Here is a 288358-nt window from a genome sequence, read left to right as displayed (position 1 = left end):
TTTCATATCATTCTTATCTACAAGATGGATCACGTAGACTTACTTAGATCTAGTTAAGTGATCAGAGCAAAGAAGAGAGTTTAATGTGTCCATACCAACTTAAAGAAGAGAGTCTAGTGAATCTCCTAAGAAGGTCTCTTCTGGAAAAACCTAATGATCTATCTTGACTGCATAAAATTTCATGATTTTATCAGTTATGTAGAAGGAACTATAGATGCTAACCTTGTCAAGTATGAAGGTGACAGAAAGCTTTTAAGAAGAGTTAACATATTGAGTGAAAGAATTCAAAAATAGCAATAGCTAACATTTATATAGTGACTACTCTATTCCAGGTACTATGATAAGCACTTTACAATTATTCTCACTTGATCCTCACAACAACTCTGGGAGGTAGGTGCAATTATTATCCCGATTTTATACTTGAGGAAATTGACAGATAATGGTTGAGTGATTTTCGTAGGGTCACACATCTATGTGTCTGAGGCTAGATTTAAACTCAGGTCTTCCTGACTCCAGGCCCAGAGCTCTATTCACAGAACCATTTAGCTGCCTCACAAAGATATCAATATGTAAGAACAAATTGGATAAAATTTAACAAAGATAAGGTGCTATCTCAAAACAAATTCAAAAAATCAACTTCAGAGGTACAAGATAGGAAAACTATGACTAGCCAGCAAATTATATGAAAAAAACATCTGAGTATTTCAGTGCACTGAAAGTTCAATGTGAATCAAAAATGAAATATGGAAACTAGAAAATGCTAATCTTGTTGGACAGAACAGGGGAAAAGATAAACTCACTGTCCACTGCTATTGTCAGATCACAGCCGGAGAATAAAAATAATTTTGGGGCACCACACTTTAGGAAGCACCAAAAGAAGTGGAGGGGGCCTCAGAACCCAGCCATGAAAGGTTCAATTGAAGGACCTGACTAGTTTAGTTATCCTGGAGGAGAAAACTTAGAGGACAAAATAATAATTGCCAAGCATTTGACAGAATGTCATGTGGAAAATGGATCAGAATTGTTTAGTCTAGTCCAACAGGACATAACTAGGGATAATTGCTAAATTTCGAAGATTCTCCCAGATGAAACACTTGTTAAGTTCTTGTGTCTTATTGCAGGCATTTACCTCCTCTTCCATGAGAATATTCTTTAGTGATATTCTCTACTTTGCTTTAGACCTTTTTTCCTTCTTACTCTTTCCTCCATTTTTCTTTATTCTATTCTCCTACAGCTTCCTCCCTTTATTGAAAGATTAAAGGAATTATTGTCCCACTACTACTCATCTATGAAACCCAACGTGGGGAGAATATATATCACCCACTCCCCTCTGACCTTCCTTCTTCATTCAGCAATTGTGTAACTTCCTACTCTGTTATTTCTGTTACAAAAGATATTGATTCACTTGTACAATATGAGGAGATTTGGTCCATAATTTTAATTCAATTATTCCATTTCCCTTCTCCAGATTATTTGTAATTTCCCTAGATGTTTATCCTTGTAGATTCTTTTAAAATTTCTTGGTTATCCCACTTTGTATTTTATTTTACTGAAGAAGAAAATGGCAAACCACTCCAATATCTTTGCCAAGAAAACCCCAAATGGGGTCATGAAGACATGACTGAAAAATGACTTAATATATGTAATACTTCCCTTTCTCTGAAAGTTCATCTACTTTATGATGATTTAGCTCATGTTTGCATTCACTATTATTTTGTTTTCAGATTAATCTCTTGCTTTTTAGAATACACTGCTCCATTGTCTCCATTCTCTTGAAAGTGATATCAAATAATCCTATGTGATTCAAACAACCTGTCTTTGATATGTGAAAGGGTTTCTCCAGACTCCTTGAAAAATATGCAGTGTATTTTTGTAATTCTTCAAATCTTCTATGAAGTTTGAGCATTTCTTTGTAACCATTGTTTTTGTTGTTGTTTCTGGAGAAAATTTGTGGATTCTCTTACTCAATACGTTGTTTTCTATATTTAGATTTTTCTAGACAGTTTTATTACTCCCTGCATTATAGCAATATTTTTTAAAGTGTTTGTCATAGTCTCCAAGAGGTATACATATGGTCTTTAAGTTATCACTAAACACTGTGTCTATAAAGTCAGTAGCATTGGCTTTTATAATATTCATTTTTTCTTTTAATATTGTTCCTCCTATTCTTTTCAGTTAGATTTTTTTCCTCTACATCAGTATTTTAGCATTTTATATCTCTTTCCCCCCCACACTCCCAATATTTCAACTACATTGGAAAGATTCTCCATTATATATTTAATTTTTCCAACTCTGCTATTTGAGTTTTTAATTATACATTAAGATCTTTGATTTCTATCCAAAATTCATTCTTCATTTTTCTAAGTGTTATTTGATTTTTTTAAAACATTTTGGAGTTCCCTGCTATAATCCCATGTTCTCTAGGGAGTTCATAAAATTCCTTCTTTTATCAATGAGATTAGCTCATTGTCTTTCATGTTACGTTTGTTCAAAGTTCCTTTAAATTTTGTTTTTCTTTTAAATTTTATTCTCCCTTCTGTCTTTCTCCCTTATTTCCCTCCATTGGTAGTTCTGCTTGTAGGTTGGGTTTTTATTTGATCTTTCTCTCTTGATCTTTTAATGTTTCAATTTTTCTTTACCTGCCAGATAGACAATCACTCACCTTTAGGAATCCTCTTCCCTCTCTAGCTACTTCTTAATCCACTGCTGCACAAATGCTAAGTCTGAGTAACTTGGTAGCCTTGACTGTCTTTTTTGTGGGGATATAAGAATTGACCAGGGCAGGTCCCTACCCTGGGAATAACTTCCCAAGGTAAGGCATGGCTCCAGTGAGATTTCCAGTACCTTTTCCTTCAAGACTGATGTTCTGTTCTCTTCCAAATTCTGACTCTCTAAGTACCTTATGTAACAGTTATTGTATTTGCCTAACTCTTCCGCATCCTTTATCTCACTATTTCCTTTGTGAGAAGAATCAGTGTCTGCCATTTCTTTCAGAGTAGGAGCTGTTCAGGTAGAGTCACCGCATCAGGGGATTCCTACAATCAGACTCTCAGTCACAGATCCTCAAGCTTGATCTACTTATTTTGATAGGGGAATTAAATGGGTTGGAGTTAGGAATACTGAATGAAAACTAATTGCTGCTAATTTTTAATATTTTTACCTTCTATGAGGGCCTTGCCTTTTTATCTTGGAGGTTCTGCTGTAATTATTCTATTTTTATCTGATACATATTTTCCTCTTTCTAGGTCTTGGAAAACAATGTTTCAGCCTCTAGCTCATCACATAAGCCACCGAGGTTCAATTGAAATTAAGTAGATTGAATTTTAGTAGACCTAAAAATCACGACTATATGACTAAGTCCTGGAAACATTTTATGGTATGTTTTCTGTACACTTCTTCATACATACTATGTACTGAAACCATTGATTTATCTAACACCCATTCATTCTTTCATCCCTTGCATTCTTTAATCAGTAAGAGCAAATAATATATATGGAGTATAAGGATAACAGAGAAGGAGGAGGAATTGGAAAAGGCCAAAGGAACAAGTTATTTAGAATGAAGGAAAGTATATCAATAAAATGGCTGAATAGTGCCAACATCGGCACTAAAACAGGGCCATGGATTATGAATAATAAAGAATAATCAGAGATCAGGATGAGGGATAAGAATGAACAACAAATTATTTTATTCTTGAAATGCCAAAGAAATAGGAAAGTTTGCGTTACTATTTTCAGAAACTATTGGAATTCCCCTTACTTCAGTCCTTTCATAAATTTGCAGTCTCACTGGTGTGAGTAAAATCTGCATTGGTGCATTTATAGCTTATCTGTGCCTTGTCATCCTTTGAAATTCTTTTTCACATATTTCCAAAAGTTGCCACAAAAGGTCTAACCAAAGCCTCCTCTGGTTCTTTTATTTTTTTTCATGAAAAACCTGGATTTTCTATCTGATATTTCTATTGCTATATTACCAGGCACCTTCTTTTCTTGTCCTACATACCCTAATCTGTCTTTTATGTTACTTTCTTCATACAAAATATCTTTGGTTACTGTAGCTTATTTATATCCAGCATGAATGTCTTTGCTGTCCTTTAGGCATCAATAATTTTGAATTTTCAGAGATTGTTTTGCTATGATTTCCTTATGATATGAGCAACATTGCATCAAAATTAGTGTTTCAAAGATTGCCTTTTGAGTTAGGAAGAAGATTGGAATATTTGAAAAAATGCTATGTAATTATTCAAATAAAAGTATCTATTCATTTATGATCTCATTTCACTATGCATATAAAGTATCTGCTCAGTATATAATGTGGGATGTGTGTGTATATGTATTGTGATGTGTGATGTATGTGTATATGTTTGGAAGAGTGGCAGAATTTATCAGTATATAAATGTGTTAGGTTTGATTAGATAGATAATATACATATATGCATCTATCACACACACACATATATATACATGAAGGTGGTTATATATACATATATGCACATGCATGCATGTATACACCTGAATATATACCTAAAATATACACACATTCACACATTTATTCAATAGACCACTTATTTATGATACACAATAAACTGTTCAATATACATGTTTCAGCAGCTCGTTATTTTTCCTGTACAGATTATTAGGTTGCTTTTTTTTGAATGATAATGGATCTTACTGAGATGGCTCCAGAAAATTATGAAGCTGGATGCAATCAGCACAGTACCATGTTTAAAACAGGGCATTTCAAGGATTTCTCCATCTCTAGGAAATCCATTTTTCTTTTGGACTGTGTGCAGGACAGCATCTATGATACCATGATACCAGAAAATCCCACTGCTGACTCTACACCTCCCGATATCATGCTGTTCTTAATATTAATAATCACAGGATCGTTAAACAAGGTCATATCTATTGTGGTCTCCTTTAAAGATTAGTGTTTATGTACTCTTTATTTTTTTTTATTCTGAACTTCGCAAACACACAAAAAAAGAATATTTTCAAATGTAAAGTAGAACCAGAAAAGGGTGAAACATGTGAAACTACGAATTGCTCTTGAGTGTAACTTGCCTTTTTTAAAGCTATGTAATAAATTCAACATGCTATTTTCAAGGCTGTCAAATTCTTACAATTCTAAGGGATATATTGTTTTCTTCAGCTCTCAGCTAAAATTCTTCCTTCTACAGGAAGCATATCCTGATCTCCCTCAATTCTAATCCCTTCCCTCTCTTGCTTATCTCCCATTTATGCTGTATATAGCTTGTTTGTACATGATTATTTAAATGTTGTTTCTTCTGTTAGACTGTGAGCTCCTTTAGAACAAGGACTATCTTTTCCCTTCTTATATGTCCTCATCACTTGACATTGTGCCAGGAATACAGTACATGCCTAATTAATGTTTTTGACTGATTGAAGGAGAGCTTTTAAGGCTGTATTTTGTTCTGTAAGATTAAATAACTGTTGGTGGAGATGAAGGGTGGGGGGTGGACTGTAAAGAACAAACAATAGATATAGTAGGAACTTATAGACATTCCACTATTCAGTCAGTTTTATGAGTATGAAGATGTCATCTTTTATGGAAAATTGCTCCCCCCAAATCTGCCTCATCTCATGTCATATTTTTATCAAGGATACTTTTGATGGGTTTGTTAACAGTTTTTTAGAGATGAGAAGGCATATAAGCTCTCATAGAATATAAACTACTTGGGTTCACTTTCATATATGTGCCTTAGCACAGTGCCTAGAATATAATAAGCCTTTAACAAATATTTTGATCAATTAGTGTCTTCTTGGAAACATTTGAACTTTGTTGTTTTTTTTTATTTTTGTTTTTTTGTAAAGATAGAATCTCCTCTTTTCCCCAAAAAGTAATAAAATTTTCTCCAAAAAGTCAGGAAGTCATCAGCAGAAGTGGTAAATATTTAGCCAACAGGCTCCTACTAATCCAGAACACTCTTGTGGGAAGCCTAAATCATACTAAATAATATTGGAAAATACTTAACAAAATAAATAAAAATAGATAATATTACATATTAAAACCAAGCTACTTCTGGAGAACAAGTTGGAACTATGTCCAAAAGGTTACCAAAATGTGCATACTCTTTGATCTAGAAATATTGCTTCTAGGGCTGTATTCCAAACAGATCATAAAAATGCGAAAAGGTCTCACGTACATGAAAATATTTATAGCAGTTCTCTTTGTTGTGGCCAAGAACTAGAAATTGAGGAGATGCCCATCAACTGGGGAATGAATGAACAAGCTGTGGTATATGAATGCAATGTAATACTATTGTGCTATAAGAAATGATGAACAGGAAGACTTCAGAGAGACCTGGAAGGACTTACATGAACTGATACTGAGTGAACTGAGCAGAACCAGGGGAACATTGTACACAGTAACAGTCACACTGTGCAAGGACTATTTCTGATAGACTTAGCCCTTCACAACAAAACAAGGACCTAAAACCTTCCCGAAGGACTCTTGAGGCAAAATACCACCCATATCAAGAGAAAAAACTATGGAGTCAGAATGCAGAATGAAGTAGACTATTTTCTCTTGTGTTATGTTTTGGTTTGGTTTGGTTTTTCTCATGCTTTCTGCTATTCATTTTAATTCTTCTATGCAATAAGACTAATGTGAAAATATGTTTAATAAGAATGTGTTTGTAGAACTCATATAAGATTGCATGCCATCTTGGGGAGGGAAAAGGGAGGAAGGAGAAGGGAATTTAAGACTTTAAGACAATGATTGTTGAAAACTTAAAGCAAATAAATTAATTTAAAAATAAATAAAAATACATATAAACTAAATATATACATATTATATACATATAAAATACATAAAAATATAATATACAATATAATATATATATAAAATATAATATAATACAGATTAAAAAAAACTAAGCTACTATGTGGCCCAAAGAGATCATGAGAACATGGTGTCATGTTCCCCATTTCTATTTGAATTTGATGCCACTGATCCAAATCATGTCATTAGCTAATTCCAAAGAAGAAGTAATGTGTGAAGGGGGCAGGGGGACAAATATATTTGGGAAGACAAGATAGCAAAGCAGAGATTGAAAACCCAAAAATTGTCCATGGTCCTGGAACAACTGATCAAATTATTATTGCTATTCATAGACTTTGACAGGAAAAAAGGAGGGTGATGCATGCTACCCCTATTTATGAATCATTAAACAGTACTTTAATTACTACATTTATCCAAATCAGATACCACAGGATATGAGCCAAAAAACAGCAGGAAATCCAAAGAACGTCCATGTGCTATTTCTGTAGGACTGGCCCAGAAAAAGAGGGAGAGAAAAGGTTGTTAAAAAAGAAAGAAAATAAGAAAGAAGGGGAGAAGAGGAAAGAAGGAAGGAAGGAAGGAAAGGAGGAAGGAAGGAGGGAGGGAGGGAGGGAGGGAGGGAGGGAGGGAGGGAGGGAGGGAGGGAGGGACGAGGGAGGGAGGAGACAGAGAGAGAGAGGGAGAGAGAGAGAAAGAGTGAGAGAGAGAGAAAGTCTCCCAAAGGCTGACCTAGAAAATCCAGAAAACAAAGGAGAGTTAGGTATAAATCAGAAGGATAAAGAAATAAAAAACAAAAAATAAAAAAAACACAGTGAGTAGAGGAAACACTACTAGAATTTGTAGGCATAAAAGAAAGGAGCTGACCAAGAAGTGACAGGGTATCTTGGAGCTTCCTAAATACTTAAGGTATATGTTTATAGGTTCATAGAGATTAAAACAAAAATAACTGGAATTCTTCTAAGTTATTTTGAAGATAAGTTTTAGCAAGCAGACAAACAGTTAGAAGAGGTTTACATGCTCTCTGAAGTGATATGACATGATCAATGCTGAGTTTAATCCTTTTATGAAGTCATTTCTTCTCCAGTGTTTGTATCATGATATTTATCTACTAACTATATAGTCTAATTTGTTTTTGCTTCGTTTTGTTTTGTAGTAGTCAAGAAATGCCACATTCTTTAAAGGCTAATAATAATAATAATAATAAAGCTTTGTCCACTGGATCATAGAAGAACTAAAAATGTGCTAAGAAAAACCTTGATTCCTATGTATTTATCTTTTCCTTTGAAGGTAGGACAGAATGAAATCTAATACCAACATAGGAGTTATTACAGAGTGAAGATTCTTAACCTCAGAAGCCCCAAGGGGTTTCATGGATAAATGAATTTGGATAGGAAAAGAATTACACTCTTATTTTCACCAGTCTCTAACTAAAATTTTGTTTTTCCTTTAATTATGAATGGAGGCAACAAATGATTCTTAATGTGTCTATAAGCCATGTTAGATTGGTGTAGTGCACACACACTGTTATAGTATACACACTCAAAAAGAAGAGTTAATAACCTCTGCTCTACAGGTATCTTTAGGATACACACATTTCTCCAGATTGGAAAAAAAAAGGCCATGCTTTCTTTAGGTGGTACCTCAAAAACCCCTATTAACTGTTTCTTATACTCAGCAAGTCTGGTGGTCTCATTGCTCTCAATCTTCTGCATCAATCTGCATAACAAAAGAGTTAACAACCTCTGTTCCAGAGGTCTCTTTGCAAGAAAACATATTTATTATATAGCCAATATCTATCAGGGTCCTCCCCACCAAAAACCTCTACCCAAATAGGTTAGGATATATTTTCTCTAAAAGGAAACTAAGTTGGAAGTAGATTGGACCAGAGGTGGTGCAGCTTCATGGTAGCCTATGGCTATACTGATGTGATTTCCTGGCTACCTAGGAACATAAAAAGTCACGCTCAACTATATCCAACTATGGTTGGTATCTGAAGGGTCACCGTACCTGGATCTGCTGATTTGATGTTTCCATATGGAGACAAGGGAGACCAAGTCTACCAAAGCCACATTTTATGCCAATGCCAAGCCTGAATTTTTAGAATACTATCTCTAACACCATTCAGAAGACCCATCTACAAATGCTATCCATTTATAAAAATAAATTGAATTGAATAAAGATACAAGAATAGAACTCTCCTAAAACGGTAGTTAGTAGTAAGGTCCCCATCATTGAGTAGGTTGCTCAGACAGGGGCTGGATGAACATCTATCAGGAATATTATGGAGGGCTACCCACTTTTCATGAAGTCTTGGAATAGATGACCTTTAGTCCTTTCCAACTTTATTTTTTTTGGATCACACCAAGAAAGAGAAATTTTGTGAAGAACAAGGAAAATGTGGGTCTAAGTATTATATCTCCTTTCTAACAACACAACTTTACACTCTTTAGGATACACACATTTCTCCAGACTGGAAAAAAAGGCCATCTTTTCTTTAGGTGGTACTTCAAAAACCCCTATTAACTGTTTCTTATACTCAACAAGTCTGGTGGTCTTGTTGCTCTCAATCTTCTGCATCAATTTGCATAACAAAAGAAGTACGTTTCAAACCTTTGCTTGGCATAGAGAGGAACACTGAATCTCAACTTTCACTTTTCACATAATGGACACAGACCTGTCATCCTCTCCTTCCTAGGCAGATTTATATCTGAGTTCGCACACATTCATATGTTCATCAAATTCAGTTCTGAAGTCTCTCTGGGTAGCATTCATTCGGCTCTAAACCACCTGTCCAAACAGCAGCTTAATGAGGTTAAGCTGTCTGGCTTTGTGAAAAAGTGTAACAGTACTTGGCTGTCCCTGATACAAAATTAATAGTTGACCAACTTCTCAAAAGACGTGTTTTTGTGATTGTCAATGTCAAGTTAAATATACCTTTACATTAAAAGGAAGGGAAAAGAGTGTCTGAAACTTAAAAAATGGCACCTCATTTATTATGATCTTTTGGAGTACTGAATTCCACATTATGTAAAACTGCAGCTGTTGGAAAGGCAATATTAGCTCATACTGCTCCAACTACTCCTGTCAGTAACCCAGATACAAGAAAGGAATTGCCCAGTCTTAATAAACAAAACTGTGGCTACATTTGTAACCCCCCCCCCCAAAAAAAAGAAGGAATCTCTCTGTGAAATGAAACTAATGACACAAACACATAGTATTCCAAGTGGTACTTGTGTAAGTAATAGAATTCCTCAGTGCTCTAAACCACTCTATAAGACTATAAATTGCAAAGAGTTGCTAATCGGCATCGAGTGATGGAGCTTCCACATTCAGGGTTCCTTTCATTTAATACCAGCCAGGGGCAGCTAGGTGGTACAGTGGCAGGAGCCAGGAGGATCTGAGTTCAAATGTCACCTCAGACACTTGACACTCACTAGCTGTGTGACCTCGGGCAAGTCACTTAACCTCAATTGCCTCATCCTGGGTCATCTCCAGTCATCCTGATGAATATCTGGTCACTGGATTCAGATGACTCTGGAGGAGAAGTGAGGCTGGTGACCTGCACAACCCTCCCTCACTCAAAACAAAGTCAGCTTCAAATCTTATCATTCCTCTGATGGCATGATCTTCTTTGGCAACGAAGGATGAACACACATCTCTAATACCATTATTCCAGTTAATGTCTCAACTAATCACTGTAGGTACCAATGACACAGCTCAAAACCCATTGTACCTGTCCATTCCATGGAATTTTCATCTGTGTTCTCTCAACTTCTCTATCAAAGGCCTACTCACTGAACTTGGAGTCTAACTTGTCTCTTGTCACTGAAAGTATAGCAATGGGACATGAGGGACATAAGCACTCATTCTTGCTCTGTGACCATCCTCACTTTGTTATTTTTTAATCATAGATAGAGAGATAGATATATGGAATTCAAACTCATATGGAACATAAATACATATAGAACTTAAATATATGTATGTATATATATACATATATAATTTATTTTAACATTCATTTACTAAAATTTTGAGTTTCAAATTCTCTCCCTCCCAGCCCTTTCCTCCATCCATTGAAAAGTCATGCAAAACATATTTCTATATTAGACTTGTCGTAGAAAGAAAGGGAGGCAGAAAGAAAAAAAGAAAGAGAAAAATGAAGGAAGGAAGGAAGGGAAAGGAAAGGTAGAAACAAAGAAACAAAGAAAGTGGAAAATATACTTCAATCCGCCCTCAGAGTTCATCAATTCTCTCTCTGGAAGCAAATAGCCTTTTTCATCACGAGTCCTCTGAAATTATTGATCATTGTCGTGATACTGCCGTGCACAATTTTGCGGTTTTTCTCACTTCATTTCGCATCAATTCATATAAATCTTACCTGATTTTTTAAAAATCATCCCTCTCGTCATTTCTTATGACACAATTGTATTTCATAGCAATCTTGTTTAGCCATTCCCAAATTGATGGACATCCCCTAAATTTCCAATTCTTTGTCACCACAAAAGGAGTCACTATATATAATTTGCTGCATATAGATCCTATTTCTTTTTTTTTTTAATCTCTTTGGGAGACAGGTTACACATTTCTTTGATGACATCTTCCACACTATTTCTCCTTCATAATTTCTTATTTTCAAAGTTCTACAACCTTCTCACACCCACTGACACATCTCCATCGCCACATAGGTGACCCTCTACATTAATTCTTCGGTTTTGACAACTCATAGAAATATAATATCACTAGGAGAATATTGGTGATCAAATAGCTTATGTTGATACATGCTTTAAGATTTTTTAAGTTCCCATTTTATCACAACCTTGTGAAGTCAGTGCTATTATTATCCTCATTTGACAGATAAGGAAACTGAGGTTGAAAGGTTGTGATATGTAACTTTCTCACATGGAAGAAGTTAAATAATAAGTCAGTGTATACTGAATGCTTGCCATGGGCCAAGAATGGAATTAAATTCTCAGGATAGATACAAAGGCTCCCTTGGAGGCTTTACATTCTAATGGGAGAAATAACACACACACACACACATACATGTATATATGTATATCCTATTTACAATATACATACTGACCCAAGTTAGTTGGCAGGATTGTATTAGAAGATATTGTGGCTCTCTGGTTAAAGGCAGAGTGGTGAAGTGCCACAGCACTCGGGGTGCTGCTGCTTTAGTGCCTTTAATGTTGGAATCAATAAGCCAATAAGGATTTATTATGGTTTAAACGTCTGATATCTCATAATCCCATTTATGGTTTTCTTGGCCAAGATACTGGAATGCTTTGCCATTTCCTTCTCCAGAACATTTTGTAGATGTAGAAACTGAAGCAAACAGGATTAAGTGACTTTCCCAGGGTCACACAACTAGTAAGTGTTTGAGGCCAGATCTGACCTCAGATCTTCCTGATTCTGATCTCCAGTGCTCTATCTACTGTGACACCTAACTGAATTTGCCAAGTGCCTATTATGTGCCAGGCTCTGTGCTGGGTCCTGGAGATACAAGTCCTTTAGGATGAAGCTTACTCTTTAATAGAGGAGATGACAGATACATAAAATATATGTACAACAATTGTAAAGTGAATATATATAAATATGAGGAAATTAATTAAATATAAGGCATTTTTAGGAAAAAGTTTATTGGAAGTTGGGGGAAACTAGGAAAGTCTTTATGCAAGAGATGGGGTCTGGGTTGTACCTGAAAGGAAGAGAGCTACCCTATAAGGAGGAAGTAAAGAGGAAGTACATTTCAGGTATGGGACACAGCCAGAACAAAGAAAAGGAGGAAGTGGAGTATCTTTTGTGTAAAACACAGAGAAATGAGAGAAATGATTGTTTGTCTCATATATTAATAATCAATTATTGAATTAGGACCAGGATTTTTTTCAGAAGCCTGTAGGTTGTTCAGCCTTTGAAGGACATTGTTGGTGGATGAGATCACCCAAATCCCTGTGGTACATGCCTTTCAGTCCTGGGTGGGAGACTCCAGCTAAATAGAAAACCTTGCGAAGAATTTAATCTAAGGTGAATTCCAGCCCATTGTGTTCCTCACAGCCAGGTTTGAGCACAGGTTGAACCCAATTGTCTAGATTGCTCCAGGAAGGGCAATCTGAAAAGAAATGTTTCTTTGTCCAAAACTGAGTGATAAGACTCAAGCCCCCCCAGCCTCTAATTAGAACAGGTACACCTCTCATTATAATATTTGTTCTTCTTATTAATTATTAACTAATCAGAGTAGATTGCCACCCTCAGGAGCACTCATTCTTCCAGGGGAGTATAAGCATTGAGTGCCTTCCACGAGGGGTCTTTGGCATTCTTTTGGAGTCACTGACCCTTTTAGGAATGATTGCTAGCATGATTAATAAAATGATTAATTATCCAGAAACTATATCTCTTGAACTTTTGAAAAGTCATAGAAGGCCATCTTGACTAGATCACAGTACAAGAAGGGTGTAATAACTAGGGAGAAAGAAAACATAAGTTGGGGACAAGTAATATAGAAGTTCAAAAGCTACAGAGAAGAATTTAATTTTTTTTTTCTAGAATGAAAGGATGCAATTGGATTGGGCTGAATATGGGAGTCACCTGGTCACTTCTGTTCTTAAAGAAAGTTTCCTTTGTAGCAATATATGGGATGTCATGGAATAGTGACAGACTTGCAGGTGGAGGAAGGAGAACTATTAGGAGGCTGTTGCAATAATCTAGATGAATAAAGATCAAGGCTTGAAGTAAGTTAGAAGGTAGTTGAGTGGAGAAGCTGTTAGATGTGAGAGATATAAAAGTAGAAATTACAGGATTTATCAGTTGTTTGGACTTTGAGGATAAAAGAGAGTGAAGAGTTCAGGAAAATGCCAAGACTTTAAACCTGATGCAATGGACAGATGATAGTGCCTTTGTCATGAATAAGGAAGCTTGGAAAAGGACAGGATTTTGGGGAAAAGATAATAAGTACATTTTTAAACCTGGTGAATTTAAAATGTCTTTAAGACATAGAGTATGAAAAGTCTAGTAGGCAACTGGTGATATAGAACTGAAGCTTGGGAGAAAGACTGGATGTATAGATTATGGAATCCTCTATATAGAAACTATGGTTAAAGCCATAATGGTGCTATGGGGAGAGAGAGGGAGAGAGAGAGAGAGAGAGAGAGAGAGAGAACAGAAGGAGAAGGAAAAAGGACCTACGACAGAACCTTGGGGAAAACCCAGTGATAGGGGGTGTGATGGCACACTTCTTAGAATAATCAATTTAGCATCTGTGTGATAGATGGTTTGGAGTACGGAGAAACTTGAATCATGGAGACTAATTTGGAGGCTAATACAATTGTCTGGGAGTTCATCACCTCTAAAGGCTACATCATAGAACCTGAATTAGGGTGAGGTCTATGTTGAGTGAACATAAGTGAGAGATGATTGAGATAGTCTTTAAATCTAGGCTTCTTGACTTCAAAGTCAGCACTCTATCCACTGCAACATCTTTCAATTGCCTTTTGTAGGTGATCAACTTCAATTCTTGGGTACTATCGTATTCCATGCCATACCACCACAATAACATCAAGAGAAGAATATTGGTATCTTAAAAGGAGAGGAGGAGAGGTAGGAGAGAAAGAAGAGAATCTAGGGAAATCAGAGATCCAGACCACAAAAAAGGAACCTATAAAATATTTTAAGAACTAAGTGCTTTTTTATTATTAAACTCACAGAGAAAAACCCAAGTTACAAAATGTTTTATGATGTTGTCCTAATCTGACTCAAAAGGCTGTGGGCTCAGGCTTCTTTGAATAGAATTGGAAAAAAAAAATGATACTCTAGAAGGTTAAGTCTTAATGCATGTTTGTGAGTGTTTTTCACGTGAATAGATGTACTTCTACTGCAAAATTGTTATATTGACTTGGAGGCAAAAATTATATGATTTCAATTATTACTTAAAGCCATGTGTGAAGTCTACAGGTCTCTGAAGTGAGACGTGGAAAGTGGACAGGTGAAATAGCCAAGACAAGTGCTATGATATATCATTTTTCATAAAAAGTCAAAGGCAGTTATCAAAAAGTTCCCCAAATGGCTTGCTGTAGAGCATGAAACACAGTAAGGTGAATGTGAGTTTTAGACCAGAATCTCTAATAATCCACCCCCATTTAAAGAACAATAAATATTCGAAGCAATAAATAAAATATCCACTAAATTTGCAAGATAATTTCTACTTTCTAATTTTCTAGTATAACAGTTCTCAAACTTTTTTTATCTCAGGATCCCTATATTCTCAAAAATTATTGATGACCCCAAAAAAGCTTTTGTTTATGTGGGTTATATGTATTGTTGTTTACCATATTAAAAATTAAAACTTCTTAGTATCATTATTGAAGTGATTTTGATCTCATGTCCCTCCTGAAAAGGTGTCAGAGATCCCTAAAGGTCTCCAGATCATACTCTTAGAACTGGTAGCCTAGTATAATGCCCAATATGTATGTCACAAAGACCTACCATCACGATTTACTGCTCAACTTTGTGACCTCATTGATGTTGGCAGGAGGATTTAATTTATTTTATTATTTGTTCATTAATTTAACCTAATAAACTGGCATGATATGGTTAGGTGAGTGCATTATATGTTTAATTTTATTTCTATACATACATATATACATATACATGTATATAACTATGTATTCAGTCATTTAGTCATCAAACATTTATCAACTCCTTACTACATGTAAAACATTGTTCAATGACCTACAGCTGATAAAGTAAAAAATATCTCCAAAGTGATTTATTCTTACCATAGCTATTCTGATTAATCAAGCTTCACTTCTCCCCTTACAATTCAATAGTTCAATCTGAAATTTTTTTAGTGAATACTATGCCAAAGATACAGCATTGTAGACATAAAAGTGGGAAGAAATGGCATTGTCCCTGACTTCAAAGAGCTTCTAGTGTAATAGGGAGATGAGGTATGTACATAAATTGCTATTACATACATTAGAAAAGAAAAATGAAAGATTTAGGAAATGAGGAACCACTTCTAGCTACAGAAATCAGCAGACTTCAGAGAAGAGATGGCACCTAGAAGAGAAGGCACATAGAGGAAAAGAAACATTTCAACTTGAGGAAGATATAAAGAATCCATATCAGGTGTACATTGTATATTAGCAGTCCAGACTGATAGTAGTGCCAACTGCAGAAAGGAATAGTGTGATATAATTGGAAAGATAGGCCATATTAGGTAAAGTTAGAAAGCCAGAATAATGAGTTTGTATTTTATGCATTAGGAAGGAGTAATCACTAAAGATTTTTGAACAAAGAAATGATATGGTTTTACCCGTGCTTTGGAAAGATTATTTTGGGCACAGCACAGCGCGGTCAGCGCGGCAGGGCGGAGGGGACCAGAGGAGCCCCAGAGTGGCGGGCGAGACCAGCGGAGCAGGAGATAAGCCAGGCCGAGCCAGTGAGAGCCGCTGAGTGGCAGACATCAGCGCAGCAGCCCTTGAAATCTTCAGCCTGAAGACGGACTTCGGTGGGTCACTACTTGAACTTCCAGGAACTGGGATGGCAGAGTGATCAGTAAGTGCTCTCTCCTCTCCCCTGATGACCGTGAGGGAACCATAAAATTCTTCCCCAGATTAATCCTGGATCAGCGGGAACAGCAGAAGGGGGCGGGTGGTCTCATAACACCAGAGGCTGGAAAAGTGGCAAAGGGGGATTCTTCCTACTGTGGTGGAGGCGATCTGGAGGGACAGACGACCCAGGGCAGAGAAAATTCGCACTGAGACCCAGGCAAGCCTCAGAGCCGGGAGACGAGCCCAAGGAGGGGCGGGAACACGCCTTAGCTTCTAGGCGTGCCCCAGCCCTCTAGGGGAAAAGGGAAGACAATAGGGAAGCTGGGATCACCATCCCCTGACCTTGCCTTTGCCTCAAGTCAGCTGAGGAGATATCCTGAGACCAGACCACACCTCCCACACACCTAACAAGCTAACCCCAGGGTTGATCGGGGAAACAAAAAACAAAAGCCTGCTTTTAGCCCAGATACACATCAGCTCAACTTAAAGATCTGTACCTTCTGACTGAAAGAACCAAAAGCTACAACACTCAGCCAACATCATGAATCGGAAAAAGCAGACGAAAAGTGAAAAAACCATAGAATCTTTCTATGGGGATAAGGACCAAAACACAAACACCAAAGAGGTTAGAGCTGAGACTGTACTTCCATCTGAAACCTCAGATGGGACTACGAATTTCTCGCAAGCACAACTAGATTACCTGGAACGTCTGAAGAAGGATATAAAAGAAAAACTGGCCAATGATTTTAAAACTATAAAAAAAGAATTCACTGATGAGAACATCACCCTGAAAAAGAAAATTGAAGAAATGGAAAAGGAAGTTCAAAAATTAACTGGAGAGAATAATTCCCTAAAAGGAAGAGCTAATCAAATGGAAAAGGAAACCCAAAACCTAATTGGGAAAATGGATCAGATGGAAAAGGAAACCCAAAACCTAACTGGGAAAATTGGTCGAATGGAAAAAGAAGTACAAAAATTAAATGGAGAAAATAGCTCCTTAAAGGGAAAAATTGGTCAGATGGAAAAGGAGATGGAAAAGCTAACTGAAGAAAACACTACGATGAAGATTAGAATTGGGCAAGTAGAAACTAATGACTCAATGAGGCAACAAGAATCAGTCAAACAAAATCTAAAGAATGAAAAGATGGAAGAAAATGTAAAATATTTAATTGGAAAAACAACTGACCTGGAAAATAGATCCAGGAGAGAAAATCTAAGAATTATTGGCCTGCCAGAAACCCATGATGAAGAAAAGAGTCTGGACAATATCTTCCAGGAAATCATCAAGGAAAACTGTCCAGAAGTACTAGACTCAGAGGGCAAAATAGTCATCGAAAGAATCCACCGTTCCCCTCCCGAAAGGGATCCCAAACTCAAAACCCCAAGAAATATAGTTGCCAAATTCCAGAGCTATCAAGTGAAGGAGGAAATACTACAAGCAGCCAGAAAGAAACAATTCAAATATCAAGGACACACAGTCAGGATAACACAGGACCTTGCAGCTTCTACATTAAAAGATCGAAAGAATTGGAACCCAATACTCTGTAAGGCAAAGGAGTTGGGACTTCAACCAAGGATCAACTACCCAGCAAAGTTCAGCATAACATTTCAGGCAAGGAGAAAGTCATTCAACGAAATAAGGGATTTCCAGAACTTCCTGACCAAAACACCAGAACTCAATAGACAATTTGATCGTCAAATGCAGGTCTCCAGAGAATCATAAAAAGGTAAACAGAGGGGAAAAAACAAAAACAAAAACGTGCTACTCAATTAGGGCAAACTGTTTACCTCCCTATAAGGGAAGATGATATCTGTTAATCTTGAGAACTGTGCAGCTATTATGATAAAAGGGATATATGTAGAGGGAACGGGCATAAAGTAAATGATGTCATGTCAAAAATATGATTTAAGTATGAGAAGGGAATGTAATAGGAGGTGTGGAAAGGGGGAAGCAGAAAATGGCAAATTATATCACAGGAAGAAGTACAAAACTATAGTAGAGGGAAGGAGGGGAGGGAGATGAGCATTGTTTGAGAGGTACTCTCATCTGATTTGTTCAAAGGAGGGAACAATAATCTTAAGTAGATAAGCCTAACTAGCTCTATAGGTAGTAGGAGGGGAAGGGGGAAGAAAGGGGAGGGTGGCTAAAAGGGAGGAAAGAAGCAATAAGAGTAAAGGGAACTAAAAGGGAGGGGGGTCAAAAGAAGGAGGGGAAGGCTGCAGGAGGAGGGGGAGAAAAGTGAATACTATTGAGGAGGGGAAGGGAGACGGGAGAGCTAAAAGCACAAATGGTGGGAAAGAGGTTGGAGGGAAATACACAGATTGTAATCATAACTGTGAATGTGAATGGAATGAACTCTCCCATAAAATGGAGACGGATAGCAGAATGGATTAAAAGCCATAATCCAACAATATGCTGCTTACAAGAAACACATTTGAAACGGGGGGATACACATAGGATAAAGGTCAAAGGATGGAGCAGAATATATTGTGCTTCAGTTCATGTAAGAAAGGCAGGAGTAGCAATCCTAATCTCAGACAAAGCAAAAGCAGAAATAGATCTAATCAAAAGGGATAAGGATGGAAACTATATCCTGCTAAAAGGCACCATAGACAATGAAGCAATATCATTACTAAACATGTATGCTCCAAGTGGTATAGCATCCAGATTCTTAGAGGAGAGGTTGGGGGAGTTGAAGGAAGAAACTGATATCAAAACTATACTAGTGGGGGACCTCAACCTCCCCCTCTCTGAACTCGATAAATCCAACCTCAAAATAAACAAGAAAGAGGTTAAGGAGGTAAATAAAATTCTGGATAAGGTAGATATGACAGATCTTTGGAGAAAATTAAATGGGAATAAAAAGGAATATACTTTTTTCTCAGCGGTACATGGAACATTTACAAAAATTGACCATGTACTAGGACATAAAGATCTCACAATCCAGTGCAGAAAGGTAGAGATAATCAATGCATCCTTTTCAGATCATAATGCATTAAAAATTACATGTAATAAAAGGCCATGGAAAGAGAAACCAAAAATCAATTGGAAACTAAATAATCTAATTCTAAAGAAGGGTTGGGTTAAAGAAGAAATCATAGAAACAATCAACAATTTCATTCAAGAGAATGACAATAGTGAGACAACATACCAAAACTTATGGGATACTGAAAAAGCAGTTATTAGGGGAAGTTTTATATCTCTGAATGCTTACATAAATAAAATAGAGAAAGAGGAGATCAATGACTTAGGCTTGCAGTTGAAAAAGCTAGAAAAAGAACAAATTGAAAATCCCCAAGTAAATACCAAATTAGAAATACTGAAAACCAAAGGAGAGATTAATAAAATTGAAATTAAGAAAACTATTGAATTAATAAATAAAACCAATAGTTGGTTTTATGAAAAAACTAATAAAATTGATAAACCTTTGGTCAATCTGATTTAAAAAAAGAAAGAAGAAAACCAAATTACTAATATTAAAAATGAAAGGGGTGAACTCACCTCCAATGAGGAGGAAATTAAAACAATAATTAGAAACTACTTTGCCCAACTTTCTGCCCACAAATTCGATAATCTAAACGAGATGGATGAATATTTTAAAAAATACAAATTGCCCAGATTAACAGAAGAGGAAGTTGAATACTTAAACAACCCCATCTCAGAAAAATAAATTGAACAAGCCATCAATGAACTCCCTAGGAAAAAATCTCCAGGGCCAGATGGATTCACAAGTGAATTCTATCAAACATTTAAAGAACAGTTAATTCCAATACTACATACACTATTCTTGAAAACTGGGGAAGGAGTCCTCCCAAATTCTTTCTATGATACAAATATGGTTTTGATACCCAAACCAGGAAGAGACAAAACAGAGAAAGAAAATTATAGATCAACTTCCCTAATGAATATAGATGCAAAAATTTTAAATAAGATTCTAGCAAAACGAATACAGCATCTTATCACGAGATTAATACATTGTGATCAGGTAGGATTCATACCAGGACTACAGGGCTGGTTCAATATTAGGAAAACTATTAGCATTATCGATCACATCAACAACAAAGCTAACAAAAACCACATGATTATCTCAATAGATGCAGAAAAAGCTTTTGACAAAATACAACATCCATTCCTACTAAAAACATTGGAGAATGTAGGAATAAAGGGAACTTTCCATAAAATAATAAGCAGTATCTATTTAAAACCTTCAGCAAGCATTATATGCAATGGGGATAAGCTAGATGCATTCCCAATAAGATCAGGGGTGAAACAAGATTGTCCATTATCACCACTATTGTTTAATATGGTACTAGAAATGTTAGCTGTAGCAATTAGACAAGATAAAGATATCCAAGGAATTAAAATAGCCAAAGAAGAAACTAAGTTATCACTCTTTGTAGATGATATGATGATTTACCTAGAGAATCCCAGAGATTCAAGTAAAAAATTAGTAGAATTAATAAACAACTTTGGCAAAGTTGCAGGGTACAAAATAAACCCACACAAATCTTCTGCATTCCTATATATTAGCAACAAAGTCCAACAGCAAGAGATAGAAAGAGAAATCCCATTTAAAGTTAGGGTAGACAGTATAAAATACTTAGGAGTCTACCTGCCAAAACAAACCCAGGGATTATATGAACACAATTACAAGACACTTTTTGCACAAATAAAGTCAGATTTAAGTAAGTGGAAAAACATTAGTTGCTCATGGGTAGGCGGTGCTAATATAATAAAAATGACAATTCTACCCAAATTAATATACTTATTTAGTGCCATACCAATTAAACTATCAGACAATTACTTTCTAGAGCTGGACAAAATAATATCAAAATTCATTTGGAATAACCAAAGGTCCAGAATATCAAAGGGACTAATGAAAAGAAATGCTTGGGAAGGTGGCCTAGCGCTACCAGACCTCAAACTGTACTATAAAGCAGCAATTATCAAAACCACTTGGTATTGGCTAAGAAACAGAGAGGTAGACAAGTGGAATAGACTTGGCACTCAAGATGCAGTAGACAAGAAATATAGCAACCTTCTGTTTGATAAACCCAAGGACCCCAGCTTCTGGGATAAGAACTCATTGTTTGACAAAAATTGCTGGGAAAACTGGATAACAGTGTGGCTGAAATTACGCATAGACCCATACCTGACACCGTACACAAGAATAAAGTCCAAATGGGTACATGATTTAGGTATAAAGATTGATACCATGAATAAACTGGAGAAGCAAGGAATAGTGTATTTATCAGATCTATGGAGAAGGGAAGAATTCTTTACTAAAGGAGAGATAGAATGCATTATGAAATGCAAAATGGATAACTTTGATTACATTAAACTGAGAAGTTTTTGCACAACCAAACCCAATGCAACCAAAATCCGGAGGGATGTAGTAAATTGGGAAAGAATTTTTACAGCTAAGCTAGGGGATAAAGGCCTCATTTCTAGAATATATAGAGAACTGATCCAAATGTGCAATCATAGAAGTCATTCCCCAATTGATAAATGGTCAAAGGATATGAACAGGAAATTTTCAGAGGAAGAGCTTAAGGCTATCTATAATCATATGAAAAAATGCTCTAAATCACTATTGGTTAGAGAGATGCAAATCAAAACAACTCTGAGGTACCACATCACCTATAAGATTGGCAAACATGACAGAACAAGAAAATGATAAATGCTGGAGAGGATGTGGGAAAGTTGGAACACTAATTCATTGTTGGTGGAGCTGTGAGCGCATCCAACCATTCTGGAGAGCAATTTGGAACTATGCCCAAAGGGCTACAAAAATGTGCATACCCTTTGACCCAGCAATATCGCTACTAGGACTATATCCCCAAGAGATCATAAAAATGGGAAAGGGTCCCACATGTACAAAAATATTTATAGCAGCACTCTATGTAGTTGCCAAAAACTGGAAGTCAAGGGGATGTCCATCAATTGGGGAATGGCTGAATAAATTATGGTATATGAATGTAATGGAGTACTATTGTGCCATAAGAAATGATGAACAAGAAGACTTCAGAGAGGCCTGGAAGGACTTATATGACCTGATGCTGAGTGAAAGGAGCAGAACCAGGAGAACTTTATGCACAGCAACAACCACAGTGTGTGAGAGTTTTTTCTGGTAGACTTAGATTTTTGTAATAACACAAGAACTTCTTACCAAAAAAAAAAAAAAAAAATCCCAATGGAGGATCTCAAGACAAAATGCCTGCCACACTCAGAGAGAGAAATATGGAAGTCACTCACATATTGTAGCAGATCATGTTTGTGTATGTGTATGTGTTTGTGTATCATGTTCTGATTTGTTATACGATTTCTTTCATTTATCTTAGTCTGACTACATAGCATGATTATAGTGAAAATATACTCAATAGGAAAGTATATGTAGAATCTATACAGAATTGTATGCAGTCGTGGGGAGGGAGGGGGGGAGCGGGGGGTAGGTGGGGGGGATAAAATCACAATTGTATGGCAGTGATTGTTAAACATTACAAAAAAAAAGAAATAAAAGCTATCTATAGTAATATTAAAAAAAAAAAAGAAAGATTATTTTGAGACCTGTGTTTGAAAAAAGAAGAGATTAAAATCAAGAAGACCAGTTAAAAAGCTATTACAATAATTCAGGTAAGATGATTGTAGTAATACTAGAAAGGAGAGGACAGAGGTTAAATAAAATGTGGAACAAATAGAATAAATAGACTTCATACTTGAGCAGATATGTGGATGACATAGAGGAAACAACAAGAATGACCATGAGGTTTTGAGCCTAGGGTACTGAGAGAATAGTGGCAACTTTTCAGGAATGAAAAACTTTTAAAGGGAAGGGAATATTTGGACACATTGAATTTGAGGTATTAGCCTCAGCCACTTACTAGCTCTATGACCTTGGGACAGTCACTTAACCTTATTTGCCTCCATTTCCTCACCTGTAAAAATGAGCTGGAAGAGGAAATGTTAATCCACTTTAATATCTTTGCCAAGAAAACCCTAATGGAGTTAGGAAGAATCAAACATGAATGAAAGCAACTTTACAATGACATTGGCTATATATCCAAGTGAATCTAATTATTAGGCAGCTGGAATGTGACAACAGGTTGTGATGTAGGTTTGAAACTCATCTATAAAAATTTTTTAAAAAATGAAGAAATGGATTATAAATGAGATTTTCTGAGAGAAAATAAAAGAGGGTCAAAAGTAGAGCCTCAGATGATGATGTCACTTAAGAAGGAGAAGAAGCAGTGAAGAAAATTGATAAGGAACAGTGAAGAAAACTGATAAGGAACAGTAAAACAGGAAAGAAAGGAACCAAGTCAGAGCAGCTTCATAGAAGTTCAAGGGGTGGGGAGAAGGAGTTGTTATACTCTGCAGGGATTATAAATAGCTAAGAGATAGGAGTTCATTAACTTTGCTAATTATTAGGTCACTGCTGATCTTGCAGGAAGAAGCTTTAGTTTGAAACATCTATTAGATGGCAGGAGATTGAAAGTGGAGTAGGTGGGAGGTAGAGGAAGAAAATAACATAAACTCTTCCTCCTAGAATATGTATGTATATATTTATGCACACATTCCTTCATTGTTTTTTAGGGCTTTTGCTTATTTTGCAATAAAAGGCAGGAAAGAGGCAGGATGATATTTTTAGCAGACTAGCAGAGTCCAGGAGAAACATGGTATAATGGATAGACAGCCAACCTCAGACTTAGGAAATAGAGCCCAACCGCTCACAAGTTTACTCAAATAAACTACAAAGCTTTTGAATACAGATCTTGTTATGGTCCATATTGCTATCCAAGGATGAGAATAACTAAGGTTAGAAAAGCTCTTTACTAAATTGGACACAGTGTTATGGATTTTTCATCCCTAACAAGTCTCAAAGATTATATATTAAATCATATATATGATATATATAGATGTGCGTCTTGAATAAGTACTAGACAAAAGTAAAGAACGTTGAATTATGAATCATTAATATTTACATTAGAGAAATAATTTTTCTTTGTATATTGGATTTCTATACATATAATATAAAATGGAGTTATAAGTACAAAGTAGACCCTGAAGCCAGGAACAGCTAAATTCAAGTCCTTTTTCAGACATATGCAGGCCATATGACTGAGCTCTTATCTCTGATTCCAAGAAGCCATAGCATGTGTAGTGGTCATAACCCGGTTAAAGCATCGTGGCAGACAGGCTAAATTCAACAGTGAGTAACCAAGAGGCCTCAAACTTGTCGATGAATTAAGGGGATGTCTTCTCATTTATTGCAATGGCCATGAAGGTGGATCCCTTACAGGTTGGCGAGACATTGAAGACACCAAGGTCATTTATTCACTGCATCTCAGACCTTTGCAAGTGGTCCTGAATTTGGTCTTGCCACTGGATGGTGATGACTCTGGACAATTTTACACAATTGTTCTTTATTAAATTCAACTCAAACATCATGTGTGATGTCATTGGTCCTTTTTGAAAATGAAGAATCAGCAGCAACAATATCACTGAACAAACCTACTTAACCTCTAAGACATCAAGTCAATTCTCCATGACTATAAGTTGCAAAGAGGGGCAGATGAACATTGGAAGAGAGAGTGTCCTCACTTGAGAGTTTAAAATATTAAGGAGATTTTAGGTGTTGTCCCAAATCCTTATAGTACCTGTGTCTATACACATTGAACTAATTAAAAAGTATAAATGGGCTAATATTTGCTGAGCATTATTTTAAATAGTTGAGGGATATAGAAGTTGGAAATATGATCCTTGATGTCTGAAGGAACTCCTCTTCCAAATGAATGGATAACTAAGAATGAACATTTTTAATTAATTAATTAAAATTAATGGAGAGCTGCTCTAAAACGAAATAACAAGAAGGCATACTATAAGAAGGCATCTAGGTAGCACAGTGGATAAAGTACCAGTTTTGGAGTCAGGAAGACTCATCTTCCTGAGTTCAAATCTGGCCGCAGACATTAGCTATGTGAGTCTAAGTAAGTCACTTAACCTTGTTTGCTTCAGTTCTTCATCTGTAAAATGAGGTGGAAAAGAAAATGGCAAACCACTCCAGTATCTTTGCCAAGAAAAGCCCAAATCGGGTCACAAAGAGTTAGACATGACTGAAACAAATGAAGAACAACATTGTAAGACATTTGTATCACTCTGACACCAATAACTTAAGTCTTTGGAAGATTAATTCCAAGAATTAGTTGGCAGCATATGCACACTGAGAATAGAATTTTAGAGTTGGAAAGTATAATAGGAATCATTTAACCTGTTTTATGGATAATGAGGCGTAAAGAGGTGTAGTGATTTTCCCAAAATTTACTATTGAATTAATGGTAGAACTGGACCAAAACTCATATAAACTACTTGAGGGAAGGGATAGGTTTTCCATTTTTGTCTTTGTCATTCCAGGCCTTGGTCTCATGTCTTACACAATTTTTAATAAATGCCTACTGAATAGAACTGAAATGTGCTGAATTCTGGTTTCCAAATCAGAACTTATCTTCTCATTGTGGATTAAACCCATACTTCCAACAATAAAACCATGGCTTCAAATGAAAATAAATATAGCCATTTGTGATATAAGTGAGGTAATCAGTAAGAGGAGTAGGAAGAAGATGCTGACAACTGAGTATGTGAAAATCATTTGTTCCCTTTGAGCCAAGTCTGGACAGAAAAAAAAAATATCACATAATCAGTACTGAGAAAAGTAAAGTTGAAACAGTCTTTCCTACTTTTTCCTTAGCCTGGATCCAAATCAGTTCCTTCAGGTAGTCTTCCTAAGTTTGTTACACTCCATTCTAAGAAAGTGTATTATGTTCCCTAAGCATTTAAGTATTTGTTATGTACCAAGTCATATCCCACTTGTTGATTTTAATTGCTATAGTTTCATTATTTTTCTGTGCATCTTTTTACTCCTATAACTGGAATGTAAATTGCTCAAAAGTGAGAACCATGTGTTGTATTTATTATGTTATCCCTATCATTCAGTATATAACATTTCCTGTCTCAAAACGAAGGTACTTTAAAAAAAAATTTGGTTAACTTTCTTTCCTGGGCATTTGACTCTAAATTAACACATGGAACATTCCAAAGTTTCTGACTATCAATCATTCAGGTTAAGGAAATATCCTGGGCCTATACTTTTTCATTAGAGACAACCTGAGATAGTGTATAGAACGGTGGACTCTGGAAGAGCTAACTCAGTCTCCTGTTTCACTCATTAGTTAAGTGACTCTGTACCAGTCACTTAATCTCTTATGCTTTAGGTTTCTCATATTGTAGATGACAATAAATACTGCCCCTATCTCATATGGTTATTGTGAAGATCAAACTAGATAATGTTTATAAAGTGCTTTGCAAATTTTAAAGTGCTATATAAATGTTACTTATCATAATGACTTTTTCACAGTCTTCTGCTAAAGTAATTTCCCTCTGTTTTCAATCTCTTTCTCAAAGAATCTGTTGGAAAGCATAGTCTACTTTCTGACCCTGTTACAAACAAACTCTACTAAACCTTTCCTAATACTGACTGCAAATACATCTTCATTTGCCTTCACCTAGTCAACCTTAGAAAGAATCAGAAAACAAGTGTGGCGAACTAAAATCCTTTGTCATAAATAAAATCAAAGGTCAGAGGTTAAATTGCAAGGACCATTCTTTTTTAACCTGCTTAGGTTTTTCTCTTTTGTTGATGCTAGGATATGGAGAGAGACAGAGAGAGAGAGAGAGAGAGAGAGAGAGGATAGGTAGATATTACTTGTATGTGTATGACATAACCCTGACCTTTCCCCACTGTCTGCTTTGACCTCTAGTATTTTCCTGGACCTTTCTGTCTTAGAACTACCTACCACTCAACACATCTTTGTCAGAGTTCTTCTATCAAGAGGAAAAATAAATATATATATATGTATATACACATATACACACATATGTATTTATACACATATGTATTTGTATGTATATACATACATGTATATGTGTATTTATGTAGATATATACATATCTTACATGTGAACAGCACTTTATAATTGCAAATTCTTATCCCATAAGTAATAGAAACAATCCAAGGAGCATGCAATCTAGTTTCACATGTGCTCTGGCGGAGTGCTAAAGGACTTGCATTTGCCAATGATGCAGCAGTTTTTTACGTGCTTCACCATGTGACCTAAGTATGGTCCCCACCTATAGCAGCACTGGGGGCATCAGGGAAACAATGACGATGCTAGTGATGATAATGATAGTGAAAATAATGATGATGTGAACATAGCCTCAGTGGAGAGAAGTTACAGAGAATTGAGTTTGTTCTAGAAATCTGTCAAAGACCAAAGCCAAAACTAATAATGACAATGAATCAGCATAATGCCCCAGGTGCAGAAGCAATTTTCAGCACAAACCCTATTTACACCACAAACTTCTAAAGTGAGGCTATCACCACATTAGTATTAGTCCCCTGGTATTTTGACTTTGGAGGCAGTTAAGTGGCTCAAGGGATAGCATACGGGGCCTGGAGTTAGGAAGGCCTGATTTCAAGTCCAGCCTCAGACATTCACTAGCTATGTTACCCTGGGCAAGTAGCTTAACCTGTGTTAGTGTTAATTAGCTGGGGAAGGAAATGACAAACCACTCCAGAACTTTTTGCCAATAAAACCCTATGGACAGTATGGTCGCTGGTGTCATGAAAAGTCAAACGACTGAACAACAGTAATTAAGCTATGTTTGGCAACTCTGTTTAGCTACATGTAGGGACTTGTTTGGAATGTCTGCATCATCTCAGAGCATAAGTCCACAGAAACCAATAAAAGATTGCTGCATCACAAATGGTCAAAGGATATGAACAGGCAATTTTCAGAGGAAGAAATTAAAGATATCTATAATCATATGAAAAAATGCTCTAAATCACTATTGATTAAAGAGATGCAAATCAAAACAACTCTGAGGTACCACATCACACCTATAAGATTGGCAAACATGACAGAACAAGAAAATGATAAATGCTGGAGAGGATGTGGGAGAGTTGGAACACTAATTCATTGTTGGTGGTGCTGCGAGCGCATCCAACCATTCTGGAGAGCAATTTGGAACTATGCCCAAAGGGCTACAAAAATGTGTATACCCTTTGACCCAGCAATATCGCTACTAGGACTATATCCCCAAGAGATCATAAAAATGGGAAAGGGTCCCACATGTACAAAAACATTTATAGCAGCACTCTATGTAGTTGCCAAAAACTGGAAGTCAAGGGGATGTCCATCAATTGGGGAATGGCTGAATAAATTATGGTATATGAATGTAATGGAGTACTATTGTGCCATAAGAAATGATGAACAAGAAGACTTCAGAGAGGCCTAGAAGGACTTATATGACTTGATGCTGAGTGAAAGGAGCAGAACCAGGAGAACTTTGTGCACAGCAACGACCACAGTGTGCGAGAGTTTTTTCTGGTAGACTTGGAATTTTGTAATAACGCAAAAACTTCTTATAAAAAAAAAAATCCCAAAGGTGGTTCTCAAGGCAAAATGCCTTCCACACTCAGAGAAAGAAATATGGAAGTCATTCACAAAATGTAGCAGATCATGTTTGTGTATGTGTATGTGTTTGTGTATCATGTTTTGATTTGTTATATGATTTCTTTCATTTATTTTAGTCTGACTACATAGCATGACTATAGTGAAAATATACTCAGTAGGAAAGTATATGTAGAACCCATACAGAATTGTATGCAGTCGTGGGGAGGGAGGGGGTTAGTGGGGGGTAGGTGTGGGAGGGATAAAATCTCAATGGTATGGCAGTGATTGTTAAACATTAAAAAATAATTTAAAAAAAAAAGATTGCTGCATCAAGGTGGATAGAGGGCTGTGCCTAGACTCAGGAAAACTCATCTTCATGAGTTCAAATCTGGTCTCAGATACTTAAACTGCTGTGTGACCCTGGGCAAGCCGCTTAACCCCTTTTGTCCCAGTTTCCTCATCTACAAAATGACCTGGAGATGGAAATGGCAAACTGACTACCTTATCTTTGCCAAGAAAACCCCAAATGGAATCACTAAAGGTCCAGCACAACTGAACAAACAAATAAACAAAAAATTTTCACTATACTATGCTGAATCTAGAAGAAGGGTTGGGAAAGAAGTTACGTTAGACATCCCCTTTAACTAGGTTTTCTTTAATCAGAAGTATGTAATTTCCTATGAATTCATTATTGTACAATGAGAAGATTTCTGGATTTGTAGTCAGAGGATATGTGTTTGATTCTTAGCTTTGCTCCTTTCTACCTTCTTGACCATGGGCAAAGAACTTAAACTTATTAAACTTCAGTTCCTCATCTATAAAATAAGGGAATTGAACTAGATGGTTTCCAAGGTTCCTTACAGATCTAGAACCTAATGTCATCAGCTATCATTTGTCAGCTTCTTTCTGTATATCTGGCTAGAATGACTCCTAAATAACTTTTATAAATCATTTGTAATTATTTCAAATTACTTCAGTGAGAGAATCTCAGAAATTATGCTCACACTCTTCTTTTGTGCATACAATCACAACAATGGCAAAAATATTAAACAAAATTTATGCAAGGTTAGAAACATAACAGACAGATTTGAAGTGCGTTTCAACACAATTGCTCTTATTGGCATAAACCTATAGACTTTCTCCCCACCTTATTCCTGTTCTTTCTGTCTTTTCCTGTCTCTCTAATTATCTAACTCGATATTGGGAAGAAAGAGATTGAGAGATAACAAAACAATGAAGGATGTAAATGACAGGAGAGAAGAGTGCAATCTGCATCAGCCAAGAGTAGTCAGAAGAAAATTCTGGGACTGATTGATTGCTTGAGCTGTGGATGTGGTGTTATAGGGCAGTTTGGTATGGACATGAAGGCGCCAGTCATCCAATTAAGCTATTTGGGTTGGATGCAATTATGGAATAAAATATAGGTCAGTAGTCAAGCTCTTTTTGCCTTATGGTTTTCTTTTTTCCTTATGGGTTTTTCAGAAACCTAATATTCACCATGCTAATTCTTGCCCCTGACTGAATCCCGGTGGTCTGTTTGTTGGTGGTCGCTTACTTTCCTCTTATTCATTTTGTCACCTGCTCTATATTCCTCATGTTAGTTCTTTCACAGTAATTACTATTGCCTGATACCAAGTGGAGGTGACACTTCCAAACCTCCAGTCCAAGAAAAGGCTAATTAGGCAAGTTTCCACCACTTTGTAAACTTAAAGCAATTGATCTCACTTAAGTAAAAAAAGGTGTGTTTTACACCAAACAAATCTAAGTCTTTAGCCTTATGAAAGATGACTTTCATAATCCAGGTTAGCTTCTGTTTGGTATTCAGTAAGTTCTTTAGCAACAGGCAGTTATAATAAAAGCCAAAATGTCCAACAGGTTTTCAAATAGAAATCCCAACATGCCATAAAACAACCAGATTTAAAAGGTGTTTCGTATTTCTGCAAAACTGCTAAATTCCCTAGGATTACATATTTCTGTGGTTAATTATAGCTACTAAATAGAAAATCTTTCCAGTTTTAAATGACAGAAAATATTTTTTTAAATTAAAAACCTTGGAAAGGCAATAAGAAAATACCTATAATATTTTGAGGATCTCAGATTCTCTTAATGGAGTGACATAATATTTACTACAATTCCTCTTTGGACAAATAATTACCCTATAGTCTTGTCAAAGACCTTTTAAAATGTAACTCAACTCACCATAAGATAATGATTTATAGCAAAAAGCACCTCAGATGCCATATGGTCCAACTATATCATTTTACAGATGAGGAAAGTCAAGTGTCTTGCCCAATGTCCCATAGATAATAATTTGGAAGTGCCAGGATTCTAACTGAGCCACTCTGACTCCAAATCCAGAATTCTTATTTCATTATGCTTCAATATTCTGATGATGCTGGCCATGTTGTTCAAATGCCAATTGCTTAAAAGACTCTTTTACAGTGAACTCACACAAAGTAAGTGCTTGCATAGAGGTCAAAAGAAGCAGTGTGAGGACACTAATGATCTCTGAAAAATTTTGGAAACAATTGGGAGACATGTGAGACACTGGCACAGGACAACCCAACATGCACCTGCATCAAAGATGGTGTTGTGTTCTATGAACAAACCAGAATAGCTCAAAGGAAATGTGAGATATGCAAACTGAGAGACTTCTCCTCTCCAAATACTTATATGAACTATTGGTACCTGACCTGTGGTAGTACCTTCTGAGCTCATTGGTCTGATCAGCTATAGTCAGACACGGTGTATTTGATTCCAACTCAATGATATCATTTTGTTCCTCTTCAAGAACGAATGATAACCAATTAATCTCTGGGCTCATACTCAGGCTTTTCAGTTTATAAGACTTCTAGCTCTTGCATTATGCCATTGGCGCAACTTTTGAGAACCCAGGGTCACCTCTAAACTGTGGTAAGTTATGTTCCAATATTCTTGTAGAGGAAGGAAAACAGATGGAAAAATTTTAATCCCTTAGCATCCTATTCTAAAAGACAAAACTATAAATTAAGTATTATTCCTTGTAGAAATGAGATGTGAATTAAAGGCATATTGTCACATGGATATTTTCCAGAGCCACTATATCACTTGACTAAAATTTGAAAAATAAATATAGCTTAGCTTGGAGTTCGGGTTGGTAAAAAGAGTAGAAAGGGATTAGGTTAAAAGTGTAGAAATTATAGAGAGAAATATTTCAGCTCATTATAAGGGAGAACTTAATACCTACTAGGCTATTTAAAAATATAAATTTACTACCTTAGGTAGGAGTGACTTTCTCATCATTATAAGTCTTTAGGCAGGGGCTAGGTGAGCATTTGCCACGAATGTTATAGAAAGGATCCACAATCAGAGTAGAGATTGGAATGGATGACCTCAGAAATATTTTCAACCTCATTCTACCCATAGCAGCTATGGAATTATTAGGAGAAAAGTGAACAGAAGGGACAAGGTCAAAGGAAATGACACTATAGATAGTCAAACCATAAAATGTTAAGGAAATTCCAGAGCCTACTAAAGGCCTTCCTATAAGCAATGAGAACCACTTTTTAGATGTATTATTCTGCTTACTTAATCTAATCAGAAGAATCAGAGCTATTTACTTTTATATTTGATAAATTTATGTTTATAGTTATCTATGATGTCTCACCCTGGTATTCTTGTAAATTTTGCATATTAGTAAGAATGAGTTTGAAGGAAAATTTGTAGCTCAGAATTGTCAAAGGAGTAAATACACAGAGAAGCTGACGATTGTCCATGTGGCCTGGTAGCTGTATTCCTATGGTGAATATGAAGGTGGGAAATGATAATCAATTAAGCAACAAAATCTATGGAACTCTGGTCCATTTTGGATAGACCACAAGGCCTCTGACACAATGTTGAAAGTCTTTGACATGATGGAGTTATCCTTTATTGATCATTGAGCCATGAAGAAAAATCCACTCAACAGACTTTAAAAGGAAAACCATCTTTTACTTTCAACTCTCTTCTTCCTCTCCTCAGAACATATGATGTAGGGTGACATGAGACTCTCCCTCCTTTCTTCCTTCCATTGTCTCTGTGTGTGTGTCTCTGTTTCTCTGTCTCTGTCTCTCTCTGTTTCTGTCTCTTTGCCTCTCTCTCTCTCTCTCTCTCTCTCTCTCTCTCTCTCTCTCTCTCTCTCTCTCTCTCTCTCTCTCTCTCTCTCTGACTCTCTCTTCCTTTGAAGTATAAAGGTACTTCAAGACAACAACAGATATCCCATGGTAACTAAAACACATGCTACCTAAGAGCCTGACCCTAGGAGTTGGGGTCCTGGCTGCTTCCTCTGTTTTGTTTCTTTCTCTAAGCAGAGATAACCAAACAATAATCGTGAGATGAACTTTTTAGGAGTTTGGGAGTTTCTGGGTTCATTGTTGGCTTCCCTACAAGAGGTGTACTTTGTAGGTACGGTGCTTCTCATAGGAGTATGAGAAGAGTATGGGAAAAAGTCTGGTCTGGCTTACAAGAAGACATAAACCTTGAGAGAGACTTGTTTTGATTGTGTATAGCTAGGATGAAAATAAAATACTCATTCAAGTTCCCACTAATTATTCCATATTTCAATGGCTTATATAGCAACCTCTCAAGGAAATATAATAAGGGCTTTAGGTTACTTTTTCTTGTTTTATATCTCTGTCAATGTTTGTGAGTCTTTTTGTTTGTTTGTTTGTTTGTTTGTTTTAAGCATTTGTTTTGTTGGGAGGAAATATTTTTCCCCCCTATCTCGGAACTACATTGCACATTGAGTACCGTCCTATTTCCCTTTTGAGAGACCTAAGATGTGAGTTAAAACATTTTTTTCCTTGAATGATTTTCCCCAAGGGTTTCATGGTAGGCAGTAAAAGAGCCAGAGACAACAAACAGGAGCCTGCTCCATCTCTATAGAGGCCATGTTCCCCCAGGATTGAACCAATGAGGCCAGAACTAGTGATCCTTTGGTGGGAAAGAGGAAACTCCCGCTGCCACCCCCATAGACCCAGGATCTGCTGGAAATGGTCAAGTTATCAGGGATCCACCTTCCTGTCTATATGCTAACCAAATTTGAAATACACAGGGTCTGGGTTTTAATGATAACTCTGCCATCTTCTGACTGTGTGACCATGTATAAATCACTTAACCTTACATAGTCTCAGTTTCCTCAACTATAAAATGAGTGTGACTTTAACTTCCTGACCAACTCTCAATCTATGATTGTGTCTCCTTATGAGATCAAGAACAAATTATGTGAAAGCCAAAGGTTTATTGCTGCACTCTTACAGCCTTAGAGGCATAGCATAGTATAATTAGGGGAAAGTGATGTCCTAAGAAAGATATACATCAATGGGTAAAAACTTGATTTGGTGGAAACTACCTCAACATCCTCCATTTCCTAATTGGATAAACAAAAACAAAAAGAATGGGTGATGTCTGAATTCAGTGTTTGTAACTGGGAAGAAGATGATCTCTAAGGTTCTTATAAGTTCTCTAACATTCTATGATTCTAGTTTGAATAAAAATTTGAAACACTGTAATCTAGTCCTAAGTTTTCTCAATCATAATCAGACGAATCATAGCATGTGAATTTAAATGGCTGCCATCAAAATCAATTGAGCTCATAGATTGGTAGATTTAAAGCCAGAAGGGAACTTAAAAGTTAACTTGGTCCATTGATGAGAAATTATTGATGAGAAAACCGAGTGCCAGAGTTCTTTGCCCAAGCCTATACAAACAATAAGTGGAAAGATGGGATTCAAACTCAGCTCTTCTGACTCCAGATACAGCACTTTCTCCCTGCACCTCAAAGACTCAGTAACATTTTAGGAGATTAATAGTAATTCATTTAGCAATAGACTCTATTACTATGAAGTAAGAGTTAGGCATTATAATGATAATTATTATTGAAATTTACTATTTTGAAATGTTCCTGGAACCTTTGATCCTTTCCAAATATTAAAAATCTTTTCAATTTAGCCAAAATAAAAATCTCCTAGATTTAATCACATTTCACACAAAACATATTTATTCACAACAATGGAAGTTATATTGGTAAAACTAAAATTATCTAAGTTTTGTAAAGAAACAAGAATGACTGTAGTTCACCTATCACCTAAAACTCCTTTTTGTCTGACATGGTCAAGCCATTAACTGTCTTGGTTCAACTGAACATGATTTTTTTCAAGTATTTATTAGCCACTAATTAGACACTGATGATACTTAACCCTCTGCCCAAAACAAGTCTCTGAATTCAAAGAACACATCTTCTACTTGTACAGAGGTGCATAGAGATACCAAAATAAAATCACAAAGCAAAATTTTGGTGGGGGAAAGGGGCATATGGGGAAGGGAGTGTTGAGGAGAAATCAGCTAAATCTTTTTGTTAAAGTAGCTCTTGAGCTGAACTTTCAGTAGAGCTATAGGATCTGAAAGACAGACATCTCTATGTATAGAAGACAACTAGTTCAGAGGCATGGAGAGAGGTGGGAAATGAAATTATTGCCATATTGCTCTTAATGTAGTCTGTCACTAGATAGAGATGACATATTTAAAATGATATTTTTTGAAAGAAAAAATAATTAATGGGTATACCTTTTAAAGCAACGTACTTAAAGGTTTCACTCAGGTTTTCTTTGGAAGAACATGAACCAACACAAAGAAGTACCATATATTATTGATTATCATATTGCAAGTTTTTAAATATAATAAAATATATTTTAGGATAAAAACATATAGAACTTTGATGAAACCCTTTTTTTCTAATGACTCAAAAATCATTTAAAGATCTAACAGTGTTTCAAGATAGCTATTAAGGATACTGATTACATTCCATTGTTGATGGCAAAAGAAATGAGTTCCACTTAATAGAATGTTGGTTAAGTGAAAATATACCTAGGGTGTTTTCTAATAATTACCCTGTTATTGTTTTATTATCCTTGGTAAATGACCACCGAGATTCTTCTGGCAAACAGATTTCTCCTTGGTCAAATTTTGCAATTTGAATGCTGCAATAATTAGCCCACAACATTTTAGAACTAAAAATGACCTTAGGGATTTTCTATTCTAACCGAATCATTTTACAATAAGGAAACTGACGACTACGGAAGTTATGACCCAACTATGACCATGCAAATAAATGAGTGGTTGATCTGAAATTTGAGCCTAGGTATCCTGACTCAAAGTTCAGTGTGCTTTCCACTACATTAATATCTAAAGATATCAGTCATGTACCTGGCACGCAGATTTAATGCAAAAATCCCTTATGTCAAGGATACATAATTACACAGGCACTTGCACTCTTTCCACTTACATACATCATATTCCCTCAACAACTTGGTGAGCAGGAGGATATCTTTGGCTAAAAAATTCATCACTTGATGATGGGCCTCTCTGAACATAGTTAGGTTTCACCCCATAGGACCAGCATATCCCTTTGGCGGCCTGGGCTCAAAGTCTTTCCAATTTTAGAAGAATCATCTGATAATGTGCTCCTGGAAAGCCTTTGACTTATGGTCCCTTCCACATCAATATCAGAAACAAATGACTTTAATAGAGATGAATAAAGTTCCTTGACTTCAGGGGTCATCTGACCTTAGTCCTTTTATCCCCCATGCCTAGCTCTGTGCTTCCACATTGCAGGTATTCAATGTTTATTAAATTGAACTAAATTTAATATTTTCCTGGTCTTTTATGAATTTGTACAATATCAATAAAGATATTTAGGGTCTTCTTAAATTCTATTACTTTGCACGTACTTTTTAACTTACTGATATGTAAATAAGAGACAATGTGGTAAAATGGATAGAGAGCTGGACTCAGAGACAGGAAGAATTGAGTTTGAATAATTCTCTGATAATTACTATTTGTGTCATCCTGAGTCTTATCTACCTGTGTTGTCCCTCCCTCCCCCAATCACACATACACACATGGGTTAATCTAGTTTTTCTCTGAAAAGTAACCAAGTTTTCCTAAGGAATTGGTTGGCCTAAGGGCTAAAGCTCAAGCTCAGTCTCCATTGGTACCTTATTGATAGTCTCTGACTCTCATGATATGATATCTTGATTACCTAAAGGTTTAAAAAGACCTGCCCATACAGGGTTGGAGGCCCTCAGACCCAGCAGATATTCTACGATTAGCACACCCTATTGACCAAACTTATTATCATATGGATTCTTCTGAGACACATCTACCCAAGCCAAGTGCTGAAACAACCTTGTTGAATGTCCCTAGCTAAGTAAATCTCCTTTTGTTAACTGTTGAATGACCTGTGAGTCACTGCATTCTTAAACCAACCCTAAACTAACTGTACTGGCCTGAGTCAGGGCCACCCAGCAGAGCACTTTTAGTGTTCTGGACAACTCTCTAAAACCCTAAGATGATGCTGAAATATACTGATAGAATGAATTTCATCATCTAGAAGGTCCCTATAACAATAAAATCACTGGCCTCATCCCCATCCATATCAGTGTACCTTTTGTATACCCCAGTAACATTTATGCTCCTTGAGATTTCCTTCATTTTTCTCTGTGTTTCCCTATGGTCTAAAACATTACTTTTCACATAGTAGATGCTTCATAAACATTTGCTAGATTGGTTTGAATTGAATTCTCAGATGAAATATTTTACATTTCCCCAAACTCAATTTTAATATCTACATAAGCCATACAGTTGATAGGAGTAGGTTTGCTTCATTTGTAGATTCTTGATAAAAGTTCACTACAATAAGCATATATTTAGTATTAATTGCATGCAGAGTACCATTCAAGACACCAAGAGTTACAACTTTTAGATGAAACATGATTCCTAACTTCTAAGAACCTAGAATTCTTTTAAACATTTCCACATTAGTAGTGCTGCAAAAGAAGAATCAAAACAAAAGAACAAAACGCAAGAAAGTTTGAGAGAGAGAGAGAGAATAATATGCTTTGATCTTCATTCAGACTCCCTAGTACCTTCCCTGGATGAGGATAGCCTTTTTCATCTTGAACCTTTTGAAATTGTCTTAAAGCCTTGCATCCTTGAAAATAGCTAAGTCTATCAAAGTGAATCATCACACAATGCTGCTGTTTCTGTGTATAATATGCTCCTGGTTCTGCTCACTTCACTCGCATCAGTTCATGCAAGCTTTTCCAGGTTTTTCTGAAGTCTGCCTGCTCATCATTTCTTATGGAACAATAGTGTTCTATTCTATTCATATACCACAGCTTGTTCAGCCATTCCCCAACTGATGGGTATTCTCTCAGTTTCTAACTCTTTGCCACAACAAAAAGAGCTCCTCTAAATATTTTTGTACATGTAGGCCCTTTTCCTTTTTTAATGATCTCTTTGGGGTACAGACCTAGTAAAGATATTGCTGTATCAAAGGATATGCACAGTTTTATAGCCCTTTGGACATAGTTCCAAATTGTTTTCTAGAGTGGTTGGATAAGTTCACAACTCCACCAATTTTTCCACATCTTCTCCAATACTTATTTTCTTGTTTTGTCATGTTAGCCAATCTGATGAACTTAGAATTTTTAAGGGGAGAAACACTAACATAGATAGCACTAATTAATAATTTTCCATGATAAATGTGAAGAAAATTGCTACTTGAAGAAGAACAAAGAAAATTTCTAATGGAAGTTTGAGATAGAAGGACACTATGAACACAGAAAATCCAGGAAGGCTTTCTGGAGGAGAAAGCATTACAGATGAATTTGAAACTATGCCTAGGATTCAACAAGGGAGGAGGAATCAAGACTCTTGAGAACTATTGCAATGCAGTCGTTAAAATTATGTTAATTTTTACTTTGAACTAAGTTGACTTCCCAAAATATTATTTGCTCTACATATAAATACCTTATAACATGAGCGAGTGACAGTGCTGCTCAACACCAGGGCAAAGGTTTAGCCATCAAGAGAAAGAATCATAACATCTTTCTTTCTTTCATTTGGAAAGATGGTGGCTTTGCAAGAAATGTTACAAAAGTCTAAGGCGTGGACAAAGTGTCCTGAGTTTACTCTCCTAAAATTAACAGGACTTCAGTCTTGCTACTTTGATAAGATCTATTAGTAGTACAAATACAAAGAAGAGTTTGAAGTGGTGGGATCATGAAAGGCACATGGCATTTCTGCCAACTCAGCATGGGGGAGCCCTTTTTTTGTCCCATAACTTGCCTGAGAGCACACTTCTACTATTTGTGCCTTCTGAGTCGTTTTTGTCTGTCTTTGAAACCAGTGTCCGTAAAATGAAAGATTAATGAGATCATCCTCAGCCATCCTCAAGGCAATCATATTTATCCCCTCATCATTCTGCTTCTCCAGCCCTGACATTTAGCCTCTCCTCACAATGCAGTCTGATGTTACAAATTGTGCAGGGTAATTTCTCCAGGCCAAAATGAGAGATTTAGAAGCATCAGGGAGTACTGGAAATCTATCCCACCCATCACGAAATACTTCCTCTCCTAGCTTAGCAGCCCAGGGGAGGAGAGAGAAAGGAACAGCAGTGGGTGGGTAGCTAGAAATAATTGAAGAGTAGGGCTCACATACAGCAGCAGGAAAGTTTGAATTCCCCTATAAGAATTACTGTCTTGCCACCCTATAACCAATATTAACTGGGTACTTTCTTAAATAAGCTTTAACCATAAAGTGACAGAGAGATTAATTTCAGCAGTCTGGCTTTTAAGAACTATTTCCTGACTTTTTTAGAGGGGTGGAGAAATAATGGGTTGTTCAGAGGCTGAAAACTGATACTAGACATAACTTCTAAACATGGTATAAAAGAAGTTTTTGTTTAAAAAAAAAGTAGGAATTAGCTGACTTGGATCAGTGCACACATAGTACATTCCTTAAAGTACAGGAAACTCTAGGTTCCTACAACTTCATCAGACTCCTGTGGAAATTGATTTATATCCAAGGTAGGCTTTATGTTCATGGGAACTGCTTATTTGGGTTAAATAAAATAAAACAAAAAAGGTTCAACTCCAGTATTTTTTCAACCTTGTCAAATAGTTTAGAGACCAACAATGTAACACTGGGGATAGTGAATTCAATCTTTGCATTGAAAACTAGCTATAAGTTTACTGTTTTAGTGACTTCCTGGGACAAACAAAACCATCATCCTAATGATTCCCCTATGAGCTCAGTCAGCAACTTGCACTATCAGGGCTAGGGCACCTTTCTCTACCCTCTTCCTGAATTTTTCCACAGAACCAGGTTTAGGTTCACTCTCAGTTAGGGAATTATTGAGTCACCTGTTGAAGCCACATTTCTGGAGTTCTCCACAAAGAGGCACATAGTTCAACAAAATGGATGCTGATAGCTAATGTACCACAGAAACTAGTGTGGATGGAGCTATGAAGTGAAAGTTTGTGATTGATATTTCCAAACTTTCTTTTGCTTTTTCTTCCCCTCAGTGGTGTCTCAAACATCACCAAGAGCCTGATGACCCTATGCTCTGTTTACCCTCACTCACATCAAAATCTGCTCTCAGAGTAAGGTCTGCCAAATTCAGACAAACTGAGACATAAATGTGTGATAAGGTTTAATATACCACCTTTTCCAAGAATAATTGCATTTGATCAAGGGATGACTTCAAAGGACTGTCTGTCTAATGGTGAAAATCAGATATTGGTGATTACTATGAATTCTTATCAAACAGTTGGCTACGTATTCTACTTATGTCTACTTGTCTCTGCATACAGGAAAACCTTCACAGAAGGGAATGAAAGTTGAGCAAGAATAACCTAGAGTCTAATGTCTCTTTTCCTTACCTCTGAAAATCAGGCTGTCAAAAGCCAAGACAATCTGTTGGATATATGTAAAAAATATTAGTTTACCAATTAATTTTCATCTATGGAATAAAAGCATCATGTTGTAATGGATAGAGAAGACTCAGGTTTAGCCCTGCTTCTGATACAGATTAGCTGTGTGAACATAGGCAAGTCAATTAACTTCTCAGTGCCCCCAGACAAATTACTAAAACTAAGTTACGGATAAGTTATGGAACTACTTCAGTGGAGAGAGCTTTCACATTAGAACTTCCCTGTAGTGATGGAATCATAGGTCCAGTATCCAATCCACCCATCTCATCTCCTTCTACCCCCCAAATTTAATTATTTAACTATTTTAACTAATTTATTTAACTAATTTATTTTAGTTTCTTTCTTATTGAGTTTCATGACATAGACATGATCTCCAGGCAAACTTATCCTACTTCTTACACTTTAACAAATCTATTCCAGGAAACTGTACATGTGGGTGTATCTATGAAAAGATATGTTTTTCCAAACATCAATTCCATAAAAGGGCTTCAGTCCATAAAGTCACTAAATTTGAGAGTCAAAAGGAATCTAAGCTACTATTCAGTCCAACCCATATGTAAAAGGAATTGCTCCCTATAAAATATCTGACAAGCTATCCTCCATACTGATTTTAAAAAAAGATGTGTAAATGGGAATCTGAAAGATGGAAATAATAAAAGTACTTAATAAATACATGTCTACACTTGATGCCAGAATAGATTCTCTTCTTTGGGCAGGGTAGTATTAGGAAAGTTGCTGACTAGAACTGCAGTCCAAAGGGATGCAACTGACACAAAGCTGTTATAATATCACTGAATCAATTGGCCTTTTAAAGACCATCTTAATGTGGTCTCATTAACAGGTTCCTCCTGCCTCTTCTACCAGAAGCAGATAAATCTCACGGTACTGTATTAACAATGCAAGTCACCAGAAGAGAAGAACTCAATTTGTAATTTGGAGGCATTTAATAATGACAGAGCCATCCTTCAATCAAAATGCCACTATCAAAGTATTATTCTCATTTAGGGAAATTGGAAGGAGGAAGGATAGAACAGTCACATAAAAGCAAAACCTTCCTACTGCCCAAGTCTGCAATAACCTATGCTTTTCTGACTGTTTTATTTGTACAGAGTTGGACAAAACAATTATTTCATCTTCAAAAAGGGAGGATTGAACTAGGCAGGAGGTCTTGATCTGGTATCTATAGACTCCTGATTAGTCCCTGGACAGATTTCAGGGAGACTGTAAATTTGGATGGGAACAAAAAGTTACATCTTTATTTCAGCATAATTGGTTTCTTTTGTAATCTTCTGTATTTTATTTTAGCATTTTAAAACATTAATCTGAGAAGCAGTCCATAGGCTTCACCAAATTGCTGAAGGAGTCCAAATCACCAAAAACAAAAAAAAGTTTAGAAGTTCTAATCGAGAAAAAATTTCTAGACTCCCTTCTAGTTCTACAGTCCTGTGAATGTGTGTGTGTGTGTATGTTTAGCCTTGCTATACCTCAGTACTTGATTGCTTAATTTCTCTGTAGTTCAGATGCTCCACCTGAAGAAGGGGGATATGGGACCAAGTGATCTCTGATCCTTTTACCAGGAGGGAATTAATGTCACTCACCCAGTCTTTGGGTGAGTCATATCATCTCTCTGAGCTTCAGTTGCCTTTTATCTGTAAAATGAGAGAATTGGAGAAATAAATCTCTAGGTCCCTTTCAACTCTTTATCCTATGATCCTTTCAAGAATATAGACTATAACAATCTTACCAATCGTGCCTCTATTATCAAAACTCTTCATCTAATTCCCCTATGCATTACCCCTTTTGCTTCTAATATGCCATATTGTTTGTTGGGCTTTTTTGACTGTCTCCTAGATAAAGCATTTAAGGAGTATATTTGGAGAAAGCAGTTTGACATGCTAAATTAAACGGAGCTCCTGAGACATTTGTTCTAAGTAGCAAAACAAACTAAACTAGACAAAAAAAATGCCGAGCCCATCAGATCTGAAGCTGTATTTCTCCTTGTGTGCATATTAAGTGGCTATAATGCAAATGAAAGAGAACGCACAGTGAGCTGTGAGAAAATAAGTTACAAATTAAAAAGCTGGTGAGTGGCTGTGGAAATAGGTGGGATGTGATGTTGGAGCAATGGGTGGGGACTGAGCCTTCATTAGACAGTCTCATTTCTCACTCATTTCATTTCCAGTTATAAAGTCCAGTGAAATGGATCTTTGTAATTGCCAAGTTGATTGCTGCATCGGTTTAGGGAAAATGAATACTGTTATTACTTTCTCTCACGCTCTCCCTTCTCCCCTTCTTGGGTTACATACATGTGGGATTTATGGAAAGCTTTTCCAAACCATCAGAGAGATCATGCTCTTTATTCGTTTTGACATTTCTATAGCCTGTGGGCACCTAGCGCAATTTTCCCTTTAAAAATGAGTCATGATACCATCAACAGATGACAAATCAGGGCTGATGGTGTCACACCATGAACACAGAAATCCTCCCTAGTGTCAGAAACAAACACAAAAATATGCTTAACAAAAACAAATACTCTTAAAAGCAAGACACTGGGAATTAAGGGATAAAGATGGGGACAGGATTTCTGTTATTCATCCTTTTGCCTCAAAGCTACTCATTAAAATGTAATCCAGACTTTTTCAAAATTAAACTTATTGCTGTTTGATGACCAACAGGGGTTAATTTAGAGGCCTCCATCCAGTAGTCAGTTGTGGAAATTGAATCAAAAGGAACAGCTGTATTTGAAACTGATATCTGCTTAGTATAACTGTCTGAAGAGAAGTCAAGTAATGACTGGATTGTGAAGAACCAATCAATTAACAAGCATTTATTAAGCATCTACGAGTTCTTGTGCTCAGCCCTAAGGATGCAACTACAAAGGAAAGACAATCACTACTGTCAAGAAGTTTATGTTCTACTGTATTAGAGCTGCCATATAGGACAAATTACAGCAGTGAGAGGGCTGGTGTTCAAGTCTAATAAGCAGCACTGACATTTTCTGGTTGGATAAAAGGGAGGGTAATGCAGAAAGAGAACAAAATGGTCAATTCCACACTCAAGAGGCACTCTTATGTCTTCCTCACCCACCTGAAATGGCCCTGTTGACTCCTGTCCTATAGGCTTTGCTGCCTTAATCTGTCAGCAATTAGAATAGCACTTTTGACTGTAATAGGAGAGAGGAGAAAGGTCTAAGAGATTGCCTAGAAAACAGCTGTAAAAGGTGTAAGTGACAGTTGTTGCCCTTTAGTGTCACCTAGAGTCAGAGAGAGGTGAAATTTCTCATAAGGGTCTGTTGCTGTATGCTTCTATTTCTGACTTGAAAAGGCTGGATTGGCTGTGGAGGGACAATATAGGAGGCTTTGAAGCTGATTTGAAAGCTTAGTGAGTTGGGCAGCTTTGTCTGAAAGCTTTAAAGAGTCAATCTGAGCAGTATTTCTGTGAGCTCTATTGTAATGTGCTACATAATATCTTCATGAGTGCACAGATGGCTGGTCTGGTCCATATAGTCCCAAAATATTCAGTGTGTGAGTTTTGTAGGTGTGTTCGTCCCTTGTTGAAGAAGAAGACCATGCCGTCAGAGAAATAATGACATGATTTGAACTTGACTCTGGTGTTTTTGAATGAGGGAGGGCTGTGCAGGTCACCAGCCTTACTTTTCCTCCAGAGCCATCTGAATGCAGTGACCAGATATTCATCAGGATGACTGAGAGACTGAGATGACCCAGGATGAGGCAATTGAGGTTAAGTGACTTGTCTAAGGTCACACAGCTAGTGAGTGTCAAGTGTCTGAGGTGAGATTTGAACTCAGGTCCTCCTGACTCCTGCACTAGTGCTCTATCCACTGCACCACCTAGCTGCCCTGCTTTGTAGGTAGAAAGTAAGGAAAGGAGAGTAAGCATTTATATGGCACTTGCTATGTGCCAAACACCCTGCTAAATGCTTTACAAATACAATTTCATTTAATCCTCATAACAATCCTGTGAAGTAGATGCTATTATTATGCCCATTTTCCAATTGTGGAAATAGAGTCAAACCAGTAAAATGACTTGCTTAGGATCACACAGTTACTTTCTGAGGCCACATTTAAATTGCCTGTAACATTAAGTTGCAGCAATTTCTAAATACCTTTTCCAGGATGATTGCAAGTTAAACGTAATTGTAAAGTGATCTTCCAAAAATATACGTGTTCAAATATAGAACAGAGAAAATTTGCCCATCTAAACAGTGGTAAGGATAAACATGTAAGTGGTGAGTAGCAGTGTAGTTTTCTGTTACATGAATATTCCTGAATGGAATATATATATATATATATATATGTGTATGTGTGTGTGTGTGTCTGTGTCTGTGTGTACATGTGTGTATGCATATATAAAATATTATAATATAAGAGTCTGTATCCCAGAGCTATGTTACCCTAAGCATAAGGGTTTTCCTCCCTCAAGGGCTTCCTTTCCAGGTTATTATTAACAGGCATGCACTCTTTATCATAGATACTGTGTATTGGTCAGCCCTCCCTCACTCAAATCAAAGTCAACTGCAAGTCATGTCATCATCTTGATGTCATGGTCCACTTCGAGAATGAAGGACCAACACAATAATAATTGTGTATTGGTAGGAACGTGTCATGTTACTATATATGTGTAGTTAGATATATTTTATTATTGATGCATTGATTTTAATGTTACTATAATAATAAGATATAAAATTATAAATAAATTATACTAACGTAATTATGTAATTATTACACATAATATGTTTCTATTTGAAAAAATTTAAGTCAATTCTTTTGTTTATTATCTGAAAGTGTCATTATTATGAGTGACTAGTTGCGTAGATAGAAAATATATTAGATGGATGCTCAAGAGCAAGATATATGTTCTCACTCAACAGGGCTACCTCTAGTATACTAAAATAGTTTGAGTAAAACTGTGTGATGATTGTATATGCCTGAGTACCGAAATATGCTAGTGTGAGATCATGTTGGAGTAAGCGAGCCAAGCCAGAGTGAACCAGTGTCATGGGAGGGACGATAGATATATGGTTTTACATTGTTGAAGTGAATATATCAAGGGCCACACCACAGGCACATTACCATTACACAGGCAATAGTCCTTGATGACAGGAATCATGAAATTCCCTCTTCCCAGTCATTTATTCTGTAGCCTAAACATCCCCAGTTCCTTTCTTCAATTTTAACATGCTGACTTACTGACTTCTAGATATTCTCCAGTTTTTCAGTGACCTTCTTAAAATGTGACAACTAGCATTGAACAGAGATGGCAAGACTGTGATCTCCCTAATTATAGAAAAGTCTTTTTTTTTTTTACTTGAAGTTGGTCAATTAAGTCCTTATAAATAAATCTGCATAGGTCACTCCTTAGGGAACTCTATAACCTTGAGCAAGTCATTCTTCTTTATCAGAATAATTTGCATATGTCATCAGAATTTTATTTCTGAAAGTTTCCCATTCTTCTTGGACAGAATTCCATTATAGAATATCAGGCAATTAAATTCTATCTATCCTATTAACTCTTTAAAATCAGTTTTTACCAAATCTAAATTTGATAAAATAGTCATAGTAAAATAGTCATAGTTTTCTTCTCCTTTATCAAAGAAGTGGTCACTTCCTCTTAAGTTTCCCATCATCCTTCCTTTGGTAAAATTCAAGGCAGTACTGTGCTATATCACTTCTTCTGTCTTTTGAAGGAGGATGTTAACAACAAAGCAAATCCTGAAATTATGAACTATTCTGTGTGTGTGAGAGAGAGAGACAGAGAGACAGAGACAGAGAGGGAACATGATTTCATGATTTCATGCCAAGGGAATAATTTAATGCCCAAATTCATCACTGATTTTTTACTTCAAGTTAGGTGTTCTGTAGTATATCCTATAATTCTACCACATTAATACTTCTATTCCTCCCTCTATACTCTTCACCCTGTTTAGAATCTAACCAGTTTTGAATATAACTGACTATAATGTCATCTAGCCCATATCATTCTATTTTATTCACAAGGATAAAATGAAAAAATCTTATCAAACACTTTACTGAAATCCAAGTATACTAAGTATACTAAGTCTGTGTCAAGAATGTAATTTAACAGAGGCAAAGGCAAGATGGCAGAGTAAAGGCAAGGACTCTTCTGAGTTTTCTCCCAAACCCCTCCAAATACCTTTAAATAATGATTTAAATGATTTTAATCATTTAATAATGATTAATGATTTAAAACAAATTCTAGAACAGCAGAACACCCCCAAAATGGAAAGAAGCAATTTTCTAGCCCAAGACAACTTAGAAGGTCTGCAGGAATCATCTGTTGTACCAGGGTGGCCGAGTGGCACAGTTTAGGCCAACAGCATAAAACCAGGCCCAGAAAACCAGGAACAGACCTGAGTCAACTGAATTAGAGGCAACAGTAGCAATTTCCAGACCTCTCATTTCACAGATGGTAAGGGAGCTGAACAACAGGTCAGAAGGAGATTTAAAGGGGTCTCTTTTGACAGTTGGTCAGAACAAGATTGACAAGAGTCTCTTTGCTGGCACCAGGGGCAGGACATTGTTGAATTGCCTACATTTAGATCTGGGTCACAGTCCTGAGTCTTAGTCCCAGGGCAAGCAGGAGCACTAGCCTAGCATAACTTAAAGCCCCAGAGGAGCAGAAACCCTGGTCACAGTTCCAAGATAGAAAAGAGTGCTTTTGGTCATTCACAAATCAGAGGACAGTACAGGAGTTAAACACACCTTTCCCTATATCATAACACATTGGAATCTCCAAAAGCTTGTATTTCCTCAGAATTACCTCTGAAACAACTACACAAAAAAACCTGAAGCTTCAGACAATGTCCCTCCATTTGAGAAGTACAGCTTCACTTCAGCACAGAGTTAAAAATCAAGAAATAGGCTGGAAAATGAGAAAACAATAGAAAAATATTCTGACCATGGAAAGTTGCTGTGGTGAAAAGGAAGATTGAAATACACACTCAGAAGACAACAAAATAAAAATTTATGCATCCAAAGTCTCAAAGAAAAATATGAATTAGTCTCAGACCATGGAAGAGCTCATAAAGGAATTTAAAAATCAAGTAAGAGAGGTAAATAAGAAATTGGGAAGAGAAATGAGAGTGATTCAAGAAAATCATGAAAAAAAGTCAATGGCTTAAAAAAGAGGCACAAAAAATGCTGAAGAAACAATACCTTTAAAAGCAGAATAGTTCAAATGGTAAAACAAGCACAAAATTCAGTGAAGAGAAGATTGCTTTGCAAAGCAGAATTGGGGGAGCAGAACCAAGATGGCCGAGCAGAAAGATGAACTTGCTGCAGCTCTCCCCTCATAGCCCATACAATACCTGTAAAAAATGACTCTAAACAAATTCTAGAGTAGCAGAAGCCACAAAACAACACAGTAAAAGAGATTTCCAGCCCAAGACAGCCTGGAAGGTTGACAGGAAAGGTCTGTCACACTGGGCTCAGAGCAAAGCACAGTTCAGCAGCATGGACAGAACTGAAGCAGGCTTCAGGCCATGGAATCACTGGCAGCAGCTGCTGTTTCCAGATTTCTCAACCCATGAATGCCAAAGACAGCTTCAAAAGTCAATGAGAAAACTCTTACACAAGAGTGAGAAAGGAACACATACTGACCCCAGCCCCAATCCCAAGGTGGCAGCAGCCACTGCCACAGTATATTCCATTTCAGGAATCCTCAGCCTAAAGACCCTGGGGGAATTGCGCATGTGATCTGGGTCGCAGTCCTCAGAAGCAGTTCTGGTGTAAAGAGGAGCACTGGTATGGTGGAGCTGGTGGTGGCTGTGGAGAGGAAATCCTACTTGCAGATCCAGGGAAGAAAAAAGTACTTGTTGCCCCCAGACCAGAGCACAGGCCAGGAGAGGAGTTTACTTCTTGATTGTGCCACCTTGAGAACTTACAGGTCCCTAGATTATACCCTACATTTGACAAAGGACTCAAAAGTCAAGTAACTAGCTGGAAAAATGCCCAAAAAAAGGGGAAAAATAAGATGATAGAATACTACTTTCTTGGTGAACAGATAGTTTCTTCCATCCTTTCAAATGAGGAAGAACAATGCATACCATCAAAGTAAGACCTAAAAGTAAGGCTTCTGCATTTAAAATATCCAAAAAATCTATTCAATATTCTCAGGCCGTAGAAGAGCTCAAAAAGGATTTTGAAAATCAGGTAAGAGAGGTGGAGGAAAACTTAGGAAGAGAAATGAGAGCAGTGCAAGAAAATCATGTAAAGCAAGTCAACAGCTTACTAAAGGACACCCAAAAAATGCTGAAGAAAATAACACCTTTAAAAATGGACTAACCCAAATGGCCAAAGAAATCCAAAAAGCCAAATGAGGATGAGAATGCTTTAAAAAATAGAATTAGTCACAGGTAAACGAGGTTCAAAAGCTCATTGAATAAAATTCTTCTTTAAAAATTAGAATGGAGCAGATGGAAGCTACTGACTTCATGAGAAACCAAGAAATTATAACACAAAACCTAAAGAATAAAAAAGTAGAAGACAATGTGAAATATCTCATTGGAAAAACAACTAACCTGGAAAATACATCCAGGAGAGATAACTTTAAAATTATTGGTCTGCATAAAAACCACGATCAAATAAAGAACTCTAGATGTCATCTTCCAAGAAACTATCAAGGAAAAGTGTACTGATATTCTAGACACACGAGGTAAAATAGAGATGGAATGAATTCACCACTCACCTTCCGAAAGAGATCTCAAAAGGAAAACTACTAGGAATATTGTAGCCAAATTCCAGAGTTCCCAGGTCAAAGAGAAAATATTAGAAGTAATCAGAAAGAAACAATTGAAGTATTGTGGAAATACAATCTGGATAACACAGGATTTAGCAGTTTCTACACTTAGGGACTGAAGGACTTGGAATATGATATTGCATAGGTCAAATGAGATAGGATTAAAACCAAGAATCACTTACCCAGGAAAACTGAGTATAATGCTTCAGGGGAACAAAATGGAATTTCAATGAAATAGAGGACTTTCAAGCATTTTTGTTAAAAAGACCATAGCTGAATAGATAATTTGACTTTCAAATACAAGAATCAAGAGAAACATGAAAAGGTAAACAGGAAAGAGAAGCCTTAAGGAACTCATTAAAGTTGAACTGCTGACATTCCTACATGTAAAGATATTATTTGTAACTCATGAGATCTTTTACAGCATTAGGGTATTTAGAGGGAATATATATATATACACATGTGTATATATATATACATGTAGGTGCATAAGGGTATGTATGTATGTACATATTATATATGTTTAGGCATGTATATTTACATTTGTGTATGTATATATGTAGACATGTATATATATATTTGTATATGTGTATATAACTGTGTGTAGGTATGTACATATATACATAGACAGGGGGCACATCGTGAGCTGAATATGAAGGGAGAATACCTAAAAAAGTAACATTTACTGTTATGGAATGAACTAGGAGTAAGAGAAAAGAGAGAAGTAGTATAAAGCAAATCATCTCACATACAAGAGGGAAGAAAGACCTCCTACCATGGAGGGGAAGATGGGGGAGATGAAAGGAAATAATTGAGCCTTACCCTCATGAGATTTAGTTTAAGGAGGGAATAACACACACTCAATTGAATATGGAAATCTATTTTACCTTGTAGGAAGGCAAGGGGGAAGGGGATAAGAGAGAGAAAATAATAGAAGGGACAGCAATTTGGGGAAAAAAATAATCAGAAGCAAACACTATTGTGAGAGGACAGGTCAAGGGAAAGAATGGAATAAATGAAGGGCAGCATAGGACAGAAGAAAATATGGTCAGTCTTTTACAACATAAATATTATGGAAGTTCTTTGCATTGTTAAACATGTATGACCTATATTGAATTGCTTGTTTTCTCATTGAAGGTAGGTGGGGAGAGAGCAAGAGAATATGGAACTCAAAGTTTAAGAATGAATGTTAAAAATTGTTTCAGTATACAAATGGAAATTAAGCTACACAGACAATGGAGTATAGAAATCTATTTTGCCCTACAGGAAAGTAGAGGGGAAGGGGGATGGAAGAAGGGTGGTTAGTAGAAGGGAGGACAGACTGGAAAGGGGTGGATGGAGTGTGTGCTGCCCTGGGGTGGGGGTTGGGGAGAGATGGGGAGAAAATTTTGAATTCAAATTTTTGTGGAAGTGAATGCTAAGAACTGAAAAATAAATTAATTATATATTTAAAAAAAAAGAAAAGCAGAATTGACCAAATGGAAAAGGAGGTACAAAAGCTCACTGAAGAAAGTAATTCTTTAAAAGTTAGAATTGGGCAAGTGGAAGCTCACAACTTTATGAGACATCAAAAAACAAAACAAAACCAAAAGAATGAGCAAGTAGAAGACAATACAAAATGTCTCATTGGAAAACTATTGGGCTAGAAAATAGATTTAGGAGAGATGATTTAAGAATCATTGGACTACCTGAAAGTCAGGATCAAAAACATAACCTAGACATCATTTTTCAATAAATAATCAAGGGAAATTTTCCTGATATTCTAAAACCAGAGGGTAAAATAGATATTTAAAGAATCCATCAATAACTTCCTGAAAGAAATCCCAAAATGAATACTCTCACGAATATTGTAGCCAAATTCCAGACTTCCCAGATTAAGAAGAAAATACTGCAGGCAGCCAAAAAGAAACAATTCAAATATTGTGGAACCACAGTCAAAGTAATAAAAGATTTAGCAGTTTCTACATTAAAGCATCAGAAGATTTGGAATATGATATTCCAGATGACAAAAGATCTAGGATTACAAGAAAGAATCAACTACCCAGAAAAATTAAGTATAATCCTTAGGGGAAAAATTGACATTCAAAGAAACAGGGGACTTTCAAGAAATGCTAATGGAAAGACCAGAGCTAAATAGAAAATTTGACCTTCAAATACCAAATATAAAAGAAGCATAAAAAGTCAAATAGAAAAGAGAAATCATAATGGATTTGGTAAGGTTAAACTGTTTATATTCCTACAAGGCAAAACATTTATATCTCCAAAACTTACTAATTATTGGAGCAGTATACAAAATCAGAACACAGAGGTGTGAGTTCAATGTGATGGTGTGATCATTTAAATACAGTTAAGGGAAGAGAAAGAAGAACACACTGGGAGAAGGGGAAAGAGAGAGGTAGGGTAGGATAAATGATCTGACATAAGAGGCCTGAAAGAAATTTTACAGCGGAGGGGAAAATGGGGGAAGTTGGGAGGAGAACACATTCACCTTATTTTCATTGGAAATGATTCTAAGAGGGAATAACATCTACATTCAGTTGGGTGTAGAAAACTGTCTTACCATACAGGAACGTAGGAAGGGAAGGGGATAAGAAAAGGAAAGGTAAGGGTAGAGGTGATAGAAGAGAAGGTAGTTTGGAGGAGGTAAAAGTGAGAAGCAAAACACTTTTGAGAATGGACAGGGTAAAAAGAGAGAGAGAGAGAATGTGTGTGTGTGTGTGTGTGTGTGTGTGTGTGTGAGAGAGAGAGAGAGAGAGAGAGAGAGAGAGAGAAGCATAAATGGGGGGAATAGAATGGAGGAAATAGTTGTTAATCATTACTGTGAAAAAAAAATTACAATGAATTTCTCGGATAAAGACTTCATTTCTCAACTATATAGAAAACTGAGTAAAATTTATAAAAATAAGAGCTATTTCATAATTGATAAATAATCAAAGGTTATGAACAGAAAAATTTCAGACAAAGTAATAGAAGCTATCCATAGTCATCCTGATAAATATCTGATCACTGGATCCTCATGGCTCTGGAGGAGAAATTGAGACTGGTGATCTTATACAGCTCTCACTCACTCAAATCAAAGTCAATTGCAAGTCATGTCATCATTTCTCTGATGTTATGGTCCTCTTCAAAAATGGAAGGCAAACACAACATATGAGTAGAGTGAGCTGTCTGAATGGAGACCCAGCTAGTTCGATAACTCAGCTTATCTTCTCCCTTTCCTCCTCTCCAAAGGAAGGTAAATTTTGATGGGTCAGAAGCTGTCCAATTAACTTGGGGTTTACTGGTTAGATTTTCTTTTTTTCTTTCTTTCTTCCTTTCTTTCTCTTCCTTTCTTTCTTTTTCTTCCTTTTTCTTTCTTTCCCTCCTTCTTTCTTTCTTTCCTTCTTCCTTCCTTCTTTCTTTCTTCCCTCCCTCCCTTCTTTCTTCCTTACTCCCTTCCTTCCTTCCTTCTTTCTCCCTTTCTTTCACAAAGCCTTAAACCCAGTTCACTCTGAAGATTATACTTTGGAGCACAATAGATCTCTACCCAAGCTCTGTTTAATGGCTGTATTTTTAGGCCCTCCTGGCTTAGAGTGAATGTCAATGGTAACTGTTTCTCTTGAAACAGCAACCCTGAGAGGCTTCCCCTGCCAGTTTGATTTTTTTTCTTTATGTCTAATTAAAGGAGCCATCCCTTGACTCACTTCTTAAAGAGGCCTATTCACTGAATGAGCATTACCTCACTCTAAATGAGTACCTGAAAAGGCCTTAAAGGGTCACTGTCTCCCACTGCATCCTGGGTCATCTCCAGTCATTGAAATAAATATGTAGTCACTGGATCCAGATGGCTTTAGAGGAGAAAGTGAGGCTAGTGACCTTACATAGCCCTCTCTCACTAAAATCAAAGTCAACTGCAAGTCATGTCATCATTTCCCTGATGTCATGGGCCTCTTAGAAAACAAGTTATATGAAAAACACAAGTTACATGAGGGAAAAAATCTCTAAATAACTATTGATGAAGGAAATACAAATTAAAGCAACTTTGAGCTACTACCTCACACCTGTCAGATTGACTAATATGACAGAAAAGGTAAAATTAAAATGCTAATGTATTATTGGTGAAGATGTATACTCATTCAACCATTATGGTGAGCAATTTGGGACTATGCCCAAGGGGATATTGACCAAGGAATACTAGGTCTGTATCTCATAGGCATTTAAAAGGAAAGAAAAGTACCTATGTGTACAAAATATTTATATCAGATCTTCTAGTGGTGGCAAAAAATTGGAAATTGAGGGGATGTCCATTAATCGTGAAATTGTTGAACAAATTGTTGTATATAATAGTGATATAATACTACTATGCTTTAAGAAATGATGAGCAGGATACTCTTAGAAAAAAACATGGAAAGATTTACATGAACTGATGCAAAGTGAAATGAGCAGAAGCAGAACAACATAGCAACAGCAATATTGTATGATGATCTACTGTGAATAACTTAGCTATTTGCAGCAATACCTTGATCCACCACAATTCTGGGGGACTTATGATGAAAGGTACTGTACATCTCCAGAAAACGAACTGGTAGAGCTGAACACATTTCAAAGATATTTCTTCTTTTACTTTATTTTTCTTGAGGGCTTTTGTTCTGTGTTTTCTTTCACAGAATGACTTACATGGAAATGTGTTTTGCATGCCTACACATGTTTTACCTGTGTCAAATTTCTTGCCTTCTCAGTGAGGAGGAGAAGGTTGAGAACAAGAGAATTTGGAACTAAAAATTTGAAAAAAAAAAGCATAGAACGTTAAAAAAGTGTTTTTACATGTAATTAAGGAAAAAAATAAAATATTTTTTGAAAAGAATATAATTTACCAGCCTATTCAACTTTTCAAAAAAAAAAAAAAGAAATGAACTTAGTCTGGTTTTGAGGAGTTTTTGATAAAGTCATACTCATTTTTAGACTCTTCACTCTCTAAATCTTCATAAAGCACACTTTTGATGACATATATTAGAATTATTACAGGAATCAAAGTTAAGACCAGTGGCGTATACTTTGAAGAACTCACCTTCTTCTCTTTGTTAAAAATCAAGATATTTAACTCTTCTTGAGTCTCAAGGGCAGTATGCCAGGGTGGATTTGGATTTGGTGTCCATGAAGCCAAGTTCAAATCCCAGTTTTGCAAAATATCATACCTAGGGGTATGCTGCCACTCCATCTTACCAATGAATTCCTCAGACAAGGCCACACCAGGTGTAAAGTACTCTGTGGCTCTACATTCATTCAAAACCAAAGCTCTTGAGCCCCAACTAATGTGTTTATTTTTATCAGACAGAAGATACATTCGTTCAAAGAAAAGGCATGCAGCCAAGTTGAAAAGGTAGTATAATGTCATTAAAAGAGATTCTCCCTATAAACCTGAGAAACCTACAACCATATATGCATACATCATCCGGGAGAAAGAGGAGACATGCAAGATACAAATAGAAAGGATCACATATATGATTTACATGCATATAGCTTAGCTATATACATAGAGGGAACACACATTTGCTAACATGACTAGGACAAATGTGTGGAGAAGAAATATTTACCTCTAACACTGTAGGGCTGCTGCTGTCTTCTGATTTCACTGACTTATTCCTGCCTACTTCCCATTGTATGCTATATATCTTCTTCTAAACATGTCACTAGTCATTGTAAGTCTACTTATTTGTAGATAGTTGTGGAACTTGTTTCTGCTTCCAGGTTGTCACTTCTATTGAAATCTTTAGCTATTGTGCTATCTCCTCTCCTTAGAAAGACTCAGTTCTGCAATAGGCTGTTTCTTCTTCTATAGCTGATTAAGAAAATAGAAACAAATAAAATAATAATAATATTTTAAAATATCATTTATATAGAGCTTATTATGTGCCAGACACTGTGCTAAGTACTTTACAATTTGATCCTCACAGCACCCCTGGGATGTATTATTATCCCCATTTTATAGGTGAGGAACAGAGAGTGACTCATCTAGAGTTACACAGCTAGTAAGTATCTGAGACCATATTTGAACTCAGATCTTTCTGACTTGAGGTCCAGCGCTCTTTCCTCTGTATTACCTAGCTAATTCAGTTTAAATACACTTTTAAAAAGAAAAAAAAATAAATCTCCACAGAGGGAGGAGAGAGAGAAAACTTTCAGAAGAAACTTTCATTTACACACACACACACACACACACACACACACACACACACAAAACTTTGTCATAATCACCAAGTTCTATAGAATCATCAAGCAAGGTCACTTTTAGATAGCTAGTGCCCTTGGGCACAGTTTTTTAAACTTTTTTCCTAATAAATGGAGTTTGCTTCTAGGTCAAAAAGCCCTCCCTAGCTTAGAGCTAGAAATTCATTATGGTTCCCCATTTAATTCCCAACTAGAGATCCTTTGCTTTCAAATTCATTTCAGGCAGTCAAATCATAGGAAACACTAAGAAATAAGTGGTTCTAATACCTTTGCATTATCTTTTCGGCGTTCTAGCATGCATTGTGTCTGCTAGCCAAATGAATCTCAAGCAAGAATGAAAGTTGAACTCAACAATCAAGAATATGATCTCTCCTATATAACCATACCTAAGCTTCATATGGTCACACTACATTAAAGTCTTTTTGGATTTTGAGCCCATCCTTATGTTCATCTATGCCCTTAATGAAGTCACTCTTCTGAAGGTCATTCCCTTCACTGGTAACATAATTGTATGGGTCTACAATTTCTAAAAATCTTTTCAGATTAATACTTCTCCATCCTGTTTGTGGATTTTCTTATGTGACTATATCTTAATCTATAAAGCTACTCCCAAACCCCCTTTTATCTGTTTTGTACCTTTTTAAATAAGATTCCCTTCCATCACCCCAGTGAAAAAGGTAAAAGAACAGAGAAGCTTCTGTATCAAGGAAATAATTGGTCTCGCTGAACAGAAAGATGATGGAAGTCTATATGTATTTCCCATAGAACAGTAAAAGCAGCAGAGGAAAACACAAACCTGAAGAAATTTTGGCAAGGAGACATAGCAAACACAGATTGTCCTGGGAGCATTTATGATGATACTAAAAGGAAGACAACAAGTAAACATAAAATGTCACAGATTTGCCAGTATTTCTGTACTTTCCTATTCACATCACTGTAGAGTCAACATATCTGACCCCTGATGTATTATATGAGAAAGTAGAAATGACACTTTAGAATATGCCATCCAGAAAGGTGGCTAAACCTGACTTGTACATTTAAAGTAAAGCATGCCTTGGAAATTTTTATTTTGAATGCATTTAGAGAACAGGATCACAAAGAAAGAAATATTCCAATACTCATATTCCACTGTCTAAATGTGGTGATTGAATTACATGCATAAGTTTTCTATTTCATCTATATATTTTAAGAGCAAATATTGCCCATACTTTGAGTATTTTCATATAAATATATTTAATACAGTGTTTAATTTTTATGCCTCTTCTTTGGTACTGTTTTCTATTAATTATTCTGAGTTCAAATTCAGTTGCAGATATTTTCTAGCTGTGTGACCATGGGCAATTCATTTATACACTATCCAACTCAGTTTCCTCATCTGTAAAGTGGAGATAATAACAGTACCTACCCTACATATTTGCTATGAAGATCATGTGAGATAATATGCAATACAGTAAGCCCTTAATAAGTGTTTGTTCCTCCCCCTTCCTGTCTTCTTGCCACTTATTTCTCTTTTGGAACTGAACTTGCCAGACAGAAAAACGTAGCTAATTTTCCATTTAAATACCTCTTGATCATATTTGTAAGTTTCCAGATAAATAACTTTACATTTGCCCTCATTAGATACATTCCATCCTTGACCAAAGTTTATCATAGCTATTATCTTGTCATATTATTCCATATTTCCAAATTATTCTCTTAACTTTCAATTAGCAAACATATTTTTATATTCTAAAATCATTTTCTCAAATAAGAACTGCCTTTTAGAAATATCATTTTGGAGAATGGATTGGAGTAGGGAAAAACTTTTAGCAGGCACAGCCTTCAGCAGATTAATGCAGTAGTCTAGGCATGAGGTAATGAGGGCCTGGACTGGAGTGGTGGTAGTTTCACAAAAGAAAAAAAGAGAGTATTCACAAAAGTTGAAAAGCTGGAATCAATAGGTTTTGGTAGGTTACACGTGGGGGATAAAGATAGAGAGGAGTCCAGGGTAACTCCTAGGTTATGAGCTTGGGGTCCTTGAAGGATAGTGTTTCCCACTACAGTAACAGAGAAAGTAGGAGGTAGGCAGAGGTTAGAGGAAAAGACAAATTACATTTTGGACATTGAGTTTAAGATGCCCACTGAACATCCAGTCTGAGACATCTGAAAAGTAGTTGGAGAAGTGAGATTGGAGGTGAGCAGAGAGATTGGAGCAGGATAGGTAGATTTGAGAACTATCAGCATAGAGATGGCAATTAAATCCATGGGATCTGATAAGATCAAATAAAGTATAGAAGACAGTTTTTTATAGAGAACAGAAATGGTTGCCATTTATACAGTGAATCTTTTATATATGACTTTTTTCTCTACTATTTCCCAGAAGCCTTCTCACCTTTGGAATGCTCCACCAACTATTTCACCCATTCCTCTATTTGGACAGCTCTTCCCATAACTTTCATTTTGAGGGAGGATCCAGACCAGCCTTGTTTAATCATCTGGACTTCTTTCTCCAAGATGTCTCCCTCTCTCCTCACCAACACACACACACACACACACACACACACACACACACACACACACACACAAACATGCACAGTGCTTTCTCTCATTTTAATGTCTTTCCCCATCATAATGTAAACTCTTTGAAGTCAAGGACTGTCTTTTTTATCTGCTTTCTATTTGTATTCCCAGTAATAACAATACTGCCTGGCCCATAATACACATTCAATAAAGGATTATTGACTTGTCTTGACTAGGTTTAAAATTTAAAAAGCACTCTACATAAATCTTCTCCACTGAACCTCACAATAATCCTATGAAATATCATTATTATCCCCATTTAATATATGAAGAAACTGAGGTAAAGCAAGGTTAAATGATTTGTCCAGAGGAGTGTAAGTGTGTATAGTATAGTGTGATTGTTTTATTTCAATTTTAAATTAACTAGGAGTTAAATTCCATATCTTACCTGTTGATATTCTTGGAATTATAAAGGGAAAAAAAAACAAAAAGAGGATTATTGCAAGGAATGGAAAAACATGGGGATGTATAACTGCTAATTCTGATTATATTAAATTAAAAAGCTTTTGTACAAACAAAACCAACAACCAAGGTTACAAGGAAAGCAGGAAGCTGGGAAATAATCTCTATAGTAAGTATCTCTGATAAAGGCCTCATTTCTCAAATATATAGAGAACTGAGTCAGATTTATAAGAATACAAGCCATTCCCCAATAGATAAATGGTCAAAGGATATGAACAGGCAGTATTCAGATGATATCAAAGCCATCTATAGTTACATGAAGGAGTTTTCTAAATCACTTTTGATTAGAGAAATACAAATTAAAACAACTCTGAGATACCACTTCACACCTATCATATTGGCTAATACAATAAAAAAGAAAAATGATAAATTTTGGAGAGAATGTGGGAAAATTGAGACACTAATGTATTATTGGTGGAGTTGTAAACTGATCCCACCATTCTTGAGAGCAATTAGGAACTATGTCCAAAGGATTATAAAATTGTGCATATGCTTTCATCCAGCAATGCAACTACTAGGTGTGTATCCCAGACATTATAAAAATTATGAAAAATTTTCATGTGTAAAAATATTTATAGATGCTCTTTCTTGTGGTTTTAAAATATTGGTAATTGAGGGAATGCCCATCAGAAGGGGAATGGCTGAATAAGCTATGGTATATGAATGTAATAGAGCACTGTGGTGCAATAAGAAATGATGAATAGTCAGATTTCAGAAAAAACTGGAAAGACTTGTGGAAAGACTGATGCAAAGTGGAATGAGCAGAACCAGGAAAACATTGTAAACAGTATCAGCAACATTGTGTGATGATTGACTATGAATGTCTCATCTCTTCTCAGCAACACAATGATCCAAGACAAGTACAAAGGGTTCACAAAGGAAAATGTTATCCATATCCAGATAAAGAATTAATGGACTGTGAATGCAGATCAAAGCATATTTTTTCACTTATTTTATTCCTGCTCATGTTTTTTTTTTTCTTTTGATCTGTTTCTTCTTTCACAACTGTGATTAATATGGAAATATTTCTACATTTCATAAAGCATATCAAACTGCCTACCATTTTCACATAAGCCTTCCCAGGTTTTTCTGAAACCATATTGTTCATTATTTCTCATAGCACATCTAAGTCTTTTTTTCCTTTTTTGATTTCTTTAAGATACAGACCTAGTAAGGGTACTGCTGGGTCAAATAGTATTACAATTTTATAGACCTTTGGACATAGTTCCAAATGGTTCTCCAGAATGGTTGGACTAATTTACAACTCCACTAACAATGCATTAGGGACCCAATTTTCCATATCCTCTCCAGCATTTACCATTTTTCTTTTCTATCGTGTTAGCCAATATAATAAAGGTGAGATAGTATCTCAGAGTTGTTTTAATTCTCATTTCTCTGGTCAGTGGTGATTTAGATTATTTTTTTCATGTTACTATTGACAGATTTGATTTCTTCTTCTGAAACCTGCCTATTCACGTCCTTTGGCCATTGATCTATTGGAGAATGACTCTCATTTTTATATAGTCGGCTACATCCCCTATATATTTCAGAAATGAGGTCTTCCTCAGAAAAACTTCATGTAAGAATTCCCCTTCCACCAGTTTCTTGTTTTCTTTCTAATTTTGGCAACTTTGGTTTTGTTTGTGTATAAGGTTTTTAATTTCATGTAATCAAAAATATCTATTTTACTTCCTGTAATCTTCTCCATCTCTTGTTTTGTCATAAACTCCTATAGTTATGCATAGATCTGACAGGCATATTTTTCCTTGCTCCTCTAATTTACTTATGATATCACATTTTATGTCTAATTTTTTTTTAATATTTCTGCTTTTCTGCATTTGGCTATGTGATTTTTATCCCCTAATATATGGTCAATTTTTGTGAAGGTTCCATGTAGACTAAGAAAATTATCCTCCTTTCTATTCACATTTAGTTTTCTCCAGAGGTCTATCCTATCTAACTTTTGTAATAGTCTATTCATATCCTTAACATCTTTCTTATTTTATTTTATGCTTACATTTATCTAGTTCTTAGTGTGAAAATTTGAGGTTTCCCATTAGTATAGTTTTACTCTCTATTTCCTCTTGAAATTCATTTAGTTTTTTCTTTAAGAATTTCGATGCTAAGTCATTTGGTACATATCTGTTTTATATTGGTATTAGTTCACTGCCCATGGTATCTTTTAGCAAACGCAGTTTCCATCCTTTGCTTTTGCTGTTTGAGATCATAATTGCTACACCTGTCTTTCTTATTTCAGCTTAAGCATAAAAGATTCTTCTTTATTTCCCACTCTGTTTTTGTGTCTATTTCAAGTAAACCAAAACATATTGTTGGATTGTGATTTCTAATCCATTCTTCCATGTGTATTCATTTTATGAATGAGTTTGTCCCATTCACATTCAAAGTTGTGATTACTAACTGAATTTCCCTCCTTCCTGTTTCTCTCTCTCTCTCTCCCTCTCTCTCTCTCTCTCTTTCTCTCTCTCTCTCTCTCTCCCCCTCTTTCTCTCTGTCTCCTCTCTTCTCTCTCTCTTGTCCTCTAAAGTCTGTTTTGCTTCTGAAAATGACCTTTTCTTATCCGCTATCCCTTTTATCACCACCCCCTTACTTTCTGCCTCCTACTTCCCCATTGGATAAAATAGGTTTCTAATTGAGGATATGTACAAACACACACACACACACACACACACACACACACACACACACACACACACACACACACACACACACACACATGGATATAGATACCGATATCTCTATTCCCTGCTCATTCTACCCATGTTCAGGTTATAACACCCCATCCTACCATCATCACCCCTACAGACCCTAAAATCTCGTCTTAGAATATTTTCCCTCCTACTTTCCAGTTATATGAGTGTGACACATCCTTCCATGACTTATTGAAATCTTACTTTTATTTAATAATTATAATCTTCAGTAATTTGTCCTGCCTCTGAGCACTTCCTGTTGACAATACTCATATAATTTTGAATCAGAAGGAGTCTTAAATGTAATCTATTCCAACCTCATCAGGAACATATCTAATGCAGGATTATCCCCTCTGCTCTAATAATATTTTGTATTTATATAATTTTCAGGTATGCAAAATACTTTTCTCACAGTAACCCTTTGAAACAGGCAATGTGGGTAATAGTCTTCTCATTTTTTAAATGAAGAAACAGTTTTAAGGACTTCAGACTTCCTTATCATCATAGAACTTATTAGTGCCAAAGTCAAGATTCAAACCCATGTCTTCTAGTACTAAATCTGCTACTCTTTCCACCATATCAGATTACCTCTCTCTTCCAGAAACCTCTGCTTGAACCTCTCCCAGAGACTTCACTAGTTCATAAGACAACAGACTCTATTATAAGACACCTCTAATAATTGGAAAGTTCTTTCTTATACCAAACTGAACATCAACCAGCACTAGCCCTGCTACATAGAACAACAAAAATTATGTTTCATAATATTCCAAAGACTCCAAATAGGAGAAATACAAATACCACTTAGAACCTATTTCCTCCTCATGCTTGAGAATTATTTCTTGTTACTAAGTTTAATATGTGCACTCTTCCACATAGAGCAATTTTAGTTTACATGTATGCATATCTTGCCTACATGAATGTTACAAATTCCACACAATGTTATTGTATTATATTGCTTTCAATAATTTTATTGTGTCCATCCTTCATTTTGGAAGAGGAACATGACATCAGAAATGATGACATGACTTGCACTTGACTTTGTTTTGAGTGAGGGAGGAATGAAATAATTTTATACTAGCTATATGGATATATGCTAATGTTAATAGTACTAGCAACAATAACAATAGCTTGATCATTAGTGATTTATGGCTATATCTTCATACATATATATTTGTGAGTGTGCATGTGCTTATGTGTGCACATGTGTGTGTGTGCATGTGCGTGTGTAGGAGGAGGAGACAGGGGAAAAGAAGTTTTGAGCTCCTGGTACCTTATATATTTATGTATATGGAGACTAGATGATAATTTGTTGCCTATGTTGTAGAGAGAATTCCTGGTCAGTTATTAGTCCCTCCCAAAGTCTCTCCTAACTCTAGAATTGTATAACTGTTATCTCACTTCATATTCACAATCATTTAGGGAGATAAGCCATGCAAGTATTTATGTATGGAAGGAAACTGAAACCCAGAGAGGTTGACTAGCCCAAAGTGTCATGGTTAATACGTGGCAGTGCTGGTACTCATACCCAGTTGTTTGACTATAAATCCAATGTCATGCCTAGCACATCACATTCTAAAAAAAAAAAATTGGTTTCATGAAACATCTGTAAGTGTTGAAATTCTAGCATTTACTAGGGAGCTGGGTGGCACAGTGGATAGAGTACCTGTACAGGAATCAGGTAGATGTCTTCCTGAGTCCAAATCAGACTTCCAATACTTACTAGTTGTGTGACCCTGGGAAAGTCATTTAACCCTGTTTGCCTTGGTTTTCTCATCTCTAAAATGATCTCAAGAAGAAAATGGCAAGACACTCCAGTGTCCTTACCAAGAAAATCCCAAATGGGGTAAGGAAGAGTCAGATATTACTGAAAAATGACTGAACAAGTCCGTAATTTAAATCCTTCACAATGTCCTTCTTTTTTTTGTGTTGATATCAGTGGAGATGGGGAAAAGTTAATTTATATGACATATCTTTGTCTCTCCTAAATCTTAGCAATAGCAGTGTCCTGGTCTCTGTTACACATTTCAAAAGATAAGTGCCAAATTGTCCCACAGCTCATAAATATCAAAATTTTCATTTTACAAATGAAAACAACAATTGCAAACAGAGTAATGATAAGCACAAAGGAGGTCAAGATGGGTAAAGTTGATAGTCTCTAGGCAGGAAGGTGCTATTGAAAGATAGAGGGTATGTACATACAAAACTAAACTAGGAATTGGAAGTCTGAAATTACAGTCTTTTGCCAGCTCCCTAAGTAATCCTGGTAAAATCTCTTCAATTCTGTAAATTCTCATTTTCTCACTTTTAAAATGAATTGACTAGAGTTGAAATAATATCAAGATTCACATTTATATAAATGATTTAGGATTTCCTAAGCACTTTACTTACAATGAGACTATAAGTTTGCTAATATAAGTATTATTAAGGTCATTTGATAGATTAAGACACTGAAAAGAATTGTTACTTGCCCCAAATCAATTTCTCTCTCTGTCTCTGTCTCTGTCTCTGTCTCTCTCTCTCTCACATACACACACACACACACACACACACACACACACACACACACACAAACAAACATAAACACACACTCCTAACACATTGTAAAACCAGTCTTCAAACTCAGGTTCTCCAACTCCAAAAACTGACTTTTTGCATATTGCCACTGTAAATTCTATTATTGTATTGCTTTGTGGAAATGGAAGGATCCTGAAGTGTATGACTTCCTTTGCCCTATGACCCCAAATCTCTCTTCTAACAAGATAGTGTTGGCTAATGACATTGTTTTGGTGAGTCCTTTGCTGAGGTCCAGCAATTCTGACCAGTATTCCAATGCATCTATGATCTCAGCAAATGTCAATACTTCATGAATAATGCAGGTCACAATCTATTGATGCTTGTCTCTCTAGGAAAACTGAGAGTTTACATCTTTCTGTAAATATACACTTCTAATAATAGGTCAGAAATATATTACTGTCAATCCTTGTTAACTCGGCTTCCTGAAACAGGAAGATTTGAGGGTGAGATATCATATGACATACAATGATATAGATTGCAGAGGGACAGACCTCTATTTCCACTCATCTGACCTATAAGGGTTTTGCAACTATGTAAAGTATCAAATTAAAAGAGCAAAAAAAATATTCTACTTGTGTGGGCAGTGATTCATAGCCACATAGCATCATCAAAAGAATATTTCTGTTAAAAAAAATTTTTCAGGGAGAAAAAAAATATCTTACCTACCAGCTCTCTACATAACTACCATAGTCTAGACAAATAACCATTCTTCACTTTATTTTTATGTGTATTGGTTGTCTCTTATTCAGGAAGTTTTACAAGGTTTATTTCTTATGTAATTGACATAATGTCATCCATAAGCAATAATCTCTATAGAACCCCTCCATCAATAGAGAATTCTTCTTTCATTTGGACTTTTTGCTGGATCTGCACTGGTAGATGCAAACACCTGGAAACTTCCGGGCTTGTGTAAGAATATGTGCTTGTTATTGTCTTTTGTGTTTATTTTCAGTTTCAATTTTTTGCCTCCCACAATGCCCTTGCCCACTCATTGAGAAGGGAAGAAATAAGATATCCATCATGTATGTGTTTATGGATGGATGAATGTATGTGTATAGTCATGCAAAATATATTTCCACATTAGCCATGATATGTTTTTGCTTTTTAAGCAAAAAAATAACTTTAAAATATTCTTCAATCTGCACTCAAAGTCTGTCTGGAGCAAATACCTCCAAATTTTATTTTATTTTTTTCCCTTTTTTTAAAACTTATTTATTCAACTTTTAACACTCATTTTCACAAAATTTTGGGTTCCAAATTTTCTCCCCATTTGTCCCCACCCCCACCCCAAAACGCTGAGCATTCTAATTGCCACTATCACCAATCTGCCCTCTCTTCTATCATCCCTCCCTTCCCTTATCCCCATCTTTTCTTTTGTCCTGTAGGTCAAGATAACTTTCTATACGCCTTTACCTGTATTTCTTATTTCCTAGTGGCAAGAACAGTGCTCGACAGTTGTTCCTAAAACTTTGAGATCCAACTTCTCTTCATCCCTCCCTCCCCACCCATTCCCTTTGGGAAGGCAAGCAATTCAATATAGGCCAGATCTGTGTAATTTTGCAGATGACTTCCATAATAGTCGCGTTGTGTAAGACTAACTATATTTCCCTCCATCCTGTCCTGCCCTCCATTGTTTCTATTCTCTCTTTTGATCCTGTCCCTCCCCAAGAGTGTTGACTTCAAATTGCTCCCTCCCCCCCATGCCCTCCCTTTCATCATCCCCCCCACCCTGCTTATCCCCTTCTCCCCCACTTTCCTGTATTGTAAGACAGGTTTTCATACCAAAATGAGTGTGCATTTTATTCCTTCCTTTAGTCGAATGTGATGAGAATAAGCTTCACGTTTTTTCTCTCACCTCCCCTCTTTTTCCCTCCACTAAAAAGTCTTTTGCTTGCCTCTTTTATGAGAGATAATTTTCCCATTCCATTTCTCCCTTTCTCCTCCCAATATATTTCTTTCTCACCACTTCATTTCATTTTTTTAAGATATGATCCCATCCTATTCAATTCACTCTGTGTTGTGTGTGTGTGTGTGTGTGTGTATGTATGTATGTAATCCCACCCACTACCCAGATACAGAAAAGTTTCAAGAGTTACAAATATTGTCTTTCCATGTAGGAATGTAAACAGTTCAACTTTACTAAGTCCCTTGTGACTTTTCTTTGCTGTGTACCTTTTCACACTTCTCTTCATTCTTGTGTTTGAAAGTCAAATTTTCTTTTCAGCTCTGGTCTTTTCATCAAGAATACTTGAAAGTCCTCGATTTCATTGAAAGACCATTTTTTTCCCCTGAAGTATTATATTCAGTTTTGCTGGGAAGGTGATTCTTGGTTTTAGTCCTAGTTCCTTTGACTTCTGGAATATCCTATTCTATGCCCTTCAATCCCTTAATGTAGAAGCTGCTAGATCTTACGTTATCCTGATTGTATTTCCACAGTACTTGAATTGTTTCTTTCTAGCTGCTTGCAATATTTTCTCCTTGACCAAGGAACTCTGGAATTTGGCCACAATGTTCCTAGGAGTTTCTCTTTTTGGATCTCTTTCAGGTGACGATCAGTGGATTCCTTGAATACTTATTTTGCCCTCTGGTTCTAGAATCTCAGGGCAGTTTTCCTTGATAATTTCATCAAAGATGATGTCTAGGCTCTTTTTTTGATCATGGCTTTCAGGTAGTCCCATAATTTTTAAGTTGTCTCTCCTGGATCTATTTTCCAGGTCAGTTGTTTTTCCAATGAGTTATTTCACATTATCTTCCATTTTTTTTCATTCTTTTGGTTTTGTTTTGTGATTTCTTGGTTTCTCATAAAGTCATTAGCCTCCATCTGCTCCATTCTAATTTTGAAAGAACTATTTTCTTCAGTGAGCTTTTGAACCTCCTTTTCCATTTGGCTAATTCTGCTTTTTAAAGCATTCTTCTCCTCATTGGCTTTTTGAACCTCTTTTGCCAATTGAGTTAGCCTATTTTTCAAGGTGTTATTTTCCTGAGCATTTTTTTGGGTCTCCTTTAGCAGGGTGTTGACCTGCTTTTCCTGCTTTTCTTGCATCTCTCTCATTTCTCTTCCCAGTTTTTCCTCCACCTCTCTAACTTGATTTTCAAAATCCTTTTTGATCTCTTCCATGGCCTGAGCCCATTGAATATTAATTATGGATGCTTGGGATACAGGAGCCTTGATGTTTAGTTCTTTCCCTGATGGTAAGCATTGTTCTTCCTCATAAAAAAGCGTGGGAGGAGATATCTGTTCACCAAGAAAGTAACCTTCTATTGTCTTATTTTTTTTTTCCCTTTTCTGGGCATTTTCTCAGCCAGTGACTTGACTTCTGAGTTTCCTTTCCACACCCACCTGGCCTCCACATTGGCCCAGTTAGCACTTAGGGGCTGAGATTCAAATGCTGCTTCCCAGCCTCAGGGCTTTTGGCGGGGGTGGTGCTGCTATTCAGTGTGAGATTAAGTTCAGGTGCTCTGGTCGGGGTAGGGCCACCACACGGGGCTCAGTTCCCTCAGGGGGTTTATGCAGAGACCTTCAACAATGGATCTGAGCTCCTGCCTGCTTTGGGAGCCGTTGTCCACTGCCGCTTCTGCTGCTGCCTCCCGAGGGGACCTGAGTTATGGGGACACCCAGCTCCCCTCTCCATGAGCCAAAAAGCCCCTCTGACTGACCTTTGGCACCTGTGGGTGGAGGGACCTGTGCTGCTGCTGGAGATTCTGTCCCTGAAGCCTGCTCAGATCCACTCCTCTCGGGTCTCCATGGCCAAGGCAGGGCTGTGCTCTGCTCTGGGTCTGGTTCACATCGCACCTTTCGGGTCAGTTTTTCAGGTCTCTCTAGAAAAGAAATCTTCTCTGCTCCATTTTTCTATGGCTTCTGCTACTCAAAATTTGTTGGTGGTTCTTCTTTACAGGTATTTTATGGGCTGTGGGTTCGGAGCTAGCATATGTGTATCTTTCTGCTCTGCCATCTTGGCTCCTCCCTCCTACCTCCAAATTTTAAATCTTATTTAATAACACAATAATTTATCACTGTAAATCATAGATTAATATAATCTCTGATGACTCACAACTGCAGGATATCCAAACAGCAATAACTAGACATGTGATAGGTACAGACTACAACATATTTTTAAGGAAGCAGAAGAGAAGAAATTGCTACAGGAATGGATTGCTGGAAAGGAGAGGTGGGTTGTTTATGTAGTGAGAACAAGGAATAACAGATGGATGGCCCATTTGCTTCACTGGGAGTCACATGATTTTAAGAGCTCTAGAAGATATTCTCCCAGACGTTGGTGGGTGCCCTAGATTGGATTTATGAGAATGTATACATGGGTTCAAAATTTAACATTAGATTGTAATCTGTGCCACTGGCAGAAACCAAAATATGAAAGAAGGGAATAAGTTCCTTTACAAATTGAAACAGATCAGTGAAACCTAGTCAAAATAATTTGAGGCTTCCTCATTGAGAAAAGCGTCAGGTGCTAACATGCAGCTGACAGGAACACTGACTCCAACATAAAAAGGATAACATTTTGAAGAGAGGAGAGCAAGCCACACAGGCAATGAGCTTATTCAGTTTATTGCTTCTCAGAACTCCTTAAGGATACAAAAAGAACAACATGATACAGTGGAAAGATCTGTGTGGTCTTGGACAAATCACTAAACCTCTCTAACCTTTAATTTTCTGATATGTAAAATGAGAAGATTGGACTTGACCTTCTCCAGGGCTCCTGCCAGCTTTAAATTCCATAAGTATATCTATAACTATATATGTGTATGAATGTGTGTAGACACACATATACATAAATACATGTATATACATAGACATGTATCCCACATGATGAACTAAAAGTTCTGGTCTCCTTCATCATCAGAATGATTATTTGAAAAACAAGAAAGGGCAAAGAGAGCAAAAAGAAATAGTTGATATTCTCGAAGGAGAAATAAAATCACCTCTAAATATATTTTGCAGGCTCAGAAACTTGTCGATTCTAAGGAATAAGATGATTTCACAGCCAGGAGCACCTCTAATAAAAACCAGTTCATCAGAATCCTCAGGTGAGCATGTTATCTCTCCTCTTTTGGCCTTCCAGGACGGAACCATTTTCCAGGAAGCCAGCTGTTAAGCTAGAAGAGTAGTTTATTAACTGTAACCTTGCAATCCCTTTGCTTTAATAATTTGGCAGTGTAATTAAATTCTAGTAGTTACATCTTGGGGAAAGAAATGAAGATGGGATTGGTACCATTTAGGTCAAGCAGCTGGCAAACACTGGGCCTGGAAACAAGTGGATATTTCATGTTGGTTATGTTAGTACTCAGAGTCCCAGTTAAATATATTCCATAAGAAGTTACAGCCTGTTTAAAGGTAGAAAGCTTCTTCACCTGCTTCCCTGAGATAAGATGTAATATATTTTTAATGTACACTTTTTATCTTTCCTTGGCAGTAAAGATGGCTCACAAACGATATTCAAGCCAGAAGGCAAGCAAAGCTAATAGGCCTGATTTGTAGACAGCATATGGACCCCCAGGTTCATCCTAATTCATTCTTTCTTCTTCTATTGCCTAAAGATTTTCAAACGTTGAAGTGGGAGTGGTGGCTTCCAGAATTAGGTCTTAAAAACTGTGCTCCAATTTGTACTACACTGCTGTTAATGACAAGGTATATTTCCAACATCTGGTAACAGTGCTTACTATGATTGTAACAAGAATACATCAAATGCACCTCCAACAAATTCGTGTTATATTAAAATTAGGGAATTTTAAAGCTGCCTCTGATAGATACTATTACTAATGGTGATATTATACTTTAAAGCCAATCCTTTTAAAACAGTTGGAGACTCAATGGAAAAAGCTTGAAAGAGAGATGCCCATATACATATACAAATAAGTACACATATGTGTATGTGTATAAAAATGTGTATGAATATACATTATTATGTATATACATGCAACATGGTACATTTTTATGGCATATGTACCTGTGAAGTACAGTTGATTTCATATATGTGTGCCTATAAACACATATACACACAAACATAAAAGCATAAATTGTGTGTGCATGCATTTACATACATGTACACATATATACACACATCAAGGCACATGTGTTTCTGTGTGTAAGTGTTAAATGCAGTTGATTTTATATGTGTGTATCTATACATATAATGTATTCATAGATACAAATGTACACATACACACTATACACAAATATATAATTATAGTTGTATGTGTATGTCTATAGGTACATAGCATAAACAAATATACATGTTTATGTATATGTGTGTATGAATATGGTGTGTATCTATCATTTATATATGTATGTTTAGATATAAATGATATGCATACGTATTTAGATGTTTGCATATTTGTATATATAGATATATAAATACAAAGAGATAGATCTGTATCTATTTAGATATTTAATAAGGGGGATATCTATCTCTGTCTCTGTCTATCTATCATCTATCTATTCATCTATTCTACAAAGGGGACCAAAAGTGAGACATCTAGGGTTCATTACAGAGGAGGAATGCAATGAAACACACACTTTGATATTATTTCTAAAAGTACATAATATAATGAACTAAAACCACAATTCATTGTGATTCCAAATTCAATTCAGCAAATATTAACAGTTTGTATAGGCAAGTAAGAGTGCTGGATGCTAGCAACATCATGCTTTGCTGTTTCACAAAGGTGTCAAACAATACAATTCCTGCTTTCAAGGAGATTATGTTCCAACTGAGAGGAAGTGACAACTGTGCAAGTAGTTAGTAATGAAGGTGCAAATAAGATAGGAGTGTTGTTGAGTGGGGAGGCAGTATCCAGATGAAATAAACAATTTAAGAAAGGAGAAATCACTTTCAGTTTTGCACCAGAAACAAGGAGGATAATTATAGGATTTCTGGAGTTTGTGGTAGAAGAGAAAGAGAAAGAGGTAGAGGTCATCACAGGTAGAGGGAATAGTAGTGATTGACTTGTGAGTTTCTATTGTGTACACAATCAAATGCACTTCACAACAACAATATAGGGTAGAGTTGGCTAGACAATAGGTCATCTGACAAAGATCTACAGGAGAGAGGATTCTGGGAAGATAATGAATTAGATAAGAAAATTCCATGCTCTCCAGATTTCCTCCATAGACAAGGTAAAATAGTTCAGCAAATAGAGTAGCAAAAATAAACAAGAATTGCAAAACAGTCATCACCTTGAGGCAATTGAAGAAGATCCCAAGAAACATCTCAGGATGGAGGTTCAGCTCAAGTGAAGTTTAAATATCTCTAGGTTAGTTCCACTAAACAGTAAGCAGCGAGTCCTGGAGGAAGCTGGGTTGGGAGGGAGTCTCAATATCAGTCACAGGAATTTTCAGCTCCTGGACAGTGTGGGGAGTTGGGTGTTTAAGTAGGGGAAGATTAAGGGAGCATCTGTTGACAAAGGACACCAGGCCCAGATGTGCTGCCAAGGCACAGTCCTGGGCATGAAAGAACCAGCATATGCCAGATGAGTACAGAAGGTGTGGGGTAGGATCATTGCTGACTGTAGCTTTTACAGGAAATCTGAATTCTTGTTCTTAGTCCAGACCAGAAAGGAGAACTGAAAGTCATAACTACTGGAGGGATTATGAGGTAACAAGAACATTTCAGCATGGTATACCAGGGAGCCCTAGCTGTGGCTTGGAGCATAAAAGGAGTACAAAGGGTTGGGCACAGGACAAAGCCCAAAAAAAGTAACAGCAAGGTTAGAGGTGATTATAATAAGAAACTGCTAAAAAAATTATTTAAATGATCAGGCAAAGAAGAAGGAACCCAACCATAGATAGTTACTATGGGAAGAGAGAAGACCAGAGTTCATCTTCAGAGGACAATACTGAAGCAAAAAACAAACAACAAAAAAAACCCTCTCCTACCTCAAAGAGCAATGTCAAATAGTCATCTGCCCAAAAGAATTCTTAGAAGAACTCAAAAAAGACTTCAAAAATCAAACAATAGAGATTAAAGAATTTTTGGAAATTAGAACAGTAGTTTGAACTTCTGGGAGTCAAAATAGTGGAGTAAACTGTAAGTGCTCTCACCCTCCCCTTGTTCATCTTGAAAAACAAAGAGAATATTTCCCAAAGAAAAAATCTGGAATAGAGGAATCAGCAGAAGGAGCACAGCAGTCTCTCAGCTTGGGAGACTAGGAAGATCAGCAAGTATAGTACCTCTTGCTATGGCTGAAGGGAACCAGTGTGGTTCCTGAGGTATCCCAGCAAACCTCACCTCAGTGGAGCAGGAGGAAATCCTGAGCCACATTGGGGTGAAGCCCATAAGTGCCAAAACCAGGACCCCAGGTGTGCCTTAGTACAGCCAGGGGAATTGGGTAAACACCAGTACAAATGGGGGTTCACCAGCCACTGAGCTTGCCTGTACTCGAGCTGAGCCCCAGGGAAGGAAGAGAACTATTATAGTTAGACCACCCCTCCACCACACCTCATGCAGTGAATTTCAGTGTAATCCTGGGGAAACTCAGAAAACTAAATCTGCTCTTTGCAATGGCACACACCAGCCTGCTCAACCCTGTAAGCTGGAGCATTATATTTAGCTTCTAGTTGAAAGAACCAGAGGCCACAACACACAAAACCAGTAACCAAGCCTCAAACACTCAGTGCAAGAAACATGGTACAGAGCCCCTTGTGCAACAGAAGCAGAGATCCACTTTAAAAGCTAGAAAAAAGGTAATCACCATGAGCAAAAAGCAAATCAGAAAAGCCAAGACCATAGAATCTTACTATGGAGACAGAAGACCAATATATGAATTCATAAGGGGAGAGCACTGTCAATATACCCACATCTGAAACCTTAAAAGGGAATATGAACTGGTCTAAAGCCCTAAAAGCGTTCTTGGAAGAGCTCAAGAAGGATTTTAAAAGCCAAATTAGAGAGATTGATAGAAGAAAAAATGGACAATGATTTTAAGACTACAGTTGCCAGAAAGGAAAAAGAATTCACAGGAAAGAACAGCTCCAAAAGTAAAATTGGCCAAACGGATAGGGAAGCACAAAACCTAACTGGGAAAATTAGACAAATGGAAAAGGAAATACAAAAGCTAACTGAAGAAAACAATATATTAAAAATTAAAACTGGACAAGTAGAAGCTAATGACTTCATGAGACATCACCAATCAGTCAAACAAAATCTAAAGAATGAAAAAAAATAGAAGAAAATGTAAAATAACTCATTGGAAAAACAACTGACCTGGAAGACAGATCTAGGAAAGAAAACCTAAGAATTATTGTCCTTAAGGCCATATGAAAAAAAAAAAGAGCCTGGACAATATTTTCCAAGAATTCATCAAGGAAACCTACCCTAAGGTCCAAGATCCAGAGGTCAAAATTGTCATTGAAAAAAATCTACTGACTACCCCCTGACAGAGGTCCCAAATGGAAAACATCAAGGAATATTGTTGCCAAACTGGATGACTATCAAGTTAAGGAGAAAATATTGCAAGCAGCCAGAAGGAAACAATTCAAATATCAAGAATCTATAGTCAAGATCACACAGGACCTTGCAGCTTCTACATTAAAAGATTGGAGAGAATGGAATATATTATTCCATAAGGCAAAAAAGACTACAACCAAGGATCAATTATCCATAAAAATTGAGCATAACATTTCAGGAAAGGAGATGGATATTCAATGAAATAAGGGATTTCCAGACCCTCTGATGAAAGGGCCAGACTTCAATAGAAAATTTTGATCTTCAAATACAAGACTCAAGAGAGGCATAAAAAGGTAAAGAGGGACAAAAAAAAAACCCCTTGTTATTAAATATAGACAAACTGTTTACATCCCTATATGGGAATATGATACTTGCTAATATTGAGAAATGCATATTCATTATGACATTTAAAAGGAATACACAGAGATAGAGGGAGTGGATATAAATTAATTGATGCAATGATAAAAATATAATTAAAGGCTCTAAATGGATTGTAATGGGAGAAGAGAAAAGGAGGAGAACAAAAAGGGTAAATTACATCACAGGAAGAGGAACAAAAACATATTATAAGAAAGGGAAAGAGGGAAAGGGATATGAACATTGTTTGAGCTTTACTCTCATTAGATTTGGTTCAAGGAGGGAACAAACATGCACAGTTAAGTACAGAAATATAACTTGCCCTACAGGGAGTAGGAGGTGAAAAGGGAAAGAAAAGCGAGGAGTATTGAAAGGGAGGGAATAAGTAGTAAAAGAAAGGTGAAATGAAATGGAGGGAGCTGATAGAAAGGAGGGAAGTCTGAGGGAGAAGATGCTCAAAAATTACAACTCTATTGTGGAGAAGAAGGGAGAACTAAAAGCATAAATGAGGGAGGGGGGATAGGATAGAGAGAAAGACATAGATAGTAATCATAACTGCGAATGTGAATGGAATGAACTCTCCCTTAAAATGGAGGTGGATAGCAGAATGTATTAGAAATCATAATCCAACAATATGCTGTTTACAAGAAACATATTTGAAACAAGGGAATACACACAGGGTAAAGACAAAAGGTTGGAGCAGAATATATTATGCTTCAGATGACGTAAAAAAGGCAGGCATAGTAATCCTAATCTCATAAAAATCAAAAGCAAAAATAGATCTAATCCAAAGATTATATATCCTGTTACAAAGGCAATGAAATAATATTACTAAACATATATGCACCAAGTGGTATACCATTTAAATTATTAGAGAAGTTAAGGGAATTACAGGGGAAAAAAGGACATCAAAACTATTCTATTTGGGGACCTCAACCTCCCCCCTCTGAACCTGATAAATCTAACCTCAAAATAAACAAGAAAGAAATTAAGGAAGTGAATAGAATTCTGGATAAGGTGGATATGATAGACATCTGGAGAAAACTGAATGGGGATAGAAAGAAATACACCACTTTCTCAGTGGTACATGGCACATACACAAAAATTGACCGTGTACTAAGGCATAAAATCCTCGTAATCCAATGCAGAAAGGTAGAGATAGCCAATGCATCCTTTTCAGATCATAAGGGAATAAAAATTATATGTAATAAAAGGCCATGGAAAGATAGACAAAAAATTAATTGGAACCACATAATGTAATCCTAAAGAATGAGTGGGGCAAACAACAAATCATAAAAACAATCAATAACTTCATTCAAGAGAATGACAATAATGAGACAACCTACCAAAACTTTTGGTATGAGGTGAAAGCAGTTCTTAGGGGAGGTTTTATATCTCTGAATGCTTACATGAACAAAATAGAGAAAGAGGAGATCAATGAATTGGGCAAGAAACTGAAAAAAGCTAGAAAAAGAACAAATTGAAAATCCCCAATTCAATATCAAATTAGAAATACTAAAAAAACAAAGGAGAGATTAATAAAATTGAAACTAAAAATACTATTAAAGTAATAAATAAAACTGAGAGTTGGTTTTATGAAAAAACAATAAAATTGATAAACCTTTGCTCAATTTGATTTAAAAGTTTATCAAAATTTATCAAAAATGAAAAGGGTGAACTCACCTCCAATTAAGAGGAAATTAAAACAATAATTGAAAATTGCTTTGCCCAATTCTCTCTCTCTCTCTCTCTCTCTCTCTCTCTCTCTCTCTCTCTCTCTCTCTCTCTCTCTCTCTTTCTCTGTATGTGTCTGTGTATATGTGTGTGTGTGTGTGTATGTATGGATGCATGCATGCATGAGTGTATGTATGTATGTGTTAACTGCCCTGATTAACAGAAGTAAAATACTTAAATAACCACATCTCAGGAAAAGAAATTGAACAAGACATCATTGAACTCCCTAGGAAAAAATCTCTGGGGCCAGATGAATTTACAAGTGAATTTTATCAAACATGTAAACAACAGTTAATTCCAATACCATATAGACTATTTGGGGAAATTAGTGAAATCCTACCAAATTATTTTTATGATACAAATATGGTTCTTATATCTGAACCGGGAAGAGCCAAAACAGAGAAAGAAAATTATAGACCAATTTCCTAATGAATATTGAAATAAAAATTTTAAATAAGATATTATATATATGTATATTATATTAGATAGAAGATGTTAGCAACTTATCACAACAATAATGCACTATGATCAAGTATGATTTCTACCAAGAATGCAGGGTTGGTTCACTATTTGGAAAACTATCAGCGTTATTGATCATAACAAAAACAGAAACCATATGATTATTTCAATAGGTACAGAAAAAGTTTTTAACAAAATACAACACCCATTCCTATTGAAAACACTGGAAAGCATAGGAATAAATGGCTCCTTCTTTGAAATAATGAGTCTCTACCTAAAACCAGCAGCAAACAATATATGTAATGGTGATAAGCTAGATGCTGTTCCAATAAGAATTGGGGGTGAAATGAGGATGTCCATTATCACCACTGTTATTCAATATGGTACTCGAAATCTTAGCTTTACCAATAAGAGAAGAAAAAGAAATTGAAGGAACTAAAACAGGCAAAGAAGAAGTTACTGGAAAATTATTTTTTAGAGCTAGAAAAAATATCAAAATTCATCAAAAAGAACAAAAGGTCCACAATATCAAGGAAATTAATGAAAAGAAATGCTATGGAAGGTAGCTTAGCCATATCAGATCTCAAATTATATTATAAAGCAAGAGTCTGTAAACACCACTTGGTACTGGCTAAGAAATAGAAGGGTAGATCAGTGGAATACATTAAGTACACAAGACACAGTAGTCAATTATTGTAGCAGTGTACTGTTTGGTAAGCCCAAGTATCCCAACTTCTGTGATAAAAACTCACTGTTTGACAAAAACTCACTGTTTGGAAAAACTGGAAAATAGTATGGTGAAAACTGGGCATAGTCCAATGCCTGACACTATACATCAGAATAAAGTCCAAATGGGTGCACAATCTAGGTATAAAGACTGATACTATAAACAAATTAGAGGAGCAAGGAATAGTTTATTAGTTAGGTTGGTGGAGAGTGAAGAAATTTGTAACCAAACAAGACCTAGAGAACATTGTCAAATGTCAGATGGATAATTTTGATTACATTAAATTGAAAAGATATGCACAAACAAAGCCAACGCAACCATGATTAGGAGGGAACCAGAAAACTGGGAAAGAATTTTTACAACTAATGTCTCTGATAAAGGCCTCATTTCTATAATATATAGAGAACTGAGTCAGATTTACAATAATACAAATCATTCCCCACTTAATAAATGATCAAGGACATGAACAGGCAGTTTTCATAGTCATATGAAAAAAAAATACCCTAAATCACTATTGATTAGAGAATTGCAAATGAAAACAACCCTGATGTATCACATCACACCTATCAGATTGGCTAACATGGCAAAACAGGAAGATGATAAATATTGGAGAAAATGTGGCAGAGTTAGAACACTAATTCATTGTTGGGGGAGCTGTGAGCTCATCCAACCATTCTGGAGAGCAAGTTGGAACTATGCCCAAAGGGCTATAACAATGTGTATACCGTTTGGCCCAGCAATACAACTTCTTGGACTGAATTCCAAAGAGATCATAAAAATGGGAAAAGGACCCACATGTACAAAAATATTTATAGCACCTTTTTTTGTGGTGACCAAGAACTAGAAATCAAGGGAATACCCATCAATTGGGGAATGGTTGAACAAGTTGTGGTATATTGATGTAATGCAATAGTATTGTGCTATAAGAAATGATGAACAGGTTGACTTCAGAAAAACTTGGAAAGATTTATATGAACTGATGCTGTGAAATGAGCAGAACCAGGAGAATATTATACACAGTAGCAGCTACAGTGTGCAAAGACTGTTTCTGATAGACTTAGACTTTCACTGCAATGCAAGGACCTAAAACATTTTACAGGACTCTTGATGCAAATGCCATCCACATCCAGAGAAAGGACTATAAAGTCAGAACACAGAATGAAGCAAACTATCATCTCTTTTGTTATGTTTTGGTTTAGTTTGTTTTTTCTCATGGTTTCTCTCATTTGTTTTTAATTCTTCTGTGCCACATGACTAGTATGAAAATGTGTTTAATAAGAATGTATGTATAGAACCCATATAAGATTGCATGCAATATTCCACAGGGTGAGAGAGCGAGGGTGTGAAAATTTAAAACATATGGAAGTTACTGTTGAAAACTGAAAACAAATAAATTAATAACAAAAAAATAATTAAAAATTACTTAAGAACAATACAAGAAAAACAAGAAGAGGAAAGGTGATCAACAGAAAAAGGAGATCAAGAATCTTAAGGATGAGTATGACTTCTTGAAAACTTAAATTGGGCAAGGGGAGTGAAGTTATAAGAGATCAAGAATTAACCAAACAAAATATAAAGAATCAAAAAACAGAAAAGAATGAGAAACTTCTCTTAAGAAAAACAACTGATGTGGAAAACAGATAAAGAAGAAAAAAATATAAGAATAACCAGACTACCTGAAATATATCACAAAAAAGAATATTGATATGATAATACAAGAAATAATTAAAGTCCTGAAGTTTTAGAACCAGAGACCAAACTAGAAATCGAAAAAAATCCTATAGAAACAGAAAAGTGATCCTTGGAGAAAAACCTACAGGAATATCATAGCCAAATTCCCAAACTCCCAGGTTAAGGAGAAAATATTATGAGCAACAATAAAAAAATGCAAATATGGTGGAGCCACAATTAGAATTACACAACACTTAACAACAGTTACTCTAAAAGACTGCAAGTCTTGGAACTGTAAATATTGAAGAGCAAAAGGACTGGAGTTATAGCAGGAAATATCATATCCAGCAGAGGCAGCTAGGTGGTGCAGTTGATAGAGCACCAGTGCAGGAGTCAGGAGAACCTGAGTTCAAATATCACCTCAGACACTTGACACTCACTAGCTGTGTGACCTTGGGAAAGTCACTTAATCCCAATTGCCTCATCCTGGGTCATCTCCAGTCATCCTGATAAATATCTGGTCACTGCATTCAGATGGCTCTGGAGGAGAAGTGAATCTGGTGACCTGCACAACCCTACCTCACTCAAAACAAAGTCAAGTGCAAGTCATGTCACGATTTCTCTGATGGTATGGTCTTCTTCAGCAATGAAGGATGAACACATACACGTACCCAGCATCATCCAGTATAATGATGAATAAAAAAATAATTGATATTCAATGAATTGACAGACTTTCAGAATTTTATTGCCAAAAGATCAGAACTTAATAGAAAATTTGACATATAAAATCCAAGAGAAATATAAGGTAAACATCAAAGACTAATTACAAGGGACTCAATAAGGACAAACTGTTTACTTTTTATACATGGAAATGTAAACTGTATGACTAAGATAGTGAGGTAGAGCTGAGAATGATGTGATTTGAAAAAGTAAAATGAAAGAGGAAAAGGTAAAAAGAGTGATTATCTTATATAAATGAGGTGTGAGAGAAGGAACTGATACAGATGAATTAAATAAGGGAAAGGATGGATAGTTCTAGAATCCTAGCCTAATCAAGAATAGGTCAAACAGAGAAAAATACAGACAGACAGACAGACAGACAGATAGATAGATAGATAGATAGATAGATAGATAGATAGATAGATAGATAGATATAGATATAGATATATAAAATAATATAGCAGGTTTCTAAATTTCAAAATTAAGAGGGTAAAGAAATAGGATGGAGGGGAATGTCAAGGGAGGGATCCTTAAAGGTGGGGTAAATTAAGGAATAGGAAGGCAAAGTAGCAGATAGAAGTAAAACAGAGCAGTGAAGAGAAATAGGAATAGAGTGAGAAGCTTAGTGAGGAAAATAGGAATGAGGAAAATATACAACAAGTAACTATAGTTTAGAATGTGAATGGGATCAATTTACCTACAAAATGGAAGTGATAGCAGATTAAAAATTTGAATTGAACAGTATGTTGCTTTCAGGAAATGCTATAAAAAAGAGATACACATAAACATAAAATAAACATCAGGAATAGACTTTATTATACTAAAAAAGGAGGGATAGTAATCGTGATCTCAGAAAACATTAAAGCTAAAATTATATTAAATCGAGAGAGAAAAATAAGGAAACTATACCATGTGTCAGTCATATTAATCAATAATTTTCGACTACACAAAATAACTAGTTGGTATAAAAAATGAGAGCATACTTGCCAAAGCAGATACAGGAATTATATCAATATAAACACAAAACATCTATTATATAAACTTAGATCTAAATAATTGAAGTAATATTTATTGTGCATGGGTCAGCAAAGCTAATATAATTTTGGAGAAAAACCCTACAAGTTTGCCTAACTAATCTACTAATGTAATGCTATCCCAATTAAATAACTTAAAAAATTATCTTACTGAGTCAGAAATAATAATAGCAGGATTCATTTGGAACAACAGAGGTTCAGGAATTTCAAGGAAACCAGGTGGGAAAGATGTGAAGGAACTAGATTCAGCAGTGTTATATACATACATATGTATCCATAACTTACACATATACACTCAGACCTGTATGTATAAGACCATATTATGCTTCTCACTTGTCATCTGTTTCCCCGAAGGTGAATAGCATCTCCCTTCATTAGTTCAAGTTTTACCATATTTTTCTAAACACTGTCTCTCCAGTTCATCATTTCCTGCACCACAACAATATTGCTACCTAACCACATTCTATCTGGGAGGTTATCCATGACAGTCCCCATCCCCAAATTTATGCATTCTCTCTATTCTTGGCTTTGTAGATTTTATTTATACAGGAAACATTTTAATTTAAAATTATCAAAATTATCTATTGTGTACTTCAACCATGCACTCATCTTCTGCAATCCTAGTGTAGCCCACTCTTTGGGGCCACTCTTCTAAGCTGGATTTGCATTTATAGATCAGCTCCTAAGGCAAGGGCTTGACTACTCTCACGATGCTAGGAAGACATTCTAAAGGGATAGTACTATTATTATGATAATAGCCAAAGGATGATGATATTGATGATGATGATGATGACGGCAACCCTGTACGTAGCAGCTCCTGGGATCTCATTAGTGAGTTCCAATTAGCAAACAGCAATAGGTTTAATTAGCTTTTATGAAAAGGTATTTACTAAGATAATATTAAATTAAGGTTAGTTTGTATGAAATAATCTCAAAATCCTAGTGCTCATTTTCCCACAAATGCACAATAGAATTCATGAGAAATGTGGGTTTAAAGTTAGAATACAATGGTAGTGAGATACACATGGAAGATACACATCTGACAAAAAAGTGATCTACAACAGTGGGTATTGGAAGTCTTTTCTTAATACCATACCTAGTACTCCTCTCCACCATGAAGTGTCATGCTTTTACCAGCAGCCTCTTTTCCTTGGTGACTGTCTTTCCTCTTCTGTCAACACTAGGCATCCTTCTCCATTGCTGATTGAATAGAATATTTCCTAATGGTTCAGCCTTTGATAACATGGTCACTGGGGAGGACTCATATACTTTTTTCACTCATCCTTACTTTTGACCTCTGTTACAGGTGAAAGGGTTTTCTACTTCAAGTTTTTATAGTTCTATGGACTCGAAAGATATTCCAAAAAGAAGGATATTTCAACTATAATTATTCTTCATTCACAAACATCATAATTAAATGTGTCCTTTTCTCCTTTTCCTATTATTTTAAAATTGTGTCTCCTTGTTTTTCTATTTTTTTTTCCAATCTTTGGATTTTGTTCAAATATTTATCTTCTTGTGGAGTCATTCAGATGTGTTTACTCTATCTTATTTTTCAGGAATCTCATGTTTAGGGAAGGTTATGCACTTTCTATTCTAAGCTATTTATTCTCCTTTCACTTTCTTTTTCTTCACGAACTTTCATTTCTAATTTCATTTTTTAGGTTTTGTTTCAGCAGCTACATACTAATCACTATTTTAGTCCTTGTAGTTAATTTATTTTTCTCTCTTTCTCTCTAAAATTCTACTTGAACTTGTTGTGGGGTTACATTCTTCTGGTTTTACCTCAGGCTTCTTTATTTTTAACCATATAGTATTTTTTCATTGTGTTCAGTGCCTTTCATTCATGTATATTTTCACCCTCATTTTATGGATTGGAATTATTTTATCAGCTCAGGTACCTCTGTCTCTCTTGGATATGTTGGGTAGGACTTCTTTGCTTCCACCACAGCTACTTGTCAGTTTGGGATGGGCTGTATAGTATTAGGTCCCATACTCATCCTCTGACTTTTTTTCTTTCTCCTGGTGAGACACCAGTCTCAGACCTTCTCCACAACCTTTCTGGCACTAGGAGGTCTGAATTGGCCTTGTTGTCTCCAGTGTCTCCCAGTGCTTAGGTGAGTGTATGTCTAGTTCCTACTTCCCTGTACAATGACCTTTCACAGCTGACAGGTCAGGATCAGGATCTGATTTCAGGCCCCAAATTATTGGCACTAGCACTGGCTTACAATATCCATGTTTAGAGCACTGGCCGACTTCAGAGCCATATCTGCTTCTAATACCTTCTAATACAGGATTTCATGATAGATTCCTAGGTAAGAGATTTTTTATCTTCCCCAGATTGGCTTTTCTATCAGCAAATGTTTAACAACTGACTCTCTAGAGGGAAAATGTGCTCATGATATGCTTTCAATTTTAATTTGCATTATTAACATTTTCTCCATCATTTTAATCTAGAAAATCAGTGCAACAATAAATCAAACCTTCATTTGTATTGTTTGTTGATTTCAAGGTATACAAATACTCATGGAAAATTCAACAATCTACTTTTGAGAGACAATTCAAATTGACTCCAACACCTGCTTGTCCTTTTTTTGGCCAACTTTTTTGAGTAAAATTCTGAACTGGATGGAGGAGCTTATTTCACTTTAGAAAACTATTTGCTATTAGTCTTTACAGAAATATTTAATGATGATACTTGGACCAGGTAGATATAATAAAAATGATTATTTTATTAATTTAAATATTTAGTAATGTGGTAATCAAATTATTAATACAATAGTTCACATAATTAGAAAAAAATTAAAACAATTTATTTGAAAGAACAAAAAGTATGTATTATCTCAAGAGAAATCACATGAAAAAGAACAAATGAAGAGAGTATTATAATCAAAGTGATTTATTACTGGTTAAAAATCATAAAGGTACCACAGCAGAAAAGTCTGGACAAGTAATAAATAGAAACTATTTGAAGTGACAGACCAGTGTCTGATATGCCCAAGTATATGTATAGGTGGTGTGAAGACTCCCTTTTTTGTTAAGAACTGACAAGAAAACTAGATAGTAGTTTGGCAGAAATTAGATTTTTGCCAATGTCTTATGCTAGATACCACAATAAGATCAAATGGACACATGGACTAATTATTAGAAGCAGGGGCCTTCTGGTAAATGCTTACCTGGTTTTCTGAAGGCAAAAAAAGGTAGGCATGATGTGCTTTTAAATTTAATCTTCATTACTAACCTTTTCTCTGTCACCTTCTCGTGTCTATACAATCAACAAAATAATGTCAAGCCCTGATGTATAATGTTTTCTTTTTTCCAAGGTGGAAATGCTCACACTGAAAATTTAACATATAACTCTTGCCAACTGGTTCAAGCTAGCTCCAGCATACCCTTGAATTTAAGCATTATATTATTAATTATTTTTTAATTAGAAAAGAGCAAGATGAACTTCTGGGAGTCAAGATGGCAGACTAAACAGGAAATTGCTATAACTCTCCCATATTCATCTCCAAACAATCATAAAATAGAGTTCCCCAAAAAGTCCTGGAGCAGCAGAACCAGAAAACAACATCAGATGAAGCAATCTTTTAGTTTAAGAATCTTGGAAGGTCAGCAGGAAATATCTGTCTCACTTGGGTAAAGGGGAAGTGCCATCCAGGAAAAGAAGTGTCTGAGCAAGCCAACAGCAAGTCCCACCTCAGCAAACGAGGGGAAGATCCTGAGTCCCAGTGCTGCGGAAATTGAGGGGATGCCCATCAATTGAGAAATGTCTAAGCAATATGTGGTATATGAATACAATGGAATATTATTTCACAATAAGAAATGATAAACAAACCCATTTCAGAAAAACCTGGAAAGACTTGTAAGAAGTGATGCAAAATGAAATGAACAGAATCAGGAAAACGCTCTACAAGGTATCAACAATATTGTGTGATGATCCATTATGAATGATTCAGATCTTTTCATCAGTGTGATGATCCAAGAGAAGTATAAAGGACTTAGGAAGGAAAACACTATCCACATCCATATAAAGAAGTGATGGACTCTGAATGCAGATCAAAGCATATTTTTTTATTTACTTTATTTTTATTTTTTCTCTTTTTATCCATTTCTTCTTTCAAAACTGTGACTAATATGGAAATATGTTTTACATAATTGCACATATATAGCCTATGTCAAATTGCCTACCATTTTAGGACGAGGGGAGGGAGGAAGGGAAGAAGAGATGAAGAAAAATTTGGAACTCAATATCTTGTAAAAATGAATGTAAAAATTGTCTTGACATGTAATTGGGAAAAAAATGAGATACTATGTTTAAAAATAAAAATAAAGAAAGAAAAGAAAGAAAAGAACAAGGGGTAACTTTCACAACTTTGGCGAATGGGGGAAAAGGATAATTTCCAAACAAAGAGAAAATATCAAAAGAGACAAAAGTAGTTATTTTGATTACGTAAAATTAAAAGGATCACACAAAAACAAAATCAAGAAAAATAAAACAAGAGAAGTGATAGATATTTTAAAATATTTACACCAAATAGTGATAAGTATCTGATAGCCAAGATATTTAGAGAATTGACACAAATATAAAACACCATAAAAGAGCCATTCCTTGACAATTAAGAGGGCAAATATATGTGAATAAATTATTTACAAAAGAATTTTAAGACATAAATGGCAATTTGGGAACATATTCCAAATAACTGGAAGTTTTCAAATGCATAGGTATTTGTTCTCACAATGTGCCTATGAAATGTAACAAGTATAGAACACAGCACAGCAAAAAATAAAAGGTGAAGTAACCTATTGAAAGAAAATTTATAGCTGAATCAATAATAAATCCAGGTGTCCATCTCTCAAGACTTGACTTCCTATACTCTAATAAGAAAAAACAAAAGAATGTCCAATATTGCTCCCCTTAGGCCTACATTTCCATTCTGTAATTTTAGCAAGCAATGTAGAATTTGGCTACAACAGAATGTCCTCCAAATAGAACCCTAAGAACCCCATGCTAAGCTTTGCTAACAATTTTTCTCCTAATCTCTGGTGAATGCAGTTCAACCAGGTTTCCAAGTTATCCAGGGCATGCTATTTTATTAATCAACTCTAGTATGGTACAGTGAAAAGAATGGAGTTATAGGAACTGAGTTCAACTTCTTCCCCCTGACATTTTTTATTTGGTTGATCTTGTGCAAGTCATTTAATCTCCTTGGCATTCAGTTTTCCCATCTGCATTATGAGGGGCTAATCCTAAATATCCTTTGAGGTTCCTTTTAGGTCTAAATCTATTATCGTATCAGCATATGAGATTCATCACTTGTTTACTTTAGGGAATAACTTCTCATCTCTAAATGGCAAGTTGCTTGCATGCATTTACATTTGCATCCTTGGATGACTGGATAGACATATATAAACATATAGCACTGTGGAACAATAGCTGTGCCAGAATTATTCTGACTTCTTAGGATAACTTTTTGCTAAAAATTCTGTATTTGTGGAACCCATGCAAACTCTAATCAATCTTATCCCAACTCTCATACTCATAAATGAGTTTGAGTGGCTACATATTTCCTCAGGGTGCCAAGTGTACCCCTGAGGGGTCAGGAGCAAGTCTCTAATGACATGGGTTCAAGGTACCACTGGTTTGCTTCCCTTCAGGATTACCAGTTGAGAATCAATTCAGTCAGCTAGTCTTAAACAGCTTTTAAATACGAGCATTTACTATGATGGTACAATAGGTACAAAACATTCCCACTTCCTGTGATGGCAATTAAATTGCTACTTTTGTTTACTGAAAGTGCCTCTGATTGAATAATGTGTTTAAAGAAAATCTTTCCTACCCATTGATGGTCTTGCCCATTATTGGAAGCTTTATTGGAGGAGTTGTTTTGTAGGAGGGTCAGAAATAACTTTTGTTTTTTCTATTGAGGCACTGGGTCAGAGGATTATGACCTCTGGCTCTAAAAAGTGTATAAATACTCTGAGGGTGAGGTTTTACTTTGGGGCTTAGTTTTTGTAAGAAGGTTTGAGTGCTAGACTAGGACTATGGGAAGTTGCTTTAAGGAGCCCCCTGGTTTTGAAAACCCAGATGCCAATGCTTCCCTCTCTGGTACCTATGGTCAGACAGTTGATGTCAGGCAGAGGAAGTCATGTCTGTTGACTTTTTGATTTCTCTGTATTTTCTTTGAAGTTCAGGGTGCTGACACCCCTGAACTAGATGAATGATACATGTGCTTGATTAAAAGTGATTGTTAACCCCTCAAAAGTTGTCTTTCCTTTTATAAATGCAGATCTAAGATCCTGAGATAGCAGGCCCCCCTGTGTATGTTGGGGTGCTTACTGTTACACTCCATCAAAATATCTGTGATATATTTCTCCATAAGTATACATAGTCCAAAGGAAAATAGTCTCAAGTTTTAAAAGCATATGTGGCAAAGAAGGAATAATAATTTGGTTACTGGAATTCCTTTTCTCCCATTTGCTTCACAAGCTCTCATCAAGCTTAGAGAATCTGCAACAATTCTGGTCCTTGGCTCCCAATGCACATGCTGGTACCAGCTGACACAGGCACAACATTTAGGAGACTGATGAGATGATGGAATTTTATACATCCTTTAGATCATTGTAAAGCTAGAGCATCCTTTGGTCAAAGGGGAAAAGGAGCACAGGGGAGACACACTGAAGTCAAGTCCTCCTCCTGCCCACCCCTAACTCATCCAGCCAGGAAGTTCCTCCTCAGCCCTCAGTGGAGGACTAGAAAGTCACATTTCCTCTAGAAAGTCATATTTGCTCCAGTTTCCTGAATTTAAACCATTCTTAATTCACTTAACAATTTATAGATAATCCCTTGGGTGTGATCTTTTTGGGGGCCTATCAGAACACAATTTTTGCTTGACCTCTTTCTGGTTTGTATGCCTTTTTCACACTTAGTCAATGGTGTTTTGATTGAGTGAGTTACATATTTCCTCACCAAATTAAGACATCAAAGCTAAAATGTAGAGGGGGTAGTATGCAACAATTTGCATATGGATTTGTGGATAGAGTTTATCAAAATCTCAAAATATCTAAGTCATTAAAAATATCCAAATTTTTAACAAGAAGCATAGGATTAAGTTTGGTTATTTGCTTCTCTGCACTTGTATTAATGTACTGTCTTCACAGTTACCAATCACAACTCTAGCTTCAGCCCTAGCAGGAGACTTAGGTCAATGGTCTTTGTTTTTCTCTAACTGTTTCAAAATTAAAAGCAACTTCCTTTCACAATATGGAATATACTATTCCCTAAAGGATGACTGGGGAAGGAGTGAAAATTCCATGGTTTCAGAGATTCCAGATCTTTGCAGGTATTATCATGATTAAAGGCCAAAAACTGTCTATCTTATTCCCTTTCCCTGTTAGAAACAACTGGAAATATTTGGAAGGGAGAAAATGTTCAGAAGAGTAAAAGGTCAAGGTATGTTCAGTTGTGTGTGTACATTTTTTTTTTTAAAAATCCTTCTTTGTCTCTTTCTTCTGTACAGTTTATTTCTGAATTCTTACATACTTCTTCGAAAAGCAATTGAGAGAAGAGCTTAGCTGCTATAATTCTGCTCATAAATAGAAAAAGAATGCAGCAAAGTGACTGGTTAGTGATCTTCAGGGCCCTTTCTCTTTTTTAGGTTGTGTTTTACAGCCTTCCCTACCTTCATCAATGGAGAATTTTTTTTTAATTATATAAACTAAAGAGAGTTACGAAGGAAAAGATTTTTGGCTAAATGTGCATCCTCCAAAAAAACCATTGCCACAGTGGATTTTCCTCAAAAATTGAAACTCAGTCATTTGGAAACTATTGGGTAGGTTTTTTTCCCCTCAATAACATACTACTGTGGGAAAATTAGGGTAAGGGGGAAAGGAAGGACTATAGTTTTCAAGACAGCCAGTTCTCATTCAAAATATTTGCCCCAGTAAAATCTTTTGCCCTGCTAAGTGTTACACTTCTGTAAAGAGATTTCCCCAAGCAAAGCAATATGGTTCCATTACCAATTCCAGAAATTAATTCATTCAATAATCGTTTATTGAGCATATGATTTGTGCCAGACTGTGCAAGGCATGGTCATACACAAACAACAGTTTATAATTGCATTTAGAATCACAGATATTGCTGGAACACATTCTGTCCATCCTTTTGTTTTAGAGCTTCTGAGACACTGTATGACTTTCTTAAATTGCAGACAGCTGATGAAGAACATTTAATTTTATTTTAACTGACTGTTGATCTGTTATCTGAAGAAAAACACAAAAGCTGGTGTGCTTTTAGTCTGCAATGAGAGTGGCAGTGTCTAGCATTGAAAGGTGATCTGTCAGAAGTTCACAGTTTCTGATGTGAGCATGTCCCTCATTCTTCAATATTGAAATGGTTCTGTTTGTTGGTGATTGTTAAGTTTACAATGAAAAATGAAATTTTAATTAAAGAAAAAAAATCTATTTTCCTTTAGCCAAGACATCATTGAAGTTTGTTTTTTAGGAAACTTTTTTCTAAGTAGCTGAGAGACAACAGAATAAAACCCAACAAACAACTCTCCCAAAAAATCAGAAGCAAAGCATCTTTTTTGATTATTCAGAACACTTTTGGAAAACATAATTTCCTCTGCCTTTTATTTCCCTTAATGCTAGCAATCAGATGGTCATTGAACAGCATTATATTTGTGGCTGAATTTATGAAATAATATTGAATAATTTTATCATATGTAAGAGTGAAATCTTTAAGACTGCATTTTGTTCTCCTAAGTCAGATACTGCATTTTTCAATAGTAACAAGCAATAAACACAGTGGGATCTTTTATTTTCTGAATTTTTGGCAATTGTTAAAAAAAAAAAATTAAAATAAGATCTGAATTGTTGCCAAGAATCATTTGTAAAAGTTTGCCCATTCCTTTTTAATATATTTAACAAAGATACCTTCAATATATGTCTAGATCATCCTCATATAGATTTCCAGAAAGATAAGAACAAAGGCATATGGGTTGGTAATTATGGATAACCTCTCAATACCATGTCTGGGGTAGTAATATTGTTCATAATTTTTTCCACAGTTTTTTCAAAATCATCTCTTTCCTGCATAGAGGAAGGAAGTTTTGATTCCCTTCCCTCTTCCCTCTTCCTCTCCCACTCTTGTTGACATGGTAAAAAAAAAAAAAAAGATATTGACACCCAATGATCCCATTGCAAATTATTAACATCTCTTTCTCTCTCTCTCTTTTTTCTCACTCTGTGTCTCTCTGCTTCTCTCTCTGTCTCTCTCTGCCTCGCTCTCTCTCATTTTCTAAACTCTTTCTTTCTTTTTTTCCTCTTCTCCCATCCATAAATTACCATGCTTTAGGGGACTTAGATAGTTAAGCCTTGGAGAAAGCCAGAATTCAGAAATGTGTATGAATGGAAGCAGAAGCCAGTAGTTGGGGAAGAGAATCCATCTCTTCACATCTTTGGAGGAAAGAGAAGATTTTTTTTTTCTCTCCTCTCTTCCCCATTTCCCATTCACCCCCACCTCCTCCATACCATCAACCATAGCATTTAGCAACAAAGGTACTCATCCAGAGGGAGATATTCCATACAGATGTTGGAAGGTTAGTTCAGGACGCAGTTGAGAGATTGGGGACACATATTCCAGATGAACATGAATATATAGGAGCCAGTTTCCAGGAAAGGGACTATGACTACAGAAAAGACAGGTGATTTTTGACTCAAAACATAGCTAACTAGGTAGCTCTGGCAATGCATCCTTGGTTTTCAGAGAGGACTGTATAATACCAGAAAGAATTCTGAGGCCCATCTATGCCAAGAGATTGCATAGCTTTGACTGCATACATTCCTCACCATGTACTTCACTATTCTAAATTTTTGTCCACTCTTCTCACTGGGTGCTATGTGTATGTATGGGAAAATGTACTCTAGGTTTATGAAGGTAGAATATTTTGTAGCTACTATTCATTTTCTTAAATAATAGTTTATTCTTCCCTAATTACATCTTAAAACAATTTTTAACATTTAAGTTCTGAGTTCCAAATTCTATCCCTCTCTAGGGATATAAACTAGAAAGAAGTCAACCAGGAATTGTGTTCTGATAGGCTCAAAAAAAGATCACACCCAAGGGATTATCTATAAATTGCTAAGTAGATTGAGAATGCTTTAAATCCCAGAAACTGGAGCAAATACTACTCTCTAGAGCAATGTGACTTTCTAGTCCATCACTCCCCTGTGCTCCCTTTCCCTCTTCCTGAGACAGTTAGCAATCTAATATAGGTTATACAAATGTAATAATGTAAAAACTTTTCTATATTAGTCATTTTGTACAAGAAAACTTGAACAACAGCAAGGAAGAATTAAAAAAAGGAAAATGAAAAATAGTATGCTTCAGTCTGTATTCAGATAATATCAGTTCTTTCTCTGGAGGTGGATACCATGTTTCATTATGTGTCATTTGGGATTGTCTTGGATCATTATATTGCTGTGAATAGCTGTCGTTCCCAATTCTTCATCATACAGTATTGTTGTTATTGTAGACAATGTGCATCAGTTCATGTAAGCCTTTCCAGGTTTTTCTAAAATCATCCTGCTTGTCACTTCTCATAGCAAAATAATAATACTCTGTCACAATTATATACCACAATTTGTTGAGCCATTCCCCAGTTGATGAGCATTCCTTCAATTTCCAGTTATCAGCCATCACAAAAAGAGCTATATAGCTATTGGTCTTAAAATGTCATTTTAACAAACACCTTTGTTATGAGCTAATTATTTCTATTTAATGGCTTACTATTAATTTAAACAGCAGTAGTAGTAATTTGGAGAGTACTATGCACCCTCTGAGAATCCAAATTTTTAGTGTGAGTATAAATTGGTAAGAGTTCCTGAAGAGGTGTCACATGGCAAATAGTAAAATGAAGGGAAGGAGTTAGATTATATCACCTCTAAGGCCTCCTCTAGATCTAGATCTCTGACCCTATGAGCTCTCCAAGCTTTCAAAACTTTGTTACCTCCAGAATCAATTTCCCCTGAGTGTCTTTGGTCCAGTTCAGTCATATTTTTTTTCTAATTTCTTATATACTGAGACTGAATTGTTAAGAGTTCAAATGTGGAGATTATACTGTCACTGATAATAACAATATATTATTTTAAAAATGCTTCAAAATTTATCCCATTTCATTTACTTCTGTTTTTTGGCCTTCCAGTTCCATGCATACCTTTAGATATGAATGTAGGAATAGAAAGAATTTATCTTCAGATTATTATATGATTTTGGGCAGACCATTTAACTTCCTTGGGCCTCAACTTCCTCATCTGTAAAATGAAAAGATTAAAAGAAATGGACTCAGATTTCTTCTAGCTCTCCCTTCATTATCTCATTATTTGTCTACATGTTTAATTTTTTAGTTATCCTTTCCACATCATGGGGATTAAGGGTAGAGTGCCTCTATAATCTGGAAAATCCACATAAAATTTTTGACCCTCCCTTCATACCATGGAAGAAGTCTGAACTACTGTGGTATTAAAAGATAAAATATAGTGATACTATACAATACTATACATATATTCTATGCCTTTGTGAGTTCTAAACTTTTATGTGTTGTCAGCTGGCCCTCGCATGTCATCTGTGGTTTCAAAAAATTCTCCTGCCCAAATTCCCATTTAATCTCTTATTCTAAGCCTTGACATATTGAAACTGTAACCACAACGGGGAAAGTTGTGATGTGGAAGGGATAACTGTAGTCTTTTTTTGAGAGTAGGGTTAGTTAGATGGCTAGATAGTGGATAGAGTGCTGGTCCTGAATTCAGGAAGATCCGAGTCCAAATCCAGTCTCAGACACTAGCTGTGTCACCCTAGGCAAGTCACTTAACCTTTGTTTCCCTCGGTTTTCTCATCTGCAAAATAAGGATAATAACAGAACTTCTTCCCATTGTTGTTGTGAGCATCAAATGTGATAATCATTGTAAAGCACAGAGCCAGGCAAATAGGAAGTGCTTCACAGATGTCAGCTTTTATTATCAGTAGTGTTTTATTATTTTTGAAGTTTCTTTTCCCAGTAAATCAGAAGCCCCTGGAGGACAGAGTCTGTTTTCTTTTTTTTTTTAATCCCTAGAGACTAGACTATCCCAGGACACATAGTAGGTGCTTAATCAATGCTTGCTGAATTGGATTGAAGTCTGATAAGGGTTCCACCACAGCAACCTATTATTTTCTATTTGTTAAGATAAAGGAAACTTTATTTTCTGTGATGGTGTTCTATCTTCATCCATCCAGTATCTTCCAACTCTCTTTTTAGGAGAATACAGTCATCATTGCATCATTGCAAACACTGCCATGTTTGATTACTGCGTAATTCAGTTATGCTTAAATGCTTTCCTTTTATTGTAAAGGAAAGATCACTGAGTGGGTTGGGGTTGCTATATCTGGAAATGTCTGTATTGAAAAATTACAAAGGTATCAATGAAATGTCATTTATTCAAAAAATAATCTATTTATCATACGTACTATGGCTTCTGAATAGATTTCACACCTTTCACCTCTGTTCTTTCTTAAACTTAAGTTTTAGTTTCTGGCATACTTTTCACCATAGTCTTTTGCACCAATCTTTGCATTATCAAGGGACAAAATATGTGTACATTTGATTTGGAGAATCTTGTCAAATGTCCCCCTTTCCTTCAGGAGTCATTTATTCTTGCAACATAACACATAAATGCAATTATCCTCATGATGTTTGTTGTTTATGCCCATAAGTACTAGAAAATATGACTGAATGATGCAGTTTGATCAGATCAGACACCTTTTCCCATGGGAAGAAGGACAAAAAGATAGAAACAGCTGGAATGACTTCATGAATATAGACCCTGTAATGATAAAGGACTTCTACCAATCCTGTCGTATATCCTTATCAAGATTGCTCATTATCGGAATAATCAAAAATTGCTTAGGTTGTGACCAGCATACATGGGTACATTTGGAAAAAACAAAACAAAACAAAACAAAGCCCTAGCTAGCATTAACCTCTTGAGTATAAAATAGTACCATCATGACTTTTCAGTGCAAACCTTTGGTTTTGGAGAGAGTTATTTTTTTTCTATAACTGCTATTTATGTTGCTTTACCTTTCTGGAAAAATGATTTTTAAAAAATAAGCAACTTAGAGGAGAGAAGAGATGATTGCGATATGTATACTTGTACCCTTTATGTATGTAACATTAGTGGTTTGTATTACAACCCATGATAACCCCCTTCTTCTCCAACTCTAGATCACCCGGAATGTGGGAAGGTGTATCTCAGGTACCTCCAAACAAACACTCATACCATATAACCTCATCACATTAATTCTAAACCATCAATATGATGTGCAAAGTTGAACTGTCTCCTCCCACCTTCCAAAGTTCCCTATTACTATCAAAAATACCACTATTCTTCCAAATCCCCTATGCCCACAAGCTAGACGAAGTCTTCAACTCTTCTGTCTCTGTCTCTCTGTATGTCTCTGTCTCTATATCTCTGTCTCTGTCTCTCTGTCTCTCTGTCTCTCGTCTCTGTCTCTCTGTCTCTCTCTGTCTGTCTCTCTGTCTCTCTCTGTCTGTCTCTCTGTCTCTGTCTCTGTCTCTCTTTCTCTCTCTCTCTTTCTCTCTGTCTCTGTCTCTCTTTCTCTCTCTCTCTCTCTCTCTCTCTCTCTCTCTCTCTCTCTCTCTCTCTCTCTCTCTCTCTCTCTCTCTCTCTCTCTTTCTCTCTCTTTCACTAATGCATACTTCCACCTTGAAACAGGAGCTCATTGCCTCACAACAGCTGGCTGGTTAATCTGTCTGCCATAAATCTCTTCCCATTCCAGTTCAACCTCCACTCAGACATCAAAGTGATTTCTTTAAAACACAGTTTAGATCTTGTTGTCCAATAATTAAGGAACTCCAGGGGCTCCCTCTCACTTCCAGGATCAAATTGTTTTTTTTTTTTGTTTGGCACTAGAACCCCTTCATAACCTCTCCCTCCCCCCCCCCATCACTATTGCCTCTTTAATTGTCTTACACTTTGTACTCTCCCAAATAAGATATTCTGTCTCCTATCTCCAGACTCTATGCATTGTCACTGGACGCTATCCACCATGCCTGGAATTCTCTCTTTTCTCTTCTCTGCCTCTTAGCTTCCTGAATTCCTTGAAATCTCAGCTAAAATCTTTCCTTCTACAAGAAGCTTTTCCTAATCCTTCTTAATCTTGTACATTGCCTCTGCTGATTATCCCCTATTTATCCTATATTTAGCTTGTTCATACATAGTTATTCATATATTGTCTCCTGTATAAGATTGACTGGCTGATGCCACTGCTTGACCCTCTGCATGTATATTATCAAGAAACCCCAAAGAGTCAGTATGAAGGAGTATAAAGCTCTACTTCTATACTTAAATTCTGGAACTCTACTAATTAACATTAAAGTTTAGGATCTCAAAGACTAGACTCAACTCACTCACTTAGGAGATAATTTATAAGGGCAATAAGCTTTTCAGGATAGTAATATTTATTCTAGGTTAAAGAGCTCTAGTCCTAGGTTTCTCTTGGCTAAGCAACACGAAGATTTCAATGCCCTACTGCAGGGGATAGCTGTTAAATATCATACTTGAAATAGGAAACTCTGTGGTCAATATTGGGATCAGGAATGAATATTTCCGCTTTTTGTGGTAACATGAACAGTTCTAAGCACAGTTCAACTTGGCTATGAAGATGCAGAAAGGAAACTCATTAAATTAACAGTACCTTCCTTTAAGAGGCAATAACTTCAGTTCAATTTAGAGGTGAAAAAGCTCAAATGAAGTCCAAACTCTGGAACTTCTACCTTTTGCTTAAAAAGATATTAAACATGCATGTAGAGCTGGAGAAAGAAGATAACAATTGGCAGTCTCCACTTCTGAAACTACCTGCTTGGGAAGAAACACCAGGGCCAGTAAAATTCAATTCAGGAAAAGCTAGTTAAATTGGTTTGCATGATTGCTGAAAGATCTTCTTGAAGATTCATAAATGTTGCTTTTTTTTTTTCCAGTGTGGTGTTTATTCCATTGCATGTTCATTCCTGGAAACATGATTTTGTTCAAATTTATGAACTTGAATTAATTGGTCTTGAGTACTTGGTATTTTCCTAGTCTCAAAATAAAATTCACACACACATACATACTAACACAAATGTCATATAATTCAATTCTGTGTCATAAGGGATCAAGAGAAACCTAGCCATTTTAATGAATCTAGGGCCTGCACCACAGTCACATCTATGTGACTGTCTATGGAAAGAAGGGGACAAGTTGGAGAGATGTTGTGAAGGTAGAAACTCTAAGACTAACCAATATATTGGATATGCAGGAATGAGTGTAAGTGAGGAGTTAAGTTACTGTCAGAAATATGAACACTGGCTCCTCTCTGCAACTCAGTGTAAAAATTTCTTTACCCTTCATACTTGAAGTCAGATTCTCAGTATCTTATTTTCTATTTTTTTCTTCCAATATTCCCTCCTTCTTTTCTTCCTTTTTTATTCTTCCTTCTTTTCATCTCTTCTTTCCTTTCTTCTCTCCCTTCTTTCTTCTCTTCTTTTCTCTTCTCTTCTATTCTTCTCTCCTCTTCTCTCTTTGTCTCTGTCTCTCTCTGTCTGTCTCTGTCTCTCCTAGCTGCTATGAGTAAATACCTGCCATGAACATTTTATTAATATATGACCATTTTCAATTTTATATCATCACCTTAGAGAGATAGTAAACATAGTAGCCATAGTTCCTATCAAGGAAAAAAGAGTATCATTCATAAAATCATAGCATTTGAGGCCTGGGACTGTAGAAGTCACCTAGTCTGATATTTTTAATAGATGAGGAAACTGAGGTACAGAGAGTATCAATGACTTGAATAAGAAGGACATCTCGTTAAGAGCAAAGCTCATATCTCCTGATTACCTTACCACATCTTCGGTGATGAATCCTAATTCAACCTGTCATCCATTCTCACCTTTACTCCCATAAAAGCCTCATAAAAGTTCTCTGCCTTCAGTCTTCTTCCTCTCAACCTATCCTCCATAGAGATAACAAAGTGATTTTCATAAACCACAGGTTTAGGAAATCTGTCATTTCCTCACTCAGTAAACTCCAGTTTCTCCCCATTGCTTCAAGTATCAAACAAAAACTCCTATGTTAGTTAGGCATTTAACGTTCTTTTCAATCAGATTCCAATCTATCATTCAGACCTTATTATACATTATTCTTCTTCATGCATTCAATAGACTAGTCAAGCTGTAATTCTTGCTCTTCCTTGAACATAACATTCAATCCTCCCATATCTGGAATGAAACATTTCTGGGCTCGAATCAAAGCTCATTTCAAGCAGTAATACTTCCTTCATGAGACCTTTCCTTTTGACCTTCCTCATTCCTGATGTTAGTGCCTACCCTCTCTTCCTCCTCAAAAAATAATTCTTTCTTTTTTGTGTGCAATATTTTTATATACATGGTTTTCCCCCAGCAGAATGTAAGCTCCTTCCAGGCAAAGACTATTTCCTTTCTGTCTTTGTATCCTCAATGCCCCTTATGCAGTGTCTAGCCTGTAAGGGTCTCACCTGTAAGTACTTAATAAGTACTTCTTGATTACCCAACATGATAGAGTTTGAAGGATCATTCCAAAGTTCCTCTAGCACACCTGTAACCTACTGATTAAAATGTCACATCATTAGAAAGATAAATATAAATTTAATGCAGGAGTTCACAACAACCCTCATTGGATAAAGAATAAACAGAGAACTCAACCACATAAAAGGCTACAAATGAAATATTCTGAATAGATATAGAGAAATATATAAAACAATTACAAAGAAAATACTATGACGAGGAAGTACCCTCTATTTTTTGCAATCACAAATGAATGAATGAAGGAATTTTTAGATGAATCTGAGCTTTTATATTATAAAAGAGATAAAATCTCCTGATGTCATTTGTCACTGGTGCGATTTTTTAAAATTCAACAGCTTAGGTTATGTCTATATGACACTAAAGGAAATCAATCAATTGTGTTAATCCTGTCTTTAAAAGTCAATCAATGTGAAAAAAATCAATTAAAATCATATTCTGGCATTATCAACACATTAGTTTACTGTATACATTTTTCAGTTTTCATTTTGTTTCTTTTTTTTTTTTTACTGAGAATTACTCTGCATTAAGAAGAAATAAGCTATTTTCACATAAGTGAGTTATCCAGATGACTGATACGATCAGTTTCAAAATTTCTTTTTTTATCTCCACCATTTGGGATTTAAATATTCCTAAAGCATTCTTACACACATGTCTGCATTTTCAAACAAAAAGGAATGAATGAAATTTCAACTTTTCTTTATTTAAGGTCAGTGTCACAAATGCAATGGTATAAACTGTTTGGTAATAATCTGACATGGGATCATGCATGGTATTGGTGCTGGAATATACCTTAGAGGCCATCGAGTCCACCCCAAAATTTTCTTCCCCTTTATTTTACTGTTGAGGAAGAGGTTAACTGACTTGGGCTAAGATTACTCAGCTAGTAAGTGACAGAGCCAGATTTGTACACCACATTTTCCATTCTACCATGTTGTCTCTCTCTTTAAGAACTATGTAATTGTGTTGGTCAATTCTCCCCTATGTTAAATGGTTTTATCCTACTACACTTCTTTAATTCTTATATCTGCTTTTTAAGCTTTTCTTTTTTTCTCTTTGCTATATCACTATCAAGTTACCAATTGTCACCACTTGCTACTGTAATTGGTCCTGCCTTTAAGCAGTTAATTATGCCCCACTTCTGAGTTCTTAACTCTTATCTATGGAACACTAGGAAACCAAGTTACTAAACTTATTAGAATGTCTTCTAAAATGAGAACAGAAAGATTCCAAGTCAAAGCCTGAAGAATTTTCCTGTAAGTAGAGTACGCTCAAATTAGTTAAGCCTTTTCGGATCCCTTTGGACATACTGAACGATTTTTATTTGTTTCTGGGTTATCACATTTGAACTGAATAGGGGAGACTGTCCCTGGACAAGTGAGACCCCTAAATAAATGAAGCAAACTTTTAACTGCGATTAAAATTATAATATATATTTCAACTTAAACTTTTTAAAAGTCATTCTTTATTCTCCTTCCACTCTTGTCACAGTATTTTCAATGCTTTAATATAACATTAATTGATTGGGTGTAATAAAGAACAGAACAATGTTTTTAAATCCTATATTTTGTTGTTGTTGATCCTTTGTTCTCAAAGATGACTGATGACATCAGGAGGAGGGATATCTTGGCTTGCAAGTGAATTGGATTTAAGTGAGGCAGAGCTGTGCCAAGTCATCAGCTTCACTTTCTCCTCCAGAGTCATCAAGATCCAGTGACAAGACATAGGTTAAGATGACTGGTGATGGCCCTGGATGCTGTGGGAGATATTGATAATTTTAAGCCAAAGTCTTTCACAGGTTTCAGTTTGTCTTAGGCAATGCACATTCAATAATTAAAGGCGAGGTAAGAATTCAGTATAGACTCTTTAAGATGAAGTTATTATTTTCCTTCTTCCAAAAGGGGAAAATTGTATGAGCGAGAATATATATGGTGCGGGGAAAAAAGAGGAAAAAAATTTCTATCCCTTCCAAAATACCTCCTTATAATAAATATTGAGATATATTCACAACAGAGAACTCCATAAAACAGAGACAGGCCACCAAAACAGACCATTTTAATAAGAAAAACATAATCTCATTGGTATATATTCTAACCATAGAATCTGATAGGAATGAGATTTTGAACTCAGAGATAAATGCTGTAAGATCAATCAAACTTCATTCTTACACATTAGTTAAAAACAATCCTGTATCTCTAATAATAAATGTGGTTTGGAACCTCCTTTGATAATAGATTTCTGTGTCATTTTGAATTAGAAAATCATTAAACCTCTCTAGGGTCTCAGTTTCCTCTTCTGAAAAAAAATGAGGAGGTTCAAATAGATGTCCTTGTCCAAATTTTAATGATCTATACCTAAATCTCTAATACTATGAATTGAGCTTGGTTTTGATATGTGTCAGCAAAAATAAACACGATATTTTGTCTCACTTGGATCCTTTCATTTTCAAATTAAAAAGGTATATGCAACAAAGAACCAATGGAGATGCATAGGAATTGCTGCATCTTCTACAAATTTTGGTGTCTGCTTTAGGCTAGTTTATTAAATGAGCTATTAAATCATTGAAATTTGGGTCAAGTGATTCCCGCTCAAGTGAATTATTCCCCACAGTAAATACACAGGGGTTTGCTGTAAGAACATGTAAAGGAAAAATTAATAATTTGTAAAATTAAAGATTCTGAGATCATTTCTAAGCAAGTTTCTGAAGCTGCTATCAGGTTTGGGACCATCTCAAACCCAAATAAGGCAATAAAAATTATTACAAAAGACATTACTACTATCAAATTCCTCATTGAAATTATAATCAGGTGATATCATCCACTGTGGGCAGATCATTGTACTAAGTATTATGAGGCAAAAGGAGGTTAGAGAGGGAAAAAAGAGTAGAGACAGTAATTTAGTTGTCATTTAGTTACAGTCTAGCTGGAGGGAGAACATATACACACATGTATTGCATGTGTGCATGCAGCTAGGTGGTACAGTGGATAGAATGCTGTCCCTAGAATCAAGAGGACTTAAATTCAAATCTCACCTCAGACACTTGTAGTTGTATGACCCTAGGCAAGTCACTTAACCCTATTTACCTCAGTTTCCTTATCTTTAAAATGAACTGGAGAAGGAAATGACAAACCACTCCAGTACCTTTGCCAAGAAAACCCCAAATGGGATATGAAGAGTTGCGCATAGCTGAAACAAATGAACAACAAAAACATATGTATGCAAATAAATGTGTACATGAATATATATATATACACAAATCCACGTGTATATGTGTACATATGCCTATACACACACATATATGCATATACACATACATACATATGCCACAAAGGCTAGCCTAATATATATGTGACTGCCTGTATGTAGCTTGTTAATTATAGGAGTGGGGGTGGGGAGTGGGGTGCATTAAGGACTCTCTGACCAAGGATTCCTCCTAATGGGCCTGCTATGGTGTCTGAAATTTCTGAGTTAAGAAATTTTCTCCAGACAATTCTCAATAAGATATCCATCTTTCTGAGAATTGGAAACACATTAGTACCCAGTACACATTAGTACATCAATCTAGATTAGTATGTCATATTAGCCAGCTGTCACATAACACTGAGAAAAGCTAAGAAGAAATGATGGCTAGGTCAGGTTAGCTTGGAAAGAAAGAGCAGAGCCAGAAAAGCATTGAAGCATGAGTGGTGGGCAGCCTAAGGTATGAACCTATGGTGCAGAGCTGGGGGAACACCAAAGTCAAACTTTACCAGCTCTTCATTTTCTCCCCAGGGCCTTCAATGCACACATATGAAACTATTACAAAGTGAATAAACAGCCACATTTGGAACAAACGGAATCTTTAATTGCTGAAGAAGAAACAAGGAAAGTCACACAAATAGTCAGGTGATGGGATATAGCAAAAGACGGAATCAAGACTTGTCTGTTTTTGTTACTTTAGTAGATGGATGTCCTTAAAGCACTTTCACTTACCCTCTGTGAGACTCAGTTTCCTCAAGTGTAAAATGTTCATGATACTGGCCCATTACATGATTTTTGTAAGGGATAGTTAAGGAGATGTATGAAATAATAAGTCATATTTATGTTATTTTAAGGTTTGTAAAATGTTTTCCTCATAACCCAGAAAGTGAGGTAGTATAAGCAGAATGCTAGATTTGGAATCAGGAAGAACTAGGTTTGGATCTTGCTTCAGACACTTATTAGTTGTTTGACCCTGGGGCAAGTCGCTTAATCTGTAAATGAGGAATTTGGACCCAATGACCTCTAAGGACTAATGTCTAATCTAAGGTTGCATTTTACATATGAATAAACACAGGCTCTGAGACTTTTAATGACTTGCCCATGGTCAAAGAGCCAAGAAAACTTGAATAAGAATTTGAACTGAGATCTCCTGACCTAAGTTCTAATACTTATTATCCTGCCCCACAGGGCCTCTCTATAATGTGCCTAATAAGTATAAATTATTAAATAAAGCTGTTATTACTTTGGTATTAAGTTTTGTTGGGGTTTTTTTAGTACAAACCTGGGAAGCCAGTAGTAAGAAACATTTCAGGACACAGTGAAGGCTCAGTCACACAATACGTGCTCAAAGATTACTTTACATGCCAGAGGAATTTAAGGGAATGGGAATATTAAAGGAATAGAAGAAGGTAAGAATGCCCATTCCCTAAATATAGATAGATAGAAAGATAGAGTACAGATATGTCTCTCTCTCTCTCTCTCTCTCTCTCTCTCTCTCTCTCTCATATATATATATATATATATATATATATATACATATGTGTGTATATACATATATAAAGTCTATATATCTCTACATATCTATATAGCTATCTATATTTTTATATCTGTATCTATGTCTATTTATGTGTATTCATTCACTAGAACCCTAAAGACTTATCTTTCTCCAAGAATTTCATATTAACACTCTGTAATGGTAATTTAAATGGGAAGATCTTTCCCATTCATTAATAGGCCCATGTGACCTGCCTGGGTCACTTAAGTCTGAGTCACATGGAGCCGGTGGTGGGAGGAGCTTGTTGAACAGATGGAGCAGGAAGTGAGTCAGAGAAGTCAGAGCTCAGAAAGAGAGCAGGCAGCAACTAGTGTGAGTGGGAGAGCTTGATTGTGATTTGTTTAAGGGAGCTGATTTGTGGGAAGCCTAACAGAAGGATGGTAGTGCCTCCTGCATTGTTATTGTGTATGGATTTCTTTGTTGCTATGATGAATTTGGTTTTCTGCTGTTGGGATTTGACTTTGTGTTTGAATAAATGTTTTTGTTCTGTCATCCATGTGGAGAGTCTGTTACATTTTGTGATTCAGAACTGTGATATCACATTGGTGCTACACACTCTAATACCCCAGGGAAGGGATATCCCATTAATCTTTCATTGGGCAATATCTTCATTCACATTTAAAATCTTTGCAGAAATTGAACAAGTGCCTGAAGTGAGGGAGGAGAGGAGAGGAGGAACTAAGGACCTCAAGAATAAAGAATCAAGGTTTCCTAAAAGGTAGCATGTTAGAAAGTAAGCAGTGAAAACCTATTTTCACCTCAAAATTTGGCTGAGGTTGGCCCTAGCTAGGTACTTAGGAAATACTTCATTAATTCAAAGGCATTCATTCTCTTGGCCTCCTAATCTAATGTACTGGAAGAAATATTGAACAGAACACTGAGCTTTCCATGATGGAAAATGCTATCCACATCCAGGGAAAGAACAGATGGAGTCTGAATACAGACTGAAGCACACTATTTTCACTTTATTTTTATGTTTTTTCTTTTGTTCTGTTTTTTCTTTCACAACATGACCAATATGGAAATATGATTTACATGATTGTACATATATAACCTGTATCAAATCCCCTATTCTTATATGGAGAGGAGAGGAAAGAGAAGAATAGAGGGAAGAAAATTTGGAAATTAAAATTTTGTAACAAATAAATGTTAAAAACTGTCTTTATATGTAACTGGAAAAAGTAAAATACTATTAAAAACTACTGAACTTTCCCCATATTCTCTCTAACAAGCTCTAACTCTTCGTAATAAAGAAAAAAAATAATAGGATCATAGATATGGAAGTGGAAGGTCCGTTAGAGGAAATCTAATCCAACCCTTTCATTTAACAAGTAAGGAAAATGAGGTCCAGAAAGGATAGGTGACTTAGCTAAAATCAAAAAGCAGCAAGCATCAAAAGCAGCATTTGAACCCAGGGCCTCCAGTCAATGATTTTTCCACTGTTCCCACACTACTCATCTTTAATATAAAACAAAACTAGAAAATGCCCAAATTTCAGGATTCAATACATATTTTTAAGTCAAGTCAATAAGTACTTTTTGTTCACTTATATCTAACTCTGTGACCCCATTTGTGGTTTTCTTGCCCAAGACACTGGAGTAGCTTGTCATTTCCTTCCACAGTACAGTTTACAGATGAGCAAATTGAGGCAAACAGAATTAAGTGACTTGCCTAGGGTCACAAAGTTAATGAGTGTCTGAGGCCACATTTGAATTCAGGTCTTCCTGACTCCAGGCCCAGCACTCCATTCAGTTGCCATCTAGCATTTTCTAAGTACTTGCTATTTGTTGACACAGTACTAAGTTCTGGGAATAAAAAATGCAACTAAAAAGAAATACAATCCCAACATTTAAGGAACTTACATTCTAATGAGGAAAAATAGCACATAAAAGAAAGATGAAAACAGGAGGTGGGAGGTGGGGAAGAAGATGCTGGTATGTGAGGCATGGTGGAAAAAGAAGTCAGAGGTGGAAGCCCAGAGAGTAATTGTAATGTTAATGTTAATGGGATAATAATATATTATCCCATTTTATTAATAATATATTAATAAGTTCTGCCCCCATCCATTAATATGCCTCCCATTGGGGGAGGGATTTGCCTAAGGAGGAGTTTGTTTAGGTAGTGACTTGCTTGTAGGAAGGCTTCCATATCCTTTGGTACCAAGTTGATTAGGCACTGAGTCAAGCAGGTTGTGATGCCTTCTGACTCTGAGAAGTGTACATACACTCTGAGTTGGTATTTTGCTTATAAGAAGGACTTTGCAGTTCTCTGGTCAGCACTCCAAGTAGCCATATGTTCAGACCCCTGACTGCTAAGATATAAAGGCTCTCTTGATCCAGTGGTATATGTAAACTGCATAGCTATATTGCTTTGATTCAGGCAGTCAGAGCCCTGTCTGTTGATCTTTAGGCTATTTTTTCTGCTTATATTTTGTCTGCTTGCATTTTCTCTGACATTCATGATGTTGACTTTTCCCTTGAACTACTGAATGTAATTAAAGAAGATAGCTGACCCCTTAAAAGTTGCTTTCCTTTAAGAAAAGCAGATCCAAGATCCTATGCTAGCAGGTCGTCTTGGGTGTGCCAGTGTGCTTGCTGTTACAGTAGTGAAAGAGTATTTATGGAACTTAGGGCTCAGGGAACTTTGCTTGAGATGAAGGTTCTAGAGGAACGGACCAATCAGAGGAATGGTCTTCAGGGAAGAGTGATCTTCTAGGATAAGAAGACTACTGGATCACAGTGGAGAAACAAGTCCATAGAGTCAGGAGAGTAACCCAGAAAGGAATAACATAAAGGAGAGAAAGAGACAGGCAGACACAAAGAGACAGAGACAGAAAGAGAGAGATGGACAGAGAAAAAGATGGACAGAGAGTGAAGGACAGAGAGAGAGAAAGATAGACAGCAAGAGGACAGAGAGAGAGCAGACAGAGACAGATGGTCAGAGAGACAACGTCAAAAAGAGACTGAGACAAAGACAGAAAGAGAAACACAGATTTGATGGGATGACTTAACTTGATAAGACTTTCCTCTCATAAGATCACATTTATAGGACAACACATCCTTAGTGGTCACTAAGTCTTCCCTCTATATTTTACAGACAAGGAAAACCAGGCCCATAAAGGAAAAGTGACTTGCTCAAGGTCACACAACTGTTAAGTATCTGAAGTGAGGATCAAAGTCCCTGAGGCTTTGATCCACTGTACAGCCTCTATGAATCATGGCCATTCGAATGCATTTAGCATGAAGCCACTAAGTTACTTTACATATTCTGCTGCTAAAAGAGTTTGGACTAAATCTCTAAAGAGACTTGTTCGTTCTTTACTTGACAGATGACTACATTTCCCCCTGGAGTTAATAAGAGAATGCTAGGTATAATCTGCAAACAATATAATCAGCCATAATATTATTCCAAATGGAACCTGAGAGGTATTTGGATGACTGCCAGACTGAGACCCTTGGGATCATCACAGACAAAAATATCCACACCCATGGTCATTGCTACTACTTTTCTGTAGAGAAACTAAAAGCTTACAGTGTTATCACACTTACACAAAGAGAAGAAAACAAACAAAATTAAAATTGACATTTTTCTGCAAAATAGGCTTTTAAAAATTATTTCATTATTTCACAATTACATGTAAAAAAAATGAAACAATCATTTTTCAAATTTTGACTTCCAAATTCTCTCCCAACCTCCCATGCCAACCTCCTCCTTGAAAAGGGAAGCAATTTGATTTAGATAATACATGTGAGGTCATACAAAACATTTTCCCATATTATCCATGTTGCAAAAAAACCAAACACACTAGACAATAAAAATATATTTTTTTAAGTATGCTTCAGTCTGCATTCAGAGTTCATGAGTTCTCTCTTTGGAGGTGAAAAGCATTCTTCATGAATCTTTAGGAACTGTCTTGATCAGAGTAACTAAGTCTTTCACAGTTGATTATACAATATTGATGTTATTGTGTGCAATGTTCTCTTGCTTCTGCTCACTTCACTTTTTATCAATTCATATAAGTCCTCCTGGATTGTTTGTTTTTTTTTTTTTCTGAACCATCCTGCTCTTTATTTCTAATAACACAAAAGTATTCCATTACAATCATATACCACATGTTCAGCCATTTCCCAACTAATAGGTATTCCCTGGATTTCCAATTCTTTGCTACCACAAAAACAGCTGCAAAAAATATTTTTGTACACATTGATCCTTCTTCTTTTAGATCTCTTTGATATACAAACCTAATACTGGTATTGCTAAGCCAAAGACTATACATAGTTTTATAGCCCTTTGGGCATAGTTCTCCACAACTCTACCAACAGTGCATTGGTGTCCCAGTTTTTCTATACCCTCTCAAGCACTTGTCATTTTTCCTTTTCTGTTGTGTTAGTCAATCTGATAGGTGTGAGGTGGTATCACAGAAGTGTTTTAATTTGTGTTTCTCTAATCAGGAGGGATTTACAGCATTTTTTAATGTGGTGATTGCTTTGATTTCTTGTTTTGAAAATTGCCTTATATCTTTTGACCATTTACCAACTGGGAAAAGGCTCTTATTTTTATAAATTTGGTTTGGCTCCTTATATATTTGAGAAATGAGACCTTTATTAGAAAAACTTGCTGCAAAATTTTTCAGTTTCCTGTTTTTCTTCTAATTTTGCCTGTATTAGTTTTGTTTGTGCAAAGGGTTTTTAATTTCATAGAATCAAAATGATCTATTTTATTTCCCAGAAACCCCTCTATCTCTTATTTGGACATAAACTCTTCTCTTATCCATAGATATGAGAGGTACATTTTTCCATGCTCCTTAATTCATTTATATCACCCTTTATGTCTAAATAATTTATCCATTTTGACCTTATTTTGATGTATACTATAAGATGTTGGTTTATGCCTAGTTTCTGCCAAATTGCTTTCCAATTTTCCCAGTAATTTTTATCAAATAGTTCTTGCCCCCATAAGCTTGGATCTTAGAGTTTATCAAACACTAGATTTCTAGGGTTATTTACTACTATGTCTTGTATACCTAATCTGTTCCACTGATCCACCACTCTATTTATTAGCCAATACTAGATTGTTTTAATATATACTGCTTTGTAATATAGTTTAAAACTGGAACTGCTAGGCCCTCTTTCTTAATTTTTCTCTCATTGATTCCCCTAATATTCTTGGCCTTTTGTTTATCCAGATGAATTTTGTTACTATTTTTTCTAGATCCATAAAACAATTCTTTGGTAGTTTATTGGTTTGGCACTGAATAAGCAAATTAATTTAGGTAGTTTGTTTTCTCTGCATTTATTCTCCCTGGTTTAGTTATTAAAACCATATTTGTGTCATAAAAGTAATTTTGGGGTACTCTTTATTTTTTTTAAAAAAATACAGTATCAGGATCAATTGTTCCTCAAATGTTTGGTAGAATTTATATGTGAATCCATCTGGTCCTGGGGATTTTTTCTTAGCGAGCTCATTGATAACTTGTTCAATTTATTTTTCTAAGAGAATTCTGTTAGCTTTTCTGTTAACATAAGCAATTTTTAATCTTGGAAATGTTCATACATATCACTTAGATTGTGAGTTTTACTGGTATATAACTGAGTAAAATGACTCCTGATGAGTTCTTTAATTTCATTATCTTTGGTGGCATAGTCACCCTTTTAATTTTTTATACTAGTGATTTGCTTTTGTTCTGTCTTTTTTGTTTTTTCATTCCAATTAACCAATGATTTATCTATTTTATTTGGTTTTTTTTCATAAAACTAGTTCCTACTGTTATTTATTAGTTCAGTTTTTTAAGTTATAATTTTATTAATATCTCTTTTGATTTTCAGGATTTCCATTTTGGTGTTTCATGGAAATTTTTAATTTGTTCTTTTTCTGTTTTTTGTTGTTATTATTGCTTCAAGTCCAATTTATTTATATTTTTTTCTCTCTTTTATTAATATGTATTTAAGTTATATTTTTTTTTATCCAACGTACTGAGTTGACTTCATCACACAAGTTCTGTCATGTTGTCTCATTGTTTCATTCTCTTTAATGAAATTATTTATTGTTTTTGTGATTTGTTTGTTGACCCACTCACTTTGTAGAGTGGGGCAAGGCAATAGGGGTTAAATGACTTGTCCAGGGTCACACATTTAGTAAGTGAGGCTGGATTTAACTCAGATCCTCCTGACTGCAGGATTGGTGCTTTATGTATTGCACCACCTAGTTACACTGCCTCACTCATTCTTTAAGATTAGATTACTTAGTTTCCAGTTTTTTAATCTATGCTTCCATAGCCCTTTGTTAAATATAATTTCTATTTCCTTGTGGTCTGAAAAGTGCACATTTAATATTTCTGCTTCTCTGCATTAGGCTGTAAGGTTTTTATGTCCTAATACATGGTCAGTCTTTGTGAAGGTGTCATGTACAGCTGATAAAAAGATATACTCTTTTCTCTTCTCATTCAGTTTTCTCCAAAGGTCTATCACATTTAACTCTTCAAAGACTCTATCTTTCTGACTTATTTCTAAATTATTTTATAGTTAGACTTAACTACTTCTTTGAGGGTGATATCGAGGCCCCCACTAGGATAGTGTTATTGTTTAATTTCCTTCTGTAATTCATTTAATTTTGCCTTTAAGAATTTGGATGCTATGCCATTTGGTACATATATGTGTAGTACTGATAATACCTCATTGTCTATCGTGCAGTTTGTGATGGAGTTTCCTTATTTATCTCTTAAAGATTTAACTGTATTTAGCTATTTTTGCTTTTACTTTGTCTAAGATCATGATTTTTACCCCTGTGCTTTTTAACTTCCCCTGAAGCATAATAGATTCTTCTTCAGCCTCTTATTTTAACTCTGTGTTTGTCTCCCTGCTTCAAGTGTGTTTCTTGTAAACAATATATTGTTGGATTCTGATATCTACTCCATTCTTTGAAAAGCTTGACTTTTATGAGTGAGTTCATCCCATTCATATTCACAATTATGATTATTAACTGTGTATTTCCCTCCATTCTATTTTCTTCTATTTATGCTTCTCTCTCTCTTTATCCTGTCCCTCCTCCATAGTCTGTTTTGATTCTGACCACTGCCTTTCTTATCTGCTTTCTCTTTTATCACCTCCCCTTTTCTTTTGTCTCCTTCTGCTTCCCTATTGTGTAAGATAGATTTCTATTACCAACTGAGTATGCATGTGTATGTTTTCCCTTTTTCAACCAATTTGGATTTGAGATTCAAGCACTGCCTGCTCACCTCACAGTTTTCCATTTTACGGTAAAATCTCTTCCTTGCATACTACTTTTATGAAAAATAATTTCACTCATTCTTTCTCTCCCCTCCTCCCCCTCCCAAGGCATTCATTCTTTATTGCCAATCTATTTTAACACCTTCCCAAAATAATCAATTTATTCTTGTATCCTCTTTCTAAATAGAATCCTTCTAACTGTCTAAATAATGATGAAGTTCTTAGAAGATACATGTATGATTTTCCCACATAGAAAGGTGAACAATTTAACATTTTTGAGTTCCTTATGGTTTCTATTTCAGGTTTACTTCTCTTGAATTTTGTATTTGAAAGTAAATATTTTTATCCAGCTATGACATTTTCATCAGGAATGCTCAAAAGCCTTCAATTTAAGTAAATATCCATTTTTTTTCCCTGAAAGGATTGTACTGTTTTGCTGGGTAAGGTATTCTTGGTTTTAATATGAGCTCTTTTGCCTTCCAGAAGCTCTTAGTTTCTTTAATGTCATAGCAGCTAAATCTTGTGTGATCCTGACTATGGTGCCAGGTATTTGAATGGTTTCTGTTTTTCTTCTTGAAATATTTTCTCTTTGACCTGGGAACTCTGAAATTTGGCTAGACTATTCCTGGGTGTTTCATTTTGGGATCTTTTTCAGGTGGTAATCAGTGGATTCTTGCAATTTTTATTGAATCTTAAATCTATCAGTTTTGAAGGTCAGTTGTTCTTTCCAGTGAGATATTTCACATTTTCTTCTATATATTTTTCATTCATTTCATTTTGTTTTACTATTTCATGCTGTCTCTCAGTCATTAATTCCCACTTGTCAATTTTAATTTTTAAGGAATTATTTTCCTCATTGAACTTTTTGTACCTCCTTTTCCTCTTGGCCAATTTTGCTTTTTAAGAATTTATTTTCACCAGTAAATTTTCATGCCTTTTTCCATTACACCAGTTTTTGATGTATTATTTTCTTCATCATGTACATACTTCTTTTACCAAGCTGTTGTCTTTTCATAATGTTTTTCCTTCAATTCTTAATTTAACTTTTCTTCTCTCACTCAATTTTGAAAATCTTCTTTTTTATTCTCTTCCAGGAATTCTTGCTTGTCTTGTGTCCAAGTCACTTTTTTTCTTTGAGTCTTTGCTTATAGCTGTTTCGACTTCCTTGTCTTCATCTGAGTTTCTGTCTTAATTTTCCTAGTAACCATAGTAGCTTTATATGGTCAGGTTATTTTTTTATTGTTCACTTTTCCATCCTATTTCTTGATTTTGCACTTTATATTAATGTTGGACTCTATTCTCAGCATTAGGAGAAGTTCTGTCTTTAGAAACAGACTTTTTTCCACTGCTACTTTTAAAGCAAGCTCTGGGCCTTTGGAAGCTTTTAGCTCTTTCTAGGGGGTGTCATCTGGAGAGATATGTGGTCACTGTTCTCTTGGTCTGCACTTTGGTCCTTACCCTGGAAGGAGCCCTGATTCTTTGGGGCCAGAAGTGATACTTTCCCTAAAGATTTCTGCTCCCTCTTAATTAAAAGTGTACCTCTCTGCCTTTGAACTTTGCTCCAGAAGTGAGTATAAACAATGGAGCTGTCAAACAATTGTCCCTCAGGCTCCCACTCCTTCTTGATCTCAAATGCTCGTCTCTGCCTTTGAACTCTAACTTAGAAGTGAATATAGGCTACGGAGGTGCCAAACAAAATCTAGTTCTTCATCCAGCGCTAGCACAGGGGAGCCCTATAATTTCTTTCTGACCAATTGCCAGATACCCTTGCCATCTTTGGCTTGAGAACTCTCAAAGCTGCTGCAGCTTGTGTTACTGCCACCTACTTTGACTATTGGTATTTCATTCATGTGGGCTCTGGGTCAGTCTCCTCTCCTGTGTCACAGAACTTTTTTCTGATCTTCCATGTTATCTTAGGCTGGAAGGATGTCTCACTCTGCATTTGTTGGCTCTTCCAACCCAGAATTTAATATGAGGTGTTATTCTAAAGTTGACTGGTGGGTAATGTTGGAGAGTTCAGCTGAGTGTTTCTCTAATCTGCTGTCTTGGCTCAACCTTTGGGAATAGTAATCAAAATAAGCTTTTAATGTATTCTCTAATCACAGTTTTGATTAGACAAAATTCAAAATGTGTTTGAGGGGGATTTGACTGAACTGTTTGTTGTTGCTACCTCTAAGTTCACTAGTAAGCATAAACACCACAGAAAATAGCAACAGAGAGTTCAGAACAATATTTACAAGTATTTTCTTTCCTTGAACTATGAGCATTAAAAAAAAATCACAGAATTAAATGCAATGATGTCTTTAAAAATTACAGAAATATAAAGACAGAAATCAATCAATGAACATTTTAAAAAAGACAATCATAGAATCACATCTAGAAGCATCTGCTTGTAATTTAGCTCAACCAAGACCTAAACTGTATCTCCCCAATTCTCCTACAATCTGTCACATTTGATGACAACCCTTCCCCCATCCCCACTTGAGTGAGGAATACACTGCTTCCTTAGGCAGCCCATTTTTTCTTTGTCCAGCTATAATTGTTAGGAAGTTTTTCCTTATATGTATTTGAAGTCTCTCCCAATTCAGAACAAGCTTATTTTCTCTTTCACATGACAATCTTTCAAATACTTCAAAACAGGAATCATGTCTATTTTAAAACATTTTCTCCACCTGGAATATCCCCATTTCCTTCTATTTGTCCCTATATTGGATGATGTCTACTTTTCTCACCTTCCTGTTAAACCTGATCTGGATATGTTCATTTATTTTTCTTAAAACAAGGAACATGGAGTCACATACATGTAAACTGAGGCAGTGTGATTCAGCTGTCACCTCCCTCATTCTGAACACAATGCCTCAATGAATGCAGCCTCTTAGTTTTTTTTTTGGGGGGGGGGGAAGAGGGGTTCATCTACTGTTGTTGATTCACATACAATTTGCAAAAAATCCTTAAGGTCTTCTTCAGCAAAAAAATTGCCACCTACCTTTACAATCTATTTTGCCAGTGTTCATAACTTTGATTAATTGTGATTAAACACATGCACATGCATACCCCTTTTCTACAACAGAAACAAATTCTATTTTTTCCCCTTCTTGAGATTTTGTTTGCTTTCTAAAAAAAAAAAAATTTGGAAAGGAAAAGGGGGCAGAGCCAAGATGGTGAAGTAGAAAGACGCACATACACATAGCTCCGAACCCACAAACCACAGAACGGCTAGAGGGGACCAACCCAGGGCGCATTCTGCACCCAGAGACCACGGAATATTGGAGCGAGGGAGATTTCTGCTCCAGAGAGACCTGCAAACCTCTCGCGGGGGGTCCTTCGCGCCGTGGACTGGGCGCCAGGATGGGGAGCAGAGGGCAGCCCTGCCGTGGCCAAGACACCGTGAGGAAAAGATCCGAGAGAGCTACGGGGACGGGATCTCCAGCTGCCACGCGGGTCCCCCCCACCCACAGAGGGACCTGCAAACCTCTCGCAAAAGGTCCGTCGCGCTGCAGACGTGGAGCCCAGCCTGGACCTGCGGCGGCCATGACTCCGAGAGGCACAGATCTGAGAAGGCTCCAGAGACGGGATCTCCAGAGGCGGCACAAGCCCCCCCACCAACAGGTGACTGACGGGGGTAGGTGAGAGAGTCTCTTTGGCGGGTTGAGAGGGGAGTGGGGTGCCCCCATGGCTCGGGCCCCCCCAGGACATAGAAGCTGAGAGGCGGCTACAGACAGGGGCTCCCCAAATGGGTGGGAGCCTGGATCCATTGTGGGAGGTATGTGCATAAACCCCCTGAGGGAACTGAGCCAGAGAGGCGGCCCTGCCCCTGACCACCTGAACTTAATTCTCACACTGAATAGCAGCCCTGCCCCCGCCAAAAACCCTAAGGCGGGAAGCAGCATTTGAATCTCAGTCCCCAAATGCTGGCTGGGAGGACCAGGAGGCAAGGTGGGTGTGAGGAGAACATTCAGAGGTCAGGTCACTGGTTGGGGAGAATGCCCAAAAAAGGGAAAAGAAATAAAACTATTGAAGGGTACTTCCTCGGAGAAAAGACACTTCCTCCCTTCCTTTCTGATGGTGAGGAACAATGCTTGCCATCAGGCAAAGACACAGAAATCGAGGATTCTGTGTCCCAGCCCACCCAATGGGCTCGGGCCCTGGAAGAGCTCAAGAGGAATTTTGAAAATCAAGTTAGAGAGGTGGAGGAAAGACTGGGAAGGGAAATGAGAGGGATGAAGGAGAAGCATGAAAAGCAGATCAGCTCCCTGCTAAAGGAGAACCAAAAAAATCTTGAAGAAATTGGCACCTTGAGAACTAGCTTAACTCAGTTGACAAGGGAGGTGCAAGGGGCCAATGAGGAGAAGAATGCTTTCAAAAGCAGAATTAACCAAATGGAAAAGGAGATTCAAAAGCTCACTGAAGAAAATAGATCTTTCAAAACTGGAATGGTACAGATGGACGCTAAGGACTTTATGAGAAAGACAGATATCTCAGAACATACCGCGTAGATTCGAAAAATGGAAGATAATGTGAAATATCTTATTGGAAAAACAAATGACCTGGAAAATAGAATCAGGAGAGACAATGTAAAAATTCTGGGACTACCTGAAAACCATGATCAAAAGAAGAGCCTAGACATCATCTTCCATGAAATTATCAAGGAAAACTGCCCTGAGATTCTAGAACCAGAGGGCAAAATAAATATTCAAGGAATCCGCAGAACACCGCATGAAAGAGATCCAAAAAGAGAAACTCCTAGGAGCATTGTGGCCAAACTCCAGAATTCCCAGGTGAAAGAGAAAATATTGCAAGCAGCTAGAAAGAAACAATTCAAGTATTGTGGAAATACAATCAGGATAGCACAAGATCTGGCACCCTCTACATTGAGGGATAGAAGGGAATGGAATAGGATATTCCAGAAGTCAAAGGAACTAGGACTGAAGCCAAGAATCACCTACCCAGCAAAACTGAGTATAATACTTCAGGAGAAAAAATGGTCTTTCAATGAAATAGAGGACTTTCAAATTTTCCTGATAAAAAGACCATAGCTGGAAAGAAAATTTGACTTTCTAACACAAGAATGAAGAGAACCATGAAAAGGTGAACAGCAAAGAGAAATCATAAGGGACTTACTAAAGTTGAACTGTTTACATTCCTACATGGAAAGACAATATTTGTAACTCTTGAAACATTTCAATATCTGGGTACTGGGTGGGAGTACACACACACACACACACACACACACACACACACACACACATGCACACACGCACACATACATAGAGACAGAGTGCACAGAGTGAATTGAAGAGGATGGGATCATATCTTAAAAAAAAATGAAATCAAGCAGTGAGAGAGAAATATTGGGAGGAGAAAGGAAGAAGTTTTATGGGGCAAATTATCTCTCATAAAAGAGGCAAGCAAAAGACTTATTAGTGGTGGGATAAAGAGGGGAGGCAAGAGAAAAACATGAGGTCTACTCTCATCACCTTCCACTAAAGGAAAGAATATAATGCACACTCATTTTGATAGGAAAACCTATCTCATAATACAGGAGAGTGGGGGACAGGGGCAGAAGCAGGGTGGGGGGGAGGATGGAAGGGAGGGCATGGGGAGGAGAATGCAATCCGAGGTGGACACTCATGGGGAGGGAAAGGACCATAAGAAAATAGAAGTAATGGGGGACAGGATAGGATGGAGGGAAATATAGTTAGTCCTATACAACACAACTAGTATGGAAATCATTTGCAAAACTAAACAGATATGGCCTATATTGAATTGCCTGTCTTCCAAGGGGAAGGGGTGGAGAGGGAGGGAGCTAAAGAAGTTGGAACTCAAAGTGTTAGGACCAAATGTAATGTTCTTACCACTGGGTAACAAGAAATACAGGTTAAGGGGTCAAGAAATCTATCTGGCCCTACAGGACAAAAGAGAAAATGGAGACAAGGGCAGGGAGGGAGGATAGAGGAGAGAGCAAATAGGTCACAGGGGCAATTAGAAAGCTTGGGTTTGGGGGGGGAGGGGATAAAAGGGGAGAAAATTTGTAACCCAAAATTGTGTGAAAATAAATGTTAAAAGTTAAATAAAAAAAAAAAGGAAAGGAAAAGCAAATATGCAAGCTGACTTTTGATTTGATGAATTTATCAATACCCTTGTAAAGAAACAGAGTGAGAAGGATACAGTGAGTCATATGCTCAGGTTCTTATATCTATGATATCAACAAGTAAATCTGAGGAACTTAATTGCCACATTGCAAATAACTTAATTAGGACCCCAAATTGCTAGAAAAATGTATCCTGCTTTGAAAATATGCATCTTGTTTTCACCTCAGTGCTTACATAGCTACAGGAAATGCTTGTCCTATAATATTGTTGAGTTGTATCGGCACTTTCACAGTAGAAGATTTTTCATATTGAACTAATAATACATGCTTTATTCAAAGGGTGTATCTTATTCACTTACTCTTTTGCCTTTGAGCTTAGCTCCCAACCTTTATAGAACTGAATGGTATTTCCAGTATATTTTACTTTCTTTATAATCCCATCAGCATCATGGATATCTGGATATGATTTCTCAATGGATAACCAAAATACAATTGTATGAATTGGTACAAATGTACAATATTATGTGGGACTTATATGGATGCACATAATTTAAGCTTCTAAAAGTCACTGCTGTTGTAAATAATGGAGCAAAATTAACTCTAAATTGACTTGATTATCTAGATGCTAAGGGTAGTCACTAGGGGAAAGGGGAAGGCTGGGGGTGGGGAGGCTTGGTTCAGGTGCTGCCTTTTTTTCTCCATGGACTCGGGCTGAAATAAGTTACAGACCCAGACATTTCAGCAAAGTTTTCCCACTACTACAGCTAGAGCTCTCACCTAAGTATTTATTAACTCTTATAGGTACTATGTGAGTTTGAACATTATATCTGTCCAAGAGTTACCCCACACCAGATATTTAATAGCTGGATAATCCTCAAAAAGTCACTTAACATCTCTCAGCCTCAGTTTCCCCAGCTATAAAATGAGGATAATAATAGCAACAGTATCTGGTTTGGAGTTTTTGAAATAGCTTGAAAATGTGAGCTACAATTGTTATTATTAAACATTAAAGCACTGTATGAATATAGAAGCCATTCCTGCTTAGGAGAGGTGGGTAGTTTTCCTCAGGCATGGCCCTGTGACCCATGCTTCATCATGTGTAATTGGATATAACTCTTTGTTGATGTAATACAGATAACACTAGCACAAGGAAGGCTGCTAGTACAGGTTCACTCTTGATCTGATCAGACAGGAAGACAACTTTGAAGTGGTTAATAAAGTTACTTTATTCTAGTCTAGTCTTCTCAAAAGACGGTTGTTGATAATGGGAGCACCAAGTCCTACACCATTTTCTAATCACTCTTCTTTCAGGAGCCAGAGAGTATGAAGGACAACACCCCTAAGTTTCAATGGGGTCAGTTGTGACAGGCACAACTTGTGCATTCCCCTAAATCCACTCAAGCCTCAAAGGGGGCCAGTTGAGGCAAATGCAAATTCCCCAAAAGCTTTGATGGGGGCTGATCAGGGCATATACAGCATTCCAGCTTGTGCATTCAAGCCTAAGGATTCCCCACTCACTGACCAGTGCCCACCTGCTTTATAGGGCAATAGATAGAGAAGGCATGTTGCCAGCAAGAGCCTCAAATTTTATGTTACCGCATCCCTGTATCTCACTATGTACTCACAATGGATATTTACAATTTAAGCTAAAATGTTTATATTATTCATCATTACATAACGCTGCACAAGTGCGGTGGAGATGTTTCAAACCATAATCATGAGAACTCATATCCAGTACCTGGGAACAAGAGATTGTTATGGCTATGAATACTGGGAAACTAAACTCTAAGAAAGAGTGACATAAATTCACCTTACTTACAGTTGACTAAGAGAATATTCATTCAAAAAGTCTGTGTGTTTAGAAGAGACTGCCATTTTGTTGGAAAGCTACTTCAAGATAAGCCACTGAGGAAGAAGAGTGGCAAGTGAGGTAAATATTAATTTACCTTATTAACCTTATTACCTTATTTACCTTACCTTATTAAAAGGTAGATTGGAGTCCCTGAGCTACAAATATACAGAAGGAGCTGACCGCCATCATGTCTCTGTAATTCCAGTAGCTGAAGTCCTAGAAATTGCTTAGTGTGGATTCCCTCTTGATGAGATTGTTCCCCTAGTTAAATTGATCTGTTTTATCCCCCTCCCATCCAAAGAGCTTTTTGACTATTGTGTATTCATTGGCATGTTATCATCCTCATATTTTTTTTTTTTTCTGATTTCTGCTTGATTCATTCTGTTAGAAGAAATTTACTAGCTCTTTGGAAGATTTTTTCTCTTACTGGAGTTTAGAGGAAAGGGCTAAACTGGTGAGTTTAAGCTAAGGACTACTCTCTCCTCTTAAGATGACTCAGAGAAGCAGTTTCCATTCTGAACCCAGATTCATGCTCTTTGACTAGAGCTATTTGAAGACAGAAAATAGATATAATTCTAGCCTAGTACCCCTCTTAGAAAACTGAGATTCTTAAGACAGGTTACTTCAGGAGAAATCACTTAGCCACTACATTCTTAGATCCTGCTAGTACTTCCCACATGGCTAGGCTGTTGACATTGCCAGTATGGTTCTAGCAAAGATGGGCAAACAATCAATCGATCTGTCTGCCTCTCTCTCTGTCTTTCTCTATCTCTTCCTTTCTCTGTCTCTGTCTCTTTAAGATAGGAAAGGTCATATATTTTATGTGTGTATAATAGCCATACACATATAAACCTTACACAAATATGAATTAGAATATGGTCTGGACTTATGATTTAATAGGTAAAGGTAGTTCCTGAGTGAGGAAACTCCTTCCATCAATGCAGAGTAGCAATATTTCTATTAACTTTTAGAGTAGGAAAGCTGCCTTAGAACAGTGAAAGGTCAATTTTCTTTCCTAGAGTCTCAAAGTCCATGTATATCATGGATAAGAGCTAAATCCAGATCTTCCCAATTGTGAGGCCAGTCCTCTATTATATCACATTTCCACTCTAAATATGAATTATTATTATTATAAAGTAACATACCACTAACAGATAGTGCTTTAAGTTTTGCAAAGCAATAATAACTTAATACATATAACAGATTAAGATCTGGCAAGGCATACATAAACTTGGGCCCAGCTGGTGCAGTGGATAGAGAACCTGGTCTGGAGTCAGGAAAACTTGTTTTCCTGAATAAAATCTGGTGTCTTTTCTAGCTATGTGTTTCTGAGTCTTTCTTTCTTCCTTCTTTTCTTTCTCTCTTCCTTCTTTTCCTTCTTTCCTCCCTTCCTTCCTTTGTTCCTTCATTCCTTCATTCCTTCCTTTCTTTCTTTGTCTTTGTCTTTCTTTTTTCTTTCTTTCATTTTTTCTTTCTTTCTCTCTCTCTCTCTCTCTCTCTCTCTCTCTCTCTCTCTCTCTCTCTCTCTCTCTCTCTCTCTCTCTCTCTCTCTCTGTCTCTCTGTCTGTTCAAAGACCAAACCATAAACTCATTTCATTCTGGACATCACGGATTGGATCATAATTGGATAATAATAGGTCCCTGCCCAAGCTCTACTTAGTTGCTATATTATATTTTGGGCCCTCTTGTCTCAGAGTGAATGTCAATGTTAACTGTTTCTCTTTTCACAAACGACCCTGAGTGTCTTCCCCTCCCAGTTTGATTTTTTTTAATTAAAGGGGCCATCCCTTGACTCACTTCTTAAAGAGGCCTATTAACTGAATGTGATTTGCTTCACTCAAAGTGAGAACCTGACAAGGTCTTACTCTAAAAGGGCCAGGGGTCTCACATTGCATCCTGGGCTATCTCCAGTCATCCTGAGGAATATTTGGCCACTGGACCCAAATGGCTCCTGAGGAGAAAGTGAGGCTAGTGACCTTGCACAGCCCTCCCTCACTCAAATCAAAGTCAACTGCAAGTCAAGTCATCATTTCCCTGATGTCATGGTTCCCTTCCAAAGTGAAGGACAAACACAGGCCCTGGGCAAGTTACTTAACCCTGTTTGCCTTAGCTTCCTCATTTGTAAAATGATCTGGAGAAGGAAATGGCAAACTACTCCAGTATCTCTGTGAAGAAAACACCAAATGGGATCATGCAACAGTTAAGCATGACTGAAAAATAACAATGGTACTCTTACCTGTGCATGACTTAGAGAGTTCAGGTTGAATAATAGTGTTATTTATATGGCACTTTAAAAGCTTCACAAAGGACTTTAAATATACTATGTAAAAGCAGGTGAAGTAGGTACTATTATTATCCCAGTTTTACAGAGAGGAAACTGATTCTGAAAGATGCTAAGTAACTTGCCCAGGGTCATATAGCTAGAAAGTCTCCAAGGCAGCACTTGAACTCAGGTCTCACTGACCTCATGTCCAGTATTATAATTGCTGTACCATTTAAGTATTCAGTCGCTGTTGATATGCCTTAGAATTTCCTGTCTTTACTGTAATTTTTCCTGATAATAGTAGCTTATACATATTTTTGTATATACCATAAAATAACCTACATTTATTATAGCACTTGAAGTTTTAGAAAATATTTTTAGATACATATTTTTTCCCCTCAACAATTCTGTAATAGCTATTAATATCCATCCTCATTTTACATATGAAGAAACCAAGGTCTCCACAAGGTTAACTGATTTTGCCTTTGATCACACAATCAGTTAGTTGCAAATTTACACTCAAATTCTTTCTGACTCCAAAATTTGCTATTACACAATACTGCTTCATGTGTGTAAAGCTGGATGCTGAACAAAGATGTTTTCTCTTAATATTAAAATATTCTAAACCATAATTTAAGAAGCCCTACTCTAACTCAGGGGAAGGCAACCTGTGCTTTCTAGATCCTCTGGTGCAGCCCTTTGACTCAATCCAAACTTCACAGAACAAATCCCCTTAATAAAAGGATTTGTTCTGTAAAACTTGGACTCAGTCAAAATGCTGCACCTGAGAACCTAGAGAGCCATGTGTGGCATCGAGGTCCCAGGTACCCCATGCCTGCTCTAGTTCTTTGTTCTGAAAGCATCCTATACCCTCCCTGCCCTCACTTCACACACACACACACCACATACACACACACACACACACACACATACACACAGTGATTATTCTATAAATGTAGAACATATACTTCTATTGGGGATCTGATTTTATTTTTTTTATTTCATTTTGGTTCACAGAAAATATGTTTGCTCAAGATATCTCCTAAGCTATTTGATAATTTTCCATGCTTTGTACCATTTTTTTGTCTCAATGCAATGTTTAAATAAGAAGTGTTATAAGGGCATCATTATAAAAACTAGGCATAGATCAACATCTCATACCATGTGGTCAAAACTGGAAAATTGGTATCTCAAAGTTGTTTTAATTGGCTTCTCTCTAATCAATATTGATTTAGAGCATTTTTCATATGACTATAGATAGCTCTTATTTCTTCTAAAAACTACCTGTTCACATCCTTTGACCATTTATCAGCAGGGGAAAGGCTCTTATTTTTATAAATTTGGCTCAGTTCCCTAAACATTTGAGAAATGAGGTCTTTGACAGGAAAACTTGCTGCAATTTTTTTCAGTTTCCTGTTTTCCTTCTAATTTTCTCTGCATTAATTTTGTTTGTACAAAACTTTTAATTTCATGTAATCAAAATTACTTAGATGGAACAGAGTGCAAGGCCTGAAGTAAGGAAGATTCATCTTCCTGAATTTAAATCTGGTCTCAGACTTTTACTAATTGTGTGACCCTGGGCAATTCACTTAACTGTGTCTTGGCTGCTAATTTATAAAACAAGCTGGAGAAGGAAATGGCAAACCACTCTAGTATCTTTGCCAAGAAAACCGCAAAACATGGTCATAAAGAGTGGAACCACTAAACAACAATGATCAAAATTATTTATTTTACTTCCTGTAATCCTTTCTATCCCCTCTTTGGACATAAATTCTTCCCTTATTCATAGATCTGACAGGTATATTTTTCCATGCTCCCCTAATTTACTAATGTTATATCACTTTAGTGCTGAATATCTTAGTGTCTTCAGTTAGAAAATGAGGACAATAATAGTACCTACCTCATAGAGTTGTGGTGAGGATCAAATGTGCTAACATTTTGCAAAGTACTTAGCACAGTGTCTGGCACATAGTAGGTATTATATAAATGCTTAGTCCCTTTCTCTCCCTTACCCATTTCTTGAAATAGATGGGAAGGTGGCTTATTGGTAAGGTACCAGACTAGGATTTCATTTGCTAGTTGAAGTTACTGTGGCAAACCACGTAGCTTCTTCTCCAAGACTTGATTTCTGTCATTCAGTAAAATGGAACCAGAATACATAAATGCACTACTTACATCACAGGGTTCTTACACATGCCAGAGAAATGTGAATTGTTAGAGTGACTAGAATATTCAGCAGTACACTTGAAAGTACAAAGTCATTTTAAAATAAAATTATTAGGACATACTACAGTTTGAAATAGCAGGGGGCTGCCTTAGAACTAGTTGGGCTCAGCTTCATATCCAGACATAGAGGATACTTAAGGTATTTCTTACTCTTTTCTTTTTTTTTCTCCTTACCCTTTTCACTCAGCTGCCACCTCCAGCGATGTGTGAATGAATGAATGAACCCTTTACAAAGCATTTACTACGTGCAATGCAGTGTGTTAAATACTAGGGATGCAGATAGAAAAGACAGTCCCTACTTTTGAATGGCCCTGAACTCCCACTCCCCTGACACTTTCCCACCAAGATTAGTCAGGGCAAATTGCATATTCCTTCCCAGAATCACTTAGGGTTACTAGCCTGGTGACCGACCCTTTCTGCTCAGGATAAATGTGAGTTTCAGGGTCAAAATGAGCTGTCTCTGAATTCATTGAACACCTCAGTAAAATAAGAATCAACCTTCTCTAGTCCTAATTCTTTCTGCTTTCTATGTTCACTGTGCTTGCTCTCAGGGTCATCTATTGTGGTACTCTGGAAATATCATTGGATTTCAAGTTCAAGATCCTGATTTCAAAAGCTAACTTTGTCACTCATTAGCTGTAAATCACATAATTTTGGGGGCCTCATTTTCCTCATATGTAAAAATGAGGGAGTTAAAGATGATCTCTAAAGTTCTTTTTACTGCCAAAATGATGACCCTTTGGTCCTAGATCTATTTCTTTCACATTAATTACATCTTCTGGTTCTTCCTGAAGTCTAGCTTCTTCATAAAGATGTAATATACTTCTGCAATACTTCTTTCCACACACAGAGCCAAAAGAAGTTGGCATGTTTATTGCTCTCCATTACTTCTTTCAGATGCTTCTTCGGCTATTTCTTATTCAGCAATCACATTTAAAGTCTTCTCCATCCTGTCCATATTCTTGTTGCTGTCTTCTATGAATCTCTGGTCCATTTCCCCTCTTTTTCCTTAGATTCAATACTTACATCATTCATGGTAGTGTTCTCTATCCCAAAGAGTTTGTTTGTGAGCAGAGGCCATGATCATGAAGAATCAATATGGTTTCATTAGAGGCAAATCATGACAGTTTAATCTCATCTTTTTTTTTGGTAGGATTACGAGACTGCCAGAAGAATTCTATAGCCACAGTGTACCTAGATTTTAATAGAGCATTTGAAAAAATTTTCTCAGACTACTCTTGTGGATGAGGTGAAGACACTTGGACTAGACAATCATACAAAAATATATGTTCAGAACTGGCTGAATGGCCAGACACACATCAACCCTGAAGATCTCCCGTGGAGGGCTTCAGGGATCTGTACTTGGCTTTGTGCTAGTTTCCATTTTTTTTTTTATTAGCAACTTGGATAAAAGGGTGGATTCCTTACTCATCAAATTTTCAGACAACACAAAGCTGGAAAGGATTTCTAAAATGCTAGATGACAGAGCCAAGATTTGAGATCCCCAAAGTCTGAGATCCACAACCTGGAACATTGGACAGATAATAAGTTGCAATTTAATAAGGATAAATATATGGTCCTAATGGGGACAGAGAAAACAAAACTTCTACTTCACAAGTGTAGATGGAGAGTAAGTGCGAGATGAAGGAACCATGACTAGCTAGCACTTATTTGGAAAAAAGATTCTGGAGGTATAAGTACAGTGCAACCTTAGCACAAGTTAACAGAGCCTTGTAGTAGCAAATACAGAAACAACCAAAAACTAATGTGATATTACACCACTGGGAAAAGAAATATGGCACTTAAGTCTAAAGAGATTATAATCTTGCTGTGCTCTGCCCTTCTTTCCTGGTAAGACCACATTTGGAGTATGTTTTTCAGTTTTTGACGCCACTTTTCAAGGACATTAATATCAACTCCCTATCAACCAGGGGGGGAGGGAAAATGGTGAAAAACCTTGGAATCATGCCAGTTTTGACCAGCTAATGAACTGGGAATGTTTAGCTTAGAGAAGAAAATACTTACGGTGAATGTGACAGTTATCTTCAATTATCTGACGACTTGTTCTACTTGGTCTGAGAGGGAAGAATTGAGAACCATGGCTGGGTATTAGCAGACAAACTTAAAATGAGATGAAAGAAAAAAAACTTCCTAATAATGGGGGCCATCCAAAAATAGCTTAACTCAAAAAGTTTTGGAATTCCATTTTTCCCACCTCCCACTAGAAATATTCAAAAAAAGGTTTGATGGACATTTGTTTAGCATTTTGTGGAAGGGAATCATGTTCAGATACAGATTATATTAGGGTCTTAGAAGTCCCTTCTAACTTTGAGAATTTAGAGTTTCCAGTGTCCTTTCAACATCAAAAGCAGTGGACTATTGTTCTGTTTATCACCTTTGAGAACTTCTGGGGCCCTCACTCCCTTCCCTGGACACCATTCCTCTCTAGTCATTTTCACCTCTATTGGAATAGAAGCTGCTTGAGAGCAGGAAGAGTGCCACTTTGCCACCTGTATACCCACTGCTTAGTACAATGTTTGGCATACAGTACATGCTTAATTAATATTTTTCTCTCATTAATACGTAATAGTCACATGTACTAGTGGCCCTTGAAATGCTTTCCTTCCATTATAACAGAGTAGACATAGAAATAACAATTTTGAGACTAAGTAACTAAACTAAGTAACTAACTTTTTGAGACAGAGTAATTAAAAATTTTAGTCCTAGAGCCAGACACCTGTGGTCTTAAACACAAGGCTAGAATCTAAACTCAAAACATCATCTGTTTTGTATAACACCAGTTGATCTGGTTGGTCCCCTGCCATCCATGACATTTATGATAGACAGGACTATTGAAATATAGGATATTACCACCACAATGATAGCCAGTGATTTAAAAAATAATAACCGTATTTAAGGATATTTTTAAATCACCATAACCATACCACATAGAAAAAAGTGGGACAACAGCATTTAGTTGGAACAGTGTGATTCTTTATAACAGTTCCATTGTGTTACATGTGGTGACAAATTTCTAAATAGAACTGCATAGCAAATGTATGCTATGCCTGTCTATGAAACAGAAGAGAAAGAGGACTAGCCTATACAGTCTCTTACGGCAATAAAATTTTCCAAATAAGTACAGGTTTGAAGCTTTTTTTTCTTTCTTTCTTTCTTTTGCAACACATAAAGATGAAATAATTGGGTTGATACTCCTGATAATTTCATTTTTCATGCTTTTTCAGGTAGAATAGCAATGCATGTTGGATGACCATAGAGTAATATGTGACAGCAAATACTGAAATGTAGACTTCAAATTAGCAACCTTGGGAGGCAATATGCTTATTCTGAAAATAGTTGGCATTAAACAGAACAACTCTGTCAGCATGGTGCAGAGAAAATTAGTACTGATTTTGGAGTCCCTGAGATCAACGTCAAAAATCTTGTTTCTTTCACTTATTACTTGTGTGACCTGGGGCAAGTCTTCTTCTATTTGCTTCAGTTTTATCACTATCTAAAGAGATTTGTACTAATTCACCTCTAAAGTCTCTTCTAGCTCTAACAATCTATGTTCCCATGCTCTATGCTTTTGGAGACAATATTTGATTGATATAGAAAAGCAATGTAGTATAATGAAGAGAATATGGGGAATATAGTTGGGCATACCTGGGGTTCAGATGATAATAACAACATTTACATAGTACCGGAAGGCTTGCAAAGTGCTTTTATATACCTTTTATCATGCTTGAGCCTGAGGTAGAATGTGTTTAAGTAATTGGCTCAGGATCACATGGCTAATAAATTTCAGATCAAGATCTAAACTCGGATCTTCCTAATTCCGAGTTGAGAATTCTATCCATTATACCACCTATCTGCCTCTTACCTCTGACACTTCCAAGCTATGGGAGTAACCTCTGAGTTTCACAGTCAAACTAGCTTCCTAGGACTATTATGTCACAAAAGGCTGATGTGCATTGGTGGAGTCTTCACAAGGGAAGTTTCTTACGTTGACTAATTCACAGATCATTTACTTATTTCATTATTTGAAAAAAAATAAATGTATCTGAATTTGAAGAACTTCTGATTTTGTGAATCAAATGTAAATAATATAGTCATTTCATTATCTGGTCTTCAGCAACATTATTTGGTCTTCAGATTAGAGAATGAATCTTGTATGTTCCCCCTGTAGCCAAAAGGCAACGGGCTTAGAATGTGCAAGATTTTTTTTTTTTTTTTTTTGCCAATAGAGTTGCTTTATTATTTACAATGCAGCTAGGTGGTGCTAGACCAGGGGTTGAGAAGATGTGAGTTCAAATCCAGCCTCCCTAGGTAAGTCACTTATCTGTCTCTGTTTCCTTGTCTGTAAAATAGGGATAACTGCAACATCTCCCTTCCAGTATTGTTGTGAGATTAAAATAAATATTTGTAAAAATATTTTACAAACCTTAAAGTGATACATAAATGGTAGGTATTATCACCACTATTATTATAAATTAGCAGATTTATATTATTCTACCACCCGAAGCACTTTTCCAACCAAAATGAAATTCTCAGTATAGTTGTGTTCATATAGTATAACTTTCAATTTCCTACCTGGGCAAAAAAGGGGAGAGGGAAAGTCAAGGGTTGATATTGCAATCTGGAACAGTGAACAGAAAGTTGGATTTGAAATTAGAGGACCAAGTTTCAAATATGGCCTCTACTACTTAATATTTTTGTGATCTCAGGTATGTAATTTAATAGTTTTAGGCCTGTTTCCTCATCTACAACATTAATGGGACCTTGCAGTTTTTTTTTTTTTCTGGTTTTAAATCTAGGGTCTTATGAGCCACTACCACCAGGGTAAGCAAAAATAAAGAAATAAAAAAAGTGGCCTTAGGGAAATTAAGGGGAAAAATATCAAAATTTTTCCTCTTATTTGGTTTTGTTGGCATGGTTTATGAACAGTTTATACATAGGAAAATTTAGTTCTTATAGGTATATAATTTTAATGTACCATTGAAGAGAGGAGGTATTAGACTGACTGTCAAACTGAAAGTCTACAGAGTTGTTGTGCTTACCTCATTGTTGTATACTTATGAAACATAGACAGTCTACCAGCACCATGCCAGGAAACTGAATTGCTTCCATTTGAACTGTCTTAGGAAGATTTTGAGCATCACCTGGCAGGATAAGGTACCAGACACTGAAGTCCTTTCTTGAGCTGAACTGCCAAGCATTCAAATGATGCTTCAGAAAGCGCAACTCCGATGGGTTGGACACTTTGTTTGAATGCAAAATGTATGCTTGTCAAAAAGACTATTTTATGGAGAAATCACATGGGGCAGGTGATCACATGGCGGTCAGACGAAGTGATACAAGGATCCTCTCAAGGTCTCTCTCAAGAACTTTGGATTTGACTGCTCAACATGGGAGACATTGGCACAGGACTGCTCACTCAGCATGGTGTGACCGCATCAGAAAGGGTGCTGTGCTCTTTGAGCAAAGCAAAATTGAGACAGTACAGAGTAAATGTAGGATGTATAAATTTGGGGTATCCACCCCAGATATTCACCTGGACTATCTGTGTCCAACCTGTGGTAAAGCATTCTGAGCTCATATTGGTCTGATCAGCCACAGTCAGACGCACTGAAATTTCATGGTGATGTCACTTTGGTCCTCTTCAAGAATGAAGGACAACAACCAACCATGTTAAGGACCCTATATACTATAGGAAAAATTGTTCAAAAATCTCTAGGGATAAGCCCTGCTCATCTAGGTATTTAACAAGGGGGAGAGACAAAGGCAGATATGTCCTGGTTAGCTACTGTAATAATTTAGAGTCAGAAATCCTTGGCTTTGAGTTGAATATCGGTTATTTATTATTTATCTACCTTGGGTTAATCACTTAACCTATCTAGTCCTAGTTTCCTCACATATAATACAAGACAGTTGGGTAAGATAAGTTTTTAAGGTCCCTTCTAGCTCAAAATTCTGTGATCACGCTGTCCCAGCAAAAGATATAGATGAGAGGGATACAACAAAGGTGGTATTTTTTGCTGGTCCTATTTTTGGTATTGGAACTGCTATTTTGTCTTTATAGAGAACTTTTGATAAGCAAGCTCTTACCAAACTGTTTTGGTACCTGCTCTGTAATCTTTGAAACTTAAAGTTGCCAGGGTCACTGAAAAGTTAAATAACTTACCCAAAGACATACAGGAAGTGTACGTTGGGGGCCTCATCCTTGCTGGAAACAGCAAGGATGAGGCCTTGAAAAAAAAGGCACTAGGATAAGGGCAACTCAGTGACTCAAGGGATAGACAGGCTGTCCTGGAGACAGAATGACCTAAACTCAAATTTGAATTCAGATACTTATTAGCTATGTGATCCTGGGTAAGTCACTTAATCTGTTTGCCTCAGCTTCCTCATCTGTAAAATGAGGATAATAGCACCTACTTCCCAGGGCTGTTTTGAGAATCAAAAGAGACATTCCAGTGCTGAGCACATAACAGGCACTATATAAATGCTAGCTACTAGCTATATATATATATATATATATATATATATATATATATATATATATATATATATATATATATATATATATATATATATATATATATATACACTTTTTTTTTTTAATTTTAGCTGCCAGAACAAGAAATAGATTGTTGCATTGAATTTGGTGGTTTTGACTCTATGGCTCAGGAGAAAAATGTCAGTATACTTATCCATAAAAATGGATGATTTGGGGCCAATGTTGATGGTTTTTATGGTGTACATTATGAACCTGTTATTATGTTAGCAATCCTTTAAAAATACATGGAGACTTTCATCTTTTATATATACACTCTGAAACAAGATCCACACTGATCAGCAATTAGGATGTACTTGATGAAATTATTTCTAGTTTTATCAATGTAAACCTCATTTGTAAAGTTTGGGATACTCAAAGCTTAATAACATCCCATAAAGATAACATATCTTCTCTTTATTCAAGGAGAACAGTGAGCGTAAATCTTAAAGTCCATGATAATGAAAGTCAATTTGACATGGTCCTAGTATATTTTAAAATTTGTGAATCTTTAGGGAGATTGCTAACTTTGCTCCAGATGTAAAGTTGATTAACTACTGAAGTACACTGAAGTTCTTCTCATGACTTCTAGGCCACCTAAATACAATTACATTTAACAATTTCATTTAAATTGAGACTTTGTTTCAAGTAGGATAAAAGAATGGTCGTAGGTATAGTTAAGATGAACTTTCACCATATCAGTTTTTAAGAATAAGATATGATTAAGGGTGCTCCCTCAGTCCCCAACAGAAATAACCGGTTATGGAATCAGGAAGTTTTGTTTAAGTCCTGTCTCTGAAATATATATTGACTAGCCATGGAAAGTCACAACTTGCAGAAATGATGCCAAACTTTATTTGTATTGGGAATTTTTCTCAAATCAATAAAAATTAAGTGCATTGTGCTGTGTGTAGGGGGCACAAAAAAAGAGCAAAAAAAAATAGTCCCCACTCTCAAGAAGCTCCCAGTCTAATGGAGGAAGCAACATATAAACAACTATGTATGAACAAGCTAAAATAGAGATAATCAACCTAGGTAAAACACCAGAATTGAGGGATCAAGAAAGGTTTCCTGTTGAAGGTGGGATGTGAAGGAAACCAGGAAAGTCAGGAAGTGGTGATGAGGCAGAGCATTCCAAGCAAGGGATAACCAGTGAAAATGTGTGGAGAGGGTAATGGAGTGTCTTGTTCAAGGGACAGTGAGGAGGCCAGTTAATGGATTTGGAAATAAGTGGGGAAGCATGTAAGAAGACCATAAAAGTAAGTGGGGGCATATTAAGAATTGCTTTGATTACCAAAGAATTTTATTATTTTATCCTAGAGGTAATATGGAGCAACGGGGCTTTATGGAATGGGCTTTGGGGGTTGTGACATGGTCACTCCTGCACTTCAAAGAAGATTATTTTGACATGTGAATGAATGATGGACCAGAGCGGTGAGACTTGTGAGACGGTGATCAAACAGCAGGGTATTACAATAGTTAAGGCAGGCAGTGCCTCATCATCATGGTGAAGGCAGTGTCAGAGAAGTGGGAATGTGTGAGAAACATTAAAAAGGCGAAACTGACAGAGCTTGGCCATGGATTGTATGGGGATTGGGGGGAGAATATAGAGTTACAGGTGATGCCTAGCTGTGCAATTGGGAAAGTGGTGGCACCCTTGCCAGTAACAGGGAAGTAGGGAAGGAGAAAGAAAAGGGTTTTGGGAAAAAGATAACAAATTCATTTTGGAAATGCTGAGTTGCCTAGATAATAAAATCACAAGTAAGCATCAAAAAACAGAGGAAGTAGTTTCCTAAACAAAGTATTCTATGAACATAATCATTACATATAATAAAACAAACTTTCCAGGGTTTATGGGTTATTATTCTAAAATTCTTTAAGAAAAGGATAGTCAATCTGTCTTCTGAAAAATTATCCACATCATTAGACAAAGGTGAGGTTGGGGGAGAATCAGTTAAACTTGGTTTTCTAAGAATGCCTTATGCTGTCTTATCAATTGTATCAATCAATTATGCTGTATTATCAATCAATCTCCTAGTGAGAAGTTAGAAGAATAAAAGTGGTTCAAAAAACCTGTCTATGTCTCTTGCCGAGGGCTTGATTTAGACTCAGGGAGAGCTAAGTTCAAATCCTAACAGAAATATTTACTAACTGTGTGATCCTGAGCAAATCACTGAGCCTAAGCCTCAGTTTTTGCTTTATCTGTGAAATGGAGATAATAGCATCTATCTCATAAAATTGCAAAAAGCAAATGAGATAACATTTAAAAAGTTTTTTTGCAAATCTCAAAGTGCTATATAAAAGGTAGCTATTGTTATTTCCAAGGGTAGGACTCAGTAGATGGCTATATCGAGCAGGCATGGAGTAGTTAGAATCACAGAATCTTAATTCTTCCTGAAAATAGGAGAAGAATGGATTAGTTGGCCCCCATATTCCCTATAAGACCAGTCATTTTTAACAGTGGAGTAGGATAGCATCCTATTCCCCAAACCTCATTTTAGTCACTAAATATTATTGTCTCCTAGAGTAAAACCTTCCAATAGAGATTCTGATAAGGATTAAAATGCTTCCTGATCTTACCAGGCTCAGTGCTCTTAGTCACTTCTTGAAATCACTTTTTTAAAAGTTGTTTCTTATCTCAGGTTCTATTTCTCCTCCCTCCCAGAGTAGAAGCTATTTTAGGACAGAAATTGCATTCTCAAGGTCTAGTATAGTGCCTGGTACCTAGGCATTTCATAAATGCTTAATGAATTAAATCCCAAATTCATCTGTATTTCCTGAGTCAAAATAACCCAAGTCATGGAGTAGACCAACAGCCAGAAAATGGATGAGAATGATCCATTAAGTAAAGAATTGGTTTCTAAATAATAGTTAATAGATAAGTAATATAAATCTAGGGATATATGTGTGTGTGCATACACACACACAATTCTATATGTAATATATGCATTATATACAAATGTATAGGGATAGACACAATTTAACCCATTGAGAACAGAAAGTTTAACTTGATGTAAAGCATTCCAAAGAAGGAAAGTACATACTTATAACTGTGAAAGGATGGTATCCTATAAAGAACAAGGCAGTTAGAAGATATAGTTTTGCCTACTAGTTCCAACACTTAAAATAGCTTAGGCAACATGTCAAACCTCAGTTTCTTCATCAACTTTATACAGATATTGTGAGGAAAAGACTTTGGAAATCACAAAGGGTCATGTACATGTGAGCTATTAACAAATGGTGTATGTGGCATTTGTAATCTGGAAAAGGAGTATACTAGCATTAAAGCAGAAAAATATTAGTATGAGATTACTTTATTCCCCCTAAAAAAGGATATGCCCTGTATATCAGTGATATTGGAAAGATACATGTAGGAGCACACAAACCCTTGTCAGGAAATTAAAAAGCATCTCAAAACCAACCATGAACTGGCCTTTAAAATAAAGGTACATGTATTATGGATACAAGAAAATGAAAATCCTATCAGCCAATTTATTCCTATCATCCTCCTATATCATCCAGGACCATTTTTCATTTCTCCTATTCAAAACAACTATGATTACTGCATTTCAATGAACCAGCTCAAATAAACACAGTATTTTTTTAAAATAAGTCTTTACTTAATATATCAACAAGGTACTGTATAGTGTAGAGTGAAGTCTTGAAGTTAACATGTGCAACATGGTAGGTCTCAGAAGATGTATAATGCAGGTTTTCCAGCCCCTTGAAGTCCCATGTCAAGGCAAACAAGAACCAAATCAACATATGGCTCAATCAACAACAAATCAACATGTTAAACTTTTAATGAGTATATTTTATGCCACTCTGCTTATATCAGGGACACATATTGGCCTAATGCCTCATTTTGCCTCTAAATTGATACACATTTTACATCCTAGGGAACAGCTTTCCAATGCCCCAGGGAGGTTTTTAAATACCAGAAACATCTAAAACCTCTAAAGCCCTGCTTTGTGCTACTCTGGTGGGTGTGCTACTAGGGAAATGACAACAAACAAGCCTTTTGATTCCATTATATATACAGTATCACTGTTTTGTCAAACTTTATTCAGTTTCCCTTGCAACTACAGGGACCAAGGTGACTCCTGTTGTATCACTGGGGAAGGATGAAAACTCTAGCTTCCTTGTGTGAAAAGAAGCATCAGGCAAGGCCACATGAGGCTTAGCATTAGAGCATGTTTTCTCTTTGGGGCACTCACTTTTGTTTTGCTTTTTTGTATGACTGGAAGGTAAGTCATGAGTAAAACCATTATTCTCATGTTCTAAAGTAAAACTTTAATGTCTCCTCATTATAAATTAGAATAAAGAAATGCTATGAACAAAAGATTAAATGGAAATTAACCACTTCGCTGTCAATAGCTGTGGCTGATCCCGCTGCTGAGATTGGTAGATAAAATTCATTATTTGTTCTCCCTGTGGGTTACAACAATATTGCCTCGTGATTTGTATGGATGCTTTGTTCACAACATGAAGAGGTTTTCTCCCTTTGGGGAGGAATTTTCTAACGCCCATGAAATGACTAAAAAGATTATGATCTGCTCTAGGAGAAAATGGAGCTGTAATATTAGCTCCCTCATTAGGTGGTTTTTTTTTTTGTTTTTTTTTTTTCTCAGACCAGTCAGGTTGTATCTTTCTTCACCTTGGAGGAAACTCCTAATATATCTTCCACAAACATTCAGATAATTAGAAAATATAATAATGCTTACAAGGGAGAATGCATTTCACTAGCAGTATTCTTGTTTAGAAGCCCTGGGAAAGTAAAGGCAGGGAAACACCAGGTGTCTCTTCCTGCTAACACATACACCAAATTTGCAAATTCAATAGACAAATGTTGTTGACACTGGGAGCGAAGGTTGCAGCATCTCCATCATAAATCTCTTTTCCAAACATCATCAGTATTAACTGGCAATCATGGGTACAGATAATGACTGTCATTAGATATTGATTTAGTAGTTCTTTTTAGTATTTCTTCTTTGCCAGGAGAGAGTCACATATTTCTGAATGTATACAATATGAATCAAATTAACTCAGTTGGCTAAAACACCATGCCATGGAAGAGTCAAGACCATAGGTATTACTTTATGCATGAACCAGTGAACATCCTTCTACTTTATGGATTTGGTTTCACATTTAATCCTGACCACCTATCTCCCAGTGTACATCAACCACAGGAGAGACCAAGTTAGAATGCAGACAGATTTGCACAAATATGGCCACATTCGAAATATAATTTTAGCACAAGTCCTATGGTGAGGCAACAGCAACATGTGTCCATTATAGAACATAACACTATTACATGACATCTTTTAGCATGAGGTGAGATTCCCAAATGCCGTATTCAAAAAGGATCCTGTTTTCAACAGAGCATTTGCTATGTCATACAGAAAATCAAAAAGAGCAAAGTTAATGGTAAATGGAACTTTTTCAACTCATATTTCTAACACAATGAGCTTGGTACCCATTCAGGCAACTGTAACTCATTCTCTAGGCCATGAAGTCTGTTGTACCTGCTAGTGTCAAATAAGCCCACATACTGTGTAGGCCACAGAAAAATTTAAGAAAATGGGAAACCCACCCATCTTGAGTTTTGATTCTCAATGGACAGAAGCCCTTTGGGAGTGAACTCATATGAGGATAAATGAGTAGTATTGTGAATCTACATTTAATAAAAAGCCAAAGCATCCTTCCTGAAAATATACTGTTGTCTATGAAATCTAAGTATGTTGGAGCCTTGAAATGATTAGGTGAGATTGCCCTGGGTATTTAGCTGAATTTTCCAGACTGGACACTTTTACTGCTCATCCTAATCCCTTTCACTATTATTATAGAGACTGTTAGGTAAGCAACCCAAGAGTTGAGCTGCTAGACTACCCTGGAAATCTCAGTCACTCCAGAATTCATACAAAGCCTGAAATTTCAACCTTGGCTGAATGCACACTGGTGCGTTGATGTCTATGACAATATATAACTAGTTACATTTTTTTTGTTTATCCCAAAGGGCCAAAGGAGTTAAAACATATTGGGGAGAGAGAAAGTATTGAGGAAATAAGGCTTTTACTATAAAGAAAAAAACTTGCATAGCATTTTATACCTAAGGTTACACAAAGAAGACACATCACAGCTTGTTTTTTTCCTTTAAAAACAAAACAAAATAAAAACAAAGACAACTCTGTGACCCTTGCCACACGGCTCCCTAAAATACCTGTTATAGCAAGAGAAATTTAAAAAAAACCATAATATAGACTGAAATTTCTAAATTTGATTTTTTTTAACTAGAACTTCGAAAGGATGCAAACGTTCAGATAATGCCTACCATCTCCATCCACAGCCCTTCTACATCTTGGGGATGAAAAGGAGAAAATGACTTAGACTTCCCAAGGATCACATGGAATTCTGTGAAGAAGGGAGAGAGCTTCAAAACCATAGCATATCATATTCTTCTCCTAATCTCCCTTTTGCTCTCTCCCATGCTATGACAGGATTAGGCAGAAAAATTTATAAAACATTCAGTTTGCTCATTTTTCCATCAATTAAATGTAAACTGCAAAATGGAAAGAAACTCAATGTATTTGTTGAACCTAGGAACTGCTTGGGAGAGGAGGGGAGAATATATAAATATATATAATGTTTTGGACCAGCACTGGTAGGCCTTAATAGTGACCTCTAAGGTCCCTCCTAACTCTAACTCTAGGATCTATGATCTACTATTAGCTGTGATAACGGACACAAGTTTCATAAGCTATAGGTGCACTTGGGTGAGTCTCTGTGCATCCCAGAGTGTCATAAATAACTTTTTCCTGAAAAAAAGAGGAAGGATGAGAACCAAATGGAGTGAATTTAACAGAATTCTGTGGGGTTTCCCCCCAAAAAATGTCTGAATGGAAGACAAGTATTTGAGAGAAGGAAAGGCATGAGTTTGAGCTCTGTCTACATGAGACCAATACAACTGGCTTAAAAGTAAATGATTAAATAAAATAACTATTTTAAGATTTGTTTTTTAAACTACATGACAACCAAAAAAAATCTAACTTGAATGATATTTTTTCTCCAGTTGCTGGGTCAGTCATGTAGACACAGCCATATTGAATTTTCCAAAATAATCTTCTTTATCAAAAATAATTTAATTCTTCATTTCTTTTACCCTATTTTGTTAGTCTCTCTCTTAAAACAATGTATTGGAAAACTTTTCAGTTGAATTTGGTTTAGCCTTATACTTAATTTGAACATAAACATTTTTAAAGGGAGTTGCTTTTCTTTCTGGATCATCAGCTCCTCAACATGTCTGAATTAAATGTAACTCTGATCTCTAACTCTGTCAGATTACATAGGGTTGGGACATTATGATGATTTTTTAAAAACCATTTACCCAGCCACCTCCAAAGTTTTCAGGCTTTTTGAAATTTTAATTAATCCTCTTGGGCTTTGCCAAGTGAGTCGAATTATCTCACAAGAATGAAGTTCTTTCCTTGTGATTCAGCAGTTATTTCCTACACTGGGTCAAACCAGAATTTTGTTACAGTTTGCCCATCCCTTGGTCTTATAATTTCTACTCTCACAACCCCCTCCCAAAAAAACCTTGGAAAGTGCAGAAATAGCATGAAATTGCTTGGTTAGATTTTTTTAAAAATTAAAATTAAATTATCCTGTCTTAATGAATCCACTCTAATTTGTACTTGGACTTTTACCAGTGGCTCTGAGAAAGGAAATCTCTTTTGACAGCTTCAACAGCAAAATGGTTAATGTACGGAAGAATCACTCTTTCCTTTGCCATGGCATTGGGTTCTTATTGTACAACCCTGTACAGTACTTCAGCAACTTTTTTTTAAAGATTTAAAAAGCAAAGAGTTACAAAACTGTTTGCAATTAACTTGAAATAGAAAAGATAGCACTTTTTTTTAAATCCCATTATATAGTACACCGTATAAATTACAGAGTATTCAAATGCACAAATGCATCTGTGTAACATTTATCAAATGTAATTTGTGTGTGTCTCTATGCTCGCACATGTGTGTGTTTGTGTGTGTGTGTTTTTTCAAGAGTTTCACTGTCCACTTGGTGTCTCCCTGCCCCCCACAATATCACGTGTGACAGTGCTCCAAGTCTGGAACGCTGCTGTTGCAGTATCTCATGTTGTTGGGAATGTGGCAGTCTGTGTAATTAATGCCCCCATTTGGGGTATAAATGGGTTGCAGTCTGAAATCTCCTTTAAGGAGCTGATCATTATTTAAGGAGACAATCTGAAAGCTGGTTTCTGTCATCTCCAGGATGGAGTTGTCCTTTTTGGTGCCCGCCTCACAGTAGTCATCTTTCCGCCGGCCTCGGTTATATTTCCACTTCTGGGAAGTGTAGCGCCCCTTTTTGTGCATGTGCCAGCAAAAAATGCTGAGCAAAACCACCAGCACAAATATCACTGCACCCCCAATCAAACCTGCCAGAAGAAAGGGGGAACCCATATGGTGAGAAGTTGTCTGCTCATGGCTGGAAGCTGTGTTGCTACCATTGTTTAAATGGGAGGAATGAGTGGTCGCCTCAGAACAAATGGTGTCTTCTCCAGCTCGGTAATTAAAAGCATCCAGTGGCACTAAGCAAATCCGATAGGTAGATCTGGGCTCTAAATTGATCAGACTCAGATGCTGCTTTTCACCACCAACTATCCGTTCTTGAACGATGCCCCCTACCAGGCTGTGGCCCATTTTCACCCAGGTGAGTTTGTATGCCATCACAGTAAAGAGAGAAAGCCAACTGACTTGAATGGAAGTGTCATTCACAGCATGGACTGAGAGTTGGATTCGTTCGGAAATGGGAGGGGTCACCCTTTCTCTGTCATCCCAGTCAGGCACTGTGGGGAGGTGTTTAGATACAGTGGGTGTCAAAGGAGTATAATTTCTGCTAGGGGTGGCTGCAGTCTGAGTGGGAATCTGTGTGGTTGGAGGAACAATACTTGGAGGTGGGGTAATGAGAGATAATCCAGGTGTAGTGGTAGGGCATGACAACAGATTCATGTTCAGCTCCCTGACAGCCATGCCCCTGACCTGTTCTGGTCCCTGGCACATAAAACCACGTACGTTAAGAGATGAAGGAATGAATTTGAGCCATTCTGTGACCCATTTAATACTGCAGTCACAAAACCAAGGATTATTTCGTGCAGTGAGCTGCTTCAGGTTGGAAAGATTATCAAAGACCCCTTGAGCCAGCATTCGCAGCTGATTGTTGGAAATATCCAGCCGTTCCAACTTGTGGAGATTGGAAAAGGCTGTCAAAGGGATATGGTTTATCTGGTTATCCTGTAAGTAAAGCTTGACCAGATGCGTACCTGGGAGATCAGGTGGAGGGTGGGACAGAGAATTCCGCACAATAGAAAATTCCTTGAGCTTTGAAAGATGGCTGAAAGTTCCCTCAGCAATGCCCTTATTGGTAAGGAGATTGCCATCCACAATCAGACGCTCCAAACTTGTGAGATTCTGAAAGGCCATGTCTGATATAACAGCAATTCGATTTTCATCTACCCTCAGTTCTTGTAAATCCACAGGGAGGCCAACAGGCACACTGCTCAGATGATTCTTAGACAGAAACAACAGCTTGAGACTTATAGCTTCTCGGAATGCCCCATCTTCTACACCTACTGTAGAGATGGAGTTGTCATCCAGGTGTAGCTCTTCCAATTTCAAAAGCTGAGCAAGAGCTGCTCGGGAAATAGTCTGAATGTTGTTTTCCTGCAAGTGTAGGACCTTGACATTCTTGGGTAGGTTCATGGGGAATTCATCCAGTTGGTTGCCATACAGGTAGACTGTGTGCACCGACTGTACATTGTGCAGTTCTGCAGGAAATCCGGCATTATTAATTTGGTTATTGTGGAGGTAGAGTACGGTTACGCCCTCCGGTATCCCAAGAGGCACTGAGGTCAAGCTTCGCTCATTACAGTAGACAAAGTTCCGGTCACAGCGGCACACACTAGGGCATGCCATGTTTTTAGAAACCTGCATGTAGAGCCCCAGGGAAATGATAACCCAAGATTTCAGAAGCAAAGCCCTGTGGCTAGGCCACTTTGTAGTCTTTAGGCCCATCTCTGAAATAAAGAAACAAAACACAGCGTGGCTGGGGGATGGGAAATAATAAAAGCAGGTGGAAAAACTGAAAAGGCAGAAAACCGGTTCTGTTAGTGTCCAACACTCAAGCAAGAGTAAAGTCCTGAAGGAGAACAGTAAAACAATCCTCTTCCTGTTGTTTTCTGGTAATCAACTAGGAAAGCCCTAGTCTCATTATCCTTGTTAACTTGCCTTCTTTACTGCCTTCCTCCATGTGCACTAAAATGCAGTAGATGATTTTTTTTTCCCTAATAGGTAATACGTGATGCCAATGTGCTAACTACCAACACAGGAACCACAATGAACTGGCAAGGCTTTTGTCTTTTGTTGCAGTTCTGGTCAGCGTTGTTCAGCCTGTGAGCATCTCAGTTCAGCTCAATTCTTGATCTGTTGTAGAACAAAAAGAAAGAGATGTCAGTAAAACTGGTAACAAGAGGAATAATAATCATAATTCTTCCCTCAACCTTTTTTTGCATAAAAAGAAAAAGATTAGGGTTAAATAGATGCAATTGCCATGAAAATCTACCCTTAATCAAGGACACATGTTGGATAATGACTGTAAATTGTGCTTAAGAGTATAGATATACAGCAGGGACTGAATGACTAAATGGATGAAATGCAAAATAAAAACCATTTTCATACATTCAACCAGCACCATCAAATCTATGACCTGCAGACTTCTCTGCTTCTTCACATAGCTCCCTGTAACCTCTATCCATATGCCAAATTACTTTATATAAAATTACTGAAAATATATCTATTTGAAAATTTTACTGGTATCTTTATTTTTTGCTGTTTTATTTGTTTTATTTCAAGAAGGTAGACAAAAGCACATAGATCTAAATTATAACAAAATATAAAAAATAATACATCACATTTGGTCAAAAATCAAATAATTCCTTCTAAAGAGTTATCATGAAACAAACAAATGTGAAATAGCAAGCAATTCAGTTGAAACTGCTTAATTCTTCCCCAATCCCATTCTACAAACTATATCTCATGAGCATATAAAATGTCTCCTTCCATTTATATGAAAGGAGACAGGGAAACTGAAACAACTCATTCTTTTCCACCACCCCTCCACACCCCATGCTCACTCTTCAACACCCCAGTTTCTGGGTAGAATGCACTCCAGGCCCTGACACTTGCAAGTCAAATACCGCCCCCTCTCAAGTGATCCATATACATGATGTTACCAGACAGAGTTATGGAATCCAGGCACAGGCATAAGCTCTTCCCCTACTGAGTTAGCTGGTTCCCTTGAGTCCCCAAAGGAAGAATGTTCTCAGCTCATTTTGTTATGGTTGAAGGAATGTTTGGGGGAATTAAGGTACTTTTAAGAAACCAATTATTCTTTCTTCCACACAATTTCAAGCCCCAATTTTGAGATGAAAGAAATAAAGCAGTTAATTGAAAGGTACCAGTTTTGATTTCCCTATAAAACCAACATGTCAGGACATGGTAAGCTGTGTGTCTCTTAATTCTCACCAATACAAAGAAATTGAAGCCACTGAAATGTAAAAGCAGAAAAGAATTATTTGAGACAGTATTTTAACAACCTGAAGAGACTCTATTAAAAAGGAAAAAAACAACAAGCAAAATATGATATGAGCATCCTATAATTTAAATGCCTGAGGAGCTATATAGGAATTCTGCATTAGAAAGCAGATATATATTTCTGCTTTCTATTTTTTATGTATGTATGTATATCTACTTTATAATATACATGTGCATACACATGCATGTGCACATGTGCACATACACATGTATGTATACTGATATGCAGGTGTGTGCATATTTTTTAAAGGACCATCTTGTTTTAGAATCAAAGCAAAGAAAAGAACTTGCATTATAAGAACTGGGATTCAGAAGCAAGTGCTCTGTCTAAACTACAGTCAGTACCCTCCAGGAGAAAAGGCCAACCATAGCATCATAGATCTAGGGGTGCAACCAACCCTCAAAGGCCATATATAGTTCCTCCCCCTCATTTTACAGATGAGGATACCAAGGCCAAGGAAGATTAACTTGCCCAGGGTCACATAGACCAGCATCAGAGAAAGGGTGAATCTGCAAAGGGAGACACAGAAACAAATCTGAAGTGCCTTTGATAGAAGCATTTTTTTATTTTATCAATAAACAATCACTAACTTATATTTTAAATTATTTCGAGTTTCGTCACACACAATGGCTGATGATTTATTCTAATATTCTAATGCAATAAGTTTAAAGAGAATAATAGTATATGAAGTGGACATTTGAGGAAGAGTTATAAGCTCATTTTCCCAACCCCCACTCCGAAGAGTTAATCAGGTAGAATAATTCAGCAAAGTTAGGAAGTTTGGTGTTCAAATTCATCCTCTGGCTCATACTAGATATATGACCGTGTGGTCAAGGCACAGAAACTCTTAAGAGGCCTGGTTGACTCCTAGTCACAGAGGGGTTACACACTTACAACTCTGGGAATTTCCTAGAATGAAATTGCTTGTCAAGTTACATGCGGCCTCTGCAATAGTAGAAGAAATTTATATAGAGGTTCAATGGGGATAAGCAAATGTTTGTAGAAGTTACCTTATAAAGAAATATTACTTGCACTCAAGAGATTCTAGTTTTTAATAAAATAACACCTCCCCAAACCCCCACCCCCAACACTTCTCCTCAAAAAGAAAAAAAAAAAGAAACTCTGGTTCTGTTTGCATTTGGCCATCAGCAAGATTGGAAAGGCAGGTTTGAAGCACATTCTAAGCAATATAGAAAGAGTTGTCATGCATGCCAGTAGTAGCACAGCTTATGCGCAGTATTCTCTAAAAGGTTACCCTGGGGACTGCAAAGTAGGTAGGTTTAAAAAAAAATGAATGTTCTGTAACTGTGTTTATGAACCAAGATATTATAGCCTAAAAAGAGAAAACTCTATGCTTAAAGATTACTGTACTTACTTAGAAAGTTCATCAGGTATCAGACCCTGAGGCTAACATAGTTGGAAATTCACAAAGAGTTCTGGACTACTCCTGAAGCCTTTCATTATGCAACCAAATAGTAAATTTTCCACTTGCTGGGCTGTGTCTTCTGTAACTATAGAAAAAGCCCCATCAGCCAACCCAGGGCTGAAGGCCTTGCTCTCTTGCAGGCCTATTTCACTCATGAGTGGCTCTTTTATAATTATGTGCGATGACGTGATGATAAAGAAAGCCCCTAATAGGATTACATGGTTCAAACTGTCACTGTTTATCCTCTTTAATATGAGAAAAGTCCTGTCTAGATCATGTTGAGTTGATCGGTCATGACAACTTCAATTTTCAGTAAAGGAGTTCTTGGACTGTAGTTGGGAATCTTCACAATATTATACCGCAAAATAGTTCAGATCAGATGTGAACCAGTGATTAGAAAGTCGGAATGTACCTGTCATCATGTAGTATTTCTGTTAAAATAAAGGGAGCTCTGTAAACAATTCAGAAATAATCATTTCCCCACCACTCTCCACACCAAAAACTGTCAAGTATGACAATTGCTAGTCTTTTCTCAAAAACATCTCTTGATGACTCCCATTCTGAGGGCAGAAAATGCCTTGTATCTCAATATTAATATTAACTTAAATGCAAAGAAGAAAATCAAATTGTGTTCAAACCATCTACTTTAGAACTTCTAAGAAAGAAGAGCTGACAAATACTTCTTGTCAGAGAAAATGAACTAAACCAAGTTTACATAGCAGAATACCAGCTAAACAATCAACATCAAGGGTAGAATCAGCATTGCCTCTGCACCTGAAGCAATATGGTGCAGAGACAGCTTGGGGGTAGAATAAAGAGTTTCTACTGTATAGTGATTACCCCTACTTGGCCTGATTCTCATCATATTAACCCTCCTTGATGACAATAAATAAATCCAGGCTTTTTCAGCTTATTAGCTGTTTTAAAGTCACAATTTTTCATCAGGAGTACAAAGATCTTCCCCCTGCATGATGAATATCATATGTTAAGAGCAAGGTTTTCTTTGTCTATTTAAACATTAAGCAAGTTCTTCCCCACCCTCCCTTCAAGGAAACTTTGGAGTTTATTGAGAATTATTGAATGGAAGGCATTGGATAAATATAGGAATTTGAATTTATAGGAGGCAATACAACCTCAAGAACCTGGGGGTAAACCATTACACAATAAATGCTCTTTGGAGACTTTATATCAGCCTCTTTCAGATGAGACTAAAGCAGAGAGGCTACTTTAATTTAACCATTTTCAGAGGTTCTGGGATGCAAGCACATAAATCTTTTAAAAGCTTTCTATGAAGAGTCTTTCTCTCTCTCTTAGTACTGTTGAATTACTTGGGGGATTTGATTAATTTCAGGAGACCATATTCCAGGAGTGTTTAATAAACTAAGACCAAAAAAAAAAAAACATGGCACAAAAAACAAGAATTGTCCACAAGTGCTACTGACTGCAATACACAACTATACAAGGCAAGTATCAATGGCTTAGGTTTTGGTTGTAGTTGGAGAGGACAGCAGAGTGTCTCAAGGGGTACAAATAAAAGCTGACTTGAAAAGTCTTCCCACCATTACAAGGATCTCACTATTTCTAGAATCTTGTCACCATTTGGTTCCATGCAGAGAGACATGTGCCTTAACGCAGATTGAGGAAGCTGAGGATACTATATTCTTTATAACATGGAGGTATAAAAGCATAGAAGTAAATACACCATGATAGAATTTTTAAAAATCTGTGAAAACCAAAAAGTGACTTGTAGATCAACCTTCTGCATATCCTCAAAGATGAGTTAGTGATACTGCATTTGAAACCTACAATCTATAGCTAACCAATCACTAAGAAAGAATCAGCAAAATAATTTAGAAAAATAAAAACAAAACAAAATGTATTGGGAGTCTGGTGCATGTGTAGATCCCATTAGCTAGTGGAAAGGACACAGGATTGTTGCTTGGGGTCTGCACATGCACCAAACTCCCATTAGAGACCAAACCAAAGCAAAACAAAAAACACCCACTAGGCTCTAAGCTGAAATGATTCCTTTATGGAAGAATCTGAACCAAATTTCTGGAAAATTCTGATTAGATGTTTGTTTTCCTAAGAAGATTTTTTAACACCTCAGAACTTCCTGGCTCCAGCCAGTCTAGATCTGGGAACATTAAAATACCACCAAAAAGGCCATTCTCCTTGCAAGTAGAAAATGCTGAATTTATGTAAAGAGGAATCCTTCTGTGGTTTCTAACCCAGTTAGTTCAGATAACATGGGTAAGTTTGGGACAGTAATCAAATATTAAAGCCATGAGCAAATGAATCTGAATTCCTCACCTCTGGGGGCCCACTTGATAGTACCACATATTGTCCACAGTTGGTACATAGAGGTCCCGTTGATAATTCCATAATCCCATGCAAGACTTAAGTACTGAGACTGCTTAATTGTGTGGAATTTCAGAAGCAAATAGAAAATGATAGTGACGAATTTTAGGAAGACATGGTTTGTGAATCAAGGGGATCACCCTCCAACAAGGTACGGTCCAACAGATAATAATAGCTGTTATTATTAATTATAGCATACAATAATAATAGTTGATATTTACATGGCATTTTGCAGTTGGCAAAGGGCTTCACATTTATTATTTTATTTGCTCCTTCTAAGTACTCTGGGAAGCAGGTGTTTTTATAATCCCCATTTTACAGATGAAGAAAAATGAGACTAACAGGAAGTTAAATGATTTGCCCAGTGTAACACTACTAATAAGTGTCTAAAATCAAACTCAGGCCTTCCTGACTCCAAGTTTGATTCTCTGCCACTTAGTTGTCTTATCTCAATTATCAACATGAACATGAATCACGATCATTATCATCATCATCCATTTAACTAGTTAAAACAAGTTTATAAAGGGCTTTAGAATAGAGTTTTCAAATATGAATGCTGAGGGCCACATGGGACCTCAACATTTCCAGCCTAAACCAGATGAAAATGTAATTGGAAAATATTGAACAAAATGAAAACAATTAAACATAGAGAGTTGGACTAGATGGCCTTTGATGTCCCTTCCCAGGTTCTAAGTCAACAGGCTTACCTGTGGTTACATAGTCCAACTCACAGAATCATAGATTTAGAGCAATAAGAGAGTATAACTTTATCTAGTTCTATACCCTCATTTTATCAATAAGAATGTTCAGGTCTTTTGACGTTAAGTAACTTGCCCACAGTCACACAGGTGACTGCCACATAAGTGGCAGAATCAAGACTGAAACCCTAAAGAGAGTGCTTTTACCATAGCATCACAGAGGTTAGAATCAACAACCAGGGAGGTTGTTTCTTCCAAGCCTCTCATTTTATAGATGAGGAACCTGAGGTCTAAAGAAGTTTAGTAGCTTACCCAGGGTCACTCGGGTACTAAGTAGGAGAGCTGGGATTTTAATTCAGACCCTCTGACTCTTTTCATGCCGCCAATACATATTCACCTCCTTTTGAGATGGGCACAATAGTGGTTTAATGAAGAGGGTAACTAGTTTCTTGGAATTTTAGGAGTTGGAAGGATCCTTGGATATCTAGTCCAAACCTTCATCCATCCCTGCTAACAGATCCCTGAAAGATAATCATCAATACCAAGTTCCTCCACTAATAATCAACTATCTGCCTAGTGCAGCAGTCTTAATTCCTTCTCATGTGGTTCCAGTTACCATATTATTTTTATCTTTTGAGCTGAAATGTGCCACAAAACTTCAATTTTATCTAACAAACATCAAGTCAATACCCATTTCTGTACAAGGCACAGATCTGGCCATACTATGGTTACAAAGTTCTATCCTCTGAAAATAATCAAAACTAATGTATTTCCTGTTCCACATGACAACTCTTGAAATACTTGAAAACTACTATCATACGCTACTCTCCCAATCTTATCTTTCTCAGGATAAACATCTCAAGCAGTTTCACTAATAATTTTCTACATAAGACAGTTTTCTGAGCTTTCACTATTCCAGCCAACACTCTCTGAATGTACTAATTTTTTGAAATTTTCTTCTTAAAATATGATAACCAGAACCAAACACAAAACTTTATATGTGGTTTGACCGGGGCTGGGTAAAGTGCGGTGATTACATCTTGTGATCTGGATTTTATACTTTTATTAATGTCGGCCAAGACTATAGTAAGCTTTATTAGAAAACACAGCACAGTCTTAGCTTATAGTAAACTAGTGGTTCCATCAATGCCCTTAAGAACATTTTCCGACGAGGAGTTATCAAACCCTTTGATGAAAGAATTAACATTTGATGGATCTGCCAGCTAGTTCAGCCACCTAAACTGTGTGTGGGGGGGGGGAGGGAGAGAGGGAGAGAGTGTTTAAGAGTTTGGGTTCTTTAATACACAGATTTCGAAAGGGGATGACAAGTACCTTTATGAAAAAGGAAATGGCTTATAGAGGTCATATGTAAGTGTTGGTAAGGTACGGAAATCAAATCTAAGAGGTGTCTCTAACCTCAAATATTCCTGAAGTCACCCTACCAGTCCATCAGAATTCCTAGCACTTGTATGACTCTTTGAAGTTTTTCGCAAAGAACTATAAATTGTGAGCTGGGTCAAGGAACCCTGTTTTCAGTTCTAAGGCATCCAATTTTAAGAAAGACATTGGAAGACTGAAGCTAGCTCATATTTAGACAGCTCTTAAGGTTTGTTAAACGCCTACTCATATGATCTCACTTGAGATTATAATACTATGGAGTAGATGTTGCTGTCCCAAGCTTATAGGCAGCTAAATGGGCTTTGGGGTTGGGAGGGAATGATGATAGCAAAGAGTCAGGAAGCCCTCCAAGGCAAGATGGAAGGAGAAGCACCAAGGACAATTTCACTGCCCCTACTCCTAGGCAAAGAACATAGTTTTAAACTGGTATACTTAAATGAATAGGGGCAGCTAGGTGGTACAGTGGATGAAGCACCAGTGCAGGAGTCAGGAGGACCTCAGTTCAAATCTCACCTCAGACACTTGACACTCACTAGCTGTGTGACCTTGGACAAGTCACTTAACCCCAATTGCCTCATCCTGGGTCATCTCCAGTCATCCTGATGAATATCTGGTCACTGGATTCAGATAGCTCTGGAGGAGAAGTGAGTCTGGTGACCTGCACAGCCCTCCCTCACTCAAAGCAAAATCAAGTGCAAGTCCTGTCATTATTTCTCTGATGGCATGGTCTTCTTTGACAACGAAGGACGAATACACACCACTTAAATAAATGTTTTCTATCCTGCCCCAGAAAACTCATTATTCTTCATCCAGCAAGCTCCCATCAGACTAGAGGTTCTAGCTCATCCCTACCCTTTGTTCCTCTGTGTAGATGGTAGAGCCATGAATTTCTAAACCAATTCCTAAACTTCCCCTTCAGATGGGATCTTAGATCAGAATATCTCCTTATCTCTCACCTACCTGCATTTTGGGATTTCTCAGACTTTCCTACCACAGTGCCCACTCCATCCCCCCTTCGGCTATCCTCCTTGGTGCTCTGCCTCTGCTTTTTAGCTTCCTTTTTTGTGAAGCCTTCCTTCATTAGACTGTAAACTCCTTGAGGATATCTTTCTATTTTCCATATTTGTATCTCCAGCACTTCAGTATGGTACCTGGTCCATAAGGACATTGAATAAGTGTTTAACTGCTATAAATATTCAGAGAATCTTAGCTAAAGGTGGTGGTTGTGGGCATTAATTTGCCTTCAAGAATGCAGTTCTAAATGAGATAAGAAATTCCTGGACTGACTGTGTGAATTTCAATCATTAAGCATTTAAGTATATACCAGGTACTATTCTGGAGATAAAGAGAAAACAAACATACAGCATCTTTGTCCTTGAGGAGTCATAAATCATCAGGACATTTCATGTTACATATCTAACCACATATAAAACAATGCAAGGTTGCTTTGGGTTTTTTTTTTTTCGTTCTGGTACCACAGAAAGTTCAGGAAGCAGAGAAGGTGGCATTTGAGCTGAGCTCTGAAGGAAGCTGGGGATGGAGTCTTAGAGACAGTGAGTTAAGAAAGGAGGACAATTCAGGTGTGGGTTAACAGGCAAGGACATTGGACTTGGAATATCATGAGTGAAGAAAGGCAAGGAGGCTAATATGCAAGCTTCAGATATATTTTTGGCACAGATAGTACCACCTACCTAGTTTCCTCCTACCAGTTGCTTCTTCACGTTGTTGCCTACCTACCAATTGCACTGGCCTCCTAAAAGTTAAGGGTCTGCGGAAATAAACCCAAATCATCTCACTCCAGTCGTGGTGCCACCTACATACACATTATATGCTTCCTCAAATCCAAAGGGTCCTAAGTGAAATGCTAAGGAGCCAAAGTTAGTAATCACATTCATTCAATTCATTAAACCTTGCTATTCCTTCTAGAAGCGTGTGTCCATACTTTTAAAGAAATTGTTTGGATCTATACTCACTTATAATAGATTATGCTCAATTGCACTTTCTTGCCTTTAGTTATGCTATTTTCTCACCTGGAATGCCCTCATGCATACATTCTGCTGGTGCCCACATAGGGAATCTTTTCTCACTAATAGGAGTTGCTGACCTGAAAGAAAAAATAAGAGCTCAAACATGTTGTAGCGTTCCAAGAGGCCCCAAATGATTCTGTGTGACTAATGTTTTTGTTCTTATTTAATGTATGGTGCTTTGGATTCAGAGGTCATAAACTGGATTCCTGATTTTGTCACATTCTGCCTTTGTGAGCTTCATTAAGTTGCTTATCCCCTTTGGGCCTCAGCATGCTCATGGGTAAAAATGAGGGCACTGGACTTAAATGACCTCTAAGGTCTCTTCCCATTCTAAATCTATGATGGTATGAAACATGTTTGATATTCTTTCACTACCTATTGGATTCAGATACCTCTAAGGAATCAATATAAAGAGAATCATATGTGTGTGCATATACACATATATACACACATGTATATATACACACATTTATACACATTTATATAACACACATATACACACATATGTACACATATACACATATACATGCATGTATATATACACACATACACACATTTATACAACACGTATATATACACACATATATATCTGTATATGTATACGTATGGACATATACACACATATAAATGTTTTCAGTCTGTCTTCTTAGCTGTACACTCTATTCTAACCTGTTCTGCTTTAAAAAAATAAAATCCTTGCCCATAAAGATACCTGTGCTTTGTTCATCCCCATAACAGATGTAGAACACATGGAAAAAATTGGGAGGAGGGGAGGAACCACCTTCCATTATTTCAGACACCAAACTGGTATCGCAACCTATGGTCAAAGTTCAAGTTCCCTGCTGAGCTTCAAAGCTCATATTGAGGCCATTTAGGCCCAGGATTCCAATCCTGTGTTGTGTGAGAGAAAGACTGAATAAACAGACAGCAAGGTACAACTTCGCAGTTCTACCTTGTTTTGACCTGAATTCAGGTGAGTCTAAACGGTCTACTGAAGACCTGTGAGTGTTTTTGATCATATAACATTAATAACTTCCACCACCCCTGAAAGGTAACCTAAATTCACTATGACAATCCAACCAAGGTCTAATCATCCAATGCTTCAATGCAATCAAAATCAGAAGAAAATATGCCTGCAATTACCATATTGTAAAATAAAGTTCCAAAGAAAAACTATATTGAATTCAGAAATATAAACATGCTGTTTTATCACATAAACACTATTCTATGTATGGAGAAATTTTAAATATACACATACATGTGTACATGTATAAGTGTACATGTTCATGTGTTTATGTGTAGGAGCAGCTAGGTGGTACCATGGATGAGTGCTAGTCCTGGAGTAAGGAAGATCTGAGTTCAAATTTTGCCTCATACACTTACAAGCAGTGTCATCCTGGGCAAATCACTTAACCCTGTTAACCTCAATTTCCTCATCTATAAAAGGAGTTGGAGAAGGAAATGGCAAACTACTCCCGTATCTCTGTCAAGAAAACTACAAAGAGGGGTTATAAAAAGTCAAACATGACTGAAACGACTAAGCAACAATATATGTGTGTGTGTGTGTGTGTGTGTGTGTGTGTGTGTACACACACACACACACACACACACACACACATACACAATGTAATTTCATTCCATGGTCCTAATCAATAGAACAGAAACCAATCTGTATTCTACCTATGGAGATTCTATCTATCTATCATGTATGTCTATAAACACACTCCTATGTGCATATATTATATATATATATATATATATATACACACATAAATATATACACACTACTGGAAAATTCTATACACACACATACATGGATGTGCATAGAGATGGATATATAGATACAAACTGCTGAGAATATAGATTGGTTTCTGTTATATTGATTAGGACCATGAAATGAAATTACTCGGTATGTATTTCCAGGTGAGGTATCTGGTTTTGAGTCTAAAAAATGAAAAATTCATTGCTTAAGCCTACTTCAGTATCATAGGGATGGATCTGAATTTAAATGGTGTGAAATTTCCTCTCTGAATAAATATGCTTTTATAATACTTCTCATTTTTGTGAACACCTGCCATATTGCAGTCCTGAGCTATGGGTAGGTAAGTATATCTGAATTTGGGAAAGAGAGCGAGAAAAGAAAGGAAGAAAGAGGATTATTATTATGCTTTGGCCTCTATGTTCTACCTTCCTAAAGTGTTTCTCCCCTAAGAATGTGACCAAGACATAGGTGCAAGATAAATAGAAAACATTTCCCAAAAATTCAGAATAACATCTTCAAAGTTCAGATAAGGCAATGGTTAAAGGATAGCAAGGGGACTAAGCAATTAAATGATTTCCAGATTTTAATGATTAAAATGACAGACTGGAAAAGATGCCTTTTAAGTCCTTTCCTCATATTCTATGTATTAAGTCTAATAGAAGGTAAGTTCCTTGAGGGTGAGGAATGTTTAATTTTTGTCTTTGTAGCCCCAGGGACTAGTGCAGTGCCTGATGCTGAGTAAGAGCTTAATATACACTGGTTGATTGATTAATATTATAAGTATCACTTATCACATCTACTTTGATGGTGCTAGTAGAGAAAGCCAATGGTAATGAGTTTGATAATGCCAGCTTCACAGAACTCCAGGAAGGATCAAACAGACCTGAGAACCATTTGATTTTTTTAAAGAAGGCAAAAATACGGACATGAGAGCTACAATGTGGGTACTGTATCTCTTCCCAAACAAATATCCTTTATTTTTTTACTTAGTAATTGCTAATCAATTCTCTCCTTAAAAATTATCTAAAAAGAAAATATTATCATGTTTAAAAGCTCAGGAAACTCCTACCTTAATTAACTTGCCTTAGTTATTATTTATTCATACAATATAACTAGTGATCAAACAACTGCGAGTCCATTCTTGAAAATCGGATTGATTTTACTCTGAACTACCACTAGAGGGTGATAACATAGCTGCAAAATTATCCCAATCAATTAAAAGAAAATGGAAAGAAAAAGATACAAAAAGAAACAACATTACAGGAAAATGAGACTGACACAGAAAAGAGAGGTGGAGGAAATGAGATATATAAGGACACTAAATATGCATGTAAAAAGAAAAATCATTTATAGTTTCTTTGATTTTCAATTTGTTTCTCTACTAATCACAAGTTACCCAGAAAGTTCATTTGCTTATAGGATGATCATAAGATTTTGCACTAGAAGGGGACTTGAAGATCATATAGTTCAACTATCTCATTATTTGCAGATGGAGAAACTGAAGGTTAAAGTGATTTGCCCAAGGACACATACGTAGTAAGTTGTCAGAAGCAGAATTCAAAGGTCTGTTGACTCCAAATTTAGTGCTCTCTTGAATATGTCACTGTGTTAGTTTCTTTACTGAAAAGAAGTCAAACCTAAAAGCATAACATAATATGAGGATTGTGATGACAAAGTCAGTGTAAGATACATCAGGGAAACCATAGGGTAAGCAATTACTCTTGAATTTAGATTCTTTTCCCAAAATCTTCATTAACTAGAAGCAAGGTTAGATTCATTGATCCTCTCACACTTTATTTACAAGGAGACACATCATTTAAGTGAGACTGTGCTCTTTCATAATATCCATGAATCTCACAAGATTTAAATTGGATCTAAGAGATAATGACATTTTTTTCTTATTTATTATTTGTTAAAGTGGTTAAGGGGCAAAAAGAGCCTGGACAAAAACGGGTGCTAAGTCCTCAAAGAACAGTTGAATAAATATGGTATATGTTCATGTAATATAAATTATTACCATAAGAAACCATTGCAACAAGAAAAAACATATAGAAGAATTCAGAAGAACATAGCAAGATTTTTGTCAACTTCTCTAGCCAGGATTAAGTAGACCCAAAAGAACAACACAACAATGCCTACAATGTCAACAAAAATAATATTAAAAGACAGACAATTTACAGGAACTAGGCCCAGAGAACAAGTGATATAGCATATAACTTTCCTCTTTGTGGACTGGTATAATGGGTCCAAAATTGTTGCACAAGCTATCACCTATATTCATTTTGTCAGTGAGCTTTGCTGACCTGTCTTTGTTACAAGATAGAGTTCAATGAAGGAGAATATATACAAAAATGACTATGGAGTAAAAAACCCCAAAACACATCATTAATACTATCACAAAAAAAAAAAAACAAAACAGATTGGTGGGTACAGTAAAATGACTAAGAAATATGTCTTTAATAGCAAGGATGGTCTTAGGAATAGACTGCCAACTATAGGCTGTGATTTCATGGCTATAAAGGCAGCTTTGTATTTTCAATAATTCTTATGTGTCTGAAATTCTATAAGGTGGAATCTATTCAAGGGACATCTGTATCTTAACCAAAGTCAAAAGTTTAGGTCAAAGCAATGACAATCAGTCATTCTATCTCTTATTTGTGAAAGAGTTCATCAAACTAGTAAAAATAGGGTGAAGAAAGCTTAAGAGACATGGAGGAAGAGGGCAGGGAAGGGAAAGAGCAGTATAGAAGAGATAAAAGGTTCCTTAAGGAGACATTAGGTACACCAGAAACGAAATTTAAATTTCATTTATTTGACAAATTTGTCTTTCGGGTATGCTTTGTTCAATGGGTAGAAAAAACAGAAAGAATCCAATACCTCTTACAAAAAACACCATGAACTTTAATGACAAAGTATGATACCCATGCTGTGTTTAAAAAAAAAAACAAAATTTACCTAATTAATTAAAAAGGTGCTTTTTTCTCTCCAACTATGAACATCAAGAGTCCTATGCTATATTTGGCATAATGTACTTTCCACTGGGAAAAGAGAAGGCTACCTGCTGTTTTTTAGCAAGTAAATTGGTCCCTACCTATAAATTATTCTACATGGTGAAGAAAACATTTCCCTTTTATCTGAAGAGATGTGGGCAGCCTGGCAAAATATCCATAGATAATTTGGAAAAGTGGCTTTTAGTGACCCCAATGGCATCAGAGTTACTACTGGAGACCACAGTTTGACACATCCAGTCATCTTGCAGGGCCCTGCATCATTGATGAGATGCTGTGCCTTGTCACATCAACAGAGGTAGGTATAGCTCCCTCTGAATTCACCAGGGCTTGGAGCACAACAGGCAAAAATGGAGGTTTCTGATGAAGGGGCAAAGTCACGGTAGATGAAGAAGTAAGAAGTCCTTGGCCTTAAGGAACTTACACGTATGTGTGGTGATGAGAGTAAGGAGGATGTAGAGGTCAGACAATCGGGAGAAGAGGAACATCCTCCTGGAGAGAGTGTCATGACCTATTGGAAAGGACCTCAGAAGCTATCTAGTCCAGTCTATACTTGAACCTTCCACAACATACCCAAGAAATTATCATCTAGGCCAGGGGTGGGGAACCTGCACCCTCAAGGTCACATATGGCCCTCTAGGTCCACAAGTATGGCCATCTAACTGACTCTAATCTTCACAGAACAAATCCCCTTAATAAAAGGATTTGTTCTGTGAAACTTGGACTCAGTCAAAAGACCGAACTTGAGTCTAGATTGTGGGTTTTGGATGTAAGAAGGAGCAACCTATTACTTCCAAGGTCAACCTCCTCCCCCTTTTATTTTGATAGCTCAAATTGTTGTGAAGTTTTTCCTTCTATCAAGGATAAAAAATTATTTCTTTGTGACTTCTAAATCTTCAGCTCCTAATTCTGTTTGCTGTGATGAAGCAAGAAAAAATTTATAATGTTCCCGCATGATTCTTGAAGTTTCTTGCCCTAAGTCTTTTCTTCTTTAATATAAGCATTTCCAATTCCTTCAACTTTTCCTCATATAGCACATTTTCTCCAGTCCTCTTACATTCTTGACAACTCTCTTTGCAGACATTCTAGATGATCTATGTCCTTTCAAGAACTAGAATAGCGTTACTCAATATGCGGTCTGCTGAGAGCAGAGTGTAATGGAACTATAACCCTATCTTGCTCTGAGTACTCTAACTCTCTTAATGCAGCTTAACATTTTTGGGAGTCATCTTGCATTGCTGATTCACTATGAACTTATAGTTTATTAATATCTTCATATCTTTCCCCTCTCCACCAGGCTACTTTTGTCCAAATTTGTACCTGGGAATTGATCTTTTGAACCCAAAGTGTAGGTGTTTATTTTTTTTTTAATTTTAATTAAATTTATTTATTTAACATGTAACATTCATTTTCACAAAATTTTGGGTTACAAATTTTCTCCCCTTTTATCCCTTCCCCCCCCCCAAACACCACGCATTCTAATTGCCTCTATGGCCAATCTGCTCTCTCTTCTATCATCCCTCTCTGCCCTTGTCTCCGTCTTCTCTTTTGTCCTGTAGGGCCAGATAGCTTTCTATACCCCCTTTACCTGTATTTCTTATTTCCTAGTGGCAAGAACGTTACTCGACAGTTGATCCTAACACTTTGAGTTCCAACTTCTTTACCTCCCTCCCTCTCCACCCCTTCCCTTTGGAAGGCAAGCAATTCAATATAGGCCAAATCTGTGTAGTTTTGTAAATGACTTCCATAATAGTTGTGTTGTATAGGACTAACTATATTTCCCTCCATCCTATCCTGTCCCCCATTACTTTTATTCTCTTTTGATCCTATCCCTCCCCATGAGTGTCAACCTCAAATTGCACTCTCCTCCCCATGCCCTCCCTTCTATCATCCCCCCCACCCTGCTTATCCTCTTATCCCCCACTTTCCTGTATTGTAAGATAGGTTTTCATACCAAAATGAGTGTGCATTTTATTCTTTCCTTTAGTGGAATGTGATGAGAGTAGACTTCATGTTTTCCTCTCACCTCCCCTCTTTATCCCTCCACTAATGAGTCTTTTGCTTGCCTCTTTTATGAGAGATAATTTGCCCCATTCAATTCTCCCTTTCTCCTCCCAATATCTTTCTCTCTCACTGCTTGATTTCATTTTTTTTTAAGATATGATCCCATCCTCTTCAATTCACTCTGTGCACTCTGTCTCTATGTATGTGTGCATGTGTGCATGTGTGTGTGTGTAATCCCACCCAGTACCCAGATACTGAAATGTTTCAAGAGTTACAAATATTGTCTTTCCATGTAGGAATGTAAACAGTTCAACTTTAGTAAGTCCCTTATGACTTCTCTTTGCTGTTCACCTTTTCATGGTTCTCTTCATTCTTGTGTTTGAAAGTCAAATTTTCTTTTCAGCTCTGGTCTTTTCATCAAGAATGCTTGAAAATCCTCTATTTCATTGAAAGACCAATTTTTCCCCTGAAGTATTATACTCAGTTTTGCTGGGTAGGTGATTCTTGGTTTTAGTCCTAGTTCCTTTGACTTATGGAATATCCTATTCCATGCCCTTCGATCCCTTAATGTAGAGGCTGCTAGATCTTGTGTTATCCTGATTGTATTTGCACAATACTTGAATTGTTTCTTTCTAGCTGCTTGCAATATTTTCTCCTTGACCTGGGAACTCTGGAATTTGGCCACAATGTTCCTAGGAGTTTCTCTTTTTGGATCTCTTTCAGGCGGTGTTCTGTGGATTCCTTGAATATTTATTTTGCCCTCTGGTTCTAGAATCTCAGGGCAGTTTTCCTTGATAATTTCATGAAAGATGATGTCTAGGCTCTTCTTTTGATCATGGCTTTCAGGTAGTCCCATAATTTTTAAATTGTCTCTCCTGGATCTATTTTCCACGTCAGTTGTTTTTCCAATGAGATATTTCACATTATCTTCCATTTTTCCATTCTTCTGGCTTTGTTCTATGATTTCTTGCTTTCTCATAAAGTCCTTAGCCTCCATCTGTGCCATTCTAATTTTGAAAGAACTATTTTCTTCAGTGAGCTTTTGAATCTCCTTTTCCATTTGGCTAATTCTGCTTTTAAAAGCATTCTTCTCCTCATTGGCTTTTTGCACCTCTTTTGCCAATTGAGTTAGGCTAGTTTTCAAGGTGTTATTTTCGTCAACATTTTTTTGGGTCTCCTTTAGCAGGGAGCTGATCTGCTGTTCATGCTTTGACTTCATGTCTCTCATTTCTCTTCCCAGCTTTTCCTCCACCTCTCTAACTTGATTTTCAAAATTCTTTTTGAGCTCTTCCATGGCCTGAGCCCATTGGGTGGGCTGGGACACAGAAGCCTTGATTTCTGTGCCTTTGCCTGATGGTAAGCATTGTTCTTCCTCATCAGAAAGGAAGGGAGGAAATGCCTGTTCACCAAGAAAGTAACCTTCTATAGTCTTATTTCTTTTCACTTTTCTGGGCATTTTCCCAGCCAGTGACTTGACCTCTGAATATTTTCCTCACACCCACCTCGCCTCCTGATCCTCCCAGCCAGCGTTTGGGGTCTGAGATTCAAATGCTGCTCCCCAGCCTCAGGGCTTTGGCAGGGGCAGGGCTGCTATTCAGTGTGAGATTAAGTTTAGGTGCTCAGGTCAGGGCAGGGCCGCCTCTCAGGCTCAGTCCCTCAGGGAGTTTATGCACAGACCTTCAACAATGGATCCAGTCTCCTGCCTGCTTGGGGAGCCCCGGTCTGCTGCCGCCCCTCAGCTTCTACCTCCCGGGGAGGCCTGAGTTATGGGGGCACCCCACTCCCCTCTTGACCCGCCAAAGAGACTCTCTCACTGACCCCCGTCACCTGTGGGTGGAGGGACTTGTGCGGCCGCTGGAGATCCCGTCCCTGAAGCCTGCTCAGATCTGCTTTCCTTGGTGCCGTGGCTGCGGCAGGTCTGGGCTGGGCTCCACGTCTGCAGCGCTACAGACCTTTTGCGAGAGGTTTTCAGGTCCCTCTGTGGGTGGAGGGACCCACGTGGCCGCTGGAGATCCCGTCCCGGAAGCCTGCTTGGATCTTTTCCTCTCGGTGCCGCAGCCGCGGCAGGGCTATACTCAGCTCCCAGTCCCGGCGCCCAGTCCGCAGCGCGAAGGACCTTTTGCGAGAGGTTTGCAGGTCTCTCTGGAACAGAAATCTCCCTCACTCCAATGTTCTGTGGCCTCTGGGTGCAGAATTTGCCATGAGTTACTTCTTTGTAGTTGTTCTATGGGTTGTGGGTTCGGAGCTATGTGTATGTGCATCTTTCTACTCCGCCATCTTGGCTCTGCCCCCGGAGTTTACTTTTATCTTTAGGAAATTTTATCTGAGATTGAGCCCACAATTATTTTTGGTTGAGATACCATTTTTTGCATCCTGACCTTGTCATTCAACCTGTTTGTCATCCCTCCCAACTTTCTGTTGTCTGTATATTAAACCAATACATCATCTTTGCCTTCAACAAGATCATTAACAGAAATGACAAACATTACAAAGCAAGGACAGATCCCTAGGGCACTTTACTAGACAATGACCCATAGTGACTATTTTGGGGGATCTGTTATCTAACTAGTTCCAAATGTACCTAGTAATCTTTCCATGTTATGCATTTGAATAGCATGAGAAACTCTGGCAAATGCTTTGTTAAGTATGCCTCTAGCATTTCCCTAGTTAGTTACCCAGTCAGAAAAGAAAATGAGAGTAATATGTCATGGCTTATTCTTGTTATAACTGTACTCGCTTTCAGTGATCACTGGTTTTCTTTCAAATTTTCAATTCAGCAGAAGAATCCACTGTTTCTGAGTTAAGTCTGGGTCAATTGTTGAGGACAGTTAAAACAGGAGCCTAGGAAGTAATCCTAACTGCAGAAGGGGAAATGGAGTAGCAATTGATGGGTGGTTATGGCAAGAAAGCTCTCCTGTGACATTCCAGGGCATGAGCAACTATTTACCACTTCACATATTCAAGACCTGATCCTGGTGCTTTTAGGGGCTGATTTGAAGGGCATTCAGATTGAATGAAGAATCTCAAAGCTCCTAAGACGACCAACTACTGTTCCCTTTACTAATAGCATTTGTTGTCTGTTATATAAATTAGGATGTGTTTCCAAGAAGGTAAAGACAAAGAGCCCTTGGCTTCTCAAAGGAAGTGAATAAAGATGCCAAACCATAAAACCTGAAGTCTCTTCAACATTGGAGAAAACCCAAACTCAAAAGTCCTACCTGAATTCCTCTTAACTCTGATTTCCTGTATATATTTGAGTATCTTATGTACACACATAAAAATTCCCCTCCCAGGTAGACTTGTGAAACAGTCAATGTATTTATATTATAAATATGTCCATATTATTTACGTGTGTTAAAATTATATTATATATACACATACACACGTATATGTATGCTTGTATATGTGTATATATAAAAACAATCACTCACAAAGCTAAGTATGAGGGGGACTTTAGGCAAGACATATGCGTGTATACATAAATACATATGAGTATATATACACACATGCATACACACATATGCAAATACACATATATGCAGAGCTTTTTCAAAAGAAGGCTCATGGCAAGGCTGTCAGATGAGATGTGTTGCTGAGATCTGGACTGTGAGGAGGCACACCTATAATTCTTACTGGAGGGAAGCTGGATTACTTGAATTTGGGAGTTCTAAACTGCATTAGGGCTAACTGTACTCAGTAAATTCAGTACCAAAATGGTGAGACAGGGGACAGGGTTGGGAGAGAGACATTAGGTAGCCTAAGGGTAGGGAGCTGAGATGATAATCCAGGCTAGAAACAGAGCAGACTGGCTTCCATGTCAATCAAAAGTGGGATAAGCTTATGAGTAGATACTCAATTTCCACCCATGGCAAATTAGAGAGAACCATTCTCCAAAAAAATTTAAAAAAAAAAATCAAAATTGATTTATTTTAACCAAGTGAACAGCATCGTAAATTAGGGTTTTCAGGACCTTAGAGAACACAACTCTAATTTTCTCACTGCAAAAAATGAAGAAGAGAAAGAAGTTATAAATGGTATGCCTGAGGTCACAAATACCTAGGTGCAACTAGAATTTGAGGTCCAAATCCTTTCTTTTGTTACTAGAACATTCCAAGAACTTTTCTCCACTGCTCCCCCCATCCCCCAACTACTCTCTTTTCCTATCACTAAGTAATCATGCATGAAGTAATAGATACAAGATCCATTTTAGATTCAGGAAGACCCAGGGCTCAAGTCCTACCTATGAAATTTACTATGTGACCAAACAGTAAATCATTTAAATCTCTCAGTGCTCCAGTCAATCCTCTCAGTCTTTAAATTACAGACAAGATTCTCATCTGAAGGTTGCTGAATTGATGGATGTAATTTAACACATCAGGGCCTCATTCAAGTCACAGATGTCTCCTCAATAGAACATAAGCTCCTTGAGTTCAGGGACTGTTTCATTTTTTGTATTTTTATCTCTAGTGCCTAACAGTGCCCAATGCTTGGAAAACAGTCAATAAAATCTTGTCTATTGATGTACATTTTTGAAAATCATTTTTTTCAGCTATGTGTCAAAATACCACAGTAGATTATCATGAATAATGTTGCCTAAGATCTAATTACTTCAGTAAACTAAAAACACTGTCTGTGCTTTGATTTTCTTTTGTAGACTGACCATTATCTGTCACAGTTCCTGAATCAAAAATCTAGCTAGATTCCACAGAACATAGCCTCTGGACTACCTAAATGTAACACTGTTAAATGAAATATAGGTTTTAATCAGATCATACAGGAAGGTTGTGGAAAGATATTAAAGGAGTAGATGAAAAATGAGCATTTAAATCTGTAATATCCACTCACCTCTGACTAACTGAATTATTTATCAGATGCACTCACTGTAATTTGGCACCAAGGTGACTGCTAATACTTAATTTAGCTTTTTCTTGCAACATTTCAATAATTCCAAAGCTTCACATCCAAAATAGAAATATCAACTCCAGCACAGCCACCAAAAGATAGGACTTGGGCATCATAGTAATCTTCAAGCATTCCCTCCAATTAATTCCTCCAACTGCACACCATAAACAGCTATGCACAGTCTAAGCTTGAAGACTTCCTTCCTCCCTTTACTCTATCTCCATCTTGACAGCATTTGTTCAACTGCAATCATTTTGTCTAATTGCAGTTTAAATCAATTATATCTTATCCACCTTAGTCCAAAAGCATGTTACCTATGGTTAGAGTGCTGTGCCTAAAACTGAATAAGAAAAAAAAAATTGGTAAGATCCCATTTAGTAAACTATGCAGTCCTTTCAACAACCTCAAACTACACATTCTCACTAAAACAAACTGATTTATTACCAGCTTTCTTCTAGTGACACTGTATAGCTGTGAATCATGAAACACCACAAAGCTCAGAAGAAATAAAATTATAGGTGGCCCACAGGACAATGAATGATTGAAGAAAAACAATTAGTAAGTACTATGGGCCAGACACTGTGTTAAATTGGGAAGATACACATATAAAAATGAGATACCCCCCTGGCTTCAAGGAGCTAACATTCTTTGGAGCAAACAACACACATAGGATAGTGGTGACCTAGAAAGGGAGGGACTGCAGAGGAAGTCACAGGAATGGTGGTGGGTGGTGTCATATGGCAGTTGACTGTCACGTTCTTTAGAGAAGCAACAGTATTATTTTGATTACTTTTCCCAAAGCAAGAGGCAGAAAGCACAACAGAGGGATGGGGGAGAGGGGATATTAATTACAATGGTTTATGTTTGATGGGGCATAGTGGAGATAAAGTACTGGTCCAGGAGTCAGGAAGACTCGTCTTCCTGAGTTCCAATCTAGTTACTAGCTGTGTGAGCTGGAGCATGTCATTTAACCCTGTTTGCCTCAGTTTCCTCATCTGTAAAATAGTTGGAAAAGGTAGTAGCAAACTACTCCAGTATCTTTGCTGAGAAAATCCCAAATGGGGTCATAAAGAGTTGGATATGACTGAAAAACAACCGAACAACAATCTACATCATGGGAAGATGAGAAGATGTATCCCGGGCAGATAGACGGAAATAATAATCTCGAGCCAGTCAGTAAAAGAAACATGATCAGGAAAAAATTGGGGCTTGTCAAGTAATGAGACCAAGGCGAAGAATAACACAGCTAAATTAGGGGTTCTCTACATTCTTTCAGGTCATAAACTTTTTTGGCACTCAAACTGAAGCTTCTCAGGCCTGGACAATATATATTACAGCTGCTTATCTTGCTTTTGAGTTTTATGAACTTTTTAGGAGGCATCTTTGTATGTTGTGGCAGAGGACTACTCACAGAACAGCATTTATGTACACATACATGCATTCATTCATTCATTCATTCATTCAAAGAGATATTAAATGCCTGCTATGTAAAAGGAGCTACTTATTACTAAGTTGTAGGGGAAATGAAGCATGTACATACATAATTATAATACAAAATAGAAGATGATGAAAGTAGCCCAATGTGATATATGACTTGATAAGAGGAAAACACCAGATCCGGCTCAGAAAGATAAAGGAAGATTTTAGGGAGGAGGGAATATGTGAGTCTTTAGGAATTGATAATACTAGAAAAGGGGCAGCTAGGTGGCACCATAATGCATAAAGTGCTGGTCCTGGGGTCAGGAAGACTCATTTTCCCAGGTTCAAATCTGGCCTTTGTCACTTATTAGCTGTGTGACCCTGGGCAAGTCATTTAATCCTGTTTGCCTCAGTTTCCTCATCTGAAAAATGAGCTGGAGAAGGAATTGGAAAATCACTCCAGTATCTTTGCCAAGAAAATCCCAAATGGGGTCATGAAATCAGGCATAACAAAAAAGAAGAAAAGAAGACTGAATAATAATAAATATTGGAAGAAGTAGAGATGGGGTGGGGGAGGGATGCAGAAGGCAGGAAGAGAGAAAGACAATCAAAAGTACATAGGGGCATCATTTGAAGGGATGGTAAATACTACGGATCAGCTGAAGGATACAGTGTGTGGGGGCTATTAGAGCTAGACAACACTAGAAAGGTAAGTTGGCAACACACTGGAGATTTTTAACAATACTAACACAATAATAGCTAATATTTCTATAGTGCTTTAAGGTTTACAAAGTACATTTATGCATATTATCTCATTGAATCCTCACAACTCTTTCACACAGGTATATTTATTATTCTCGTTTTATAGATGGGGACACTTAAGCAGAAAGAATCACAGGATCACACATTAAAACTTGAAGGGATTTCAGAGGTCACTGAAGGTCACTCCATTTTAAACATTAGAAACCTAATGGTACAAGGCATGCTTTTCCAGGATCATACAGCTGGTGTCTGAAGCAGAATTCAAAATCAGGTCTTCTTTACTCAAAAGCTGGCAGTTTTATCTACTCTACCAATTAGTAGGCATTGGGGAGCCACTGACATTCTTTTTATCGAGCCTACACTTGAAGATCTTCAGTAGATGGAAGCCTTTCAAGGCAGCTCAATTCGCTTTTTTAGACAGATCTAATTGTTAAGATGTTTTCCCCCTTACACCAAACCTTAAATCTACCTCTGTAACTTCCACCCATTAAATCTAGATCTTCTCTCGGCAGCTGTTCTGAGAAATATGAATCAGTAGTGTGATATGATATCACAGGTGCAGTGAGATGCAAATGAGATAATGGATGAAAAGTATGTTGCAATCCTTATAAGAATTATTATTATCACTGGTGGTGGTGGTGGTGGTGGTCTACAATCATCAGGCCTCCAGTCTGAATATAGCCATTCCATAGCCCTCCTGCTGAGCTCCAGCTATGTTTATAAAGCAAGACAAGGATATGTGCTAGTAAATGTTTAACAACTGAGCTCTTGAGAAGGAATTTTTGAAAGTATGCACACATACACATACACATACACACACATACACACGCACACACTTAAGTCTAGACAATCAACAAAACCATAAATCTAACCCAGGTTCATGACAATTTCTGATTTCTGAGGTGCAAATACTCACGCTAAAATAATTAGCCATCTCTCAAAAAAGTCATGAGAGCTAGCTCCAGTGAGTAGGGTAATGTGATTTGCAGCAACATTAAAAGGCAGATAGCCTGCAAAATAGGAATGTGATAATTTGAGTGTCTTTTTCAGGCTTCAAAGGAAATGCTGTGTTCAGTTCTGGGTGATAATATTTAATAAGACACTGATAAGTTGGAGAATAATAATAATAACATTTATATAGCACTTATTATGTGTCAGGAACTGTGCTAAATACTTAACAATTATTATGTCATTTGAGTATTCAGAGGAGGACAAGCAGGAAAATGCAAATCTTTGATTCCATAATAAATGAAAATTCATTAAAAAAGCTAGATATCTTAACTTTGAAAAGACTCCGAGGGGACTTAATACTCTTGGGGCATCTGAAGGGCTCTCTTGTGGATGAAGATTAGACTTTTTCTGTTTGGTCCCAAATGGACTGGAACAAAGGTAAACATTAGAAAGGATAAATTGAGGCGTGGTGTTAGGAAAAACTTCCTAAAAATGAGTTGTCCCAGACTGAAATAGGATGCCTCTAGAGGTGACAGTTTATTATTTTTTGGAAGGCTTTAAGAAAACACTGGACAATCACTTGTCAGTTGTGATATATTGAGTATGTATTCTCTTTCTGTTTTGGTTCTGTCCTGAATTTCATTCCAACTTACAAATTCTGTATTTCTAAGTAATCTAATATTCTTGCACAAAACAACCTTTCAAAATAATTACAGGTTATTATGTACCTCCATGAGTCTTTTCTTTCTATAATGTGTCCCTAGTTTCTTCAGTTTCTCCTCATATGGCATGGTCTACAGTCCTCTCATAAACCTAGGTTGCTCCTCTCTGGATATGGTCCAGTTTTTAAATTCTCCTTCTAAAATGGAACACCTAGATGACTTCCACTTGGGGTCTGCCCTCTTGCTGAAGAGACAAAAACACATGTATGCAGCAATAAGAGAAAATTCAAGGCAACATATACCTAAGTACAAGACACTTAGTTTATGATGGAAAATTCCTTGGAATGGAAACTGTGACATCTGTGTAACCTTCAGAAAATCATTTAATTTCTCTGTCTTATCATTAATAAAATGTGGGGGTTAGACAATAGGAATTTTACTGTCTTTTGTAGCTCTAAATCTTAATGAATCTAAAGGGCTTTGTGAGTTTGGGACAGTTTCTTGAAAAAGCAAATTTTGAGTTAGACTTTGAAAGAAGTAATGAAATTGAATTGGAAGAATGATGAATGAAAATGCTATCTCCACTCAACAATTTTATTGTAATATTTTTTAATTTGCTATATCAATCAAGTAAGTAAGCATTATATTAACTACATAAATACAATATTAAACACATATTATGTACCTGGTTTTGCGGTAGGAGAAAAAAAATCTAAACAGTCCCTGCCCTCAAAAAGCTTGCATTCAAACATATACATATATAGTCATTTAACACATACAAAAGGTTTGGGATAATCAGGGTAAAAGAGATTAACCGACTTGCCTAAAGTCACAGAGGAAACAAGGGGCAGGCCCAGGTCTTCCAACTGCAGATTTCTTTCCACAATACAGCAGCTACATCTAATCTCACCCTCCTTCTTTTAAAAGATATGCAATCAATGGATCCAGAAGTTAAGCCAGCTGTTCAAGGTAACACTAATAGAATAGCTGAGACTAGACCCCAGATCATTTGGTTTCAGCTCAGTGCTATTTCTAAGTGGTTGAAAGCAGCTAGGTGTTGCAGTGGATAGAGCACCAGTGCAGGAGTCAGGAGGACCTCAGTTCAAATCTCACTTCAGAGACTTGACACTCACTAGCTGTGTGTGACCTTGGGCAAGTCACTTAACCCCAATTGCCTCATCCTGGGTCATCTGCAGTCATCCTGATGAATGTCTGGTCACTGGATTCAGATGGCTCTGGAGGAGAAGTGAGTCTGGTGACCTGCACAGGCCTCCCTCACTCAAAACAAAGTCAAGTGCAAGTCATATCATTATTTCTCTGATGGCATGGTCTTCTTCAGCAACGAAGGATGAACACACATTTCTAAGTGGTTTGGAACAGTCATTCCAAAGCTGAATGGCCTGCCTCTGGAGGTAGTAGTAACTAAAGACTTTAGGTCTTGAATCAGTATGAACTGAGTAGGTAATCTTTGTGGTTTCTTCTAATTCTGAGACTGATTCTATGAAATAAGGAAGGGGAAATGTTATCTTACTACATGGGGGGATGGGGGACAGGGGAGCCAAAATCATGAAGATGAAATAGTATTTTCCTGTTTAAAATCCACAAAAGGAACCTTAGTACCTGCTCCTATACCACTGACTTGTCTATTTCTTTTTATTTTTTAAATCTTCCTTCAGGATACAGAGTCTGGCTATACAGTCACAAAAGTGGGTTTTTAAAAATGGCTCTCTTCATTTTAATACTTTTTAGCTCTCAGGGTACTCATCTCCCTATGCTTACCAGGTGCCTTGGGTAGCTAGGTGGCACAGTGACTGCTGGACCTGAGTCAGGAAGTCTTAATTCAAATCTGACCTCAGACACTTACTAGCTGGGTGACCTCAGGATTTAATTTAACCTCTGTTTGTCTCACTTTCCTCATCTGTAAAATACAGAAACTATGTAACACCTACCTATTTGTAAAGTGCATTCTAAACCTTAAATATCTATATAAATGCTAGTTATTAACTACTACTAGCCACTATATGTCAATAAGAAATAGGCCATGCTACATTTTGTTCATTTATATATCATTAAAAAGAAATGGGGAGCTAAGCAAATGGCCAACGAATTCAAACGATTATAGAAAGCACCATGATTCAGGCCAGTAAACACATTCATTCTCTCTCCCTCCCTCCCTCCCTCTCCCTCTCCCTCTCCCTCCCTCTCCCTCTCCCTCCCTCCCTCCTCCTTCCTTTCTCTCTCCCTCCCTCTCTCTCATTTTCCAATCAATAATCAGTGTTTTTGAATATGATTGTCACCATCCCTTACTCATTGCCTCAGCTAACTCCTTCACTGCCTATATAGATACAAGCATAGTTTCATTCCTTTTTTTCTCCAGAGCTCATGTGTCACTCCCATACTTACCACACACATCTCTACCTAATAACCAAGGAACTGTGATTCACAGAAATAAATAAATGAATGGATGAAAATAAAAGCCAGAGATTATTGTTATTCTGAGCTTGTCAGAGTTCCAGTGCATATTCACCAATATGGTACTAGTTTCACTGTAAACATGACCAGAGAGCCCCCACTCAAAGCCCTTCTATTTCAAAGAATGATAGCATCAATTTTTGATAATCTAGTAACTTGTTTCCCTAATAAGGTATTGGATTCAACTACATAGCAAATAAACTCAGTGCTACGAATGTACATTTCCTACAGTAACATTACTCCCAATTTTTCATTATATTCCGTAACTGAGACTTTTGCCAAATCATTATTCTCTGTATGAACCATAGAGCTCCATTAGATTTCTCTGACTCTGAAAGCAAAGTCTTGGCTCTGAACATACTCTGAAGTACACAAAAGTGAGGAAAGAAGGTAATCAATCTTGATTTTTCTACTTTGTTCCACGTGCTAAGGGGTTCTTTAATGAAATCAGCAGTGCCATCAAGTCATCCATTCCAGAAGCAATCTAGAAAAAGAAGCAAAGACTTCCTCTCAATGAGAGTTTTGAGCCAAAATAACTCATGTCTTGGAAGTGTCAGGGCACTGGTTGTTAGTTCATCAATTATGAATTTGTATTTTGAGATATAATAGATTGGAAAGAAAAATTGTATGATTCTAGTGACCATACTCTCCTTGAAATTTGTTTCCTTTTGATTCTGTTACCTCTGTTATGAGATACACAGAAATATATGATGGAAACTTAACTTGTGAGAGATGAAAATTCTTGCAGTATGATCCCAAGAATGAGCACTAGAATTATAGAAAGACAGGCTAAGCAAAACAGTAATAATATGAACAATGAGAGTTTGAAGGCTATTGCTTTCAATTTAAGAGATGAACACAAGACTGGCGGGGAGGAAAAAAAATCAGAGTTAGATGGGCAGAACATATGCATTTCACATAGTAGTTGACACTAGAGTATCAAGGTCTAAACATTCAAGTCACCTCTATATATTTCAAGCTTTCCTACGGAAAAAAAGTGGCTGAATTGCTTTTTTTTTTTTTCTAAGAGACTAGGGAAAATTTGATGATGTACTTCAATTCCCACTGCTCTCCTCTGAATCCTCTTCCATTTGCAGTGACAGGCAATTATTACAATGTTCCTCCATTCTTTAAGTCTGTTTATGACACTCGAATTAATTTATGTATTGCAAAATGTCTCTCCATTGATGTATCTGCTTTGTAATGCATGTATACATATCAATTACATAGAAGCAAGAGGTTAGTGAAGGATGCCAGTGATTAGCTTGTTATATACTGAATAAAAACAGGTCATAGTCTTCTTTTTAGGTAACCAATAATTCATTTTATCTTGGTGGCTTTCCCAATGGAGAATCTTTCAGTTTTGATTATTAATAATTTTATAAGCTCATAAGGAGCCAAGAGAGATGTGAAGGGCCATTTCACTTTGCAGTAAAACAAGTCACTGATGTAACCAGAGCCAGATGTGGTTCAGAGAACAAGAAACTCAAGGAAAACTCCAGACTGATGAAAAGAGAAGCAGAGCATGAGTGTGAACCAAAGGAAAGTCACATATCTGGGGCTACCTAGTAGGAGAAGAAAGGTATGATTTGGAAAGAATTGGTTCTACCTACCTTCTACCAGGTGGGATGAGGGGAGCTAGCTCTGACCCATAAACTTTTCAACCTTGCCAGATAGTGATAGCTACTAGTTTTACCCACACTCTGCTGGTTCTCATACTACATTTGCTCCTTTCACTTGTTTATTTTCTTGTTTTTGATCTTTTAAATGTGGACATCCTCCTGGGGTCCATCCTAAACCTTTTCCTCTGTTCTCTCTCTCTGCACATTCCCCCTCAGTAATCCTATCCACTCCCAAGGCAATCATTTTCACCTTTATATAAATAATTCTACCTACAACTCTGACTTTTCTCCCAAACCATGGCCCATAATTTATAACTGCTTCTTCTTCCCCAGGCAGGTGCTTCTCTAAGGGTTCAGTGGGAAAAGCACTACCCCCTGTGTCAAAGGATGTGGAGTTATCCTGTTACTCTTACTATCTTTGTGTCGTCATTTACCTTCCCTGTGCCTCAGTTTCCTCATTTGAAAAATAAGGGGGTTGGACTAGACAGTTTCTATTCCTTCTCACTCTTGAGCCTAAGAACTCATACAAACTCATCATCTTTGCTATCTCTATCCCCATCCCAAAAATAAACTAACAACACTCCTTCCTCAGACTTCCTTATTTCTTTTATCAAAGCACCATCATCTTCATAGTGATTCATGCACTAAACCTTAAAACCTCAATCACCTTGGGCTCTTCCCTCTCTCTTATCACTCTCCCAGACTCCTCAATCAGTCTAGAAGCTTATTATTTTGATTCTTCTTATGTAAGGCCTCTAGTATGTGCCTTTTCAGAGGTGTTACCATTAAACATTAGAGCTGAAAGGGAGATTAGAAAACAAGCAAACTCTTCCTTCTAAAGATAAGGAAACTGAGGCCCAGTGAAGTCAAGGAAATTGCCAAGAGAAGCACAGTTAATTAGTGGCAGAAGAGTTAGGATTTGACAACAGGTCATCTGACTCCAAGATCAAAAGTCTTGTCCACTATACCAGTCTATCTCTATTTTTGACTTCCAAGTCCAGGCCCTCATTATCTCTCATCTTGACAACTGCAAGATTGACAATTTAGGTTTCCCTGCACCTAATGCCTCATCATTTTGTACCGAACCATACTAAAATCTCATTTATTCTTCAAGGTGCAATTAAAAATTCACTTCCTTTTTAATACCTTCAGTTCTCTAGTCAGAAGTGATTTTTCACTTGTACCAAATTCTATGACATTTGATTTGTACCATTCTTATGACTCTTGGCACATATTCAATACATTTCAATAAAGCTTCTTATCAGGATGTAAACCCTCTCAAGAATGAGAACAGAAATAAAGACAGGATTCTGTGATTTCACTGATGCACTCCCTAATAAGGAAATTCCCTCTACTTAGGTAAATCAATATCTTCTCTCTACTTATAGCCTAAGAGTTGTCCAGAGCTATAGTGTCAAACCCAAATAGAAATAGGTCCACAAAACCATACATAAGGATCCCTGATGTTGATTTAGAAAACTACACATTAACATTACCTATGCTCTATTATATTTTTATTTATTTTGTTAAATATTTTCCAATTACAGTTTAATCTGGTTCTGACCTCACTTGGTATTATGGTTGCCCACAGGGCCCTGCAGCCTAGAGCACTGAGAAGTTGAGTGGCTTTCTCAAGGTCACAAAGCCAGAACATGACAGAGGTAGGATTTTTACCTAGGTCTTCCTAACTCCAAAGTCAACTATCTACTATATTTTGCTTCAGGTATGGGAGTGAGGGTAAAAATTACATCTAATTTATCACCTAGATGCAGTTAGGTGGCATAATATATAGAGCTGTACGCCTAGAGTCAGGAAGACCTGAGTTCAAATGTAGCCTCAGATACTAACTGTGTGACCCTGGGCAAGTCAGTTCTGTCGTCTTAATCTGCAGAAGAAAATGACAAAAACCACCCATCACTGCTACCACTCTTGGCCCCTCAAAAAACTGTAATGGCTCTTTAATGCCTGAAGGATGAAGTTTAAATATCTTAGTCTGGTACCTACAGCTACCCCCCTCCCCCATTCTGGACCCAACCTACTCCCTCTGTTCTAACAGAAGCAAGCCAATAAGAAATGCTTTGTGCTTTGCCAATTTTATGTCTTTGTTCATGATATTTTCCCCCAGCAAAACAAACAAAGAAACATCCCTCTGTTAAATATTACACATTCTTCAAAGTGTACTTAAATGTGTCCTTCATGAGGTCTTCATTATGGTACTATGAAAAATAATAATAGCAATAATAAAATAGCCTATAGATAGTGCTTTAAGATTTAAAAAAAGTATTATCTCATTTGATCCTCACAACAACTCTGGGATGCTATTATTGTCAGTCTACAGATAAGGAAACTGAGGCTGAGAGAGTTTCAATGACCAGCCCAGGGTCACAGTTAATAAATGTCTGAGGCAGTATTTTAACTGAGTTCTTCCTGACTTCCAAGTCCAGCGCTCTACCTATTGCACCACCTACCTGTCTCAAAAAACACTGGAGTTGGAATCTGAAGAACTAGATTTAATCCTTACTCTAATGAGACCTGTGTGACTTCAGAGAAGTCACTAAATTTCGTTAGACCCCAGTTTCTTCATCTGTAAAATAAACGATTGAACTGCATGTCTCTGAAGTCCCTATCAGATCTAGATATATGATCCTAGGAATTCTATCTTAGTGATCTCTCCCTCTTCTGAAATCATAATTGCAATACTCATAAAAGTATTAATCATAGTGTCATAAAATCTTAATAACTGGAGGAGACCTTAGGAGATCAGAAGTTATTTCATGACTTCTAAACTCCTCAGTACGTCAATACTAAGTCCTTAGACACTAGAGTCACAAAAGGAAAGATTTTTATAGAAATTGAAGCCAACAACATTTGATATCATTTTGAGACTATAATTATTATTATTATTATTTTGCTTCCTAGCTCATACCTGCATGACTGCAGTCAGATAATTGCTCATAGTCTTGCAGAGGGGAAAGAAGTAAGGAAAGTTGCAAGTCATGAAAAAGAAAATGGAAAACTTCTCAATGCAACTAGTCATTGTGGGATCCCACAGGCCTGAGAGAGACCTAATGCTTTACAGTACTAATGAACACAACAGAGAGCTCTTGATTTTTTCCCTGATTTCTTTAAATGACTTTCTGCAAAGGTCACATGGGCACTGCTTTTCTAAATCTACCCTCCCATTATAGGAATCGCGTAGTGACAGTATTAATCCCACTGTTCAGAAGGAGGTTTGAGAATTCATTACAAAGGCATCTAGTACAAAGAAATAAGTAATCCTGGGAGCTCAGACTGTGACTGCAGAATATGACTGTAATAACAATGATCAGCCAATCAGTGCTGTGTTTAGACACAACCTGGGGTCTGGAGAGTAAGGTTCTAATCCTGACTTTACCATTAACTAATCAATGGCATGAATTTTGGCTAGTCACTGACCTCTCTTTGCCTCACTTGTCTAATGTGTAAAATAAAGGAACTAATTTATTGTAGGACTAATCTAAATTACATTAATTTATTTTTATTACCATTATAACTGCGCTTCAAAAGAATTGGATTCCTTTGTAATCCTACATATTTTACGTATTTAAAAAACATTATTCTAATGGGGTACAAGGTTTCACCAACCTACCAAAAGGGTGCATACCATAAGAAAAGGTTAAGATCTCCTGGTTTAGCACTCTAGATAACACCTGAAGATCCTTTCAGCTATAAAATGATATAATTGCATAATTGTTAGGCACAATTTTTTGCCTGTGGTTTCACTACCACAGATCTTTTGATTGCTACTTACTTAACTGATGCTGTGTATTGGGGAAGTAGGTGTTCTTGTCAAAGGCCACTAAAGGCATAAACTGACCTTCAAAAACTAAGCATTGTCTGTGATCTCCAGGTGTGACTTCAAGCTTGTTAATGTTGATATTTCAGTGCTTAGATCCTTCCCAGTGTGAACAAAGAAACTAAATCTTGAAAAGTAAAGTCAATTTGAAAAAGCTTTATCTTGGAGGCATGTCATAATATATCCCTCATGAGAAGTTCAGAAACATCTAAATGAAATATCTCATTTATTCACAAACATGCCTCTCTGTTAACACAGGGAATAGTAACTAGTACTATATATATACAAAAATTATGTTCTTTTAAGAGCTTTCCTACATAGCCTTAATATGGTGGGCATGATGATTATTATCACTGGCTATTGGGGGGAAGCAGGTTACAATTCTGTCTCTTTGCCAATCTGGTGTCAGTTTTCACAATTTGCCTTTTGGCTATTTGGAATGACAGGATAGAATATCTTACCCTCCAGCAAATACAATACATCTAAGGAAAGAGTTGTTCCTAACAGATTTCTAGCACTAGGGTCAAACCTCCTTGACCTAAGACTGAGTTCTTCTTTGGCACTGGGGAAACCTCAACTGATTTTCAGATTTCTACAGAGCTTGGAGTGTAGGAAAGACAATGTTGCCCTGGTTTCCAACTCTATTTAGAAGGCTTGCATTCCAGCAGAGATAGACCTGAATTAGGGACATGAGACCAATGGGATGTGGAAGCACAGATCTTCTGAAGTCACCCTCGTTCAGTTTCTTTCTTGGAATTTAGCAAGGGAACCAAAGTTTAGCTCTGCTCTCGTGCTTCCTTATTTGTGGTCCATCATACACTTCTTCCTGTTCCGCTTCTATTCCTTTCCTGGAGGACCACTAGACATTTATGGGCTCTACAACCACCCTTCTCAGGTGACCACAAGAGGCCCCTCTGGTCCTAAATCAGATGTTACTTAGTAATATACTGCCATCTCTTCTTTCAGAAATAATTGTATGTCTTTACCATTATTATTTTTTGTGTATGATTAAGAAAACATTTCTCATAGATTTGTAGATTGTACTAATCCAGGAATTTCCTGATAGTCCTTGAAATTGGTACATTTCTACTTACATTGTGTTTCTCTGTTGGCTACTGAGTTCGAATTTCCTTTATAATTCATGAGTTTCAATTTCATATTCTCCCAATTAAATACTTCTTTAGAGCAAAACTGAACCTTAAATTTATGGAGTCTAGCTCTCTAGACTTCCTATTGTCCCAGTTCCAAGAGTACTAGATTCCAAGAGCACTAGACCGAGAAATGGAGTATACTAAGGGACCTATTAAAAGATGGTAGAGGGTACAGGCATAGAACCTATTAAATAGCTCCTCCTCTTGCAGCCTCAATAAATTTTTGCATCTAAATGGTTGATATTTGCCTTTGTTCATGTCCCCATACATTCTTTTCTTCTCCTTTTCCTTGAACATTTTTCTTATTTCTGTTTAAAATTTTCATATTGAATGTTGCATTAAAGCATGATTTGATTTTAAGAGTTCCAACTGATTCACAACTATATCTTTTTGTGTAATATTCAATTCATATTACCAATAAATACAAGTTATGATTTTCCTTTTTTGTTCATTATAACAACAATGAAAAATTGATTTTTTTTGGTTGGTTGTTGTCCTTTGTTCTGGAAGAGGACCAAAATGGCAACCACTATGCCAGAGTCGTTTCAATGACAATAAAAAATAAGACAGCAGATATATAGTCTTCTATGAATTATAATTTGTGTATAAGAAGTAGCCTAAATAACATCATTGAGGACTTTATTATCAGAAAAGGAAGGAAGCTGGTGGATAACCTGAATCTTTCTCTGGTACATATAAAATATTAAACAAACTGGAGGAAGGTATTTGGCCCATTGGGTAGACCCTTCTATGAAAATCTACGCAACAGAATGGAATAAAATGAGAGTGTACATGAATAAGCTACAATCTACATTGATGTGAAATAACTAGGAGGAAGAACCACATTGTTAAGATCATGGATCCATCTAAGTGTATCTACAAAAGTTAGAGCCAATCAGATCTTCCAGAATTCATCTGGCTTCTTACTACAGAAACTTAGATGACTTTTAAATGTTTGCTTACCTTTCTTAGGCTCAGCTTATAAAAAAAAATAATAATAATAAATAAAAATAAATTTTAAAACCCTCTTATCTGAGATCTGACCTCTTTGCATTTCAACTTTCTGCAGGGATGTCAATGGATCACACACTTTTATTAAAAAACCTCAAAGAGCCTCACCAATAGTAATTTTCATAGTGCCCAGTGTAATAATAAAACGCTGACAGATCTGACAACAGCCAATATCTATATAATGCTTAACAAGGTTCCTTCTATATGGGCTTCTCATTTTAGCAGCACAACAAACCTGTGGGGTAGGCAAATGCAGAGGTTAGTATCCTCATTTTACAAATGAGTAAACTGAGGCTAAAAGTGGGTAAGAGACCTTTTGGAGAAGAGATTTATAGGGGGAGGAGAGGGGCAGAGGCATGCTCAACCATGTTTCACATTGCATTTTCATTAAAATTTAAATTTTATTATTATTTAAAAATCAAATATTAAGTTAAAAGGGATGGGCTTCACATCTGCATATATCCCATGGGGATAAACACCCCAGAAAAATATAAAGTATACAAATTCTTCAGTAAAGTCACACTTATTATTTCTTAAGATCTGTAAACTAGGGGGCAGAGCCAAGATGGCGAAGTAGGAAGACACACATACACATAGCTCCGAACCCACAAACCACAGAACGGCAGAGGGGACTAACCCAGGGCGAATTCTGCACCCAGAGACCACGGAATATTGGAGCGAGGGAGATTTCTGTTCCAGAGAGACCTGCAAACCTCTCGCGGGGGGTCCTTCGTGCCAGGGACTGGGCACCGGGGCAGGAAGAAAAGAGCAGCCCTACCGCGGCAGCGACACCGTGAAAAAAAAATCCAAGAGGGCTACGGGACAGAATCTCCAGCGGCCACGCGGGTCCCCTCACCCACAGAGGGACCTGCAAACCTCTCGCAAAAGGTCCGTCGCGCTGCAGACACGGTGCCCAGCCCGGACCTGCGGCATGGCGGCTGCGGCTCCGAGAAACACAGTTCTGAGAGGGATCCGGGGGCGGGATCTTCAGCAGCTGCATGGGCCCCCCACCAACAGGTGACTGACGGGGGTAGGTGAGAGAGTCTCTTTGGCGGGTTGAGAGGGGAGTGAGGTGCCCCCATGGCTCGGGCCCCCCCAGGAGGTGGGGGCTGAGAGGTGGCTGTGGACGGGGGCTCCCCAAATGGGCGGGAGCCTGGATCCATTGTGGAAGGTCTGTGCATAAACCTCCTGAGGGAATTGAGCCAGAGAGGCGGCCCTGCCCCTGACCACCTGAACTTAATTCTCACACTGAATAGCAGCCCTGCCCCCACCAAATATCCTAAGGCGGGAAGCAGCATTTGAATCTCAGGCCCCAAACGCTGGCTGGGACGACCAAGAGGTGAGGTGGGTGTGAGGAGAACATTCAGAGGTCAGGCCACTAGGTGGAGACAATGCCAAGAAAAGGGAAAAGAAATAAAACTATTGAAACTATAAAACTAATCGGAGAAAAAAAAAAATTCCTCCCTTCCTTTCTGATGGGGAGGAACAATGCTTGCCATCAGGCAAAGACACAGAAATCGAGGATTCTGTGTCCCAGCCCACCCAATGGGCTCGGGCCATGGAAGAGCTCAAGAGGAATTTTGAAAATCAAGTTAGAGAGATGGAGGAAAGACTGGGAAGGGAAATGAGAGGGATAAGGGAGAAGCATGAAAAACAGATCAGTTCCCTGCTAAAGGAGAACCAAAAAAATCTTGAAGAAATTGGCACCTTGAGAACTAGCCTAACTCAGCTGGCAACGGAGGTGTAAGGGGCCAATGAAGAGAAGAATGCTTTCAAAAGCAGAATTAACCAAATGGAAAAGGAGATTCAAAAGCTTACTGAAGAAAATAGATCTCTCAAATTTGGAATGGTACAGATGGAAGCTTTGGACTTTTCGAGAAAGACAGATATCTCAGAACATACCGCGCAGATTCGAAAAATGGAAGATAATGTGAAATATCTTATTGGAAAAACAACTGACCTGGAAAATAGAATCAGGAGAGACAATGTAAAAATTCTGGGACTACCTGAAAACCATGATCAAAAGAAGAGGCTAGATATCATCCTCCACGAAATTATCAAGGAAAACTGCCCTGAGATTCTAGAACCAGAAGGCAAAATAAATATTCAAGGAATCCGCAGAACACCGCATGAAAGAGATCCAAAAAGAGAAACTCCTAGGAGCATTATGGCCAAATTCCAGAACTCCCAGGTGAAAGAGAAAATATTGCAAGCAGCTAGAAAGAAACAATTCAAGTATTGTGGAAATACAATCAGGATAGTACAAGATCTGGCACCCTCTACATTGAGGGATAGAAGGGAATGGAATAGGATATTCCAGAAGTCAAAGGAACTAGGACTGAAGCCAAGAATCACCTACCCAGCAAAACTGAGTATAATACTTCAGGAGAAAAAATGGTCTTTCAATGAAATAGAAGACTTTCAAATTTTCCTGATGAAAAGACCAGAGCTGGAAAGAAAATTTGACTTTCTAACACAAGAATGAAGAGAACCATGAAAAGGCGAACAGCAAAGAGAAATCATAAGAGACTTACTAAAGTTGAACTGTTTACATTCCTACATGGAAAGACAATATTTATAACTCTTGAAACATTTCAGTATCTGAGCACTGGGTGGGAGTACATACACACACACATGCACACACGCACACATACATAGAGACAGAGTGCACAGAGTGAATTGAAGAGGATGGGATCGTATACTAAAAAAAAAAAAAATGAAATCAAGCAGTGAGAGAGAAATATTGGGAGGAGAAAGGAAGAAGTTATATGGGGCAAATTATCTCTCATAAAAGAGGCAAGCAAAAGACTTATTAGTGGTGGGATAAAGAGGGGAGGCAAGAGAAAAACATGAGATCTACTCTCATCACATTCCACTAAAGGAAAGAATATAATGCACACTCATTTTGATAGGAAAACCTATCTCATAATACAGGAGAGTGGGGGACAGGGACACAAGCAGGATGGGGGGGAGGATAGAGGAGAGGGCATGGGGAGGAGAATGCAATACGAGGTCGACACTCATGGGGAGGGAAAGGACCATAAGAAAATAGAAGCAATGGGGGACAGGACAGGATGGAGGGAAATATAGGTAGTCTTATACAACACAACTAGTATGGAAATCATTTGCAAAACTAAACAGATATGGCCTATATTGAACTGCCTGTCTTCCAAGGGGAAGGGGTAGAGAGGGAGGAAGCTAAAGAAGTTGGAATTCAAAGTGTTAGGACCAAATGTAATGTTCTTACCACTGGGTAACAAGAAATACAGGTTAAGGGGTCAAGAAAGCTATCCGGCCCTACAGGACAAAAGAAAAGACGGAGACAAGGGCAGGGAGGGAGGATAGAGGAGAGAGCAGATGAGTCACAGGGGCAATTAGAAAACTTGGGTCTGGGGGGGAGGGGGAAAAAAAGGGAGAAAATTTGTAACCCAAAATTGTGTGAAAATAAATGTTAAAAGTTTAATAAAAAAAAAAAGATCTGTAAACTAAAATTCTTGCGTCTATTAATCTGTATTAGCCATGTTATAAAAAACATCCTTTAATATGAAATGTCAGCAATTTCTCATTTCTACCTACTTCAAAAGAAAAAAAAAGTTTTTGTTGGTTAGTTCATTACTATTTTTTTTTATTTTGGTATTAGACAGTTATAAAATTCAGAAAAGTCAAAAATATCAAAGAGAAATTTACCTGAAGGTGTGTGTGTGTTTTAAACTCTTATAAAAAGCCTGAATTCCAGCTTTTTAATGCTTGGGAAAAAATGATAAATTTAAGTTCATGGTGACTTTGCAGTCAAGATTGGGGCTGGTAGTTATTTAATTGGTCCCTTTTAAGTACCCTAGTGTAGGTTACAAGTCAATTTCAAAACCTGGAATATAAGATAAGGTGTGAAAAACAAGTAACTGCAAATGTTTAGAGCAGCAAGTTTCCTGGCCCCCTGGAGTGAGATTAAGCTCTGCCTAATGCAATGGGATACTGTTTGTTTATTGTATAATATTATTTGAAAATACTTCTCAGGTCTTTTCAGCCAAAAAAAGTACCCCAAACAATACATTTCCTGAGAAATACCGTCCAACAGCTCAAATACAAACATAAATGAGCCCAACCCTAAATGTAGTCATCTTTAAAGACTTTCTTCTCTAAGAATGCCCCAAGGGAGATCAAGATCCTGTCTCCAAAGAGGAAACTGTCTTGTCTTCTTAAGAAGAGCACAGGCAACTATTGCTAGCATATCAAATCACTTTAGGTATCCTCTTTTTAATTAATTTCATATATTAAAAAAAAAATACACACACATACAATCCCAACAGGAAATAACCCAAACACTTGAAAAAGCAGCCTTTTCTCCCTCTTATCTGAGATGTGACCTCTGCATTTCAGCTTTCTGCACATTTGGTTTTCGCATTTGGTTCACTTTTATTAAAGAGCCTCAGAGCCTCACCAATCATAATTTTCATAGTGCTCACTGTACTAGCCAAACACTGACAGATCTGACAAAAGACAATATTTCTAAGATGCATAACAAGGTTACTTTACATAGAGGTATCTCATTTTATCATCACAACAACCCTTTGAAGTAGACAGGGTAGGTATCAATCTCCTCCTTGTACAAATGAGGAAACTGAGGCTAAAAGTGATTAAGAAACCTTTTAGAGATAAGATGATTTATAAAGGGGGTGAGGAAATTAGAAGTATGATTAATTAATCAGTCAATCAACAACCATTTAGTAAACGCTAGCATGTGCCAGGCATTGTTAGGTAATAGGGATACCAAGAAAAAATGAAACCATCTGTGCCTTCCAAGAACCTATATTCTCTTGGGGAAATATGACATGACCACCAGAAAGATAAAACAAAACAATAGAAAGCAAACTCAAAATAAAGTGAGCTTTAATAACTGGGAGGTTCCCAGAAAGCTCTCACATAGGAGGTGGCACCTGAAGTATATGTGCATGCATGTGTGTGTGCATATGCATAGGCATGCATGTAATGCCACGCATGTATATGCATGTGTGTGTGTGTGTGTGTGTGTGTGTGTGTAATCTGGGTCTTCTGGTCTTGCCTGCACTGGAAATTCAGGGACTACTCTCTGGTTGATCTCACTACTGATAGGCAAGAGTACTTTGGCTTTGTTTTCAACGTGAACTGATTCTCCATTTACTTCTGTTCTCAGAAGTTTACCACGTTAATGCTGAATTAATTAATGCTTACAACTCTGGAGCTCAAGAGAGATATACCAGCTTCCACCTCCCTGGGAGCTGGGAATATAGGTATATATCACCATCCCCAGCATGCACTGTGCTTTTTAAAAGAAGCTGGGATTCCACAGATGGATGCTAGGAGGGCATTCATTCCAGACATGGAGGTTGGGGTCTTGGCCAAAGACACAAAGCAGAGGATGTAATGTAGAATATGAGTAATAGTTAATAAGCTAGAATGGACTGGAATAGGGACAAGGAAAGAATATGAACTGTCTGGAAAGCCAGGTGGGGAACCACATTGTGGAAAGATTTAAAATTTTACGTTTTATCCTAGAAGCAATAGGAAATCATTCAATATTTGAGGGAATGGAGAGGACCTATGCCTTAGGAATATTGATTTGGCAGCTACATGGAAGATGGGTGGGAGAAAGCAAAAGTTAGAAAGAGTGAAAGTATTTGGGAGACTGCTACAACAATATAAATTTCAAGGCCCTTTCCTCATAGGTTTCAAAAGGTCCCTTCCCACATCTTTTCATAAGAGACCAAGCTAGTTCTCTATTAATGGAACTTATGGTATCTGAAAATTATTATGGGAGTTACTGGCATTCTTCATAAAAATTTCAAGAAACTCAGAGGCTTCTGTGAAGCATGTGGGAATTTAAAGGGAGAAAATATTTAATTTCTAGAGAAACCTCCAAATACTAACATCAGCTAACACTAGGTAGAGAAATCCCAAACCCCACCCCTAGACAATCCCCCTCTTACCTCAGAGCCCCTGAGAACTCTTGGGAAAAAGTTACCATTCCACTTATTCTCTTGGTATGGCTCATTTCCTGACATACACATTAACTGGCACCTTTTCTCTGCCCAACTGGTCACAGTCTGTACTCACATTGTCAACTTCTCTCTTGCTTTGAATGTAAAGCAGGGATGAAGGTAGGTCCTTATTACAATTCATGTTCTCTCCTTGGTTTGCACTATTAAACTAGGATAGCCTATATTTCACTCTTTGTCAGATTTTTTTCATATAACAAACTCTTGTGTCTTTTAAAATTGGTTTAGATTCTGGGAGCAAGGTCAGGTCTAGGCAAACCTATCAAGTAGTTTTGTCTTTGAAATCTTTCCTCCCCCGCTCCTTTACACATTACACATTCCTGCCATTATACCCATCCACATATCCTCATTACCACGTTACATTTTTAAAATCAACAGGCTGTCCAGTTTTACCTGCAAAACTGATGAAATGCTCCTGCTCTACTACATGTATTTTTCAAATGGCCTCTTGAATATGGAAAGGCCTCCTATCTCTTGAAGCCCTGATTCTTTTCAAGGTCCAACTTATATAGGTTCCTTCAAAATTCTTTTCTTCATTCCCTAAGTTGTTTGTCCCACTTCCACAAAAAATTACTTTGTATTTAATGGTATACTATATTTGCTTATTCATGAGCATGATGTATCCTCCCAGCATGACGCAAGTTCCTTGGGGATTTTGGTTTGTTCATTTTTTATAAGTATATTACCTGGCACATAGGAAGGACTTAATAAATACTTCTGATTGAGGACAAGAACTGTCTTATTTTTGTATCTGTATCCTCAACATCTAGCATAGTACCTGACATATAGTAGGTGCTTACTACTTACTGACTGAATGAAAATTGCACTTGCAGGCACCAATTTGTGACCTGTGGCTAGGCAACCTGATATTAAGCCCAGTCTAGGCTTGGATGTGCAAGACTCTTAAGACATTCAAGAAAGTTTCATTTGGTTTCTCAGAGATGAATTCCACGGCTTCTTAAATTTCTTATATGTTTCAATTTAAGTCCAGAAACTAGAGATACCATTCTCTCTTGTTTAGTTAGTTAACTATCTGGATTTACCAGCCTTAATTTTAGTTTTTGGTAGAAAATTATCACCTTCTATACATAATCTCTCCTTTTTCACAAGGCACTACCACTAAAATAAATAAAACATGTCTATGCTTGTATATATTTAGGTAAATATGGATACATTCTTTTTTAACAACATTTCATTTTTCCCCAATGACATACAAACCCCCCAATTTTTAACAGTCATTTATTTTAAATCTTGAGTTCCAAATTCTATCCTTCCCTCCCTTCTTGAGACAGTAAGCAATCTGCATGTGCAAATGTAAAACTTATTTCTATACTAATTATTTTGTGGTAGAAAACTTGAACTAAAAGGAAAGAAGGAAGGAAGGAAAGAAGGAAGGAAAATGATATGCTTCAGTCTGTATTCGGGTACCATCAGTTCTTGCTCTGGATGCAGATAATATTTTTCGTCATGAGTCCTTTGCAATTGTCTTAGATCATTGTATTACTGAGAATGGCTAAGTCATTCACAGTTGATCATCATATAATATTGCTGATGCTGTGTACAGTGTTCTCCTAGTTCTGTTCACTTCACTCTATATCAGTTCATGTAAAGTCTTTCCATGTTTTTCTCAAAACATCCTGCTCATCATTTTTTATAGCACAACAGTATTCATTATAATCACATAACACAATTTGTTCAGGGACTCCCCAATTGATGGGCATACCATTAAGTTCCAAATCTTAGCCATCACAAAAAGAGCTCATATGTATGATTTCTAAAAATGAGTCTACTATATATGTGTATGTTTTGTTATATATATATATATATATATATAAATATACACACACGTATATAATACATGTGCACATGTGTATAATATAATCTTCCCAGATAGAATGTAAACTCATTGAGGGCTGGAGCTATTTCTACAGGGCCTGGTACAAAGTAAGCTTTAATGCGTACTTACTGACTGACTGCTTTATAAAGTAAGCTCCTTAGTGCCCACCTTAGCCATTGTCACACTTTAGCTTTCATCATGCTTTTTGTGGTGCAGTTGTTTCAGACCTGTCCAACTTTCCCTGACCCCTATTTGGAATTTCCTTGGCAAATATACTGGAATGGTTTGTCATTCCCTTCTCTAGCTCATTTTACAGATGAGGAAACTGAGGCAAACAGGGTTAAGTGAATTGCCTGGTGTCACATAGCTTAGTAAGTGTCTGAAGCCAGATCTGAACTCAAGAAGACCAGTCTTCCTGACTTCAAGCCCCACGCTCTAACCACTGTTCCATATAGTTGCCCTTATCATGCTTATTTATGTACATATGCTAACTTCCCTCTCTATTTGCTTATAAATTCCTTGAAGAGACTGTCTTTATTCATCTTTGTACCCCCAGTATCTAACAAGCTGCACATGCAACCCCCACACACACACCCTTGTGATTTCATCAAGAGGAATTCTGGATGTGGATTTCATGCAACCCATCTATGACACAGTAGATTTAGACCTAAGCAGTTTCCTAAGGCACACTGATGTTGACTGTTCCTGCAGTCACAGAGTTAGAACCCAGGTCTAATTGACTCCAGGCTCAACAATATACACTGAAGAATGATTGGAGAGTATAACTAAAAAGTAATTAATAAATGTTTGTCAAACTGATGAATATAGCTGAATCATAATTGTTGGTATATAGGTCTTCCCACCTTCTCACATTTGATTTTAACCTCATTGATACCTCTGTAATCTGTATATCCTTGCAATTTTACAAAGTGCCTTTTTTCATAGGAAGTGCTTAATCCGTATTTGTTGAACTGAACTGAAATCTTTCACCTTGACTTCTGGTTCTAAGCTTCAGACATCACACAAAATTTCTGCTTAACGTAAGACCTGAAATGCTTTACTATGACCTGAGTATGAATGCAAAAACCTTTTGAGAGGAATTCTGAGTTTCTACTTTAAAAATCACTCAATCCTGGACCTTAGAGATCATTTAGTTTAAATGCAATTCTATCACTCTCTAGAAGTGGAAACAGAGGCCAAGAGTTGTTAAGTGACTTGATAAAAGGTTCAACAGCCTGCAGAGCTGAAGCTGGAATACAGAGTTTCCAATGCCCAGTTTAGTACAATTTTGGCTACTACTGTCTCTTTTCTGTCTAACTGATGGGTTCCCACCCTCACTTTCTCAAAACCCCACTGATCTCTAAGTCACTTTCCCTTTGATTCATCTCTAGAATCTTTGGCATAGTAGACAGAATGGCTGGTCTTTGGAGCCAAGATAACTCAACTTTGAATTTTACCTTGAGCTCTTATTAATTGTTAAAAGACCCCAAGTCAGAAACTCTCAAGAGTCTTGGTTTCCTCATCTACAAAATGGAAAGAATAATAATGAACAAACACATGAATTAAGTATTTAAGTTCTTAATATGTTCAAAGCACTGTGCTAAATCACTGAAGATGATCCCTGCTCTCAAGGAACTTCTATTCTATTAAGAAAGTCAACAGGTTTGGAAGGTTTCAGCTGCAAGTCAGATGGAAAGTCCCATGTTTCTTATGATGCAACAGCAAAGAAGAAGGCAATGTCTCTAATAATAACTGCAGTTACCCCAGGCGGTTGTTGTAAGGGTTAAATGATATAATGCCTTTAAAGCACTTGATCTATTTGAAAATGTTATATAAATATCAGTTAATACTGACAGTCTCATATCCATGAGAGAAACATTGGGGTCTCAAGGAATAGTAGGTGTTGTCCTTGCCTGCACTGAAAGGATTCCTTTAACTCTCCTTGCTCCATAGTACCCTTGTTGTTCCTACCAGGAGCAAAAGGGCACAATTCTAAATATTGGTCATCCCTTCTCAACCATTAACACACAAATGGAAAGCCTTCCCATATGTATGTCATGCTTACAGTGACTTGAGGTCAAAACTTTATATTGCAAGAGAGCCTCTTCAAGGCTAATATTATGCTAAAAAAAGAAGCTGGGAATCACATTCCTTGCTGTCAAAGAAGACAAAAGGCCTAATTACTATTTTTTTTTTTACATTAATGTTTTATCAGTATATGAAACCATTTACTCCAAGGTAAAAATAATTACATCAATCACTTCTTTTTCTTGCCTGCACCCTACTTCTGCCAAATAATGTTACCTTTACTTTTCTCTTAATCACCTAAGGTAAACGGTGGTAACATCTATCACAAAAGTTGACAGGGAAGCATATATGGAGTTAAGAAGTCATTCATCATTTGCTGCTTTATTACTACACCAAGATCAGTAAAGAAAGCAAAGATATTGTGATAAGGTTAAGTATAAACTGTGGGACTATGGATGATAACCCTTTTCTTCTCTAACTTCATTTCTGTGGCATTCTTTTTACCTTTGCTTTAATTATTGGCATTCTTATAAGGCTTTAAGAGTTACAAAGTACTCTATCCTGAACCATATTAGGGCGATATATTTAATGTTTGCTCAAAAAAAAAAAAGATTTTTTAAATGTGGATTCACAAATATACAGCATGCTATAATATATATATTTAATATATATAATATATATTATATATTATATGTAAAACACATGTTACACATAATATATATGAAATGTATAGCATAGTATAATATTTCAATGACATCAGTGTGAATACTCTCCACTAGGGCAGATTTCAACCACATACTTCCTTATTGAGAAATAATAGCTTTTATGCCTACATAATTTTATGGCTATATGTCAGCTGAAGTTCTCCTAGGATGTTTCATTGTGGCATGGGGTTCTTGAAGGCCATATCAAAGAGAACACAGTTCTAGAGTTCCTCCCAATCTAAAAATGTCCAGACTACAGTCTGGACTACATATAGGTTCTGTCAGAAAAATGGTCTAGCTAAATTCAGAGAATTTCATCACTAGAAGTTTGACCATTAGATAATACAATTATTAGTCATAGTAACTCGCAAAACTATCTACTAAGACATGGAAGGAAGAGTTGTGGTGTGCATAAGTAGAGAAAATTTATCCCACGGACATAAAAATCAAAGATACCTTGATATATTTTCATTTACAACTTCATAAGAGTAAGTACTTTACTCATTCACTAACAAGTATCTTATCCAGATTAATGATAAGGACTGGATCTACAATTTCACTAATATAGGAAATTTCCAGATGAGAAAATTCTATCAATTCAGGTCAGCACCTTAAAGCATTGAGAGGTTAGGCATCACAGATAGCATATGTCAGAATTCAGACTTGAACCAATGTCTTCCTGATTTCAACAACTCTCTTGACGATACCAAGCTACCTCTCCCTAGCACCATCTTAATTAAATCTCCCAATTACTCTGTGAAGTAGTTATTGCAATTATATCTTCCCCATTTTTAAGATGAACAAACAGGTTCAGAGAGGCTAAATTGTTTGCCCAAGATCAGAGTAGCTGAGTGATGTTTGTAGTACGTCTTCTGATTTCTAGTATACTACCATTTCATCTTCATTTCTGCTTTCCATTATCTATCACTGAGAAACAACTCTTCTATTTTCCTTTTCCATCTTCTTTTTCCTCTTTTTCTCCTTCTTCTTCATTGTTGTCATTATCACGGATAGGGAGGCATCATGGAAGAGTGGAAAGAGCTGTCTCCTCAAAGCCATAAAAACCTAGGTTTAAGTCTTAGCTACGACATACCTTCTTGTGTTACTTTACATTGCAGACACAGTACTAATCTCCATTGGTCAAGGAATTCTTGTTCAGGAGTTCCCAGTACCAAAGAAATCACAGCTACAGTTCCCACCTCATTCCTATTCTTCACCACAATATGGTTAATGACACTTTTCAGGTAGGACGAATCTGGTCACTTATGTGAAAGTGCATTTTGCACTAGATAATTTTGATCTCTTTATACAGATGCTTATTTCAATTTAGGGAAGAGTGCCATACCTTGAGCTGTCAGGTACATTATAATAGAAACAAGAATGCAAATATGACATTAAACAACATAACAAGTTAATGAAATGATTCCTCCTTTTTTCACCCTCAAATCATCCCCTTTATAAAACAAGATAAAAAATCCTTTATATTGCTCTGGAAGAAATGACAACTTAATTTACAAATCTAATACAGTTGCACTCCCCATTACTCACTGAACCAAAAGCAATGAATAAGAGTCAAATAGTTGCTTGTTTGTCCAGTACTCAGGACACATGATTATTTGTGCCAGCCACACTAACAACAGACCTCCTACAGGGAAGCTAGGCAAGAAAAGTCTAGACACTAATTGGCAAGACCGATTACATCACCAGAGGAACCCAATTAAGTAATTAGCAAGCATTTAGAATCACAGATTTAAGAGAGTAGAGACTTGAGTCACATCTAGTAAAAGAGAGAAACTTGCTCATGTTTACTCACATCATAAGTAGCAGAGGAAACATCTGAACTCAGGTCCTCCAGTTTCAAATCCAGTGCATCATGTTCTCTGAGCACTTGTGGTAATGTAATAGCTACTTTTTAGGGAAACAGGAAAAAAAATTAAAGACAGTGCCTTTAACTTAAGAAATCTTGTAATATAATTATTTTACTTGAACATAATCACTTCCTTGTTCATGTAACTGAAGAATCAAAATATTTATACAAATTCAACATAATAGGATCATGTTATGTATTTTCTAATACCAAATAATTTTGTATTAACAAGTAAAAATTGCTATAGTTGTTTCATCAAGTAAACGAGGCAAAATTAAATCTAAAAGAACTTTACAGGTCGCTTAATCCAATCATCATGTCCCATGTCCATTTTGCCACTGAGGATTGTTAAGGCCCAGAGTGGTAAAATGCGTTGCTGGAGCACACAGTGCAAGCAAGGATTCAGTGCAGGTCACCGGACTCGACCTCCAAATTCTGCCCTCTTGGGTAAAATCCATTGAACACATTTTTTTTTTCTTTTACATGGTTAACACTGTTAAGATGGCTCACAAATTCCAGGTGAGAATAAAATCTCACTAGATAATATTTTAAAACCTACCCTCTACTGTAATTTTGGGAACCAGATTGGTGGTGTCGCATCAAAAAAGACTCTAATATGTACATTTACATTTCTTCCAGAAGGATCAAATATGCAAATGATCCCAAATGCTAAACTATTTTGGCAGTACCTACTAATTGTTCTTCCACAGGACAACAGAGAGAATTAGGTATAGGGGAAAGCTACCTCTAGTAAGTACATGGTCACTTTTCAATGGAAAGGATAATATTATTTTCCTAAACATGAAAACTAAAGAACAGAAATGCCAATTGCCTTACTGAAAGCCAGTCAGCAATTTACTGGCAAGGCAGGGATTAGACAAGGATGACTTGGTGGTGATCTGTCACTGACCCATTTCACAATTCAAAAGAATTTAAGCAATAAAAACCCATGCAGAGAGATGACTTCACTTATTCAGCTATCGCTACACTATGGTCTGTGCAGTGAATGGATTCTTACATGATCATTTAATTGATCTTCACTCACAAAGAAAATAGGAAAGTATACACCAAAGCTTAATAGGTGATACTAAAGATAAGTAAATCACAGCTTATGACTCACCCAATGAAATGACTAAAACTCTGTTTTTAGAAGGAAGGGGCACAGGAAAAGGTGGGGCTGCCTCACATTTGTTGCTACAGACTGCATAAACCTGTAGTCTGCCCCAGGTCACCCATCAACACAATAAGAGCCAAAGGAACAAGAGACCATGTAGACATCATTTACATAGTCAGGAAGCATGTTCTTTGGGAGGCCAAAAGAGCATTAAATCAATAAAATGATAATCCCAGGAGCCAGAATTAGCTCAATGTTAGAATATTTAAAGTAACCCCAACACATTGGATTAGAACAAAAGGTAAGATGAGGCCACACCCTCCACTTCATTACTATGCCACATCAGTCAGTTCCCACTACCTCCTTATGGCAATGCTAAAGCCCACTGGATAACACAAAACACAGTCCTTGTTGGACTGTGTTCAATCAGATGAAGTTCAGGCTGAAAGGGAACATTTGGAAATCTTTTATTACCCAGGTCTCATCTTTGAAATGGAAGCTCTCTTATTCCATGTCCAGTTTCTCATTTAAAATTTTCAGCTTGGTTCTTTTGGCATGTTCATGTCTGTTGTTGCGACATTAAAACAGACAGGCCTTTACAAGAGCTCCAGGCCTTGACATAAGCACCTAACTTTAGTATGGTGCAGCTGTAGTCACAGAAAGAATCTACCTGCTAAAACCACTGCTAAGCTGCTTTCATTTTGACTAAACAGAGGGGACAGGAAAAAAAAGGAGAGTTACACACAAAATCTTCCTGGTTAGTGGATGGTAAAGACAGGCTAAAAGTTGGCAAAGCAATGCCCCAGTGAGCAAACAAAACTAATCAGGAAAAACCTCTGACAGCTGCAGTATCTTTGCAATAGCCATTTTTGGAAAGGCCTGCACGTCAGTGTCTGCTCTAAGTGCCAATTAGAGTGACCAAGATAAGTTCTACTTTTTTTTTTTTCAGTCAGCCAGAAATTGGATGACAAAGCAGGTTTCCTGCCCAAAATCTGCATGTGCCCATTTCCTGACACACAGAGGAATGTGACCAAGGGCTTTTTTCAATATCATTTTGAAACCAAAGTCAAACAGTGAACTTCCTGATTCGGTGATAAAATAATCACATTTAATATAGACAAGCATCACTATTTAGCAAACAGAATCTGTCTTGCAATTAAGAAGACCTGGATTCAAGTGCCACCTCAGATACATACTGCTTGTGTGTCAACAAGTCATTTAATCTGGCAAGTTAACTGACATCCAGTTGGCACAGGGGATAAAGTACTAGACATGGTGTCAGGAAGACCTGAGTTCAAATGTAATCTCAGATACTTACTGGCTGTGGTCAAGTCCCTTAACTTCTGCCTGAGCTTCCTCATCTGTAAAATTTGATTAATAAGGATATCTGTCTCACTGATGTGCAGCTGAGGACAAGAAATCCTACACCAGGGATCTTCTACAGTAGTGAAATCACAAGTCCAGAACAAAAATAAAAAGTTAGATGATGACTCAGCCCAAGAAGCAAAGAGAATCAACTAGTAAAGATGGTAACATGAATATGAACTCATGAGTTTACCTTAATAGTATGACTAAAGAATATCAAAAATTCTAAGTTCACCTTGTTTTCAATATGCAGATTAAGGTAGAAAGTTCTCCTAAACTATTAGGTATCTAGTTTGAATGTTGTATAAACTCTTTCATTGTCCTGTAATTTCAAGAAAGGATTAAGCTATAAAAATCTGGACATAATATTGCTTTAATTTTACCTCCACCTTGTCATAGACACTTAACAACCAAAACAGTTTTATGAAATGTTTTGGTACTTCTCTAAATAAAGTCAAGAAACTGGAAAACTGCATTTTATATTTATCCTCTGAGCAAAAACACTGATATGTGTAGGGTAGAGGCCCGATTATTCATCTGTTTTTTACCAGAATCACATGGCTCAGTTTCAAAAATCCAGAAACTCTTCTTTTAGTGGCAGCTGATTAACTCTGAACTCCTGTAAGAGGTCAGATATTGCCCAAACACTGGGCAGCCACCTTTGAATAACCTTTTTAAAGGCAGTAAAATAGAGTCCACTAGCTAAAACTTAACTATTTTCAAATAGGAGTAGCTAGGATTGTAACAGATATCCCCGAAGTTCCTACCCAATTGTCTTGGTCACTGAAACTCACAAAAATTCAAAGAATTCAATGACTTTGGTTGGAGTAACAGAAAAGATGTACTGTTAAATAACTTCAAGTCAACACCACCCCTCTCCAACCTCTACCCCAAACTTATGCTACATGGGCATAAACACTAAAACAGAACACTTGATTCTCCACCAGAGATGGACTTTTAGCCCTTTTATGAAAAATCAATTTTTCCAAAATGGTCTTTTCCCTGCAGTAAGCAGTCTGCAATCTCAAAAGGCACTGAACAATTTTCCAAATACTACCTAGATCAAATCTGGGCCTTCTGTACAACTTCAGTATCTATAGAGCTCCAACTTAGACACACATATTTGTATGCATATATATATATTACACACAGAGACTGATTTGATATCTGGATAATTATCTGTGCAGTTTATATTTTTTTATCAACTTGGTCTTCTTTTATAGATTGTTATACCAGCCACTTTTATATTTAATGTAGATTTCACTGAGGTTTTACAACTTTCCTGGGCATGATAGAAGACTTTAAGGAAGTAGCACATAATTACTTGACATTGACAGGTAAGTCATTTTTATGAATAAAAGTAGAAGATTGGCCAGGATCATCATCAGAGATCTTTTACAGCTCTATTTCTACAATCATCAAAAGGAGGTTTGTTAGTCCTATAGCAAAAATGAAATCAAACAAATGGGCCCTAGAAGTAATCTATAAGCACTCCCAAAAGAGTAAAAGAATGAGGGGAAGATCTCTAGCCTCTTGCAAAGGCCCTCTGTGCTAGATTCAGAGAACCAATGGGATGCAGTGAAAAATATAATGAATTTCCAGGCACAGGACTAGGGTTTGAATAACAGCCCTCTCACTTTCTGTACCTGTATGACCTGGACCAGCCTAAATGGGAATAGAAGGAGGGAAGTTAGAATAAATAGATGACCCCTGAGGGTCGTTCCAGCTCTGATGTTATGATTTATATGGAAACTGGAGTTAAGAACCACACTGGACAAGGGAGCTAGAATACTCAACCTTATTAAATCCCAGAACTTTCCAAATATCAAAGTAAAACCATCCTAGTTTAGGGCCTGTGAAGAATCAATCATATCAGTCAGCAGCTCTTTAAACAAATTATTTTGCAAAAGCAAGAATCCCAAATACTAGAGGAATGTATTTCATTGTAACTAATTGCTCCATTTTGCACACGCTCATCATATACCAGCGTGCCTTCAATTTGTTTTGTAACTCAAAGCACATTCACTTGCCCAACAATTTCAAAAGTTTTTCAAGGGGGAATAGGGGTGGGGAAGAAAAGGCCTGCATTCCTACTATAAAATGCCTAGGAATAGTTTAGTATTCCCATTCCTAGTTAACAGTTTACTGAGCACTTGCTGTTTAAGAGAGGCAAGAGGAATGAAGTGTTAATACAGATCCTGCCCAAAGAGATTACAGTCTTCCACAGAAAAAACCAGAGGGAGAAGATGGCATTATGATGAATGGAGAAGAGTTTAGAGAACAAACCTACCTCCCTAACTCAAAGGTCAGAAGGAGCCTGAGCTCACACAAACCTAAGGAGGGAAGTTCTCCACAGGCTTTGAAAGAAAAAAAAAAAGCAAGCCTTCCCTTACCTCGCATGTTCCCAGGGCAAAGACACAGTGCAGCAGTGTTTAAGCATGAGTACAGACATCAGCAGAGCCCCATGTCAAGGGTGTAACTAGGGTGGGGCAATAGTAGTTCCTATATTCTAGTATTCCCTGGGATATGCAGCTGCAGACCAAACACATCAACTCTGACAAGGTTCATAAAGCTGCTTTCAGAGCCTGTGTTAGCTGGCAGCTGCAGAGGCCACTAGCTACTGCATAGTAAGTAATTCTCTGCTTAAACCAGGCAGAAGCCCAGTTTGAACAGAGAATCTGGGAGAAGTGCCGAAAGAGGAATTTCTCCCTTCTGCAGCTCTGGAGGGCATATTGTTATACCCTGCAAAGCTGCAAGGGAAGAAAGAAGAATGGTATATTTTATAAGAATGTATCTAAAACCTTAATTGCAGGCATTAAGCAACCTCCCACCTCCAAACAACGATTATAGCTTTAAAAAAATCAAGTTAATAGGAATGATAAAGTTAATATATAAAAAAATAGCTTGTAGGGAAGAACTTTAATCCATTCTGACATCTTATATATACTTACAAATAGCCATTTTGTTCTCAATAATTTCACCTTGCCAACGATTAGCTTTATTTTTTAAAAACAGGCCCCCTCAAAATGCTTAAGACCTTCCAAAGCCTTAAGACCTTGTACTTTCATATTCCCCATCCCCATTCACAAAGGCATCTCCAAGTAATCTACAAATATTCTTCATCCTGTTTTTTTTAAACTTGGTATGGTAAGTAGAAAATGAACTATAGCTATATCTATAGCTATGCTATTGGTTAAATAAAGAGGTTAAGGCAACAAAGTAGTTTAATTGTCTAGCCTGACGGGGCCTCATCATTCCTTATAACCAACTTCTAACAATAACCAAGATTATCCTGCTACAATATTCCTTGGGAAATAAATGACCATATTCTCTGAGGGATAAATAAATAAATCATACTGCATAGATAATGACAGTCTCCCACTCTACGGGATCCAATCAATAGCAAAAAACTAACTCCAATCACCACTCATTCTTGAAACATTCATATAGCCACTGTCAGGTTTTGATTAGCTTGAATAAAGAATCATTTTTCCTCCTCTCCCTCTCGCTCCCTATGGACTCCCTGCTTTCTCTCTCTCTGGGGTGTTCCAAGCAGTGTACACCACTTTTCTCTCTCAACTGTCCATAATCTCCAGAGAATTTCAGATTGTCCTCTTCTTACTGTAGCTAAGAAAATAACTAAAAACTGTGACCCTGAATTCAAGCTCTGTGTATCCTGGGACATGCTCTGGGCAATCATCCCCACAATACATAGAATGTCAGTCCAATCACTACACCTAGAGATTCAAGAAGGAGAGTTCTCTTTCTTAAAGGTCATTCCTTGAAATGCATCTAAATTTTGTTTGTAGGCCCAAAGCAGTCAGTGCCCTAGAGTATTCCTACTGAGCAACAATGTTAGTGACTATAACTCACCAAGCAACAATTTTCAATGAGTTTGATTCTTTAGTTAATTTTTTATCTAGCAAAATTTGTGTATTCCCTCCCTGACTCCTCCCCATTTAAACATGCCTCTTACTGGCTCTAAAGATAATATATAAAATTTATCTTTAAAAAAATCTATTGTAGGCATTCAGAATTTAAAAACCTTTTAAGGACCTAATATCAATGTTTTAGCTATAATTAGGGGGGGATTAGGAGCAGATGTTTAACCTTCAAAGGTGACTCTATTTCCAACACCTTAACATGTTTACCTTCTACCAACTCTGCAGCATGCTGTTTCTCAGGTTGAATCCTTTTCTATACAGGGCTTCATTTTTCACAAAGGTTTCTGTTTCTTTTGTGTTTGTTTCTTATCTTAGGTGCAAGAGAAAATAAAATGAATCAAAACCCTAGAAGGTTGAGAAGTAGAACAGGGCAGAAAAATAATGGAAATATATGATACATTAGTCTGAATTCAGGGCCAACTCTTACCTACCTCACCATCCCCCCTACACATATACCTTTGGACTTATACAAAACTTGTGTATCATTGGTATAGTAGCCATTAAATGACACTTTGAGAATCACTTGGAACTCTTGAGTATTCCCAAACAAGAATACAGACATAAAAACGTCAAAATTAATATGTATAATATATTTATATTTGATATAAATATATTTTAATAATATAATCTAAAATGTACATATACTTATATGCATATATATATACACACATATACATATGTATATACATACACACACACACATTCACATGTGTATATGTATGTACCACCACAGTTTAAGAACCCTGAAAAATTGCCCCAAGAGGGAAACCAGGATGGTGAAGAGCCTTAAGTTTATGCCCTAGGGGGTTAAAGAAACTGGGTGGATGTTACAAAGAGACCAATTCATATTAAATGCCAGGAAAATACTTCCTAATAGTTAGAACTGTCCATAAGTGGAATAAACCATCACAAGAGGCAATGGGTTTCCTCTCTTTGGAGGTCTTTAAGCAGCGGCTAGATGTTTGCTTGTTAGGCTGGCTAGAGCGGGGCATTCCTTTCATGTACGGAGCGGATTAGAGGTATTTATGTGGTACAGTGGATGAAGTGCTGGGCCTAGAATCAGAAGACTCATCTTGAATTTAGATCTGGTCTCAAACACTTGGTAACTTTGTGACCAAGGGAAAATTAGTTAACCCTGTTTGTCTCAGTTTCCTCATCGATAAAATGAGCTGGACTCCAGCATCTTTGCAAAGAACACCTCAAATGGGGTCATGAAAAGTCAGAGATGACTGAAATGACGCAACAACAAAAGATGGCCAAGGAAATCCCTTCCAACTCTCAAATTCTGTGATTGGGAGTAGGCACATTAATGCTTTCTCAGAGCAAACAAAGCACCAAAGATGGAAGTGAAAGCCTTGAGGCTATATGATTTACCCAAGGTCACACAGTTAACAAAAGTAGGGCTCTAGAACCAGTTTCCTCATGTAGAATTCCATTTTCTTCCTCCTAGGAAAGGTAACTAGTGATCCTTTTAATTTTTCCTAGCTAGATAATTCTATAACCCACTAATAACATTAGGCTATGTCACCAACAGCTAAGATTTCTTTCTTCTTACAGAACCTATAGCAAAATAGAGAACATAGATCTGGAAATAAATATTCATCAAATTCTTTCTTATCCTGCCATCCATTTTTATGGTCACATTTTTTTTTTTACACATAACTTGGAGAATAGTTGCCTTTTTCTGGTTAGTAAGGAAAACAGCTGACAGAAAAGGATGATCATATCTGTCAAAGCCTAGGCAGAAGGCAGGGGGAGGGAATCTCATTGCAGATTTATAGAAGAAAAATACACCAGCTTTCACTCTCCACTCGGACTGAGAAAAGTTTCTTCCTAGACTGCCCATTTTCCTTGCTATGCTGCTTCTTTCTCCTTCCTCTTTGATTAAAAAAAATAGGAAGGAAGAAGAAAGAAAGAAGGAAGAAAAGACAGAAAGAAGGAAAGACAGAAAGGAAGGAAGGACAGGGAGGAAAAAAGAAAAGGAAAAAGAAGGAAGGAAAGAAAAGAAAAAGAGACAGGAAGTCTCTCAATGAAAAAGCCTATTTTTCTACAAAAGCTTTTCTGTTTTTGTATGTTTGGGAGAAGAAATAAAAACATGTAATATTTGCCAAGTGTTGAGGACATGTGTGTGTATGTCCATATGACTGCATCATTTCTCTGTTTTATATAGAAAAACTGCCTTTTGGGGATGAAATGGAAAAAATTCCATTCTAGAACAAATTCCCAATACTAACATAATTAGGTTATTTATGAATATGAATGACCATGAAGTAAAAAAGAAAAAGCTACACATCTAGGTAAAAGGTAGAAAATACATTTTTCTAAGAAGAGTTTATTGCTTTCCTTTCTCTGATCACTAAGTGTGCAATCTATTCTTGTCTAGAGGCAACTGGTAGCAGCCATGGATAACAGCACCTGACTCATCTTTCAGCATAGAAATACAGAGTGTAGAATTCCATGACTTCTGTTGCCTCTGGATGCGTTGTAAACTGTACAAAGTTTTATTTCAATTCATTTTATACCCAAATCACACACTTTAATGTCTTTCTGTTGCACTAGGTGGCAGTACTTGAAAGTAGTTAAAACAAGGGCATGGCTTCCAGGGTTTAAATGAACATCAAGGGCTTAACCCTAAAAAGCGAGAATACCCTTACTGTCTAACAAAGCAAAGGTTTAAAAAAGGACGTCGGACTTAACCATTTGATAATAGATTTGTTGTTCAATTGTTTCAATCATGGCCGACTTTTCCCGGCAAAAATACTGGAGTGGTTTGCTATTCCCTTCTCCAGCTCATTTTACTGATGAGGAAACTGAGACAAACAGGGTTAAGTGACTTGCCCAGGGTCACACAGCTAGTAAGTGTCTGACACCAGATTTTAAATTAGGTCTTCCTGACTCCAGGCCTCTTCTACTACATGCCCCATAGACTTGGGGGGCAGGGGAACTTTGAAGTCATCTACTCTAAACTCCCTCATCTTATAGATTAGTAAATGTAGCCACTGAAAGGTAAACTCTTTGAGGGTAGAGACTATCTTTTATCACTTTTTGTATTCCCAGCACTTAGCACAATTCTTGGCACACAGTGGTTGCTTAATAAATATTAAGTGAGTGAATGAATTTATGGAAGATTATTCTGCTGGTAAATAGTCTTCAGAAGTTAAATTGAGGTCCTTTGACTCTAAATTCATTATTCTTTCTTTTAAGAATACCATGATCCTTAAAGTGAGTGCAATGGATGCACATCAATTGGGGAATGGCTGAATAAGTTGTGATATGTAATTGTGATGGAATACTTTTTTGCTATAAGAAATGATGAGCAGAATTCTCTCAGAAAAACCTAGGAAGACTTACATGGATTGACACAAAGTGAAATCTAATGGGTACAAAGTAACAGTCATATAGGATGAACAGCTGTGAATGACTTAGCTATTCTCGACAATATGACAATCCATGACAATTCTGAAAGACTTAGGATGAAAAATTCTATCCATCCCCAGAGAAAGAACCAATACTATCTAAACACAGATTGAAGCAACTTTTTTTCACCTTATTTTTCTTGAGTTTTTTTGGTCTGTTTTTTTCACAACATGACTACTAGAGATATATTTTGTATGACTACACATATATAACCTATACGGAAAAAAAAAGTGGGTGCAAAGTCCAGAAAGGCCAAGGCCAAACATGGAATACCAGTTCTAGCACTTATTGACTACACAACCATGGGGAGCAAGTTAATTAAACTGTTCAAGTCTCAGTTTCCTCATTATAAAAATGAGAAAAGGTGTGCTGGTAAATGTTTAACAACTGGTTCTCTAAAACCTCATTATGTCACACTTGTAAATTTAATCTGCTTCATTAGCATTTTCTTCATCACTTTCTTAAGTCTAGACAATGAACAAAACAATGAATTAAGTCCCTATTTGTATCACTTGCTGATTTCCAAAATATAAATGACCACATTGAAAATTTAACAATTTACTAATGAGACAATAGGAACTGGGGACAGCATAACCTTGAAAATAGGAATAACACTAATTATACTATTTACTACAGGGTGATTGTGAAGAATATTCTTTAAAGTTATTATAAAAATCTCATTGCAGGAAGAATGATAAGCTTTCATTTACATAGAGTTTGACAATTTATGTGACAGTTTCTTTACAACATCCCTGTCGAACTAAAATTCAAGAAAACCTTTAAAAATAAAAAGATAGGACTCCCCATCTTACAAATATACCCTTGAATTTCAATCTTGATGCCATCTTTAATTTTACCAATACGTGTCTCTTTCAAGAACATTATCTAATTGATGAAAGCAGAAAGCTCCTATGATTCATATTGTTTCAAAATAATTGTTTCTTATAAATAAACATTACACAGATTAAAACATATCATTGATTTAAACTAAATTAGGCTTGTGAAACAGGTTGTCCTAAAAAATTTTTTCCAAAGGAGTAAATTATAATGAACATAGAAGTAAATATATAAAACTATGAGAAATCATGATCCCAAATAAAAGTGGGAGAAGTAATTCTTTATAGCAAAATTAAGAAAAATCCACAAAAATCTCCCAAATATTGACCCACACCTTCCCTGGCTCATTAATTCCAGCCTAAATTCACTACTGCTGAGAATATCAAGCACTCTGTTCAGCAGATGCCCAACTGCTATTTAGCTGAATGTGCCTGGCACCTTGATATTCTATGGATTCTAATCAAAAGCTTGTGTAGAATTTTATCCTTGGAGTCCAAAGAGAATTCTAGTCATAAACACCTGGGGAGGGAAAGGAAGATATCTAAAATCTAAGGAAAGCAAAATTTAAGTCATTTCTGAGTAGTCAAATTTAAACAGTCTTCTTGGATGAATGTTTGTAGACATCAAAATATATAAACTTCTCTGGAAACTATCACTTTCATATCTAGGATAAATAATATCCCAATACACTTGGAAGAAAATGAAAACTCAATTGCCAACAACCATCCCTACGGTGTATGTGTAACTGACATAGGGCTGCTTCTGGGTCTTGCCAGCAAACCTCTGCCCTCACAATCTATAGGCAAGACAGAAGAGCATCACTGTCTTTTCTCGGGTAGATTCAAATATATCATATTGTAGACCATAGCTGAAACACGACGACATTAAAACATAGCCTGACCTAATATATTAAATGGATGTTAGTCCAATTTCCTCTTATCCACTTTTTTAGTGGGCTTTACTCCTTGTACCTGCTTATTTGCTTAAGAAGTTAATACCCTACTTAGAAGGCCTGTCCTATTGAGTTCTCACCAGGCTGAAACCTAGCTAAATTAGTATAAAAAGAGCTATCATTATTATATAAGCTCATCATTCTCCTATTTTAAAATGAAATTCAGAAAGAAATCACCCTGGGAAAGATTGAGATCATTCTTTTATTCTTTTAGAATCAATGTTCTTCGGACTATTACACAAGTGAATAAAGTGACTTCTTTTGTAATTTAACAAAAGTATGATATTATCATTGTTTATATAACACTTAAATGGATTACATTATTTGATCCCCCAAAACAGCCTCTTGAGGTAGGCATTACCAATATTATCATCCTGTAGTTACAAAATGAGGAAACTGACTGACTATAAAACAGGATACTTTCTATTACTTTTTGTAATTTTGCAATGGAAAGACAGGCAAAGGAAATGGGACCCTCTAGTGAATTTCAGTCTGATTTCCATCAACTCCACATCCCCATACACCCTAGTGCAAATCTCTCTTTGACTTCAAAGGGAACTTTCTTATGTTAAAAGAAGAACATGAGGTTTTCTGGGCTATGAGAATTTCACTAATATTTGTATTATTGAAGAGGAATTAAGATTCTCTTACAGTGATCGTTCATCTCAAAAAAGAAATCAAATTTGTCTCTCCAAAAGCTATTTTCTATTAGCATGGGCACATCTGATTCAAATTAGAAATGATAGCTTTTAACTTGCTCTGATGTTTTCAAAAGATATATTCAGAAATTTTCGATACCAGATTAGATACCAAAAGATCTCAGGATCAAAGATTTAGCCCTGGAAGGGAACTTAGAGGCCAACTGGTATCACCCCCTCTTCTCACAAATCAGAAAAGTGAGGGAGAACAGTTACATGGCCTGCCCAGTGTTATATCCTTAATAAATTATCTCTGACAGAGTTCGAACCTAGATTTTCCTGAATCCAAATTCAGTGCCCTTTTCACTATAACAGTGATAAGCATTGTCATTTAGTTCCAATTAATAACTCACATAGCAAGATGCAGCATTTCAGTTTTAAATAAAGCTGAGGCTTTTATGCATTTGGGACTTTGGAAATGCAAAACTCTCTGGAGAATCCTCACCTTCTAACTCATTTTGGGGAAAAAATGTTTAAGTGACCTTTCTGCCCTCAGTAAGTAAATGTACCAGAAAGTTCATCAAAGAGGCCTTCCATCAAACTCAGTTTTCACCACCTCGGCACAGCATACCTTCTCTGTACATTGTCCCTAGCTTTGAGAAAAGAGGTTGGAGTGACTGCAGGAAGTCATGACTAAGCCTTCTCCTCAGTAAGCAGCCCCTGATTTACAAGGTGATGTGAGGACCACTGTCATTCAGCTTTTCATTCAGCTTTTCATTCTTATTTCAACATCAATCAATTATCATCCTCTTTATCACCACTATTATTACTCAAAATGAGATGCTCACATCTGACAACCTTTGTAATATGGTTTAAGTTCTTGTGCTTGAGGTTGCAGTGCCAGAGGTTTTATTTCATCAAAAATCACAGACCCTGCTCTGAAATATTTGAGCATTTTGAATGATCACACACTCATCTGTTGTGAAATATATTTCTTTAAAACACAATTTAGTGTCCTTATGCAGAGATAGCAATGCAAAACGGGGCTTGGGAGTCAGGACAAAAAAAACAAAAAACAAAACAAAACAAAAATTCTCTGATCCCACAACGAAAAATTCTTCCCGGGTACTGCTTGCTTGCCATTTGCTGAGTAAGGGCCAGAGTCTCTCCTCAATCGTCTTGCTCAACTCTTATTGACAGTAATGGAAGTTGCACATGCATATTGAGGGCAGCATATGGTCCTCAGAGGCTAATAAAGAGAATGAAACAGAGCATCCTGCCTAGAAAGCAGAATAGCTAAAGGGAAGCTCAGCTGCAGGGAATTAATGAAAATCTATGCATTCTCTCTAAAGTCATCAACCAAGAGACTGCAACTGGAATTCTCCTCTTGATGTAGGTACTTAACTTTCTCTAATGTCAATAGGAGTTTTGTAGCTGAATGGGAGGGAGAAGGGGTAAATAGATCAGTATGTCATTTAAAATGAATCATTTCACTGCCTTTCCTCTCATTTTTATACACATTGACAGTATATAAAATACATTTTAAAAAATCAATTTAGCCTTGTAGTTTTCTACCCCGAAGCAAAAAACAGCCACTGAGATGATGCAATTCAATAACCTTTGAATAATTATTTAAATAGGGTCAGGAGGAGGGATGACTGAATTTCTCAAGATTAGTAGATCCCAAATGAAAAATTCAAAGAACACTGCACGTCAAAAGCCCCTCATTTCTTTTGAGAATTGTTTCCATTTTGTTTTTATCATATTATTCAAGAGAAGGACTGGAATTTAAGGATATCTCCAAGGGCCAAGTTATGTCAACTGGGAATCTGATGAACATTTTTATTTCAAAGTAAAATTCTACTATCAACTTGTGATTATTTGTATTTAAAGTGCATTTGCTCAGATAGGAGAAAGAAAAATACCTATTATCAGAGAGACTTCCCTGTCAACCGACAAGCTTTGTCTTAAGTGCTGTGCCTGACCAGTGCTTCATAACTTAGGACAAATGTCCTAAACTATATTTAGGAGAATAACAATATTTAAGAATATGACCATACACTGAGAGCATAACCATTCCCTTCCTTCCACCCAGCCTCTTGTGGGCATGATGAAAACACTCCTGGGCAACATAGCTCAAATACTTTCAGGGTGTGTCTGCAATGACTTTTCACCACTGCAACAAAAACAATGCACTCAGTTTTAATATAGAGAGCATGATTTATGCATACTGTGCCAAACATGCAATTACTTTTAAATATGGGGAGAGCAATGAAATCTGAAATAAGGTTTAGAAACAAAAGGATAAATGACTGGGTAGGTCCCTCCTACTCCCCACCCCCACTCTACAAACATATATGCAGTGCTCTGTTTGAACAGGACTTCAAAGCGGAAGGTTAGACAGATTTTAGGAATCAGATTTTCAGAAAACAAGCTTGAGCTCTCCTTGAAAGGACATTACAGGCAAACAATATGTTTATTATATTTTTGAAGACAAAACGTGTTGAAAGCTTTTAAAAACGTGTAAAGGTTTTTAGTTTGCAAGCAATGAATAAAATAACATTAATAATAGCAATGTTTTAGCATTTCATAAATGCAAGTCTGTCTATTGTTGAGAAGTGGATAATTTTAGGTTAATTGTAATGCCTTTGCCTCTTACTGAAGATTTGGAATTGTGAAAATTAGAATCATGCTAGTCAAAGAGTTTGAAAAGTCAGCTGATAAGAGCAAGGAAAAGATAGAAGTTCCTGTCCTCATAGAAGTCAAGCAAACCCACAGAATACTAACACTCCTGAATATGAATGAAAATCAAGTTGCTCCCAGTGAGTTTAGCAACTGGCTTTTAAAGACTGCCCCCACCAGATAGTATTTCAAGAACAACACAGATTGGAAGTGACTGAAGATCATTGTGCAGTGATTATTAGTCACTGGTGAAATCAATGGGTTGCCTAGTCAGAAGAAAGACAGGCAAGTTCGCAAATAAACAAGTTTGTAAATCATCCGTGGTTGCCAGCAGAAGTATCCTTACCAAGTCTTGTATAACCCAGACAGCTGCCGTTTTGAAGGCAGATGGTGTCAATGTACCAAGATCTGAGACAGCAGAGAGCATACTCTTTTGCATTCTAGTGATGGTTTCATGCTCTCAGTGAAGCCCTATTGTTGAAGGTTTGGAGACTGGGGTAACTCCTCAGCTAATAACAGGTTTCTTTGGCAACTTAACTGAAGCATTCACTAAAGAAGCAATCAAGCAAAAAGCAATCAACAAGCATTAATTAAGTGCCTATTATGTGTCAAGCATTGTAGAGATGTTCTGAAGATACAAGAGAAAAAAATAATCACGGCCTTCAAGGAGCTTATATTCTATTTGGGGGAAAATGTACACATAAGTATGTGCAAAATCTTTTCCAAATAAATACATTTATGGGAAGTGGAAGCCACAAGCAGCTGGGGGTGGTGGTTCAGGAAATACTGCATGGTAGAGATGATGCTTGATTGGGGGAGGGGATGCTAGGCACAGTATATATGGATTTAAACAAATCATTTGACAACATTTCTTAGTATATGCCATGAACAGGATGGTGAGATATAAAATAGACAATAAAATAGTTGAGGGGGACTCTGGGTAAATGTATGATAATCAATGTATTAATATCAAATTAGAGATTAGTCTCTAGTGGAATGATTTAGAGAGGAAGAGTTATTGACTTAAAATAGTCCTGAGACTTTTGGAGCACCCTGTGTTATAATAATATTTATATGGCATTTAGAGCAATAAAGTGTCATATTTAGCACTTAAAGGTTTGTAAAATATATACATTCTTTCTTCTGATGCTCAGACTACTCTGTGAATTAGCTGATACAGGCATTATTGCCTGTCCTATCAGAATACCATCACTTGAATCTAGGTCCAGAATTACTTGATCTTCTCTGCTTTGGTGGAGCATAATCAATACTTTCAAAAATATCTGTTCCATTTAGAAACCCTCTAGCCAAGGATACCAGAGGAATTTATAATGTCCCAGCACAAACATAGGCCTGCTCTTCTTAGTATCTATTCCTAAGGACAGACACTGAACCATATCTTTGAGAAATCCATTTCTTTTGGATATGCATGTATAAAAAATGAAAATGAGAAATGTTGCTGGGGCTTAGGGAAAGGCAGACTAAGGTATTGTTGGATCTGTAAAGTGATCCTACCATTCTGAAAAGCAATTTGGGACTATGCCCACAAAAGTACTAATCTTTGTACAGTCTTTCACCCAGTGGTACTACTACACCAAATATATCAAAGAAAGGGGGAAAGGCCTCATGCATATATAAATATCATGGCATATTGATGTAATGGAACATTATAATGTATTGGAAATGACAAAATGGACAGGTTCAGAGGAAACTAAGAAAATTATGAACTGAGGCTGAGTTCATTGAGCAGAAGTAGAATATATAAGGTGATGTTGACATTATTAAGAAAATTAACTTTAAGTAACTTCAGAATTCTGATGCGTCATAATAAACCATGCTATGCCAGAGGAGCAAACATGCTTTTCCCAGACATTTTTGGACATGACCAATATATGAATTTGTTTTATCGGACAATATATATTTATTATGAAGTCTGTTATTTTTAAAGTTCAGTTCTGGTGAATAGGAGGGAAAATAAATGCTTGTTTAATTGAAAATTCATGCATGTCATTTTCTTTTTTAAAACAAAGAGAACACACACTACCTACAAAAAGTGAACAAATTCAATAAAAATAAGGATAGCAAAAGGAAGAGATTTCTTTCTCCCTTGGGAGAGAGGAAGAAATAGAAGAGAAAGAGGACAAGAATAGGGACCATCATCTCTATTCTCACCTGTACAGCCCTATAATCAGCTCTACTCAATGTCCTTTAGCCCCTATCCATAGTCTTTTACTTTGGTATTCATGAACCAGAATTTATTGGTGATGGTTTGGATATTCTGCTAGGGTAGCCTCACTTCTTCCCTACACTGTAGTGGATTTCATTCCATTGCAGCTGCAGCATGTTCAAAGGGTTTACCATGGCCACCCCTCAATATGCTTCCATTTCCTGGCATTCCAAGTCTCCTATTATTTTCTTCTCTTTTATGGAGTCAACTTTCTTCTCTTTATGAGGTCAACTTCTAGCCACAAGCTCTCCAAGATTTAAGTCACTGCTAAATGTCTAATTATATACGATAATTTGGGATGGGAGGCACTAGAAATTGAGGACATCAGGAAGGGCTTCATGGAGAAGATAAGGAAGGGGCTGAGTGAAGGGAAAATGGAAGATGGGATGTCATATACTCCGAGTAAAAAGAATGTCAAGTTAGTGAGATTTTAAGGGAACACAGGAAAAAAGTATAACAGGGCTGGAAAAATAAGTTATGAAGAGCCTGCAATAGCAAACTAGCTTATGACCTTGAGCAAAGCACTTAACCACTCTGGGGCCTTAGTTGAATTCTTAGTTATAAGACAGTTGAGTTGGAGAATTTCTCAGGAGCCTTCCAATTTCTAGCATCCTTTGATACAGCATTTCATTTACAAGGTTTATTGCTTGACTAGAGAGCACAGTTAGAGAGAAGGTTTATCTGAATCCTCACAGTCTTTAAACCAAGATGAATTGCTATTTAAGATAAGGTGGCTGTGCCCACACAAGAAATTTTTGGAACATTTTTCTGCATAGAATAATGGTTTAATAGGAGCCATGTGGTTAAATTCCTCTAGACAGAAAAGAAAAGCCTTCAACTTATTTAGGGAAGCAAAGTAAGAACAGTTCAGGCAGAATACAAGGCAGTTCAGAGACAAAAACAAAGCCCATTCTGGCTTTCTCTCTCACTGGTCTTTATTGTTTTGAAAGTCTACAGACCCTGTTGGTGGAGGCAAAAGACTTCAAAGATCACCTAGTCACATTCACTTTCATCTACCACTAGAATATAGCTCTGCCAAAAGTAATGGAAAGTCTGGCCCTGTTCTCTTTGGGATGACAAACAGGCAATATCTGGCAATCCTAAATAAAATATAAGTCATGCCAGAAAGATCAAAAGTGTGGCAATGTATTCTAAGTATTAATGCCAGCAGAAAGTAACCTATGGCCCACCTACAGAAATCTCATTAACCACACACTCAGAGCAGCACCATTCCAACCCCTCCCTCTGGAGAACATGAGTGATACATAGTGACAAAAGACAATATAGTTCATTGATAGAAATAATATAAACTTAACTCATTCCAATGAACACTCAGACCTGGCCCAACTTCTAATGGCAATGCATTTTTTTTGGTCTGAGAATGTCAAAAGTTTAAATACAGCTAAGTTATCCTGTTGCACATGGAAACAGTCTGGAAAATTAATGCTTTATAGCTATTGTTGTAGATGAGGAAGTGGAGGTAAAGGGGACTGCCCCAAATAAGTAAGATAGTGGTAAAGCCAAGAATAGAAGTAAAGACACTTGATGCCTGAATTCTCCCTATGCTCTAACCACCAAACAATCCCCTCTTGCATTCTGTTGCTCCAACAGCTGCTGAGATTCTCAGCAGAGCCCCAAGGAGTCATAGAGGTTTTTCTGTCCTGAGCTAAAAGAAAAACTCGTCAATGCTTTTCTTTATATCACTAGATAACTGCTTCGGCACCTTTAAGAAAGAGGGAGAGAGAGAAAAGGAGAGATGAAAAGGAGATGAGAAAAAGGAGGAGAGGATAAAAACAGAGAAGGAAGGGAGTGGGAGAAGAGAGGGGGAACTGGGAGAAGGAAAGAGGAGGGGCAGGGGAAGAGAAAGATGGAGACAGAGAGGGAAGAGGGAGAGGGGCAGAAAAACAGAAGAGGGAGAAAGTAGAGGAATATGTTGGAGGGAAACAGGAGAGGGAAGGGTAAAGGAAAGAGGGAGAGGGAAGGAAAGAGGGGGGAGGAGGAGAGTAAGGGAGAGACGGTAGAGAGACAATGGAATAAAAATGACAAGAATGTAAGAGTTATGACAAGGCAGTGCACGCATGACTGCTAAATATGCAGCATTGTGGATGAATCCAGAGGAATAAAGATCACTCTGAACTGGAGGGCTATAGGGCTTTTCATGGAAGGTGGCAGATTTGAGTGGGATCTTGGAAAATTGTTATTATAGGAATGGGTGAAGAAAAAAATTCAGAGTTTATTGCTTGCATGCAACAATAGCTTAACAGTAAAAGACCACAATATAAGCCAATGCAAGAGGGTAAGAAAACTTAAAGTCGGTTCAAGGACTGAAAATACCATGGTGTTTGGAGTAAAGGATCCTACAAGATCTAATACAATGTCCCTTGGGCTTAGTAGATACAAAGTAAATGTTGAATTGAACTGAATTAAAAAGACTGGTTGAGGCTTTATTTTAGAAGGTAAGGAGTTTATTTTTTATCCTTCCTATAATTATTTGGGAGCAATTAATGGTATTTAAGTACGGGCTAAACCTGTGATTTCACTGGATAGAGTATCTCTAGAACTTTTTTTTATTTTTAATCAATGGAAGTCTGATTGTTTCCACATTTATAGTCCTAGAAGGCTGCCTTGAGCATTGTGAGGTAAAGTGATTTTGTCTAGGGTTATTTAGCCAATGGTAGCTAGGTATTATAGTAGTTAAGCGTGCTGGACCTAGAATCAGGAAGACTCATGTTCCTGAGTTCAAATCTGTCCTTAGATACTTACTAACTGTGTGACCCTGGGCAAGTCATTTAACCCTATTTCCCTCAGTTTCCTCATCTGTAAAATTAGCTGAAAAACGAAATGGGAAACCACTCCAGTATCTTTGCTAAGAAAATCCCACGTGGGATCACGAAGAGTCAGACGTGACTGAAAATGACTGAACAAAGCAATACATGCAAATATGCCTAAGGCTAGGCTCAACCCAGGTCTTTCTGTCTCCAAAGGTAAACTATCCATTTAGTCCTGGTGCCTCTGAAAAGAATCAGATAGCAAAATAGTTGAATTCTGAAAGCAGAAAAGGATATGCTGAATTACAGTTCAGAGACTGAAAAATAAGTACAATGAAGTATTAATTGTGAGGTCTAGACAATAAATAAAAAAGGAATAAGAGAACCATATGTTCTTTCAAGCCCTCCACAGACTGCCTCATTATTGGCTGGGATCAACCCATTATCAAATATAGATGTCAAAAAAGTATTAACTGTTACATTTATCTTTTTATGAAATCCAAGAAACTATCTTCTGCAGTAATCCTCAAATACTTGTTTCCTGAACTTTTCTTCTAGCCCTTAAAACCTCTAAAGAAGAAAACTGACATATATTGAAAAAGTCAGATACAGTATATAAGGTATAGACTATCTACCCTTTCCCATACATCTACTACCATTTATATTAATTTATATTGGTCACAGCTGCTAATCATGAAGAGTTAAGCAGAAATTTAAGAAATCAGCACTCTTCAACAATCTAAGAATTTGAGAAGAATCATGAATAAATTCCTTTCCTTTTTTCTGATCAAATTTATTGAGGCCAACTTGGATGGAAAAAATATGACTGCTTCAATTCTAGAAGTAATTCTAGAAAGGGCTTCAAGCCCACATTATAGCAATTCTTAAAGTGACATGCTACACATAAAACCATATGACCTAGCATCATCCTATACAGAAGAAAATCATATCTATTTATAAACCATCTCACCCTGGAGCAAAACAGACAAATATTTTGTTGGTTTAGAATATTTAGGATATCACAAGGACCCAAGATAGAATATTGCCACTGTAAAACACCTGATTATAACATTCAGCTGAATCAAAATACTTTACTCATTTCACAGAAAAGATATTACAAACACTTGAAACTGAATATTTTGATGTCTAAACTCTTTTTTATTATTCTATCCCTCATGCAATGAAAACAAACTGTAGTAGAATATATAAAACTGCCAATGATAATTTGAAAAAAGTAATAGGACAGTTAATGAATAAATACAACACAAGGAAATCCATTTGCTATAAAAACCAGATGCCCTGTGCTCCATTTTGCCTTTTAAGTGTGCTAATTAAATCATGACTATGGGTTATTAAAAATATTTATATGGCTACCAAATGTAAGGATTCATTTAGCTGCTCTTAGTACTGTACTTAGGTTTGTGAAGTAAATTGAATTTTCAATCCACATGTCAAGAGAAAAACAGGAGATGCATTCTGTATGTATTTGTTATTCAGATTATTTAATGAATAGTATGCAACATCCATACATGTACCCTATTCCCGAGCTAGAATTGGAAGCCTTTTCATAACTTAGCCTTTCACCTTTCAAACTTGATGCCAATTTGACACAGGAACAAGAAAATGTGTGCCAAAGAACACAAGGTATAACTTATATGTCAAAATGCCAGCTCCGCCCTTGTCAGAGATGGCTGTCAATACCAGAAGTCATGGAAGAAAGGACAATGTGGATGCACAGTCTGATTTGGTGTGAAAGCTTGTCACTTTCTGTTCCTGAACTTTTCTTAAAGTTGAAAGACGATATGCCCACGTTGGGAAGGGGTGTTCTGCAGTATAGTGTGGTGGCTGAAATGGACATACCAGCATATTATAAATATACCACTAAGGCTCACTGTCACAATTAATTGGCATGATCCTAAAATTCAATCTGGCCAAACCTTTTAAAGGAAAATGGCTTGTTAATGACAGTACTTTGGTTCATTTTTACTGCCAACGCACAATCCCTCTGAGAGCTCGGCTAAATACCTCAAAAACATCATTGCAGTACTGGTGTTATGCCATTGCCCCATCACTGTGTTTAACAAGTAGACTTTAGTTTCTTTAGCAGTTATAATGGAATTCATGCAAACACCAAGTGAGCCTCTAAAGAGATAAACCAAGACGGAAGATTTGAAAACACCATATTTACTTTGACTTTCCTCAGATTTTTATTAGGACTGTAAAAGTTTCCTGTCTCTAATGTTTATCTTTAAAGGCTGAACTTGATGCATACAGTGTAGAATTTAACACTCAAAAATGATTTCTCATGTTGCCTTTGCCCTATCTTTCCTACAATATCATAGAAAAGAAAGCCTGAGTCATTTTGTCTTTTTCTGCATGCAGTGAGGGATGGTAAAGGACATATTTCTGGGCCAGGAAAAGAACTGGGATCTCAGTCTTTTCCCATGATGAAAGAAAGACGTCTGGTTGCCAGACAACATTCAAGGAAAGAGGGGTAGGGAGAAGGGGACGTTATTCATAAAATGAAGGGCCTGGTAATAACCTCTAAGGTTCCTACCAGCTCTAAATCTTTGATCTATAATCTGGTCAGGCATATTTTGGTCCAGAATATTCTTTTTACATTATCCAGAGAACATTTAAGAGTGGTAGTCAAGGGGGGAGTTTCAGTTTTTTGTACTCCTAGCAGTCCCATGTTCAGGACTTTAATGGAACTGTACACAGTCCTATTCTCTTAGATATTAGGATGTTATCTCAGGATGTCTCACTTGAAAGACAGAGAGCTATATGTGGAAGGGCAAAGGAGGTTCACAGCTTCCTGTAATTGTTAATAATTACTCCCTTGGAATTTGAAGGCATAGAGTATGAACAGCCAAAGAGTTAACATATCGTCAGAGGGAGGGAGTTGATACAGACAGTAGAGATGTGATCCAGAGCATGAAAGGTAAAAATCACACAACTGTGAATTAGTGCAAATGGTCAGGGGGCAGGGGGAGTCTCAGTATGGATCTCCATAGGGCTGAGTTTCCCCTTAGGGAAATCCTTTGATTTATAGGTGCAGGTAGAGTGAGTGCTAGGGCTAAGTCCCTATGTTCTCCCCTCATATCAGAATCTGCATGTAGGAAATAGCAAGAAAAGTGACCTAACAATCTATGTTAAAATGCCAGTTTGGAAAATCCACTATCACCATATATGGAAAAAAGAAAAACCCTCTCAAGGGGACCTAGAGCCTGGAAGAGTGAATTTTGGGTCAAGTCTTACCCATAGGCAGAGTAAGTACAGCCTAAGTGAAGCCCCTCCCCCCAAAAAAGCGCCACCCTACCCACTGCAAGAATCCTACCAGTTCCTTTTGACACCTGGAGTAGCCTCAGGCTGGTTGAGGGTACAAGGGATATGCTGAGTATGTAGGAAACTTCATTTTCTCTGAGAGCTCCAGCACAGTAAAGATGATGCAGATGCCAACACACAGGACATTGTCACATCACCACCAAGAGAGGGGAGGGGAGCCACTTGTGATAGAGCCTACATAGGCAAAGAAGTGGTTAGGAGAATGATTATGCTAACTGAATTCTCTAGCCTAAGCTTAGACTCCTCCCAATACCAGGGTTAACCTGAAGTGACTCCTACCACTTCCCTGGTCCCTGAAAAGTCAGCCAACAACTATCAAAGTTAAAAATACCCTGTGATGATTGACACCAAAAATACCATGGCAACAATTACCCCTGTAGCTTTTGTATTTTAGACTTAAGGAGATTTTAAGTCTGCTTTTTGTTTTTTTTTTAATTTAAATTCTCAACGACATTTGCCTGTGTCCATAAAACAATGAGAATGGTTTTCTTAGGCAGCCTGTGTTTTCTATAAGTTATTTAAAGGTCCCACATGTCCTAAGATGGTCTTGATTTCAAGGAAAGAAAGTATACTTTCAATAAGACTTTATAAAAGGAATATATGTGGCCTTGACATTTTTAGGGGGAATACATGTGTGTATATATACATGTATGTGCAGAACACATAGGCCACTCTAAAAAAATGCTTATTTTATAGACCCATTTGGTGTATGCACACATTAGAAAGCAAAGGTCTCCCACTGCATGCGGGATCATCTCCAGCTGTCCTGATCTATACCTTGCCACTGGACTCAGATGACTACCGAGGAGAAAGTGAGTCTGGTGACCTTGCACACCCCTCCCTCACTTAAATCCATTTCACTTGCGAGTCATGGCATCACCTTCCTGAAGTCATGGTCCTCTTCGAGAGTGAAGTACAAACAACAAAAACAAAAACTATTGGACAGCTCTCTAAGACTCATCTAGAAGAACGTGACTAAGATGACTCAACTATAACTGTATTTAGTTGTTGAATGACCCAGCTGTACCTCTAGAAAGTATTTCTTCTTGGTTCTTAGTTGGGTAAGCTAAGGCAAAGTAAGGAGATACATACATATTCATGCTGCTGGTTGGAAAGAACTAAAATACTAAATAGTCCTTTTTACTCACAATTAACATTTAACTTCCATGCATTTAGGGTATGAGAATAGAAAAAATAACAACAGAAAAAAATCTGCAACATTCTGAAGTAGAGATATGAACTAAAGGTATTTATACAGCATATTTTCCAAAATCCATATTAGGGAAATAGTTATGTTGTAGAAATGTTAAGTAAATGGGTTGGAGGTGGGGTTAGAAGTACAGTAAATGGAAGACAGAGGTTGACTCACTTTTTCAAAGAATATTGTTACCGTTAGAGGAATGAAACAGAATATACCAAATACTACCTTATGAACAATACAGTTGCAATTATGTCTCAGGTTTCCTTGTGGAATGTGTCTTATTCTGAAAAACCAACTCATGGAATCTCCTGGGGGAGAATAAACTGTCTTCTTAAGTTCTGTTTCATCTATTGAATGGATACTGTTTTGGTTGTTACTACACTTAGAATTCAACAACTATATGGTGACTACAATGTCAATATATTTCAGACCAAAGCACTCTTTTTTTTTTTCTACTGAAAGTAGGTTTGGATACTTTTGGGTCATTCATGATGAATAAAGACACAGAGAATTAGACCAAATATGCAAGAGGAAGGAAGGAAAGAAGGAATGAATACAGGGAAGAAAAAACGGGAGGATTTATTAAGTGCCTACTATGTGCCAGACATTATGGTGAGTGCTTTATAAGTATCTCATTCTGTCCTTGGAACAACCCTGGAAGGTAAATGCAATGATTATCTCCATTTTACCGTTGAGGACACTTAGGCAAACAGAGATTAAAGTGATTTACACAGGTTCACAAAAGTAGTAGTGACTGAGGCAGAATGTGAACTTGGGTCTTCCTGATTTCAGGCCCAGTGTTCTACCCACTGAACCACCTAGCTGCATCCAGACAAGCAAAGTGGCAAACTGATACCTTTATCCAGAAAAAAAATCAATTTTCCTCCCTTTCCTCCACAATTATTATTGCCTGAACCATCTGAACTGTTCTAGTAAAAGAATGCTAAGCTTTATTGTATTTATATTTTCCTCTATTCCAAATTTCTATTTCTTTTCGTGGATCTAGTCTTGTCAGCAGGGTACCAAATCTGTACTTGTCAATTACTCCTACGCTAGCCTTTATTATTATTGGCAATAATACTCCATGATGTTTTGCTTGTTTGACTGTTTTGCCCCAGCATACTGATGAAGGGAAAAGTTGGGATAACCAGGGCTTTTCTCTAGCCCTGTCAGAGTACTTCCACCCATTCAAAGGCTAATGTTATCCTTTTGGAATAGTACTAAGTAATGGGTTCCCCCTTAAGATAATGTAACTGTTTTCAAACAAAATGCATTACGCTTCCTAAACTTCTACAAGGCCCCACAAATTCTAAACAGCACATATAAATCATCCAATTTGGAATACATTTCCCTTGATGACTAACTTATAAGAGTTCTTCCCCTTTTTCCTTTGCTGTTTCCAAGTGTCTTCAAGTGTGATCACCTAAAATAGCAACGCCTCTTCCCTCCTCCCTGCCCTTATCCTAATTTGACATCTAAACCAATGACTTGAGCTTGAGGAAACAGAGCCTGAGATATTTTAACACATGTCTTCATGTATTGACACCAATGGTGATGCTAAATTTGGACACTAACATTTCTTGCATTGTAGAGACAATGTTATCACTATTAATAATGCTAAGGAGCTTTGGGGTTTAAAGATACTGCATAAACTCCAAGTAGCAGACTCTCGTCAAGGTCATTTTTACACACAATACATTTAAACAACTGGAAATTCCACCTGTCTTGTATCATACATCTATGTTTTATTTTCAAATGAATGTGACAGATTTATTTTGAGAAATGTAATGGCATATAAGTGACACTCAGATGCAAGGCATATTTATGATTACATAAATAATGAGATTATTAGTACCACCTTGAGTATTCAGAGCAGTATACAGCAATACAGTCTTTGAGCAATACGCCCATATTTGTCAGCTAAGGCATTTCTTCTGCTTCAACAAGGGCAGTTTTTAATGATTTATTTTATTCTAATCCGAAAGAGCTATGAATAAGGGAGAGAAAAAGAGGTGACAGAACTGGGATTTTACTATTAAAATGAGGTAGCACAAGTCTATCTATGACTTTGTAACTCTCTGGTTATATATCACATCTGCTAACTTCAAAACCGAAATTTTGCAGCCTGGCAATGACTATATTCAAGATGCAACAATTCACTACTAACCTAATATGTAAAAATATCAGAGTTCTGGTGGTTAAGAGCCTCCTTAAGTTTCAGTTTCCTTTCCTGTGAAATGCTCATTCATTCCAGAGTTAATTATCTATAGCCTATAATCTAATAAATGGTAAGATGGAACAAATATAAAAATATTGACTATATGATAAAAAAATTAAAGTTGATTTATTTCTTTATCATGTTAAGAAATCACCACTACAGACATAAACCTCTTTTGCACTAATACAATAAAAATGACATAAAAGCAATCATTTAGATCAAAAGATTCTCACATTTTTTAAAGTTATAGAGCCCTCATTTAAAAAATATCACATAATATTAATCTTTATTGTTTAGCACAGTTCCTGGCACATAGTAGATACTTAATAAATGTTTATTGACAGACAGATAAATGGGTCCAGTTCACTTGCAAGTCAAGACTGTACTTTCCTAACTTACATCATCGGTTCTCTTCAAGAATGAAGGACAAACAACAGTGACAAATTGGTTAAGTTCACTCTATGCCATAGAGTTTAACTGCATATTGAAACAAATTCATCTATCCATGTCCACTTACTCTAGTGATCTTGCCTTAAGCCCTGCTGCTCCCTCCCCCTCTCCCTAGAATAACACCATTCAGGCCTTCCGCCTTGGGATGTATTCATCTTTTCAGTTTGGAAATCCACCACGGGGATGAACACGATTGGTGAGTAAGTGCAAATTAATCTAAATGATTATATCTATTTTCCTCATACCATATATTTCAGATTCATCCACCTTGGAGGAGTGTACGTGGGTAACATTATATAGTAAGATGTCCCAAGATCCCATAATTGGTAGATATGAGTGGATGAATCTGTTTCCAAGTGAAGTCATGGCCACATCCACAAACTTTCCTCCAGCTTCACTAACACTCTCCCTCCGTCCACACAGTCTTTCCAGCTCTTACTAGAGAAACAAAATTTAAATCATTTCTACGATCACTTCTGGAAAAAGGTATGACTAAAAACTGCCCTATGGTTCTACTCATTATCCTTATGATTCTGCAGACAAAAAAATCCTTTTTTTGGTCACTACTCATACAGAGGGAGAAAAAAATGAGTGCTTGATAATTGGGAAAAAAATAAATTGAAAAGAAAAAAATACCATGAAAAAATTGAGATCCAAAAGGAACTAAATTTAAGGGTCACTTAGTACAACATCTTCATTTTACACTGATTTCCAGAGAAGAAAGGGGAATAATTGCCCAAGGCTTCCCTAGGCATCATTTTTCTAGTGGTTTACAAATGACTGCATGCCTATGTACAAAATTCTGTATTTCCTGATGGAGAGATTCAGTCTTCTTTATAATGATGACATTAGATAAATGAAATTCTAATTAGAAAGGTGAGGATAGGTCCTTTCATAGAAAACTTGTCATTATACCACACTGATGCTCAACAGCTTTCAATTTCCATGACCCATTCAACTATGTCTCTTCTTGGGAGATTCTATTACCATGTAATTGATTTTTTCCCCTTGGTCTAAAATTCCCTTTGCTGGATTCCATTGGATTACTTCCCTCGGGCCACTCTGAGCAATTACTCTTCTTGTTGTTTATACTGTTAAAATATCAATACATTTCATCTTGAAAACAGTGATGCAATTGCATGACAACATTCTTTCCTGTTATGGACCTAGTATTACCTCATAAGTATATCAGAGACAGGGGAATTCATGTGCTTCCATTAGAAACCATCTTAGCCATTAAAACAATCATGAAAACGCACACGCACGCACACACACACATACACATACACACACACACACACTGCCACGAGTTGTCCCATGGTCAAAGTTCAAAAGAAAATAGGATTATCCTAAAAAAAAGAAAATCCATGGGATAAAAAAGTAACTCAACATTCTACCACTAATCTTTGATTTTTATGAAACTGTTTTGTGAGAAAACATGGTCTTTTGGTCAGTACGGGATGGCCCACACAGAAATTCTGCATACAAAGGTAGTCTTGTCTATATGTAAAGTAGATGTAAAATAGAACTATCCATCCTGGTTAGGAGAAAGTCCCCCAAATTATGTTCCAGGTTCCAAGTCAATTCTACCATAAGACTCCACTTCTTTGAAACTTCATAAAAGAAACATTTTATCACTATAGATAATCTATCGATTATACCTTACAACATATGCATTTCAGATACTTTCCTAATAGCTGGCAGCATTTTGTGTTTTTGTTTTTCATAATTTTACTAGGACAGAAGAGGAAGCTATTGCGTACCTAAGAAGAGTAGATAGAAAGGAGGCCCCACGTATGTCATGAAGAAAAAAACCTAGAGCTATCTGTCTTGGACCACCAATGCCAAGTTTCACCTATTTACAATACTACCAAAGGCTGGTGATGCTTACAAGTCTAATGAATCTGGAAAATTATATGCAAGGCCATATCAAGGTACGTTTTTAAAGAAGTATAATATACCAGACTAGCTCAAATGGCTTCTGGTATGCTGCTATTTTATTTTATTCTTATTGTATCATTGTATACCAGGGCAACCATTCTAGAACTTTATTGGCTGTCAAGGATTTCATTTGCTATAATAATGGAAATAGTATTTTCATGGAGGCAGAAGCAATGTATCAGGTTGCCTTGTCTGTCTACCTGCCACGGTATCGCAACAATCTTAGTATATTTTCACTGCTCGTTCCATGCAATTCATAATCTAACAGATGGCACCATTAAGAAAGTGTCCCTGGTAGTCAGTCTCTGAAAATGAGAGCAAAGAAATTGTGAATAAAATTAAGTTGACTGGAATAAAACACGGAGCTTATATCCTTATTCCTTCCAGGACACTGACAACCAGTGACAAATTTGCAGCAGATAGAATCCTATGGAACATTCACACTAACATTTTACAACAACATAAACTGAGATTGTAAGACACCTTGATAAATAGCTACCTTCTCACTGCAGGCTGCATTCTCCTTTCTCTGGGTATATGTATCACCCCTATTACCATCCAGCATCAAAAGGAGAATTATATACTTCTTTGTCAGCAGCTGCAGAAACTTTGTAGAAGGTCTTCCAAAACTGGATTCAAATCTCAGAGACAGAAAACACGTGTAATATCAAATGCATTACAAATAAGTCCCAATTAGTGTGAATGATGAATCTGCTAAAGTGGCCGCTTATATTTGAATTCATACTTTTTGAAATTATAATTATGTAAAATACAGTCGCTGGTTTCAGCCCAAAGGAAATATGCAGTGTGAATTCAAATACATGTGACCACTTCAGTAGATTCATTATTCGCACTGAGTGGGACCCCAGCTGTGCCATCATAGAAAAAGAAAACTATTCCATGGAAGGAAAAATAAAGTTCTAAGCACTGACAGTGAGCTGGTAATAAGGTAAAAATGATCAAGTATTAGTGCAATGAAAAGGTTGATTTTTTTTTTCCTGTTTGGGGAATTCTGTTCAATGTGACGAGGTTATCGTTATAATTAGGAGAGTAATTAAAGTAACAGAGTAATTGGTATTCTGCATTTTTCCTAGTCACAGAGTTCTAACTGCAGAATGGAACAGAGAGTAAAACACTTCTTATTTTTAATTCCCCTAAAGAATTTACACAGCCCCTGAGCAAGCAGGCCGGTAGCAATCGCACATGGCACCTCTCAATTTTCATAATCAAAATTGATTTGTGGATGTTACAAGTAATTCATTATATAGTCTGAATTCTTTCCATGAAGATTTGCTTTCATATACAGTCATTCTTCCTTATGCTATTTTACTTTTAATTCTGATGGATTGAGGCATTTTCCTCCCCATATGTTTCCTGATTCCAGCCAATGATTTGGTGCTTTGGCATCCAGTGGCTGAAACTAGGAAAAATGAAATCTTCTTGCCCAACTGAGATTTCTTAAAAGACCTTTGGGGCTTTGAGAAAGACTGATGAGAAAGATAATTCCACATTCCCTTGGAGGGGTATTCTGTTATTCTAGTTAAGACTAGAGAGCAACTCCTGCCCCCATCTCTAGGGCACGTCTCATATCTAATAAAAGCCCTGACTTCAAAGCCAAAACACCTTGAAGCTTCAAACTCTTAAGCTGGCTAGCTAGGTGACCTTAAACAAATTAGTCTGTGTATTTCTTTACTCATAAAATAAGGATAAAGCACCCTGACCTGTCCAATTAACAAGGTTTTATAAAAATGAAATGAGGTCAGAAATGTTAAAGTACATTAAGAAGTACAAAGCACTCGTGAATTCAAATTATTAAAGAAAAACAGTAAACTTTCATCTTAAGATCAGATCTGAATTTAAATCCTTCCTGAGTTCCTTATATTACTCTGGGAAAGTCATTTCACATGCCTACCTCAGTTTCCTCATTTTTAAAATGAGAAAAATAATATCACTTGCTGCTCAGTGTTGTTCTGAGGATAAAATGAGACAATATATGTAAAACACTTTGCAAACTATAAAATGTTACATAAAGATATCATTATTGTTATCATTAATTCAAAGATTTTATTATACTCTGAGAATCACAAGAAACTTGAAATGCCCCTGAAAGTGTTCTCTATTCCCCAACTTCATATAATATTTACTTAACATTCTACCCATAAGCCTCAACTATTTTCTCCTACCAATATATACAGTATATGTGGGAGTATGGACATTCATCTAGAATCCCATGTAAAGCACACATATGAGGAAAAAAGGTGATCAGGACAAATCACAATTCTGGAATCATGCTGTTGGTGTCCTCTTTCTATCTCAGGAACTATAGAAGTTCTCTGATTAACAGCTATGTGGTTCCACATTACTACTGCTAAACTAAGCTGATCTCCTCTGTGCTTGACTGACAGACATTTCATTGTCCATGCCATCTCAGCCAGACTAGTGAGCCCAGTGGGCGGCTTTTCTTAACTTCTTCTCCCAAGCTATTCACACTACTCACCAAGAATAGATTTAGGGTTAGTTGATACCTTCTCTTGAAGTGCCAGTATGCTCTTTTACAAAAAGGCAACAACTGTTATCCTAAAGTTGGCAGAAACTCCAACTCTATTCCTTTGTGGGATTCTTCTCCACCTCTCAACACCTGAGGATAATGCAGAGAAGTATCTTCTGACTTCCCTTCTTCTCAACAGAAAATCATAATACGAAATAGTATATTCCTTGTACTCTTTCTTCTTATTCTCAGCTACAAGTCTAATAATAGAAAGCAGTTATTTTTCTGTTTCTCCTTTGTATTCATCTTCTTAGCAACAGGTAGCATTAGAACACACACCAGCCTCTCATTGGCCAACTAATCTGCCTGGGAACAAGTGACACTGAAGAGAGCTACGTCTCTCTGCTTTCATCTTCTAATCTTTCTTGCTTTAGCACCTGAGTCTTTTCTACAAATGACCCTACTGTTACGCAGAAACCATATTCTCATCTTTTGCCTACAATCAGATATTTATACCACATTTATACCGCAGTTGGAGAGCAGAGGACAATTTTAGAAGCATTTATACCACAATGTTAGAATTGTTCTAGTATCTACATTTATCTTTCTAGTTATTAACCAAAAAGTTCTCTGATTCTTCATTTATCCACATTCAATCACTGAAGCACATGGTGCTATCCACTTGGATCAACATTCTTGAGCTTGTCTGTTCAAATGAGCAACTGCTATCTCAGAACTGAACTCAGAGTTAAACAACTTGGTCAGTGCTCTTCTTGGAATTCTGAAACATATTTATGTCCCAGCCAAATTATTATTATTTGGTGTTGTTGTTACTGTTCATATAAATAGTAATTAGTATTTACATAGCATTTTAAGGTTTTCAAAGGTCATGAACTGTCAAGGCAGATAACATCAACTGTCTCTCTCAGAATCTGAAACAGATAGTCTCCTCTGCACAAATAACCTGTTGTCTAGGGTCTGTACATTGCACAATAAATATACGTATATTCATGCATATGAATACACGTATATGTGTGTATGCAGGCATATATCTGTGTATGTTAGATAGATTGATCAGTCCAAGTCTGGAGATTCCTCTACTACAAATCACAAAGAGACTCCTGGAGAGTCATCTGAGGCACTGTGGAGACAATGGTCCTGCAGTCAGAATATGTCAGTCAGTGCTTAAAACTGTATATTTTGACTCTGAGATCAACCTTCTACCCATTATTGCTACACTGCTATAAAAAATGTAAGTTATTATTAAATTAACTATTACTTAATCTAGCTTTCAGAGTAATCAGCTGCTGCATTTCTAGCTGTGTTACTTCTAAAGGGTGAATGGTTGACCTGCCAGGAGCCATATCACAGCCATCACTGTAAAGAAACAATAGTATGGTTAATGTGTGTGTTCTGAAAAAATATTAAAAACAAAATGTTGATTTAATGAGTCAAGTATGATAAAAAGAAATCTCTGATGAATAAACACCCTAGTGCTTTGGCTCCTTTTCAGATGAAAAATTGCTTCTTCCCCCTTTCTACTGTAAGGTGATTTTAAACTGAAAGCATTAGATAGTAGGGTGCCCTATAATTAACGCTTCAAAAAGAAAATGATTGAAGAAACACTGAAAGAAATTTCTCCTTTGAAAATGCATTTCAATTCTTCCCATGTCTCTGAAAGAAAAATGCTTTTGACAGTCTATATTTTACCACTGTTTCATTTAATAATGCATATTGACATTTATCCAGGCAGATTGGCCTGTGCTCTACTCCTCATTTTAAAACATGCAAGCAGCTGCCCATTCTCATGATTCTGATTATTTCGCTCTCATTTTTGGTTATTGGATTTTGCTCAATTTTTTATTACAAAAAAAGATATAATGGGATGGAAAAGAATTTCAAGGAGAAGATAGTCCTGTATTTTCTTCTTGAAGTTAAGAGGATGTCATGTGGTTCCCTCTCACCTCTTCTAAAATGATTTGTTCATATTTTATATATTCTGGTTTGGAAAGACAATATATAAGAAGTATGTAACTGAAAACACAGCTTTGGGGTAGTGTATTGTTCTTGAGTCTCAAATCTTACTAGGAGGTTGTCTATGATTTTACCTTTTGTAATTAAAGTTCCTTGGATGGAGTCTGACTTTACACCAAATTCCACATAATCGCAAACTGTGAAGTATGAAGACTGACATTATATACAAAATTAATTGTAAGATGGTCTCTACAGGGAGATCACATTAACTTCTTATATCATCAGAAGGAGTTCTTAAATGAAATTCATTTTTTTTACAAAGTACTGCTAATTGTGCCTTGTATGGTGTTTTAGTCTTCTTTGAAAAGATGCCTGACTGAATCCATTAATCTACCCATCTAACTAACAAATACTAGAGAAATTACAATATCCAAAGAAAATGTTATAGATAATACTGAAGAAAGTAAATTCTTGGTGAAAGCAGCCAACTTTCCTACCACAAACCAGAAATCTCTCAAGTGTAGCATGAGCCAGATTAAAATATATTTGGGAAATGATGACAAAATATATATATATGCATATATACATGCATATGTGTATATGTATATGTGTGTATGTATTTGTATACACAAACAATATAGATAATGTTAATTTTGTGTTTCTCAAGTCAATATTTGATCTGCAGGGACCCATTTCTTTCTGAGTTTGGCACAACTTTATGAGTGTTCAAAAAGTAATTTTGTAACAATAAGGAAGAATGTATCATTCGCAGTACAGAATACATAATTCTGTTTGTAGTATCTATCTTCAGTAGGCTTATATGACCCAACTTACAGTGAACTTGTTATGTACATTTTCAGAGCATAGTGAGCTGTTAAAAACTTAGCTGCCATACTCTGTGGCATATGCATTTATTGTTATTTCATACTCATAGTGATTATGATAATATATGCAGTGAATACAATAGATGACGGTGATGATAATCACCGTCATCTATTGCTCCTTTGAGTATAAGGCCATTTACCTGTTTGTCTCTTTTGAATTTAGTCATTTTTACTATTGCCTTACTGAGATGTTGGAAAAGTCTGCTTTGAAAGTTACCTGAAGCATATTTGATTTTGTTCTGTCACCTATTATTTTTCTCTGTATTCCTATTTGTTTTAAATGTGATTTCGTTTGCAGCAAATTTTTAGCTTTTGTTTTCTTACCCATTTCTCATCCAGTAAAAACTCTCTTTCATGAGGAACTTAAGCAAGTTATCTTATAGGTTAATTAGTGACCTCATGTTTTCTTCCATAAAATACATAGCATCTGTATATAGAAATATATAAAAAGATGTATAAATATTTACATGTATATGAATTAACCCGCTCTTTAAGTCAATGCTTATTTGCTGTAGTTCGATATGCTTATTCTGAACATAGTCTGAACACTTCCCATTCCTTCCCATTCTCAAGCTTCTTGAGTTTATGCTTATTGTTTTCTCTTTCACTTGTTTTGTCCTTTTCCAGGTCAGATAAGTACATCATCCTCCCTTCTACTTCATCTCATCCTTTCTTTTACTGATATTAATTTGTAATATCCCTTTCCAAAAAGCATTCTTTTCATTCCGTTCCCTTTTTCACTCTTTACCTCTTTCTAGGATTTTGTATAATCTGTTCCCAGGAATTCTCTAGTTTAATGAATGGAACAGGGTACAAAGAGAAGAAACCTTTTTTTTTTTCTTTTCTTCTTAAATGCTTATCCCTTTTGATATCATATCATCCCTTCCTTTGGACCCATGACCCCTGTCCAATCTTTTAAGAGCCATGCCTTCCCAGGGATCCAAGCACTTCTTTGTTCAAAGGAAAACTTAGTAGTGAGATCCAGGACACCTTCTTGTGGAAGCTGACTTCTTGATAAGTTGCATCAGCACATTTGTTACAAGACCCTTGTTTCACACCCTCCTGCCTCTGTCAAGTAATTTCAGGATGCTCAAAGATTGGTCTCTTGCTTGCTATACCCAAACTCAGCCTCTTCCCTCTTTGTGGAGGGAGCAAGTACAGACTTACTCTAGGAAACATTAACTGGATGGTCTGTTTTATAATTCCTTCCTCCTGATCTTAAATTTATTTAGATAAGCTCTCTAGGAAGCTTTTCAGAATGTCCCCCCAAAAAACAAAATAAAGCAGGCAATCTTGATAACTATAAAGGCTGCATCTAGGAAGTAAGATTTAACCTGAGTTCAAGAATTGTAAAATGTATTAAAGACCCCTTGTGTGAAGCACCATGTGACTTTCAGACTTAGTAAACTACCCCATTTCAACCACTACTGCCTTACCTATGTTGCTTGTACCTGTGTCCCTAAGGAAGACCTGGGAAGTTGCATTATAATCAGGCACTGAGAGGACATCATGAACAGCTCCATACTCTTAGATTGAATGAACAGAAGCATTAGAAGTTCCATGTCTGTTTCATGGCTTCAAGATCCCAGCATAAGTGAATGCAGTGATAAAAGCCCTAAAATAATGTTGACTAAACTTCAAAGGGAAAATAAGAATGAAGCAATATTTTCTATCCTCTCCCCGCTTCAGTTCTAGGATGGCCAGATATACATATATATATACATATACATATATATATACATATATATATGTGCGTATGTGTGTATATGTATATCCCTAGAATCCAGTGACCTGAGAACTCTTTATGCTTCTCAGACATTTCACTCAGGGGAACAAATACATCCTAGGATGTCCAAGGACTTAGCTTGTTAGATTAAAAAGGAAATTAAGATGGACAAGAAGAATTCCTCCTGGCACACAGTGCTTAGGCTGCTTTAAACTAAATAAGAGTAACAAGCAAAATTATAAAGTTACTTTGCAAATCAGTTAAAACAGATGCCTAGGAAACAAATTAAGGTGTTGACACTCCCTCCTCCTCATATAATACTTTAACATTGCCTTCTCCATTTTTTTTGGCCACTATTGAGCCTGGCAGGAAGAAACAGCAAGCAACCAGCCCAAAATGCTACTAAAAAGGGTTTTAGAAAATAAAATCCAGAAGACAGTTACTGTAAATAGAGGTCAGACCTGGAGTCAGAAGGACCTGAATTCAAATCTGCTTGCAGATACTTACTGTGTGATTCTGGGCAATTCATTTAACCCTGTTTACTTCAGTTTCCTCATCTGTAAAATGAACTGTAGAAGGAAATGGCAAACCATTCCAGTATCTTTGCCCAGAAAACCTCAAACAGGGTCATGAAGAATTGGACATGACTAATCAACCAAACCACAATAACAAAAACAGAGCTTCAATCTCTCAAAGACAGATTTTTTTTTTCCTTCACAAAAACCCTTCAAATTTGGTGCTAGGAACATGGGATGAAAGAGGAGGACTACCTTTCTGGCTCTTCCTTCCTAATAAGTAGAGAAAGTTCTAAGACAGAATGAATCCCAGGAAATTCAGCTGTCATTTTAACCTTTTCTGTGGTTGGTGATGATGTTTTTGTTTTATTGTATGAATGAGTGAATGATGGCACTTATTTTTTCTAGGTTTTTTTAAAAAATAAAATAAAATCAGAATCAATTTATAAAGAAATGGGAGTTTTCCAGTAATGAACTTTCTCCTACTTAGTTGAAAATGGATTCCATTTTGAGATTTTTTTTTTTCCTTTTGATTTCAGCATTTCAAAGAGGGAGAGAAGGCAACAAAGAAAAATCAACAAGATCTACTCTCTATTGTTACTGAGATTTGTTTCTATTTCTCTGTAACAGTTATATTTATGATACCACAAAAAATGGGGGGAGGCAAAATTTTTAATGGAAAAAAAAAACTTGATGGGTTTATTGTGAATTATAATGAAAACAAGATAAACTTTTATGTGACTAAATGATATTCTGAATTTAGTTCCATGTTTCCCTGGATGGAATTGATATTTTGAAAAATTCAGATATTTTAGCATCTGGAGCACATTTTCTTAAGCACATTCTGTATTTATTCTGCTCCCCACATATGTACCTTATCTGTCTCTATGTATATCTCTGTCCCTCCCAATATTATAAGTGTACAGGAATGGAAGTCATTAGATATAGGAGTTTATCCTTAAATCTTTTACTGACTGTAATGTCTTACCTTCTATGTGATGGAAACACATTATTGTCTTAGAAATATATCACTGTTATGAAGTTGGAGCCCTTAGAATGGTGAAGGTATTTTATTGTGCTTACCCTCTCTCAAAGCAAAACTGTGATATTATATGAGTTATTATTAGAAGTTGTTTTAAGTCAACCACGTCATGCAACTAGGTGTTTGAGTTAATTTTCATTTTACTTAATACTGGCCTATATTTTATATGATCTCATTCATTACAGTCATTTCAGTTAGGAATCCTTTGGGATTTTCTTGGCAAAGATATTAAAGTGGTTTTCCATTTCCTTCTCCAATTTATTTTATAGATGAGGAAGCTGAGGCAAACAGAATTAAGTGACTTGCCCAAGGTCACTCAGCTAGTAAGTTATCTGAGGATTCATTTGAACTAAGGTCTTGCTGACTCCAGGCCCGGCACTCTATTTACTATACTACCTAGCTGCCCATTTTATATGATACCTTGCCTGAATTGAAACATTTTTCTATTTCCTGATTACTTAAAGGTTTTTTCTTCTGTGGTTACTATATTAGGAGCTACATCTATGAATCCAAGTAAGAATCCTATTGAAGTAATCTTACCTATTGCCACCACCACCATGAGACCACTACCATGGAAGATAGACTTTAGTGATTTTATGCATAATTTCATAGATGCTGTATACACTGGTTTATCAGAACTAATTTAGTTTTGGTACAAAGGTAGAAGAGGCCCTGGGGAGTCTGAATTTTAATTGCAAAAAGGATTTCTGTGTGAACACAAAGTTTTTTCAACACAGCCAATAGCTACACACTCTAGTGACAGCATAAGATGAGTCAACTTTTTTCCCCCAGTTATAAAAACAAAGTACCATCCTCCCTCCTATAGATCATCTTGACAGAACTCTATAATATGTTTCTATACTGGCAACTATTATACATTTAAGCCACAGGGATATATAAAATCAAAATACCTTTCAAAGAATGACCTTTTCTTTCCTCTCTTACCAAACCATCCTTTCCAGAAACCCAATATGGAAAGAGTACCATGAGAGGGATGAGAACACTGAACTTGGTACAATGCGGTGAGATTTTCATACTTGTGTAAGTGCTGATATTTCTTTGCTTGAAATACTTTACATTGTCACTACTAATAAGCATATACCTGGCACTCATGTCTGAGGGCGAAGGACTACATGTAATAAGATGAAGTGACCTGAGGGTCACTTTCTTCCCCATTCATTCTCCCTTTGGACCACATGCCACCCTCCCTCCCCCATAAAATGTCCTTTCTGGTCATTCTTTTCAGTTCCAGTTAGAGGGAGTGAAGTTTCTGATTTGGCCAGGAACAACAAGCCATGGAGATCTAAAAGTCTAAGAATACAGACTAGATGTTGAGACCAGACCAGTAGTGATGTCCTGGGGAGACTCCAACCAAGAAGAAGTTTTGAATGTAAACTTGGTGGGACTAATGTTATGTAGTAGCTGAGATAAAGCTATGAACGTAATCTTCCTCTCTCATTTTCCCCACTGAAGTAGTGTAGAGGGAAACATTTATGTTTATTTTTGTTATATCTTTGAGATTAATACACCTTTGTAAATGATTTTCTTTGAAAGAACATACTTATCTAGGTATCTTTCTCATATAGAAACAAAGATCAAATGAGAGACATGACTAGAAGAGAATAACTATGTGTTTAAACTCCCCATTTTGGAGTGATAAGCCTTCTACATTCTTGTTATCTACTCTCTGTACTAGGCCTGTAACAAATTTCCATATCTCTCTCAGTTTAGTATTGGTTTTGTACCATGTCGATTTGTCTCCTAAAAATACAAACCCTCCTATTATAACCTATTTACAGCTGCCATGTATTGTGCTAAAACTGAAAACCACTTCCAATACATGCTAATAGTCAACTTAACTTGAAAATACTCGAACCCTGTCTTAATTGTAAGCTGTAGACCTTGCTGCATGAAGCAGAACCACCTGGACCTATAAATATATCTTGCTTATTGCTCATGACCTCACGTTGATCCTGGTAAAGGGGTTCAAGCTGATGAAATCAGCAACCCAACATGCACAGGGAAAATGCCAGAGGGCCACCTACTGCAGTGCTCTGAGTAGCACATTAAAATTTTAAATGAGTTCCTGGTGGATGTAATTTTCTGGGAAAGTAAGAAAAACAATTCTGCCAAAAAGTGGTGAGATCCATTCCCCATTATACTGCTTCTTCCCTTGGAAAAAGAAAAATTTCCACCTGTTAGACCATGGATCAAACAGGCCTGAATAATGGAAAAATACTCCATCAAATGATTTTCTCCAAAATTTCAGACTTTTACCCAAAATTAAGCAGAGCAGAGGAAGTTTTGACATAGTACACATGAAAAGTCAATTGGTAAACATTCAAACCTACAGGTAACAGAACAATTTGGGGCTATTATTAACAGTGTTTCCCTCTCTCTTTCACAGTTAATTCCTCTGACTATTGAAGAAGACATCTAAGTACTTTGTGATGAATCTCTCATATGATCGCTATGCCAACGCAAGTCCACAAATGTTGTAATTTAGGAAGAGAAAATTGTTTTTGTGAAAAAAAATCAGTCAAATTGGCATAGAACCTTAAATAAGTCAAATTGGCATAGAACCTTTTTGCCACCCAAGTCCCTGGTTAAGGACTGTTAAATTGTTCAACATCAGAAACTGATACAGTTTTATTAGGGGAAATAGCATGAAAGAAAAACCATTACCATAAACTTTGCAACAATGCTCTAAGAATCACAGGACCTTTCCATCTGACTTACAGCTGAAACCTTCCAGATGTGTTGTCTCTGTTAGAATGTGAACTCTCAAAGCACGTTCTATGGTGCTCAGCACAGTGCTTTGCATGTAGTGAATGCTTAATAATTATTTTATTAATTCATTTATTCATTCATCCATTCTTTCACTTATAGCAAAACTCACAGGTATACCAGATCATTTTACAGCTCTCTACTTCCCAGGGTGAACTAATTAACAAAACCCAAGAAGAATTTGATATAACCATTGGTGTGACGATGACATTCCCCCCAAAACCACAGTTTTCCTTAACTTTCACCTTATAGTGCTCTAACAATCAGATATTAGTTATATTATTATATATATTACATGTTATATTTAGTGATATTATTCTCAAAATGATATGGTAGACCTGATAGAGTACTTGTGCCACTAAGTCTGGTGACAACACAAGAGTTAGTTTGGAGGGGGATTTGAATTAGCAAAGTAGCAGAAGGAATTGCATTTCTGGAGGCCAATATGTACCACTTCAATACCCCAGTGCCTTTTCAATAAAAGATACTAATTTGAGATTAACAATGAATGCTAATCTCTGGTCAAAAGGTGGACTGAGTAGGGAGCAGCTACAGAGGGTTACTGTTGGAAAGGTCTGCAGCGTGACCCCATTATATAACCATCTCCTGTTGGCATTAAATTTACATAGGTAAGCACTCTAGAAAAGTTCCCTAGAACAACCCAAACCACAAAATATGCAGCCATCCCCAATAACTAAAACAACCGCATCCAGACAGGCTTAGTTTAAGGATATGTAATATAAATCATGTAGAGGAACATTGTGAGAAGCCCCCAATGGATTTCCAGACTTGGTAAGACCCCATCTTGTGTGAATTACTCTATGTAGGTCTGTTTGTATAGTTTTATAAAATGAAATAACCAATGACTCCCTTACCTCACATGCATGTCCTTCTCTAGCCCTAGCCACATGAAAACAAACATTTTATTTTCCAGACTTTCATTATTATCTGGCAGGATTTAACTTCCTGATAGTGTGGTCAGTTTACATTTTTCAAACAATACTCACCTATGGGTTTATTATGTTAAAGGAATGATTCAAAGTCTTCTCTTAATGAATCCTTTTTAAAAAATTCAGTTTTGCAGGATGTTATTTTGGAATGAATCATCTTTGTTGCTCATAATATTATGTTCTAATTTTCCCTTGGATCTCTCATAACCAAAGAATTGCTATTTTAATTGAATCTTAGAATTGGAAGTGTCTATTTCCTTGCTGGCTATGTATTTTTTCTTTGGTAATGGAATTTTGAAATTACTAAGATGGTTCTTTATAAGTTAAACTTGGAGTTTCTCGGGTTCTAGGGAATATTCTATCCGAATCTCTACTTAGCCTTCTTCCAATATTCCTGGGCCATTTTTCTATGTGATTCTATAGGATATGGCTACTTGGGATTTCTTTTTTATAATGCCTTAGATCATCTCTTTGTATTCTATCTTCAAGTTCAACACTCATAGGCCTTTCCAAGCTTGATTTTAACTTTGTTCTGTTATTTTTCCTTCCACCACTGATTTTTGCATTCTATTTCCATTGTCCACTTTTTCAAGGAATCTACCATTGGGGTATCTGTCCTTCAGCCTAAATTCCCCCATATCTGCTTATACTTGCTGTTTTCTTCCTTAACAACTCTAATTTCTTCCTGTATTTTTTAAACTGTTTTTACTTAAATCTTTGATTGATCTTCTGAAACTTTCTGAAGGTTCTTGGAGTTTTACTCCACTAATGTTTAAGGGGGCCTTTTTCAGACTATGTTGTGCTGTCTTCATCTTCCTTCGAAGCATTCTGGCTCTATTTTCTTATAAAGTATATATGCATTGACATGGCTCTTTAAAGCAGATGTAGACACAGAATTTTATAGATAGTTGCTCATTTCTCCCGTTGGTTTTTCTCTCTCCTAAACACTCTGCAGATTTTTCCATGACATCTTTGTTATAATGTGCTTACTACCCAATTACTTTTCCTTCAGAAGGCCCAGTGTCCCTTCCCCAGAGAACTGTGGCCTGTTTTCTTTTCTCTCGGACATCCAGGGTTGGACAAAGTTTGTTTTCTTCAGAGAATAAGGATAATACATGGAGTAGGATGGTCCAAGAATGTTTTGCATTTGATTCCTTCTCAATTCTACTGGCCACCCCGTTCCTCCTGTGCTGAATTAGCTAATTCTACCTAGGTCTGACTTCCTTGTTCCCTTCCATGTGCTCCATATTTCTTCTACAGCCATGTCCTTTCTTCCTTATTGTTCCTCTGGCCTGCTCTGATTCATAAGCCTCTAACTTCACCCAGAGTTGGAGAATGAAATAGCAAACCACTCCAGTATCTATGCCAAGAAAACCCCTAAAGGGGTCACAAAGAGTCAGCCATGGCTGAAATGATTGAACAACAAACCTCATCCAGGATACTTAGTCCACACCTACCCCCACCCTCATACACCCTAAGGGATTAAGACCAAATGTCAATTCTCCAAACTCCAAAAATCAGCAAGGCAACAGAGCTGCTTGCATCACTCTAGTGATAAAGGGAGCCAGGATAAGGGCCTCTATTCACCTTGGTAAAAAGGAAGTCTCCCAAAAGATGCTAATGAGTTTACTCAAAAAGTTAGTTTCTAAACCTGAAACAGTCACAGGATCACAGAAACACCCTGGACAGGGGCATTTATTATGAGATATGGAAGGGACTGGGAGTGAAGGTTCAAGAAGGAAATTTTTTTTTTTCCTATAAGAATTATATTGTGGCAAGGTCATTCCTTTTTCCTCTTCCAGCTTTCCTGAGTTCTCTGCACTTGGGAACCCAGGAATTATCTGAGATGGAGAGAAGAGAGCTATTTATAGGTTATCTTTCACTACACCCTCTTACCAGGATCATATCCTTGGCATAAATGGCTTCACTCTTTGTCATGTTGCTCCTCAAGTGCAAGCTATATATGATTTTATTTTAAAGCAAAAAGTATGTTTCTACTGCATAATTTGATCACCAATTTGTTCAATGTTATGAGTCAGTTATGTTTTTAGAAGGCAACAGGTATCACATATATATGTGCCAACCATCAAGAATGAAGGCAGAGTAGCAATTAGCAAACTACTCAAGATTTATTAAGCACATAATAAGAAAGTGACTGTGGTGCAGTGGATACGGCACTAGACTTAGAATGAGTAGACATCAATTCAAATCTCAGTTCAAATTTCTGCTATCAGAAAAATGACCCTAAGCAAGTCCCTCTAGATCTCTGTGCCTCAGTTTCTGCAATGATAATATGATGTAATATGATGAAATATGATATAATAATAAGAGTTATTAGCACTTTAAGGTTTACCAGGTACTTTACATATTATCTTATTTGGACCATACAACAAGCCTGTGAGGCAGGTGCTATGACTATTCCCATTTTAAAACTGTAGAAACTGAGGCACAGGGTGTTAAATGATTTATTCAGGATCACACAGATAGTGTTTTGAGGCAAGATTTGAATCAGGTCTTCCAGGTTCTATATTCAGTACTTTATCCACTGTGCTTTATCTAAGATGAGGGGGTTAGACTCAGTGGTCCCTAAGGTCCATATCAGCTCTAAAGCTATAATTCTATAATCCCAAGGTAAATAAAATCTGGATTCTAACCCTGCCTCTAATACATACAAAAATCCAATTCCTTAACCTCTTAGTGCTGTTGGAGGCCCTCATAAATGAGTTTCAGATCTGTATCAGTGAAGGGAGTCCCTCACACTAATGACATGAAGTATACAGAGTATGTACAACTGATTTGGATACTGGAGAAAATAAGATAAATACAGTACAGTGCTAGCCTTCAATAAGTTTATAATCTAGTAGAGAAAATAAGACATATAGAGAAACTATTATCCCATAGAAAGTAAACAAGTATGAGCATACAGAAAAATGACCATTTGGGAAAGAAAGGGGAAAATTTATGAAGGAGGGCCTTGGGCCTTATAACAGGGTTTTGCTGGTAAATGTTTAACAGCAGGCTCTTTAAATGTAGACAGGACACATTTATAAGTTGAATATACATTATTAACATTTTTTTTTTCCATCACTAAATCTGGGCAGTAAACAGAATAATAAAATCAAGGCCTGATTTGACACATTTGCCAATTTCTGAGGTGGTAATACTGAAAATCTAGCAATCAGCTCAGTTGTCAGTGAGGATGGGTGACATGTCCTAAGCACAGGGAGCAGTATGAAGAAAAGACAGGGCAAGGAAAACCTGCAGTATGTTCAAAGGATATCATGTATGAATAGTTCATGTGTAAAAGGATTGAATTTTGAATACAAGGTTGAAACAACTCTATACATTAAGCAAGAGAGTCATAAAATATTTTTGAGTAGGTAAGGAGAATGACAAAGGCTTTTCATTAGGTCAATTAATCTGTTAGTACATTTGTAGATGGCAGTGAGACCTATTACATGCTTAGAAAAAGAAATCTGAGAATCTCCTCCACATACTCTATGATCCAATGACCTGCTTCTTTTCTGATCCTTAAAGAAGATGCTATATCTCCTCATCAGCATTTTCAATGGCTGTGGCTATGCCTGGAATATATTCTCCATCCTCATTTCCTCCTCTCGGATTCCTTCAAGCACCAGAACTCCCTAGATCTGTCAGGTGGGCCAAATCTGAAGCTCAGTAGATGCCACAGCTGATCCAGCTAATGAGCAAGGAAGTTTGACCTCCTCCAAGACAGGTATAGAAGAAAGTGCTGACCAGAAAGGAGTCCTTCCTTAGTGGTCAACCAATGCTGAGTCCAGGCTCCTCTAGGTTCACTGGCTGCCTCTTACCCACCACTTTGATAAGCCAACTACAATCTTTCTGAAATAAAGAATTAATACTTCATAAACCAAACCAATACGGAAGTGCTAAGTGGGGTCAACTGAGAAGTTCTGCTAAAATAGCAGCAGAGAAGCATCTTTTTTTTTGGAAACTACAAGAAGATACAATCTAGAGCACCTGAAGATTTAAGTAAAGATGCCTTATTGTAGCAGGAATGTGGGACTGAATTTTTGGAAGGCCATACCAGTTAACAGAATTGCCTCATGCCCTGATAAATTGGAAAGACATCGAATATAGGCTGGCCATGGACTAGGCTGTTTCCTATCCCCATAGAGTCAGCCCTCATTATAGGAATACAAACATCTATAAGGAGCAACAGGGGCCCTATCTGATCTTTCACTAAGCTAAAACAATAGATCCAGTCTACATCCAGAGAGAAGATGGAAGAGGGAAGCCCTACTTCAGATTGCTAAAGGAAAAGAGTCTGGAAAAAACATGAGAAGACCTAGCTGTCTCATTCACCTCCTTATTCTCACCTCTATATTCCAGAGATTTGGGGGAGTGTTCCCCTTGGGTGAGATCCAGGATCATTTCTTGATTGAACCAAGTTACCTTACTTTTAGTAGGACAACTCGTTAACTCTGTATTGTGTGTTACACATACACACACATACATGCACACATGTGTACGTGTGTGTGTTTTCTTCTATATATGCCTTTTCTGATATCTCTTTTGCTACTGATTTGGGTAAATGAGTTTTCTGATTAAAAAAAAGAAAAGAAAAGAAATCTGAGAATTGTGTTTAGGAGAAATCCCTATTTAAATTATGAGTACAACAGAGAGAACCTCTTTTCAATTATAGGTGCAGTAAAGCCAGCGGTGATTGCAAATGATTTACTCTACCGTTTCCACACATACACGAAAAAATATTGTGCTGCTAACAAAATGATTGTGTTAGACACATGGTAATAGCAATTAACCTTGGAAACTTACTTTCTGAGCAACTCTATAATGCCAGTCGGTGCTAACCAAATGTTGAATGATGTTTATGAAGCTGATGTCTTGTTTCCAGAATCCATTATACCTGTATGTATACATGTAAGCAAGACTTATTTATTATTTCTGCTCTCCTTAGAATACTTGATTTAATTTTAAGAGTTGCTCACATATTTCACATAGATCTTAGGTTGATTCAAAATGTTCCTATTTCTAGAACTGAATAAAGACACCCATTCAACCATAAACTGATTAATTGTAGGGTTTCTCCAGAAGCAGTATTAAATAATGGAAATCTACCAGGACCATAGTCCTGGAACTCTGGAGAACCATTCCATTTTAATGGCTAGAATGTTCACCTAGCCTTTAAAAGTGACTTGCATCAAACTGTCCTATTCCAATTTTCATCTCCCCAATCAGCCTCTTTGAGGATAGTTTTAAGGCTCACCTCTGGAGCCTGTTGGAAATCTAGGTGAATTTTAATAAACTGGTTCTTTCAGTTCTGTCTGCAAGACCAAGACTAGAGAAATTCTAACTCCTTCGTGTCTTCTAAGGGAGGATTTGGCTTCACCATGGTATTCGAAGTAAAATGCTAACTTTATAACATTAGCTTCCTTCTCTCCCAATAAAAAGAAAAACATTTTTTTAACCTCAGGAGTAAAACAAATTTTCTAGAATTGAAATCATACCATCAAGATGATAAATGTCTCCATAAATAAGCATTGTTAGATAATGTTATAGGTCTTTAATCCACATCCAGTACATTCTGGAGGCTGTTAATACCCAAGAGATGAGTACATGCCTGTATGTGCACGTGTGTGTTTGATGCTAGCTTGCAGATGGAATCATGTATACGAATAAGTTGGAGAGCAAACCACCTTTGAAGCAGGGTGCCTCTCAGAATCAGATCTTCCAAGCTGAAAGAAAAAATACTTCAGCCTAGAGCTGCTCTCTTCACAGAAACTAGTTTCTATGTAAGTACAAATAAAATAGGATACTTTAGTAATAACTAATTTCAATCCAGAAATAAGTAGTAATGATGATAATAACACTTACATAGGTTTTTTTTAAAGTTTACAAAATGTTTTACATGCTATCACATTTGATCCTCACAGAAGCCTTACAAGATAGGTATTATTATTTTTATTGTTATCATTAGCCCCATTTTACAGATGAGGATATGAGGTTGCAAGAGGAAAGATCTATTCAAGGCTACACAGAGCCACTGAACCTACACTAAAGCCCCTGGATGGATCCTAAACAAAATATGTAGGCCTCTGCCTCTAAGCCAGGAAGAGTATTAAGAGACACTGAAACCTATTACCAATAACACTAGCATTATAAATCTTTAGCCTATCAAATGCTGAGTAAAGTTAGACATATCATTATACTGAAGTATAGAAAAAACTAATGAAAACTCTGTATGTGTGAGGGTGTATTTTTTTAATTTACTTGGTAACCTGAAAGTTTTTTAATCTCTTCAAAACTATACCAAACCCTCACCTAGCATGGTGTTGGTACATGGAATGTATTTAATAAGTCTTGGCTGACAGATTGATTGAGCAATGCATCTTTATAAGTTAGATGAATTATATACCCTGCAGTTTCCAAACACATTTCTTAGAAGCTAAGAATTTTAATGAATACTCCCCCCCAATCTCTAGTTTAAGCATATGTTATTGCCTACTAATCTAGACCTTTCCAAATGTCCCCATCCAACTGCTAATATGCTTTCCTCAGAAATGTATTTATCATAAATATTTTGTATTTACTTATCTCTATATATACTGTTACTCTAAAAAAAAAAATCAGGTTCCTGTAGGTTTTTGTCTTTGTATCTCCAAGGCCCTAGCACAGAACCTTGCACAAAGTAGAAATAGAACAAACACATTTCTGATTTAACTGAAATGATTTGGTTTCATATCTATGACAATATTTTAAAAATTTAGCAAAAACTTCCACTTAACAGGTATCTTCATTTATACCTATGGGTTATTATTAACCATAAAATTAAAATTATGATTTTCTACAGTCATTTGGATAATTGTTGTGGAATATGCTGGCATAGCTGAATGATTGTGAACTGAGAATCCATTTATTCACTCTGGTTTCCTTACTATTGCAAAGGATGCTATCTTTTACTTAACAGCTATGTTCCAAAACAGAAAATCAACTTTCACCTCTAGTCACCAATGAGGCAGATTAGTACATACTTTACTACAGCATCTGAAAGTTGCTTCCTGCTCCATGTTTGAAGGTAAGAGAGGAACAGCTTGCCCTGAATTCCAAATCTGTACAATCTCTTTGGTCAAAGGATGTTCATCACTACACTAGCCATTGAATCCTTTAGATTTATCTTGATACTGCAAAGGAAAGTGGTATAAGTTACTCACATCACTGACTAACTCAGTTACCCATAGCCTTGATTGAATCAAAAGGAGACAATGGCCCAATAGGTGAAGGAGTAACTTTTAGGAAGATGTTCCCTTCCCTGTTCAGCATTCCTGTTGTGAATGAAAATGTTTAAGCCACTAACATCCAACAGTTAAAATTTAACCCAAGTGCCAAATGCCTAGCACTGCATCAGTAAAAATCATTATACCTGCAGTCTTCTGAAAATGAGGAGATGAAGGTTAGACTGGCAAAATTTTCAGAGACTTATTACATCCCTGGGCTCATCAGATACATGAGTAACAGGACTCATTAACTACAGCAGTGTTGAGGAGTCTGAAAAATGTCAGGAATAGCAGCCCATTTACTTCAAAGACTCCACAATCAGCTCTCCAAATTCTGCTATAAAACGCAGCGTTTTCTATGCACACTTTCTCTGCGGCATTCTAAATTTCTATAATGTTAGAAGTATTACTCCTGGCATTATCCCACAATTACTGGCCTTCCTTCCACTGAGACCAGGGTTCCTTCTGAGCATGCTCTGTACAGCACTATTATATTATATTATGATAGGAGTTTGATCAATATCTAACATTCAGGAATTCCTCTTTGTAAGCCCTTTTCTTGACTTAGAGTACAGAGATATTGATGCCACAAGGTCCTGAGAATATCATCAATATCCATCTCTCAGTCACCCAAACTTGCAACCTCAGTGTCATCCTCAACTCTTTACTCTCACTCATTCCCTATGTCCAATTCATTATCAGATCTAAACATTTTTATCTTCCCTGGTCAGGACCATCACTTCCATAACCATATGTTATGGAATAAGTTCCATAACATGGTTCCACATGGAACCATAAGTTAAGGGCCCTTGTCACCTCTTACCTGGACTATACTCTTCTAATTGGTTTCCCTGCCTCAGGTTTCTCTCCACTCTTTTTCATTTCCCCTCCTAGTTGCCCTCGTTTCCTTCAATATTCAGCTCAAATTCTACCTTCTAAAGAAGGTTTTTACCAATCCCACCACCAATTTATCCCTCTTTTTCTGGGATTGCCTTTCATGTATGGTATACATTTCTTCTACTTATCTAATTATTGACATGTTTTTCTTCCCCATTAGAACATAAACTTGAGGGTTTAATAAATTTTGATCATTAACTGACAATTGATGGAGACAATACAAATTATGGAATATCTGAGTTGAAGAGGTCTTAAATATTATCCACTCTAGTCATCCATGTGTATTAGTTCAACAAGCATCTAGATCAAGATCTACTATGCTCAGAGCACTGAGGTAGGTTTTATGGGGTAATAAAAAATGATCAAGACATGAGTCCCCGTCCTCAAGGGCAGAGATGTCAGACACATAGTCTGCAACATTGCCCAGGGCCACTCGAACCAGATTAAAATGTAACTGGTAAATATTTAAAAAATAAAAGCATAATAAAACTTAATATTAACATGTGATTTTCTAAGTCTATATGCAATTATAGGGATCCTTACTTAATGTTTAGTGGCTCTGGTACTATTTGAGATTGATACCACTACTCAAAGAAATTACTGCCTGATAGGTAGAAGATGATAATACAGGGCAATACAAATATATTAAATACCACAAGAGGGAAAAAAGGAGCTCAGAAGAGAAAGGAATCCTATCCAGTTTAGGGAATGAGAAAATGTCTTAACGGAAGAAAGAATGTTTATTCTGGGCATTGAAGAATGACTTAAGATTTCAAAAAGCAAAGATGAGAAGGGAGGAATTCTGAAAGAGAAGAAACAACATGAGTACTCCAAGTTCAACTCTACTACAACAGCATGTGAATAGTTACATTGAAAGCTGAACAGATAGGTTGAAGCTACACTGTGGAGGAACTCCCCAGGATAAATAATCTAGGTTTCACTTAACGAACAACAAAAAGGCAGAGCTGGTGACAAATCTGATTGTTTTTGAGTAGTGGACTGACATGATCAGAGACATGTTTTAGAAAAAATAATCTGGCAATGCTCTATAGCAATGCTCTTACCCTGGCTTTTTTTTTTCTCAATATAGTTGGACAACTTTATTAACATAACTGTTTTCCTTTTGTAATCCTATGTTTTTGTTTTATTCATTTAAAATATTATTCTAAGGAGTGCACGGGTTTTACCTGACCACCAAAAGATTAAAGAAGACCCCTGCTCTACAGGAGGGTTTAAAGTAGGTGAAAGGGAGCTGTGGAGAGTCCAGATAGGAGGTTATTAGCACATTCCATTCAAAAGGTATTGAAAACCTGGACAAAGCTGTACAGGGAGGATGAAAAGATAATACTGGTTTATTAAGTTCATATTGACAAGACACAGAAACTGCTTGGATGGATGGAGAAGAACGAGTCAAAGGTGTTCTCAAGGTCTCAAAAGTCTATACAACTTAAGACAATGACCACAAATGAGGTATGTCAAAAAGATGAGGTGCTTGGGAGAAGAAACAAATAGACTTGTTCAGTTTCCAACAGAGTAAGGGACCTCATAGGGGTAAAACACTTGACTACACTTACATGGCTATCCAGTGACAATACTTAGCCTTCAAACCAATGTTTTGGCACTTAATTTAGGGATCTTTCCACTAAACCACATTTCTCAAGTCTCAATTCAGTTCAATTCATCAAATATCAATTAACCTTGTACTACGAATCCATGTATAACATGTTATGAGGGCTACAGAAGAAATCATTAAATGATAAGGTTTATGATTGAAAAGAGATTTAAGGGTCATCTTGTCCAATCCCCTGAATTTACAAAATGAGGTACTTTATCAAAATCAGGTCTTCTAAATTCAGGTGTACTACTCTTTCTACCTCACCACTCCAAATTAAGATGCAGCCCCTGCTCTCAAGAAGCTTGCAATCTCATTATGGTATTTTACAATACTTAATACTTTAAAAATGTCTTCATTTATTCTACTGAAATATAAGGCTCATCAATCCCCTAGGTTATACAGTGTGGATCTCCTGTGTATATGATTAAGATTGCCAAGTATGTCCTGGATGTTCTGAAAGGCTTCCAACAGGGTATCTCGACTTCCATTAAAATTATATGAATCTGATTACCATATGGGCCTTCATTAACACTACCTTTGGACCCTCAGTGACAAGTTCTCAGGAGTGAAACTGTGTTGTAATCTTATGTGACCTCAATAAATATCTTTTGGTTGACCCCATTGACTGATCAGCTCTTATTGGAAAAGGCAGAACCCCTTATTCATTGTTATACTTCTTATAGACTCCCTCCTTCATGAAGGTTTGCATCTATGAGGCAATCAGTTAATTGTTTGGTAAACCGGCTTTTGAAATCAAGAATTATAGACCTAGAACGGATTTGGAAAAGTCAGCTACATTATCCCCACGCTTTTGGCAAGACTCCCTTAAACCATTTTACAAGATGATAATCTCTTCTGATTTTAACAACCTCACTGAAAGAAATTCTTACACTTTTTTCCCAATAACCCATTCCCTAATTGGACAAAGAAAGGAATCATATTTATGCCTAAAGAAAACAATAATAATAAAATGAAACTTGAATCTGTAGTTTTGTTTACTCTTAACAACTTTTGCTCTTTGTGAATTTCTCTTCTCCCTTTCTGATTCTGAGATTTGCTTTAAGATGAAATAGAGACTAAGGCTTAGTTCTCGACAAGTCACAGAAATCAGTATGTGCCAAGAACATACTTTTGTGGCTTGAAGGGTAATACGATACGAAAAACATTTTTGGCAACTTTGGATGACCTTTGGTTATGCATAAGGGACAGAGCCATAGGGAGCACAGAGTAGTGGGGGACATTCCTGCCAAAAGAAATATTTCTCATGTCTTCACTTCTACAATGATGGCTACAATTAATTCATTTATCTATCTGATTTATTTTTGGCTTTTAATATTTTTCCCCTAAGGCTGTCGTGGGACAGTATCCTAATTCTTAAAAATCTATGTGGGAGAAATCCACAAAATCGAAAACATTTAGAACATTCCCCCACTTGGATGTTACTGTACTCAGTGGGGTTTTATAAACTTTCCCACATTGTACCCATTGTTAGATTTTTCAGGAAGTATTGTTAGGCCTGCCTCATCCTGGGGTTATCACTGAGTTAATCCCACACCTTGATGTTAAAATTCTTGAATACTTATGGCTCAGTTAATTACCTGAGCTAAACCCTTGGACTTGACCTTTTTGACATGAGACATGAGAATAGGGGAGCTGAAACAGTAACCAGAGCTAAAAACAGATGCACTATCCCTATATTGAGGCAGGAGACTCAAATTCCTAGAAAGAAGCTTAAACATCTATTGGCCCCAATCAATCAACAAACATTTATAAATTACCTACTATGGATCATCTCTTTCCTCCTCTACTACAAATCCAAAGATGCCATATTGAGTCATGGTTATATTTATCTACGGATCTGCTAGGCTTTTCTCAAGAAAGTAATAACTAAAAAATGAGAGGAGGCAGTGAGTTGCAGTGGATAGAGCATACAATGAACCAAAACTAGGAAACTTCTAGCCTTGTCTAACTTGCTGTGTAATTACAGAAAAGCCATTTATTCTCTAGACTTCGATTTACCCATACGTAAAATGAGAAAATTAGAACAGATAATTTCTGGATTTCCTTCTAATTCTAAGTACTATGAAGATAAAGGAAAGAACTTTTTGAAGGAAGTTTTTTCTTATTACTTTTTAAACTGAAAAAAATACAGTATTTTTTTTAACATAGACTTCGACTTGGACTGAAAGGGCCTACTTCCTAGTTTTGGTTCTGTCAATTACTAACTGTGCAATGCTGGACAAGTCACACACTCTAAATCTCTGGGCTTCAGTTTTCCTCATTTGTAAAATAAGAAGACTAGACTAGATAATTTCTAAGGTTTATTCCAGGGATACTATGTGGAGTCCTCATTTTACATTTGAAGGAACCCTGGGCCCAGAAAGGTTAAACGGACTGGCAGAAGTCACCCAGGCAGTTAGGATAAGGAGAGGCAGTATGTGAACCCAAGTTCTCTCATTCCAGAATGGGTGCTCTTTCTCCAGTCCCACAGGGCTTTGTTTATGCAATCCCTAAGCTATGACAGTGAGTTTCAAATGAATTCAGTTTAGCAAACATTTATTAAACATCTACAATCTATAAGGCAGTGAAAGAGAAATAAGTATAAACAAAATAAACCCTGGGCCCTGCCTTCACAAAGCTGATAATCTGATAAGAAAGAGCAGGTATCAATTAGGGAACAAACTTGAAAATAAAGGCAGATGAGAAATAAAAAGTAACTCTAAAAGATTGATGTTATCTATTCCATTTACTATGGGAAGTCCTTAATTCCTTCCAAGCCTTAGTAACAACAGTCTTCAAGAATTTCTGTGGCCAAAAAAAAAAACCACCAAAAAACAAATCACAGTTCTAGGGCTTAAAGTCACCTCACAGATCAGCTAATCCAACCTCCTCATTTTAAAATTGAGGAAGTCTGAAGCCCAGGAAGGACAAGTGACCTGACCAAGGTCAGAGGCTATATATGGCAGAGGTGGCACTTAAACCCAAGCCTCTGGCTCCAGAAAGGGTGCTCTCTTTCCACTCTATTACAGTGCCTTGTCTCCCATTGGCTAACCTCATTAGTCATTACAACTTTGTTGAATCCCTCCAAATGTGTTTAGGCTGGGTCCTCAAACAACATACACTGTCTGGGGGGGAGGAGAACCTTTGGTTCCTATAACTATTAGTACTTTCCTGCCTCCAAAACTACCTTCTATTTATTGTACATATTTTGCATATACTTGTGTATATGCAATATTAATCTGATAAATTGTAAGCTTCTTGAGGGAAAGGACTGTTTGTTTTACCTCTTTATCATCAGCACATAGTATACAGTATAGTATAGTATAGTAGGCATTATATAAATAAGCATTGGTTAGTTGTTTGACAGAGGGCTATGATAACATAGGGTAAAGAAAGACAATAATGATAACATGAAAATGTAGCTAGATCTTTAAATTCCCATCTGAGAAGTTTAGACTTTATGTGGCAGGCAATAGGAAACTACTGACAGGTTCTTAAGCTGGGGAGAGGAAGAGATGGAGGGAGGGCAAGAGTAGGGGAGAGGGAGAGACAAAGGAAGAAAGGAGGAATAGAGACGTAGAGAGAAAAATAGAGAGATTAGAAAAAAAGAGGGAAGTGCTCAATTGAGTATCTTGGTAAATGGTGGTGCCATTAATAGAAGAAGGGAAATCCAGGGGAGGAATAAATTTTCCTGGGAAAAGTTATTAAGTTTTATTTTGAAATAGTGACTGATTTTGGACATGGTAAATCTGAGGTGCCAAGGAGACATCTTTGTTGATATGTGTCTTCAGAGGACTCTTCCAACTCTAGATCTGCAATCTTACGTGTAACAAGAAATTGAAAATACAGGTCTGTCAATTAGGAGAGAAGTTAATGTAGATAACATTAAGGTTACTTCTAACAATGAGTGCCCTAAATGAAAGAGATTAATAATTATTATTTATAAGATTTAGTCTTCCACAAGATTAAAAAAAGAAGGAAAAATCTGATACATTATAAATCTCTGAAGGTAAGGACTAATGAATTCAATATAATTCAACTAATGTTTATTTGGTGCTTCCATAGCAGATCACAGTGGTAGGTACTAGGAAAGATACAAATTTCATATAAAACAAAATCTTTATCCTCATGGAGTGTAAAATACAAATCAAGAGAGTTTACACTTGTTTTGTGTGCAAATCAGACCAGGAACACTTCAGAATGTTTTTAAATTTATAAAATAAAATACACAAGATTACAAAAGAAACCAACTTTATGTTATCAATTTTAAAAAATGACAAATATCAGCATAAATATCCTTGACTAGGTTGATCCTCTGGGAAAATCTGAAAAACAAAAAACTCAAAATAAATAACAGTGTAAAGAGCACAGCGTGTTGGAGTTGCAAGGTTAGCAAAATTATGTGTCTTGTTCGATAAAAAAATATGATATGACTAATTTTAACCATCGAGTTTAGGCTATAAGACTCCACCTCAATTGAATCAAGTTCTTAGGGACTTTCTTATTTCTATGTGCTCGTGCCTAAAAGCTTGGAAAGAATGCAGGTTTTACTACTGTAATCAAAGAACCTGTGATTTTCTCGGAATGACAGAATTTGCCCTTTTCAAATAAGATTATGGTGGAACATAACAATATTAACTGACATTTATAGGATGCTTTAAAGTTTGTAAAAAATGTTTTCAATACTTTATCTCATTTGATGCTCAATAGAATACTACAAAGTAAGTATTATAAGCATTATCTTCATTTTACAGATTAGAAAACTGAGGGTCTCAGACTGAGTGACCCAGAATGGGCAAATCTATTGTGTCTGAGGTAGAAGTCAAACCCAGTCTCACAGACACAAACTCCAGTATGCAAGTCATTACTCTACAGGCTTTATAAGAAGAAAAAAGAAAGCTACTTCTATTAGCTACTCCTGATAACAACTCTGGTTATTCATGATAATGCAGAATCAGTAAAAGTATGGTCTTAGTATACAATCCTTGCTAATATATCAAAAACTAAAGACAAATATAATATAGATTAAGTATTTGACAACTATACCATCTTTACCACGTTTAAAGGAAATCCATTTGGAAGAGGACTGAAGCTATAGGGAGGACAGATTTCATTTTACTATAAGAAACTTGCTGACAATTGTTTCTCACCATAAACATAACTGACTGTTTTGTGAGATTGCGAGCTCCTCATCACTAAAGATATCTAAAAAAACAAAGCACTGATTAGCATTCATCAAGAATTTTGCAAAAGTGATTTATGGTTTGGGAAGACATTAAAAGTAATTTTACATTCTTACAGATCATAATCTATGATCCTCCTCAGTGTGGGGTTCAATTGGAATCAGATCAGGGAGTACCTTGAATGTTACCCTAAAGGTTTTGGTCTTTATGTAGGTCATTTGCCTACATAGGCAAAGGGAGTCATTGGTGGTCTTTGTTTCATTGGTGAATAACATAACAGAACTGATATTTTTTGATAGTTCAGATGGATTAGAGTCTCAAAGCAAGGTTATTTAAAAGGTTATGGCAACAGCATGAACCAGAGCCACAGTAGTGCCCATGGAAAGGAAAGGCATATACTGAGGCCAAATCTTCATAGCAAAGATAAATCAGACTTTAAGTTATTCTGGGGCTATTTTAATGGTATTATATGGTAAAATGAGCAATTCCAGGTTCTTTCACATGACAAACATCTACGAGTGAGAAAGCACACCACATGGACCAAATGTTCTGATCCCCCATTGATTCAGCTAGAAACACCATCAAATTTACCTAAACCGTAAATAATGCCAAAATGTGGGTATTAACTTAGGGATACTTAAGAGAATTTATAATGTCACTCAGAGTAGGTGACAGCCAATATCCTTATGAAAAGCTCCATAGGAAATACCCAAAATAGGAGGGAAAAAAAAACCCAAAACTAAACACACACACACACACACACACACACACACGGCCTTAACGCCTCTCATCCTGGATCTGTAGCTTCATAACTAAGTTATGAAAGACTTATATATGCAAAACAGGAATCTGAAAACAAGAGAACTTTGAAACATACTAGAAAGAAGTGAACCAATTAAGACTAAGATTGCTTAATTTAGGTGGCAATAGAGAGTAGTAAATAAATGAAGATAATCAAGTCAGATAGTAATAATAATAAATAATAAAAACCGTAATTACCATCTCAGAAGCCTCAGCAATTAATGACCTCCATACTGGTACTTTAAATCTTTTGCATGAAGACAAGAATAAATAAATACCAAATAAGACAGAAGGAATTGCACAGAAGTGAATCTAAAATCAAGAATAATGTGGATCTATAGTCAAGGTGAAGTTTTATTATATAGAGACACACATTTTCCTTACCTAAAAGTATGGACATGGAATATATGTTTTTCCAGTGAGTGTTTAGATAAAATTCTCACCCTGTGAGAACCCACTTTCTGGGACAACCTCATATATTTATCACAGGAAAAATATGGTCCGTTTATACTCTACTTAATTGTCCATTACAAAGGGGTTCAGTTGAGGATTCTTATGTTTGGACAGTTTTGTTGTTGTTATGCCCATTTTAGTTGTGTCTGACATCATACCATACCACAACCAAGAACCAGTGTGAGCTATTGGAAAGGACATATATCATTTTGATATAAGTGTGATCATGTGTGCAGACTGCACACTAACCATGAATCGCATAATGTAGGTATCTCAATGTATTCTTCATCTCAAAAGTTAAGCACAAGGCAAGGTATACAATTGGTGTTTAATAAATGGTAGGTGGGTGAAAAGATTTGAAACATCTGAAGATTAAATTTTCCCCAAGACCCAAATATATGCTCATTTAAAAAGAAGGAAAATATAAACATCTACAAGAGTTCATGGGCAAATTATAATAAATTCATTGGTTATGTGATTTTTCTTTTTTCTTTTCTTCCAGGAATGCATAAAATGTGGGGAAGTATATAGCATACTGTGGAATATACACTTATGTTCAATAATGAATGCATCTCTCCTCTGTGACTGGTCAGTATTAAATTAGAGTCAAGCACCGGAATATGTAGCTCAAGCAGTAAAAATTTAGGCTATTTCTCTATAAAAATGAAAATGACAAGATTTTAAAAATCTGTTAAAAATGATCTTTGAGCTCTCCCTATCTTATTTCCCAAAAATCATTTTTAAAAAGGAAGAGTCCCTAATATACTATGTTTTTACAAAGCTACCTTTGAAAGATAAAATACATTAATGGCAAGGCAAAAAACATCAGTGCACATTTTCAAGGAACTTGGAGCATTTCATTCAAAGAGGTCCCCATGCAGGCAGCAATGCTTTATGAATTCACTCACAATAAATCAGTCTCAATTCCTGAAAATGATCCAAACTCTCACAGGAAGGAAGAGGACTGTCTTCCCACATGACAAGTGCCAAGCTCCCTCTCTAAAAATACTGGACTGGCCTCAGTCACACTTGTTCACTGTAGTGCTAACTTTCTTTAGTCAAACTGTGAAAGTAATTTCTTCCTGTGAAAGCAGCTAATTGCAAACCCCCCCCCAACCCCTTACACACATACACACCCTTTGCTATAAAACTGTTGCACAGCAAATGGATAGGTGTAATCATAAAAATGTGCTTTATGGCAAGAATTTTAAATTATATAACTTAAATGTTATGTCAAGTGAGTCAGTGAGAATTTATTGAGTACTTAATACATGTCAAGCACTGTGCTAAGCACTGGGAATGCAAATAAAGCAAAAACAAAGTCCCTGCTCTCAAGGAGCTTATATTCTAATGGTCAAAGACAACATACACAACAGAAATAAAAAGGCAAGGATGGGGATGGGTTAGGGGAGGTTCCCATGTGGAGACATCATGGAGAAATCTTGACAGTCAGAAGACAGCTAGAAGAGTGAAAGAGTGGGCGTAGCTGCCCTGGGCACTTCCTCAAAATGGAGGTTCTAGGAATATTGACAGGTAGCAGAGGGAAGGCAGAGACATGAGTGAAGTAAGAAGGATGAGGTGAACAGATGCAACTAGAAGACTATAATTCTATTCCCATTATTTTGCTTATTTGTTATGTTATCTTGAGAAAGTTATTTCATTTTTTCTGGTCCTATGTTTTCTCATATATAAAATAAGGTTACTACTCTAGATCGCTTTTCACTACTCCTCCTCTCCCCCACCTTCCGCAATACTGAATGTCAGAAATGTAAAATTGTTTAGAAATAATTGAGAAAAGTAGAACCCATTTATCCAAAGTAATTTGGAAGATAGAAGAATTTGATAACAGTTTTCAAACTAAATATGTTACAACATGGTCACCTTTTTTGAAAATCTCATGCTTTCAGATGCAATGCAATTCAACAAACATTTATCAAGCATCCCCAATACATAAAGACACTGTACTATGTGGAAGATCCTCAAATGAGAAAGATATAGCTGTTCTTTGGTCCCAAAGAAAACAAAGGAGAAGGCGCTTCCCATCTTCTTTATAGAGGTAGGGTACTATGGATATGGAATATGATATACAAAAAAATCACAAACTTTTTGATGGGTTAGTGAAACTTAACTTTCTTTTTTCCTTTATTACACAGAATTGCTCTCGCAGAGAGGGAAGAGGAAGCAATGCACTAGGAAATATAAGTGATAAAAAAATAAAATATATCAATGAAATATATTTTTATTTTTAAAAGATATAGTTGCCCTATTCTCAAGTAGTCTCTTATTAAATAAGGATAATGATTATGGTCTGCCATAAAATATAAAACTGCTAAAATTTAAATTGGAAAGCTAAATATCAAAATTATTTAGATTTAACTTCTCCATATTTCCATATGTAGAAATACATCACAGTGGAAAGGTCACTGTACAACCAGGAGTCAGAAAACCAAACTGACCTCTAAAATCCCTTCTGACTCTACCATTCTACATTGCTTTGTCGTTGTTAACTTTTTAGGCTGTCTCTTAAGCTCCCCCATGCCTCAGTTTCCTCATCAGGAAATGGGAGAGAATAAGCATTTGCCCTATGCCTAATCCATAGATTTGGTGCAGGAAGCACTAAATGAACACACTCTGAATGGGCAAAGTATTGAATGGAAGGTATTCTATGGGTCAGGATTCCATCGGGTTGATGAGCTCACATGGGCATTCCCTCTCCAGCAGGTTAGATCCTATTCCCTCTATGCAATTCTTATCTATGCCTTTCCATTCAGTCTTCTGTACAGGATTCACCAAACACAAAAATGCCTTCTTCTGGATATTTTTATATTTTATGGATATGAGTGCAGTACCAGGGGTTTCCATCTGTTATTGCTCCCTTTCAATACAAGATGGGCCCACCTCCTTTCCCAGCCAGACATCTCTACACATTGTCCATGCTCTTAACCCTCTCCATTCCCTGTACACTGTAGCTGCTTGATAAATATTAATTGAAAGGAATTCCATTTTAAAATCCTTTATCTTCCATTGCCTAGCACTGTTCCCGGCATGTAGAAGGCACTTAATGAATGCTAGTTGATTGATTCCTTTCTCAGAGGATCACAGGAATCTCAAAGGATCATTAGATTTTCTCCACTCCTCTAAGTTTCTCAACCTGCTTTTATCCAAAAAATGAGGTAAATATTTCAATTTTCCATTTCTAAATCATTTAGCTCTATTATTCATAATCAAAGATACATAATGAATGTATGGATTAAATCACTGAGCAATAGGTTGAGGAACCATCTGTTTACTCCAGTGGGCTGGGACATTACTTGTGAACGAAAGTGACATGAATAGTCAAGTGGACCTGAAAAAGATACTTGGTAAGGAGCCTATTTCAGGAGGCACAAGGTCCTAATGCTTTCCTTTCAGCCATCTGACTTTTGCTGACTTAATGGACAATATATTCTGAGCCATTTTCATGAGGACCTGTATACCTTGTTTTAATAATTGCTAAAGGTGAAGATTTTTTAGTGTGCTGGGGCCTAATGGCTTCTATTCACTTTCTGGTCTGCTAAATTTATTTCAACGTTTTAAAACCAAAGCTCTCTAGTTCAAATGAGAGTTTCTTTTCTCTATATCTTAAAGTACTAACAAAGAGAACTGAAATACACTAAATGGTCCATGAACTGAGGAGATATGAACCCTCTGTTCATGTCATTTTACATTTTCCCATATAAACAATCTGGAAAAAAAAATAGAGGTGGGGAGAACAATGTATTAGGACTTTGAGTCACAAGAATCCCTAATGGCTATCACTAGATTTTTTTTTTTAATAACTGAGGCCTTTAACCCATAACTGTCAAAAAGAATTTCTTCCATAGTCTATCAGTGGAGTAGTCGGCCAGTGTTTGAGAACTATGAATGTGGTCTTTTGACTTCTCCAATCATGTAAGGACATTTTCTTTGACTTGCCTGCACATAGCCTTTATAACAATGACACTATTTTTTTGAATGAGGCAAAGGACATATGGATCTTCATACTTCTGCATAAATACCCCCTACCCCACCCCACCCCCATTAAATTACGCTAGAGGCAGTATTTGAAAAATAAATAAATAATGTGGTTCCAATTCGCTGCAAAAGGTGCAGAAGGCTAGTCAGTGGCAGGTCTGCAACCAAAAGGCTCCTTTTAGAAAGATGTCTTACAGAACTTTTTCTGCATCATTAACTCTTCTGGAATCCTGAACATAACATGATGAATTTCCTTAAGAAAGTAGCCACTGTTTGGTTTTGATTCACTTCAAAGAATCAGGGCAAAAGGAATCAAAGAAAACCAAAGACCAGTAGATGTGAAAATCATCAAGGAAAAGGAGTCATGAAGGTTCTAACAGATTTTGGCCATCTACTGAAAATACCAAAGATTATTTTTCTAATACAGTGTTTTTACTGTTTCATGCAACTGAAGTAAGTCTCTGTATTCAGCTTAACAGAGGATATTTTTATTACAATATTTGTGTCATAACTGCTTTTAAAAAAATGAACCTTACTTGAAACTTGAAAAGGTACTCTGTCTACTAATGGTTCTGGGGGTGCTTTTTTTCCCCATGAAAAGAAGACAGTTAATTGGAGGGACGAGGTCACCCATTGCTGAAGAGAGAAGAAAGAAGCTAATAGTTCCATCTGTGCCACTCTTAAAAATAATAATCTAACATTTAGTTTTTAGAAGAAGAAGAAATTTTCACAAAGCAAATATAATTTGGGAGGGGTGAAGGAGGAGGGTAGGACATAACGTTGACTATTTTCTTCCTCTTTTTAAGAGAAATTGTTATACAAAGGTTCTTCTGAGTACAGCCTACCCATGGGAAAAGAGAACCCTCCCAAAATTCCATATTTCCAAATACCACTGCCTCATAAACCATCTGGAAAATGTCAGATAATGGTATCCACCTACTTAACAAATGAAGTAAACTCTGTCTTCCATTTTCATTCAGAATCATCAGCAAAACTTGAAATTTCATTTGAATACAAGCAGAAGACAAAACTTAATTAAGAAAAATGTTTTAAAAGTTTCCTAAAAGATAACCTTCTCTTTAAAGACATCTCACTCACACTCTTAACTTTTCCTTGAAACCTATCACACACAGGTAGGACAGACCTTAAATAAGTACAAATACTGTAGTAATATTCATTTATCCATATGCATAGATACACAAATGCATATAGATATAAGTATCTGTTCTCAAAGTTGTTTGGTCTTTATGTAAGTACTTAGGGGTGATAAAAAATTTCACTTATATTTATATATGCCTTAAGTCAGCTATACTCAGACATACAACTCTTATAAGGATTAGACAGCACTAACGTTATATCTATGTAGAACATACTACTAATGCTACATTGAATAACTATTTAGCAGTTCTTGTATTATCATATAACATTTTTAATGCCCTTATGAAATACTATTACCCATACTGGAACGTCTAGAAAACTGTAATTTAGAAAATCTAAGCATATATGGAGATAAAACATTGTAGAGTCTGCTTTCTGTGTAATTCTGGGCTTTGGAAAAGAGGGAAAAAAACAATGACTGTTCACTTCTCACAGATAGAGGTCACTAATGGACTGATTTTGAATCACTGTGAAAGAAGCCACAAAGTTACAAAAGTAATCTAGTGAAAAATGAATTTGAATTGAGATTAAAGAAGAGATACTAAGAGATGATTATACCCAAAAGAATACCACCTGAATGCAAAGAATATGTTGTTTGGCCTTCTCCAACCTTTTAAATTTTAAACTAACCACAAGAGAAGTTTAATGGATATACAATATTTAAATTTCAGATACTACCCATTAGAGAGGTTCTTTTGTAAAGAAAAAGATTAAAAAGTCAAACCTGAACAGATTTTCCCATTAGTTATCTTCCATGTAGCGTCTTCAGGCTTAAATATTCTTGAACCTCCCTCAAAACCATACCCTATGTAATGTAGTCTCCAACTGGGAAAGTATAAAGTTGCTTTAGGGATATATGTCTAAATCCTAAATCATACTATCCATTGGGCCAGAATATAAATGTAACAGGCAACAGGACTCAAATTAGATCCAGACAAAGTCAAACTGAGATAAGCTCACATCATCTGAAATACAGCACACAGGAAAAACCTGGATTTCTTTTGGATGTAGTGGGCAACTCAGCATGGTGTCATTTAGAAATCTGTTTTATGGTATAAGAAACATCACCTGAAATATTGAAAACTGTAATGAAACTGCTCAAGTGTTTCAGGGTACAGACATTTTACTAGCATTCCATTGACACTAGGCTTGTAATGGGTTCTGCTATGGGGTAACCAGCATGCTCCTACTTAAGAACTGCTTGTACCTGCTATCTGAGATTTAGAATGGTGTTTGAAATCTCATCTTCACAACTAGAGCCATTGAGGTGAATTTGCCCAACCTGATAGCATAAGACCACACTGTCATTCTCAATTATTTGGAAATGTTTACAGGATTTGGACCTATTTGAGGCTTTAGAATAAAACAAAAACAAAACAAACAAAAAAGGGGGGAGGTTTTCAGAAGCAAAAGCATTCTGAGAAAATCAGTAACTTTAACTTGAATTCATATCACCTAAATATGCTTGTTTCATATGTTGGCCTCTAGGTCTTCTAAGCATCTGGCACATTTTGCTTATCAATAAGCAAAAAACACATATCCCAGTTATAACCAAATTGGCCTTAAAAACTGATATTCATACTACAACAGCCTAATATCCTGGGAAAATGCCAGCATTCAATTTATTCGCCTCAAAAAACACTGAGTGGATCCAAAGTTTGCCTTTCTTTTCATTTAAGATTTAATAAAATAAGGTCATTAGGTTAATTCCATAGACAATATTAGCCTCTATATCTAAACTAGCCTTCATTAGCTTTTTGCCAAGAGAAGTTAGATGTAATAAATTTAACAATAAGCCTCTGAATGTGTGGGGGTGGAGGGATAGAGGGAGGATGGTGGCCCCCCACTCTTCAGCACAATCCATTTCATTTAAGTAATCTCCCAGTTGAGTTGGAAGCAATCTCTGCTGTTGAAACAGGGGGTTTTTGCAAGGCAAATGCAGCACATCTAATCAACGTCTTACACACTATAGGCGTTTACACGGATTTGTGTCTTGCACTTTATTAGCTTACTGCAAGCTTTAAAACAGATTTCCTCCACTAAAATTAATTAAGGCTGTAGGTGACTGATTTCCATTTATAAGAGATGACACCTTCTTGAGTTTCCAGGTGAACTAGTAATAACAACAATAGCAGTAATAAATGTGCTTGCTCTAAACATTTCTTTGAGGGTTTCCCATTTTCCTCTCCTAGAAGACTCACCAGTTATTTCCCCCAGTTTCCCTAAGTAAGGAAGAGATCTGAGAGACGTGACAGCATTCTCTCCACTGCCCCCAATCTCAACGCACACAGGCGCACTCACACTCCTTGAGCCTCCCCAGTAAATATAGCTACTGATAGAGAATCTGATATTCTGCACAATCTCCCCCCACCCTTTATTTCATCGCAAATTCGCGTCATCAATGACTAATACGAGCCAGTTCTCCCCGCAATGAAAACTCGACTTCTAAAGTTCCCATTTTATGAGGGTTGAAGGTGATGGGAGATGGAGAGAGGCGCCTACGATTTCAACTTAGAAGGTTTAGTGATTTTTAAATGTTCACCTCCAAGATACCAAGAAAATAGGGGTGTGAGGGTGGTAAGTTCAGTCATTTTTAAGGGTTGCTGAAAGTCAGATGCTATAATTATTTGATGTAACTGGGGATGTTCAAACCTATGCGTCATCTGCCTCAACTGAAAGATACCAAACCCCTCGAAATCCACATTTAAATTGTCAAATAGGTGCACAGGGCAACAGCTGGACATCACGTTCCATCCCGCATTCTCGCTGATGGAGAAAAAGCTCCAGACTGCCTATTAGGTGACGGATGATCTTTTGGTCCTAGGAGCAGATCCTGGATCATTAACTTTTGCCTTCCTCCAGGCTCTCTAGTCAGCAGCAGCAGCTGCCCTTCCGAGGCAAGGGATGGAGAAGGGGGTAGGGGGTTTAGGAAGAGTAGGGTGAATGAGGAGTGCGGGTGTCGGGGGTCACTTTACCTGCGAAGATTCTTGCAGTCCTTTTCCAGCCCTGGTCATAATCCCTCTTTGCGCTTTTCCCTCCCCGGGATCCAAACTTTTGCTCCTGCCTCTGGATCGCCGTGGAGGCTGCAGGTGCCCTGGGTGGGTATCCAGCGGCTGGGCCGGGGGCTGCCGGAGCTGGAGCCCGAGCCCGAGCCGGAGCCGCTGCGAAGGGCGCGCTTCTCCGCACCCCGCGGCTCGCCTCTGCCAGCTCAGCGGAGCGCTCCCTTCCCCTCGCTCTCGCCTTCCTCCCCTATGAAGCAGCGGCATCGTCCTCCCCCTTCCTCCTCCACCTCCTCCTCCAACGCGCAGCCCAGGGCTCTGGCATCCCACTTTCTCTTCTCTCCTGCCTTCTTGTCACCACCACCACCCCTTCCTTCTGCCCAGCGCCCCCGCTCCCCTACTGGTGCTCTTCGCAAATAAAAAATGACCTCCCCCTTTCCTGCCCCCCCCCCAAAAAAAAGGGAAAACAGAAGAGAAAAGATGCAGCCGCAGGATGCTCTCTCGAGAGGGTCTCTTCTAGAGGCGATGAAAGGATCGCGGGAGGAAGCACGGAGACCCAGGACTCGGACAAGTCTCCAGATAACCTAACACACGTATGTGGGAGCGGGAGCGTGTGCGTGCGTGTGTGTGTGTGTGTGTGTGCCCGCGCGCGCCTATGCCTCGTTCCAAGTCTTGCGCCTTCTTCAAAAAGGAATTGCGAGGCTGATCTTAGCAGGAACGATGCCTCAGATCTGCCTATTCCTCGCTAATGTAAGTCGTGTCTCGCCCCCCAGCCTGACACCCCTGGGAGATGTTTACAGTAATGAATTCAGCTGATAGCCATCTCGCTCTTCTCTGGCTTGCTCACTAGCTCTCCCTCCTCTATCCCTCTCCCTCTTTCTCTCTCCCTCCCTCTCCCTCCTGGAGGCCCTCCCACATTTCTAGTTTAAAGAATGCTTGGAAGGCAGGGCTGCAACCCAAGGCTTTCCAAGAGGCAAAGTCAGACTAAGGTTTTTTAACCCTATCCTTCCCTGAAGAAAGGTAAAAAGGATTGTGCTTGCTAACCCACTTGATAATCACAGCTCTACAGAAGTAGATGGCATTTTTTTTTCCTCCTCTTCCCCACACTCTCCCATCCCCCGGTAATAAAAACCTCTCTCAGATCCCTGAAGGTCATTTTTCTAATTCTGGACACTTCGATGTTACCAACGAGAGATTTATTACTTAGAAATTCTTGAGAAATGTCCAAAACCTGACATTAGAAAGAAAAATCAAACCTTTCTACAAAGATGGCGTTATTTCAAATTGAGGCAACTTTCGTGATGCGATCCCCACCCCCTTTCATCCCCCCATGACCATTTCTCTATTCTCTCAACATCTTCTAAATGGAACTCTAATCGGAATAATGACTTAATATTTACAATTATTTTGTAAGTCCCTCCTTACAGCTGCACTATTTCTTCCTCCCCACCCTCTTCCCTTTCCCTCCTCCTCAGTCTTCCTTCTTGGAAAAGGACCACTTAATTTGATGATAGACTGTGGTGGGCACGCAGATTCAGCAATACGGACTTAAGGATCAGAATCCAAACTCCTGAAGAAATCAGGAGTTGTATATGGCCAGCTGGCCTTTTTTATTGTTTTGTAGCCCGAAAAGTGAAGTCTTGGGGAAGCGAAAAACATAGGTTAAAAACAAACAAAAAAACCCCCACAATATTCCTGATTTTCGACTCTGGTTTCATTGCAGGTCTCTCTGCCTACAATAAGTTCCTGTCATGTTTTAACAAGTCAAGAGACAAGCTGGTTCTGAACAGAAGAGGGAGAGCGTTCTCGTTCTACAAACCAGACTTCCTAAAGAAGCAAACGTTGTCTGATTTGCGTTAGAAGTCGGCACACTGGAGTTGGAAACTCAGGGAAGAAAACCGAGAAGGATGTGATCAGATTCTAGGGCAGAATGAGTGGTCAAGAATGATAACTCTCACCTTGATGAGGAATAGGCTGGTCTCAACCACAGATCAAAGCCTGAGTCACTGGACAGTACTTTTACCAATCGTTTCTCTCGCTCCCCCAGCATTCGTATAGTCCCTACAGAATTCATGTTTTCTGAGAGCCTAAGAAATACTAACACAATTTAGAGAAAAGTCGGATCTGACTCCAAGGACAAAATCCAATTATATACACGCATACATGGCTGCACGTGTGTGCACGGCGCACGCCATAAGATCTCTGGCTTGACTTCTGCAAGGTCGGAGAGGAAAAAAAAAACCAATCCCACTTTGTTCATAAACGTGTTTGAATGGCTAATAAACATACAGAAATACGAACGGAGGGAAAGAAGTTCTGATCCAGGAAGGACAGACATAGAGTGCCATCTTGCTGGGAGGTTCCAGCAGCACCAGCAGCAAAATCTAACAGCTTGATTAGCAGCAGCAGCAGGAGCTGCTGCAGCTGCCGCCACCCTAGCCGCTAAACCCTGCTGAGAACCCGGCAGCTCAAAGTGCTCCTGCCTGCAGTAGTTTCTTTGGCACCCAAGGGGGCAGTTACTGTCCTGCCCAGTCCAATCACCCCTTCTGCCCGCCCAACTCCTTCCCTTAGAATTTCCAACCTAGTACTAACCCCACGACCTTGATCTTCCTTCCAGATGATGAATTATCCCTCCATCTCACATACATACATACATACACACACACACACACAAACACACACTCACTCACTCACTCACACACTCTCGATCACAGAAGGGGTTTTTCCACCCTGCCTCCAGGAACAAAAAAAAGAGGTGCTGGGGGAAGTTTGTTTAGATGTGTACTCAAGGAAGCAAGTAGCAGGCAGTGAAAAATTCACAGTTCCTCCCATTCCCCCACCATTCACCTTTTTCTCTCCGTACACTGACCCAGGCGCTGTTTTGTCTTTTTGTTTGTTTGTTTTTTTCTCCAGAACACTGCAGCAATGAATTCAGTAGGTCTCACCACAACTCCCCCTCAGCCACTCCAAACTGAGGCCCTAGCTTAGACTAAGGCCTTTTCCTAGCAGAGAGTCCAGACTGCCAGTTGGAGGTGGTACTTCTCCAGATAATCACATTAGGTTTTTAGGAAATCACTAAAGTCAAAGTAGAAAGAACCGGCACGGCTGGATCCTCTTAAAGGGCTAATAATCTAAAACAGATTGCAAAAGAAAAAAAAAAAAGAGGGGGGAGGGAGTTAGAGACTGGAGGTTTCTGAACCAACCAAGAATAGCAATAATAATAACAATAATTGATGTGGGAAGAGGAGAAAGCACTGATGTCTGTAAGGTAATGAAGAAGTTATACTGGAAACTGGGTGCTGTTTCTCTGGCAGGCGCACGGCTCCGACACTCCAGTTTAAGAATACAGGGCAAAGAAGGCCAATGTCAGTTGCTAAGCTACTTTAAGGTGGTGGATTTGCCGATTCGAACTTACACCTAGATGTAGGTAAGATTGTAATGTAACGTAAGCCTGCATCCTTCTTACTTCCCTCCCTAAGTATTGAGTTAAAACATGCAGCTTGCCTCCCTCGCCAGCCAGTTCAGAAAACAATCCCCCCGCCCCCCAAATCTGGTAGTAGCGTGTGCCTCTGAAGCGCTAGCTGACCCTCATCAACTTCACCTGAGCCTCCTGAGTTTTTTTTTTTTTTACCTGCTGGTGAAATCTCCGAGTTAGTTCATCCAAATCCCACCGGATCAGGAAGGTGAAAAGAGAAAAAGCTGGTACAGTAGTAGCTGGGCTCCTGCTGCATGGTATTGTTTTAAGGATCGCCACCAAGGTCTCTTTTTCCCATTGTTGACAGTTTCCACCCTCGTCCCAGATGTCTTATCAGGCTGGAGACTCGGAAGCAAGCGAGCTGCCGCGGTCTTGTGGCTCCTTTCTTTAACCCTGACACTGGAGTGAGGGCTCCAGCAAGGGAACGATTGAAGTGGTTAAACGTCTTTTCTCAGAGATTCCGCCCAACCCGGCTGAGAGATCTTATCTCCCTATGATCATTACTCACTAGTGACAATGGGAGATGCCAAACTCTAAAGCGAGGATGACAGATTTCGAACTTGCAGCTACAAGGTACCTAGCCTAAGACAGTTTGCTTCTTCTCCCGCCCCCCTGGCCTTCCCTCCAACTAGGGAGGGAACTAGTTTAACCCTTTGTGCTCCGGGGGAGGGAAATGGAGCGGGAAGCATGAGCACTTGAGGAAACCGCACCGGGTGGCTGGTTAAGAAGTATGCTTTGCCCACGTGCATTTTGCAGTGTTTGCCTTGGTACTTAATGCCTTAAATGCACTTTCATAGGCATAACTTCAAAAGTTAGTTTCTGTTCTAGGCTGTCTTTGAAATAAAAGGCAGCCTTCCGGGTCCTTTAAACCTTCTGTAGTTAGATTTATCAAAAGTTGCTAGGAAAGTCTTAGTATTCCCCTTTCCCTATCTTCCGTATCTCCCTATGGGTCTTTTGTCCCGTTTTTGTAAGAGTACGGAGTGTAATTAGCAGAAGACTCTCCGAAAGCTCATCTCAACTAAAAGTCCTTAGCAGCTTCTTAGAGCTCTGTTTTTGTTTGCCCCCACTCGATTAATGTTTCGCTCACGCAAAAGTTTATATGAAATCAAAAACACAATCAGATCCCCCCCCCCACCCTGTGCCAACCTTCCTTCAAAAGGAAGTGATCGGATGAGAACTCCAGAGAGAGAGAGAGAGAGAGAGAGAGAGAGAGAGAGAGAGAGAGAGAGAGAGAATGAGCATGAATTAAAATTGAGAGCTGGAGAAACGAGCAGATTTTGCAGAAGGGAGAGGAAGAAGAGATTGCTAATATGAATTAAATAAAAGTGGAAGCACAAACAAAAACGACTGAAAAAAACAAGCCAGTCACAATGTTAGAAGGAACTGGTCACCTCCACTCCGGGGGTTTTGATACGTAACATTCCCCCCCCCCCCGCTCCCCCCCCCCCCCCCGCGCCTTCTGAAACAGTTTAAATAAAGAGCACAAAGAGATTCTTGCCTCCGCATCCCACGCGTTTTGCCTTTTGCAAACTACTGTACACTAAGTACTCTCTTGACTCGGGAGAAGTTAGCTTTATTTTTAAAGCGAATCATCAGCTAAAAGGGAGAGGAAAGCTTAAAAGAAGTGCCACCTAATTCCCCGCTAATTACACAGTCGCACCTAAGTACTCACAAGAAGATGATCTACCTAATGCTCAGGTCAAAACGCAAGCATCTCAAACAGAGTTTTCTACCCCCAACTATAAAAGAGAAGAGCTCCCCGAAGAGCTCCCCACACACATCCCCATTTTTCAAAGGAACCTTTGCAAACAAGTCAGAGGCTTGAACTCAGCAGATCTTGCGGAAACTGGGCGACAAAGGAAGAGATCCGGTGATTTCCCCGGAGCTCATTCATATATTATCCTTAAATTCTCTCCCAGAGACCCATGCCAAGAGAAAGCTTTATAAATCTGCAAATCGCCAAGCAGTGCCCACTGGAGCATTCAGAGTGCCGAGCAGGCTGGCTGCAGAACTCCGTTGCAAATCCGTTTAGTTTGCCAAGGTGGCAGCAAAACACAGGTTTAGGCTTCTTAGAGGAGGAGGAGGAGAAACAGCAGAATGAACGCTGGAAATCACATTTTAAAACATCGGAGAAGTAACCTACTCGCGTTTAAAAATCTTTCCTTTTGGACAATGTATGTATGTACATATGTATGCATGCATGCATGAATGCATGAATATATCTGTATCTTTTATAGATGTTTGAGTTTTTACTCCATGATTCACTGATTGTTTCACCATTAATTACGTTTGGGGAGGAGATGTAAATGAATAGAGTCCTTGGATTTGCCTTGCTGCTTTAGACTGGTATAAAAGAATTCAGACTGAAAGGGGGATACAGATGCATGCATGGTATTTATGTTTTAGATTATCTGTGCCCCTAAGTGGTAAGAGCACCATGGTATGTTCCCTGATCCCAATTAGAGGCCATTAATGCAATTACTTGTCATAGCAAGAGGAGGAAAATTAAATAAGGAAACAGGTACAGCAGGAGGAGATACATACATACACACATACATATGCATTTGTGTGTGTGTCTATTTTCTGAAATAGTCTCTCAATCACAGGGAACATTGTGAGTGGGCCAGTCAGTGCAGTGAATATCCTGATGGACTTGGCTCAGAAGACTCGGGTTTGAATTCTGAATCAGATATCCACTAGTTTTGTGAAATTGAGCAAATTACTAAACCTTTGAGTTTACTCATCTATACAATGAAGAGTTAAAGTGAATAATATAATAGCCCTAAATTCTATGAGTCTAAATGTCTGATTGGGGTGGAAGAATACAGAAAAATGGCAGATATAATTTGGAGAATTCAAAGCAATAATCACAGTAGATTTAAATGAAATTTGATGTAGCAATGAGTTATTCACAAAACTGTAACAAACTATATTTGGAAAGAAAAAAATAGCAAAATTCACAAAGGGGAAGGGAGACTGGGGAAAAGTAAATGGATGAGCTTCCAATGTTTATTTTAAAGTGTATTTGGAGATTCAATTGTTAACTTCAGATCAGAACAACAGAAAATCAGCACATTTAAAGTTATCCTCAGATTTTCAGAAACTGCTTACAGAAAGGATTAGAATTCTCAAAACAGCAATAAAAGTGTTTTCAGTTTGATTTAAGGTAAAATTTTATTACAACTTTAAGCTCTTTAATTCCCCATACCTCTGCCTTTCTTCACATTCAAGATTCTGTCTCCAATCTACACGTAGACCATTTAATATCTACATTAGAAAATACTTTTGACAGTCACCAGCACTACCAAATTGACACATTGGAACCCCCAATTTAGGTCACTATCAAACATCATTATAAATAAATAAATGAACACTGACAAAGCTCACATTGATAGTGTACTTTTAGAAGTACTTTTTTTTTTTTATATCAACCTTGTCAGGTACTTAGTGAAAGTAGCACTATCCCCATTTCAGAGATGAGAAAATTGAATCACAGAAATGTTAACTGACTTGCCTGTGATCAGACAGCTAGTAAGTAATTCAGTGAAACTCCAACCCAGTTCGCCTGATATCCAGTCTCTTTCTATGTACCATGAAGCTTTAATATACTCAGATAAAAATTCCTTCTCCCTCTGTGGCAAGAGACATGTTTGGTTTGGTTTGGTTCAGTCCAAACCTGTGACTTCATCACTGTAGAGAATTCCCAGCGTGGAAACCCTTTCTGCTGATTGCAGAGGGCCAGGGTCTGCAACTTAGAGTCTTAAGAGTTGGCTGAAATGAATGGTTAAGGGATTTGACTTGCCCATAGTCACAGGTCAGACTCCTATCCACTTTCCTATGATGCCTCTCAAGAATAGGTTAGCTATCATTACATATTTGAAAAGCTGTCATGTAGAAAAAAGAGGATTTAGTTTTTGTTTTGTTTAGTTTTTAATCTGCTTGATGCCAAAGGTTAGATATGGCACCAGTGGTATGAAGTTACAAAATAGAAGGTTTCAGCACAATATAAATAACTTTCCCCAATATAGAGAGCTTTGAGTTACCCCAAAATGGAATAAATGACCTCCCTTTTGAAGTGATGAACTCCCTCTCACAGAAAAATGTTCAAATAGAAGCTGGATGATCACTTGCTAGGGGCAGTGTAGAGAGAACTGGACTCCTACATAGGGAAGTGGTGTATACTAGATGACCTGTACTAGATGACTTTAAAAATATTAGGTCAAGCCTACTAGTATCATATTTAGAAAAAGCCTCCTGCTATTTGGGCATAATTATATGCAGTCTTTGCTCAGAGGACACACTCCTAAGCTATCCAACTATCTTCAGTCAGTCATGTCTTTGGTTAATAGGGGCACTAGTTGATGAAAGTAGTTAAATCTGTATAAATCCATTCTCACTAAAGGACAAAAAAGTCAGGTTTTGCTGGTCATAAACCTTTACATCCTACTTGAGAATTCTTTCTTGTAGAATTCTGTATCATTTTCTCCTGTGGAATGGTAAAAGTAAAGAGTGCTGGATTTGGGATCAGAAGACCTGAATTCAAATCAGACTTTTGCTATTTGCTACCTTTGTGACAGTGGACAAGTTAAGTAACCCCTCTTGGCCTCTGATTCCTCAGCCTTGAAAGACAGGAGTGGGAAAGTTGGTATCTGAAGTCCCTCCCAGATATGAATCTCTGTCATGTGATTTGACATTCCCGTCCTGGAATTTCACTTCTGTGAACTCCTGTATCTCAGGCCTTCCCTATAAGATCTGGATTTCTGTGAAAATTACTGCTTGATTATCCATCTCCCCAAAGCCTGGGTTTCTTCACCTTTCAATGAGGGTTACATGATGATTATGAATGAACAAAAAGAAAGGTACATATTGACAGGAAACAAAAGCACTTTAAACCATGGAGATTTCCTCTTCATAAACCTGCCATTTGTTAAGCAGCTACTTTCTCTATTCCAAAGGGAAGCTGGCAGCAACTAAAGGAAACCCTTTTTCAATTGAGTTCTAAAGGAATAAGTGAGGGGAACTCCCTTCTTTTGAAGGAGTTTTGGGATAGAGAGGGGACAGAGGGAGAGGTGAGAACTTCATTAAGAAGGGATGAAAGATTCATCCAAATATTTATGCAGTCCTGGAAGCTACCAATCTAGAAAATATTACTAACCTTTCAACTTCTAAGTGATTATCGCTCAAGTTAAAGGATAATTGAAAAGTAAAGGTGTTTTGTTTTTTTTTTTGCTTCCTAACTTACTCAGGTAACACATTTAAGTTCCCTTCTCTATGAGATTCTGAATTAGAATTAAAACATGTATACATTTTTACATGTTTCTCCACAGACACCTGTGGGAGAAGTCATCTTTACATAGAGGTATATAATGGTATATGGTACAGTCTGTAGAGGAGAGAGAGTTGACCTCAGTCTTAGGAAGACCTGGGTTCAGGTCCCAAATCTGCCATATTCTGGCTGAGTAGATCCTAATTCACTTAACTTCTCAGCACCCCCCCAGGAAACTGAAAGACTAAGTTGTGGAGAAGGTGCAAATGTGTATTAGTAAAGGAAGTACCTCACCTGGTACTTTCTACCCTAATATAATCATAGATCAGGTAAGGAAAAAAACATATATGTTTATGGATATAAACATATATGTGTTTATGTATACACATGTATCATGTATGCACATATTTATCAAGTATTAATATATACATATATGCATATATTGTGTCTATAGATATATATACAACTTTACTTTTTTCTTATATATGTTCTCTATATATGCATATTATATGTGTGTGTGTCTTAAGGCTTACAAAGTTTAATAGTTTGTTGAGTAAATATCCTCTTACATGACTGTGTTTCAGATACTTAAAAATAGCTATTAGAACCCTTCCTATGAGGCAGCATGGAGTAGTGGATAAAGGGAAGAACTTGGCATCTGAAAGACCTGGGTTCAAGTCTTTTCTCTGATACATAATTCTTGTGTGATTTTGGGCAAGTCATTTAAAAGTCATTTGGCCAAGTCAGTTCTCAGAACAACTTTCTAAGGATCTTAATTATAGATAATAATAGCTAGTATTTATATTATGAACCAGTTACTGTGCTAAGTCCTTTATAAATATTATCTCTTTTGATTCTCACAATAACCCTGTGAGGTAGGTGATACTATTATCCTCATTTTACAGTTGAGGAAACTGAGGCAGGCAGAGGTTAAGTGATTTGCTTAGAGTCCTGTAGCTAATGTCTAAGGCTGCTTTGAGCTTGGCTATTCCTGACTTCAGGTCCAGCATTCAATCCACTATGCTACCTAGCTGCCTAGACAGACAGCTGTAAATAGATATTATAAAGCTGATGTCTGGGGAAAAGAGGAACACCTTTGTTTAAGGTTAAGTATTCCATTAGCCTTTTCTAAAAAAAATGTATGTGGTTGTTATGGTAACACATTTGTGCATGTTATTTAAGACAATTTCGTACAAAGCACAGCTCAATTCTTGCAGCAATGAGCAATGAATGCTATGATGAGGTCTATACTTGAATTTCTATCTTTCCATCTATCCTAACTCCACAAAAAACATCCTGGGTTTTGATGGTCCAGAACTGCTTAGATATAACAAGAATTGGATACCTTTAGGTTCTACCCATTTCTGCAGAGCATTGACCTAACAGAATCCCGGCTTGCCAGCCCAAGGGAATTCCTGTGTTTTCCATTCTACTAGATCGTAAATTATATCTGGATTTCTGTCATCCATTTTCCTTGCTCATTTCCTCTTTCCAGAGCACAGGAGCAACCAGGAAGTTTTCTGTGGCTTATGTGCTCTTGTTTCTGTTCTTAAAGTTAGTGTTTTTGGTGGTGGTGGTGGTGGTGTTAGTGGTAGAGTGTGTGTGTTTATTTAAATTATCTGGATTTCAACACTTTGTCTCAGTAGAAAAATTTTAAGCATTCCATTTTTTCTCCCTGCAGTCAATTATTACAAAGATTTTAAAAAGAAACTTGAAAATGAACCTTTAAAATTAACAATTTGTACCCTACCCCCAACACTCACTTTTTAATGAACATTTCAACAGGTTTAAAACATTTTGAGAAGGTATGAAAGGTATTAACCAAGAGGAAAAGGTACTCTCCTAATGTTAGAAATACGTATCAGGATTGTAGTAGGTGGGATTAAATTCCCCTTCCTCGGAAGTAAAAGAATGATGTGGCCTGTCATTCTGATGTGAAAGCCTTTGCTGAGACAGGTTCCTAACAAAAGCCTAGAGGCTCCTTTCTCTAAGAAGTCAGACACTGTAATTAACCAGATCTTGGCTTTGAAAGCCCCTCCCATTTCCCTTGGCTTTATGAAGAAATCTTTAATTATTCACAAAACACAGTGACTGACTTGGTATCAGAATTCATGCACTTTAAATTATGCGAAGAAAATTACGAGCTTTGTAGATGTTCAGTCGATTACCTCTAATGTGTGGGTCATTTTCTTCCTAATAGAAAAGGAACAGGCTTTTAATGTTTGTATTTTCAAAATAACCTGCCAGTGGTCCTCCTTCTCCCTGAATGTTTCATGAGATGGAGCTTAAAAAAATACTGTAGCAGATCTGAAATTGAAATCAGTCAATCAGTCAGACCAATCCATGCTATATTGTGTTTTTATAGATCATCTTTTTATGAGTGATTTAAAATTTATTGTCTAATTAGAGCCTTGTGACAAGACCTAGGAAATAAGTAGAACAGATATTATGTCATTTTACTGATAAACAAATTGAGGTAAATTTACTTGGAACCTGGATCATAAATTTGGAGATGAAAGTCTATCCTCACTAGGTAGCACATGGGGAACCTGAAATCTATAAAGTATTAGTGACTTACCCGAGGTCAATCAGATTGTACACATGGGAGGTGGGATTTGAACTCAGGAAATCTGACTTCAGAGTCCACTGTTATTGTTCAGTGGTGTCCACTGCCACATGACTTCAAGCATTTTATGCTTGGGGTTTTCTTGGCAAAGATCCTAGAGTGATTTACCATTCCTCTTTTACAGTGTCCCCATTTTACAGATTAGGAACTGAAAAAAATAGGGGTTAAGTGACTTGATCAGGCTCACATAGCTACTAAGTGTCAGAGATTATTAAGATTTGGATTCAGATCGTCTTGACCCTCTCCAGCTCTCCCTCTCCCAAAATGCACTGTACCTTGTCACAATTATCTCAATGCTTTGTACACTAAACCACAATAAATCCATCTATCAATTACCAAGGCTATTTGTCCTTGTTTGTAAGGGAGATCAAGGTGAAACTTTTCCATGTTTCTGTGAATTAAAAAGCAGATTCGTTTAATGACCTAACATTCTCCTACCTCTGCCCCATGTAGATTGCTTTGGGTATTACTGAAATAAGCCTTAATAGCTCTAAGGAGAAGATGTTTTAACGCCTATGAATATTTTAATATGGTAAAAATGTTTAGTTATATCTTCTACCACTATCAATAAGGTTTTAACTTTTTTTTTTTTTTTTAAGAGAGTGATGAATCCTGATAAAAGGTAGGGAGAATAGTAACAGTGGAACCTTAGCACTTCTAACCAGTCTTTCTTCTCAGTCTTCACTGATTCAAAATAACCTGTTTAGTTCTACCCACTTAGCTGAAATAAAACGCTCCTCACATTCCCCCCTGACCAAGATATTTATACAAATCCAGGAGTAATCTTGTTTTCCTCTACTTCTCTGAGACCAAAAATATGCTGTTCATTCACTCCCTGAAAATATTTTCACAAACAAAAGACTTTAGATTTCATAGCCAACTGAATTAAGGCCAAGGGCCATAAATGAACATTAGAAAGCATTATTAGTCCTACTAAAGTAGATTCTTTCTTCACTAGATACTATCCTATGAAAAATATGTAAATTCTTTATTCTTATTGCATATGAAGAATACATGTTTTACAGAAAGCCCCATCCCTTCTGATATAGTTCAGGATAGTTTTTGCATTTAGTAGATACACACTGAAAACAATTGCAGCCTTCTTTTGGGTCTCTATCCAGTTTTGAAAATAAAAACACCATTTTGTAAGTCCACCAGAGTTCAGATTTTCTGCTCTTTCCTCCCCTGTCAGCCTCTGGTCTTTTGTGAAGCAAGTGAAAGACAGATGAATTAAGAAACAAATCAGACACAGTATCAATTGCCAAAGGAAAAGACAGAAAGACAACATCTTGTCCATCAAAGTGCTTACATCAAGAGTCTTTCTTTTCTCAGATGATGAAAGCACTGGGTACAAGTACAGCCAGAAGATAAATAAGGAGGGGAAAAAAAAACACCAATGGAGTCTCCTAAGAAGCTTCTAACTTACAGAACTTCGTTCTCTGCAATAAATAAATGTCAGTTTGCTGGTGAATGCCCTGAAAATTTCAGAGAAAAAGAAGAAGTAGTCCAACTAAGCATACGGGAGCTATTTTGCATTCTGGTAAGCTATCACAATATTTTCATGACCTAGAGGTAATGGAAATATGCAATGGAACCAGTTAGTTTACATCTTTAATAATAGAAGGACCATAGGCCATAGATTTGTGGACATTGAATGGAGAGGTCTCAATGCAGTCAATACATTCACTGTCAGTTTAATTTGGGCTCTGGTTGACAAGCAGGTTTTACATCTCTTGGCCATAAGTTTGCACACAAGATCTGGTAAAATAAAGTTTATGCCACTCTAATGGTTTCCTTTATAGCCAGGAAGACCTTATTTTTTAGGCTTTGGGGAATTGTTGATAGAATGAAGAAGGTTAGAATTCTGACTAGATCTACTGAACCAATGAGCCATTCATCACCCAGACATGAGAATATTCCCAAATGGAGGAGCAGTAGAGAGAAGCTAGTTTAATGAGCTCTGAGGCATGAATAGAAGTGAAAATGCACTACCAAAAGGTTTGAAGGTAATGTGTGTGTTGATTTTATGAAGCATATTTTGTCATGGATATGAATCATTTTTTCATAATATCACTCCAATGTTATACGATAAAAATGTATTGTAAACCTTTAAGCAAAGATTCACCATCTTTTTGTGCACATTATGGCTTCTTTGGCAGTCTTGTGATCCATTTTCAGAATAATGGTGTGGGATTTTTTTATATTTATAATTGATGAAATGCTATTTTCAGTTAGAGATTAGAGAAAATTAAGATATATATTTGTGTGTGTGTGTGTATGTGTGTGTGTGTATTTTTCCCCACCCAGATTCTCAGCCCTACTCCTCCCTGAAATTTATCCATGGAACCCAAGTTAAGGAGCCCTGCCTTGAAGCAATGCGAATGATTATTACTGTTAATGTAATTATCATTATTAGTAGTAGTAGTAATAAAGGCATTGGATTTTTTGAATTTTATTAAATCTGCCTATGATCAAGCTCTTATGTTACATGCTGTAGTTTATTTCAACTGAAGCATTTATTAATCAATGAATGACTCTAGGGGTACAGATTTTAAAATGAAAATAATTACTACCCTCAAGGTGGTTATATTCTCCTGGAGTGGGTGTAGGGTTAAACACACACAGATAAATAAATGTAGTATTTATACAATTAAATTCAGGCAAAATAATTTTGGAGGTGGGTATAAAACAGTAGTAACTAGGGAGATTAAGAAAAGCCTCATATAATTACTTTAAATGAACCTTACCTGGAGCTAAGGTTTCCATGAGATGGAGGAAAGGAGAGAGAGTAACAGATAAACAGAAAGAGATGAGCATTTTAGCCATGGGGAACAGCCTATGCAGAAGCATGGACCTTGTCATGTAAGAGGAAGAATAAATAGTCTGAGAATTTTCATACTTTCCATGTTTGCAGAATTAGTAAGTACCTGAGCTAGAGCTTGAATCAACTTACATCTACTAACTTCAAGTTGTTTGCTTTCTATGGTGCTCCACCTTCCCCTGCCTCTTTTTAAGATACAGAGAAGCTCCAAAGTTTAATTTAAAACAATGGAATCTTAGTGGAAAGAACATACATAAGACTGAGAGTAAGTACAACTGGGTTCCAGGGGAGCTTTGCAGTTGACTAGCTCTGTCACCTTAAGTTCATCAATCTTCTTTAACTCACAATTTCCTTAACTGTCAAATGAAGGTTTTTATTCCTTTTCTGCCACTTCATGGACTTTATTTTATGATAATCAAAGGAAATGATAAATATCAACCCATTTGAAAAATTTAAAAAATATACAGTTACAAGGTTACCAAGTTATATTATGCTGTACTAACTTATGAAGACCCTATTATCTTTTTTCTCTTTATTTTACTAAAACTTAAAAGCTGGAATTGGGATCAGAAATCTAAAGATGGAAGGGGCTACTTTGCAGAAGAAACTAAAGTATAAGGAGGGAAAATGACTTATCTAAAGTATCCACAGCAGGCAATCAGCAGAATTGGGAATCAGATCCTCTGACCCCAAACCCAACACATCTTTTTCTTTTCTGAGAAAAATCAGGATACATCCTGTAGGAAATGACCAGTTTCTTATTTATAGTTCTACATTAAAAAGAGGATAAAAGGCTGATTTTTCTTGGTGGTCCAAATTGTTTGTTCCCCAATACTACTCCCAATCACTTTGCGTATATGTTGTAGTTAGTAATCTGTATAATATAGAAGTGGTGGGTCGGGGCCCATCCTCAGAATATGTACTGTGTGTCCTGCCTGCTGCCAAGCCAAATGAGGAGGCCTCTTGAACCTATTTCTGGAAGTGCATGGTGAAATATAATGGAGAGCCCTGTTCCCTACTTCAGAGCATGTTCAATTGCATTTATTTTATAACTATTTTCTGTTTGCTTACCACATCATGAAGGAATGAACTCATGATTGACTCCTGAACCAGAACTGGATGTGCACTTAAAAGACACCAAGTAGCCAAAGCTAGCCTTCCCTCTTTCCTGCCTGGTTGCTTTTGAGTGAGGAGGCAAAAACTGCTGTAAGCCTCCAGGTGGGGAGAGAGAGCTAGTGCCAGCAGCATTCTCTTGCAACCCAGGTCAACATGAAGCCATCACCACAAAACTCTGCTGTTGCTAATGTGACTATTTCATCTCATCTCTCCCATTTTTGGTGGAAAAATATTGGAAATGGAATGGACTGAGTTGCGATCTTGTGAGTTTTGAAACACCAAAGGTCCAGGAACTGGAGTCCATAGCAAAAGGTGTGATCTGTTAGACAAGTCAAACCCAGTCTTCTAGCAGAACTCCAGGCAGAGACCAGGACCTAGTCCCATAGTGGATTAACTATGCAGCTGAGATGCTGAGTCCCATAAGTAAAGGATCAACTCTGTTTTTAGACATACTGGATTTGGAAGTGAACCTGGTGGGGCAAGTATTTTGTAGCAACTGCTTCTATTTTAAGTCCATGTTGCTGGGGCAAATCAGGTCTTTGAACGGGGGTATATGTCCCCAACAAGAAACTAAAGATTTCCTTCAGGGGCTGAAATACCTTTCTAATGTCATCAGCTCAAGCCACCATTCTAATGTGTTCTCTCCCAATTTCATTCACCCATGATTTCTGGTTCAGTATCACAAAACCAAATAATATATCAGTTAGCTTTTATAAAGGAATGTTTATTGAAAATTCATAACAATAAACAAAAGTACAAAACATTCCTCCCTCCTACCTAGGGATATATTCTTTTTTATACCATCTCAGTGCCTGGGAGAAATATGCTCAGACTTAAAACAGTTAGTACACTATACTTGCCTCATCAAGTTCACTTGCATATGTGGGCTTGACAAAGGATAGTTGTTTGTAGGACCTGGAAATTTGACTGAGGGGGTCAATTCATTACTGAACTGTATAACTTCTGAGTGCAGGGGCTCCCATTAGTCATTCCCCCATAAAAATCTGTATATATATTGTTTCTTCTAAAGTAGAAGGCAAGCTTCTTGAGGACATGACCAGGAATTTTTACTTTATGTGTCCCCAGTGCCTAGTGCATAGTAGGTGCTAGATGCATTCTTGCTGAATGAACTTGACAGGTTTTAGGAGTACCAAGTTCTATCCAATAGAACACTGGAGAACAGTGTCCAATGGTGGACTGAAGTTCCCAATGACTCTATATGTGAGCCAACAGACAACAGACTGAGTCTTTGCAAAACAAAAGCAATTTCTTTCTCCTCTCTTCTGAAAGGAGAAATTTTGTGAGAGGTAAGAGGTGAGCGATGTACTTGAGGGTTAGGATGTGAAAGCTTCATGAAAAGGTACCAACAGGAGATGGAGAAGACAAAAGACTAGTCAGCTTCCTGTGCTACAGCTACCACTGCTGTTGTGGACACTGAAGTGACCTTGAACTTGCAGGAAAGAAAATGCTGATATGAAAAGGTAAGAGACTGCATCTTCATCTTGGTTACTGAGTACAATAATGGTAAAACATTTTTTCTGGTTCTTTCATTGAGCCTATTTTTCATTCTTTATGATGATGATGATGATGTATCAACCTATTAAGACACGTCTTAGACTAGCTACTCTGTGGGTAGAGTAAGGCCTGGGCCTCTCCTAGGGATACTGAGGTTTGTAATGACAGACTCTGAACTGAATTACAGAATTTCCTGATGGAACAGAGTTTTGACTCACCCTGGGAAGAGACAGAAACACATGGCTAAGCAGATACCAAGGACAGATGGAGAATCTATCACAGAAATGGCAACAGTGATGATGGTCAGTGCTTTATATAGGGACTGATGATAGGTGTTTAGCAGCTGGAGCTTTTGCTTGTTGCTCTGTTTATTAATTAAAAATGTTCAGCTGAGAGGTGATCATCTCTTAAGAAATGTAGAAATAGAGCAAATGGTTTAAAATCTCTCTCAACTCTCACTCTCTGTGCCTATATATGCTTTCATGTGCTTTTCTTTCTACTCTTTTAAACTATTTCTCCACCCTTATTTTGCTTCACATAGAAACCCCCTGATTCTTATAAATGTGGTATGCTGTGGTGTCTATTAGTTGTCTTGAATGAGAGAAAGAGGGAGAGAGGGATTGTGCAAAACAGTAGCTAGAGTGAATATGTGAAATTTCTATAGTTCAAAAATTTAAATCTCTGGATAGATGTTAGGAATCTGTCCTACCCAGGGTCTTAAGAGTTCTATGTGATTTTTAAAATGGATAATTTGCATAATTTTATAAACTTTATAAAAATCTGAATTTAAACTGGACCCAAGCCCTACCCCCCACCCACCCTTTTTGCCCTAAGTTAAACATGTCACTGTTCCTAGCCAGAATCAGGTCATTCTCATGTTGGGGTACTAATAAAGTTCCTCTGACATGGGAAAAGGAGAGAGTAAAGACAGGGTCTAAAACAAGGGGTGGGGAATGTGGGGCCTCCAGGCCACATGTAGCTCTCTAGGTCCTCAATATGGCCCTTTGACTGAATCCAGACTTCATAGAACAAATCTCCTTAATAAAAAGATTTCTTCTGTAAAACTTGGACTGAGTCAAAAGACCACATCCAAGGACCTAGAAGGCCACATGTGGCCTGGAGGCTGCAGGTTCCCACCCCTGGGAGGGAAGGTCTTTTCCAAAGTCAGGCCAGAACATATAAGTATGCTTTAGGAATAGGAGTATGCTTGTAAATTTTTAACAGTTTGCTCTTTAGAAAAAAGTGTTTAAAATGGACAGTACTTTTAAGTTTAATCTGTGTTATTAACATTTTCCCCATCATTTTTTTCAATCTAGATAATCAACAAAACAATAAATCCAAACATGATATGTTGGATTTGCCCATTTCGAGGGTGTCAGTGCTCACCTTGAAAATTTAACAATTGACCTTCATGAACGAGTTTGAGCAAGGGCCAATACACCCCTATTTAGGAAGGATCAGTCTCTCACCTTTCTAATTAGGAGGAGAGGAAGTCCTCCTCAGGCATACTTTAACTTCTGCAGTTATACCTGCTGCTTCCTCTTGCAAGAAATTCTCTTCCTCTTCTACGTTGGCCACGTGTTCTTCAAATTGAACTAGTTTCTCTAAAATAACATTTAGAGTATGTGGGTGTGTCCTTGATAGGAATGAAAAGAAGCAGCCAAGTGGGAGGTTATGGTTGCTCTGGAGACAGTGAAAGAGAGAAAGACAGAAGGAAAACTTCTTCATAAATTGATGGGGTATGAATTAGGGGCTTAGAGAGCCAGAGATTTTTTTTTTTTTATTGAAAAGATACTATTAGACTTCCCTGAAATGAATCTAGACTGTAATGGATTCCTCTGAACAAAGAAAAGCTAAGTACTGGTATTAGGGGGAAAAGATTCTTGATAAGGTTACAATTTCTCTCTAAGCTCCTCTGAGCCACTCAGATGACCTTGAGCAGGTGTCCTTTGCTCATTGTTTTCTCCTGGTAAGTTCAAAACAATACCTACCATGAGGAACAGTGGGGGAGTTAACCAAGGTCATGCCACAGAGACATCTGAAGGGAGGATCTAGAAATAGCTGTGTCTGTTAGAGAGAGCTGGGGCCGTACAAGAACAAGTCTTTAGCTTTCCTGATTAAATACAACTCCAAACCCGAGTCACTGTAACACATGGTAGCTTAAAGGTTGCATTATGCATATATGCACTATTGTTTCATAGGCAATATAAACATTGAAAACTCAGTGAACGTTAAACTTCTTTTAAATAACTTCTTTCTAATTTAACTCTGTGATACCTTTGAGAAGTCCTTAACTAAGATTCATTTTAGTCTTTAGTAGATTCCTCCTAGGAGGTACCTGTAAATCTCACCAGCAATAAGTTATGAATATATATTATTCCCTGTTCCACTTCTCACTCTCTAGACTTAATCACCTCTCCACCAGCAAGCTTCTTACCCTGGAGATGCCCCCACTAGAAGGCCCTCTCTTGTTTTTGAATCCTAGCACGCTGCAAGTGCTTCATAAATATTTGTTGTTGTGGCTGTTCCTAACTCCGATCTGCATTTCATGGGCCATGTTTATTTCACTCCTGGCTAGACTCCTGGTTTTCCTGACTTTACCATGTCCTTGCCAGTAGCCCTACCCCCATGCACATATGTTCCCTCCACTACCAATTTCTAACTCCCTTTCATATGTCTTCCTTATTAGAATATAACCTTATGGAGAGTAGGGACTCTCTCTCTCTCTCTCTCTCTCTCTCTCTCTCTCTCTCTCTCTCTCTCTCTCTCTCTCTCTCTCCCTCCCCCTCTCATCTCTTTCTCCCCTGCCTCTCTCTCTCTCTCTCTACTTCCCTCCCTCTCCATTTTCAAATTTTATAAACAGAGGTTGTTCTCAGCCAGAAAGGTATAAAGAATTGTTTGGGCTTTTGTCATGGTACTAAAGTAAGCATTTGATGTGTAAAAGAATATTTCTTACAAGCCTCAGGCAAAATAATGCTTCAAAATCAGACTTAGGTTAAGAAGACACTATCATGTTCCCTGAAGAACAGCTGAGGAATTGAATATATTATAGTTCATGTAGGTGGCTTTTGGTCAGTTGACATCACAAATGGAGAGTTCCTAGATGATTTCTAAATGATAGTTTAGACATGATTAAAATTTTCTCTATCCACCTTTTCTAAATGATTAAAATTCCTGCAGGTTGAACATGGTCTACATTAAGGATATCTAGAAGCCAAGTTTTTATTCTGGGAGAATCCAAGTCAGAATGTATTTTTTGATGAACTAAAGTAAAACAGTCTTAGTTTTCATATTACTAGTCTCCTCTTACATTGTTTCTTTTAAAGAAGGTATTATTGGCCTGAACCTGCTCCTTGGAGGCAGCAGAGTGGATTAGATTCCTGGATGGCCCTTGAAATTCCTTTTAATTATAGCAGCCATATTTCCAAATAGTATTTTATGTAAAAGGGGATGACATCTTTTAAAATCTCAAATAATCCCCAGACTTTATTAGTAACAGGAGATGATACCAACTTCTGCTTGCAGGTTTTACTTGTAGGTTATATAGTGGATAAAGTACTAAATTTGCAGTCAGGAAGACTGGGCTTCAAGCCCTCCCTCCTCCCAATACTGTGTAAGCATGGACAAGTATCAATCTCTCTGAGTCTCAGTTTCCTCATCTGTAAAACATGTATAATTATAACATCATGAAGCTGTTGTGAAGATTAAATATGAAATGCATAAAGCATTTTGCCACCTTTCAAGCATTATGTAAATTTCACTTAGGATGATAATGATGATATTGGTGACACTGTGCCAAAGGAAACTAGCTAAATACCTTTTTCTGATCTCTGTCACCTGTATTCATCCTATAGCTAAGTATTTTTTTGTAATGCTCTGGATAAGATGTTAATGAGATTAAGATTGCACTTAACTGAATGAACCAGTAATCCTTACTTCTTTTAATTGCCACAGATTTCATTTGGAATCCTAGGTAAATGTCTTATAAATGTATGTCATTGGTTGACCAGATAGGGAATATAGAATATAAAATAATAAAATATAGAATAATATACATATATACATATAGAATATAGAAAAATATAGAATATAGAAGAATAAAAAGCCATTTCCCCTCCCCCTCCCCCTGTTTGAGTAACTATTTAAGACATAGGACCTTCTAATAGTGAGAAGGCTAACACATGACATCTTCCTTTGACTATGCAGATGACTTTTCCCAGATTCATCATGTCCCTTCTGGGCTCACTTAAGTGAGCCTCTTCCCCAAAAGGAAAAAAAAAAAACCAATAGCAACAAAAATATCTTATTCATTGTTATTGGTATTTTCTAGATATTTTCTGTTTCTTTTACAATTTTCGGTGTGCAAATGTAAATTACCGTGAACCCTAAGAACATGACACTTCCCTGAAGTCCTATATCTTATTGTCACATGGGGGTCACCTTGAGTTTTCAGAGGCTTTTCCAAGCAAGTTAAGCTCTAGAAGAATAATATTAAGTTGAAAAGAATCATCACATTGCCCCGGTGACAAATAGCCTAGCCAGGTTTAGGCATATTCATTACCAGAGGGTTGGCTACTAGGGGAGGGAGGGAAGAAGGAAGGGAGGGAGGGAGAGAGACAGAAAGAATGAAAAAGAAGTTATACTTGCTAGCTGAGTGATATATAAATAGATATAGCTATCAATATAGATGTTGTTATAGCTATGCATACATATCAGTTAATCAGACTAATATAATTTAGACTGCTGTGTATATATATATATGTGTGTGTGTGAATATATATATACATACCCACTTATATGTATATATTATATATATGTGCACATATACTTATATATGTATATGTATATATATATATATACAAATCACACATATACTTATATATATGTATATGCATACATAAATGCATATAAGTAGCAACTTGGGACAACTATATATTTTTGGAGAAAAATATTCTAATAGTTTTTGTTTTTATATACTTCCTAAATTTCCCAATATATTCCCTCCCAAACCCAGAAAGCCATCACTCATAATAAAGAACAGGTATATAAAAGAAAAAAGAAGCTAAGCAATCGGAATTATATCCATTCCCTTTGACTCATAGTTCCCAATAGTATCCACATAGTTCAATGATACATGTATTACATTACAAGGATACATACATACATTACATATATGCATATAATGGTGAAGTTGGAAGACTGTCTTCTAAGGCATAGCAGGGTTGTATACTGTATGAGAGGTTATAATCATATCCATGAATTCATGAAACCTTGAAGAATTAAGAATATGAACAAGATAATGTCACATTCACATGATAAGGTATCATGTCAATATCAGATATACTGGGGAATTCTATACTCATTCCAGTGACTCAGTGTCACTGAGTGTGTCAATATCAGTATTAATCTAAACCACTCACTTGCTCCTTTAACTTCATCTGGGGCCTGGTAGGAAAACTATGTCCTTTTGGCCATATTGTATTTAGTCGTTTCTTCCCTGATGCAACTGTGTCATTGATTTTAGTTCCTAACTTTGAGCTTCATTCTGGATTTGAGTAACTTTTGCCCAAGACATCCAGTCTATTGAAGTTGTAGTCATATTTTATGTATTATTCAGAGAAGGTACATGCATACAATAACAAGGGACCAACCAATAATAGAAACACTTGAAGTGCTCTTGAAGATAGTGTAATTCATATCCTTCCAGAACATTCTCTTCATCCACCTAGTGACTTAAAGTTCTTTGGCCAGAGTTTAAAGGGAAAACTTCTTCAAATAGCAGTCTGAACAAAAATTATTTACAAGAAGAGAGTAACAGTTACTAATATGCCCTACCCCACCTAACACCTGTAACAACTAAATAAATATTTCTTAACACACCAGTTCAAATACAGTTGTTTGAGCACTTTTCGTACTGTGAATAGACGATACTAGATACAAGTGAAGTATTGCTGTAGAGCAACATGGAATATTTTGAAATGCCTAACAAAGAGTCACACATAAGCTGAAGGGAAAGGGAGGAAAATGTGGAAACATTTAAAGGAAGGATGTGACTCACGGGAAGATTGCCAATCTGAAAACACAGAGAAATATAGGGAGGAGATGGGAAAGATCTACAGAATAGAGGAAGAAAATGAGTGGTTTGGGGAGCAGATGGTGCTAGATCTCATTCTGGGAGATAAGGACAGTGAAGAACCTGTTTCTTTTTTCCCTTGAAAAAGTTATATAACTTATATTTGTTATTTTTCTATCCCTTTTAAGAGTGGTTTCATTTATAATTCCCTCTCATTCCAGATTGGAATTTTATCAGTTTCCCAGAGACTACTACTGCTGTGATCCTGAAGAAATAACAACTAATATTTATTTAACATTTACTAGGTGTTAGGCACTGTGCTAAGTGCCTTAAAATTATTGTTTCATTTAGTCTTTAAAAACAATGCTTGGAAGTATTATTATCCTCATTTTAAAATGGGGAAACTGAGGCAGACAGAAGGTAAGTGACTTGTACAAGGTCATACAGCTAGTAATTGTCTGAGACCTTATTTGAACTCAGGTCATCCTGACTCCAGGCCCAGCACTCTATCCATGTGTCACTTAGCTGCCCAATAGTGCTGCTTCTCCCTGTGTATGCTGTGTCCCTCCCCCTATCTTGCTTCTTATTTTTTTTAAGATATTGCAGATAAATAGGAGGTCAGTAAGACTGAACCATATTTTAAGGTGAAATACATTTGATAACTCTTCATTATGGAGTTCTTCATGGTATTTTTAGATGTCATGTAATACAACTTAGGAAAATCTCATATTTTTGGCATATCTCTTAGGTCTTCATAGCTAGACTTATCAAGGGGAGAAAATGATACTTCTAAGCAATTTTTAGAGATAATTTGGAGCTTCATGTTTTCATGCAGTATCATTTTAAGCATCCAACATCTAGAAATACCCCGCCCCCTGTCCCAAACCATCCCCATCCTGATAGTCAGTGTCTTTAAGAGTCTGGAAACTTTTGGCAAGGAGAACCACCATCAAACAATGAAACATTTCCTTTTCATGTACGCTGAGCTATGTCAGGGCTTTTAAGATCTTGATGATTCCTCCAAGAGCTGTCCAAATACCCCCATGTTAAAAGTGGAACATTGAAATGAAGTCAAAAATCAATGACAGCAGGGCTTATGCCATCATGAGTTCTGCAATTCCAATATGACAAGTCTTGAGCATGTCCAGATGTATGTGGGGAAGGTTTCATTTAGCCTGCCTAGAATTGAATTTGGAAGCATATAGTAGGAGGCTGCTCATTTAGAGCTTTGCTATATTCACATTGGCCAGACGTGTGGTTTATATTTTCAGAAAAAAATGCAAAGCCATTGTTCTAAATATTATATGAAAGCCTATTCTGTCTTCTCAAAAGCAAATCACAAAATACATATCCCTTTCCTCCGTTTTTGAAAAATAAAACCCTGGTTGCCTTTTCTCTGTCCTTTGAAAATAAATGGAGTCCTAGGGATAAATCTGTAGCCTTGGCTGTTAATAGGTTGATTCAATCTATGCAATAGGACAAGTGAAACAAATCTGGCAGGCATCTAACAAGCAGAGACAGTGTGGTACAACATAAAACTCATGGAGCTGAGAATCATGGAACCTGGATTCTCATATTGGCTGTATCACTGATATACTGAATTACTATGAGTAAGTCACTTAGCCATTCCAGACCTCACTTTCCTTATCTGTACAATGAGAGAATTGGACTAGATGCTATTTTTTCTTTAGGTTTTAACATTCCACGAGTTGAATTCACAATGTGAGAACAATCAGTCTGGCTTTGTATTCACTACCTAGTGGAAGAGATGGGTCAGTCAGTCGGCACTTTATTTTATTAAGCCTTAATCACTGAATGAGCGCTGCCTCAATCAAACTGAGATCTGTTAAAGACCTTAGCTTGAAAAGGACAAGGTGCCCCACTGCATCCTAGAATAGCTCCAGTTTTCTGGATCCATATCTGGCCACTGGACCCAGATGACTTCGGAGGAGAAAGTGAGGCTGGTGACTTTGTACAGCACTCCTTCACTTAAATACAATTTACTTACATGTCATGGCATCACCTCCCTGATGTCATGGTCCTCTTTGAGAACGAAGGACAAACAATAGCAGCAACCACTTATTATGTGTCTACTGTGTGCCACACACTGGGGATACAAAGAAAGGCAAATAAAGTCCCCACTGTCAAGGAGTTCACAGTCTAATAGGGGTAAGAATATACAAACAACTATGTAAAAATAGATACAGAGAGGATCAACTGGAGGTAATCAACAGAGAGAAGGCACTGCAATTAAGGGGAATTGGGAAAGGCTTCTTGTTGAGGGTGGGAAGGAGGGAGTTAAAGACAGAATCCTCCTTCCTTGTCTAATCTTGAAGTACAATGGTTGCTCTTGGGTCTAATCCCAATAATGATAGGCACAGAAGTTTAACCCTGTTTTCATGCTCCAGCGTATGAAAAGACATTGCTCTTTGGTGACCCTTAGATCCAGAGGGCTCATCATCTTGGTGCTGGACTTAGTGTGGACACCCATTTAGCTTTAGTCTCCTGCAGCTTAGACTTGCAAACTCAAGCAACCCCTAGCCTTAGCATCCTCAGCACCAAGGACCTCAAGAGTATATCACCACTCTTGGCAAATAGGTGCAAAAAATAACTTAAAATTCTTTTGGTACTCCCATCTATGCTTGTCTCCTTTCCCTCCTCCCAACTCATCTCGCACACACATGTACACACACCCTTTCTCTAACCCAAGAATGGCTCTGTGTCCTCTGTGGTTGTGGCAATTTTAAACAAAGACTTTCAGGACTTACCCCTTGACAGTCTACTGGGGTAGATACTGGCTCTACCATACTTCTTCTCCCACAACTCGTTTGTTGGGATGAGGGGCAAGGTAGGGTTATGGTGGAAGAGAAGAGGTCATACCCCTGTCACTGTGAATTTTATACACAACTTTGTGAATTAACTCTTTGACAGGGTCCCAAGGTGAATTCTACTACCAGGTCAAATTGAATATCATGAATTATACCAGCACCAAGGGTCAAGAAGAAGGAAAGGGAGTTGCTGTGGAAGAATGTGAAACCTTGAGGACAACAAAATAAAGGTGAAAAGGGACCAGAAGTGCTATGTTCATAATAACTATTTAAGATAGCTTACAAAGAAACAGGCAGTCAGTAGAAAAATGAAGAGTAGATTTGAGAAATAAATGCTACCAGTATTGTACTAGAGAATCCCCTACCCCTTCATGGTCACACACTGATGTGGAGAATGGGAGGAGAGAGGTCTGCCTAGAGACTAAAGAAAGTCAGTTGCAGAGAGGAGAAACCCTAGAGAGTGGAACTGATAAAGATTAAGAATAGGCCTAAAAAAGGCCATTCAGTTTCCCTACAACAGTTTCCCAACTTATCACGCTCTTCCTCTGAAGGAAATTGATCTTTTCCAACTCTGATGCCCTGAAAGAAAAGAGAACAGGCAGTAACCACTGGTGAAGGGCATGACTATACCAGGCCTTCAGAAGGGAAGGGATTTTCAGAAAGGATATCATAGCAAACTCAACTGAATGACTGATTAAAGCAAACAGAAATTGTGAAGAAATGACCAGTCATTCAAAAGGGAGCCATCTCAATGGACAGGTACTCCACCAACAAAAGGTCACTAAATCAATCCTCTAAGGATTTTGAATAAATTAAATTCTCCAATAAGAAGAAAAAGAATAGAAGAATAGATAAGAACACAAAATATAAAACTGAAATATATGCAAGAAGAAAATTTAAAACATATTGACAATGTGAAAACAAAGGAATGAAACAAAAGCTATTATGGTACAGATGACTTGAAAATACCATAAATGGCAACCAAAACCTAAGATAAAACCACACTAAAGATGAAAAAAGTCAAAGAGACCAAGAGAAACCATATTTGATATTTACAGTACAATAATTAATGAAAAAACCAGTATTGAAAAAATATGCACCGTTGGCATAGTGGTTACATTTTAAAAATAAAAACCAACAGAAATACAAAAAGATATTCATCGTAAAAATAAAAATAAACTTAAATATTTCAATCTCATATTTAATAACTCCCCCACCCCTACCATAATGGAAAATCTAGAGCTTAACAAACAAACTAGATTTAACCTCCCTCTGGTGACTTTGATGAAAAATATTAAAAGAATGCACATATCGATCCTCAGCATCCCTCAGAACCTTTGTGGGGAAAATGGTTGTTCTAAAGCCTGAAGGAATCACAAGCAAATGTAGAAAACCAAGCATAATAAATACATCTTTTATTAACCATCACAAAAATTAGTAAGAAACAAAGGACAGTCATCATAAATAGACACCAGGCAATGACATTTTGAGTAATGAAATGAATCAAAGGATGATAGAAATAATAAATAGCCATATTGTGAATAATAACAACAAAAACATACCACAAACTTCTGGGATCCAGTTATAATAGTCCCTAATGGAAAAATATACATCTGTGAAGATTGTTACTAAGCAAATAGAAAATTTAAAAAGCAGTGAACTAAGCATGCATTTAAAAAGACTAGAAAATAAACAAGTGAGCAAATTGCAACGAAGTACAGAAAAAAGAAATCTTGAAAATCAGAGGAGAAACAGAGACAGTTGAAGTCAAAAGTTATAGAACTGATACGACTAAGTTCCAAATTGTTTTCATTTAAAGATGAGCAAATTCAATAAACCTATTAGTTAACCTGATCTAGAGAAGGAAGAGGAAAATCAAATTACTAAATTTAAAAAAAATAGATGAATTCAGAAAGGAAAGAAAAGCATATCAGAATACACAGTTATGTCCCCAGAAAATTGAGAACTGAAAGGAAAATAATGAATATTTCAAAATTTTTAAAAAATGCCTGATCTAACAAAACAAAAATAAGAGCTCTTAACCCCATCTCTGAAAAAAAGAAAGTTGGGTTAGCTGCACATGAATTGCCTAATTAAGAAACACGCATACAGAAGTACACACACATAAAAATCATGTATATAAAAGGGTTCAGATTTCCAGGTCCACTTCTAGAACAGCTGTGAAACAGCTCAGGCTATCAAAGGTATGCATATCCGAAAAGATACCAAGTATTTGAAAGATGTCACATTGAAGAAACAGTGTGTCCCCTTCCATCAATGTAATGGTGGAGTTGGCAGATGTGCCCAGGCCAAGCTATGGGGTTGTACATAAGATCGTTGGCCCAAAAAGAGTGCTTAAGAGCTGCATATGTTTAAAAAATGCAAAGAGGAACACAGAACTGAAGGATTTGGATGTGGAATCTTTTGTAATTGAGCATATCCAAAACATGATGGTGTATTTACAGGGCTCATGGTCAAATCAACACATACACAAGTTCTCCTTGCCCAATTTAGATGATACTTATTGAAAAGCAGTGGATTGTTCCTAAATCAGAAGAGGAGGTTGCTCAAAAGAAAAAGATATCCCAGAAGAGACTGAAGAAACAAAAACTTATGGTAGAGGAGTAAATATAACATTGGAGGACAAATAAAAGTGAAATGAAAGCAAAACAAAAATAAAGTTCTCCAAAAGAGAAACATAGAGAAAGTTATTTAGCAAAATCCTTTTGTGAGCTAATTATAGAAATACTTAAACCACGGAGAGACAAAGAAGAAAAAGATTTCTCATTGGGCCAATCTCACATTTGATTAAAGGTGCAAAAATATTAAATAAAGTCCTAATAAAGAGACTTACACATGGCACAGTTAATCGTATAAAAGACAAAGATTACCAAAATAAACACATGATTATTACAATAGATGCAGGGAATACTATTTTTAAAAAAATTCAGAATATAGCATGTGAAACCCACCAAATATTGGCATGATAGGACTTAGGATTAATGATAACAAAAATGCATTTAAAATCAAGAGCTAGTGTTGTTTGCAATGCTAGAAATACTAGACAAATATCATAATTTTTCCCATTATAGACAAGGGTAAAATAAAGATACACCACCAGCAAAACCACCATCACCACCACCACACCACCCAACACCATCTCACCACATTATTATTTGCCACAGTTCTAGAAAAGCTAGCTGTGTTGATAATACAAAAGATGAAAATTCAGTGCATAAACATTAGGAAAGAAAAGACAAAGTCATAACTCTTTTTAAATGACATGATGGTATACTTAAACAACTCAAAGAACTTTTGAAGAAACTAATAGAGACAATTTCTACCTTCATCAAGGTAACAGTATACAGGATAAATCCACAAAATATGTAGTATTTAATATTAATGAAAACCAGGAAAAATGACACAGAAATTCCATTCAAAATAAATATAAAATGTAGAGACCTATGAGAGTTAACTTACCAAAAAACATAAGCATTATGCATACATACATATAGATATATACATACATATACACATATGAATTTATATACATATATGTGTATATGCACAAATTGAAATACAAAATGATCTTTATAAAAATAAAGGAAGATATTAGGCATAGTAACACATGCCTATAATTCTAGCTACCAGGGAGAGTGAAACACATCTCTTGAGCTTAGAGGTCAGAGTAGGCCTTCTTTAGGTGTCTGTACTAAGAGTGACACCAATATGTTGAACTCCAGGGAGTGGAGAGGGGTGAGTACCAAGTTGCCTAAGGAGGGATGAACCATCTTAGGTTGGAAATAGCTCTCACTCAATTTTATTTAGTATTTAATTTAGGATTTTTGCATCCATGTTTGTCAGTGAAATTCGTTTATAATTTTCTTTCTCTGTTTCTACTTTTCTTGGTAAAGGTATCAATGTTATAGTTGTTTTATAAAAAGAGTTTGGTAGGATCCCTTCTTTGCCTATTATTCCAAATAAATTATTTAATATTGGAATTATTTGATCATTAAATGTTTGATAGAATTCACTTGTAAATACATCTGGTCCTGGCATTTTTTTTTAGGAAGCTCATTTATGGCCTGTTTAAGTTTTTTGTCTGAAAAAGGTCTATTTAGATATTTTATTTCCTCTTCTGCTAATCTAAACAAACTATGTTTTTTGGTAAATATTCTTCCATTTCACTTAAATTGTTAAATTTGTTGGCATATAATTGGGCAAAATAATTCCTTAGAATTGTTTTAATTTTATCTTTATTAGTCATATTTTTACCCTTTTTATTTTTAATACTAATGATCTGGTTTTCTTCTCTGCTTTTTTAGATCAAATTAATCAGTGGTTTATCTGTTTTATTGTTTTGTTCTCATAAAACCAATTTATAGTTTTATTTATTAATTCTATGGTTTGTTTTTGTTTTTGCAGTCAGTCTTATTAATCTCACCTTTAATTTTTAGGATATCAAATTTAATGTTTAATTGGGGGTTTTTAATTTGTTCTTTTTCTAGCTTTTTTTAGTTGCATAGCCAATTCATTGGTCTGCTCTTTATTTATGTTATTAATGTGAGCATTTAGAAATATAAAATTTCCTTTCATCACTGCTTTTGCTGTGTCCCATAGGTTTTGATATGTGTTCTCATTATTATCATTCTTTGTAATGAAATGATTGATTGTTTCTATGATTTGTTTTTTAACCCACTAATTCTTTGAGGTTAGGTTGGAAACCTATAGCCTTGGTTACTGAGCCCATAGTCTACATGATTGACCTAACATATCTAGCAGAATTTTTGCTGAGTATCAAAGCTTTTTCCCCAGCTAATAAGCTAGGGAAGTCATGCTTGTTGTTTAGGATTTTATTCTTGGCCCTGCCTACAGGCTTGTGCCTACAGATCTTTATACTCATCCAGGTCTAAATATTTTTTTTAAAAGTTTGCTGTATACTATATAGGGGTAAAAACCTCACAACATCCAGCAAAATCATAAGGGGGGAAAAGAAAGCAATGAAATTGATTCAGTGTTCTATATTTATTGTTATATCAATGTAATTCCTTGGAATTCCAAAAGGACTCAATGACAGAAATAAAGGTTCCATAGAGTACTAACATATTCATAGCACCATTCTTTGTGGATTATAAACAAAGTGGGTACACAGCAACTGGGAAATGGTAGAAAACTAGAGTGTGTCAAGATAGTGAAATATCTTGCAGAAAGAAATAAGTATGAGTGGAATATAAATTAGGAAAACAATGTATATAGTTACTACAACAATGTGAATTTTAAAGTGTTAATAAAAGGAATTTGATCTCTGAGAAGTTAAAACATTAATGAAGATTTTGAAGAACAACCAAAAAAAGGTGTACTTCTTTCCTCATGGCAAAGACTAACTTGGCTGACACTAAACTAACTGGGACAAAATGTTGTAGGCATTGCCAAATGTGTTCACTTTATCAGATTTTTTTGTCATTATTTTGCTGTAATATGGAGATATTCATCTGGAAGCTGGAGGACTAAATAACTTATGTGAAGAGAAAATGAATCAATAAAAAACCTACATTTTCAAGTTCTGTGCACATAAACCCAGGAACTATATGAACAAATTATAAAACACTCTTCACAGAAACAAAGTTAGATCCAGATAATTGGAAAAACATCAGTAGGCTGAGCTAATACAAAAAAATTGCAATTCTACCTAAATTAATTTACTTATTCAGTGCCATATCAATCAAATTATCAAAAATTATTTTATAGAGCTAGAAAAAAATAATAGCAAAAGTCATCAGGAAGAACATAAGGTCCAGCAATCATCAAAACTACCTGGTACTGGTTAATAAATAGCGTGGTGGATCAATGGAAAAGGTTAGGTACACAAGACATAGTCATCTATGACTGTAGTAATCTATTGTTTTGATAAATCCAACAACTCAAGCTTCTGGAATAAGAACTCACTATTCGACAAAAATTGTTGGGATAAATGGAAAATAGTATGGCAGACAGTACTCACAGACCAACACCTTACACTGTATATCAAAATAAAGTCAAAATGGGTACATCATTTAAACATATAAAGACTGATACTATAAGTAAACTGGGAGAGCAAGGAATACTTTGCCTGTCATATTTATGGAGAATGGGTGGATTTATGACCAAACAAGAGATAGAGAACATTATGAAACACAAAATGGATAATACTGATTACATTAAATTGAAGTTTTTGCATAAACAAAGCCATTGCAACCAAGATTAAGAGGGAAGCAGAAAACTGGAAAGAATTTTCATAACTGATATCTCTGATAAAGGCTCATTTCTAAAATATATAGAGAACTGAGTCAAGTTTATAAGAATCCCAGTCATTCCCCAATTGATAAATGGTCAAAGGATATGAACAGTCTGTATTCTGATGAATGGATTAAAGTCATTAAAGCCTATAAAACCTACAGTCATATGAAAAGATGCTCAATCACTATTGATTAGAGAAATGCAAATCAAAACAACTCTGAGGTACCACATCACACCTATCAGATTGGTTAACATGATAAAACAGGAAAGTGATAATTGGCAAAATTGGAACACTGATGCATTGTTGGTGAGGTTGTGAACTGATCCAACCATTCTGGAGAGCAATTGGGAATTATGACCAGAGGCTATAAAACTGTGCATACCCTTTGACCCAGCAATACCACTTCTAGGTCTGTATCCCAAAGAGATCATAAAATGGGAAAAGGACTCATGTATAAAAATATTTATAGCAGCTCTTTTTGTGATGGCAAAGAATTAGAAGTTGAGGTGAGGCCCATCAATTGGGGAATGGTTGAACAAGTTGTAGCATATGAATGTGATGGAATACTATTGTGTTATAGTGATGAACAAGTGGATTTCAGAAAAACTTGGAAAGACTTATATGAACAGATATTGAGTGAACTGAGCAGAATCAGGAGAACATGATACACAGTAACAGCTACATTCTGCAATAACTGACTTTGATAGACTTAGATCTCAACAATGCAAGGATCTAAGACAACTCCAAAAGTCTCATGATGGACAATGCTATGCACATCCAGAGAAAGAACTTTGGAGTTTGAATATGGATTGAAGCACACTATTTGCTCTCCTTTTCTTTTGTTGTTTTTTCTTGTTTCTTCTTTCTCATGGTTCTTTCCATTAGTTCTATATCTTCTTTACATCATGACTAATGTGAAAATATGTTTATTATGAATGCATGAGTAGAGCCTATATTAATTTGCACACTGCCTTGGAGAGGGGGGAGAGAAGAAGGGTAAGAATATTCAAAACTCAAAATCTTATGGATTTGAATGTTGAAAATTAAAAAATAAGTAAATTTTCTCCCAAAAAATTATGTTTAGTGACGTTTTCTCAATAAATATGAGAGCAAATAAAGGATACTTCCTTTACTCACTATTATTTTATATGATTCTAGAAATCCTAGGAAACAGGAGTAGAGGAAGAAATTAAAGTCATAAAGATAGGCACAGAGGAGATGAAAGTATCTTTATCTACTAATGACATGATGATTTACTTACACAATCTTAGGAAATAGTAAAGTAACAATTTGAGACATTCCTAGCTTCAGTAGAGTTGTAAACTACAAAATAAACCCCCCAAATTAATAATATTTCTTTAAAATGATACAGTTTAAGCAGTAAGGGAAAAAAGGAAATGGAAATTCCACTTAAAATTAGTTATATACATATACATACACACAGATACAAAAGATATATATATACACACACACGAATCAAATCACTATACATACACACACATATCAAATCTGCAAAGCAAATTCAGTACATATAATGATATAATTGCAAAATGCTCCTTAAAGACATAAGGAAAAGTAAAATATCTAGAGAAATATTTAGTTGTTAAGGCTAGGTAATGCCAATAAAATAAAAATGATAACATTACCAAAGTTAATTTAAAGATTTAATACTGTATTAATTACACTGTCAAAGAGATACTACAAGGCAGGATAGAAGAATAACAATTCATTTGGAGGCACAAAAGAATTAAAAATAAATAATAAATAGTGGGGAAGAGGGTAGAAATAAAGGAGAATAGCATTTCTAGACTTCAAAATACATTATGAAGGAGCAATCATCAGAACTATAGAAGAGATAGAGAAAGAAGAATCAGAAATGTTTAGAATTCAATAATCCAGTGTTCAACAAACTAGAAAGCAGTAATTAATTAGGTAACAAGTAAACTAAATGATAAGAATTGAAAAATGGGAAAAGAATTCACATAGAAATTGGGTTTACACTAACATTTTGCACCTCACAATAAATTCAAAATGGATATGGTCTAAATAATATAGGTAACGCTATTAAAAATTAGAACAGAATAGATTACAGGTATCTTTCAAAATTGTGAGTAGGGAATTAATATTTTGCCAAATAAGGGATAGAAGCAATTATAAATATAAAATATATAATTTTGATTATGTGAAAATGAAACTCTTTTGCACAAAAGAAATTGATATGTTGGATAAGGAGAGACTTGGGAAAAGTCTTTATATTAAATATCTCTGATAAAGATTTTATATCCAAGAAAAATAGTCAACTAACAGAAATATATTAGACCAAAAGCCATTTCCTGCTAGAGAAATAGTTAAACCTCTAAAGAATGGTAAACTATTACCAATTATGTGAAAAAAATATTCCAAATAACTAACAATGAGAAGATTGCAAATTGAAACATCACCCAGCAACCTGGTCAAAACGAAACAACTAGATAGAGCAGTGGATAAAGTATTGAACTAGGAGTCAGGAAGACCTGAGTTTAAATCCAGTCTTGGACACTTATGAACTGTGTGACCCTAGATAAGTCACTTAAATTTTGTCTGCCTTGGCTTTATCACCTTTAAAATGGGGATAACATTAGCATCAAACTTCCAGGTTTTCTGTTAGAATCAAATGAGGTAATATTTGTGAAATACACAAATTATGGTTTTTAAAGCATATTTATCTGTCTGCCTTAATAACACTAGGATAGAGTACATATACAGAAACTCTCCTCACACCCAACACCAAAGCACCAAATCTATTCACATACCAATTTAATGTACCCTTTTAATATCAGCAACTTGCATGTAAACTATGTCAAGAGAACAATGTTTGAAGTAATTAAGGGCTTTTAGATTCATCAGACTACAAACTTTCCCCTTGACAAACTCATTTCCCAGAGCTACCCCTTGACTTCCTTAGAATAAATGGTACCTTCAACCACCATCTTATATTGATATCAGTATTATAACACAGAAGACAGTCTTCCTTCAAAATTTCATTGTACTTTTGAGCCATTGCATAGTTGCACATCCTTTATTATTATTATAATATTACTGTTGTTTTACAATATTGAATATATTTTTAGGAGCAATGTTCTGAGAATGTATCACGGTGAAAATCCACAATCTCTGTTACCCATACTCAGATTCAAAGATCACGTATCTGGGCTGACACCTGCTCTAAATCTTTCTGGTTTTATTTAACTGATAATGACCATCTTTATTAGTTGTCTTTAGTATATCCAGTGATAGATAAGCCTGGCAAAATTAGAGGTTGTGCTTGTATTTACTATTTACTATTTTCTTTTCAATACTATTATTCTAATTATTAAAAAAACAAGTTTTAGATGATCTCGAAAACTCTGTGGATAGTTAAATGAACACATGATTAAATATGTGTTAGGTCACTTCTAATGAACCAGTCTCCCAAATTTGAGATATATGGTAAGTGAAACTACCAAAACCGAATCATTTCAAAGAAATTTTTTTTTCAAAAATTGCACAAAAGAATCCAAAAGCGATCCAAGGGTATAGGTTTCAGGATTCTGGGTTTAAGGCAGATATGCAATGAGTTTCAATTTGGATACAGCATATGAATTAGAAACTGTTTCTCTTACCGCCTGTCACCTCTGGAAATATATCCTGGAAGAGAAGATAAGATCATTCTACTGAATCTGAGAAGCAACGTAGCTCTTGTAAAAGCTGAGGTTTTTGTATACCTTGGGGACCAAAGTGGTGGTTTACCAGTTAGTGCAGCCTTACTCTAGGAAGCCAGTCATATTCCCAAGAGCTGTCTCAATGCCTAATATGATTAAATGTGACAATCTGGGTCTAGGTTAGGGTGAGAAAGACTTGGTTTAGAGTGAACAAAGACAGGGTTAATTTGAGCATTTAGCAGAGTTAGACTGAATAAGCTGAATTACACCATGAGGCCTATAAGCTACATCTAATTTCAGAGAAGCTAAAATATATTTTGTACAACCTCAAGGTTAAATACCCAGTACCACATAGGTTTAAAATATTAATTTAATTGTTCTTATTTGACATGAGCCAAAAATAGGTTTAATCCACAGCATATGTTCAACCAATAATCATGAATCCCTCTACACTTTTGAATTCTCATTGAAATGTATATATAACATTGCATTATGTTTCTATAGCTTTCTATATTCATGTAAAGTATTGATCTTCATCTGTGGAAATGACACCATTGATTTGCAATCCATAGAGCACGCTGAGGGGGTGTCTTTTACCTATATGAGTAGATATACAGTGATCAATGCCAAAATTACATATAGCTTGGAAGGAATACAGAATGCTGTGGCAAAATGGAATTACTTGGGTGTAGATGAACTGCGTTCTAGAAGTTATATACAAAGGGAATCTCAAAGGGAACTCAGTATCATCAGAAAAATAGTGTTTACCTCTTCCAACTGCAGTAAAATATTGTCTTCAAATCCATTGCAAAGAGAGTGCTAGCAATCCTAATATCTAGTCTGTAAGATATGATCAAAATCACATACACACACACACACACACACACACCCCCACATTTTTTTCTAATGACTTTTGAGTGTGAAATATCAGAGCCCCAAGAAGTTAGTATCATTATGTGGGTTTCCCCCACCAAGAGGAAACATGAGTAACATGACCAATTTACACACATGTGGTTTCCTTATTTCTGTCTTTTGTTCAGATGATTTCCCTTCCTTTAATCAGTTAAGGCAATATCTTGCCTACATCATACAACTGTCCAGACCATTATTGATTTTATATTTTTAATCTAGAAAACAGTGCCCCCTATTTGTTAGGGACTGGAACCTAACAGCCCAGTTCTATTTAATGGCAATTGACTTCTACAAAGGAAAACTACCACATTCCATTCAAAAGTGAAATTTAATTATACATGGAACTGCTGACCACACAATAATGCCTTGCTGTTTTCTCATTCAAACTAAGACAATGTTGACTGTATTAAAACTGGTTGAGGCTCATGAAGTTTCAGTTCTGCAGGAAAGCATCATTTCTTCTTTGATACAGGTCAAGACAAAATGCAGCAGAAAATTCTGCAACACATAAGGTATAATAAGTCATTGCTTATGTATTTGATTTATTTTTTTCCTTTACAA

The 288358-nt window shown here is 36.9% G+C and overlaps 1 protein-coding gene across 20 annotated transcripts; it reads right to left on the bottom strand.

Annotated features, from left to right (window-relative positions):
- Window positions 1-131555: 131555 nt before the first annotated feature.
- Window positions 131556-256066, bottom strand: FLRT2 (fibronectin leucine rich transmembrane protein 2). Of its 20 annotated transcripts, none has more exons than XM_072622405.1 (5): window positions 254840-256066; window positions 231651-231741; window positions 185317-185411; window positions 147345-147418; window positions 131556-138260 (listed from the first exon to the last, which is right to left on the bottom strand). In XM_072622405.1, exon 5 carries the CDS (start codon window positions 137850-137852, stop codon window positions 135867-135869), a length of 1986 nt encoding a protein of 661 aa, XP_072478506.1. In that variant the 5' UTR covers window positions 137853-138260; window positions 147345-147418; window positions 185317-185411; window positions 231651-231741; window positions 254840-256066; the 3' UTR covers window positions 131556-135866. The 20 variants fall into 20 exon arrangements, with proteins under 20 accessions (XP_072478506.1, XP_072478495.1, XP_072478497.1 ...); XM_072622394.1 differs by lacking the exons at window positions 147345-147418; window positions 231651-231741 and adding exons at window positions 192001-192103; window positions 208652-208833; XM_072622396.1 differs by lacking the exons at window positions 147345-147418; window positions 231651-231741 and adding exons at window positions 192001-192103; window positions 208652-208833 and having other exon boundaries at window positions 185317-185408.
- Window positions 256067-288358: the final 32292 nt, after the last annotated feature.

Source organism: Notamacropus eugenii, chromosome 7, assembly GCF_028372415.1.
Source record: "Notamacropus eugenii isolate mMacEug1 chromosome 7, mMacEug1.pri_v2, whole genome shotgun sequence".
NCBI lineage: Eukaryota > Metazoa > Chordata > Mammalia > Diprotodontia > Macropodidae > Notamacropus > Notamacropus eugenii.
Note: the sequence above shows the minus strand (reverse complement) of the source record. Positions and strands in the feature narration are given on the sequence as shown.

Coding starts and splice junctions, on each gene's coding strand:
- FLRT2 (XM_072622398.1), bottom strand. CDS start 137,852: ATGGGCCTAAAGACTACAAAGTGGCCTAGCCACAGGGCTTTGCTTCTG.